The sequence below is a fragment of the Puntigrus tetrazona genome, chromosome 5, assembly GCF_018831695.1.
Source record: "Puntigrus tetrazona isolate hp1 chromosome 5, ASM1883169v1, whole genome shotgun sequence".
Classification (NCBI taxonomy): Eukaryota; Metazoa; Chordata; class Actinopteri; order Cypriniformes; family Cyprinidae; genus Puntigrus; species Puntigrus tetrazona.
Window position 1 is genome coordinate 27585515 of NC_056703.1, and position 252500 is coordinate 27838014.

The 252500-nt window shown below is 37.6% G+C and overlaps 7 protein-coding genes and 1 pseudogene across 16 annotated transcripts in view; 4 read left to right on the top strand and 4 right to left on the bottom strand.

The window, feature by feature from the left end:
• ythdc1 (YTH domain containing 1) overlaps positions 1 to 4396 on the bottom strand; it is a 14173-nt gene extending 9777 nt beyond the window's left edge. Inside the window, exons 1-4 of one of the 6 annotated variants that reach the window (XM_043240875.1) lie at positions 4171 to 4396; positions 3379 to 3480; positions 2788 to 3080; positions 971 to 1364 (exon numbers count right to left, since the gene is read on the bottom strand). In XM_043240875.1, the coding sequence (XP_043096810.1) occupies positions 971 to 1364; positions 2788 to 3080; positions 3379 to 3480; positions 4171 to 4198 (817 nt within the window). In that variant the 5' untranslated portion in view covers positions 4199 to 4396. The remainder of the gene's footprint in view (positions 1 to 970; positions 1365 to 2787; positions 3081 to 3378; positions 3481 to 4170) is intronic. The other 5 variants (XM_043240874.1, XM_043240872.1, XM_043240873.1 and 2 more) reach the window with 5 other exon arrangements.
• Positions 4397 to 8078: 3682 nt separating this feature from the next.
• LOC122345116 lies at positions 8079 to 18895 on the bottom strand. The gene is made up of 12 exons (XM_043238945.1): positions 17967 to 18895; positions 16466 to 16614; positions 15713 to 15844; positions 15292 to 15379; positions 14985 to 15204; positions 13908 to 14201; positions 12042 to 12760; positions 10959 to 11107; positions 10552 to 10683; positions 9929 to 10016; positions 9637 to 9856; positions 8079 to 8537 (listed from the first exon to the last, which is right to left on the bottom strand). The coding sequence occupies exons 1-12, from the start codon at positions 18742 to 18744 to the stop codon at positions 8240 to 8242; spliced, it is 3267 nt and encodes a 1088-aa protein (XP_043094880.1). The 5' UTR covers positions 18745 to 18895; the 3' UTR covers positions 8079 to 8239.
• Positions 18896 to 20297: 1402 nt separating this feature from the next.
• Positions 20298 to 29942, bottom strand: LOC122346185 (UDP-glucuronosyltransferase 2C1-like). 3 transcript variants are annotated; one of them, XM_043240880.1, is made up of 7 exons: positions 29090 to 29942; positions 26189 to 26812; positions 22431 to 22579; positions 21855 to 21986; positions 21514 to 21601; positions 21207 to 21426; positions 20298 to 21016 (listed from the first exon to the last, which is right to left on the bottom strand). In XM_043240880.1, exons 1-7 carry the CDS (start codon positions 29856 to 29858, stop codon positions 20719 to 20721), a joined length of 2280 nt encoding a protein of 759 aa, XP_043096815.1. In that variant the 5' UTR covers positions 29859 to 29942; the 3' UTR covers positions 20298 to 20718. The 3 variants fall into 3 exon arrangements, with proteins under 3 accessions (XP_043096815.1, XP_043096813.1, XP_043096814.1); XM_043240878.1 differs by lacking the exon at positions 26189 to 26812 and having other exon boundaries at positions 29090 to 29860; XM_043240879.1 differs by lacking the exons at positions 26189 to 26812; positions 29090 to 29942 and adding an exon at positions 22968 to 24793.
• A 724-nt stretch (positions 29943 to 30666) lies between these two features.
• On the top strand, positions 30667 to 38688 carry dnajc25 (DnaJ (Hsp40) homolog, subfamily C, member 25). Its single transcript, XM_043240854.1, has 4 exons — positions 30667 to 30994; positions 32122 to 32274; positions 35712 to 36182; positions 37430 to 38688. Exons 1-4 carry the CDS (start codon positions 30707 to 30709, stop codon positions 37550 to 37552), a joined length of 1035 nt encoding a protein of 344 aa, XP_043096789.1. The 5' UTR covers positions 30667 to 30706; the 3' UTR covers positions 37553 to 38688.
• Positions 38689 to 50023: 11335 nt separating this feature from the next.
• On the top strand, positions 50024 to 126361 carry LOC122345117 (regulator of G-protein signaling 3-like). Its single transcript, XM_043238946.1, has 13 exons — positions 50024 to 50208; positions 53389 to 53456; positions 62571 to 62652; positions 62901 to 63006; positions 64938 to 65313; positions 65974 to 66013; positions 70238 to 70503; positions 72397 to 72480; positions 74983 to 75094; positions 85682 to 85725; positions 100267 to 100401; positions 121486 to 121550; positions 126031 to 126361. Exons 2-13 carry the CDS (start codon positions 53442 to 53444, stop codon positions 126359 to 126361), a joined length of 1656 nt encoding a protein of 551 aa, XP_043094881.1. The 5' UTR covers positions 50024 to 50208; positions 53389 to 53441.
• Positions 126362 to 126880: 519 nt separating this feature from the next.
• LOC122345118 lies at positions 126881 to 215988 on the bottom strand (annotated as a pseudogene).
• A 7292-nt stretch (positions 215989 to 223280) lies between these two features.
• On the top strand, positions 223281 to 225296 carry LOC122345119. The gene is made up of 2 exons (XM_043238948.1): positions 223281 to 223376; positions 224317 to 225296. Exon 2 carries the CDS (start codon positions 224328 to 224330, stop codon positions 225294 to 225296), a length of 969 nt encoding a protein of 322 aa, XP_043094883.1. The 5' UTR covers positions 223281 to 223376; positions 224317 to 224327.
• A 12397-nt stretch (positions 225297 to 237693) lies between these two features.
• The window catches only part of LOC122344871 (growth hormone receptor-like), a 14845-nt gene continuing 38 nt past the window's right edge, over positions 237694 to 252500 (top strand). The window contains exons 1-9 of one of the 3 annotated variants that reach the window (XM_043238471.1): positions 237694 to 237972; positions 243299 to 243390; positions 247788 to 247905; positions 248055 to 248224; positions 248615 to 248793; positions 248889 to 249042; positions 249207 to 249294; positions 250409 to 250478; positions 250625 to 252500. The exon at positions 250625 to 252500 is cut by the window's right edge and continues 38 nt beyond it. In XM_043238471.1, coding sequence (XP_043094406.1) covers positions 243306 to 243390; positions 247788 to 247905; positions 248055 to 248224; positions 248615 to 248793; positions 248889 to 249042; positions 249207 to 249294; positions 250409 to 250478; positions 250625 to 251230 — 1470 coding nt within the window. In that variant the 5' untranslated portion in view covers positions 237694 to 237972; positions 243299 to 243305 and the 3' untranslated portion in view covers positions 251231 to 252500. Of the gene's footprint in view, positions 237973 to 243298; positions 243391 to 247787; positions 247906 to 248054; positions 248225 to 248614; positions 248794 to 248888; positions 249043 to 249206; positions 249295 to 250405; positions 250479 to 250624 lie in introns of all 3 variants that reach the window. The other 2 variants (XM_043238470.1, XM_043238472.1) reach the window with 2 other exon arrangements.

Here is a 252500-nt window from a genome sequence, read left to right on the forward strand (position 1 = left end):
TAAATGGGAGAACATGTCCCTTATGTTAGAATATCAAGGATTATTTGAGATCTCTTGGGCTCCAATTTCTAGCCAAATCGTTTTTTCTGCCCTTTGATGAACACAGCCAGGTAGCGACCCGTAGTGAAAACTTCTAACAACATGTCAACAGCTAGTCACAGGTAAGATTACAGTGCCAAGGCAAGTTGCATAATCCTAATGAAAATGCCATAAAACTATTTTTATGGTCTTTAATCTGCAGGTCTGCTCCAAAACCCAGTGAACTGCCAACCTACGCAACACAGAGGCTCTCGATGTAAAGGTGACTGCAAAATGAAATAAAATGCTTCCAAAAAAAGAAAAACCCTCTTTAAATCTTACAGACTGCAACAGTTAAGTTCCAGAAGTAATTGTGGAAAGGATCCCTTCCTATTAAAGATGTGATTTACCACAAATAATGCTGACGAACCTTTCAGCTATGCAGTTGCCTGCCTGTCTTTGCATCCCCAAGGACACAGTAATGAAGGACAAGCAGACGATGCAGTTGAGCACCACAAGCTAACCGTAGCACACTGAAACTCAGTTGCAGACAAGTGTTGTGGTGATATAAAACGGCTTGATATTTCATTGTCAAACACTTGGTTTTTGAATTGTGAACATTTCTGAGCCACACTAACTAATTGCAAGACCACACATAAAAATATATATATACTGCTTTTGGCACTTGTCAAGCTAACATACAGATTTAAATAAATCACTTTCAAGTCACAATTCTTGTGCTTTTGGAATTTTGAAGCTTCAAAGCAGATGAGCAACATCCGACTGGGGCAACTCACTAGGGTTTGGAACAGAGTATTTATCAACTTCTCAGAGAGCATCAACAACATGAGCATGATGATTATGATTAGCATGTTCCCAAACTGTGAGAATGCTACACAAAAGATATTTTCTACAAAATCACCAAACTGTGTTTATCTTGGGTAGCTCATACCTGACGCCTCTGAGCCTGAGGCTGAATGCACAGACTCTCCCTCTGAGAAGGACACAGACTCAGACTGAGAATCACTGGCTTCACTGCGAGTATCATAGTCATTCTGTTCATTTCCCTCCCGTGGGTCCTCCTCCTCCAGTTCATACTCCTCTTCTTCATCCCCTTCCTCTTCTTCTTCATCCTCCTCCTCTTCCTCTTCTTCTTCTGCTTCCTTCTCTTCCCCTTCCTCCTGCATGGCTCCTTCCTCTTCAACATCCGAGCAGTTGCCCTCAGAGGAAGCCACAGAGCTGCCAGTTGCATATTCTTCTGAATGAGCCTCTTCCTCTCTGGAGGAGTGACTTGCCCTGCCTGTACTGTCTTCACTAGGCCTTCGCATCTTCTGAAAACAACAATTCTGTTACAGTGAATACAGTGACAACTATACATCTAATTATTACATTTGATGACACTGATCACAATTTCTGTAGCATTTCTGACTACTGTTGTATTATTTTGCCTTAGTTTTTTAAGGTCACTTTTTGGTTTGACTCTTCCTCTTCCAAAAACAGATGACATTTTACTTACATTAGCCTAGCATTAGCTTTTAAAATGGAAATAAATGCTGTTGTTAAGAAGTGTGAAATTTCACTTGTATCTAAAAGTTAATCTTCAGCAATAAATAATTGACCTATAACTGAATTAAGAATTTAAATCAATTTTTACTAAAGGAATTGGTTTCCACGAGGGGTCAGGTTAGGTCTAAACAATATTATTTTTTAAATGTTGAATGTCGTCTTTGAGAGCCCAACTAAAGGACCCCACAAAGCAGTATAAACAAGGATATATGTGTTAGCTACTGTAAAAAAAAAAAATACAGTAAGAATCACATTCACACCTTGGTATATACAGTGCCTTGCGAAAGGATTTAAAGTATTTTTTTTCCCACATTTTATGTTGACCTGCTGTAAATTACTTTGTCCCACATATTAATCTACCCTCCATGAACCGCAATAGCAAATCAAAAACAAAACTGTCACAACATTGTGAAGTTATACCAAAAAAAATAAATAAATAAATAAGTACACTGCTTAAGTATTCTAACCCTAACTCAGCACTAAAGCACCTTTACAGTCTCAAGTCTTTTCTTGTTTGCTCATCAGCACTAGGCCTTTAGCTGCCGATATTTTCCTCACCTCTTCCCCTCTCAAGCTGTCAGAATAGAAGGGGGCATGTCTACAAATCATATAGAGTATATGAGTTGTCTATAAGTCACTCTTGCTGTGTGCTTCTGGTCATTGTTCTGTTGGAAAGTAGACCTTCTGTACAGTCTGAGGTTCTGAATGCTCTGGACTGGGTTTTCATCAACTCTCTGTATATTTTGGTGCGCTGAGCACCAAATCATACCCACCCAAACTGGTATCAATTACAAGCAATATTAATAGTCCTGAGCTAAATTTCTTCTGTCCCAGATAAAAGAATCTTGTCATTATGGCGTATGGAAAGGTTTGAATACTTTCAAAAGGCACTGTATGTATATGTTTACAGGCTGCCTATGCTGTGTCAACATTCTCAACTCACTGAAATTACAGATACGGAAACAAATCTCTAATCAGGATAATTTCCTTTATTATTAAGATACAAGAAGTCACATTTTTACTCAACTTGAATGTTTTGCATCGCCCGTCATCATTTTGCTTTTTTGGTTAAAAGAGACATATTTTGAACAAGCAACAGCATAACCTGAATCTGTGGCGTAAGAGAAATGCATGCAAGAAGTACTATGTAGCCTTTATGATATACAGCGATAGCACATTTTTGCTCGTGCTGCTCTCTCTTACCTCTGTCAGCTCAGGCAAAAGGGGCTTGATTCGTCTCTGGGAGTCTCTGCTACGGGACAGGCCCTTTTCACCATATCCTTTCGATAAATCGGCCCGAGATGCACCGCCTCTTCCAGCATGGTTCTTTCTGTCTTCATAGAGGTCTTCTGGTGCGTGTCTTCCTCTGAGACTGCTTGTCTTTTTTGACCCGGAAGAAGGGGCAGCTCTTTTTAACGGCTGTCTGGTAGTGTGTCCTGATGCTCTGATCCGCTTCGCATCCTGGCTGTCTCCTCGTTCATGCTTCCTTTTAGACCCTGAGACATGAGGTAACCAATCAGTTAAAATGATAACAGTTTCACAGGGACAGTGAAAGCAGCAGATAAGTTCTTAGATTGCTAAAAGATATGCCAAAAGACACATTAATTTCTTTATCATAAATGTTATTATACGTATTCATGCATCCTTAACTTTTTCCATTCTTTAAAAATGGAAAGCATGCCATGTTATTGTTTAGCTTGTTCTTTTTAAGTGTAAATGGTTTATCAAAAACTGAATGAAGTGTGAATAAAATCCAATCTGGCAATTATTTAAAATGATGTTTTGCACATGTACCTTTTTTCTCATTAATATCGTGTTCACTTTCAGGGTTGTACAGTTCATCATCCTGGTCAGGAGCATCAGTCAAAATGTCTTCCAGTACATTCAGTTCCCCATCTGAAATAAATAACTGTGTAAAACTATTGCAAATAATTTATTTGGCATATTCAGCTCACTCACAAGTATTAAACGCAATGTCATGTAGTCTTAATATAACAAACATGTCCATCACTATACAGTATGCACGTAAAAATGAATAAACTAACGTTTATACAACAACGTTATTTACCAAAGTGATGTTTATTAAGCCGTTTTGTGAAAATATTCATGTAAAAAGCGTAAACGCTGTAACGTAAGAAATTCATCCATTGTTCAAGTTGTTACATAATGCGCTCTATATTACATATAAACAGACCTACGTTTGATAGACGACTTCCTAAAAGCAAACTGGACAAGTAACACACAATATATATATATATATATATATATATATATATATATATATATATATATATATATATATATATATATATATTAATTGTAGAACAAAAGCGTTATTTCTCTTAAACCACTCAAAATAAACAAAGTCCTCCATGAAAACATGAGTTAGCACCATGCTAAGCTAACGCTCGCTTGTTATGTTTTCTCAACAAATGCTTTTCTAGCCATAACGAGGGTGTCTAGGCAGACTGTAAATTAATTTAGTGAAAACAGAAAATAGAATTGTCTACTAAATAACTGCCAATAAGAGCCTAAATCGTGATTTTAAAAAAATTGGGCCATTTCAGACAAAAATGTCATCGTTACCTTTGTCATCTCTCCTGTCGGCAGACATCTTCAGCCCCCGTGGTTTAAACGCACTTTGAAGGCCCTCCTCTCTCTCTCTCTCTCTCTCTCTCTCTAGATTTGTTGTTAATAACTCTATTAATTATCTGTTCTTTTAGAAAATCTCACACACCATTAAATGATTTGCGTCCCGTGAGTGCTGTGTCTGCTCTAAAATGGCGGATCTCTTTCTCCCACATCGCAGTGAAGGAGGGTTGCCAAATATTCCAAGGTATATCACGCCTTATTGTTTTAATCCTTGTTTTCATTTCGTCTCAGGCTACGGGGAATCTAAATAAACAATTAATTATTATTATTATATAAAGAATGAAATACAATTAATGATATTTCATTGTGTGAAATTTAGTACATTAAAAGCACAGCATTGATGTGTGAAATAAATCGTGAGAAATCACTTACTGCTATCCAGAATTTAAGAATATTTTACAAATATTGCTTAATTTGACTTTACAGATATCTACAGAGAGCCTAAAATGTTCTGTAAAATATATGTATAAAGTGTATATGTATAATTTTTATTTCTTCAAAATAACAAAACAGTCACATGTCAAAGGTCTAGTGACAATAATAATTATTTAAAATTATTTTATAATGGTCTCTGAGCATGGTATGTCTGTTGATGAAAAGAGTATCTGCATATAATACAAGTGTATGGTAAGACCACAAATGACGTTTCAAAAACTACACAAACCATACGATCCCTGTTGATGAATCAGTTGAATCAATCACTTCTTAGGAAAATTATGATGGAAACATTCCAGCCAGAATTCAAGAACTTTACAGCCTTTTTTTTTAAATGGCACTTTTTGTGTTGCGCATTCAACATTTATAATAATGATAAATCTTTTAAGTTTTAAGTTTATTTGGATTTTTTTCTCAGAAAATTCTCAGAATGAATAAAAACAGATAAAAAAAATGACGATTAAACATTTCTTTGGGAAAAGAGCACATTTTGAAGCCAAACATTTACTTGATGAAAGTTATAACTGAAGCTGAAGTGTGTGTTTGATAAATGAAAACAAACCTTGTTGGTTCTTCACATCAGGTCAAGCGCACGTCTTTGAGATTCATAGACTTTAACTTGAAATGAGTATTATAAAATAAAATTGTAAGTATTAATATTTAATGGGTTTTCTTTCAGAAATGTAATACATCTAACCATTCAAGCAGTACAAGCACTCAAGTTGTACATATTATTAAAATTATCAGCACCCTTCGTAAATATGATCAAAAGAAGGCTATGAAAATTAATGTGCAGGGTTAATCTTTTTGATCTTTTATTTAAAAAAAAAATCACAAAAATATAGCCTTTCATTGGAAAATAAGAATTAAAAAAAATTAAATTTCTCAAATACATGTTGGACACAATTATTGTCACCACTAGAAATGTTTAGTGAGTAAAATATTTATGAAGTATATTCACATTCATATTCATAATTTTGAGCAAAACACTGATTATGAACATGAACTTATACAGCCACAGCTTCCTGTTTCACATGCAGAAATAGAAATAGGAAGAAAAAAACAAATCTCAAATTCCCTTAATCATCCATCACAATGAGGAAAGACAGAATGTATTTCTGATGTGCAGCAAAAGATAACTGAGCTTCACACATTAGTGAAGTGACTTTAAGAAAAGAGCTAGAGCAGTAAAAATTCCTAATACCACCATCAGGGAAAAAATTAAGAACTTCCAATCAACATAAAATGTTACAAAACTGCCAGGAAGAGGATGTGTGTGTCTAGGTCAGCTTCTACGTCACCATATGTTGTTTGGGAGGGTTTCAAGAAAATTGTCTTTGCTCCAGTAAAATCAATAAGTGACTGTCTTTGTTAGAAGTCTTATAATGGGCCATGTTTGTATCTTCCAACTGTACAACAATCCAAACGCACTTCTGCTACGGTCATTCCCTCCATCTGAACCCTGTAGAACATGAGTGAGGTGAACTGAAGAGAAGAAGCACCAACATGGAGCTGGGAATCTAAAGGGTCTGTAGGTTGAAGAAACCGTCTCCGAACACGTGTTCTATAACCTCATCAGGCATTATAAGAGAAAATTTAAAGCTGTTAAACTGTGAAATAGAGGCTTCAAAAAGTACTGAATAAAAGGGTGCCATTAATTGTGGCTAATTTTAGTGACTGTTTTAAATGAAAAGTCAAAAGGATTAACAATGCAGATTAATTTTCACAGACTTCTTTGATCATATTTCCCAAGGGTGACGATATTTTCTGGCCAGGACTGTACATGTTTATAATACATCAAATGTGCATTTATGCATTAAAAGTAATGATCAGTTTCACTACATACATTTCTAGCCTGTCAAATTCAAAACCCATAAATTGAATAAGAAATGTATGCTGTGATATTTAATATGAAAATAAAAGCAATTAGGTCGTATTGAATGTATACGTTTTTCTTATTTAAGACATAATCATATTTGATAACCTAAAATATCATAATAACCTAAGTTGCATTGACTGTTCTTTTGTGCTCTGCCATCAGGACTAGCATGAACAGCATGATTTAATGAAGAGGAATGTGATCAGTGCAACAAGTGAGAGTAAGAAGGCCACTACATCCAGGCAGTGGTACTGATACCAGCTCAGATTATGTGCCTGAACTCGGAGATGTTGAGCTCCTTTATGCCGCATCACAAACTCGATCCAGTAAACCTCCTGCATGGTCCAGAGGCTTCATTGGCTGATCATAATAGTAATAAAAATAACAATAATTTTCTGTTACCCAAACAGTAGCCATACTTATTTGAACTATAATGCACAAAGACTGGTATGATGATATCCTTAATTATTATTGTTATTGACTTAGTACCAATTAAATTGCCAATTTTATCAGTGTTTGCTCTTTCCAATGATGTCATGATCTCCTGACCTCCAAACAAACTACTCCATTTCCTAAAAGACACACAGTTACACAAAAACTAAAAGCAATGCTTTAAGTGGGAGTTAAGTGACCTACAAGGAATTAATTTTCCATCGGAAAGAGCTTAAACTGAGCTATTAGGACCGTATGCAAATATTATTTTTTAAACTTTGCTCACGTTTTCTCTGTAATAACTATGATGATAATCTAAATCATGAAAGCAGCTCGATCAGATTCTATATTTTCTCCAGTTTCCGATGAAATAGCAGAACAAGATATAAACTCCAAACCTGATATTTGTTAAAGATGCATATATACAGCTACCTACCAGACCAAAGTGTGCAAAATCATGGCTTCATTGATCTCTTTTTACCTAAGAAAGTACTGGAAAATATAAGATAATTACATCGGCTACGTTATGTTATGCGTAGGTTCAGGATTAGTTTTTTTACCTAAATACTACAACTAGTACATAATAGGCTATACTGAGCAGGACTTAATCGTAACTTCTGAGTTCTTTAAATGTAATTGATTTGGGATTTTTCCTATATTCTCAGCCTTTAATTTCTGTATCCACATCAATTATGTATGTATTTTGGTATTTTGTCAGTGTTGCTTTTAATTTTTTTTTTCAAAGGGAAATCTTTGTCATTATGGTTTTGATAATTTGTCAGGTCATTTCCTGAAACTAAATTCAAAATGTAGGCTTTATGTAATTCTTCTAAGTTTAAATATGGAGTATACATTGTCCTAACAGCAATTAAAAGTAGAAAAACAAAGTACCATAGGAAGAGGCATAAATGTTTTCTGAATTATTATATACATGTGAAAAATGGCTGAAAATGTAATCTATAGTTGTAATCTGGCTGACATATAGAGCAGAAGTAATATGTTTGGGAGCAGCACCCCACACTTAGTATTGGACGTCACCCTTCTAGTTGAACAGTAATGAAAAATAACAGGGCAGAAAGAAAAGAGTTTCCTGTACTATTTTTACCCTGAGTGACTTTTCTATTTTATTTTACATTCACATGTACTTCATCAAGGACATACAGTTCGGAATGTACTCAAAACACACACACTGGCCATCTTACAAGTGATAATGACAAGTACCACAGTCAACTGAAGCAATGGCAACCCACTTCACATTCACTCTTTTTTACTCTTTTGTGCTCTGCCATCAGGACAGGTCTTTCTGAAACATTTACAGAAAAGGAAACAGCATGATTTCATGAAGAGGAATGTGATCAGTGCAACAAGTGAGAGTAAGAAGGCCACTACATCCAGGCAGTGGTACTGATACCAGCTCAGATTATGTGCCTGAACTCGGAGATGTTTAGCTCCTTTATGCCGCATCACAAACTCGATCCAGTAAACCGCCTGGTCCAGAGGCTTCATTGGCTGATCATGATGGATTCTGGACAGTCTCATGATGCTCTCCTTGAACCTGAATAGAGAAGAACAACACTGATTAACACAGGTCGAGATGTATAAAAGTGCAAACATTTCTAAATATATGTAAGGCAAATTAAGGGAACACCTAGAACACACATACATGGGTCTCGAACAAAATTATACATTGTGTACTTTTTTGAGAGCAAAATTATGTCACAGTGGTCAGTGGAAACCAAAATCATCAACCCAATCAATGTCTTTGTCATCCAGAAACTGAAATTGGCCACATGAGCCCAGTAAGTTCCTTCCCAGACCATCATTGACCCACTGCCAAAAGATCATGCTGGATGATGTTGTAGGCAGCATAGGGTTGCATTTCCACTCTTTTACTTCTGTCAAATTCTCAATGTGAACCTGCTCTTATCTGTAAAAAATTGGAGCCCAAGTGGCAGACATGCCAATTCTGGTGTTTTCTGGCAAAAGCCAAACAAGCTGCATGATGCTGGACTTGTGAGCACAGGTAGCAGAGAATGTGCTGCCCTCACACTACTCACATGGAGTAAAAAAAGATACATTGGTCAGAAACATGCACACCAGTAGCCTTCTGGAGATACTTTTGTTGGAATCTCGCAGAACTCATTTTGTCAACTCATTGCTGTCCAGCTTCTTCTTCCAGCTTTCTATCTTCCAGTATCTTCTCCATGCTCTTACTATGTACTCTGCGAGATCATGTACTTGCAAAGCATTCCCTTCTGGCTTTGTCTTGCTGCTGCCTCTCCAGTGCACCTGTCATTACTTTCATTTGCACCAAAGCAGGTAAAAGGTGATTGATAATCCTAAGTTTCCTAACTGGAACGACTGATATCCCTGATATCAGTTTAACTGACTTGCTGTTATACGCCGATAATTAAGTGTTCCTTTACTTTTTTGAGCAGTGTATATATTGTTTCCCATGAGGTTAAAACTGTCATTTTGATAGTTTTTTATTCAAAAACCAACATAGTACTATTCAACTGTTTTCCACCCTGTCTGTAGTCCTCTCAACGAAAAAAAAAACCTTTAGGAGAGCTAACCTTGTTTCTGGAGAGTATCTTTTATTAAATAGAAAACTAAGCTTGTCTCAGATTTATGAAAATTATGTCTTAACTCACGATGGAATATTTATGACAGTCTTGAGAGCATCCACCATGTCTTTGGACTGCATTGTGCCGATATCAAGAACAACAGCAGCTCCTTTGGTTTTCATGTGCATTAGGTTATCAGGCTGGTCACCCCAAAGTGGTAAACCCACCATTGGGACACCATGATAAATAGCCTCATACAGTCCATTTGTCCCACCATGGGTGATGAAGGCCTTTGTTTTTGGATGACCTATCAGATAAAATAAAGTATCAATTAATGGTGTTCATGTATAATAAACACATACAACAACACTTTCCTTACCAAGCAGATCATTCTGTGGGATCCAGTCATAGATTCTTGTATTGGGGGCGAGAGTTTCTGGTGTTTTCCCATGATAACGCCAAACAACCTGTGTAAATAAATATATTGTGAATTTATTAAGTTTCTCTAGGACCCTGTACACATGGCCAATTACATGATTGTCCCCTGTAAATAAATGTATTATTTATCTTGTTTAAAAGTATGAAAATAGATGCACTGTAGTTGAATCCTGTCTGGCATTGATGGATGATGGATGTCATTAAAATTGAGATTAACAGGAATAAGTTATTGCACCTCTTATCTAAAGAAGGGAAAAATAAAGCAGCTTGTTTATATTTTTATAAGTGTAAATGTATGCCTATATAATACATGTTTTAAAATTGTATTAGATACCTGTTGAAGTCATAATAATGACCCAATAATGACCCATACTTTTATGTCTTTATAAACTCCTTATCTGTGTTTCAAAGATACAAAAAAACATACAGGTTTGGAAGGAAAAGAGAGTGTGTACTTGATAACCATGAAATATATTAAGTACATGTGGTTTTAGAATTTGTGATTGATGATCTTTCCAGAACTGTGGCAGCTTTATAATTGCTAGAAAAAGATAAATCACACACCTTTTGTGGGATCTGGCCAAGAGCAGAAGCAACAGTGTTTGCCCTTTCCATGGTCAGGTTGCCAAGCATCGAACCCAATGAGAACACAACGAAGCCGTGATCTCCTGAGCTCTGAACAAACTCCTCCATTTCCTAAAAGACAAACAAATGGGAGCATGCTGCCATAAAAAAAAAAACTGAAGTGGCAGTTTCAAATTACTTAAAACGTAACCTGCCACAAAATGGCACTGTCACTGCAAATCCAAATCAGATCCATCTGCATTCATGCATTTATGTATTTTAGTATAGATTCCTTAACTTTTTAAAAATTACGGATGATGCACGTTTTCAAGCAAAAACATGCAAATGGCATAAAGAACATGCTGGAAAATCATGAATTTTAAAATAATATATGGCAAGGTCACTACCTCTGACAGGGGCTTGGCAGGTTTGCAGTGAAGTCCTCCAACAAATTTAAAATTAGGCAGCAGTGGGCGTGGATACTCAAAATCCCAGTAAGTTCTGATCAACACAATATCAGTTTTTCCAATGGTTTCACATGCGGTTGTGGGTTTTCCTGTGACATACAGATACACTGCATTGCCAAAGGTATTGGGTAACCCCCTTCTAATGACTACTTTATCAATATCCATGAGTACATATCTCGATGTTAAAGCATATAATGATATTCTAGGAGATTGTGCGCATTTAATTTTATATCAACAGTTTGGACAGGACCCTTTTCTATTCTAACATGACAATGTGTATAAAACAAGGTTAAAAAACAAATGACCAAGTCAGAAGTGGAATAACTTGCCTGATCTGCATAAAGCCAACTCCTAATCCCAGCTGAACACCTCTGATGTGACTTTAAATGAATTCCTTGAGTCGAAAACCCAACACTAAGCACAAATAACTTGTACATACGGGTGCAGTCATTTTAGACATAAACTGTTGCAACAGAGATGGAAATACATTAATTGTTTTCATTTTTGTTGCCACAGTTTTGGAAGCGTCTTTTTCCGTTCTACAGAAAGGGGGCGTCCCAATACTTTTGTCCATATAGTGAATGTACAAGTCACTGGTATTTGGCTCAAGGAGTTCAGCTGGGATTAGGACCAGTCATGTTCTTCCACACTGACTCAATCAGTCATTTCTTTTTAACCTTGCCTTATACAAAGAGGCATTGTCATGTTAGAATAGAAAAGGGTCCTGTACAAACTGTTGCTATAAACTTTGAAGCACACATTTCCCTAAAATATCATTATATGCTTTAACATTAAGACTTGTACTCATGGATATTACTAATGTAGTCAAACCTCTTCATTGAAAGGGGGTGTATAATATAATGTGTATATGGTGCTGTGCAATAGGTAAAGTGTTTTCTGCTTTATCTACAGCCTTCTCCAAAGCTGTCCAATCGTATAATAAATATCATTTCTTAATCAACTTTGATTAAATTTTCACTGTTAGTTAATGAAGCACTGTTAGTTAATGAATGAATAACCAACCCAATATTTCAGTGTAGAGCTGATCTAAAGTAAACGTCATGCTCAATGGAAATATAGTCGTATGTAGGATGTAGAGAAGCATGTTTTCAACTCTCTCTGTGAAGCTCATACGGTCGGTGAGGTAATCTCGCAAAGCGACAGCAGGGACGTAGGACGGAGGCGCGGGCATCTGACCGCAAAGCCGCTCTAATGTATACGCGAACGTCGCGCGAATCGAGAGGACGTGAGGGATGTTCAGCTTCTGTGCCATCAGGTCAGGGAACGGCATCATCGGATCAGACAGAAGCACGTCGTAATGAGATTCACGAAGCGTGCGTAAAAGATCCTCGCGAAACATGCCCTTGGCTATATCGGCAAGAAACGTCATATAGTTGGAAATCACTCGCCAGACCATAAAGTCCCCCTTGTATTTGGCGGCTGTGTCATTCGTCCCGAGATGAATCATATCTCTCAGCACAGCATTTGCCTCTTCTTTCTTCATGTTCACTTGAAACACTTTGTAATCGAAGCGCTCCTTCCGCGCGTGTGGTACAGTAGGTGATGAAGAACTGACCAGAACCGTCATGCTGTGGTCACGATCCACTAGCTCGTCGATGATCGCACGCATGTTGTGCCAGTGACTGTACTCGCCTGGCAACACCAAAACCTTGCCAGCACGACCGGTTTCTGCTCCACACAACAGTACAAACGCAAGCAAAGTTCCGAAAATCATTGTCAATTATTTGTGCTTGTGGAAAAGTGCGGCGCGTGATCTGGTAAACGAGGATCCGGGTGTTTGTAAGCTGTGTGCACAACAGAATACGGGCAAAGGTTACGTTTCATAATTGCTTTGTCCTCAATCCACCTTTTTACTACACACCACGACGCTTTGCACAAGAGAAACTTCTGTTAAACTGTAAACAAACAGCGAAGCAGCATTTTCATCTTCTTCATTACTTGTTACAGAACGTTAAAGGTGCATATACTGCCACCTACTGAATTGGAGTTGCATGCAAAATTAATTACTTAATAACTTTTTTAATTTTTTCTAAAAGCATTTAATATCCAGTTTCCTTTATGTTTTGATAATATTTTATCTTTTCATTAGAAATGCACTGACACAATGTACTCAATTACATCTGTTAGGTTATAGGTTCAAGGTCAGTACCTAGTTAACTATAAGTACTACAATTTTTTTCACACATTACACACAAATCCAAGAATTACACACACAAATTGCAAGTGGCCTCACAGCTTCGGGTGCGCTTTAACATCTGAATCTAAGTCTTTGACAACCGGTGTTTGTCAGTGCTGCATTTAATTTACCTTTTTCTATTACTATTTTTTTTTCCAAAGGGAAATTTAGTGTTTTTGCTAATTTGTTACCAAATAAAGTATGCATCTCTATTAAAATGTCTCCAGTGTATTAATGCTGTGTAGAGTTGCTGCTCATTAAAACACTACTCTGCCTTGGCTCCCTCCACTAATTCCGGTATAATTATGCACACGCCAACATTTTTGTACCAGATAACATATTGTTTCAGTCAACACTGCAGTAGCAGTTCTGTTTAGAATGGTATCATCTTGAAAGAGAGACAGTTACATGTTAAAATATACGCGTGAAAAGAAACCTGGAAAAATACATCAAGATACAAAATATTTTATCTTTGCTTTTCAGTGCATTCCGCACACGATTCTGGACATTGCAGTGCATTCTTTTTTCTGTTGCAGAGGAATGCAAAAGCGGAAAGAAAGATTAAAAGAAAGAAGAGAGATGCTGCTCTGCATGGCGCTGTTCTTTAATGCACGGCTAGCCGATGATTATCCCTTACAAGTACCACAGTCAACTGAAGGCAATGCTTCTATGGCAACCCACTTCACATTCACTCTTTTTTACTCTTTTGTGCTCTGCCATCAGGACAAGTCTTTCTGAAACATTTACAGAAAAGGAAACAGCATGATTTCATGAAGAGGAATGTGATCAGTGCAACAAGTGAGAGTAAGAAGGCCACTACATCCAGGCAGTGGTACTGATACCAGCTCAGATTATGTGCCTGAACTCGGAGATGTTTAGCTCCTTTATTTCGCATCACAAACTCGATCCAGTAAACCGCCTGGTCCAGAGGCTTCATTGGCTGATCATGATGGATTCTGGACAGTCTCATGATGCTCTCCTTGTATCTGATTAGAGAAGAAATGGAAACATTAATTAAAGCCTATAACAATCCTATAAGGCCATTCCGTGGTTGCAATGTACGACATGCATCCAAAAAACAATCAATTTCACGTCACATTTTTATTGGTTGGTCAGTAAACGTGTTGTAGCAACACACTGATCATGCTGAATTTCTGACAATCTGAGAGTGTAGGCTGAACTCATCACAATGCCAATGACCAACAAAGAAAACTGTAGTCATTTTAAAACGACTCTAACCACGCAACAGACAAACTCAAGAAATGGTCTTTAAAAATTGTATTCCTTGCAAAGAAGGTCAAACAAACATACAGAAACCACGGTTTGCTACAGATTGCGACCAAGAGGGAGGGCAGTCCTCCACTTTTATATCTTGGTCTCACCCAAGTTTACAAATGCATAACAGCTGTACTTTTCCAGAGGAAAACAGTGACCTGCAAATGCTTAACTATATGCTTTCTACCAAAATCCAGTCCTTTTTGTTTAGGATCCTCATGACCTCTTAGGTCAAGTGCAGACACCTATAGGTCCCCCAGCTGTCCTTCTCTCATCAGTATAAATAAATTTTCCACCACAAAAACCTTTATGTAGACTTAAATACTCTAATTCATATATTAATTTGCTTAAATATACAATTTAATGAATAATATGAATAAATATAGTAATACACAACCATTTCCACTTTGTGTGTAGTCTTGTGTATCTGTATCTATACTAACAAAACTTCCGAACTAAACTAACTCATTTCAAATGTATGAAACTGAACTCACAATGGATTATTTAAGACAGTCTTGAGAGCACCCACTAAGTCTTGGGATTCCATTGTGTAGAAATCAAGAACAACAGCAGCTCCTTTGGTTTTCATGTTCATTAGGTTACTGGGCTGGTCACCCCAAAGTGGTAAACCCACCATTGGGACACCATGATAAATAGCCTCATACAGTCCATTTGTCCCACCATGGGTGATGAAGGCCTTTGTTTTTGGATGACCTATCAGATAAAATAAACTCTGGATCTATATGACATTAATTAATATTCTTTGTGTATAATAAGTCAAAATCACAACACTTTCCTTACCAAGCAGATCATTCTGTGGGATCCAGTCATAGGTTCTTGTATTGGGGGCGAGAGTTTCTGGTGTTTTCCCACTATACCGCCAAACAACCTGAAAATACAAAATTAAATTTTTTAAAAGCTCTAGGACATTAAGCATGTGAACACTTCAACCCGTTTTGGGAAGTTGGGTTTTGTGTTTAAAAAATTAAATGAGATTATGAGAGTACAGAACTGCATTGTGATGAACATTTCATTTAGGCTTATGAAGAGGATCAATGATTTAATTACTGGAATGTACTGGGGAAAGGAAGTTCGAATTGAGGGATGTTTTAAATGTATCTTATGTATTGAGAAATATATTTCCAAAATGTTTCCAGCTAATAGTAAAGAGTAGCTAAAGAGTAATTACTGTCCTATTGCTATAAAAAAGGTAGTAACACACCTTTTGTGGAATCTGACTAAGAGCCAAAGCAATAGTGTTTGCCCTTTCCATGGTCAGGTTGCCGATCATCGAACCCAATGAGAACACAACGAAGCCGTGATCTCCTGAGCTCTGAACAAACTCCTCCATTTCCTGAACGAAATACAAAAGAGTAGTCACACAAAAACTGAAACAAGACTTGGCATATAAAATACTTCATGCAACATAAACTTCCCTCCAAAACTATTGGGACAGTGAGGCCATTTGCTTATTAAATTTTTTTTTATTTGGGTTTGACATCAGATAACCCTATAAGGATTCTCAATCTCATAGGTGTTACGGCCGAGGAGCAAGAAAACACACAGAGATGTATATATCCTTACTCCAAAGTTTATTCCAGAATACAACGGTTTATATAGGCATTTTCAGAGGGGAGTTTTTAAAGGAATAGTTCACCCAACAATGAAAATGACCCCATTATTTACTCACCCCCAAGCCATATACATTTCTTCTTTTAAAGTTTTTTTTTAAATGCATTTTTTAAAAACACTGACTGTGTTCATCTGAAAGAAGAAAGTCATTTACAAAACAGGGCTCACACCACAAATCCATATTATATTTTGAGGTCAATGAAGACAAATCAGATCCCTACAAACATCCACTGGCATAAAGTTACAATGGTGCTTTATCTGACTCTAACAATAAACTGCAAAAACATATACGGGCATATTCTAGAAAAGCAGAAATTCCAAAATAATATTGTAAAACTGTTACCTTCGGCAGGGGCTTGGCAGGTTTGCAGTGAAGTCCTCCAACAAATTTAAAATTAGGCAGGAGTGGGCGTGGATACTCAAAATCCCAGTAAGTTCTGATCAACCAGATGTCTGCTTTACCTATAGTCTCACACATTGTTGTGGGCTTTCCTGTGACATATATGATAGTGCTACTCAGTTAGTAAGTCAAATGTTTAAACACTTTGCTTCTGCTTTATCTATACAGCCTTCTGCCTGTACTATACACAATTCTGCAATAAACACGATATTCCAGTCAGATGTCTATAGTGGCTCTATACACCTTTTTTGTTTGTTTAGATTTGCATTAAGAGGGCAACAGAATGTTCTATTTATTTCTCAATCAGAATGAATCATACTGATTTCTGATTCTAAAAATTTTGTGAAATAGAGAGAAGGTTCCCAGAAGTTCTTTTTAGCTGTCATAACTATGTAAACAAATTAAAACTTTGCTATGATTATTTTAATGTTCAAATGTTTGTTTTTTTATTTTATGTCTGAAGTAAGCTTCTAATGAAGTGTAGACATCAAAATAGTCAAATAGCATTATAATGAAAATATATTTCCAGTTTTATAGCTGAAATGAAGCCGTAAGCGTAGTCAAAGCATATAATAAACACCGGGTTTGATTCTGTTTCTTTACTGCGCGTTCTCAGATGTGCACGCGCTCCCATCACGCGCTTTTCAGCACGCGCTTTTTCGTGTTACTTAAAACCGCGCGTTCGCTAAATTTAAAAACAATAACGTTCATTTCATTTACTGAATTATATTACTTATAATTAATATATATTCGATAATAAAATGAAAAGGAATAGAATACAGTGAAGAATAAAGTGAAGCGATAGTCTTTTAAAAGAATAGAATGAGGAGATTCTAGCGTTAGAGGGTCAAATAAAAATGCGGTTTTAGCCGGTTCCTGAAGATATATGGATTCAGTCATTATTGTATATTTGTAAAAAAGTAAGCCACATATTTTTTTTTTTAGAAAATAATTTTAGAATTTTCAGTGGTTTTAATTTTATATAGGCTGAATAAAAAAACGAGTAATAAAGTGTACAATAAAATACAATCAAAAGTTTTAATTATAATCACATCGCACTTTAATAAAGTTAAATGTGTAATCTGTCGATTGTCCTGCAGGTTACTTCTTAATAATTTTTTTACGATGCACGTAGGGGTTTACGATTACTCCAGAGCACTCCTAGATCTACGATGATTTGCAAGTGCTATGTTACTGAGCTTTTAGGAAACACTCTGTAATATTAAGATCCCTAACTTATTAAGATAATGATGCTTTTGGGAAACGCAGCCCTGAGCGTCTTTTTAGGCTGAGACTCAGCCGTGGGCCACCTTTTTACCACACGGCCCTTATACTTATACATTTATAGACACATTTATTTAACCATCAGCTCCACAAGGTAAACAATATCTAGAAAGACAAAAAAAAATGCAGAATTAAAAAGAAAATCGGGCCAATAACTTACCCTCTATTTCAGTGTAGAGCTGATCAAAAGTAAACTTAATGCTCAGTTGGTATATAGTCGTATGTAGGATGTAGAGAAGCATGTTTTCAACTCTCTCAGTGAAGCTCATACGGTCGGTGAGGTGGTCATGCAAAGCGACAGCAGGGACGTAGGACGGAGGCGCGGGCATCTGACCGCAAAGCCGCTCTAATTCATACGCGATCATCGCGCGAATCGAGAGGACGTGAGGGATGTTCAGCTTCTGTGCCATCAGGTCAGGGAACGGCATCATCGGATCAGACAGAAGCACGTCGTAATGAGATTCACGAAGCGTGCGTAAAAGATCCTCGCGAAACATGCCCTTGCAGGCTTCATCGCCGTACGTCTTGAACTTGGACATCACTCTCCACAACATTAAGACCCTATCGTATTTGGTGGCCGTTTCATTCATCCAGAGGTCAATGATCTCGCTCCACGCGGCACTGGCCTCTTCTTTCTTCGTGTTCACTTGAAACACTTTGTAATCGAAGCGCTCCTTCCGCGCGTGTGGTACAGTAGGTGATGAAGAACTGACCAGAACCGTCACGCTGTGGTTACGATCCACTAGCTCGTCGATGATCGCACGCATGTTGTGCCAGTGACTGTACTCGCCTGGCAACACCAAAACCTTGCCAGCACGACCGGTTTCTGCTCCACACAACAGTACAAACGCAAAGAAAGCCCCGGTATACATGTTTAAGTAGCCTAACTGCTTTTGGATAAGTGCAGTGAACGAGGATCCAGACACGGTGTAGCCCATGTGCACAACAAGATTTGGACAAAGGTCGCGTGCCTTCTGGGCTTTGTCCTCATCGATCTTTTACTACACACTTTGATGCCCTGCCCGGTTTATGCGAGTAACCAGACACTAATTCTAGAGACTCGTGTGTGCGCGGGAGGCAGCAGAATAACATGATACGCGAGACTCCCGCCAAATAGAAATGGTCTAAACAGAAATGTATAAAATATATAAATTGTTATGTATCCATTGCACAAAACCAATAATAAAAAACTGCTTTTTAATGTTAAAAAATTGCGTGCTCTCTAATTATGTCAACACAAGAAGTGTATGCAATGTGAAAGATTCATTGTGCGTATGTTCATTGTGTTATAACAGAGCTTTATGAGATCGCAATGAAATGGGATTTTAGTGATAATAAAAGAACGCTGGGATGCTGTGAGGTTTAGGAAATGTTACAGAACCATTTCACGTAAATTTTTAAAAAACTTTAAAGAATCTATATAGATTATATTTATGCGGGCGGGACCGGGACCAGATAAGATTTTTGCGGGAACTTAACTAAAAAATCCGTCCCATGCAGTAACCACAAGGTGACGCCATGATTCAACAAACATTTCATATTCTGCCAAATATGACAAAAAAAAAAATTGCAAATGATCTTTTTCTTCTTAAAAAAGTTTTTTCAACCATACAGTGTCTTCTATGTATGTATTGTATTGTATGGTCCTCAGTCAGACAAGGGTGGCTTGCCCCCTTCAGGTTGGTGGGGAGCTCCTGCCTCAGGTGGAGGAGTTTAAGTATCTTGGGGTCTTGTTCACAAGTGAGGGGAGGATTCTTCTGCAGTAATGCGGTCGCTATACTGGTCTGTCATGGTGAAGAAGGAGCTGAGCCGCAAAGCGAATGTGATCTTCGTTCCTACTCTCACCTATAGTCATGATCTTTAGGTCATGACCAAAAGGATAAGATCCCAGATACAAGCGGCCGAAATGAGTTTCCTCCATAAGGTGGCTGGGCGCTCCTTTAGAGATAGGGTGAGGAGCTCAGTCACTCTGGAGTGGCTCAGAGTAGACCCGCTGCTTCTCCACATCGAGAGAGGCCAGCTGAGGTGGCTCGGGCATCTCCCGGAGGTGTTCCCGGGCATGTCCCACCGGAGGAGGCCCTGGGGAAGACCTAGGACATGCTGGTGGAGGGACTATGTCTATTGGCTGGCCTGGGAACGCCTCAGTGTTCCCCCGGAAGAGCTGGAGGAAGTGTCTGGGGAAAGGGAAGTTTGGGGCGTCCCTGCTTAGACTGTTGCCCCCACAACCCGACCCCGGATAAGCGGTAGTAAATGGATGGACAGACGGACACATTTTTTTGTAAACAGTTTTGTCTGACCATAGAAAACAAATATATTTTGAGTTTATTTATTTTATAACTTATAACCACAACCACGTGCTTATTGTGCTCATTCTGTTATCATTGTAAGGATACATAAAAATTGATGAAGGAAAATGTGTCACCCTTCTTGTTTATAGTGAAAATGTATGAAAAATCTCAGGGCAAAAAAAAAAAAAAAAAAAAAAAAAAAGTTTCAGGCAAAATATTTATCTAAAATCTGATTCTGACTGATCTGCTGAACTTGGAACCCAATATAGTTTTAAGAATATTCCATATTTGTACATTGGGTAGAGTTAAACAAGATCTAATTTTGCTATAGATTTTACATATTGCTATTTAAATAGACATTAAAGTAAATAAATGGCCCAGCGAATACCCTCACTGATTTTAAAACCACATTTCGTTTACAACTAAATTACAACAGTAATATATTCAAGTTTTTTTCCATATCTGTCATTATATGTAATCACTGCACAAAATTATTAACAATCACATGTATTCATTTCAATAAGAGCATTCAGATTGGAACGCACACTGGCCATCATATGCGTGTAAAAATGACAAGTACCACAGTAACTTCAGACAATGCTTCTATTGTAACCTACTTTACATTCACTCTTTTTTACTCTTTTGTACTTTAGCATCAGGATGACTCTTTCTAAAACATTTACGGAAAAGGAAAGAGCATGATTTAATGAAGAGGAATGTGATCAGTGCAACAAGTGAGAGTAAGAAGGCTACTACATCCAGGCAGTGGTACTGATACCAACTCAGATTATGTGCCTGAACTCGGAGATGTTTAGCTCCTTTATTTCGCATCACAAACTCGATCCAGTAAACCGCCTGGTCCAGAGGCTTCATTGGCTGATCATGATGGATTCTGGACAGTCTCATGATGCTCTCCTTGAACCTGAATCGAGAAGAAAATGTAAAGTATTGTTCTTGAGGTTACATTTATAAATTGTAGTGACGTTTTTTGTTCTAAATGTAGTAATATACAAACATTTTCCACCCTGTTTCTAGGCTTCTAACTAAAAACAGTTTAGTTTCTTTATTTTAGAAGTAATGCTAAGTGGAAAAGTCCTTTAGACTTAACTCACGATGGATTTTGTAAGACAGTCTTGAGAGCATCCACTAGGTCTTTGGACTCCATTTTGTTGATGTCAAGAACAACAGCAGCTCCTTTGGTTTTCATGTGCATTAGGTTATCAGGCTGGTCAGCAAATAGTGGTAAACCCACCATTGGGACACCATGATAAATAGCCTCATACAGTCCATTTGTCCCTCCATGGGTGATGAAGGCCTTTGTTTTTGGATGACCTATCAGATAAAATAAACTCTGGATCTATATGACATCAAATAATATTCTTTGCGTATAATAAGTTGAAATCACAACACTTTCCTTACCAAGCAGATCATTCTGTGGGATCCAGTCATAGGTTCTTGTATTGGGGGCGAGAGTTTCTGGTGTTTTCCCACTATACCGCCAAACAACCTGAAAATACACATATAGGGAATTTGCTCTAGGACCCTAAGAAGTAAATTGATTTATTTTTCCTACAGTCAATTACAGATGTGTTTTGGCTGAACTGTCTGTATTTCACACTACTTTATTGTCGCAAAGACATTTAAGTACGCAGTTTTGCGCCTTGTGCCCGGTTTTTGTGATTGAAGTCTCTACCGGAAAAATGACTAAAATTATTTTAAGGCGGCAGCTGTTCCAGTGCAATAAAAGATAAGTTACACACCTTTTGTGGGATCTGGCCAAGAGCAGAAGCAATAGTGTTTGCCCTTTCCATGGTCAGGTTGCCGACCATGGAACCCAATGAGAACACAACGAAGCCGTGATCTCCTGAGCTCTGAACAAACTCCTCCATTTCCTAAAAGACAATTGAGCACATACTGTCACACAAAAACCTAAAATATGGTGATCATTTATGGTCTTGGCATGCAGGTGCTCACGAGGCTTTAGGCCATTTGATGTAAATTAGGTCTGTTTGAGCTCTTGGTTTGGGGTAGTTTCTCACCTCTGTTGAACCCCTGGCTGTAAGACCAATATGGATAACGACTGCCAACTGAAGGCATATGAAATTCAACGTATGCCTGCCAGACTTTGATGACTGCACTGCCATATAGCATATTAGGAGCTAAATGAAATCCTCCATGCATATATCCACAGGCAGGAAGTTACAATATTACTTGATTCATTCAAGTAAGAATTGATGCAATGATGTAAAAGAAAAAAAAAATATATAAAAAAAACGCATAAAGAATGTTTCAGGAGAGCAGATATTTCAAAACAGAATGCAAAGCAAAGACATTACCTTTGGCAGGGGCTTGGCAGGTTTGCAGTGAAGTCCTCCAACAAATTTAAAATTAGGCAGGAGTGGGCGTGGATACTCAAAATCCCAGTAAGTTCTGATCAACCAGATGTCTGCTTTTCCCATAGTCTCACACATTGTCGTGGGCTTTCCTGTGACAAAGATACAGTGTCAGTTGTTCCTTTGCTTTATCTACTGTCCTCATCTCTTATAAATGCACACTTCAAAGTTTTGCATTCTTTTTCTATATTTACAGCACCTTCATGAATAATTTATTTTACAATATGTTTACTTCCCTGGTAAATATCTTGTATGTACAGACAACAAAGTGGTAGCAAAGGTACTTCCCTGAAGTGTTAATGAGATCATACTTTATTAAATGCCTATATTTGCTAAATACTGTCACACAACCTATAGCTTATATTCACTGAAAAATAACTCGAGCATTAAACTTACAATCACAACGGTAAATAAATAAAACTAGACAGAGATACAACTGCAGAATTAATGCATAAAAGTGGCCAAAAACTAAATAACTACCCTGTATTTCAGTGTAAATTTGATCAAAAGTGAGTTTCATGTTCACTCGGAATATAGTTGTATGAACGATGTAGAGAAGCATGTTTTCAACTCTCTCTGTGAAGCTCATACGGTCAGTGAGGTGGTCATGCAAAGCGACAGCAGGAACGTAGGACGGAGGCGCAGGCATCTGACCGCAAAGCCGCTCAAAGGTAAACGCAAATGTCAAGCGCAATGACAGGACATGAGGGATATTCAGAGTCTGTGCCATCAAGTCAGCGCATGGCATCATAGGATCAGAAAAAAGCACATCATAATGAGATTCCCGCAGTGTGTGTAAAAGATCCTCATTGCGAAGCATGCCCTTGCAAATATCATCAGCGAGCACCATAAAGTTGGTCATCACTCGCCAGATCAAGGAGATTTGCTCATATTTGGTGACTGAGTCCTTCATCCACAAATTAATGAAGTCACTCCACACAGCATTGGCCTCGTTTTTCTTCATGTTCACTTGAAACACTTTGTAATCGAAGCGCTCCTTCCGCGCGTGTGGTACAGTAGGTGATGAAGAACTGACCAGAACCGTCACGCTGTGGTTACGATCCACTAGCTCGTCGATGATCGCACGCATGTTGTGCCAGTGACTGTACTCGCCTGGCAACACCAAAACCTTGCCAGCACGACCGGTTTCTGCTCCACACAACAGTACAAACACAAGCAAAGTTCCGAAAAACATGGTGAAGTATCACTGCTCCTGAATAAGTGCAGTGTGATTGGGGAACTGACTACAAATGTATAGACTATGTGCAAAACAGGATTTGGGCAAAGGTCGTGTTGCATTATGGAGGGCAGTTGCACTTTGTCCTCAATGAATAAAGCCATTTTCGTTAAAAGATATGCATACTGTTGACTTAAACTTTCCCTCAAATCAAGCTCGCAATTTTCACTCTTATTGCTTTATTTTGTAATAGCTACCGCATGCTGCATTACAGAGTACGTAGAGAAATATGCAGATGTTATCGAGAACAATGCTGTTATAATTTGAGATGCACGATAATGATCGGCCTCTATGTTTGCGTGTTGTCAGTAAAGCCGGTTCTGTAATCGGCGGTGAAGTCCATCAAGTGCATGATTTCACACTGAGCCACGTTTACTACAGAGCCGTTGTTCACTGATGAACTGGATTGAATTTACCTGCTGATTACAGAACTGGCTTTACAGAGAAAATGAGCATTAAACATCGGCTGATGATTATCGGTGCATCCCTGGTTATAATGCCTGTATTTATTAAACCTCCCTTTTTTAAGTGGTAAAAATATTTCCAATTACAAGTAGCCAAGGACAAAAAAATCTTTGTTAGCGTTTTGTGACTTTCCAAATGAGGAAATAACTACAGAGTTATTAAAAGGTAACACTTTAAGTCTTTATGCAGAACGCTTTACAAAGTTATTCTTAAAGCACCCTCTAACGCATAATACTGTATCTTTTCATGTATACTTGTAGCTAAAGTTAAAATGCGGAATAATATAAGATCACGTGTTGTAATAAATTTACTTCACTTTCTAAAGGTGTAAAATTGAACAGATGCATTATAGTTGTAGCTATAATTACTCATAGGATGCATTATAAATGTAAATTACAAGGCATAATTAACACATTAAAACTACTTTTATAGTGCACTGTAAAAAGCTTTAGTCTCTTAGAGAAGAAAAAGAAAAATAGTATAGAGAAGAAGAAAAAAACAGTATTCATAAGTTATGCTTTGTCCTTGTTTAAGGACACTGGGACTCTATTTCTTTAAAATAATCTAATCGAATTTGCACATTATTGTGTTTTTAATAACAATGGAAGTAATTGACAAGATTTTCACAATAAAAAATAATATTTAACAGAATACTGAAATATAATTATAATTTCTCCCAAAATGAGTAATAAACATGCTTTTACTCCTGGCGTCCTCATATAAAATCAACATTTTTCTGAGAGGCTGATTTATGACGCACAAATTAAAAATGAAACATATTTAAATGATCAGTACAGTACAGGCTATGTACAGTCTCAGAGAAATGCACTGAAATATAATGTCCTTATACGAGGATGCAGGGTCTTAAGAGTTTAATTGTTAAATTGGCTTAAAATATCAGCACTGTTGGACTGTCCTTCATGCAGAGGCTCAGAGTTGAAGATGACTCCATGACAATAATACAGCACAGCATTAAAATTTGTTTAACTTATCCATAAACTCTCCACATATTCTGAGCTCAAACTAATGTTCACGGTGTGGTGTGGGAAGAAGCGCACGAAGATGACAGATAACAGTCTTTTAATAAGCCACACTAAGGCATTCCAGACAGAAGGGTAACAAAGTGCTTCCGCCATACGTTATAGTAATCTTTTTATCTGCTTCAAATTGCCACGTTTTACTTTGCGTCACCGTACTCATGTAACAGTCTTCGAATAAGGAGAACATGGAAGTGTTTGGCGGCTTCTAAATTCATGCCTGTCTGGTATTTAACTAACAGTTAAAACAAAGTAACATTTGAAGTGTTGGGAAGGATCAATTAACTCATTGACCAATATCAGAATCTCACCACTGATGACCTGCTGAATATGGCTGAATATGGGATCTAGTACACTGACAGAAAGAAGATAGAGAATACAAGCCAGAACTGCATCTGAACTGGAGTCTTGTATCTGAGCTGGTTGTGTTTGCTCGATGCAGAGCAAAAACAACCTAAGAAAGCAAAGGAATCACTTGCCAGCGAGCAAAATATAAACTTCCTCATCTCTAAAAGAGGCAAACGAAGGGGAATCGAAGGTCTTGTCCACACTGAATGCAGAAAGTGAGGTGGGTGCCGTGGAATGGTGGAAAGTCAATGAGCCAGACTTTCTAAGAGTTAACCAACTTGCTAAAAAGTACTAGTGCTTTCCAGCAAATAAGTGCTACCTCCTATAGCCATTATGTGTGTGCGCAAAGTACATTTGTTTCTTGGCATATAACATAATTTGGACGTTAAAAGGTCAAGTGTTCAGAGAGTTGATGGTTATAAACGAATATCAATACTCTAGTGTTGCTGCAAGTCGTTTGCCGATTATTCAATAACAAAGTAAAACATTGCAAACCTCAAAGGATGCGAACAATGAATGAAAGCTTGACTTTATAGCTACGGAGCTTCATTTGTCAACGACAGATAGAGCTGCTCGAGAGAAGAACATCGACATCCGGAAGTTTAAAAACTTACCTAAAAAGTCACTGTAGTAATTATCCAAACTCCACGATGCCATCCGAAACGCGGAGGAATAAACAACGTACAAGACCATGTTTTTCAGTCTTTCCGTGAAGCACATGCGATCTGTCATGTCCGACGGAGGAACCGGTACAAAAGAGGGAGGTGAGGGCATCTGTCCGCACATCCTCTCCATGGAAAACCCCAGCGAAAACCGCAGAGAAAGCACGACTGGAAGATCCAGAATATCAGCCAGCAGGTCACTGCACATGATCATGGGATCGTATAAGAGCACGTCAAACTTCAAAGCCTTCAAGCGATTGATGAGAGTTTCGTTACGCAGCATGAGGTCGCACATGATGAGGTGCATTTCGCGCACTTTCCCCAACACCTCCACGATCTGGAGACCGATTTGGATCGCATTTGGTCTGGGATACTGCATCCAGATATCGAGCAGCTGTTCGCTCAGACCGTGCAACTCGTGCGCCTTCAAAGGAACTTCAAACACCAGATACTGAAACTTCTCCTGCTGCGTGAAGTTCACGGTCGGCGAGGCCGTGCTCACCAGAACCGACACCGTGTGATTGCGCCTCTGCAGTTCGTCCACGATGTTGCGCATGTTGTGCCAGTGGCTGTACTCTCCGGGCAGCACGAGCACATTACCACAGCGCGCGAAGCTTAAGTCCTTCAATAGGACGATTGCGACAAGTGCGAGTGACTTTCCCAACATTTGCATTTTAGCGGGTTCTCTTCGGGTTTGCGCTGAGATAAGCAGGCTCTGGGAGTCCAGGAAGGAAAGCTTTTTCTCTTAAGGGCGGCGGGACTTTAGTGTTACGTCACATGCCTAAATTCGTGAGATTTAATAGACCTGCTAATGACATTAAAAATAATATTTAAGTTTAACATAAGTGCTTGTCAGTGCATTTGTCAGTATACACCGTATAACCGTATTTTGTGTAATTATGCAATGTTTTATGTAATTATGAATTACGCAATTACATATAAAGCTGCAATCTGTACTTAAGTTACACATGGGTCAAAAAAGAACTCTTAACTTTCAGCTAATTGCATTTAGAATATATTTACACTATGAAACGTTTACGTTTAATTGCAATTAACATGAAATTTGAAGAGTACTTGTAGAGTCCACATTATCAGCGGTTTTATGTTTCTTTTTTTTAGTTTGGAAAGATTTAGTCCATTCACAATGACTGGTAATAACCTCAGGTAACCTATTCAAAGTGGGGTTGGACTCCGTACAACCTTCATGATTTCAGTTTGTTTATTACCCAAAACTGATGTTGATTAGAAATAAAACATCATATTCCTCAATGGAATGAATGGGGAAAAAAAAGGTATGCACACACATCATTAGATAAAAGTTTCACCTTGTTTCCTTCGTGACAGATATCATTTATAACTGTGTGAACGTTTCAAGAACTGGCCTGAGCTTTCTTAACCAATCAGAGGGCACCGAAATGCTGACATATCTTTGCAGGGAGTGTTTTTAAAGCGCAAAGAGCATATGATCATAAACGGTCAATGTGTAATAATTTACATGTATTTTTTAAGCCAGAAATGTTGAATATTCAACTGTTTTTCATGTGTATGTAAGGTTTGTGTCTATTCACAAATTCACTTCGAACCGCATTAATATTTCCATAAATTTGGACTACATAGTTACAATATAAAGTAACAGAATTTCTCAGTCATTAATGTAAGGACAAAAGCACAATTTATTCTTAGCTATTTACATTTATTATTAGCTATTTTGATTCAGTAATCATGTATTTCAAAATGCATTTCTTTAAATCTCTTAGAATCAAGTCTGTTAATTGTGAAAATGATTATTTACTCAGTTAAACAGTATGAATATGGTTGTAATGCGTTGAATATTCAGTTTATAGATTCAAACAAATGATATTTATTGATAATAAATATAAACCTGGTTATTGTGTATATTAAAAACACATTTATGAGTTATTGTGTATATTAAAAACACTCTCTCTCTCTCTCTCTCTCTCTCTCTCTCTCTCTCTCTCTGTGTTTCAGTAGCGGAAACCTGGTGACCGCGTACAGCATCTAAACAAAGACTAGAACACAATATAAAGGCTCATATTTCATGTATTTGAGGTCTAAAACAGGTAAGACCTGAATGAGAGGTCTAGCATTTGCCATAGTCATATCCTGGTCACCTAACACCTAACACATTAGGTAAAATATATTTCTAAGAAATGTTTGAAATGATGTATTATTGTGGATTATCAGTGTTCAGTGTTACCAACATGTCAACATTCCTGGTCCTCCAAGGAATCAAGTTTTTGACCGGTAAAGTTATGAGGATATATTTTGGCTATTCTGTAGTTTCTCATAATCTTCTATTTTTACTGGAATTGTGTTGGACATAATTATTTAAATTATATTTCAAAATTGGCAAAACCATTGCTTTACCTTCCCCTCTTCTCAATAGCATGCATAAACATTAGAACCAAATAATACAAATTTGTTTATAAAACATTTTCATGCATTCATATGCTTTGTTCATAGCATATGAATGATTGAACCTCTCTCTGTGGACGGACAATTTTAGATGCAGTGCGAAGAAGTCAATAAGTTTAATAGATTTGATACAATAATGGTAACATTAAAATGAAGGGGATAAATGTGTCGCATACTTTCCATTATTAATCCCCCATAACATTTAAAATCGACATTAACAGTTACAATTGCTGCATGTCTCAAGAATCTGTGAAAGGCTTAATAATATTCTTGTGTCTGTGCTCACTTGAGTAAAAAAAAATGTCTAACAACCAGTCCTTATTTATGTTTTATGTTTATGTGCACTAGACAATGCATCCATTACGATATTTTATCTAATACAGAAAAAGGCCACTCACATAAATGAAGTGTACTTACCCATGACTTGCGAATAAAAGTGATCCCACTTTGATTTAGTCAGTAGATAAAAGAGTACATCTTGTGTGCCGTAAAAGAGGAAGTTTTTCAGTCTCTGCAAGAAATCCATTTCATCTGTATTCTCAGAGGCGATGGCAGGGACGTAGGATGGCGGTGCCGGCAGTTGGCCGCAGAGCCTCTCGAAAGTGTTACCAAAGGTAAACCTGAGACTGAAGATTAACGGTATGTTCAGCTTCTGTGCCAGCAGCTCCCCGCACATGAAAAGGGGGTCTGCAAGTAAGACGTCAAACTTCTCTTTTCTCCACTTCTCCAGCAGGTCTTTTCTGGCAAAGAGTTCCTCGCACACGGCCCGATTCTGTTGCGAGCCTAAGTCGATCATCTCCTTGACCTTCATTGAAGCCTTGATGATGTTGTCGTTGGGTAGATCGTGAGTCCAGTATTTCAGCATTCTTTCAATATTCTCCAGGATGTCCTGCTTCGTGTGAGGCACCTGTAGGATATCCACATTGTAGCCCAAGGATGGGGTGGTGTTGACCGATGGGGTGGCTGTGTGGGTCACCACTGTGATATTGTGTCCTCTTGAGATCAGCGCATCTAGGATGACTTTTACATTGAGCCAGTGGCTGAATTCAGAAGGCCATACGATGACCTTACCTCCTGAAGCACGCTGCGGGTTCAGGTTCAGCAGAAGTAACAGGAAAAAGCCGGTGCTTACTCTGGGACTCATCATAGCAGTGAGCAACACTCTTTGTACAGAACAAATAAGCATGTGGAGGAGGAGCTACTGCAGTTAGCACATGCAAAAGTTATGCAATCAACTAAAGGGGAAGGTCTTGGTGCTCTGGGTGCTCGTTATAGCATGTATAGACTGGCAGATTTTATATAAGCGATTATTTATAAGAGACAGGGTAATCTGGACAAATCAGAGGTTTTATTCTGCGGCGACTGCTATTATACTGCTTATGTCTAATTGCCACATAAGTAAATAATTAAACACAAAATATTGATTTAAGTTGAAACATTAGCTCTTTCAATGTAAGTTTCACAAAGAAAAACTATTCCAAACAAACGGCTTTGAGCGTTCATGAAGACAAGACAGACGTAATATCACTAATTAAATACAATATAGCCTATTTATTATCTTACATTCATCACAGCCCTGATTTCATTTTACAGTGAATACAGTCAAAGCGTTGCTATTCTAGACCCAGACGAGAGAGACCGTATCTTCTGATTTCAAGTTATTTTATTTAATGAACAACATTTTGTTGATTTTGTGAATGCACAGAAATAAAAGTACATCCTTCACAGTTCCAAAAGATGTATTACGTTTACATTTATGAGCAAAAATTAGCCGAAAAACAAAAAAAGTGCATATCCTCAAAAGACATCCTGCAGGCACCTCTCTCTATATATATTACCGACATACCGATTATATATATATATATATATATATATATATATATATATATATATATATATATATATATATATATATATATATATATATATATATATATATATATATATATGAATTTGTGAATTTGAACTTTAATTGAACACGTGTACGTGCCACGTTGCGTCATCAGTGCGCGACAGCAGCATCAGAATGCTGACATGGCCGCGTCTATCGAGCTGAGACTCACTTTATGCATCAGTTTTATTTTCGTCCTGGGATTTTCTTCGGTGTCCGCGCTCATTGAGGGACTGTATTGCGGGACTCAAAGCTGTTACGACGTGCTGGGAGTTTCTCGTGACGCCAGTAAAGCTGAGATCGGACGCGCTTACCGCCAGCTGGCCCGGAGATATCACCCGGACAGATACCAGCCCGGAGAGAGCAACGACTCCCGCGAAACCGCGCAGCAAAAGTTTCTGCTGGTTGCTACCGCGTACGAGACACTCAAGGTAACGCGTCGTTCGTGTTAGGAGAACGTGGTGCTTGCGTCTCCAAAAACTACCAACCATTTCTGTTCTACTGCAAATGCGGTGGAGTTGTGTAATAGTGATCATGTTTTATTTTTTAAAACGCATTACAAGATTATACATTTGCCATACATTTTGTCTTTGGTTATTTTAATTTAATAAATATCGTCTATTGTAAAATCTTGTTGGTTCTGATTATTTCTCAAATAAAGTGTTGTTTTATTTTAAGATTAAAATGTAGTTTGATTATTCTCTCTTTTTTTTTATTATTGCTCAGTAGACATTTAATCGAATTATTTTTCTATATTATTATATTTCTATAATATTATGTCATGTTTGTCTAAAATCAGGGATTAAAAACAAAACAAAAAGTTAGCCCTAGCCTTTTCGTTCTTTTTCGAGTTACCAGGTAGAATGGAAAAAAAATGAAGGCAATGTAAGTTAGGCATCTTTTTGACACGCATATAATAGACACATATTTGTGGTTTTCTTTTTCTTTTTTCTTTTACATGCAAACTTCGTTTTGAAGAACTGTTGGGCTATTCATTATGTTTGCATATTTGTTTTGGAAAAACAAATTAAGTTGATTTTAAATTCTTCATACTTCATACGTTCTACTTTTATTAGACTGCAGATCAAAATAAAGCCTTTTAAATGAGTGAAATCGCTGACGTAATTTAAGCTATATTTTTTTTTTTTCAACCGGAGAGAAAAAAATGTAACCATTTTGTTTATAATGTTAATTTAGGAATTAAAAGAAAGACAAGAAATAAATTACAAAAACAAAGAGATTTTTTTTGTAATCAAGAAAAAAAGTGTTTGACAAAACTACAAAATCATGTTGAATGCTGTTTAACGGTCAACCTGCATCGCAAATATTAAAGGTTTTAAAATAATCTTAGTGAAACAGTAGGCAATTTCCTATTCTAAGATTATAATCTTTAGAACCACACGATATGCAACTTTTTCTTCAAACTGCAAACTGAGCCGAACTGGGCACGATTCTTCATCAAGACCAAATTCCATTCATAACTGGCTTTACTATTGTGTATTGTGTTCTCGGCTTTAGTCGTAACGGCTAAATAGGTCTCTGATATTGTGCCTTTCAGGATGAAGACTTACGTAAGGACTACGACTACATGCTGGACCACCCAGAGGAATACTACAGCCACTACTACACCTACTACAGAAGAAGACTCGCTCCCAAAGTAGACGTTAGGATAGTGATTCTTGTAGCCATTTGTGCGATCTCACTGTTTCAGGTAATGTTCTAGTCATTGACTTCCGTTCATGCGTTGCCGTTGACTTGAAAAGACACCACACTAAACATTTTGTTATTCTTAATTGTTATCTAATTTTTAAGACTTTTTTTGGGCTTCAGTGATAGTGATTTTATTCAAATATAAAGCAAAATGTAGATATGAATATCTAAAAGCCAATAATTGTTCATCTGCTGCAAAGTACTGCTTATATTTGGTGATTTGATGTCTTTGGTAATTTTTCACGGTCTAAGTGTTTGTTTAAAAACAATGATCAGATTGGATTCTTTTAAAGCATTAAAGCGCTGGAAATTGTGTGAAATGCTCAAAAGGCATTGAAAAGTGCCTTTTGACTATTTTTTTTGCAACATGGCTATGGTTATAGCGTTACTACTTCTGGTTTTTGCGTCTGTTTATAGCAGAGAATTCTGAACAGGTTTTTATTGCTTTTCTGTGCAGCAACGTTACTCATTCTGCGGTGAATTGAAATGCTCTTGTTGGATCTTGCAGCAACTGTGCTTTAACAGTGTTGCAAAATCAACTTTGGTTCCCGAATGAAGCTGTTCTGAGCACAGACAGGCTTGTTTACATTGCGGTCCGAGCTGATGAAATGTCCACGCTGCTCAGGTCCCTTCTAAGGAAAGTCTGTCTACTCGACCGCTGTATTTGCAACGCCTATAAAAATTAATACAGGAATCCTAAAAACTCAAATACTGTTAATAAGTGATTTATTGCGATTGAACCGAATCATTTAAATGGTTGATTAATTCAGGAAAGAAACACAGTCATGTTGTTCAGAGATGCAAAACAATGCTGTGGCTTTATTTGGAGTTATTCTTGTAATGTCAAATCCCACATTGTTAAAGCAATGATTATGATATTATCGCAGACAAGTTTACTGTGATATAATAGTGATGTAGGAATATCGTCCGTGTTGCCTTGCATTCAGAGACAGTGAAACAAGAAGTGTTTAAATATCCTATGTATTTAAATTAGAATATAGTTTAGAGGGTGTCAATAATTTTGGAACACACATTTTGTAGAAAAATAGGCTAGATTTCTTTTATTACACATTTTTAATGAAGGGCTTCAGAGTCTGTCTGGCACACCAAAAGGATCCAGAGTATCTTTGTGTATTTTATGTATATGGCGACATCTTGTTTACTTCATACCAACCCCATTTGGTTTTTGAGAGCTTTTTTTGTATGGAAAAAATGAAAGAAATATCACTTCCTTAAATTGGCACTTTTGGTCATCGCTTTCAGAGGTAGATTTTTGGGAGTGCTGTGAAGCATTTTCTTTGACTTTGATCTGCTTGTTTTGTACAGTTATGCCGTCCCTTTGCGCAAAGTCTCAAAGACTTTTGATGTGCATGCATTCATTAACATTAGCGAGTCAAACCACCCTAAAAAAGCAGTTCGCCCCAAAAATGAAAATTCGGTCATTATTTGCTCACCCTCAAGTAGTTCCAAACCTTTATGAATTTCTTTGTTCTGCTGAACACAAATGAGGATATTTCGAAGAAGGTTTGTAACCAGGCTGTTTTGGGTCACTTTCATTGTAGTGAAAAAAACGATACTGTGGAAGTCAATGGTGACCCAAAACAGCCTGGTTACATTTTTTTAAAAGGTCATTAACATTTGTGTCCTCTTCAGGTGTTTTAAGGGTGTTGAGAAACCAACAAAATGTGCAACATGTATTGAGGCAAAACTAGCAGAAACCACATGGCTCGATGATTTGTTCTGAAACTCCACTATTATGCAATTATTGCGAAATGTTCTTAAAAAAACCCATGAATGTGAAATGCCATTTCAATGTGAATGAAGTCATGTCCAAGTCTTTCAGCTGTAGTCTGAAACTCAGACCTGTGCTGTAAAGCAGAGAACACACTCCTCGGCTGTCAGGTCATGAATGTGGTTTGGTCTTGATGACTGACCTTGCCCAGTCGGATCATGTCTGTTTCAGCTGGTCTCAGTCCTGTTAGTGACTTACAGTAAGTTAGATTCCCCCGCATCCCCCCTCAATTTGAGTCCTGTGCACACCTACCTCCAGCTGGTAGAAGCGTCATGACTGAGAGCGGTAGAACTGGTGTTTCAGTCATATATACGGGAAGCCAAATGAACCAAAAATGAGACGAAACGGTTCGAGAGCTCAATGGGCTCAATGTCGTATGAATGTGCTACCGAGCAAGACATTTAAATGCTTTGAAAACATATGCACACAAATAAGGTTAAAATGCTGCACTGTAAGACATTGACAAAGCAGTTTGGAGTAAAATGATTTGTGCAGACGTGAACACATTTAGGATTTTGAGGGCGCATTATCTTAGTGGCTCAGATGTTGGGAGAAAATACAGAGTCAGTCTTACATCCAAAATCATCGATGGGGTTTTAACTATAAGCTTTCAACAAATCCTTCCAACCCGCGCTCACCACGCCAAATGTGATCACTCTCAGTAAACTTGGAAAAGGATGGTATTTTTATTCCAAGCTGTAAATATATGTGTTACGATAAGACGTGTTAAAAACGTGTCTATATGTATATAAAATATAAAGTCCTGCAACAAGCTTTTTTTATGTTTCTGAAAATCTGTGCCAAAAGCTTATCTCTGATCTTATTGTGATTCAAAACAGACCAAAGTCAATTAGCATTGAAATTATTTTCAATTTTTTAATTCAAAAACATTTATTATTAAATACTTTGTATTTTTGTAGATTTTGTGATACTAGGCATCTATTATTTTGAATATAGCAGCAGCAACTACAACAACAAAAGAAGAAACTTGTATGTATTTCCATGGTGTAACCACTAGATGCCTGTCTAACCCGTTGCATTTAGAGACCTGTGCATATTTTAGACATCATAAAAAAAAGACCTACCTCATCATAGCTGATTTGTAGAAATTGTATGGCAGTTTTCATATTTCTTATTTCTTTTGGCAGTGTCCTTTTTTTTGGTGTGAAGATAACCATTGTTAACTTCATCGTTGTTCTTTTTTAAAGACCATTTAGCCTTTTCCAATCATGTCCATGCTTTTTGTATCATATAGCAAGTCCTGCAAAAGTCACTGTTTTGATGTTTATTCAGAACTGATTAATTAAAAGTTGCTGTTTTTGAGAACATCGATCAACTGAATCTGAAGAGCATTGAATATTTTGATCAGAAAGGGCTGTCAGCATTAAGACTGTGAACTGATTGCTATCAATGCTAAGGGAAGAAATGGGTTTATGAGTAATAATTCACCCAAGAATATATTTTAGCCTCTGTAGGCCATTGCTTTTTTAGTTTCAGTCTTAAATATTTCCTTGAACTTATTTTCAAGTGGCCTTCTGTAACAAGTAGTGTCGTTGTATGGCATGTTAATAAACAGAATATGGCTCTTAGGTCTGACTCTAACATCTGAATCTAACAATTTAATAAATGTTTTTATGTCTTTGCAGTATTACAGCTGGTGGAGTAGTTATACAGAAGCCATAAACTATCTGATGACCGTTCCCAAATACCGCATCCAGGCTACTGAACTGGCCAAGCAGCAAGGTCTGCTGAATAGAACCAAAGAAAAGGGCAAGAACCGGCGCTCCAAAGAGGAGATCCGTGAAGAGGAGGAGCAGATCATCAGAGACATCATCAAGAACAAGATAGACATCAAAGGCGGCTATCAGAAGCCCAATGTATCTGATATTCTGCTTTGTAAAATCATTCTGTTCCCTTACCATCTGTGCACGTATGTGGCATGGAACTTCTCGTGGTTTTACCGTTTCACCATTCGCGGGGAGGAGTACGGGGATGAAGAGAGACTTTACATTATCCGCAAGTACATGAAGATGTCACAGGCTCAGTTTGATAGTTTGGAGAACAGCCTGATAGAGACTTTCCTCAAGAAACAGCTCTGGATCAAAGAGAATTATGAGGTTTGAGAATATTTCTTTCATTTTTGTATCTGTAATTCCACAAAGAAGAACAGTGGGGTTTTTTTTGTTGTTGTCATCATCATCTCTCTGGTTCCCTCACCGTTTTGATTGAGGCTGACATTGGTTCATCATTAAAAAATTGACACGAAAGCTACTTTCATGAAATTTTGAAGCCTAGATATAATCTGCAGAAGTAAATATTACATTATGACCGTTTAGCCCACAAAACATAGGGCGTGTGGTGAGACATTGATCCAGTGAGATGGAGATAGGTCTCCTGGGGTATGATGTGTAGTACCGTAATGCCAACAGGAGGTCCCACTTTTTCAAAATCAAACCACAAGGGACCTAGTCATTAACAGAAATTCACTATCATGTTCTTTCAATAACTTCTAAATCCTGGCAATGTGGTGCAATATCTTGTAGGTAATTTCCATCAGTGACAATGTAAAGAGTTGCGCTCAGTCATATACTCGACAGCCTTCAAGAATTGTGCTATTAGAATAATGAGGCCCAAAGTATCCCAAGAACCCAGGTGTCATAGCCTCTAGCAGCTGATCAACAAAGTAAACATGAATAGACTAGAGCTGTCAAACGATCAATGAAAATGAATGTTTTTGCTTTATTATGTGTATTAACACACACAATATATATATATATATATATATATATATATATATATATATATATATATATATATATATATATATATGTATGTTAACACACTATATATATATATATATATATATATATATATATATATATATATATATATATATATATATATATATATATATACACAAAAAAGATATTTTGAAGAAAGTTTGTAACCAGGCTGTTTTGGTCACCATTGGCTTCCACAGTATATATATATATCCTTTATATATATATATATACACAAAGAAAGATATTTTGAAGAAAGTTTGTAACCAGGCTGTTTTGGTCACCATTGGCTTCCACAGTACTTTTTTTCCTTTCTACGGAAGGCAATGGTGACCAAAATAATCCTCTTTCTTTAAAAAAAAAAAAAAAAACTTTCTTCAGAATATCTTCCTTTGTGTTCGGGAGAACAAAGAAATTCATACAGATTTGGAACTACTCAAGGGTGAATTAAATGATGGCAGAAGGAACTATTGCTTTAAGTCAAATGATGATTTGTTGTTTTCATGATATTAAACTTGAGCGTGTCTGTATGTCTGCTTAAGGACTCCAGAATAACTGATATTGTGTGTTTGATATATATCAAGGCCTACAAAGAGGAGCAGGAGGAAGAGATGAAGATGAAGATGGCCACAGACTCACGGTGGAAACGCTACAGGCGTTGGATGAAGAGTGAGGGGCCCGGACGCATCACTTTTGCTGATGATTGACCTCACATGAACAGAGAGCCGTCCCAGATGCACGTCCAGCCTGAACAGCCTGAGCTCGAGTGTGCAATTACACACAGCTCTGTGCGTCCTTGTTTACAATAGACCGACAATGTGCACGTCATTTACAAGGCTGCCTTTTCTTATATCAAGACCGCAAAGGCTTTTTGATTGTATCGAGGATCATTTGATTCTATTCGTTACGTAGGAGGTGTGTTGGAAGAGACTGCGTTTGAACTGAAGAAAAATAGCGTAATAACATTGTGTGCTGTTTTACCAGGAGATACACGATCACAGGCTGTAGAAATCAAGTGTTATATTTTGAAAAATGCCTCATTTCAAACACTGAAAGTCTTTGTGTCTCTCTTTGTGTCTGTCAGCTATAAATGTTACAACACCTGATGCTGTGCTTGTGCCCTGAAGGAATTCCCGCCCCCTTTTTTTTCTTTTTTTGCATATATTAAAATCACATCATAATTTTCGGTTTCAGGCTTTGGTACTGAAATAAAGATTTATAGTTTATTTGGTTAGCAAGACTTGGTTACCTTGTAGTAATTCCTGTCGATGAGCATCCTGGTGACATCCGTGTTATCACTTTAAAACGGCGCATACGACAGGTTATCATGCGGTAGATACAATATTTTATCAGTAATTTGCCATATTGTTATCTGTGCATTAATGGTGCACATAAAAAGATCTATCCCCTGTGAATTTTTATTGATTCAAGGTAGTTTGTGTTTGACTATGTGCCTTCGATGAATGCTTGTAGAGGTGTAATGATAAATCATATTGCGAATCGAGTTTTTCCAATGCATCACGGTTGTCTTTTGAATTCAGAACAATCTATTAATGAATCCATTTATCACGGCGCCCCTATTTGTAATTTCTGCATTTCAGTGGAATTTCAAAACAAGTTTTTCCTGACCTGTAAGGATTCTGAAATGGCAAGCGACCATCAATCAGATGCTTCTCTCCTCTACTTGCTTCTTTTGTAAGCTTCTCTCCACTTTCTACGCTTCAGCTGCTGTTGTCTTTCACTTAACTCATTGATTCCTTTCTTTTCCCCTGTATTTTGTTCCCCATCTCTGACGGTCAATCTGCAGGCGTGGGAAAAATAAAATGTATGTGATGCCCCTTAACCTGCCAATTTTATATTGAAAGGTTATAAAACGCAATTCGCCAAAATGTGGACGAAAATAACCATTTTTGTAACAAAAAAATTTAAAAATATTTTTATATGCGTCAATTTAAATTTAAACATAACTATCCTGCGCAGTATAAGAAAAACATAACAGACAGATAAATGCAATTGCAGTCATTTATTTATTGCAAAATGTTAAAAAGCAGTACCAAAAGTAAGCCAAATGATTATGTTTTGCGGCCACAGTCCTCTCCGGCGGAATACGGTAACCAGAAACACTGCATTTTGTAATTATTTAGCATTTTTTGGTGTACTTTATAGTTCTATTGCCAGTCACAACATGTCATTTACACTAAAATAGGATGATACTCGATATAGAATGATGGCCAAGTAACTAACCCTGTTCCAAACGTGTGATTAAAACAGACTTCACACTTCACACAGTTACTTTTAAACCATAGCAACAATTTTAAAGGTTTCATAGTCTTAAGAGACTTACGTGATACACGAAATAGCTTGCCTTGAATACATATTTTATCCTTTTAAAAAACAAAAGAGCAGAAATCTACTATCAAAAGTCTGAATAAAATGTATGTGTTGCTGATATTATTATAAGGAGCAACGATACAAACATATTCTCTGCTATTTTTAGAATTGTATTTGTGGTGCCAATCATGATTGTGTAATAATTTTGAATAGTTCAGGATAATTAAACTCACCCAGATGCTTCGCGCATGCTGTTACTACTGTTACTATAGTGTGTGTCAGTAGACTGTAAGATTATGGTTGATGGTTCACTGTTTCTCGGGGGATTGAATGATGGAGCATGTCTGTAATCAGGATTAAAGTCTCCCTCTTTTCTACTGTAATTCAGGTCACTGGCAGGTCAGTATACCAGCACAAACACATCAATCTGTTGAAAACAACTCATTAAATCCTCGAGCGTTTGTCGTGTTGAGCATGGAACAATGTTCAACATGACAAATAACAACAGGTGGGATATGGATACGTTACAACTGACATTTAAAGAAAATGCATAGAACTATATCAAACTAACATTTGCAATATTATCAAATTATTCTTCGACCATAGCACTGGATGTTTTTATTTATGATGAATCACTACTGTGACCGCTTTAATGAACATCTGTGTTTTGTTCTGTAATTAACAAATTCTCCAGGATCAAGGTGTGTTTTTTTTAGCTTTGAGTGAGTCCTGGCGGGATGAGTCTGTCAAAAGACACAGAGAGCCCCGGATGACTTAGATCTTTTAAGCAGAAGTCAGAAAAAGCTTTGTTGCCAAGTGTGTTTTAGTGTCACAAGCTTCCAGTACACAGAGACAACAACAACACTTATTACAAATAAGATGTGAATAAAATACACATAAATAAAATAATAAATCAATAAAAATAATTAATAAATTAAAAAAAGTACAGGTGTGCTATAGATAAAATAGAATATGAACAATAGAATATTTCCTTTGAACAATATTGCACAAGTTCCCAGCAAGCACTGCAGCTTGTAAACATTAATTATTATTAAAATCTTATTGTTTTTTTAAATGAATTAATTTACTCTGCTGCATTTCATGCTGACTTTTCATTAAGTTGAATTATATCAACTTGCGGAAAATGGGTGACCCCTTTAAGAGGCACAAATGTAGAAGATACCAGATTTTTTTGAGTTAGGTCATTTTTTATAATGCAGCGCATTTGAAACAGGCCTGTAACGGGCAGACAGGACTAATAACTCAGGTAAAGTTTGGGGACGTGGGGTGTGTATGCAGATCAACATGTCTGGTGTACAAACATCAAAGTGCAGTGCAGACGTGGAGCTGCTCACCCTGTGCTTTCTACCCACCGAGGGAGCACTATCTGTTGTGTTTGTTCCTCCTTGGGCCAACATTAAAGGCTTACTCCACCCCAAAATGTACATTGTGTCATTAATTCCTCACCCTCGTGTCGGTACAAACTCTTAAGACCTCCGTTCATCTTCAGAACACGAATGTTTTTCTATTCCATTTCTTTAAGCTCAAACCGAATAAGGCTCCTGGACCAGATTCCAAACTGTGCCTTGGAATCAACTCTTATTCTTTATTCTCTCTTTCTTCGATCACTTTGTGAACGCAGTGTTTGCAGAAAATGGTCAGAAACATTATTTTTATATCTAATAAACCGTAGGTGGTAAAAGTGGACAATTTATTACCATTGTTCTTAATACTGGAGTCTTGCAAGGGATGTTTACTACATCAATTTCTTGAACTTCGTAGTTCTTTACAATCAACAGTCAATTTAAAACTACCCATTATTTCAAATATGCAAATGATACAGTTATCTTTGCCATTCGTTTCTTTTCAGCCTGATCACATGTTTATACGTCGATATGAACGCGTGATATTTACAAGCATAAAACATACATTTTTTTCAAATATTTGCAGGTCTTTTATATAATTAAGATATTTGTATTCGTATTTTTAAACAATTTCGATTTTTATACCTCTTTAACCTAACCCCAAACCTAAACCTACCCATTTTATATTGAAAAGATACAATCGTTTATTTAAATAAAAAAATAAGCAACCCAAATGACAATGTTTTGCAGCCACACTCCTCTCTGGTGGAATACAGAAGGTGCAGAGCAGAATTTATGTTGTCAATCACTGAAAATATTCTCTAGATTATGTTTCTAATCCTTGCGAAGACACTTATTGTCATAGCACGTCAAAGAAAACTCTCTTTGTGGCCCATTGCACATAAAACGACAAGTAAAGATTAAACTATTGCAGGAATGTTATTTATTTTAAGGGATTAAAGTCTTGTTTAACATTTATAAAGGCTTTTATTTTTGGAAACAAGCTGTCAACAGAAATCACGCAGAACCGAATCAAATGTTGTCATTTCATATTTAGCAAAAAGTATAATAATGCAGTTGCAAACAAGGTCATTGATATGACAACTAAAAACAACAAAAATGATCAAATTAATGCGGCAATTTCATCATTCATGAGAATGCATCTTCGGCGTAGTTAATATATCAGTTTTGTACTTTTAAATGTTGACAATACGTAAGTACTACGTTTAGATGCTAAGAATATGTCAGTTTTGTCTGTCAAAATGTAAGTAAATGTACGCTATATAGAACAACATTTTACGTAAAACGCATATCGGCATCGCCCTTGATTTTTAGATGTATTTCTCCCATTGATTTTCTCCACTGGCATTTAGAAAAAAACCAAACCAAACTGCTGCACGGAAAACACCACATTTGATGTAACAACATTTGAAGTTCAGAAAAAGATTGTGCATTTAACATATCATGACAGGAACAATGATGCAGGTCTGTGTGAGTTTAATGTTGACCCACTTTTTTTAATGCAGTAACGGCGAAAGCGGCTCATGCTGTGATGATGGGGATGCGGTGAGTCAGGGTTTGTTAGCTGAAGACCACTTTCAAGCACTATTCCACCTCTTTTTAAAGTCTATGTGCAGCCCAAACCAATGTGCCAACAAATATTTGGGAAGCAATTATAGGAACCTCTATCTTTTAAAACAATCAATCATTAATGCTGGTATTAGTTAGAGTTTGCAGGCTTCAAAGGATTTTCTCATTAATAATGTAATACTGGTGTGCCTGATTAGTAGGACAGTATGGAGATTAAGCTCCACGGAGCTCCAAATTCTACCTTCTAGAAATTCCCCACCAAAATGAACCTTGGAACAGGACAAAGGGCTGAAAATCATATGGTTAAAAATGTTTGAAATATGCATATTTTCATTACACAGATTCACTTTAGAAGGCTTTTATTAACCCCAGCACATAACTGTCTGATAGCTTACATCTTGTTCATTTGTTATGTCTCCATCCGCGGATTATACTTATTAACATTACTGTTCAAATACTGGTTCAAATTACTGGTTTAAATAATTGTTATGTTAATGGTTTTAAAAACTATTTCCATCCTGCCAGACTACCAGTGAATTTAAACTAATGCTTGCTTTAGAATATAGGTGTTTTCATGGTTTCAGTTTGGTTGACCCAGACATCTGAAATAAATAGTTTTATGTAAATATAAATATTTATGTAAATATAAAAGGTGGTGTATTTCCAATTGGCATGCCTTTAAGGATTTCATTACCCCACAATTTATGTAACCCTCCAGCAGCAGACTAAATATATATATATAAAGTCTAAATAAAAAAACTGATAATTGATCAGTTTAAAGAAAAAAACTTATTTATCAAAGTTAAGCATATGATTCATGTAAAGGTTTACATAAACGCTTTTCCACTAGATTTTCCACTTTCAAACCCCTTTAGTAACCATATAAGGGCTTCTCCGTTTCCATACATGGCTTGAGTGATCTGAAACATGTTTTTTTCATACTTTTCTCAATATTTATGATGTAGACATTACATTCTGGAGGATTAAGGGTAGTATCTGATTTCAATTCAACCTCTAAAAATCACATAGAATGCATGCGACAAGAACCCTGGACATATGCAATAGTTCACACTGCAGCAAAAACTGAGAACCATCACTGAGAAAAATCATGTTTTGAACACTTGACATGAATAGAGATTTTTACAGATTTTCTCATTATTCTATATATTTTTCATTGTTTTAAATTAAGGTCAGAACTCATTCGCTGACACTGATTATTACTCTTCTTACAAATGAATAAATTACAACTGCTTTGTAACATATTGAAAATAGTCACTAAATATATAAAAACTAGAACCTTTAAGCTTTTAAACAATATGTAGTTGGTCAGGATTGCTTTATGTTCAGACAAATATATTACTGTTTAAATTCCCTACAGATGTAAGGTATGTGATATGTGGGCACAACATCATCGAGGTAAATCCGAGATGACATGATCTGTGATGTGATCTGCTGAAATGTGGACAGGTCATTGCGAGGACCGAAACGCATAACCCAATAAAAATACAACTTCACAGGGGAATGCCAAAATAATTTGATAATATCCAGCAGATCCAATTTGCTTTACAAGCCGAGCACAACCACAGTCACAGGATTTACTTTCCTATAATCCAGCGTTCTTCAAAACAGGCCCACTGTCCAGCAGAGTTTAGCTGCAACCCTAATCAATTTCACCTGCCTATAATTTTCTAGTAATCCTAAAGAACTTGATTAGCTTGTTTGGGAGTGTTTAAACTGCAGAATAGTCAACCTCAAAGGCCGAAGCTGAGAATCCTTGCACTAAATAAGGCATTTTGTCCCATTTTCAAACATTATGAATAAGATGAACATGTAAATTAGAAGCAATGTAACATGGTGTGTATTTATAAGCACAAGAATGCCATCAAAAAGTCATAATTATTAGTACAAAGCCCTGATCTGTCTTAAAGCTTAAAGCTTTCTTAATGGCATTGGAGCATGGTAGCGTTAAAATTAACTAAAAGTTGCATTTACAAAATTTGACATTATTGTGCAATTACATGTAATAATTACAACAAGGAGGTCACGCAAAATGTTCTATTAAAGAGTACATGTCTGTTAGTACATGTCTGACAGGCTTTAATTGGGTTCATTGCTCTTATTTGCATGGAAAGCTGGGAATATATTAGCTACCCCCTCACCCAAATCGCAGGAGCCTGACAACATAATGAATCAGATAACAACCACCTCCTTTGACCTGTGTGTGTGTGATTCAAATTAGATTCCTCTGGTCTGTGTCTGTGAGGGTTACGCTACAGAACGCTGTAGGGTTTTCCCCTTCACCTCCTCAAATGTGCTGCAATTACTGCGCTCTAATTCCACAGCCAGCACAGAAAGGAGTCACAGGAGGGTATGTATAAAATCATAAAGCGGAAGCTGTGAGAATTTCATACGTTTTAAAACATTTTTGTTTTTGAAAAGTGTTCAATAGCAAGATTTCAGTACATGATGCAATCACGATTTATAATATCACATATAGTATTAGGAATACGTAATACATAATGAAGAGAGAATAGACTAGGGAGAAATTCACTGGGCATTAAATAACCCACCGGGAGAGAGAGAGTGAAAGAGAGAGAATCCCCCATCATCCCCTGTTTGTCTGTCTAGTTCTGTTCTTTGACCTAGTTTCTGTTTCTCGTTGATTACTCAAGTTAGTTCATGTGTCTTGTTAATTATCCTCATTTGTCTGTATATTTAAGTTGCACATTCACAGACACTTTTTGTCCAGTCACTGTTGACACTGATATGTGTTTTCTTGTATTATGTCTTGTGTGTGTTAATGCGATTAAACTTTGTGTTGGAATTTATTCATCTTCACTGAGGCGTCTTCTACAACACATCATGACAGATGACTGGACCTAAAAAGTAATAAAGGGGATAACCACACATTTTTGGTCTCAGCCCGATCTCACAGATACCTACATATTTCCTACATATTTTATGAGGTGGCTAATTTGTAAAATTTGTATGACCTCATTTGTACGAATTAGCCCACTACACTTAGCCCACTAAACTGCCTCTGCTGGTTCTACCTCTGCTGGTAATCCTGAAGGTGGTCCTCGAGAGGACTTCGCTGCCTTTGTGGAGTGGGTGCTGGTGAACTGCAAGTCTCCACTTAGTGTCTACCTAGCTAATGGGGATTTAATCATTCCCACTTTGGACCAAAAGCCCAGCCAACTGATTGGTAGCACACACCATCCCGGAATTTCCTGATTTCCCCAAACTCCCATCCAGCCTCCCTCTCCCACCTCCTCTCATGTGTCCTCTGTCATCATCTACTCCTTTGCCTTTGCATCCTTCCAGTCCCAGAGCTTCCCCTCAGCCCATCGTCAGTGGTGTGGTTTGGTCCAGGCTTGCCAGTCTCCATCAGCATCGTGGCTGGAGGATCCCTTGTTGGTCATTGCCTTGGGACTACTCTCTTCCCCTTGGAATTACTCTCCTTATAATTAATCTCCTCTTCGGCTTAAAGTTGCATTTTCTAGAGGTGAGGGGAGATCAATCACAACATCAATCTGTTTGGACTTTGTTTACCTGTCTAGTTTGGTTCTTTTGTTTCGCCCGTTTGTCTATGCATTTAAGTTGTTCCTTAATGTCACCATTTACACTGATGTTTGTTTCCCTGCCCATTTGGATTATCTCTTGTTTTGCATCGTTTGTGCTTACTGGTTAATGATCAAATGAAAAAGGAGACAGTGTAGTTGGGTTTGGTTTTTGTTAAGTGCAGTGCTTACCTTGTAAACATGCTAGCGACAAAACAATCTTGAAATCTGTCACAGAATTTAATAATACATTGAGAAGGAACTAACGTCTGCATGATTCCACTCTGGACTTCCCCTTCTGCCAAGAAGCAGTAATTTATTCAGCTTGAAACTTGAAAGACATATTCTGAATAATGCTGGGATTCAATGTTCTGATGCGAATCTCTGTGGTTGGATATATAATTACTTTATATAGCTGTCTGAATAACAATGAGAAACTCACCAAAGCCAGTCTCACACAGAGAAAAACATAAAGAGGAGTACAAAAAGCACAATTTTATTAAAGTTGAAATTGGTATTGTGTGAAAACGGTGACAGTAAATGTAAAATTTAATTACATGATACATTTAATTATACTTTCCTTTATTGTACATTTCCTCTTAAGTTAGTCACCGATGGATTTAAATATTTATGGATGGACAAATGCAAATTAGAAATGGACAGGTGGGCCTCTCTTCCTGTCTTTAGTGGGCCATGTGAATCTTATATAAATAATGATTTTGCCAAAATGTTTATATCTTTTTCAACACATTCCAGTCTGTTTTAATAAATCCTTTTTTACCAGTTTGGATCAGCAATGGAGTGGGTTCTTCTGGTGTGGCAAGCCAGTCCACATTACAAGATTAGTTTTTCAGCTTCCCAAATCTGAAGGGTACTTAGTGATTTTCTGTTATTTCTGGCCATGTAACATTTTTAAATTGCTATTTGTTGGCTTTTAAGGTCTTGACATGTGCACCCCCTGCATTCATGCTGAGGTATTTTACTCCTCTTGTGCTCCATTATTTGTTCTCAGCTTTCTATTGTGGTATGAAACAGTTTGAATAACCCAATATCAGTTAAAAATGTTCTACACAAACCCTTGATTCATATGTTGTTTTTCATTGTTGTGCAGCTCCAATGACTTAAAAAATAAAAAGTCTTTCAGTCTTTCAGCTAAATTCAACTTGCACTGTAAAAAATGAGCCAACTTAAAATTTTACAGCAACCAGCTTCAGCAGATTTTTTTATACAGTTTCCCTTTATTCTCATCTTTTAAATTGTTTTTATGTTTTATTAAAAAACTGTACCTAATCAGTCTTTTACTCTTGACCAGTTTGACAAAGATGACCAATATCTGTTAAGTTCCTTATTCCCATCTTGCACCGACTCTTTTAAAGAGTCCTGGGATTGACACTTGAGCATTAACATCTCTGAGAGTTTATTTTGCACTCTTCATTCATCTGTATTAGACATGCTCTTATGAAATGCAAAGTGCTTCATAGGGCGCGCTTTGTCAATGTTAAACAGAAATGATGCCTGCAACCAATCTCAACAATCTCAGGCTGACCATCAACAACTTACTCAATGCGATTAGACTATTGCTCCTAATCCTTTAAATATAATTTATTTTAACTACTGTTTGTCATTTCCCGGATGATCCTTGAGTGTAGTCCCTTGTTGGTCAAGAGCAATTCATCTACCTGATGTTCAGAAAAATCATCCAGCTCCTGCACATTCTTTCTCATGATGGCATTTACCGCTGATTACAGAACCCACTTTACTGACAAGATGAGCATTACATATCGGCTGATGATTATAGTGTACTCTTATTTGTCACTATAGTTACCATGTCAACTAATCACCCACACTTATTCTTGTCAGCCACTGGTTTCCTTGTCTATATAAACAGCAGTGTTTTCACATGTAACTTGTCAGGTCTTGTAGGTCAGAGATATTTCAGAACTGGTCAGTTCGTGTATGCCTCTGTGGTCACTTGCTTTCCCTGAGCCACCTTGGTGGCCCCTAGTTCTGCCTGCTCTGCTGTGGTGATCTTCTGCTCCACAATGGGGGTCTTCTGTCCAGTCTACTTTGCAGTATTTGTATTGCAGTATTTTTTTTTTTTTTTTCTGAGGGTATTTTCTGACCACCTGCTTCGCCGGCTCCACCCTGTCCACATGTTCTTTCGGCACCCTCTACCCCACCAGCTCCACCCTGGCTTCTTGTTTCACCAGCTCATCCAGCTCCAACATGGATCCTTGTTCCAATTCTGTCTCCAGACCCACTCCCTCGTCATGGGACATTTTTTGTTTTGTTATGGAGCATCTGGAATCCAGGTTTTGGAGGTTTTGCTTCAGTCTTTTCTTGCATTTGCCTGTTTTATGTTTAAGGACTTTTGTAATGTATTTGTTCCTGTTGTTTCTGATTTTGAGGGTCCCTTTGCCTTAACCATTGCCTGTGTATTGATTTACTCTTTTTCCTCTGCCTTAGATTATAATGTTTGCTGGTGCTCTACCCTGCATGTTTTGACCATGTTTGTTAATAAAACCCTACATTTGGATCCCAAGCTCCATTGTCACGACTCCCACGTTACAATGCGCTATATCCATGTGCATTACTCTCCCACCTACGACACTACAGACACTGTTTGACCCTGTCCATTGAGTTAAAATGAACAGGACACAAATCGGTTGATTCCCAGAATTTTTTTTTTTTTCAAAAACACAATGACTTTATTTTTTACATTTAACAAGCTTAATCTTTATAATGACTTTAATCGAAAGATGGTTTTATTTTTTTATTGTTGCTTTCCCTGAACCTCTTCTTTTAAGCTAGCATGAGACGGGTGTTACAGAAATATAACGGTTACATGTTTAAGTAATTGTAAACTGAATATAACCTAACAAATATAACCAGATGAATATATAAACACTGGAGCTAAATGACAGGTCTGTTATAAATGTTCATGATAAATGTTCAATGTTATATTCTTCTATGAATTAGTGAGTTGAGCTGATTATGTAGGAGCTTGCATCTGGCTGAATGAATATTTAATTGCCTTAATTTACTAATTAGCAGATTATGTGAGGTATCACAGAGAGACTCCGACAGTTATCCATTCGACCTCCTGCCTCTTCCTCCTCTCCTCTTCCTCTATTATCTTCCGTTTTCTCTGTCTCAGCCTGACATCTGTCAATCCACATCCTATCTCTCTTTCAGTCCCTCCCCCACCGCCTGCAGATATCTGTCTGCTCTGTTAAGATGCTTTTACAGACGATTATTGTCCCTGTCCATGGGATCAAATCTACGAGGCACAAAAGAGCTCAGATCACGAGGTTTAATACTGTAGCGTATTTTAGAGCTATACATACATTTAGGGTTGGGGAATTAGAAATGTCCAGAAATCATTTAAGTTATAGTGTAAAACCATGTTGAATGCCTATCGTTCACACAATAGTTGTCATTAAATCCTTACACACAAATTATTCATGACTCATTCCTCCTGACCCACTGAAGTGTTTAAAAAGATCTCCCACAATCAGTGGATAAGTCACATATATCCAAGTAATAATTTTATTTTTGGCTTTATTATACATATTGTAGTGGGATGGTCTAGTGGTAACATCTATGCTTTATGTGTGTGAATATCAATAGAGGGCAATACATTTGCTTTTAGCATTTTTTTGACTTTAGAACGGATAGTGAGCTGCTGGTGCTCCGGAAAAATGTAGATTGGAGTAAATATCTATGTGGCTGTACAAGAGAGAACACTCTTGCCTTCGGCCAGAGAGCACAGCATTAAAAATAACAAATTCCTGTGCCGGATCGTCACTCATTATAACACATGAAAACTCTGCTCGGTCACCGAGGTCTTTGTGCAAAGGTCCCGCTTTTTTGATCACACAGAACCAAAGGAAGCTACAGCAGTGTAAATGTCAAGCTGCGATTACTGTATGTATTAAAAACATTTATAATAAACATGCTCAAATAGTCTCATTTCATGCAAACCTGAAGTCATTTGGGTTGAGCTTTATTTTACAGTATACATAACTGAAAAAGTACTGGTACTTAGTATTAGTTATTAGCAGCTACTGTAATTAATGTGATAATAATACGTATAGAAAAATGACCGTGAAAGTAAAAGCGTCACCTTATTTTTTTAATAACAAATGGAAAATTGAATAGAACCTTAAATAACCTTGCGGTGTATAGATATTTGATGTTTTAAAACCCTCTGGAAGAGGATGTAGGCAGGACTAAGCACAGACTCTAAGAATCTGCTGGGTGAGCGGAGGATTAAAATTGGTTATATGGGGAGCGAGAGAGGATGGATGGAGAGAGGGAGGGGGCTGGACAAGCCACACACATCATTGAGAATCATACACACGCTGTGGCATTTACTCAGAGTTTAGAGTCAGCAGCGCCCTGCTCCTGTAGTCTGATAAGATTTATGATCACGTTTATGTTGAAACTGAGTTTGAGGGAATAATTTCCACACTCTCAACAACTGTGTGAACATCAGCGTGTGTCAGCAGTGACTAGGTGAGTGATCTTTTGGTTCTGTCTTTGATGCGTGTTTGATGAGTGCGTTACACGAGTCACTAATGGAGTATTATTTTATTCTTTATGACTCTCAAAGATGTTTTGGTGAGGTTTGTGCTTGCTTGCCACAGTACCGTCATTTAAAAGTTGCATCTTCATACGTTTTATTCAGTGTCTCTTTCCAAATGTTCTTTGTGGCTGGGGACAAAATAACAGAACTCATCAACTCTTGTCAGTATGTCAGTGATTTCTAACTGCCTGAATAAATTAACATGAAGAAGCGAATCATTAATACATTAATACGCATCTCTCCGGGTCACTAATTTTCTCTTTTGCTCTGATTTGTCACTTTCAAATTTTCAAGTTACCCAAGCATTTTTAAATTGTTGATACCCTTCATCTCAAAAGTGGGCCAAGCTGCTCTTTAATGCATTTTTTAGTGTGGGTAGATTGCATAATGCCTGCGCACAGGCAGTGTATGTGGTTTTGCCTTCAGGATAATAAAACCTCAGGTTTGACATTGTGAAAACCAACAAACATTTCCAACTGTTTAATTAATAATCTTATTTAAATGTTCATCACTGTAATTTGTCGAGATAAACATTTCCATTTGGATTGCCACCTGTTAATGTGAAAATAAAAAGTATTGGACAGCTGTTTGAAAAAACTAACTCTTAGCTCTTTTTTTCCCTCTTTGTGACACGAATGCATACTGAAATTGAAAATACATTTTTCGTCTTCGTGTGCACAGGTCAGTGTTATGTGATGGATGTTGCATGGTAGCATCTATCTACCCGAGCCTCGAAATATCAGCAATGCAATACAGTAGTGTAACTGTAATGCATTGTAAATAAGTCTCGCAGTTCAGACTCCACATCTGCGCTGGCTATTCATGTCCCAGATTTTGTATCTTCAAATGAAAAGCTAACATGGTGCTTCAACTCCACTGAATGTCAAATATGTGAAGTACAAATGCCTCAGGCACAATGAACTGCATGAGCAGTCTGTGAAAGGTCCTGAAATAGTGTAAACCAGGCTTGAACACTATAAATGAAATTCACACTGTGCACCTCCCATGATGTCTTTGAGTTCAGTTTTGAGGCTACCCTCTGCCCCAGTGTGCGTACTATCCACCCTAAATAGTTTGTGAGGCTAAAGTAGGTTCGTATCAAAGCACAAATGCCAAAAGTTTGTTAGAGGCAAATTTGACATGAAACGTGGAGTGTGTATACAAGGATGCAAACCATGAAAAGTGACAGATTTACAGTAACAAAAGCATGACATTGTAATACAAAAACTACTGATCTGCTCACTACCTCAACTACCTGAACTGTAAAGTTTACTGGTATATGAAAGAAAAAGTCTGCAGTAATTACTGAAACGGTTGATTTGGATGGGATTAAAATTACATCGAAGCTCTGGTAGCTATTACATTATCCCACCTCTCCATTTAAAACTAATCCTGTCTGGATAGAGCTTTAGACTCATCTCTTGAGGGGATTTCAGATCAATTGTTCCCGGCTCATCACACCTTGGGGAATCAGGTATGGCATTGCCTGGACTTAATCAAACCTATTTTTGTTCAAAACTTTGTGGAATTTGTAATAAAAATACTAACCTGACCACCATAGTCAATATGCCACCTTCAGTCTAAGGAGGAGAAGAACCTCAGAATACTGCTGTTTCTAGAAGAAACTTCCCTTTTTTGGAAATGGGCTCATTCTTCATCTCCAACTAGAGTAGTTTATCGTTTTTTAATCCATTCAGCCTATCTCTGGATCTGGCAGTAGCACTGTTAGCATATAGCATAGAATGACCAAAGAGTTTTGATATTTTAGTTTTGATTGGCTTGCTGCCGTACTATTGCCACAGCTGGGGCAGTGAAATCATGCAGCTAGCACAGGGAGCGTTACTTGCAAGCTGGGGAATATTTTCCACAGGAGCTGAGTGATATCATTGTGCCTGCTTCGGCCATGTTATGGCAGCAAACGTCCTTGATTATTAGTCATATCCTAGTCATATCAGCCTAAAAAATTGCGACTTTTAGTTTTCTGTGGGTCTTAATACACAATATAACTACAAAAGAGGTAAGTTAGAAATAATATTGTAACTCTTTGGTAATTTTTGAACGTGAAGCTACTGGTCTAATTGGATTCAATGATCTATGCTAAGCTATGTTAAACGATAGAGATCAAAAACTGTAAAACTCAGCTTATTAACTCTGGGGGAATTAGAGAATGTATCTATTTCTAAAAAAAGTGGAGTGTTCCTATAAGACAAGTCCTGTGAATATCAGTGCCTGGAGAAAAGGCACAAAAGTATAATTACTTCTCCGACAAGCTCTGAAGATATTCTCTCTGCCAAAGAGGAATTGGGACTCGGTTGAGATGGCGATATTCATGTCTATGCAATGTTGTGAGCACAGAGAGGATGGGGAATTGTCTGCTAGTTTTCATGAAGGTCTCTTGAGTGTCTCAAGGGGCCAAAGATCAGAGCTGGAGAGGCCTCTGTCTGAACAGGAGTGTCTTACTGTTTTGCCTTTTATAAAACAAGGAAAAAACGAAGAACAGGCAAGATCCACTTTATTTAAGTCTTTGTATTGTATTAAATTGTTGTAATTAATTATAACAAAGCTACTAATGACTTGGAAACATACAGTGATATATGTTTTGTACTGTTAGTGTTTTTCGGTGTTGAGTTTTTCCTTACAACCCAACAATAATTTACACAATATACACAATTCTAAGTATTAGTTAAGTAATGGCAGAAAAGGTGTAGCTTCGGCTGTTTCAAGTGCGATTGTGGTTGGCAGCTCATTCCAGCATTTGATGATGAAGCTTTCAGATAGTGACTTTGTGTCTCTGAGACTATTTTAACCCCAGTGTATGCCTTAACCAAGTCATAACAATAACCATTTGGATGTTTAGATTGTAGACGTTGCAAGCTGATCTATCCTCAGCATTAAGCAGCAGTCTAGTAATGATAGAGTTAGAATTTTAGAGAACATTATTTGCTTAAGGGAAGAAGAACAGAAAGAGAGATAGAAGGGGGTTGAGGGGCTTGTGTTAAAAACCTTCAAGCGAGGAACTTAAAATTTCCACCTACGCAGATTTTCAAGTTTTCTGTAGCAAGCGTGTGTGAGACAGACAAAGCCCATGACTCATTTATTTATCTCCTCAGAAGCTGCTACAGCAAACCATGCTGCTGTCTCCAACTTTGCTAACCCTGAGAATATGCAATGCTTAACGGTGAGTGACAACTTTCTCTGCAAGCCTTTTTTTCTGTTGTGTGTGGTCTGATATTTTGTCATTTTTGTTAGTTATTTGTTGGGTGATGATGTTCAGAGCTCATCATTTTACATTTGTTAAAGGCCACCGTTCTTCAGATTTGTATGTCAAGTAGGGATGCTTCGATCTGAATTTTTTGCTTCCAAAACCGATTCCCCTATTCAGTATTGGCCGATACCGAGTACCAACACCATAGTAAAGATATATTTGGAAAAAAATATAAATTACCTAATAAACCGTCAATTCATTTTAATGTTTTAGCATTTTTAATTAAACATGAAATTAAACCTGAACTATAACTCAATTGAATAACTTTATTATTTCAATGTCAACTTTTCATTGAAAACGGAATGCTATGTTGTTTATCCTCATAAAAACAAATTACACACACGCACACACAATGTAAATAGTGCACACAGAAAATGAACATGTTAATTTCTTTCTAAGGTACTTGCCCTTTGGTATTAAGCTGGTTTGAGCCACCACAGTCATTTAAACATACAAAATGACACAATTAAAATAATGTGGTATTTTTGGTTTATGGAAACAACAGTTATGGTGAATAGGATACAATACTAACATGAACTGCTGAAACTGACATTACTCCAGAAAAGAATAAATATTATATTCTCATGCAAATCCTTTCCAGCTAACAACGCAGTACCATTTATGTGATTTATCGGTGCTGTACTTTTATTTCACACATTGCATGCTCGTAGATTGCATTTTTTTTTTTTTTAAGTTTAAACGCCTCGTCCGTTTGCAAGGTTGCACGCGCAGTCAGCGGAGGCTCGCGCTGCAGAGCCAGGCGAAAGTATTAACAAGACTTCAGTAAAGTGATCCACAGCGCAGTATTAACACGGGAACATCAGTCAGAACAGGATAGTTCGCTTTTCAGAGGTGAGAGACTTTTCAAGTTACTAAAATAACAAGTGAATATTAACACTGACATTAAGCCTCTCGCTATCTCATCTGATCAATCTGGACGGAGCGTTTTTCTCAGGCACTCTTTACTTAAACTGCATCAGTTAGAAGTGTCAACGGCTTTAACGCACGTCTTTTAAAACAAAAGTCTTGCATCAGAAATTACGTTTTTTGTTGTTCACGCGTTTCTTTGGCCGCTACCCACCCAGAAGGGCCTCGCGACCCACGGTTTACGGTAGCTGCCGTAAAATATCTCCAAATCACGGATGTTTTTGCGGCTATATATATATATATATAATGTTTATATCCCAGATATCTTTGCTTTCCTTCTTCAGAAACAAAGATAAAGCAGCATAGTTTACTTCATATCAATTAAAACTAAATAAAAACACTAATGTAAAAATTAAATAAATGTTTCTTTAAAAAATATAGTAGCTTTTCGTTTAGTGAACAAATTAAAATCGACAAACCAATGTATATGGGGTTACACTGGACAAAAATGAAAACGATAGCTAAACAAACTTTATTCAGAATGCAGCATCTTGCTTTGATAAATGTATTTAATTGTACAAATCTTTCAATGGGGGGTATACCTGTGGTTGTCAGTCGACCTATTTCAAACATGTTAAAGTTTTTATTGCATGCCGTATGCACGCAGTAACCTCAATTTTATTCCTTGTGCACATTTTGTATCTCTTCAGATATCTGTTCTATTGGACCGTAAGTGATCTGTAAAATGGACATCACATGTTCCACCTTGATTCCAGTTTGACGGGAGCATATATTTTCCATTTAAAGAGCATTAAAGTGTGCAGGACGTGAATATATTTTATTTACAGAGGTATATTATGTAACACTTCACACTTCTCTTTGTAAGTCTCATGGCAAATTCAGTGGATTTATCAAAGAGTCAATGGATGGCTGCTTATCTGAATCAGGTGTGTTAAACAAGGGAATATTGTATAATATATTGTCGTAAGGACTGGAACTAAAAACGACTGCTTTAGGTCATCATTCTCTTGTAAAAACTCGTAACTGTATAATTTAAAACATATCTCAAATGAAAGTTCTGTCGTTTGCCCTCATTTACTCACCACCATGCATTTGCAAATGAAGATTTGTTCTTTCTCGGAACACACATGAATATAATCACGCTGCTCTTTTTTAGACTATGAATTGCATTCAAGCTCCAAAACAACAAATGATGAGATGAGATACTTCAACTGAATAATTTAAGGGTTAAGTATATATTTGGAATGGATACTATACATTCTCCAGTCTCTAAAAGCCTGGAAAGGTTGGTAGCTGAACAACTTACCAGCTTTTTAGAAAAACATGATCACTCTAAACAGTTTGATTTTAGGCTATTCAACAGAAATGGCAAACCGCTGTCTCACATAATTTATTAAGAGAGCTTGAGATAAAGGCAAGGTAGTAGGTGCAGTGTTTCTAGACCTCAAAAGGTCATTTGATACTGTTCTCCTAAATACATTTTAGGAGTTTAACTTCTAGTTTAACTTCTCTCTGCACTTCTAATAACTCAAGATCAGCTTTACAAAACAACAAGATGGGTCTTCCTCAAGGGTCAATTTCGGGTCCATTGCTATTTTCCTTATATATCAACGATTTAACAAATTGTTGCAAGCAAAGTAAATGTTATAGTGACATTTAAAGTATTTAGGTGTTATTTTAGATTCTCATTTGAAATCTGATATGCATGTCAAGAGGCTGTGTAGAACAATCAGAACAAATTTCAGTTGTTTTTGCATGATTAGACCGTATGTATCTCTAAAAGTACCTAAGTTATACATGCTTGCAATTGCACTTTTTGCAATTGTGTAAAAGTCAGGAGTTTGGTATCTCAGTTGACTGTCAAACCTGGTAGATCTCTAAACAAACTCTAAAAGTTCTGGATAAGAAACCAAACAGTTGTCATTACGGAAATATTTTACAAAAATAGTAGTTTGCTTAGTTTTGAAAATGTTATTTTTATTTGTCTCTTATTAAAATGATTTTTAAATATTTAAATAATCTTGTTCAAGATGCCAATTAATATCAAAACAGAGTAGTAAGGGGATTTTCATTATAAGAGTTGCGACTGCTATGAATTTTACAGTACCAAAGAAATGTAAAAAACTAAATTTGCACAATCCACATTTTCTTAGAAGATTTTTACTTTCCTGTTGTAATAAAAAAACCAAACCAGGGACTGGGGCAGCAAATTAGCCTTTGGCTAGAATCCAATGTCATATTGTTAAATAAACAAATAAATAAATAAAAGTCACCATGAAGGAGGTCTATATGATTTATAAGTATGTATGTTTTCTAAAGCCATGGAGTAGCTTTGAAGGAGGAAGTGGTTGGGTCAGATAAGCTGTTCTTGGATCTGTCTAATTGTTTAATATATTTAAGTTAGTACAAGTCTCAGAGTAGATTTAAAGAGGATTTCAAGAGGATATAATGACAGTGGAGGAGGTGCTGCTGCCGCCTGACATGAGTCAGTACACACTCTTGTTGAGCAATACTCTAGCTGAGACATAAAGACATAAACATTGATAAACACTGTGCAACACTGTGCTGCTGAGCTGGTTGTAGGGGTGAGTACCAGTCTTCAATTTTTTGGCAAGAGGGCAATGAGATCTTCATTGGGTTACATACTGTAGTGTGTCTGGAACTACCTGTCAGCCTTTCCATGTACAGTTTCCTTCTTAATTTTATAGCTATAATGTTTTGAAAATACAGCATCAATATAATATTTATATATAAATGACTTATTTGTATAACTAAATGAGTTATTTGTAAAACTGAGTAAATTTCAGAAAAATATTTGAACAGTGTACTCCAGCATGCCTAATATTGCTGCATTTTACCATTTGCTCATTGCTTGTTATTATAGACTGCTAAACTTGGTCTTTTAGGAAAAGGAAGTTTCCTATTAAAAAGTTATAATTCGTCATTCATACAAATTCATACAAACTTGCATAATACACAAGATTTAGCAAAAATTGCTTGAATGCGTACAAGTGAGATCGGGCTGGATAAAATCCGCATCTCATAGCCGTATATCAAAACCAGACTTTGTTGACAAGAGACCTCAGGTGTATTTGATTCAGTGCTTGAGTCTTGAATCATTAATGCCAGTTGGTGATTTCTCTGGAAAGACCTTAAGCCCTGCATGTTGGCCAACATAAATTCTGTAAACAAAGAGTTTACCTTCCTTGTTTTTCACCACAGATTTTTGAAAGACAGTCCTAAGTGAATTTCTTGCAGCACTGCTCTTCAGAACATCAATGAGATAATCACTTTAGTGTCATAACACGCAATCCTGTTTCATTGATAATTCATCTTGCATAAGCCCTTTTTGGATAGTAATTGTTTCTCATGGGGGCATGAGCTATTTTTAACATTTACAACCTTTGATTTTTATTGCCATCCATATCCAGAATGTCAGTGTTTATCTTCTACCACACGCACAAAAATCCCAACCCAATTACAGTTTTTTAAAAAATGCCAAGGATGTGTGGTAATTTATTTGCAGTCTGAATCCACATCTATCCACAGTTCCACAGTTTACAAGCAAGGGTCAATTTGAGGTTTAAATCCTTTTTGACACTACACCTGCATTAATACTCAGACTTGCAGTAGATTATGCGATCAAGACACTCATACTCACCGAACAATATTAGTAGGGGTCTATGATCCACACATTTATAACTCAAATTCATATTGCATTCTCAATGCTTCATCATTGCGAACTAAAGCTTTGTCATTGGTCAACAGTTCTATGCATTTGTTGAAAATACTTTATTCTAGCTTCAGGCAGCTTGCTCTTTTGGCAATTTGTAACTTCACAGTGTTGAACACTGCACTAATGTATGGTACAATGTCCATATTTTGTTTACTAAACCAAGAAAACTTTTGTCATGTTTAAAGGTGCTTGCATGTACTTATGATTCTCTGCAGGATTACTAAGAACGCACAACGCAATTAATATTCATGCATACGCAAAATGCAGTTTATCTTTTTAAGAAACATCTAGAGGGAGTCAAGTCAAGTCAAGTCAAGTGGCTTTTTATTGTCATTTCAACTACATATAGCTGTGCAGTACATAGTGAAACGAGACAACGTTTCTCCTGGACCTGGTGCTACATAAAGTCACAAGAAGCAAAACACATTGGTCTCAAGCTGAAATATTATTTGTCTTGACACTTACGAAACTGTAAAAGGCAATGGAATGGAGAAAGCTCTCTGCATATGAGAGTATGTTCTCTCTGTTGACTTTGTGTGGAAAGCAAGCCGCACTGTAAATTTACTTTGTGTATGCAATAGAAACAAGAGAGATTTTGTTCTGATGGTATTGCTTTAAGTTTTAAAATTTCACTATTTTGGAACAATGCTGAATTCAGAGATTGAAAATTTGCATGTGCAGAAGATGTGCAGGAGCAATTACTTCATCAAGAACCAGAATATTTCCTCCAAGTAATAGCCAATGACCTCGTCCAGAAGCTTAGGCAGTTATCTTCTTGTCTTGCTACGCTATCAGACAATGATCTACAAGCTAGTAAAATACAAATAATTTAAAAACAAGAATATCTTGAAGGTTGAGGAGTCTGCTGGTTCTCTACTGCGAGCCTTTGGCTGGCTTCTTCCTCTCTGGCCTTTTCTTTTCTTATCTGAAAAGCTCATTGAGGTTTCTCCTTTTAGCCCTTTCTCTCTAAATTGGCTCTGGCTCCCTCTGCTCAGCAAGGGACAAGGTAAAAGGATCTGACAGCCCTGGCTCATCACATGTGGAGGAGTGTCTCTGACCTGAAGTCTCAGCCATACGGGTGAACCAGGGTCATGATGCAGACCGTTGAAGACTTGAGAAACAGCAATGAATGCAGGACAGGTTAGGTCTGAAGGGTTAGGAACACATGATTAATTTAAGAATAATTTAATAGAGGAAACATATTGATGTTCCTTTAAAACCAGAACAAGAATATAATAACAAGAGCACATAAATAAATAGTATCTTTCTTTTACCCATTTTTTGTTTCCAGTGGTGACTTATGATTCAATATTCATTGGGAAACATAATATCCAAATACAATCATAGTGATATTAATGATATTGGTATTTTGTTGGCATCACTTTCAAATTCTGGCCATGCCCATCAACAATAAGGTCTATGGTTTACCCTGAGTAACAAAGCAGTGCTTGATCGCTCTTTCTACAGACAGTATTCAAAGTTTAAAGTGCTTCTTCATGCAGGGCTAACCGGAGACATTCCCTCTCTAATCCCAATTTTTAATTAAAGAGATAATACCTTCTGATTTCTCAATAGAGGTGAAGTGATGGATTGAAAAGACTTCAGTGCCCATTTAATGGCCCTCTGAGAGCAGTTCTATGTTCTATGTGCTTTTTATGGCCTTGCCTCTCCTTAACCTTTTGTTGTAATGTTCAGCTTTAAAATGAACTGTGCCCAAACTTAGGCTATGACCTCATCAGGGTTGCCAGGGTTACAGCGCCCTGCAGCTTTAGAAGTTTTGTCTTTTTATGTGTGTTTCTTTTTTAATCTACATTTTAATTAGTTGTAAGTCATCTGATTCTTTGAAAATATGGTAATTTGGCACAGTGAGGGGGTGGGGGCAAAAAAATCTCAGCAGTCATTTAAAAATATCTCCTGATGGTGTGAAGTTAAATGTTTTTTTTTTTACCAAAATTGAGTGCAATCGTTTTCAAACATTTTTCTCTGTCTTGATTTCACTTATTCTTGATTACTGAATCAAGCTCTGGTTGACAAGCAACAGTTGACAAGCAAGGATGAATGATGGAAGAATTTTCCAGTTTAACCTTTAGGCTCTAAATTAAAACCAGTATTGTAGCTTACTGTAGTGACTTAGGGTACAACAATAAACTGGTACAGCATTGCACTTGAGAACTCTTGATTATCTCAGGAATTCATTAAGTAAAAGACAGGTTATGTTTGCACACTATTTAAGTACATTTTTAAGTAATCCGGTCACAAGTGGTCAGCCAAGATGCATTTATGAATTACATTACATTTCAAATGTCTCTAATGTAAAACCGTGTACAGTTTGTAAAAAAATTACATGCACATATACATTCCTGTAGACTGAGCATGTAATATGCATGTATTATGTCACAAGTTTGCATTTTCTAAGTTAAATGGACAAACTATTGGTAAAAATGTTTCCCCATTAGTTGTAAATTACCACACCCGATTTATCTCATCATCTTATTAGATGAGCATAACAGCATGGAGAACATGCATCATCTGATGAAGAGAAATCAAAAGCTTTTCAAAGGTTTTCTTGTCAACTGCTAGTGCGGCAACAACACCTTTTCTAATTTACTCATTCCCTGTCATTTTCTCCTCTTTACACTCATTCTCTCCTGTCCTCTCTTTCTTCCCTCTCTCTTTTTTACTCTCTCGGTTGTAGTGTCTATCTGTTTAATCCAGATTTCGGCTGTAATCCCTTCATTTCATGTAAAGATCAGCCATCGCACACAGAGGCTTAAACACCCTCTGCAGATGTGGTAAATCTGCTCAATATAAAATGTTCACACCATAGCTTTCTGAAGGATTTCTGTATGGTCGCTATTGTGCTCTTTATCATCGTCTAATGCTAATTCTCCTATCAACGTATGCACAACTAAGCCTTAGACGCAGGCATTAGTCTGTTATTCAAATTTTTAAATCTGATGACACCCACACACACACACACACACACACACACACACACACACACACACACACACACTAATTGCATCCCCAAGCCAATGGTTTTGTTGCAGCTAACCCCTTCTTGTAGTCACCAAATCAGGAAAAAATGTCACTGAGATTATTTTGAATACTTCCAAGTTCTTATACCTAGCATACCATCTATTGAATGTTGTATGCAAGCAAAAATGACAATTGCAAGAGAACTATTTGACATTAACTGTGGAAAGCACTTGGAGGAAAGCATGTGCTTATTTTGGTTTACTGGCTTGCAAAGGCATTGTTCTAGAGTCACTTTCACAGACCTTCTTGGTTCTAAAAATAAAAAGTGTTTTGTTGTTCATAAAACCGCTTATTAAATGAAAGATGTGGTTGCAGGCTTCTGAGCCATTTTTGTGTAAGTGACATGTGTCAGGTTCTGTACCCAATAGCTGAACAGTTTTATGCCAGACTCCACCAAGCTGGGCGGAGGTCAGGTGACGGACAAAACAAGATTGACACTTTGAACCAGAAGGAGATTATTCGAGGATAAATTGTAGTAGCTGGCAGGGATCAATACCCAGAAAGCACTCCACTCAAGCAACCAGATCTGAGGAAAGAGAGAATCAATTACCAGGACAAAGCAAAAGATCAAACCATGGAGAGAAGGCAGGATTCCACCAATGTAACTGAACAGGGATGCAGTATTCAACTCAGGAATGAAAGGAGAGAACAAGTCTGACAGGATGTGACGGAGGATAGCAAGAGATATGCGAAATTAGGATCCAGTGAAACAATCAGTGCTGTGTGAAGCTTCTTAAAGTGTGAATTCTTAAAGAATGAAATGAAAAAATTAAAGCTATTTGGGACGAAAAACCAGGGAGCTTCTGACTGTCCCATTGACTGCCAAACAATTACAACTGTCTAAGTGCAGAGAGGTATACAAGACATTGTCTGACTGTTCTATCTGCAATCAGTGATTCAACCGTAATATTAGGAAGTTACAAGAATACTCTTTGTATGGAGCAAAAAACAAAAATAACACATTTATACAAAAGTTTGTCTTCTCTAGTTTAGTGTAAGCACCATTTTGGAAAATACTAGATATCCGCAGGGAGAGGGCACATGTTTTTATATGATTAATGACAAAGTTTACATTTTGGGGTGAGTAACCCTTTAACAGTCATTAAATACCATCCTAAGTTGTTTTTCACCCATGTTTTGTTTATAATTTGTCTAAATTTATTTGAGAATAATCTACATTCAGTTGGTCAGTATAATCTACAATTTGTGGCTCATTTAAAACTGTAAAAACATTTGTCTTTACTGGCAAATAAGAATATAAAATCGTGCTGCTGCTTCTCTGATGGACAACTGCAGTGTCTTATATTTTGCAGCAGGCGGCAGTGTATTGTGCTCATGAGTGTTTGTGTGTGTGTGCGTTTTAGGTGACCATTCTACGAGGAAAGGACGGTTTCGGCTTCACCATCTGCTCTGACTCGCCTGTTCGCATACAAGCAGTCGATCCAGGCAAGAACCGCTCTGTGTCTGTGTTCTTGCATTTTTGCCAGAGGACGCTACTGAACTAAAGGCTCGGCATGTGTGGCATTTCTGGGTCGTTGATCATTATGGTCAAATACGGGTCACTGTGTGTGTTTGTTAGGCCACATGACTCACAGCTGATTAACACTGTAAATTGTCAGAATGTCACCTGTTTTGAGTATATGTCAGGCCACATGAGTCACAGCTGATTATATTGTGTGTGTTTCTTCTCTCAGGTGGTCCAGCGGATCAGGCCGGTTTGCAGCAGTCCGACACTTTGCTGCAGTTAAATGGTCAACCCGTCAAACATTGGAAGTGTGTAGATCTTGCACATGCTATTAGGTACAAATAATGTTTTTTTTCATATTCAGAGTACACCACAAAGTATTTTGTGTTAATATATTGTTTATACAGTGAATGATATGCTTTACATAGGAAAGGTGTTTCTTTTCACTTATTTCATCTCTTTGTCTTCATAATAAGGTCCCATTAGTTAATGTCTACTAATGTCTTCTTAGTTAACATTAACTATGATTAATAAATGCCTTAAAAGTTTTGGTAACTTGAAACCTTTTATATATATATATATATATATATATATATATATATATATATATATATATAATGCAATATATGCAATATGCATAATGCAAGATATTCATAAAATATGTTGTAATGCATTATACACTGAACAAAAGGATTATTTTGCTTTTGCCCCCATTTTTCATAAGCTGAACTATGCAAAACACATATTTCTTTCAAATACTGTTTACTAATATTTCTAAGACTATGTCCACATGAAGCCACATGAAGGACAAAACCACACAAAACGATGTAGTACACACACCAGACCATTATAGGGTGCGACAGAGATACTCAAAAATGGAGAAGAAGACTCGGACTATGCACATAAACATTACTTGCGGTATACAAACGAACATGGAACAATACATTTGTGTTGATGTCGGTTGATAAAAGACAATTGTTCAGTGTATGTTCATGATTTTGTTGCTGTGTGATAAAACAGTCATGGGCAGGACCTGTAAAATGACGACTTTTTCTGAGACACAACATTTGATTTATGGAGATTTTAAAAAAAGGAGTGGGTGGATTTGAATCATTATAAAGTGTTATATTACTCTCCATTTCAGCTGGAAGAACAGCACAATTCTGAAGGGTTTGTATTTGCTCACTAACGTCTAACTCAGGGGTGTCCAAACTATTCCTCTGAAATATCTGTAATTTGGTCTGTATTTCATAACTCCCTTACATTACATCCAATTGGCCTTTATGTCGACATGAATAATGTAAGATTATGTATAAATATCTGCCACAGTACCGCTGTTACTGTTACTACATGTTGTTGGTGGTTTGTGGATTAAAAAGTATTCTTACTGCATTGTTTTCACGCAACGTTTCTCATATTTTCCTAGTCAGTGTTGTTGAGAATGTCTTTAAACTGCTTTAAATCACCGCAGGATCTGGTTTGTTTGGAACGCTCTGCTCTAAACTCAAACGCTTCTCACAGCGCTGTTTAGCAGACGCGTGATCGGCAGTAAGCACAATTGTTCTGAGGTTGTCTGGTTCAAATGAGTTGCGCTCTTCTGGTTTTGGTGCATTCAGGAATTCTTGTGCGTGACGAAAATGAGAACGGATATGAGTTATCAAAATTTTATTACTCGCTTGTTGTTGCTACATCTGGTCTAAAATTTTGTGCTGTCACCTTGTGTTAACATTGTGAAACTGAACATTTGATTAATTATGCTTGGCAGGCCATTTGTAATATATTTTAATAGACACTTTAATAGCACTTAATATTCATCGACGAGCCTTAGTTTGGATACCCCGGGTCTAACGTTAATAGATGGAAGATTTCCATATCAAAGAAATTACCCAAAATACCAAATTGCCACAGACCAGTGGTGTGTAACAACACGAGCGAACTTCTTTTTGGCAGTCTGCATCTAGAACAAACTTCAAAAAATCTTTATTTCCGAAATTATGTCACAACAGCTTGTATATGGGGGTCATTCAGGACTTTGAAACGGCTTGCAAAGCGAAAGTTTCTGAGAAAGTTCACTCTGGCTGGCAAAGACCTTCAAAGTACCGTTCGTCCATGTTAATTACCTAATAAGAAAGTGTTCTCTGGCTCCGCCTTCTTTGACATGGAAAACCTCCAAGCTAAAGGCAGTGCACATAAACAGACTCCGCAATTGTGAATCTGCCCCTCTTTATGTTTTCTCCTTCTGTTCTTTATCTTTCACTCTTTTCAGAAATAGTCTTAGTGAGATCACAGTGGTAGTCTGGCGTACAGGACCTTCTGTCAAGACCAATTTCGAGGGGTTGATCCATCACCCTTCTTACAAGTCTTCTAACTATGACACTCCAGTTTCCCCAGCGAAAGCAAAGAGGGCCGACAAAACACCACCGCTTCCGCCTCTGCCCGCACATCACCACACCAGCCGTAGAACTGTAGTCAACGGCTCAGAGGGAGTGGGAGGAGGAGGGAGTGCAGCGGGAATCCTGTGGGGAGAACGGAGGACTGCGGTAGATGGCAAGACAAGCACTCAGACACTTAGAGGGACACGCGTGAAAGCATCGAACGGAGACAATTATATCATCCTGTCACCTATTAACCCTGGAAGCCAGGTAAACAAAAGCATTGTTCATTAGTATAGGATCTCATGGTTGCTTAATGTCTCAACATAATGTGATTTCCATGCGTTATATGTACGTTTTGGCTATTTATATATATTTTTTAACACCAGGCAAGCTATCTTCCTTTTGGCTGTTTGTATAGACAGTTGTTTGCCAATTCTGGTCCTAGGGGGCCACTGTCCTGCAAAGATTTCTTACATTCCTAATCAGTCGCACTGAACAAATCTAACCAAAGTTAGGGCAAATTATATGGGAAATGTTTTTGATTAGGATAGAGCTAAACTCTGCAGAACAGTCTGAAGACAGAAATGATAAATAAAATGTCTACAAAGACAGCAAATTATAGTGTTTTATGAATAGGGCTTGAAAATTGAACTCAGAATACATTCCTGAATCATTTAAATTAACATATTAATAGTTTAAAACTTTCACATTACTAAAACAAGGATGCAAGTATGTTTCGGTTTTTTGTTAAGTTATAATAGTTCTCAAGTTAAAATAAGTCTCATTTACAAACACCTAGCAATCGTTTTATATATTTTACAGTTACAAAAAAAACTAAGCTTATTGATCTTGATTCCTCAAAGCATTGAGAAAATGTCACAGTGTATCTTAAAGTGTCTTCACTTATTAACTCTTCTAAATTTACAGGTATTGGGCTCTATCTATGGAGACAAGCACAGAACGTTAAGTAAGTCCCCTAATACCTTTCTAGTTCATTGATTTAAATAGTGTATTGCAGTGGCTAAGGCTCAGGGTTTTGACCATGTTTTGTTAAATGCTCATTACGTGAATTTCTGTCAATGCCTAGACTGGTCTACAACACTACAGGAAGTGCTTTGATTAAAACACATATTCTGGAAATGTTGGTACATTTTTTACATTTGAATAAAATGAAAACTAAAAGACTTTCTAGTCACACGAGGCAATATTTTATTCAAAATATAACATAGAGAACATACAAAATGTTTAAACTGATACATTTGATACCATTATCCACTAAATAAACTAATTTCAAACTGGATACCTGCTACAGGTTTCAAAAAGTTCAACAAACTGCTGAAAAACAGCATTTTGAACAGATTCTTGAACAGAAATTTTCATTAGTTGTCAGTTATAATCATCAAACGTAAAAGAAATATATCAGTCTGTGTGTAATGAATGAATATAATATACAAAAAGTTTCACTTTTTGAATGGAATTAGGGAAATAAATAAACTTTTGGATGATAGTCTAATTATATGACTGGCACCTGTAGTGTAAAAAGAGCCTATTGTTATTTTCCACTCTGTGTTAACAGCATCTTGCTAATAAAATTCTAAATAGAATCCTTTTGTATTTACAACGTTAGCCTCCTCTGGTCCCTAGTTAGCTTACTCTTCATAATCTTCCGCAACTAACCTACTTCTTCACCCTTATTCTCTGTGTGACTCCTGATGAAGAACATTTCAATAAATAGCTCATACTTACCTCACTGTAAGCAGCATATAATTCAGAATGAGTGAGAGAAGAGAAAAAGAGGAGAGGAAGGCAACTTTATTAAGGCATGTGTCATCTATCCAGATGTTCTTCCATGAGGAGAACGACTAAGATTCATAGAACTGGATTGGTAGAGGTGAGGCAGTTTGTGATGCCAGTGAAATGCGTAGGGAAATGTCTTGCTGGTCTAGCATTGCTGCAATCATGTGGTCTAAATGTATGATGGATAAAATATTGTGATCATAGGCCTGTATAAGCTAGGTGTTTCCAAGAGTTGTTACATATTTGTCATGATAAACATTTGTTTTGATGCTAAAGTTCCTGTATAAAAATAAATTAGTTTTGTTGAAAGACAATTAGAGTATGTAGAGGAATTCCTGGGCTTTTTACATCTGGTGAGCTGGAGCGATTCAATGATTAATACTTGCTTCCAGATGGGACTCAAAGATGATAGTCTGTTTAGTTTTCTTACTCCTGATGATTGCCACAGACCCTTTGGGGAATTTATTAATTATGTCCTTGAGTTGTATAATTTCAATTACTTCATTGATGTAGAGGATTCTAATCCTTCTCCCATCCGGAAGCCAGCCGACGCTCCAGCTCACAGTAAGCAAGATCCCTCCACATGCCACACTAATGAGCCCGTTCCTTCCCCGCATCATCAAAAGATTCAGAGAAACTGGAGAAATCTCTGTGAGTAAGGGCCAAAGCTGAAGATATCCGTGGTCTTCGGGCTCTCGGCTGACACTGCATCACTTATCTGTCATTGACATTACTAAATATGCCCAGGAATACTTTCAGAAACCACTGTTGGTAAACACAATCCTCTTCACCATCTGTAGATGCCAACTAAAGCTCTGTCATGAAAAAGGAAGCCATATGTGAAAATGGTTCAGAAGCTGCATCGTGTCCTATGGGCCAAAATTAATTTAAAATGGACTGTTTCAAAGTGGAAAAGTGTTTCATGGTCAGACGAATCCAAATTTGACATTGGAAATCATGAACACTGTGTCCTCCGGGCTAAAGAAGAGGGAGACCTACCAGCTTGTTATCAGCATTCTGTTCAAACACCAGCATCTCTGATGGTAGGGGTTTGCATAATTGCATATGTTATGAGTTTGCATGTTTTAGAAGGCACTATGAATGAAGGGAAAGGGAAGGCTTTGTGTATTTCAGCAGGACAATGCAAAACCACATACCGCAGCTATTACAACAGCATGGCTTTGTAGTAGAAGAGCTTCATACCAGATCTTTACCTTTAGAGAACACCTGGCGCATGATTAATTGAAAAAAATAGGTCAAAGATGACCATAAACTCTTTAGCAGCTGGAAACCTTTATCAGGCAAAAATAGTACCAAATTCCAAAACTCCAGATACTCTGTAATTTATGGAAATCAGGTAGCACAACTGTCCCCATGCCAGAAACAGTTATAACACTTCCAGATGGTCTGCAACAGATGGCCCCCCAGCCATAAGGAGCAACCTGCCCCTACAGATATATTGACACCATCTAGTTCTAAAATAGATTGGTCATGAAACTTATATAAATGCATTTTTAGGAAATATTTTGTGTTACATATTTTCACATATTTATGTTGTTCTGCCTATTTTTGGCGAGGGACAAGATGTTGCTGGGATGCCATTAATGGGCTTAAGTCATCTTTTATTTATTTGAATTATGTATCATCATGTCATCTCACTACAAGTTATAAAAGACAATGATTGTAACAATCTTTCACAATTTCAGCTTAATTTTTTCATCAATTTCTTAAATCATTCTTTGACTATGTTCTGTTGGCGAAGTTTTTTTGGCCCAGTGCCAAATTGACTTGCCGACCCCTGCTATCATTAATACTTTAATAAATGCATACAATATCTATAGTATAATTTAACTAGGAGACATGCAACTTACAGTCACATTTCACATTTGCAATAACAAAAAATAAAACTCTACTATATCTATACTGTACTGTATCACATGACCAACTTAAAAGGAAAGGAAACTTAAAGGAAAACTTGGAAAGAGATAACAGATCCATGCTACAGACCATACCCATTCAGCTAAACGTTTTCTATTAAACAGAGGAGAAAGACATTGTCTGGGTTGAATGACCTTTCGCATCCACTTGTCATTGCCTACTACAACTTGACTACAGATGTCCTCAACCACCCATTGAGAGCCAATACTTGGATATGGCTGACCCTTACAAGTACTTGAGCATAGACTGAAAAGGCTATGCAAAAACAGCACACTAAGTTCTTGTCTAAGGCAGAATTTAAAGAAAAAAAACATTTGACACACATAATGGATTGACCATTGAGAGGGCTGGAATGCTGTCCAGATGATATCTAACGCTGCATTAATGAATAGGAAGAAATACATGCTTGCATCTCAGTGAGCATTTGTGGGCCAAAACTTTTAAAAGAGCCACAGTTAGAGAGCACCAGAGAAAATGTGTTCTCTAATCAATGCATCCTAAACCCTTCAATGGACGAATCCTTCATCCTCTTAAAAAAAAAAATAAATTAAAAAAAATAACATTTTACAGAATAGAACACGATCTGAACAGACAACAAAAGCAGTGAATCAGAACCCGTTGCAAACAAATTCCCCCATGGCATATTATGTATGCCACCATTACGAAACACAGGACATGAAAGTCCTGTGTGTCTGCATAAAAACTCCTGAGAACCAGGAGGACTGCGAACAGCTCAAGGCAATTTTTGTACCACAAAGTGTGAGCGCCTGTCCAGGTGCCAAATACTGCACAGGGCTCCCCAACCCGAGCTTGATGAGACTGACTTGATGACTTTGCATTTTCACTTTATCTAGCTTACCTGCTCCTTTGGGGGAGAAGTTTTCAAAAAGTGTTTCATCTGACACTTAGAAGCCAAAAGGGGTTATAGCTCCTGGCAGTCAAACTCAGGAGATACAGCTACTTTAGATGGAGATGATGACGCAAGGAGTGTGTCATGTCAATTCATTCTTGTACACCTCCTTTTCCCTCACTTGCTTGTGCTGTCCATGGGGTGCTACACATGTTGAATATTGGAAGGAGAAAGGATTAGGCTCCTGTTTCAACTTAAAAAAAGGCTCTGATTCTGAGTGATGCCACTATAATGAATGCTGTAATCACTACTGCGATAATAGAAGAAGCAAGCTAAAGCTTAAATAGTGGGTAGAGCTGCCAATGAATTGGTGTGATGTTATATAATCGTTTCTCCTGACATACCGTAAAAGTGGCAAAACTATACTTCACCTGGTGACACATTGGTCGCAAAATGTTTCGCAAAAACAAATAAGTTTCATATTCCTTTCATCAATGCAAAACTTATATTATTGCCAGAGAGCCGTGGCAAAGTTCCCACCAGGCAGATAGAGTTGTTAGTTTATGCTAGCTATGCTGACTAAAATCTCACTCTTCTTTCTATTAGGTGGCCAGATGTTCCCCACACCTCAGGCGTCTGTTCCACCCCCTCCGACTGCTAATGCCCAGTCAGCGCCTGGCCTGGCAAGCAGAACATGTTTTCTGCGTCGCTCTGCCAACAGCAAATCCAAAACACAGCTCAGCGGAAACTACCAGCAGAACTTTGCCAACTACCAGAACTGCACCATTGTGAGGTCACATATGCCTCATGCCAACTATGGTACCTATGTGAAAGTGACACCCAAAATCCTTATCTTCCCCATCTTTGTGCAGGTAAATCTCTCATATCTTCACAATAAATACAAGCAATAAACACAAATATTACTGATATCTAGTAGTGATCTATTCTGAGGTTTGCTTGTTTTGCCGCATGACCCGGATTTTACTCTGGGCAACCCAACACTGTATAAATGTTGTTTATTTACTTCCATTATTTATAGATACTACTGGTCAAATATTACTTCATTACAAGTGAAAGTTGTAAACACAATTTTTTACTTGAAAGTATAGAAGTACTTGCTATTTATTTTTTTTAATTTTTGCCTCTGAAGCAACCTACTGAATACACTGACTAGTTTGTAATATCTGTGTAATAAGAGCTTATTAATGTAATGAGGATAGTGAAACAGGCAGGGGTCGGTAACGATAGCAAAAATATCACAGGGCAGGCAGAGTCGAAAACAGGCAATGGTCGAAGCAGGCAGACAGAATCAAAGTCGAGGTACACAGGCAATAGGTCAATGGGTAAGCAGCAAACAATTGGAGAAATGATAACCCAGAGCAAGGTCAAACACGGGAAGACAGTGATAGAGGAACAAATGCTTAGAATTACCAGCCAGAGCAAGGATAAGACTTTGCACAGAGTACAAGCTGATAGCGGCTTATATAGCAGTCTGATGAGATACACCTGGGCAGGTAATCAGGGCTGAAGAAGGGCGTGATGGGAAATGTAGTTCAGAGGGCTAATATTCTGGAGAGGGTTCCCTCCGGTGGCCGTCAGAGAGAGCCACAGAGGCTTTTTAAATGAAATAAGACATCTCCCGCAGGTTGGACTGCAGGGTTTTGAAGGCTGTGATTTAATTTGTTTTTGGCAAACAAAGCAAACATGTGAACCAAATTACATAATCTTATGATTATTTAATCTTTTCACAAAACTGGAACATACTTTCTAAGTATGGCCATAGATGCACAAACTGCAGAATAAAACAGAATGGTCTGAACATTATTGAAGGTCACATGACCCTTCAAGAGTGATTTCTGATAGGCTGTCTATCACCTGTAAAAACACATCACATTTAGAAAGCAAAAAAAGCTGCTACATAAACAAACGACTTTCTACTTTGAGGACCTTGGTTGAAATATAGTGGAGTGAAAAGTAAGCAATTTGTGTTTTAAATGTAGTACAATAAAACCATGAAAGAAATAAAGAAATAAAACAAAGTAAACCCTGGGGCTCTAGAGATACATTGAGGTGTTAAGACAGGAAACAATTGGTCTGTACAAAAACTGAACATTAACTCCAGTGGACTTAACATGCTCTGGCACATAGAACCTCATATGGCCACAGTACTTACCTATATATGTATATATATGCCATGTCTATGTGCATATATATGCTATGTGCCAGAGCAAGTTGACATATCACTCAAAGGATGTTGTGAATGAGATCAGGTCAGTCAGAGATTGTGGTGTATAATTCATGCGATTTTGAAAAAAAGGCAAAATATATGGAAAAAAACAAAAAAACAAAAACAGTTCAGTATTCTTCCTTTGGTGTAGTATTCTGTTTTGTTTGGCTTGGTTTCTCAGGCCAAGAATGTTCATTTTGGTGCATCCTTAAATTTTAGTTTTCATGCACTCTGCAGCCAATCATTCACCACAAACAAACAAACCACATTTATCCTATTTATCCCCCAAAAAAACATATTTTTTTATGGTATGTCACGCAACCAATTACTGTTTACCTACAAACACATTTCAGAAATTGCAAGTTACAGTGTAGTATTATAGAGAACAATGTGGTAAGAGATGGTATGTGTACTGTGTGGGTTAAGTACTTTGTGAAGAGCAGTACTGCAAGGCTCAGTGATTGTGTTTCTGTTATAGCCTTTTCAACAAGTTAATATATATACAGTAAATGTAATGTAAATTATTTCTCTTTTCAAGCCTGTAGATCTGTGTAACCCAAACAGAACACTGATGATCTCTGAAGAAATGATTTTATATGAGAGCAAGCATTTTTCCATCAAGGTAAGAGACACTCTGCATGTTGTTAATGTGCATTTAGGGCATTTCACGCATTATTCAAAATGCTGTCTGTTCATATTCTGATGTCTGTACAAAGATGCAAAAAAAAAAAACTGTTTAAATTAAATGCATGTATATGCCAATGTTTGTGCCCAACATGAGAAGTGCATTTATGAAACTTGCAGGACGTTTTAATGTTACAAAGACCCAAAGATAAGGGCAAATTTAATTTCTCATGTCACAACCTCTTACATTAAAGATTATATGAAAGTATTGCAGCTTTCAAGACAAAGCATATTCAGTAGTTACAGTGTAGTGGTAACATGACAACAGAAAATAAAAAATAGGTAAAAAGCTGAGGATAACATGGATAAAAGATAAAAAGGGAAATAGAATTAAAATTAAAAAGTAATCACAACTTGGTAGTGTAGTTGGTACAGTTATATACTAATGCATATGTGTCTCTTTCCAGTATAATTTTTTAAACACAGTTTAACAGACATTTTTCAATATCAGATCAAAACTAAATTCTGTGTTTTCTTAGAAGTACATATCGATTTCATCCTCCACAATAGGCACAGAAAATGAAGCTAATTTATCTTATGTAAAACATATATTGTTCATGTAATTCCTGTGAGAGAACTTAGAGAGCACTAACATTGGCTGTTGCTATGATACACAGACCGCAGGGCATCAAAAGTTTCAAGGAAGATCAAGGGAGAAAACAGGAGTTCTATACAAAAGGGATTTGAGAAAAAAGGGAAGGAATAAAAAAAAAGACAAAAATACACGTAGGACATAAAAGCTGCTTGCATAATAAATCAGAAAGAATTATAATTTATATATATATGTGTATATATATATATATATATATATATATATATATATATATATATATATATATATATATACACACACACACACACACACACATAAAAATATATATATTGACTAAAACCATTTATAAGCTTTTTAATCCATCATACCTTTTTTATTGAATCTGTGAACTAATATAACCTCCTAATTGGAGTCACAAAAACTTGTATGTATAACTTTGTAAGTTACCGAACTAGAACAGAAAAGATACATAAGAAGGCAAATGGATTAATGTGATGGAATAAAGAAACGTTATATAACCTTTACCCAGAAGGCTTCTCAAGCCAAGAATAGTATTGCGTAAAGTGAAGATCTGACAATTTCACACTAAGGAGTAAGTGAGCGTTTTATAATCCTTACCTTAGGCCAAAGTCTGACCTTCATTTGCTAATACGGCTGGCAGGCTATATTACATGCGCTGAAGAAAGAAAGACCAGAGTCAGCATCTGGTCTGAGTGGTTCTGTCACCTGAGGAGACACTATTGTCGTTTCATGCTCTTTGTGGATGCTGTGGAAGGAAGAAATATCAGCATGTTGTAATCAGAGTTCGTCCTTGATTTCGTTCGCTCTCAGGTTTTGCGCACCAAAAGACTTTTGACAGATTGGGGAATTTATAGTATATAAAATACTCTTTTTAACAATATTAACTTCAAATGAACTACCTATTTGTACTGCATGTGAGGGTCCTGTCGCTCTGCTTGATCTAATTTTTTAGCTCATATTTGTGACCTGAATTCTTCTGAACCTCTTGGGAACACTTTTTTTACTCCATGTCTGGTAGATACTGCGGCCCTGAATGAACATTGTTTGTAAAATATTATTATATCTATTGTTTTGTATACTTTTGCCGATGTGAAGAAGCCTGTAACCGTGGTCGGTTTCTCAGATATTTAACCATTTCCTTGAAAATGTGTAAAAAATTTACTTAAGTACACTGTGCTTCTTAAATGTAAAACAAAGTATTAAGACTTTTGTACGTCACATAGAGATAACAGCATATCTAAAAATGTAATGGAGATTACCGGGTTGTATAATATTTAAAAATAATATTTTGCGTGTGCAAAATGCTGAGACAGAATCAAGTCCACAAATGAAATGAGTTTTAAATGACAAAGTCTTTTAAACTTCAAATTCTCTCTACTCTGTGTTACTGTTCCACATTAATCAATCAGCTCATTTGCATGCAATGACAACACTGGTTGACCATTTTCATTTAAAATTTATTGATCTATTTATTTATTTTTTACACTTCATGTGCTGTGTGTGTGTGTGTGTGTGTGTTTAGAAGGTCAATATCCCCTTAGGCAAGAACTTTACCACTTTACCAAGTTCAATTGAATTAAAAGTAACCAGACTGTTAATATGCATTGATAAGCGAATGTCTAATGTTTTATGAACCATATTAACAATTGAAAACATGGTGTAAATTTTCATTAACTGTGTTAAACTGAATGGAAAACAAAAATATAGGGATCAACAATTTGTAATAAATTCAGTACATAAAATGCTAATATATATTTTATGTATATAAGCATTTTTTACAGTTTAAAAAGAAATATATTAGTTGCTTATCTTTGGGTGAATCATCTGCGTGTATCATATGTATATGACTCCATGCTATATTTCTAGGTAACGATCTTCATATACTCAGATCTGATGTTGGTGACCAGAGAAGATGAACTGGGACGATGTAATGTCCTGCAAAACCCACTGTACCTCAGACAGCTGCAGCTGCGGGACGGTGAGTGACAAATACACACGCATTCACGCAAATGCGCAAACTCTTCAGGCGTTCGTCCATCGGTTTCAACATCCAGTGACATTTTTTAATGTTTAAGGTAAAACTGCCCTGAATAAGATAATTTGGTAACACTACAATAAGGCTTATTGGTTAACATTAGTGAACAAGAACAGTGCGGCTGCGTTTACACTGGCACAAAAAACTATTAGGAATTTGTTGCACACATGTAAACTCAGAAATCCGCATTAAATATTTTTTTTTTTCGCATCTGGGCCACTTCCAAATGTGGATTTTAATCTGATAATATCCGGTATTCGGACATCCGAGCTACGTCTAAACACGCGTATCCGATTCCCTGCAGGACTCCTAATGCAAGGGTGAGATGTATGCTCATAAATACAGAGTTAGTACTATCTCATTTTATTGAGGCGGGAACTGTATGTCAGAAATTGCGTAACATCCAACAGCTCTTTTCAACGACACCTGCCACATCATTTTATAAATATAATAGCTTTGCCACTGAAACCTGCATTATATATTTCACCATGAGGTGATAATGTTGGTGATAATGTTGTTTCACTATAGGCTACTCACTCGCGTGAACACTCGCGTGTTCTCTCTCACGTTAATTCATTCAAATTCATACTAGCTTACAGCTCTATTTTTCTTAAGAATTCTACCGTGGGAGTGTTGATAAATGAAACGATGAAAATGAATGAAACTAATTTGACAGAAATGAGACAAATGGTGTGACGACCACAACACAAACAGATTTTAATCCAGATTCCCGACTGGGAACCATCCAGGTTCTAAAATGACCTTAAAATATTTTACAGATTAAATGATATTAAAATGAACAATAAGTCTTGCTGAGGTCCTGTCCTTGGAGAGGACACCACATCAGTTTCTACTTCTTTACTGAGTGATGGTTCCTCTAATTTTTGTAAGGGTGATGATGTCCACATATTTTTGTTGAAGAAAGGTTAGAGGCTGTAACATTATTTATCAACAAAAAATATTCTGCGATAACAATCTGCTAGATGTGCATTATCCCACAATTTGCAGTGCATATTGCAAATAATTAATCAAATAATCATGAGCATATAATTAAAATCCTTCTGCTGAAATGTACAGTATATGTCAATGATACGCTTAAAACTAAGGCAAAATACTTGAACGTCACAGCGCACTCAGAAAATGTCAGAGAGCAAAGAGTGACATCTGCTGTTGAATTTAGATTTTTTAAAGTATTATTTTAAAGCCTTTTGTAATATGGTCTGCAATGGAGGGATAAAATCATTTAGAATAAATCATTCTTTACACCATGCATTCCTAACTTTTTTTTTCTTCACAAAAAAGCACCCCCTGAGATTTTATGCTAAATTCAACAAACTTTTCCATTTATATAGTTCCCTGAAATTTTGTAGAAAAGAGTTAGTTGTCACACTTCTTATTTCAACGAATTTCAATGATCCTCAGTGTATGTCAGTTGCTGTATGTTAACTTTTTTCGCTCATAGCACTGCAAAAGGAGGTTGAAAGAGGTATATAACATAAACCATTAGCTTTTTCATTTTGAAAAGAAATTAGAATTTCTTTTTGTAGTGTGTTTTAGGCATTTTTACATAGAATCTCTCATATACCAGTAGACTCCCATATAGTTTCTATTATAACCAGTAAATCTATTACATTTTACATTTAGAATTTTTTTTAAATCATAGCTTCACTGGAATGGTATATAACTCTGCGACTTGAATGTGAACACACACACACACACACACACACACACACAAAAAAAAATTTGTACATGATTTGACAAAGCTAAATGCTCGTAAAAATACCCAACCATAGTACATAAATGGGAAATGGGAAAAAAATAAAAAATGCTGAAATGTTTTATGTACAATCTATAAATCCCCAACAGTGCAGAAAATTGCAAAGCAATGAATTGGTGAAACTCTAAAACATCCAGAGTGCAAAACCTACACACATGCCCACACACACACATTCTTATGAACTAGTTTGACTGTAACATAGCAACTATTAAAAAAAACCCCCAACATAATTCAACCAAAATGCAGTAAAAAAGTGGACAGCAAGGAAAATGTTATACTCATTAAGAGTGTAAAAGGGATGCATCCACACACTCACACACACACACACACAATTATACACACTCAGATGAATTGGTATGGCTATAACCATATAGTCAAAATAAGTTTGAAATTTGAAATAAGAGGTTGAAATCAGATCAGACCCAGAAGGATTTGACTCCGATAAAGCATTTGTGTTCAATTTTTATAGAGTTTTAATGTTTTGTGTAACAAAATGCTTTTGGTGATGCAAAAACCTATATAATACCCGACATAAAAAACTATATTATAATAATGCAAATAAATAAACCCTGACAAAATGTAGTCTTTGAGAATGCCTAAATACACATGTAAGTCCACAACCTATTAAACGTAAACAGTTATTTCTAAAATCAACCAGGGGTTATTTCCTCTTTGAACAGTTTCATGAGAAGTGAATGACAGAGGTCCTAAAACAACTACAAATGCATCCTGTGGTCAGTGTTTTCCATTCTTCCTGGCTAGAGTAGGTAAATATCATCGCTGCTACGTACGTAAAAGCCATTGCATGAATGTCTTAAGTCATTTAGCGAGATCAGCGCGTGCACATAAGCGTGGGACAGGATGACAGTCACAGTACAGCTAGGGAAAAAACCTGCAGGTGTCTCAGACCACAGAGGACCGTACGACTGTCTCCTCTGATCAGGCCCTCTGTTAATTGTTTGAATAATGAAATCAGAGTGGTTATATAAAAAGACTGAATTAATACATTTTTCGAAAGTCTGTATTTACCCAAATGGCTTTACAGATGTATGTATAATCGAAAAAAGTTACGATATAGTTGCTATTATTAGCAATGTTAAATAATTGCGAAATAAAAAAAAATAAACGTAACATAATTATGATGCATTAGTGCTTTGGCGTGACTAGAGAAGCACAGATTGGAGTCTTGTCAAAATGTAAATAATAATAACAATAATAAGTTAAAATGACACACACTGAAAATTGCTTTGAAAATTGTCATTATTTATTCACCCTTATGCTATTACATATATATAGTTCTGCAGAGCACAAAATAAAATGATCACTTTGCACGAGTAACAGGCCTATATTAAAGTTTATATAGATTTAACCACTGAAATAAATCTATACACTATCTTTATGTTTGTTTAGGAGCCTAAAATATACATTCTTCAAATATCTTGTGTCCCACAAAAGGAAATAATTTGAATCAGACTGAAGGTGAGTAAATGACTGAATTTAAAATGTAATGTTATTTCTACCTTAACGCTTAGTTGAGGGATAGAAGTGTATGGAGATGTAATTATTGCTTAATTCCAAATAAATAGATTTTGATCGACAAATAAATGGGATTAATGGGCTGTAGCTACTTTAGTATATTAGATAGCTTGAAATATGAAACCAAATATAATACTTGACCACTTTTGCTTCATTTAGTAGGCGTGCTTACTTTTGTCAAAGACAATAGAATATGAAAAAGACCATAGAATGCCCAAGACGTGTCACTTGTATAGCTTTGAAAGGGGGAAAAATGCAATGATTAACATGGCCAATTAATCGCAGGAAGCCCCGCCTTCTGAATAAAATAGCCAATTGCTAATCTGTAAAGTCAGTGCATCGTCACGTGTGTTGTTAGAAGCTTGTGTTGCTATAGAAACAGTGATGTGAAACAGATGTGCGCCTAGGACAGCATATACTCACTGGTTGGTCTTGCCTGAGAAATAAGCTTTTTATATAACGCCATTTGAGCAAAAGAAATAACATTTATTATACAGTTATTGTACAGCTGTACTTAATTTGTAATTTCAAATTGTAATTTCTCAAAATTATTCATAAACTTAGTGAACATTTTGGAAGAATTTGCTGTTTCCTCATTCGAAAAAATAGGAGCTGCAGCTGGATGCCCGAAAGACCTTTCAAAGATGGCCGCCAATTTATACATAGTAGCCTAATTTGCCAATGCCTGCAGAAAGCACACTACAGCGTGCGTTTACAAATAACGTAGTCTACTTTAAGTCCTTTTTACTAAATATTTGAGTGAATTATATTTTAAAACGATATTTTAATAAACTAAATCTCTTGAAAATTAATCTGATCTTGGGTGCGTGTTTTAGGACAACGATGTAACTGATGCATTTACATCGTATGATGCATTGTTGTAGAAACAAACTAACTAGTCATGGCTGTCACCTGACCATGATCGCATTTCGGTCGTTTTAACCACAACAGTTCAACAATATAGGACCATTTCAATGACATCCAATGATGCCTTATGGAAATGCACCCCGGCTGTAGTATTTTACTATAAAATGTTGTTCCTTGCTCCACCTGGTGGATATTGCGTGAAGCACAGCAATGTTGTTGGGTCATACAATGAACGTTATTTTGTGTAATGCACCCAATGCATTCATGCGTTTTAAGGTACACTTTCTATTATTGTTTCTCCTCTAAGCTCCACCTTTCTGGAAAGGGCCGATTTGTACAAAGCTCATTGTTCTAAAAAAGCGAGGTGTGCTCTGATTGACCAGCGCATTGTGATTGGCTGGACACCTCAAGCACATGACGGACATGTTACGCCCCTTACGTGATACCATGACGCCGACAAAAACACTAAAGCAAGAATAATAGTTTTGCCTTCTTTCTTCTTTCTTTAGTTTTGTGTAACCATTCGACGGTTTTATAAAATATAAACCCACAACATGGAGTAGAGAAGTGGAAGCGTGTTTAAACGAGTCGTTTTAGAGGGGTGTGGACGAGTCATAACTTTTATAAGGAATATCTCTTTGATTTTGAAACTTTAGTCTTAAAGTTAGTCTGCAAGTCAAACAGCTTGTAACACTCCAAAGAGAAAAGAAAACTTGAAATCGCATCATATGACCCATGAAAAAAAAAAAAAAAAAAAAACATTGAAAAAGTGCCTGAAGGGAGCTACGTGATTATGCTTGATTTAAGCTTGAAAAAAATACAAAACCATGCATTCTTAAAGGAAACATCTGTGAATATTCACTCAAAAATCATTGAGTATGTTATATAATATGTTTAGGCTAATGCCTGAGTGGAATAATCTCCGTTTTGGGCAAATTGTTTTATTTATTAGTTAAGTCAACACTGACGACAATTTGAAAATAAGCCTTCATATTTAATGTTCTTTAAAATATATTTGTGTAGACTATCATGAAGTAAAACTTTTGACAGAAACTATCAGGTTTTTATGAAACTAATGAAAAATATTTATTATTTGCTTAGTATTTCTGGAAATATATAGCTGTTGAATATTATATTACCAGTTCTCCTGTTAATCTTTAATATTGTTGTAATGTATTAAATAAGAGGGTTCACCGTAAAGTTTACAGCATTAGTTAAAAAAAGCTTACACGTTGGTATAACTGAAACATTCACAAATGAATCAGTATTAAATCAGCTTAACTGGACATAGACACATAGGCTTCCTTGCAGTAGTTCATTAAAGGGGTAATCCACAAACATGATACAAAGGCAGACTATGGTCACACACAATAAACAATATTGTGCCAAGTTTTCTTTCCAACCTATTAGAAGTAATAACTGCAACCAAACATCCATCCACCAATCCATGCCTCTGGATAGCAGGAGTTTAATAGACTATTAATATTATAATCTATATATTGATTTCATCGAATTGCATTAAAATGATTAGTGTGTTATTAATAAACTTTTAACAATGAACAACAGTTGACCTTTACTGTATATCAATTATCATACGTAAATGCTGTAAAAAATCACAAAATTTGAACAACTTTCTGTTTCTGTTAATGCATTAACGAATGTTCATGAACCTTATTGTAAATTGGTAACAATGCAGCAAGAATCTTTAAAAAGCTGACTGCATTTGCATTCACTCAGGGTATAGTCAAGGTTCAATAAGCACTTTGGTGTGTGTGACAGGAGCATTAATCAAAGCTTTACTTTGCGATTGAACTTGCTGAGCTCTCAGAAACCTCTGGGCTCAATAAGGCTCATAAAATTCTCAGGTCTGAGGGACAGAATAAACAGGCACCAATCAGAGAAGGCTGCCATGAATCTGTCACTAATGAGTGACACAGTGAGTTCCCGAGAGAAGACGGGGGAAAATCTGATAGGCAGCTTGTCATTGCGACCTGGAAATCGAACACACAACTCTTTGGAAGTGTGACGTAAGCTTTAGTGATGTGTGAACTTTTTGCAACTTGAAGTGTAAGTAAAGGGTACAGTACTCTGCATTAGTGAGTACTTCAGGGTGGGAAATGATGGAGGCATGCCCCCCAAATTCAGGAGGGGGCAAAACAATAATTGAACTAAATCCAAACATATGAAAATTGTTGATTGTGACGTTAGATTTAGATCGGTTCACATTGCATTAGATTTCGCTTTATGTGTTTTTCAGCACTGAGCTTTATGTCCAATCACACATTTCTGCTGAGCTTTGGCATACAGTGGCCAAACAGAGGCATTTAGACTGGTCACAGTTTTTTATAGAACTGACTAACTGAAATCTACCCTCATTCTAATTTATTCTCTGTGAAAAGCAAATAAACAATTCTAAGCTTATTTATACATTCTGTGTGTCCAGAAATAAACACGCCTGTTCAAAAATAATGTTAATATTGCAACCCTACCCTGTAATGTTTTCCTATTTTAGATTTTATAATATGGTGTTATAAATTACGTTTTCCCTTTTTGATGGTCTCTTTAAGACATTCTGTTGACTATAAGTAATACTGTACCTGCATATTAGAGGGTTAGTAGAGTATTAGTAGACTGGTAGGGTTAGGGTTAGAATAAGTTGACATGCACTTACAAAGTGACTTATAGTCAGTTGAGAGACCATAAAAGAGACCAAAAAAGAGTTAGCAGATAGTAATCAGACAGTGCACTAATATTCTAAGGAGACTTTGTTGACTTGTAGGTGCAAAGTTACTTACTGTCAAAAAAGGTTCAAAAAAGGGACCATCAAAATTAAGTGTTACCTACATTACATGTGGAGTCATTGTAAGCATTAAGTAGGATAGGAGACAAAAGATCCAAAACTAAGGTGATGTTAATTTTAAACTGTTTATAGGTGTAATCATGTAAAATCAACACAATCTGATCATGAACAGAAAACCAAGAGGAACTTCAATAAAAAAAAATAAACAGTAATGATGATACAAAGGAAAATTGGGTGCAGTAATCACAGGTGTAAAGAATTTCAGTAAATTACTACTTACTGTATCTTTTTGTATAATTTTATATGCATTTGTAATGAGTGTTGCTGGTAAAGCTTTTCTGCAGCAGTTATTTCTGCTCAAAAAGACATGATATCGCCAACTAAACTGCACTGAAGTACATTATCTTGTGCACTTTGCTATTTTTCACCCAAACTTGTCAAAGAGGCAACTTAATGTGAATGTGAGCTCCTTAGCAAGTAGCTATGAATCACAGGTGTTATATATATGAGATGAGGACATGACTGCAGCTGGCAATGAGGCTGAAACAACAGCACATCCAGTGCAAGATTTTACTTACAATTATTTTGTCTGTCAGTTATACTAGGGCTGCGTGATTATGACAAAATCATGCAGAATAACATAAGCAAACTTATGAACGATTAATTGCCATTTTGAATGATTACATAATTGTTGTATCCGTAATTGTAATGTGTTGAATTTAATGGTTGTCAATTTGCCTGTGATTCTGTTTTTTTGTTCCCTATGGTTTTTGATTTATTGTTTGTTCTAGTTTTTCCATTAAATACCTGCACATAGATCTTTACCTCTGTCTGGCTTCCCCTAGCTTCTCCACAATGTTACAGTTTTTCACTGGCATACTCTTTACACTTCTAGCACTAATTATTCATACAATTAATTATGGTAACAAATGACAAACAGCGACCAAGATAAGCAAACGAAAGATGCAAGCTCACATTGTTATGTAAAGGTCTAACTTTGGAGCCCAAGAGAATCAATTAGCAAGTGGATTTTGCATGATTAGCCACTCCTCTGCACTCAAGACAACAGTGTGCATCCACTCATTCAGGTTTATGATGAGGAGCAAAGAATGTCAACCTTTGTGAGAAAGACTACTTCACATTGTAAATTTTGTCACAGCTAGGCTAGATGAATGTTGGGGAAGTGTGCCTTTCAAGGAGAAGGTCTCTATATGGAGTCCATATGGGAGGTAAAGAGGAGAGGCTAATATTGAATTACCCAAGGGGCAGAACTAGATATGGAATGGGTCTCTGAGACCGACAGAGCAAAACTATCAAGGGAAAGACACTGGTTTACCACAAGGCAAGCCTTACCATGGAAGAATACATGTATGGAATTTCCTGCAGTTAATCACGCCATATGGACACCTGGCATGCTAACACCAGTTAGACACCTCCACAGATTCTCATTGCTGGGGATGCACAAGGGATGACTTAGGAGGACTGCAATCTTCAGGGGTGTTCTCGGGGATATGGGATGAATATGTTATGGAACATTGTTGTGATGATCACGCAATGTGTGCATGCAGTCTCATATGGAGCAGTCCGAGCATCATGACGGCCGCTGTTGATGTAATATACCCTAGGACCCTGTGAAATTGTTTTAGTGGTGCCACCGTTCTGCCTCTGAAGGCAGTTTAGCACTGATTGGGTATCCTCTTTGGTGTGATGCATTGTCATGTTGACCCAGTCCAACTCAAGAAAAGAACTTGTTTTTTTCCCAGTTGACCCAAAAGCCCCAGACACCACTTTTCTAAGGATTGATGAAGTAAGGACTGTAAAACCCCTGCTTCATCTAGGCTGGAAGGAACAGACTCAATTGCACTCTTTGCTAGGAAGAAAGTAATCTCCTCACGCAGGACAGGGGCATCTCGGACTGCCACTGAAGTCTTGAGAATGCTGGTGAGCCTCGGGTCTTCGACTGACAATCTGAATTGTGTAGCTGAGTCTAACTGTTCAAATAAACAAACAAAATGAGTTGGGTGATGCAAGCCATGCCCCAAGCCCATACAAGTGGCACCAATGGTACAGTCATCATACCTGTGATGGTGCAACAGTGGGAACCCTGCAGCGTTTTTTTTTTTTTGAGGACATAGCAGCAGCCTGAGATGCATGGGTACCTCCTATGTGGAGCTCAACATGCCGGCTTTGATGTTGTCTCAGCATGGAATTGCAGGAGAGTACCCATGGCGATGAGTAGACTGTGGGCCAGTTGTCAAAGGAGGAGGATCAAAAGGAGGCCTCAGTTTGATTCTTTTTGCTGAGAACTGCTGGGCAAAGTCATCAATAGTGTCACTGAAAGGGACACCCTGGTAGATGAGAGCATTGAGAAGTGTACTTTTCAACATCTCCACTCTCCAGGATGAGCCAGAAATGATGCTTCTGGACCAACAAGGTGGACATTGCCTGTCCGCGCTGTGATTTGCGCTGTGATTTGCGCTGTGATTTGTGCTGTGATTTTGCCTGGAGAGCGAAGTCAGTCGCCGAGCACAACTCCTGCATCAACCTGGAGTCAGTACTTCCCTTGTGTATTTGTTTGTGTGCCTTGCCTTTTGGCAAAAAAAGGGGCCTTTCATGTTGTTTGGCATGCAAAATACACTCACCAGTTTTGATTGACATTTTCTCTTAAACTCAGAGGTGATTGTGGCTCCTAAGTTGTGGTCCCTAATAGTGACCGACAGATAGAGAACTAGAATTTCTGTTATAGGTACATATTGAGGTATGTATTGAGGCACCTATTTTAATTGTTAGCATGTTTTTTTTCTTTCGCTTACATTAGCCTATTGTAATGAGACTGATGTTCCGTTGGTCAAAAGTGATAAGCCTATAAATCATACTACTAGAGTCATTTCAATTACAGTAATCCTAAAAGTGCTTTTATTACTCATTGTGGCATTTGGTCTGATGCTCCATGTTATGCTTACCTCTTCATTTTGTGGCCGAAAGTGCTTGGCCCCATAATTGCTTATAAATATTTATTATTATTATTATTAATTTTACCACACGAAAAAGACGTATATGGTTTTACATAGATGTAAAAGAAACAGAGGACCTGCTACAACTCTTTCACAAATTAATGTTATTAGGGTAACATTGTGTAGATGCTACACACAATATGGGACAGTGTTGGGGTAAAGTTACTTTTACTTATTCAGTATTGCATTACTCAATAAAAAAGTACCTATTCACGCTATTAAGTTACTTTTTATGGAAAGTAATGCATTACATTAATTTTGCATTACTTTTTGTCATGTGGGATGGGCTTGATTATTTGGTTTTAATAACAAAACTTTTTTGGTAACCGTAAAGGCATTTTCACACTAAGAGTGAAATTAATAAGCCTCAGGCTAAAGAAAATATACCGACCTTTTCACTTACTCCAAATTCTCTTAACATGGGGACAGTAAAGGTCTATGAGACTGCCCTTAATTTTCTAGCATGTCTAGTATGTTATAAAGCTAACTCTGTTTTCTCTCTTAGATAATATTATGACTTCTGTTTGTTTCCTCAGATCATAGTGAAGATCTGCGATTTTACTTGATCCACATGACTGAGGTGAGTTACTCTTTTGTTTATTTGCACCACATGTAAACTTTTTGGTAATTCATCTTGTACAGCATTGCACTTGAGGAGCTCAGAAACAAGTGAAACAAGTCATGATAAAAAAAGCTCAAACACTTATATATATTTAGATGTCAGGAGTAAATAATGACTGCTATGTTCATCGTAACATCCGTCAACAAACACCTCAATTGCTTAGGACTGAAACAATGGTGGACTGTTGACATCTCACTCAGAGTGGGTCTGCGATAAAAATACCTGTGTCAGTAAATAATTGTGAGAGGGGGCTGTGCAGGACTACATCACTCTGCCAAGAATCTAAGAACAGCTTGATCTGAGATACTGCTTATGATTTATTAATAATGTGATTAAATTAAATATTGCAATAAACGGCAGTAACTCCAAAACAGGGCAAAAAAACCACTAAAACAGTATTAATGCCAAAAGGGTAAAGCTGATAATGTTTCACAACATTATTTTTGCTGATATAATAGGCACTGACCCACACAAACTGTTGCAACATGCATTAAGCTGGGAGAGATCACTCTTGGCGAGCAGTAAGTCAGCAGCCTTGGGGAAAGTTCAAGATTTGCCGCATTGTTCATAAGTGGCTAATTCATAAGCACTGCTTCACACATTGCTATATTATTGATATCGACTCCATGAGATATGTGGCAGAATCAAGAGTAAATTCATACAGGATTGTCACTCCACACATGAAGAAGGATATTAAGAGATCAAGCATCCACGTCCCAGCTGGCTATGTTTTTACAGAAAGAAATAGTAAACAGTCATTGTTTAGTGAAGTCAGTTCAGTGCTGACCCTGTTATAATATTTGTCTGATGTTTTGGGGTGTAATTGCTGCTCTCCCTCTCCTATCTATGCTAGGCTGCATGGATGCACCAGAACCATACAGCCAGTCCAAACCGTATGCTAATTGTCAGTCATTTTTGATAATAGTGGTCCTGAAAGTGATCAAGTGCAGTTTTAGTTCTGGCAGGTCAAATTAGTCGAGCTCGCTTCAGCTAATCCATGTCTACGTATAGGGATGTGATACCTATCACAACACCCATATCCTTCAGAATTATCCCCAGCTTTCTCATTGCTCAACAGCTAATTATCCCCCTTCAACCCCATCTCCTTCTCATCAGGGAGCTCTTTCCCAGTGTAGAATCTTACTGCCAATCCAAACTTTATGCTAAATGTCATAGTCCAGGTGATGTGTGCAAAATTTGAGGTGATATGTTCACTTCTTCATGAAAGCATGAAAATTGGTACAGTTGTACAGTTTAGGGCCCTGAACATTTTCAGAAATGGAGCCTTCACAAAAACACCTTGGGGTTGCCATGGTGAACTTTTGGTCATAACCAAATTATGTATTTTGTGTCATATCTCCAGAACCAAACATGATAGCACAGAAATGGTGATATCTATGCCTATGGTTTGATGGACAAGGATTATTTTGATACCATATACAACAACATAAACTGTTCAGTTGAAGAGTTATTGGTGAAATCAGCAATGTGAGAAGGAAATTTTAAATAATTTACATATTATAGCTAATAATTTTCTTTCTTTAATAATTACCTACTATTGTAATAAATAATATGATAAAAGATTGTTTTAATAAATAAATTATTAATTTGTTACATTTTATATAGTGCTTTTTGGGTATGCAAAAGATAGGGGAATCTCCTCAACTACTACCTCCCCCTAATGCAGCAGCCATATTGCACCAGAACTAGGGTGATCATATTGGCCATTTTCACGGGATGCATCCTGGCCAGGATTTCTGTATTGCCTAAAATATCTAGGTTTTAGCTTTTAACACTGTGCAGATCGATTGTTATATGACATTATTTCTTGAGAGCTATAGAGAGCAGAGCTGACAGTTCCTTATGATTTCAAATTGCTCTTGCAATACTTTGGTGTCATACAATGATTGATGACCGGCTTCAAGTCAACCGGACGAATTAACACTTGTGTGTATTTGCATCACTTTGATGCTCCTCACCTTTTCACGTGTGACAATATAAAAATGATGGCCAGGATGCCCACCACACACCGGCTTAACTAATATGTTACTTTTCAATGGTACAATAAAAGATAAAAAATATATATATTTTAGAGACATTCTCAGGTAAGTGTATTTTTCCATACAGACTCGGGTACAAACTCTGTAACATCACACACAGATGGCAATGCAATCTTGCTAATCTGCGTCCTTTCCTATCGTCCTATCTGCACCTCTTCTGCTGCATTTCTGTCATTTTCTGTGGGTCTCTGGAATTGTCAGTCAGCTGTCAACAAACTTAATTCTGGCCATTGCTTCTCAGTCTAATCTTAGTATCTTTGGCTTGACTAAGACCTGGATTTATTCAGAAGACTCCAAAACCCCTGCTGTTCTCTCTAACTTCCCTTTTGCTCACACCCTCCTTCAGATTGGAAGGGTACTGCTCTAATAACTATAATTTAAAATAATTTCTAATAACTGGAAATACTCAGCCCACTCTTCCCTATGCAGTAGCATTTAATAATGCTGTTTACTTATAATGCTGTTATTCCCATCATTGGTCTTGTATACTTCTACGAAAGTCTTATAATATAATATAATATAATATAATATAATAAAATATAATATAATATAATTTGTACACAGAGTGTATCTTAAAATTATATTATGTTCTATTATAAATATATACATACATACATATTATAATATACATACATACATATATTACTTTTACTCTCTGCACAACTCGGTATAAACTGGATTGATTTTAATATATTTAATGTATTTGAATGATGCACCAGACACTAGAAATATAGTATCGGATCTCGGTATTGGGAGTTTATTTGGATTATTTGGAATATTTGGATTGGATCTGGGTCACAAAAAACCTGATCAGCACATCCCTAGATTTTACATCATAAATTATGTAATGTGTGATCTCAGATTTACATTATGTAAGGCATTCTGTTTAAACACGTTGCTAAAACATGTACTACATCAAAGTTTTAATTCTATTGCAAACAGAATCAATGCATATGTGACACCCTTACATTTACAATTACACAGCTCAAAAAATTATAGCATCCCTTGATACTTCCACTAATTGTCCACAATTGCTATTGATGTAATTATTAGCTAATCAGTGGTAAAAAATTCCGGGAACAGGGTTGAGAACCACTGATCTATTAGATCGATCAGGAGCAGGCATCTGTTGTGTTGTGTGATGATACTCGCAGTCTCCATCCATAAGTAACATAATGCAAGACTTTAATTTGATTCTTCTTTCTCCCCTCTCTCCACGTTCACTGTGGCAAATCAGCTTAAAAGGGAAATGTATATAAATAATTACAATTAATTGTGATTAACTACAATTATTATATCAGCTGCCAGTAGGAACTGCATCAACTGATCTGTTCGTTCAGCAAACATTCAGTTTAACATAATTTAAAATATAAGAAAGGATATTTTGTGGCAACAGAAAGTATCTTCTTACATATCATTGCATTAACGCATGTAGCATGGGTCAAAACCGTAAAGGGACATTAATTTGCAAGGCAGAAATTATAACCCACATAAATAAACATACAAGCATATGAGACTTGATGGATAAACCATCAGAAAAAGCAAGAATGAAGCTATGAAAAGAGTCAGTTAACCACCTGTAAAACCATCAGTGCCTTTTAAAACGGCCTTTTCCTAATACTAAAACCTCTGTTTCGTTTAGTTAAATATGATACTCGCATTGCCTTGCTTGTCGATGAGTGTGTCGTATGTGAGACTCACATCACCAAGGACATCACTCAAAGTGTGGTTATCAGTATTTCAGATGACCAATTCCCACCTTGCTTAGTTTAGTGTACCAATCAAAGACTGATGATTTGGTAATGTGGGTGTGTTTCCCGCAAGCTGTGCAACAATTTGATTGTTTCATGCACTGGAGGAAGCTGGTCAACTGATTTATCTAAAAGATTTGTGGTTTAGCTAGCTAGTAGAACCTCAGATTATCAACACAAAGAAGACACATTTGTAATAAGATTAATGAGATGTATTAACAATAGATATGCAAAAGTAAATACAACAATTAGTGATGATACCTGTAAATGAATATGCACTACTAATAGATAATAATAGACAACTAAATATGATGGAACTCATTTGCATTCAGTTCAGTACAAAGTTAAATGGTGTACTTAACATTTTACCAATGCAATATTTCTTTACCAAACCTCTCTCAAACTGTTATCACCATTCAGTGGCCATTAACATAACTTGTAGTTCATCTGAGGTTAAAGGTCTTCAAACATAGGTATGAATGGATTTAGATATCCATGTGGCCTTTTTTGTTTCGGCCACTGCTGAGGCATTCAGAGATATAGAGGAATGTTTATGGCAGTCATTTCATAAACCTTAGGATTTGGTGCCATGGTGAGGGTCAACCTGTTGTCCAATAAGAAGTCCCCTATTAGGTGGATGTGTGTGCAGAAGGTCTCGCTTCCTGCTCCTCTTGAGGTGACTGGCAGTTGTCTTGGTATCTTATCTGATGGTTCTGAACATTTATGTTCTTCTACCATCATCCAGTCACTTTTGAGCACATCTCCCTCCACATTGGCAGTTAGAGCTGCCATAAACTGGTCTTTGGAATGTCACTACAAGTGTCCAGATGCAGCCTTGGATGAAAGTCCTGATGGTTTCAAGGTCTTGGACTTGCAATTACTTTCTTCCAGATTTGAAGAGTGATGAATTCCAAAATTGTTCTGACTCTTATGATTGAGAGTTTCTTCTCAGGTGGGATGTGGAAAAGAGCTGAGAGAGAGAGATATCTGCTGAGATCCAAGGATCCTTGGTCAAATGGAAAGTGAAACCTCCTCATCTTCTCAGTGTTCAACAGAACAGTAGTCATGTTGATCTGGCTCAGGGACTTTTTCACCATAAGATAAGCGGTAGTGAAGCAGGTCACTGAAGTGAGGTCTGTGGAGGTCACACCACTTGGGTGTTGAATAGCCAATGATGTCTTGAACTTTTGGAGGGACAGTTTTATGACTCTTTGTCTCTAAGCATGGTAATTTAGATATGCACTGAATTGAAGGTTGACACACAAATTAATAGATTCTTAGAATCAGGGCTGGATTATCCAATGGGCATTATGGGCACAGGCACTGGGACCCATGCACACATGGAGTGCCTATTTAGGCTAAGTGCAAAAAGCGTTAGCAGAAGCTATTTACGCGATCTCTGCCCATCAATGTGTGACTGACATTACTAAAGATACACTGCTCACAACCAGCTCGGTGGTGTAGGTCATAAAGTGCACAGCAATAGATTGATCATTAACCTAGTTGAAACTACCTCGGCCAAACTCCTTTTTTCCCCCATTACACATCAGATCAGATTTTTTTATTGTCAATAATATGGACATATTTAAAAGAAAAGTCACAAGTGCCTTTATATAAAAATTATATTTATCGATGTATAAACAGTATCTACTATTAAATTTATTGCTAAATAATTATAATGTCAAAAGACCCTATTGTTATTGGTGTTAACAGCATCTTGATAATAAAATTCAAAATGGAATCTATTTGTATTTACAACGTTAACCTCGTCGAGTCCCTAGTTATTTTCTACAACATTTCAATTGATGGCATATGTCTCCCCTCTTTAAAAGCACCTATTGCTTAGAAAATATGCTATTTTCAAATATGTATAGGACCTATAACAAATAGCTGCCCCCCAAATAATAAAAATTATTATTACTTTACATTTTAGATAATGACACCATTTATAATCAATGCTCATATATATATATATATATATATATATATATATATATATATATATATATATATATATATATATATAAATATAAATTATTTATTTATTTTTGTACAAAAACAAAAGAAATAACCCTTTAAATCTTTAAATAACCCTTTGTTGAATTTAGCATATTGTAAGAGTAGTCATCGCTGTAGTTCAAAATGAGTGATAGAACCAAAAAAGAGAAAAAGAGGAGAGGGAGGCGTCTTTATTAAGGCTTGTGCCATCTATCCAAATGTTCTTCAAACGGAGCCATTAGGGAATGACTTTGGATAATCCAGTATAGCAAAACATGTGTTAATGCAATACTTTTCTGTGAGAAATACTTGATTTTCTGGAAAAATTTCAGGGCCAACAATTTAGGCCATGACTATATAATCTGCAAACATATTTTGTAAAGTGTTCATAGCACACTTTTAATTAATGCACAAGTATCCAGCACTTCTGTGGCTTTCTTTATCTAGCTACACTTTAAATGTAAGTGGTATACTATTTTAATGTGGAAAAAGTGCTTGTGACATACTAACAGGGTTATTGGTTTTACTAGCCTATTTAAAGGTTTCTTTAACACAGTTAAGTATGTCAAAGGAATATCAACATAGTTGACGTGAATTAATTAGAGAAGGAGATGTCAATTTATTAGATCTATTTGCTATTTTCGGCTGAACATCAAACCGCTATATGATTGATATCACAATATGGCACTTTTTTATCATGTAAAAATTTGTACTGGTATTATAGTGGACGGAATGATATGGCATACCCCTAGTTGCAAAGCATTTTGAAGATACCGAAAATCAGTTAATGAGTATAATGTACATAAAAGAAGTTTACACCTAGTTTGTACTCAAGTCAAGCATTCAAACAGCAGTGACGAGTTTTATACAGGACATTCATGATTAACTTATTAATCACGAATGTTATAAAACATCTAATGCATGTTATAAAACATCTAAACCTCCGAGGGCAGCTTTGATCCGTCAGTCAATGACAGAATTTTTTTTTTATGCTATTGTTTGAACAGATCTGTTGTGATACACAAAAACAAGACAGGAATTTATTTTGGCCTGTAAATTCGTAAGATCATTCGTTATCAGTCTGAAGTAAACCTTGGCTGTGAAAGGAAAACAGTTTGTCATGGGTTGGATTAGCGCGGATTACATAATCCAAAAGATCATCAGATCAAAATGTATTTCCTCTGACATCGACTGCAGATGTTTGAATGGAAACACATTTACTCCTGGGCTGACATTAGCCGGCCTAGTCATTTGCCTCTCAAGGCCTGGAAAATGTGTACATGCAGGCAGTGAGTGGGAGCGCCGCTTCCCCACCCCCTGACTCTCAGATGCTGCGCGGTCCTGTAAAACACAGCCACTGTGCGCTTGCATTGATCCCGTCACTCCAGGCTGGCTGATGAGGATCTGCAGAAGGAGGTAAGACGCATACTGCTGGTTTTCATGCGCTGAGGATGTGTTTTTCTTGGAAAAATTTTAACTGGTCAGAGACTGTGCGGAGGTTGTTTTGGCTCAAGATGAGTTTACAGTTCAGAAACGGGAGCAATTTCTGTGCGAAAACAGACACGAATTGTTGCTTTTGCATTTGTACAATTTTGACTTTGTAAATGTTTAATGCTTTAAAAAGTCTTGCTTAACCTAAAGTGGTTTTGTTTTTGCACTGAACATAGTTAGTGGTTGGTTATCAATTAAACGACACACACACCTATAGAATTTAACTTGTTCTATACGACAAATAATCTCAATTGTTGTGGTTTGCATTTTTCATTCTTGGCAAACCCATAAATCGACACTGGATTGGATTGACTTTAGCCGTATCTAGAAATTTTTTCTGGCATGGGTGTGGGCAAAACAGCAGCCTCCTAGTAACAACATTGCATCGTGGCACAGGGAAGCACCACTTGCATTTTTTTTCACTACATTTACTTTACCTTAAAAACAGCTGGCATAACATAAAAAAACGAATCTCTATAATCACAGTGACTTTTTCTGTAAATTAGCTGCTTATTCTATTTATTATTTTTCCCACATTAAGTCTTTTTGTTTTGTTTTACAGTGTATATCTACCATAAAGAAAAAAAAACTTGCAATTTACTTCAAGGTTATCAGACTTATGCCATGCTGTAGATAAAGACTGGTGAGTGGATGGGAATAGTTTTTTTTTGCCAGGACTCTTAATTTTATTTTTCTATTAAATTGTGCTCACTCACTATCCCTCCCTCCAACCTCTCAAATATCTATTAAGCCAGGTTTCAAAAACAGCTTAAGGGTTAAAAATGTTCCGGTGCATTTTTGCTGTTCCCTGTGCTGTACTCAGAAGCATTAGTGTAATAAATGGATTTGATGGGCTTCTTTCATCTCAGGTCACAATCACCAAGCACCCCACAAGTATGGTTGCAAGCAGTCCAGTTATTTTAACATCAGGCCTAGAAGCCCTAACCTAGATTTAAACAAGACAGAGTTAGAACGCAGGAAGATTGAGAGTGCAGATATCGAAAATTCTCTCTTTTTTGCTCTGTATCTAACTAAATTATCTTATTACACCGCAGAACATTTAGTGTGACATCAGATCAGTTCTTTTAAACATGTAGTCTAGCAAATGGTTTGGAAACCTTTTTTAAGGTTTAAATAAATTATTTTGTTTATAATTTTAAGAATAAGTCTCTTATGTTATTGAGCAAATATTTGTTAAATAGAGAAATAAAACTTCAGTTTAGGGAACAATTATCACTATTAAGTTGGTTATTAGCATGCATATTAGTAGCACGGTTGTTTATGGAGCTTGGTTCTAAAAGTCTATAAATCCATTTTGGTTAATTTGAGTAAAAATGTGTTTTATTTTTCGCAAGAAAATGGCAAGATGAAAACCACTATTTACGGTTTCAAACCTATACACGGCTTCTTTAGGTTATAGTAACATTAAAAATGATCATAGTAAATATACATGTAAACAAAAGCTTTTATTTTGGATGTGATGAATCGCGATTGATCGTGTGTCAGCAGTAATATAATTAGTGCCTGTAGCTAGACCAACACTGATGCACTCAACACTCATTCTCAACATGAAACACTTTGTGACTGAAAGTAGCAGATTATGAGGCCCTGATTGCTTAGTGGTAAAAGGCAACAATCCACTGCTCTGCAGTGTCAGTTAATGGGTGGTCATAAATGTAATCTTGGTAAAATGAGTGTTTGACAGCATTAATTATTCATTGTGTTCTGAGACTGTAATCCACCCATAACATCCAAGCATAGTTCAATAAACAGCTCTATTCTCCTGGGCATCTTTTTACAGTTCACTCAGCCTTTAGTGCACTGATATATTACAGCTGGATCTGTTTTTATGTATTTATTTATTTATTTATTTTTCTTCCTTGGGTTGTGTGTTTTCAGGGAAGTGTGTGGTTATTGGATTCTGTGGCCCTTGTCAGCAAATTTGCCAGGTTTATGGTTGCCATCTGTAGTGCTGTGGCTGTCTTCTCTGCTCCCCTTGAAATGTTTTGAAAACTGTTTTGCCCTGTTTGATCCCATAGACTTGGAAAGTTTGTACTTTTGGGAAATATTAATATTCATATTATATATTCCTATATTAATATTACATTATATTATATTATACTCTGAAAGACAATCTTACGTTCCCAAAACCTAAAGAGCTACATTTTTGTCTGCTGTCTAATGTGTACACAGTTATCATCTAAACTGAAGCTCTAAGAAGATTCTAAGCAACTGAGGCAGTAGGCAGTAAAATTACATTTATGGATTAGATTAGATTGGAATAGAGTTTTCTGTTAGCATATAATCCAATAAACATAAATATAGCATGTACAAATGTTTGGGTAAAATTTGAGATTGACATTTTCCTTATAGGATGGATGCAATAGACACCCCACTAGATTGGATATAAAATAAATCATGAATAATGTCAGGTTGCTACCATGTTTCTACATTTAAAGAGACAATGAAACCATGTTTCAAAAAAATTGAAATCTTTAAAGGAATAAAAGGAGAAGCCAAGTTCCAAAATGGGCACACCTTTCTATTTTGAAGCACCTTTGCATTTATTACAACAGACAGTCTTTACAAATATCTGTCAACTACTCACATTTTGATTAAATCAATTTCCTGCATACAACCCAAGATGCTGGTATTGAACAGAACCCTGTGCCCCTAACAAGAGGGTCAGAGTCTAGGATGGATGGATTTGTCAATTTTTTTCCCACCCTTTCTTGTAAAAGAGCTCCAGATCGATTAAATCTCTTGTCTACAACCCTCTTCAAGTCAGTCCAATAGGATTTGGGCCTGGGCTCTTAATGAGCCATCCCAAAACATTTTTCTTCTGGAACCCTTCCTTTTCTGATATGAAATTCATCTTCAGCTTTGAAATAGAGGCCGGCTGGTTTTACTTCATCAAGTATTTGGCACTATTCCTTCATATAGCACAACACCTTCATACACCACCATGATAGCATAGATATGATGTTGTTTGAGTGACTAGTTTTCTTGTTTTTGCACCAAACATTTTAGACAAAATGATGGTTTCAACTGGGTCTCATCAGACCATAAATCCACCACAAAACGTTTTGTGAAGCTTCTGTGGTTTTCCAGTGGTCCAAATTTGTATTATTATACAAATTTTCCACCAAAGGACAAGCTTCTCTCTCTTCACCAGAATGGCTGCCCACTGGAGAATTATTTACAAAGTTTTGCAATTAGGTGCTCTAGAATGATGGTACTCTCGAGGTCTGTTTTAGGAAAGAGTTAGATAATTTGCTGTTTGTACTCATGCCAGCGGGAGGTACCACCTATAACCTGGATCGATACATAGAATATACACAGTGGCTAAGTGAATCCTGCATTACCACTTGTGAAGAGGAAGAGTACAACATTACAGATTGGCCAGTGTCTTCAGTCAGCTCCAGTTCGCTGGGTGTTGTCAATCTCTATCTCAGTACTCCTCCCTGATCCATCCCCACCCTCCTTCCAGCTGCTACAGACCTCAAGCCAGCAAAAAGACTCGCCACAGACCCTTTGGCATGTTGAGATCCCCTAGGCACTATGGACTTTCGTGTCTGCAGCTGCACCTGAGCCTTTGATTCCTCCTTCTCCACTGGGCTCCATCATCCCTCTGGGCCTACTAGAAATGATCAGTTTTCATGGTGATTAACAAGGGTAACAAGGGCATCTGTGGAAACCAACAAGAAGAACCAAAGCTACTAGAAGGCAAGGGTGTAACCATAAGCCAAAAAATGGATGTCAATGGAGGAGAGGCTTTAATACGTTAAATAAACAGCTTTTCAGAGGAAACGGCTTATCATTTTATGAAATGACAGCCTATCTGTTAATCTTCAACATATTTTACACTAAAGAATACTTTTGTATACTATTTTACGACTCTTTATAATGCTTACAATAATACATCTTAAAATATAATTATTAGGTAAAATAAGCATCAAGCTACACTTGGAAATTTATGTGATTGTTAATGTCTTTGCTTAAAACCCACTTTAAACCCAATTTAAGTTAAATTTTTATTTTAGGCTATAGTTGATCCTGTAATGGGCATACTTGCACATACAGAAAATACATTGTCATTTTAATTCAGTCTATTTGCTTTCAAATTTCTTGTGTACAAATGTTTCATAAGGAAGGTCAGGGGATAACTGACTGACAGATCTAGACTGAACCTGCTCTGACTCATAACACTCACACGCTGAAGAAAACGGACATTGCTCTTCAGGTCACATTAGAGAATTAATATAAAGGATATTCTGCATTATGAACATGTTAGAACAAATCTGTTCTCAGATACAAATGATAACAAGAACTTAGCATCTACTCTCCTCTAAGTATATCGTAGAAGTGGAGATATGATCAATTGGGCTTACTATGCTTTCGGGTAATACAGCCCAAATCTAATTGACCCTTCGCAAAGTTCTTGATTGATGGGTGATCTGACCAATCATAACACAGAATCTGCCATTTTGTCAACCCCAAAAAAACCTCACAAAAAAAAAAAAACACAAAAAGCCCAGAGCCTACAACAAAGAGTCTACAACACATAAACAATACAATCAGGTGATTTCAGAAAGGCTAGTAATAGCAAATTAACTTTAAAAAAAAGCAAGACCCCAACCCTCCCTGTGTAATCACACTGTGATTATACAGTCTGATGATCATTCATGTTTATTTCATATTAAGTAAACATGAAAAAGCCATCAGTTCACATACTGCTTGAACTAAGACACTACAGATATTTGTCCTGACATCAGTTGTCAGTTTCCTTCTTGCTCTGCAATGTATTTTTCACTGCATGAGAGCATGATGTGAGAGTTGCATGGCTTGTTGGACCTAGTAACAGACTTGGGAGGTAAACATTTCTGTTTCCTGTACAGAACCTATTATATGTTGCACATGCAAAAAAAACCAAAAAACAAGCCAGTCTCTGACATGACTCGTAGTTTTTGATTCATATTAAAGATTTGTTTCAAATGAATTGTCCCATTATGGATCTATCATTTCGATTTAAAAGAGCGATTGTGCCATATTTTCACTTTTAATAAGAAAAGGCCTTTACTGCTTTATAAAAATACTTGAATTCCAGCAGAGGTGACTTTCAGAGGTGACGTTCATATACACTTGTATGAAGGTCAAGCATCTGTTTGACCTCATTTTGGGACAAACTGTTAAATCTTGGTGGCCTGTAATGTATGACATCTGTAAATAGTTGATAAAGATGGTGTCCCTAAAAAAAGCCTAAAGTTCTGTTAGATATGTCCAGCTTTAAAATCCCACACAGGCCCTTCATTAAAATGTTAGGCACACAGACCCTTAAAATAGCCTTCTCTTTAACTGCAGTGTGATCTGCAGTGAAAAAGAAGGAAAACTACTGAATGAAAAGACCTGTTTTCCCTGTGTGTTTAATATTAATGCCCAACCAGTCAAATCTCTGACTGCATCATAAAAATGCCCCATGTGCTCTGACAGTTATCCTAATGTACCACAGCCAGTCGTCCTGGTTCAGGGACTCTGTGGCTGGATGAAGACCAGCAGCAGCTGGGAAATATTGGAACAGAAGTCTCTTGGTCCCTGAGGCAGCCAGATGCAGCCTATATCTGAGCTGAAGATCTGGCTGATAGCTGTCCAGGAACACATTTCTGGAATTGGATATCCCCAGTTACTCTGTTTTGTGGTGGAGGCTGTGTGAATTAGCTAATCTTTTGTCATCTCAGTGGAATTGTTGAATGTTTAATGACTTATTTTAGAGTCCTATTTCATAAACTCCTTTTAATGTAAAACTCAGGACACCAGAGAAATTGATAAGTGCATATGAAAAATTCCGACAGTAGTATTGAATATAATTAGTAAAATAATAATCCCACACACTATAAGTCCATGCTAGATATAGAATTTTTGTAGAAAAAGCAACGTTTGGTCTATTGACCTTGTGGGCCTGATGTAAAACGATGACCATTTTATTAAAGTGTCAGTCAAAACATCACAACATAGTTTTTTATGTGATGGGACATACAGTTATGGGGATGTAAAGAGGAAATGAAAATTTGATATTCACACTGTCATTCTTTACAAAAGAGATTCTTCTTCCTAACCTTTCCTTTTGTGAAAATGAGGAAATTATACAGAGCTAGGATAACATTGAGTCAATAAGGGCAATTTCCATTAAGGGAAACTTTTCGATAACAATTTTTTAATGCCTCTCAAGAATGACATCATCATTATTGGCTATATGCAGCTTTGGTCTGAGGCTGAGACAGATGGTCTCAGGCCGCTTTATTAAGTTGAAATGATTGATGCAGCAGAATGACTTATATTGATTTTGGTGCTGGGCTGAGAAGCCACTGCGTTTCATCACTCCTCAAACAATAAAAGCTTCCTCCTAGATTTAGTTTCTCTTCTGTCTGGCAAAAAGGCAGAAAAGCTATCACCCATGCTAAACTTCATCTATGACCTGTGATCAAATAACCTAGAAGACGTGTTTACACCTGATACACCGTTTCTAGTATTTAATTTAATAAATACATAAATAATTGATTAAAATGGACTCAATCAGAATTGAGTTTTCACCAGTTAACATATTGCAGTTCTAAGAGAAAATGGCAGAATTATGTGAAAGGTTTTAATCCACTTTATGTTGACTACTGTATATGATAACACTTTTTTCTATAATCCACTTTAGACATTCTACTAACATACAACATTCTGACCGAGAGAGTGTTGGTCAACTTATTCTACTAACCCTAAACCTACTTTAACAGTCCACTCTGGCAGTTAGTAGACATGTAGTTGCAAATTAATGTATAATTAAATTATACATTAATATAATTATATACGCACACACACCACACACAAATGCATAAAGTAATATATAGAAATTAACTATGTTTTTCTCAAAATGTAAGTAGTAAATAATTTGAAAATAATGATCTTCAATTAGCATTGTTATGACAGCATCCTTCTGTCTTTAAACCAGAAAAAGTGCACAGTTGGAGTCTTAAGACATTAACAAAATGGATACCCATATCTCTAATCACTTCTGGCAGTAAAAATCTCTGCACTACAAACAAAACCAAGACCAACAAAGCCAAAAATTTTTTTTTTCTCTCACTTCAGTTGACCGAACCCCATAAACATTTGTATGTTGCAATATTAATTGTCTCTCTCTGTATGTGTCTCAGCAGAAATGTGATTGTCTTCTGAGCCTGGAAGCAGATTCCCTGGAGCAAAAATCAAGAGTGTGTCAGTGTTTGAGCGAGAACATCAAAAAACAGCTACATCTGCACGCGAGACAGACTTTCTGCCCACCTCAGCAGGTACAGTACATGCTTGCTTTTTCTCTGGATTTACTTATGACTCAATAAAATGTGCCTGGCACCGAAGAGGTAGAGTTTTTGGCCATGTGCCCCATTAATCTTTTGTTCTTACACTTGTTGTTCATACAAAAGCCATGTGTGATGTGTGTGCTTGATCTCTTGATATACTTCTTTATGCAACAAGTGAAGATGCCTTCTAAACTTGTTCTTGAGTCAGTCACTTTAGTCAGTAACACACATATGTCAGTAACTGAGCAAAGCTGTTGGTGTCATCAGCCTGGCAACTTTGCGTGTGTGTCAAGTCTAAGGAGGCGATGTGACTTTCTTCTGTCAGACCGAAGTTCTGTCGACGTTATATTAAAATTGTGCAGACCCTCCAAGCCTTTGAATGGGTTTAAATGGGTGGTAGCTATATTCAGTTTGGAAGCCTTGAAATAATGTGTATATATTCCTAATAAAACATCCTCACACGGCTCGGGGATGAATAAAGGCCCTGTAGGCAATCCATGCGTTTTTGTATGATAAATATCCATATTTCAAACGTAATAAACATTTTCTCTCACTTCTGCTGACTGTGGAAATGTGAGATGATAGAGTTTGCCTGTCGAATTCACAATTCAACAAAGATGCCGATAATGCTAAAAGATCTTCTATTTGGGTGCTCTGATATCCATCCCTATAGACACGGATCAGCTGATGCATGCGTGACTCACGTTTCCAGCCAGAACTAACTCATGGCTTGATGTTTCTTATAAACAAATCCAATAAGGCACTTTTAACTTCAAACCATTGATAATAGTCCTCTATTAATAATATTGCTTTGAATTACTTGTGGATTATTGTGCTTTTGTTTTCATTAGTGGTTCAGACTCCCGTTTACAGCAGTGGATCCATTGTGTGCAGGGTATTTAATGCAAAATTTAGCAAAATTTTTTCTGATAAAGAAATAAGCACATCTATGTATTGGGTTGCTTGAGGATGAGTGAATCGGACTAACTATTCCTTTAAGGCCTTTAGTCTCTCCATTTTCAGGGTCACACACTCATGACTCCATGAGCACGCGTGACTCAAGATTACTGTCAGCATACTGAAGGCCGCAAGGAAATTGTTCTGAAGTGCTGACATCTGTTGTACTATTAGCTGTCAGTCCATAGACATCACAGTCTGTGGCACAGTTTTGAACAGCATGAACAAACTGGGTAATAATCTCTTTCTGGATCGTGTTGCTCATCCAGACGTCTCTTATTATCACCCATTCTCTTTCCATACATAGATTGTAGGTACAGTATATTTCAAAATCAAATTATACGGCATCAGCTAGGAAAGCTTTCGTTTTGCTTCGTTCAACACATGAAGTGGACTTGGATTTAACTATTTGGTCATTCTGGAGATGCATGCTGTCACATAAGCACTATGTTAATGATAAATAATGACTTTTGAGGAAACAAATGCTAAATCTGTTGTCAGATTTAGTCAGATCTTCACTCAGCAAAATGCTGATATGGTTGGAAGTTTGTGATATTTAGTAGAAATATCCCACATTGATTGGGACAAAGAATTAGCCCAATAGGCCTTGAGTTAGATCTCACACCTGGTATCATTTATTCCTCTGCTTTCCATTCACATGAAAGAGAAGGACGTGTTGATCACAGATGCTTTTATCAGCCTTTGAATCAGCTTTCACTCCTTTTCAATCATTTTCTCTTCCCCACTTTTGCTTTATGGCTCTCTTCACCTCTCTGTTCCATCCTTCTGTCTCTCTCTGTTTGTCTGTGGGTTTTCAGATGGGTTTTTAAGACTCACTGCAGCTGTGAAATGTGGCGGATCGGTGTAAATGTCTGTGCGTGTTTTGACCAATCAGACACAATTTATTTGTTATACTACAAAGAACCATAAAACTCTACCTCCAAAAGTTCAAGACATCATTGGCTCTTTGACCCACAAGAAGTATGACCTTCACAGACTTCAAAAGGCCTCACTTCGGTGACCCGCCCCTGTTCTGGTTTCTTTCATGTCTTTCTTCCTCTCGTCTGCCAGTGCAACCTTGTCTGGTGGGCCTCCATACAGCCAGTCTTAAGTTTTGTGCCAGGCCTTCAACCAATGATTCTCAGATCTCAGCGGATCTCTCTCTTAGCTCTTTTCACCTTCTACCTGGGAAGAAATTCTCATCCAAGACTGCATCTGGACCCGCACCAATGAGGCAATGGAAGTATTGTACTAATCAGAGGTTCGGCATTAGTTATAGACCCCGTTATTAACTGTGCAGATGATTTACATTTGGTTAACTGAATTTCCATTCTCTGTTTTTCCTGATGGTTTACTATCAAGCCTTTGCACTTTCCCCATGTATGAGTGTATTTATGATTGTGTGTTGTTATGTGAGTTACATACTCTACATGCTCTAATGGATTGATACTGTAAGAAGGTAATTGTGTGGTCACAAATTTATATGAACTTACACTGAATATTCACTGAACTAACAGATTAATTGATGGCAATGTAATTCTGCTACAGTTACTGCTTCCAGCTGATATAAAAGATTGCAATGAATTTAACAAGAAGAAAACATTTTTCTTAATGAGCTGATTTGCTACACTGTTTTCTTTATGCTAATTATAAAGAACAGGATGGTAACACTTCCTATGAAGCACAATGAACATCCACTTAGGAATTCATCCACTTAGATTACAATGGATAATTATAGCTTTTAAATCTCAAATCTTACCATTTTCTTACTTTAAGTAATAATAATAATAATTAATACTACTACTACTACTAATAATAGTAATAATGCTAATACTACACATTTTTTCTCAAGCGACCCGTGAGATCAGATATCAGATCAGATGAATGTCTAATGACACATTTGCTTCAAATCTTTATATTTTTTATAATATTAGTTTTATTATTTTGATGGTATGCTATGGAAGTACGTGTCAACTAGCCTTCATTATTTTTTATGTATTACTAGTGTGCTAATTTTATGCTAACACTTTATTTTGATGGTTCCTCAACAGGCGTACTGAGTATAGGTTACTTTGCAAGCATGTGCACATTATACCTACCATACCTAATTCTACAAATACTTTATTAATAAACATCCCATTCTTTTTCAGTAGAATGTATTAGCTAGCTCGCATTAGCCTTAATATTAGCCTCACAGGAAACACTCAAATAACACTCAGCACCTAACCTCTCACGACATATTGTAAGGTACGGTGCAGATCTTAAATAAACAATGTTAAGATATGATACAGACCATAAAAAAGAAGTAGATTTAATATGGTGTTCATTGTGTGTTGTAAATAATCATACTCTTAAATGTAATAATCACATATATATACATTATTATATATCGTTACATTTTAGAACACATTATAAGGTTTTATACATTCATTATAATGCCTTGAGAATACCCTTTTACAAATAGAGGCTTCATACAAAATGTGGATCCTATTGGATTTATTAAAAACTACCTTCTGCATTCATCTTCATTCTTGTGTGTTCTCTGAAGATCCATGACACATGCATTGTTAGTATAGCCAATTAAAAACCAAGCAGCTTTTAAAATGGAGCCATACTTTAAAAAAAAAAAAAAAAAAACATACTTTTGTCACTGATGTCAAAGGTAGTGTGCATCCAGTCCTGGCACAAATTTATCTGTCACATAACTGGACAAATTATTTATAGTTGCTCGATGTCCTCTTGTCCTTTGATAACTAGGAACAAACATACCCAACTTCTGAATATCTCAGATTTCAAATGTGAAACCTTTTAGGGTGAGTGAATAGAAGTATTATATTTTACAAAGGGGTCTGTCAAGTAATTTGTGTAGAGAAAATAGTGAAGACAGGTGATGCTTCAGTGTTGGTGGTCAGTGGTGTTGTTGTGAACTTTTGGGAGCAAATATAGGCCGTCATGTGAGACACCAATTATAGAGCTTCTGAGAGCTTCTAAATATGACAGCTTCCTACCTACACTGGTCATGACAGATATTTTCCAGAATATATTGTAAGTCTCCTGTTTTTTTCAAGCATCTGAAATGTTATATTCCAAAGCGACTTTTATATGGCAATTAAAGTGCCCCAATTATGGCTTATGAAAGGTTCATATTTTGATTTTGGAATCCCCAGTAACAAGTTTACATGGATGCAAGGTCACAAAACGCTTTCATTGTCTTATAATATGCTTATTTTTACCTTATTTGCTCAACGACTCCCAAATGACTCACTCTGTGATTCATTTCTCCAAACCACTCCTTTGTGTGATGCTAATCTGCTCTGATTGGTCTGATTCGTACATTTCATTTGAGTTCAGTGTTCACAGCCATTAATGGAAAAGCAGCTATTTTACCACTCTAAAAGCGGCACCTAGTGGCAAAGAATGAATTAGCATTTTCATTTCAAGTGGGCTGCAATGTACTGCTGTGTTTTGTTTGTTGGTTTGTTTTCATTCCTCATGTGCCATGTGTGACTTTCTGTGCGTTTCTGTCTGTCTGTCTTAATTGTGTCATTATGTTCAGGCGTCTCTCGTCATTAATGTCATTAAGTCCCCTTTATATCTTAGATTCTGTTCAGTTTAGTTTATTCGGTCTCGTCTATATGTTAGTGTGGATTTGCTACCTTTCTGTGCAAAATTATATCTCTGTAGATCATTTCTACTTTCTTTTTTTAGAGCAATTTATATTCAGGTGCGACTTATTTTCCAGAAAATGCAGCAGTGAATTCCATGTTTCCATATTATTATATGAAATTAATATAATCTTAAATGTCAAATATCATGTACATTTTCAAATATTCCTTGGTCAAAGGTCTCAGAAGCTAGTACATATTTGAGTGCCTTAACAAATTTTTAGTCAGTATCAAGTCACTCATGTCTGGTATACATCTGTGTGCCTTTGACACCGTGATGCTCTTGTGAGATGTAAGAGGAAATGATGAGTTCACATGAATCATAGAGGCACAGAGAGAGGTGTGACTGACACAAACACAGGGGCAGCTTGATTAACGGCCGTGTGCAGACTCACGGGAAATGTCATCTAACTGTCATTTCCTTCCATACATGTTTCATTTCATTGTGTGGTGTAATGATGCTATTGCTGTCTGTGGTCTATCTACAGACTCAGTGTGTTCTGTCTGCTCTCGGGTTGAACACAGGCTCAATAGCTGTTTGTTTTATTGACTTTATTTCCATGGCTTTTGGAGGCGAAACATTAAGAATGAGATTAATTGCATAAAGCTGGCAATCGTATGCATATTTTTGAAATTCGGTTGTAAATGTTCCCTTTTTGCAACTCTAACCATTCTAATAGTCTAAAAAGTAATTTGTTAGTAGAATTATTTAATTTCTGTGTCAGACGTGCAGTACTTAATAAGATAAAAAGGGAAGTTGCATGGTTTTGAATTACATTAAGCATGCTAATATACAGCATTGTTCGCTACTAAATTGATTTATTGTAGTTAAACTGACTTGTTCTTGTTTTGTTTTGTATGAAACTGTGGGAAAGTTTTCTTCAGTTTAATTAAGTTAATGAAATTGACTTTTTAATGGAACATTTCAGTAGATCCAATGTCAAGGGGAACGTGAGATAAATTTGGTTCTCATTCATATTGTTATTATTCATAATAAGCAGTTATTTTATACTTAAAGTCATAATGCTGACTTTATTTTTACTGATATATATGCACATTAACTGCATATTAACTGATATGCACCATGATGTTATTTTTGAGTCAAATTCAGTTCTTCATTAAGTGGAAATTTAAACAGTTGCAAGAGTGTTTGCAAGAACTCAGGTTGACATACTTATATACCAGAACTAAAGAATTGCAAATGTCTTTCATAAAACCAAAGCTTATCGCAATTAATCAAATAGAAACGTTGTTGGGCATGTTTCAGATTACTGTTGAAGATGGTAAATAATTGCCCAATTGTATACGATAATGCCATTTACTTCAGTACATCAGTAATGTTATTCTTGAGAAAATGTTCTTTCAGTATCACTGAATTGGCTGTTGACCTTTTAGATGGTGAAGTTTGTATTTTTACTGCCTCTGCCAAGACTGCCTCACGACAGACAATGATGTCCTAAACGCATAATACAAGTGCAGATGGCGTCACTGTTTTCAAAATTGGTGTTTTTGTAGGATACACAGAGACAATAACAATATAACTTTTTTAAAACTAGCACACTGAAACCCATTTTTAGGCCCTCAAAATGCCATTTTAGTTTAGGCGAATGGCCAAAAGGCATCAAACGTTTTCAGTTAACACTTAAAGTGACAGTCCACTCAAAAATAAAATTCTGTCATCATTTACTTTCCAATCCTCTATGAGTTTCTTTTTTCTGCAGCACACAAAAGGAAGAAATTCGTGCAGGTTTAGAACAACTTAACGGTGAGCGAAGGATGACGCCATTTTCCTTTCTTTCTTTTTTTTTTTGTCTTTGACTGTATTTTTGGAACAGTATTTAACGCTTAATGCGTGTTTCAGTGTTTAATGAACCGCACTTGTCTGTTGTTGAATGTTTTACAGCATGAGCTCATGAATAATTCATAAGCATGCTGTAGTCCTTTCTGTGTGCGATGTCCCGAGTTTGACATAAGGAGTTTTATGTCCAGAGATCATAGAAACATTGTTTTCTGCAGTCGTTGTTCTGTGGCACTCCTGGAAGGGGCTAAAATAACCCCTGACCGTTCAACTGTTCTTGCGTCATGCTGGACACTTGGACTATCTTTACCTTACAATAGTATGCCTGCGTATGGACACACACGCATGCACACGCACACACACACACACACACACACATACACCTACTCTATATCATATGTGTGTAAGACTGGTAAAAGCAGCTTATGGGCAGAAATTCATGACTGTCAAATGACCTCCTTATGTATATATTGCATATATTATAAGTGTATTGTTTTGTAATTGCATTTGCCACTATTAACTAGTTTCTTTTAGCGTGCATATTATAGCATGCTGACATTAATGCATTATTATTAGCAGACATTAATGCATTATTCTGCATGACCGTATTTTAGAATCCTTAATTTAAAATACTTTATAGTTAATAGTAACTTAACAGTTAACATGCGTTCCCTTAACTTAAAATATTATCAAAAATACATGCAACTACCTGCAAATAATGACGCTGGCAGCTCATTTAGTTTAAAAATGTGACCAGGTAGTTTTTGGGTGAAATACTACAAAATGTTCAGACACACTCTTAAAACACACACAAGTTTTGCAGACAAGTTTCTCGGAGAGCGCAATGAGCTTAATAGAACAGAGACAAATGGCTGTGCAGTAAATCTGTCATTAAAGGGATACTTAAGGATAGTGTATTAATCAATGTTTTATGTAAATGAAAATGAAATCTGTTCATCGTCATGCAATTGAGTCGATTTAAGCTGATTAATTCATATAGATTACTTTTACAATACATGGTTTTGAACAGAATGGATGTGTTATGGACGGACAGAAAGGTTAAAGGTTTCTTTCAAATATATTTAATATTATTTTATGGGTGAATGATAACAGAATTTACATTTTTAGGTGAACTGTCCCTTTAAGACGTATTCTTGACGTCTGCCTTACAAATACGAGCTAGTTCTCAATCTTTACTAATGGCCACATATACCGCACTTCAATTTTTTTTTAATGATTTAATTTCACGTCGTCAATCCTCTTGTCAGGCTTAAAACAGAAATACTCAGCTTGTGATGGATCTTGTTTGGTTGTCTTTAAAGAGAGGGCAATCTTTAACTAGGCTATTCATTACTTTAATGTTATGTCAGTCCTGCATGGCAGATATGTTTTATGGTAATTAAATGGGTCCTCCGACGGATCTCATTTATTGTTTTGTGATGAACTGATTTTAGTAAAGGCTCCACGAGACTTTAATGACACTGATGTGCAGCTGCGATTTAATGTGTATATATATCATCCAGGCTAATGCAATTTAATTCATGTACTGCAATTTAGAAAATATGAATTCAGTTTATTAAAAATAGACTTTGTGCATCATCCTTCGGAACTTCAATTGCTATTTCAAGCTGGTTCTAACTCTGTGTGTACCGATTGTTATTTTTTACGTGACCTTGACCAATCTATCAGATTGGTTGGCCTCATATTTTTTGGCCATTATTGCACAAACTGATTATTATAGCAGCTATGTGGAGGTTTCACTGCAATATATTATACAAACTGTATAATGACCTCACAGAAATCAAGCACTTGCAGGTTCTCTGCAGCAGGGCTGATGAAATTTGCACAAATGGCTGAGCGGGGATTGTGTGTGTTTGTTTGTGTGAGATAGACATCCCCTGATCTGCCCGGCGTATGTATGACATGTGCCTGTTTCTTTCGCGAGCCTTTGATTCACGGCTCGGCCGCTTCTAAAAATAACAGCAAGCAGAGCGGGACAGCGGCCTGTCTCTGGAGAGAGAGAACGAGAGAGAACGAAAGAGAGAGACAGGACATGGGCAGTCCTCTCTTTTCTTTCTCTCGCTCTCTCTCTCTCTCTCTCTCTCTCTCTAGTCATTTTGTTCAGCAGCACAGTCGCGCCTCAGAGCAGCTGCTGCACACACACACACACACACACACACACACACACACAGTCTGCAGCAATTGTTGTGGAACTCGCGATGAAACCGTGGACAGAGTGAGACAAATCCACACAGAGAGCAAAAGAGCAGGTAGACTGAAATAGAACCAAACAGACGCGCAAAGGGAACTTACAGTGCATTTCTAGGCAGAAGTACAGAAGGAGACGTCTACTGACAGGATTCAGGATCAGCACATGTGAAAGAGACGCGTTCACAGCGGCCAGATGCCTGTATTTAAGGTACACCTGCTTTAATGGGTCCAAAACTGAGCTTTTACACCTAATTTGACACAGTTTGTGCATGCGTGTGTGTGTGTGTGTGTGTGTGTGTGTGAAGACGGGAATAGATGTTTCTAAAGCTGCGCGGTTTACTTCGCTGTTTTATGACATTTATGTTACGGTTTAGTTTAATATCATAGCAGATTTTATCAAGATTACATTTTTTCAGATATTTGTATTATTTTTCAGTTGTTTTTATTTTATTTCTATTTTTTTATCCGGTTTTCTAATGCAAATAAATAAAAAAATTATTTATTTCTTTTTAGAAGCTTATATTTTATGATGATTAACGAAAATATATGAAATGTTTAACATGCTCATATTTTATGACTGTTTTAGTGCGTGCGTGTTTTTTATTGCTTATAAATGGAGCTTGCTGAGATAAGCAAGTGGTAAATTGTTAAATAAAGTTTCTTGCACTCGTTTCATATAGCAAAACATACACGGTGAGCGGCGACTTGCATGATGATGAATTGCTTTATGAGGTTTAAGTGACTGACATTTCCCACAATGCTCGTGAAGGCAAGGTGAACTGTAACTGTGCGAGGCAGACGCGTCCAGAGGAAATGTCCTTTCATAAAGTTTATAATGTGCACACATTCGAAGTGGAGATTTCTCAACTTGTTGTTCTTGAACACTTCCTCGTGTAGTTGCGCGCGTTTGAGAATACTGTATCGCTTTTACAGTTCACTACAAATCGTTTACCCACAAAATCGTCATTTATACACCTTCATGCAAATCCAAAGCTGCTTTCTGCGAAACACAAAAGAAGAAGTTCAGTGTTAATGCTGCTCTTTTCCATGCAGATAAGGGGCTTTAAAAGCAGCTATATTTGGCAGCGAATAGTACACACATATTTAAGTTCCTGAAAATATTCTATCATTGCTTGTTCACATTTAAAATATGCTACTGTGTGCCAAGACGTGTCATGCCAGGTTTCTTGTCACGTCAATGATAAGACATATTCAATCAATGTCAGTGATGTCAAATATGACACGACTTGTACATTGCAACAGGACACATTGAGATGCAATGACGAATGAGATGTAAGAGCTGTTCGTGTAGTGTCGAAGGCGTTTTATGAGAATGCACCAAAAAAGGACCTGGAAAAGATTGGACCTAGAAGGAAACAAACGAATGAATAAATAAACAGACAACAGGTTTGTGCATCATTATGTGCCGCTCTGAATATCTCAAAAATTTATAAAGATTCCACGCAGAATGCATAAATGTGCAAGTGTGCTCATGATCGGTCTGCAATCTAAAAAACAAATACTTTGGCTCAACAACAAAACAGTAATAAAAATAATTACACAACATTAGTTTTGAGCTTTGAGAGTTTCTAATGAAATAGTTTACTCAACAAATTACACTTAGTTAGAGAAACTCAATTTGTAGCATATAGTAATACAAATAGTTAAATCAATAAACTAATTCCTGTGGATCCTTCTCTACGAAATATAAAGCCTTGAAGTTAGTTATTTGAATTTTAGTTACTGAAATAACGAAGCTATTAATAAAAGTCACTCCAATCTCTGTTTTTGTGTGTCAGTTAAAGTAGCAGATGCATTCAGAGAATAGATTCATCTGACTTGAAACCAGTGCATACATTTTTTATGCATACCTGCCAGCCAATCAGAATCGAGAATTCAGACTGACCATTTAAATAAGTTTATTTCTAGAGTACCATTCTAGAGTATCTGCTTTTCTTTGCCATTTTGACTAGCACAAACAGAGCAGATAGGACTCTCTCTTTCTCAGTGTGTGTGTGTGTGTGTAGTGGACGTTAATGTTTGTGTATTCAGTCAGACATGGAAGTCCAGCCAAGTGGCATGATGTCTTGAGTGAGGCTGGGGTGAATGATCAGTGCTTAATGGTGTGTTTGTTAAAGACTCTCTCTTTTTCACACACACACACACACACACACACACACACACACACACACACACACACACACACACACACACACTCACTCTCTCTCTCACACACTCTCTCACACTCTCTCTTCCTTCCACTCATGATGTGTTTATGTAAAGAGGGTGTCACCTGTCCGACCACTAGATTTCTCTTTTCTCTCAGTCCTTTCTTTCTTTTCTTGCTGATCTTAAAGAAGGAACTGAATCTGCATACATTGACACAAACACATGCACACACACACACACACAAACAGATGCGCATCGTTTGATTCTCAAGGCTGTTTGTCTGTCCTGATGGTGAGTGCGTGTGTCCGAGGTGTGGTTTACTTCTGTCTGTGATCTCAAGTGTTTCAGCGTATGTGCTTGTGTATTGTATTTGTGGTTGCTGCTGTTCTATAGAAGCTTACAGGATGTTAAAAAGTGTGTGGGGAGATGTTTTTGCTCAGAGGTTGCTCTTTCATATCTCTGAGGCATCAACTTTGTCTCAGCTAACAACTGAACCTATAGATGATATAGAGCTATAAAATAAAGGTGCTGTTGTAAGAATGAGCATTGAATGAGAATTGTTTCTGTATCTGACTTCTCTGTGACTTTACTAATCTTGGCCATCTGAGCTTGAGACATTAAAAAACTTAAGTGGGGAAGCACAAAACGCTACATGCAGATTGTTAGTTGAATTTTTAACAAGTTAGAGGCCTTTTTAGTATAATTGTACAAATATCCACCATTAGCTCGTGTGTCTTTCTGCCATGAACTCTTTACAGAATTCTCACTATATTACACAATATGAGCTATATGAGCAATGTAAAAGCTGAATAAAAAGTTGAATAAACTGTTTAAATCTGTAGTGTCGTGTAGCAAATATATTAAATGAATATTGAGAAGCGCAATGCTTTTGCATGCCTTCCTTCTCAAACGAAATGAAAAAAAATAAATACAATTTTTCTTCATTGTAAATTATTTTACTTCTTTAATTTTAACATAGTACAGAGAGCATGTTGCAATAAACTGCATTACGATGAGCCCTGCTATGAGGAATAGATGACTCCATGCAGTTAGATGGATAATTGACATAATTCCCTATTGTAAATTCTATTTACTGCAGCATGAGAGAGTATGAAGTTCTCAAGGGTCATCTACAGTAAAATCATTTTTTTCTTGTGGTTACGGTTTTTGCAGTTTTGCAATTTATGAAATAAACTCATGAATTTGGAAACAGTTCCCTCATCTTTTGCCCGCAGTTTTGTAATTTGAGCCCTCTATTTAGACGCCTGTATACTCTCAGATTTGACAACTGTACTCTTAGATTTGTAATCTACAGACAGTTTTTGTAAACTGTGCTCCACCATTTGTAGCTAGAAATTCACTGATACGTATAATACTAGAGATGCTAAACATTTGATTTCCTCTTATGTTACTTTAGAGGGGTTTCTATAAGAAGTAGTATCTAAATATAAAATTATTAAATATTTTACAGCATTGTTATTTTTCACAGCTATTGTTGAGGGTACATGTGTTTTTTTAGATATGTTCATGAAGGTATTATTTTAAATAGTGGACTTCACTGATAGAATAATTAGAGTAGATGCTATTAAATTATTTTCATTTAATTAGGTAACATCAAAACATTAGAGGGACAAAGCTGTCGTTTGGTGATGATGCAACGTGTCCTACCGATGAGTTGCAACATTTCTCTTTCGTCCTTTCATTAATCTTTTAGGTCTAACAGCCCTAAACATGTTTGTTTGTGGAGGACAGACGTTAGTGAGATTGGGCACGAGGATCAAGAAAATAAGGCTTCTGCGCTGCCATGTTAATGACTACAGCGGCATCTTTATTGGGCCGAATGACTTTGTGATGGCTTGTGTGACCTTAATCAAGTATTGTGTGTCCCTGACCTTCTGTGTTTGATTAATTTTACCTCTGTGCCCTTCCCTCTCTCTCTGAGAGTAGAGGAATATATTAGGCCCTAGTAACAGAGAGATTGTCTCTAATGGCCACGAGAAAGGCAATGGTTGTTTTGTTTACTGTTGAATATTTTATGGCTCTATTTGGTGGATCTCTCTGCTTGCTAAAAAGTGAGATATACTGCTGGATTTTACTAAAATGTCTGTGATAAAAGTGATTGTTGGGCAACTATTTAACAATTACCTCGCCATATTTTAGTGATGCAAATGGTTTTGTTTATCCATCTTTTTACTACACCCTTTGACGCTTTATGGAATTATGGGAGAGTAACTTTCTATTAACGTGTAAACAATAAGACAAAGGTTCACTTTAGAACACAATAAGAACTGGGTACATAGTAAAGCATTAGCAAATATCTTCAAGAGACCAAAAATAAAAATGTTCTATTAGCAATATTACAGACATGTATCACTGTAGTAATATATGTCTGTATCATGTAATATACATAACACTTGCATTTTAAATAATTAATTTGAGGGAAAATATTTAAATTAAAATCTAAAAAGTATTTGGGAGGCAAATCTTAGTTAAAATTCTTAGTATATTCCAGTGCATTATTAATGAGATATATTGCAAATTAAATCAGTAGAGAAGAAGACTACTTAATGGGCTGTTTTTTTCATACTGTTACAGTGGAATATACAAAAATATATATAATAATGAGGAAAAGATTTGGAAAAATGCTCTTGTCATATATATTCTTGTTATTCCATATCACAATTAATTACCAAGTGTTAATGCTATTCTTCTGACATAGAACACATGGAACAGAGTAGTGTAGGTGTAGGTTTTGTTACTTTGTAAACAATTTAGCATAATTTGAAGTTAACCAATATGATTTCCCAAATTGTGTTTAGACAGCTTGCCAGCATGTTCTGGAGCACTTGATAGATGTGTTATTAATGACCTCAGGATGCATCAGACACTTAACGTTACCTAATCATCACTGAAGGCTGATAGGTCCTTTATCTTGCATCCTTTGCCACATGGCGCAAGCTGACTGACCTCTGATGATTTTGTAGCCAGTTAAACTGCTTGCTCAACATTTACTGTACATTGATCCCACAAGTAGTTGTAAGGTTCTCTCCAAATAGATACGCCCAACTGGTAATAGCAAGCATACTTTTGTAATAATATGTACCACTATGAAATACTAATTAGAGGGTAAATAAAGTACAGTGACATACTTTTTTAGTTTAACCAGAAATTAAAATTCTGTCATCGTTTACTCCAGTAGTTCCAAACATCAAACCAGGGTCACCAAAACAACCTGGTTACAAACTTTTTTCAAAATATCTTCCTTTGTGTTAGACAGAACAAAGAAATTCATACAGGTTTGGAACTACTTGAGATTGAGTAAATGATGACAGGACTTTCTTTTTGGGTGAACTATTCCTTTAGAACAGTGTCTCATTTCTTAATTTTACAAAGTGTACAGTGAACTTTTTAATGTCCTCTGAAACCCCCCACCTCCCCCAGCTCCACCTGTCTAGATCTGCTATGGCCTATTCATGCAGCAGCAGCACATCTTACATGATTAAAGCAATGTGTCTGCAAGTCGCCATACTCAGCAGTAGCAGTGTACATAGCAGATATAGTATATAGTCAGATCAAGACCAATTACATTAACACCGCCTTTTCATTAACATGCTAAAACTCTTCAGATAGTCACGATTGAAATGTATATGTGTGTATTGTCTCTGTATCTTACCTCGCTCCTCTTGTTAGCGAGCATCAAGTGATCTGGCATGTTTTGATGTGCAAGGCACGTCCCTCTCCATGTGCCTGCTTTTTGAAGTGTTTGCCCCCATCCCATTCAGTTACGCCTTTAATCTGCTGTTTCTAATGCTGTACTGACGCTGCTGTAAAGACACGTCTCACCCACTGATTTCACTCATTCTGCGAGCACAGACACACCGACAGCAGCCAATTATCTTCAGTGTCCCATTGATTTATCAATCATCCCAGCATTAATGCTCACCAACATTATTCTATGGCTTCGATTCCAGTGGCAGATCCTTTAAGATAGCAAGCAACTGATTTATCAGTGCTTGGTACTGTGATTAGATTTTCAGTTTGTTCAAATATTTAATCATTATTTATGTATTGTAGCTGCTGTTGTCTGTCTGTCTGTTATGAATGCAGTTTCATATTTTAGGTGGCAAACGGGAAAAATGACTTTGGAATTTTTGTAGGTTGATCATGCTTTTAATAAATGAACGAACATTCTGAAAGAATAGCTTCATTTTTGTTTTTTAAGATGAAGGAAAGACTAGATTTGAAGCTTTAGGCAGGTCATGTTAGTCAAGTTGCAAACAGCTGATGCTCAGCTGATCATAATGTCTGTCAATATAATTCAGACACATATCAGAGTGGTTCCACCTTTTTGTGACAACCTAAGTGCCCCTAATATCTGTCTTGAGTTTGCACAGAAGCATAATGCCAATGTCAGCATATTGCTTCAGTCTGTCATTACTGTTAAGTACAGTTTACATGCAGTTATGTTGCACACACACACACAAACAATTGTGTTATATTTGTGTATTTATTTCTGCATTTATTTTACCTTATTCAAGGTTCTTAAAAATCTCTTTGAAATCTTTTTGAAAGGTTTGATGTCAACCTGTACACTTACTGTGTGTGGATTAGCTTGTTTCTGGTTGACTGATAAAGCGCCTGTGCACTCATGGATATTGCACAAAGACAGCTAATTAAATTTGAGATTGCTATTTTGAGAAAGCTTTGACATTTTCATCAGACGGTACTTAAATGGTTTGAGAATGTGTCATCTGAGGTTGACACTATGAATGGTATGACTCAGTGAAAGAAGAGAGAACCAAAATGTCTGAAAACATTTGTAATCTTTTGGCTAAAATCCCAAATTACTGCGGTGATGACGCTTTAAGATGAAAATTTATGGTAAATATAAAGCTGGTTCATTAAATTATTACGCATATTGATTAACAGGGTGAAATCAAATATGATAATGGCAAAATTCATGTTGTCTTTGTTTCACCCTAACTTGCGACTATGTCTGTTGAAAGAGCATGTAGCTTGAAAATGCTTTGCTCCCAGATTGCTTTCTTTAAAAGAACTGTGGTGCCTGAGGGGGGCTACATGAGATGAGAAGGAGAACAAGACATGGATCACAAGGTCTCCATTGATAAAGCTAATGCCTGCTCCAAGCCTTACGTATCTCATATTCCCCTAAGGTTTGCGTTGCCCCTAGTTTGCTAGTAGTGACGTGCACACAGTGGGTCTTCGGCTGTGCACAGTCATGTTTGGCTGTGAAGATGAAGAAATCAAGAAATCAGTACTTGTTGGCAGATGTCTAAAGATTACCTGAAACCATGTTTTAAATTAAAGTTCAGTAAACAGTAAAAATTATTTCAAGTTGCAAGTCACCATATCCAATAGGCCAATTACTTAAATAAAAGTCTTGGAGTATCTAATTTGAATGGTGCTTTACTCTATCATTAATAATAAGCTCAAGAGAAATAATGAAAAACAAGAAACTGTTGATTTGCGCAGGAGAGCAATCACGTGATTTTCTAAAATCAAAATTAAACTGAACACCTCAAAACTGAAATAAGTCAAGGCCGACTCAACAGCCTCTTATTACAGGCCTGTACTCTAAAGGTCAAGGGTTCGCAAATAACCAACACTATCTCCACCTTCAATACCACGACTGAGGTGAGAACCTTGAGCAAGGCACAGAATAAACACTAACTGTACTTCACGCTCCAGGCTTTTCACTTCATTTCACAGACAAAATAATAGCCAAGTAAAAATTGCGCCCAGTTCATCTAATAAAAACACAGCTGACGATCATCAAAGTCGGTAATGTTAACATGTAGAAAGTAAAACTTGTTAACAGTCTTGATACCAGAAATTCATAGTCAAAGGACCGATAAAATTTTCGTAAATACTTGATTGCCAATGTTGGTTTGATCATAGTCAGTCTATACAGTTGCGCGATATCCGTTGCGCCAGACAGTAGCTTTTTAGAAATTTTGACTCATTTTGAATAGTCCGTACTCGAATTTTCGCTCACGAATAGACGTTATTCCCTGTCGTCATTTGCATAAGCAGCCAAGTAGCGTTCCTGTTGCGTTTCGTTTAGCGAGGAGCACCACATAGAGTGAGAGTCTGGCAGTAGCTTTGTCGACGCCGATTTGCGTTATTTGCATAAGCCTAGCAGTAAGCTCCGAGTATCAAAACACGCGACCTTGAAGATTTTAAACAATTATCAGGTTGTGATCGCAGCGCATTTCCGCAGCTTAATCATCTCTCATGACAGCAACTCGCCTTCAGCTTCAACTCAACTAAATCACGCAGAACCGTGGCCTGTGTTTTATATATGTTGCACAGTTCATTTTGGGTGAGCTTTGCCAGTCAAGATGCAACAGGACGACTTCTTGCGGCAGTGGCTCAGCTTGTGAGAAACCAGACGAAATTCCATAGTGTCTTCTGTTTGTGTGCGTTATAAAGTGCTGATTCTTCTTTCAATGGCATGTACTTCAACAGCTTGTATACCTTCGCCTGGAGCCATTTAGCCTTCAAGGATCATTACTTGCCTGATAGCTTTAAAATGTTGTGTTATGTAGCAATCGCTGTTGGAAAACAACAGTATATGCCGGTTAGTTATGTTTTAGTGCCGTGACGCCGGTTCAAAACATACCTAAACAGTAAGGTAGTTGTTAAGTCAGTATCGTAGATTGTAGAATACCTCTGCAGTTCTTTTTTTACATTACGACATTCACTGTAATGCACTCCTCTTATGCGCAAACATCAAGAAGAATGTACCTTTCTTATCTGGTGAAGCCGCCAAAGTTCAACCCGATGCCCACTCATAGCAGCATTCCGAAAGATGTGGTACATAATTGTTATCACCTGTAGCCATAAAAAGGCACCTGACTACCGTAGTTCAACAGAATTAAACACAATGAAGCCAAGTCACGCACAGCTGCACATCGTTCATTACGCACATAGAGATGTCTAAAGACTTCATTTATGAGAGCTTCGTTTAAAACAGGCTTCCGTCATTGCTGATTGTTTAGTGATTTTAATGAATAATAGATTGAAATGTTAGTACAAGCATCTAGAATACAAGAATACTGGCACTTTGTTGACGAAATATACTAGCGAGGTTTTAGAATCATCATTGCACTTTTGAGGTTCTGCCAGAGCTCTTCATTTGATTACCTGCGCGAGTCCACTGGTGGTCATTACGACGCTCGTCGTTACTCGCCAGCAATAACACTCGAATCTATCTCAACATCGCTTTGCAGTTTGCATAGCAAAAACTACTGAATTATATATATTTTATGTTCCTTGCGTAGTCCACTTTTATTTTATTTCAAAGAAAATAAATGTAGTTCGCGTTACAATTTCATGTATCACCGTCTTATTCTTTACACATTTTCTTCGCGAACGCTTAAAGTCCTCTCTTCATATCATTTACTATTCATTTTCTTTCATGTCAGATGGCAAGTTACGCATGAGGGGACTCAACGAAGCAAATTATCTTCAACACGATAACAGTAGTTAAAGAGTAGCCGCTAGGTGAGTCATTCGTTCATTTTTGCAACATTTCTTTCGTAAATGCCTGTTCGGGTAGTAACTTTCATGTCGACGTCAGCAGACGACAAGAGTGCCTATTTGTGAAGCCTCAGTTACGGATGGGGAGTTAATATGTCGCATATCATGCGAGCGTGTAATATGAATTCCATCTTATGACTTCAGCTTGGCCGTATCACGAGCTTTCAGTCGCTTCTGCCGTAAAACTTCACAGCTTACCGCGCCTCATTAGGCGAGCAAACACATTTGATAGCCGATTCTGAAGCCCAGAGCTGTCAGTATGTACCTGAAAGACCAATATATTAATGGGCGCTGTAGCAATATGATAAGGTGTGGGCATAATTTATTGTATTTTCACATCTGTGCGCCAATAGCCTATTCGTCATTAAGGCTGTAAGTGATATACAGTTCACAAAATGTCAGATGACGATTTACATGAAGAATACATTATAACACAATATTAGCATCAGTACCATTATTAACTAATAAAGCCTATTGAGGAATTATTAGTAATAGTAATAGTTAACACACCACATTATTGTTTCCTCAAAAGAATCACTAAAATACAGTATTATTGTGTTCATAATTTAAATAATACATAATGCATACTTATTCGCGATGGTCATGGTAACTCCACTAGTACGACTCTGGCAGTTGTTTATTTCAGAGGAAAGCTAATTGAGGGGATTAAAGAGTTTGCAGAAAGATTATAGAATCATTAGTAATGAGACTGAATACTGTATAACGGTTTTGTGAAATATTATTATTCGGTGTTAGCTACATCGCGAATATTGTGTTTTGGACAGTATTTTCGTGTCGAAGATCGTATATAAAGAGTCAATGAAAACTTTGGTATCAGCTTGTAGTTTCGTTGCGCCGTTAAATTTAAATACGCTGCGGGTTATCACGATCGTCACTTTAGAATGGGTTCAAATAACTAGTAGTTTTCCAGAAAGATGTAGTAACACTTCGAGTCACATTATCCAAAAACCTCATATAAATTCACATCATCTCAAAAGACAGCACGACGCTGCCGATTTTAGGATTATGATGATTTCACTTAGAATACTGATTCGGGCAATTAGTACCCTTTGAGAATTTCTGACAGCCTCTTTCGAAACATTAACAAGTTACATTACCTAATTTTAGAATTAATTACATAATTACATTAATTAGCAACCTGTATGCAGTTATTGTGAAGTCTTCCAGGGCAGGTTGCAGCTAACCGAGCGTTAATATTCATTAAATTGTTAATCAGAGCTTTGTTAGTAACAGTAGTTATTACAATAAAGCATTATGCATTAAGTTAGTTTGCTCTGTTTAGTTATTATAAACTACGGAACAGTATTCAGTAAAATACTCATTTTTTTCAAGTAGTACTAATTATTCTTTCAAAAGCAATGTTTATTTCTTCTTTTCAGATGGGATTACTTAAAAGTTTGTAGCAATATTTTATTTCAATGCAGCTTAATGTTTCGTATTATATGGGCAAATACTGTTCATCGTTCGTTTTTCACAGAATAACAGCAAAGAATGAAAGAAAAAGTCTACGTTATCTATAAACCCGAAAGAAAGCAGTCTTGCCATAAAAAAGATTATCATGTCATTCATTACCAGTTCTAAATGCCGACTTGAAGTCCATTTTCATGTTTAATAACGTAATACGTGAGCTTCCCATGATGAGTAAAATCATTAGCAGATTTCAGAGAAATTGTATTGCACAAATTTACTGCGGTTTTAATCCCGTGTTTAATAGTTCGCATACCCAGAGTTAAATAATCTATTTCGTCACCGAGAAATCTTTTTTAATCCATTCTGCTCGCGCATTGCCGATATTAATTAATTCTTTTTACAATTACGTGTTTTACTAACACGAATTAACATAAATTTTCAACCTTCACTGCCTAAATACCATTTTCTGTTTTTTTTGTGCCTGCTTAGTTTTATTACATAAGAATTAATTTTTAGAACAGATTATTCCTCACTTTTAATATCAGTTATATTAGCATAGGTTTATTTCAATAGTAAGACACAGAATGATATTGTTCGCACATAAAAGCAACACGCCGTACTTGGGTGCAATCAACATTGGGGAATATGTGGAGGTGATATCCGTCAGCCCATTTCTCACTGTTCCCAAACAATGATACATGACAAACACACAAGCCACATAAACATCTTCAATCACTTTCAGCATGCTTGTTCATTAAACATAACATTAGTCATTTTTCGTAGCAGTTCTATTAATATCATTCGAAGTTACGATCATAAGCATTGTATTACAGACCACCGTGTTATTTCAGCGATGCCGGCAGATGAGCCATGCACTAGGCCTGAGAACGATTCTCTATTTCTCGGCTACTTTTCTCCGATTTATCAGTTACCACGCCAGTAAAGCTCCTCAGGAGTTTTCAACGGCCGGAGATTGCGTACTTCTTCAACACCACTGTTCCCATCAGCTCCTGCTCACCGAGGAGAAGATTTAGTTATTGGCTCCAGCTGGTGATGACTTAGTTATGGAGGAGGATGAAGGCAGGGAGAAAGAGAGGAGAAGGGAAAGAATACAGATTCACCCATCGATAGCACAGCAGTTATGCTTTGTTTATACGCAAGAGATCGTGAAGATTTAGTGACAATGCTCTCAGAGATAATAGTGATTGACGGAACGCCTCCAATTTCACTCTTCCTTCCATTTGTTGTTTCAAAGTTAAGCATTAGATCGTCTTTTCGCAGCAGACGTTATTCTCCACTCGGCAGATGAAGAGTATGAAGAAGATGAAGATGATGAGTGAGGAGGAGTGAGTGTAGACAGCGATGATATCTGTTTTCGAACGAGCGACAGCAAATGAGAGCATGGTAGAGTCATTCTCCTCTCAAGTAAGTTATCAGGTGTGGATCAGCAGAATTTCAGTATTCATCAATACAGTGAGGCTTCAGACCTGCCAGTTCCTCACACTGACAATGTGCCATCAACTGCATGTAGTGTTTCGGCAAAGTGGCCGGGATTATCCATCAAACCTGAAACAGTTAGCTCGATTCACAACGGAGGTCCATGCACCAGCTGTGCATGTTCTTCGGAACAGTAAGTCCTTCTGTTTCATGGCTGCCAAATGAGTTTGATGATCACTTTTTGGTCATGCCATTGTTAAGCGATAGTGAGCAAGCATCACTATTACTCATACATATCAAATACGTAGCTCGCGCAGTAATCAGCCTCACCAGAGGCAGCGATACATTTGATTCAAATAATTATTGTCAGACTTAAAATTTTTCAGACGAGTATAATGCAAGAAAATTCACTGACTCACTTTGAAATATAGTTGACTTGGATTGAGCTTTACTACAAAGAAACCAGTGCGCAGCTAAATAGTTGCTAAGCAAAGCAAATACCTTTTGCCGGAAAGTCGGCGTACAGGTGTTATCACTGCTCATCACCACCGTTCACAAAGACACACACACAAAGCCAGAAATAAATTGATAAATACTTCGTCACATGTGTTACATGGCTGGTGAAAATCAAAGTTGATTTTTATACTGCATTACAACCGTACAGAACAAGGCAGCAGTTTTGGTCCGTTCTTCATTATTGGCTCACATCAATAATCACCTTGAGCAATACAGCGGCCGATATTTGTTCGCGAACACAGAATGCGTAACAGCCCCGCATTAAGTGAAAAATAAACAGAGAGGTTTTCAGCAACAGTGTGATTAGTTATAAATAATGATGTAAGATATAGTGCAGACAGTTAGACAGACAGAAAATATAGATAAGAGCTGGTATTTATAGCATTTATGACAATTATCTTTTCGTTCAACTAATTTACATTGCTCATCATTATTCACCTTTATCTCTATACATTCAGCTCATATGGTTTACAGCTGCACTCAAGCCTGTTCACTGGGCGGTGCTCGACAATGCCTCTTGTCTTCTGACTGACATGAGAAGATGTTAACCGGGAACAGCTTGAAGACTGTATTTATATGCATGTTACAGATGGAAAGATTTTTAGTGCAAGCAAAGAGTGTGTGTGCAGCATAGTTATATATATGTTGTTGTTACATATAGTTAGTTCTCATGAATACGGCCATATCTGTGATGCATTAATCTTCATTATTTAAAGTCATTATTTATCATTCACCTTTCTTCCTTCTTGGAAAGAGATATTCATCGTTTGACTTGACCATAGCACCACAGTCTGGGTATAAAGAAGGGCTTGGGGAGGCTGATTTGTTCTACACCTTGATTATTCAATACTTTCAGATACGAACTGCCGTGAACACAATAGTTCATGAACGCGCAGTATGACAGTTCGGATATTCATTAAATACGCGTTACATTTCAGTTTGTTATCAATCGTTGTTATTAGCAATTCAATTATTAGTGTCTTTCAGTCACCGATCACTTTTCAAAAAGTGATTATATGCTCACAATATTGTTTGTAATAGCCAGAAGGCATATTATTCAGATACCCAGTGTAATGGGCTTGAAAATTACCTCAGCCTTTCGTGCTCATAACACGGAACAAGACCGAGCACCAGCACTCCGTCGATGTCAAGTTTCGCTTACACAGGCGTTTTGTAAGCCCGTGTTCGGTGATATCGGGACCATAAATAAATAAAAAGACATGAGTCCGTAGCCTGTCAGTACGCATCTGACAAATACGTTTCCTAGAACACCGCAGGGAGAGTGACAAACATTTTTCATTTATGTCTTGAAAAGACACAGCGCAACTTGATTCGTATTTTATAATACCTGGTGTTTTCAGCGAATATAAAGAGAGCGGCATCACTTGCAATTCGTTCAACCAATTACAGGATGGCATAAGGTCAGGGCACGTTTCAGTAGTAACAAAATAAAGCCGAAGCTGTACGAAACACTATCGTAACGAAAGGAAGTCCGGAAGACCTCGAAGAGCGTTTTCGGTATTGGCACAATTTCTCGGTCGCCATCCAGCATGGAGCAGTTACCTCATGGCAGCAGGAGATCACAGTAGCGCCGACAGGACCAAAGGTTCTTCATGTGACAGCTGAATAACACTTCGTGAGCTACAACGCAGGACAGCCTCACGATTGCGCCGACCAGCAATAAAGCAGTGTTGCAATACCTTCACACCTTATTACGCAGTGAAGCTCAGCAACGTCTTCGTTCGCATGCATAGATCAGTTCAGGCACACGTTCCCCCCGAGTTGGCACCACCGACCGGTAGTCAGAGGAACTAGAGCAGGCTTAGAGCGATTGCAACGCCAGATCGGATTGAGCGGGCTCAGAGATTCAGCAGCATTGAGCAGACTTCAGAAAACTTCGAATGGTTCGATTGATTTGAGAGCAAACATATGCCTGCACCGACTTCCGAGCAGAATTGTGAAGTTATGGTCATCTGGAGGGTTATAGATCGTAGTGAGCTCAGAGCAGACGATCGAGGCATCGTGAGTGAACTCGTAGACTTCAACAGCCTTCCAGAGTGGAATGTACTGCATTGAATGTCCCAGATCGAGCGCACCCCGAATGTGAATTTCAGATCGGCTATGATTGATGAGTGTTCATGTGACAGAATGACAAAGTGGCTCTGCAACATGTTTGACACAACATTTCGAATGAATGGGTCATTTCAGAGCACATGGACCTCTCTAGTGGCTCCCGAATTAGTTTCGACCAGTAAAGAAGACATGCATAGCAATAAATGTGCTATGAAAGACGGTTCAAGGCAGCAGTGAATCATGACAGAATTCAACATAGAGCCGAGCCTCTGAACTCCCAGACCAGATCATCGATTTACTTAGGCCTTCTCTTTCTGATCTTGTTTTTCATTGCATGTAGAATCTCTGCATTGTAGCAGAGAGTTAGTAAATAAACATATAATCAAGAGTTTTAATCTTCAATTTCACAGAGACAAGAAGCCATGTTATTTCGTTATAACACATTTGTTACATGGGGATTTCCATTTTAACTCTGCGATTGCATAAGTACAGTCTGAGGTCTTCCATCACGTTACGTTGGCAAGTAGCTTTACAGAGTAAAGAACTATGGTTTGCACAACCATAATAAAAGGCCAGCTGGACTTCGATGCAGGTTATGTTATATCACATTGCGTTATATTCTCACATCATCAGTTCATGCTCTCGCATTAGTTTTCAGATGACTTCCAGTTATTGTGGGTTGTGTTGGTCAGCTGTGAGCGTGGCAAACAGCTTGTAAGATGAAGGGAAGCCGAATGACTCTCAGCTTAACACAAAGATTGAAGAGTTGGTGATTTGTGAGGTAAAAACGTCTTTAATCCTCAGCACAGAACATGGAGGTGACACGCCGAGAGCATTGTAAGAGGCTGTCCGGGCACACTTTAATGTGAGCTGACAAAAAATCAAGATACTTGGTGTCGAAAAACATGTAAGAGCTGTGTTATTTTGCACTCCATCGTAGTGATTTCATTGTTATCTGTTGCAAACATTACAGAAAGGCATGAAAACAACCGTTTTCACATTCGACTATTGCATGCATCTGCAAAGGAAACCTACAAATACATACAGTAATGAGGCTGGGATGTGGAAAACGGTTGTTTTCTTTATGCCTTTTTTTCTGTAATGTTTCACACAACAATTCTTTAGTAAATCCTCTCACAGTAGGTTAATAAAATAACACAACTGTTACACTGTTTTCAGTACAAACAAAGTATCTTGATTTTTAGTCCAGCTCAGTTTAAAATTAGTACGGACATGCTCATGTACAAATACTCCTCAACAATGTCCACCTCCATCTTCTGACGCTGAGTTCAGAAACGTTTTTTGCCTCCTAAAATCTCTGCTGCTCTTAGTCTTTGTGATGTTAAGCTGGAGGTCATTCAGCCTCTTCATGCTACAAAACTGTTCACCACACTCCTATCTTCACTTCATTAACACAACCCACAACAGCTGAGTCATCTGAAAACTAATGCAGAACGCAAGACTGATGATGTGAGGGCTGTACATAAGCACTTTCCCAGTAAAATGTAATATATATAGCCCACACATACTCATCAAAGTCCAGCTAAGCCTACAATATAGTTTGGTACATATTCACCTAGTTCTTTCTCTGTAAAACACGCAACATAACGTGACAAAAGATGGAAGATATAGACTGTACTTAGTACCGGGGATCATACTACAGGGGGACAGAAATAAAAATCCCATATGTGGGACTACTAAATGTGTTGCCTTTAACGAATGCCTTGAAAACCCTTTATCTCTGTGTGGAGATTGAAGGATTAAAAACTCTTGATTATGTTTTATTTACTATCTCTGCAGTGCCCAGCAGAGATGCCCAAAATCCGGTTCCACACCCCAGAGTACAGTGAGGCTTCTGACTAGAAAAACAAAGATCAAGAAGGAGGAAGACAGCAAAGTAAAATCTGTGGTCCCAAGTCCGGGGGTCCTGGAGGGCCTCGACTCTGTGGTATCAGAGGCTGCTACACAATCACCAGATTTCACTGCTGCTGCCATAATCAAGAAGGCCATCTTTTTCCATTCACCTTTGACTGTTCTGCATGCATGTGCTGCTACTGAGTCCACTCAAGAGCCTGTTCCAGTCCAGGAGCCCTTAGAGTTTACCTCCATAGCCTGCTCCTGTCAGAAATGACCCATTCTGTTCAGAAATGTTGTGTCCAGAGCATGTTCCCACCCAAGAGCCCACTTTGGAGTTTAATCCATTCTGAAAGCTCCCAGACCACCCAGAGCCTGCTCAAATCCAGGAGCCCGCAGAGTCCACTGTAGAGCCTGTTCCAGTCTAGGAGCCCACAGAGTCCGCCTCCATTCAGGGTGCCTTCAGAGTCCAATCTAGAGCCCATTCAAGTCTGAGTACATTCCACTCTGGAGACTGATCTAGAGTCTGCCCAAGTCTACGAGTTCACTCCTGATGCCATCTCCAATCTATCAGTCTACTCCTGAGCTCACTTTGAGTCTATGAAGTTACTCCAAAGATTGTTATACTTCACAATTCTGCTCCAGAGTCAGTTCTGACTATGTGTTTGCTCTCAAGTCTCAATCAATTGCATTCCAGAGTTTGCTCCTTTCTACAAGTCTGCTCCAATGCCCACTGAATCTACTCCTGAGCCCACTCAATGTTCAATCCTGAGCTTGTTCTAATCCACTCCTAAGCCTACTCTAGTTCCTCCCAAGGTGGCGACTTCTGCTGCAGAACTTCCTGAGTCAGTGGTGCCAACTTCAGGGGCAATGGTGCCCACTCCTGAACTCTTAGTCTGTCCTGTCACAGACAGAGACTGTTGCTGAACTGTTCACATGTCAGGTTATGACCATAGAGGCTATTACTAACCCCTGCTTTTTATTGCAGTCCCGCCTGGTCAGCCAGTGGGGTAATCATGCTGCCAGCTCCACTGAAGTGGTATTCAACACTGTCAGCATCACTGAGAGAACCTTTGGTCCTGTCAGCCTTACTGTGGTGGTCATCTCCTCTGCCATGGGGATCTTCTGCTCCATCTGCTTCTTCTGGGATGGCTGACCAGGGTTGTGCCAGCCACCAGAGGGCACTCTTCAGGGTCTTTATTTGTTTTGGACTTCAGTTCCTTCACCCATTGCACTGATAATTGTTTCATTACCTTCAGCTGTTTGTCATTTACCTACTAGCTGCACCCTCTGATATGCCCATGCTCACTTGTAGACAGACAGACAGATTTTTAAATGATGCCACTTTCTTTATATTCACTGAAAACTACTAAATTATTATAAATACAAGTAAAGAGTTGCCTTGTCTTGTATTTTTCAGACACCGTGAAATGTTTGTCCTTTCTCCTCTGCAGTTATTCTAGGAAGGCATTAATTTTGTCCAAATGCATGCACAGACAGACACAGGATCATGTGCACATTTAGGATATTTATAGTCCCATTATGCACCAGACACAGGCCTAAAAAAACTGCCTGTGGCTAAGAAAGAGGTGAGAGCTGACATCATTGGAGTGCTGAATTAATGGTCTTGTTCCATATTTTCCTATGTGAACTGCAAAGGAACAGAGGTGAGTTACAAGTCAGATTACACTGCATTATCTAAGATAATATGCCTTCTGAACTATTTACAAATGTGTATAGGCACTATAATCACTTTTTGAAAAGTGATCAGTGACTAAAGTACTAATAATTGAATTACTAATAACAACAGTTATTAACAAACTGAAATGTAACATATTATTTAATGAATATCCAGGCTGTCATTATTGCATCGTTCATGAGACTCTATTGATGCAGCAGTTCATTACAACTTGTCCAGAAAGTGGTGAATAATCAAGATTAATAAGAACAAATCAATACCTATAAATCCCCAAAATTTATCTTTATACTTTAGACTGTGGTTGACTATGGTCAAGCCAAAATGACAGATGACAGATCTCTTTTCCAAAAAAAGAGAAGGGAATGTGACATCAAAGGTGAGTAAATAATGACTTTTTTTAAATAATGAAAGATTAATACTGTCAGTTATGGCCATTGATAAAAGTAAGGGTATATATATATATATATATATATATACACACACACACACTTGCTTGCTTGCACACAAAAAGTCTTTCCATCATGGCATGCATATAAATATGTGGTCTTAAAACTGTTCCAGACAACATCTTTAAATACCATGTCAAGTTAGAGACCAAAATAAATTGTCAGAACGCCACTTAGTGGACAAAACTGAGAGTGCAGCGCTATGTACATTCTAAGCCATATGAACAGATGTATAGGATAAAATTAGATAAGGAATGATGAGCAATATAAAATTAGTTGAACTTGAAAAAGATAATTGTCACTTAAATCTCTCTGTCTGTCTATCTATATATTTTCCCTCTGTCTATCTAACTGTCTGCACTGTATGTTACATCATTTACATTTGCCTTCCAATTAATCACCTGTTGCTAGAAATTTTCCTCTATTTAACATTTTTTCTACTTATCTGCAGGAACATTTACACATTCTGTGTTCACGAAGACAAATATCAGTACTTCTATTGCTCAAGGTGATTATTGATGTGAATTAATGTGAAGAGATTGACCAAAACTATTACCTTGTTCTGTACAGTTTATAATGCAAATTATAAAAATCCAACTTTTGATTTTCACCAGCCATATGGCACATGTGACCAGCAGAGCGGGGCTGTGTTGAGACATTTCTATTTCTGTGTGTGGTGTGTATGTGCTTTTGTGAAGACAGTGAGTGATGAACAGAGTGATGCTTACCTATGCATGACTTTCCAGCTTAAAAGGTATTTGCTTTGCTTTTACTTAGCTTTTTTATTTTAGCTGCACTTAGTTTTGCTTTGCTATGAAAAAGCTCAAATCCAAATCAACTTCCTCTTTAAAGTAAGTCTAGTGGATTTTCTTGCCGATTTTATACTCATCTGAAAATTTTAAGTCTGACCAATGTCTGGGTATTTGGATAAGTAATATCAACTGCCCATAATGCAAATGGTGAAGAACAAGTTATAAGTTTGCCTTAATTTCTAATGTTGAGTATGAGTATGAGTAATAGTGATGCTTGCTTTGGCCTCACTAGTATATCAGCTTACAAAGTAGCATGACAAAAGGAAATGAGTCATAAACCATTTGGCATGCTCACTTAACAAGAACAAGAAGGACTTACTTTTCTTCCAGAAAAGAGCATACACAGCTGGTGCATGGACCCTCCATTCTTAGTCAGCTCTTTCTTCAGAGTTTTGGGCGATGGAAGTGTCCAGCCGCCTTGTGTGTGCCGGCCACCTCCATGCAGTTGATGGCATTGTCAGATGTGAAGCAGGTTGCGCGAGGGTCCTGGAGAAGGCTGCCCTCACTGTGTGTGCTGCGCGCAGGGAATTCTGCACGCTGAGTCCACCTGAGTGCTTTCGCAGGAAGTGGCCTCTACCATGCTCCTCCTTTTACTGTCACTGCGTCCCAGGTAGTTATCATCGCTGTCTTCCTCCTCCTCCTCCTCATCATCTTCATCTTCTTCTTCACTCTTCATCTGTGCCAGGGGTGGAGAGTGCGTCTGCACTGAAGGACCGATCTAATCGCAGCTCGGGATAACAAATGATGAAGAAGAGGATGAGGGTGGAGCGCTCGTGTCCACTGCCTCTGAAGCATTGTCCTCGCTAACAAGCAGGGGTTTTTCATCTTCACAGCTCTTGCGTAAAGCGTGCAAGAACTCCTGCTCTTCTTTCTCCTCCGTCGTTGGATCTGTATTCTCCCTCTCCTCCTCTTTCTCCCTGCCTTCATCCTCCCTCCATAGCTCATTCATGCTGCTCTCGGTGCTCTTCCCATCTTCTCCTCAGTGGAGGGCGGAGGTGTTGGTGGAACCAGGTGGATGTTCTCCTCCAGAGGGGGTACAGATCCTCCAGCAGGTTGAGGCTCCTGGACTGAGGGCTACTGGCAGTGGTGGCTGATGCATCGGAAAAGTTGCCCAGGGAATGGTCATCCTCAGAGGTCATTCTCCGGCCCCTGAGGTCACATGGCTCATCCTGCTTGGGTTCGAGCATCTGACAACAGAATAACACAGTGGTGCAATATTACAATCTGTAATTATAGTCAGTAACTGAATGATTATTATAGAACTGCTACAGAAAATATTGTGTTATATTTGTGAACAAACACGCAAAGTGAAGTTAAGTGACATGTGGCTTGTGTGTTTATCATCTTATCATTGTTTAAGGACACGAGGACAGGGTAAGATATTGGATGTCACCTCCATTATTTACAATGTTGATTTACTTTAAATTGCAACGTGTTTTAGCATGTGCAGGACAATCAGTCTGTGTCTTATTATATTGAAATAAATATGCTAATATAGCTGATATTAAAAGTGGGGATAATGCCCCATTCCTGGTCCCTTCTAAAAATTAATTCTTGTACAATAAAAGGCTAAACTAACAAAAACAGAAAAGTAGTTATTTTAGACAGTGAAGGTTGAAAAAGAATTTATGGTAATTCGTGTTTAGCCAAAACACATGAGTATAAAAGAGGAGTGAAAATTTAATATCAGCAATCGCAGGCAGATGGGATTAGATTTCTCAGAGAGACAGGCAAAAGGTAGGTTATTTGCTCTGAATTTGTACAGAGACTGTGCAAAAACACAGGATTAAAATCCACAATGCAAATTTGTACAATACAAATTTATCTAATTTCTCTGAGAAATCTATAAATGGGGTTTTACTCATCATAAGAATCACATGGTATTACATTATTAAACATAAAATGGACTTCAAGTCAGCGATTTTAGGACTGAATGTTTAATGAGAAATATTTTATTATGACTTAAGTATTCTTTTTTATAGCCAAGATATTTACCCAAGCCTTTGCTTTTCTTTCAGGTTTTATAGATGTATGGAGGACTTTCTTTCATTCTTTATATTTATTTCTGTGTAGAAATTTAGACAGTGTGGACAGTGCTCCTGTTTCATCCATATAATACAAACATTAAAAATACATTAAATAAAAATAATGCTGCAAATGGCAAATTGATCCCATCTGAAGAAGAAAGGAAATAAAACGTGCTTTTGGGGAATAATTAATTACTACTTGAGTAACTAATTCATGGGTAACACTTTAGAATACTGTTCCATCGTTTATGAATAACTAAACAGGAACAAATGACTAATGCACTATTAACATTGTAATAACTACTATTACCTAACAAGAAACTCTGATTAACAATTTAGTAAATAATAGCACTCAGTTGAAACTGCAACTATATCCTGGAGAACTCCTAATAACTACTGCATACAGGTTTGTAATTAATGTGAATTATGCATAATAAATAATTAATTCTAAAATTAAGGTAATGGCAACCCATTAGTAATGACTCGAGAACTGTCAAGTTCTTATAAAGGAATTACTAATTACTTGAATCAGTATTCTAAAGTGAAAATCATCATAATCCCTAAAATCAGCTGACGTCATTGTAATCTTTTGAGATGAATGTGGGGTTTATATGAAAGGTTTTGGATAGTAATGACTCAAGTGTTACTACATCTTTCTGAAGAAACTACTAGTTATTTGGACCCGTATTCTAAAGTGACGATCATGATAACCCACTAGTAATGATTTAAATTTAGCAGCACTAACCAGAACTTTACAAAAACGTTTTCAAAAAAGTTTCAGTGACTGCTAGAGAGCTATCACGATCTTCATTTTAGAATACTGATCAAAAACCTAGTAATTCCTTTAGAAGGATGTAGTAACACCCGAATAACTAATATTCAATATTTCACAAAACCCGCAAAACCATACAATTATTTTAGTCATTACTAATGAGTTCCCATAATCTTCACTTTAGAATACTGATCCCAATAATTAGTAACTCCCTCTGAAGTATTCGCAATACTTGAGTCGTTACTAGTGGGTTACCATGACCATCACTTCAGAATGAATTATGCATTATGTATTATTTAAATTATGAACCTGTGTACTGTAATTTTTAGTAGTTCTTGGGGGTATGAAAAATAATAGTTATTGATTAGCTAAGTACTATTACTTAATAATTCTTCAATAAGACTTTTTGTTAGTTAATAGTAGTTACTAGAGTGCTAATATTGTGTTACTCATGTGTTCTTCATGTGTTATTCGTCATCTAGGCTTGTTTTTAGTAGATTTTAGTATATCACTTACAGCCTTAAATGACAGATAAGACTGTTAGCTTTTTTAGATGTGAAAAATACAATAAATTATGCCCTATATCATGTACTAGCGCTACATTTAATATAGTAGTGCTGGTACATACTGACAGCTTTCTGAACTCGAATCAGCTCTCTCTCAAAACTCTTTGCTGTTTATCACTCACTCTAATAGGGTGCGACCAAAGCTGGTAAGAAAGAACTCCTCTGAGTGCTTTTCAGAGGGTTTTACTGCAACAGAAAACAAGCTCAGCTGATGCAGCCAAAAGCAGAAGTCATAAGATGGAATTCATATTACCACCGCTCACATGATGTACGACATATTAGCTCTCTCCCATCCATAACTGGAGCTTCACTAAGAATGAGCCTCTTATCTCGTCTGCGTGTATTTTTAGGTTGTGCGAAAGGTTACTACCGAACAGAGCGACACAGAGGAAATTAGGACACAAGAACCAAGACAGATGATTTCCTTAAACGCTCTCTTTTGCTCTGTTATCCGTGACGGGATGGTTCACTTCGTTGAGTCCTCATGCATCACTTGCCCATCAGTGACGCAGAAGAAAAAATAGAATACTTGCGTAACGTGTGTCTGGGGGAGGGCTTTAAAAGCGTTCACAGAAAAAAATGTGTAGAATAAGACAGTGATGCATAAGAATTGTAAACACGAACTACATTTATTTTCTTTGAAATAAATAAAGAGAGTGGATTTCACAAAGAATAAAATATATATAAATTCAATGGATTTTTGCCTATGCAAACTGCCATGATGATAAGGTCATTACGAGGGTGTTGCTAAGATATTCTTAGTGGCATTGCTAGGCAGTCGCTAATATTCTGAGTGGTTCCTTCGTGGCTCAAATGAAAAGAGCTCTAACCCAAATTTTCAAAAAGTGCAATGGTGATTCTTTCCTAAAACATCACTAATTATTTCATCAATAAGGGTGCAGTATTACTGTATTCTAGATGCTTGTACAACCTTTTAGTCACTCCCAGGAAATCATCTCATCTATTATTCATTAAAATCACTAAGCTGTCCAACATAATGACTGGAAAATATATTTTAAACAGAGACGACTCTTCTCATCAAATAAGTCTTTAGACATCCTCTATGTACGCATGTGGACTCAGACGATGTGCAAGCTATGCGATGACTTGCCTTCATTGTGTTTTTGAATTCTGTTAGACTGCAATTAGTGGAATTGCATTTTTTTGCACCACGGGGGCACTACAGAGGACATTAACAGAAATTGTATTTTTTTTTCCCACAGTATTTTTTTCAGGTCAGCTGCTGTAAAGGTGGAGCATCAGATTGAGCTTACTCAAACGGCTCCTGAAATAGAAAATTACATTCTCTTGATATTTGCACATATAAGAGGGTGCATTACAATTAAAAAATGTCATGTGTAAAAGAACTTCTAGGAGTTATTCTACTTGCCTAATCCTACCCGATACCTAAACTTAACAACTACCTTACTGTTTAGGTATGTTTTGAACCAGCATCACAGCTTCAAAACATAACTAACCAGCATATACTGTTATTTTTTAACAGCGATTGCTTGCACTAACACAAGCAGCTTTAAAATATCAGGCAAAGCTAATGATCAGCAGAACCGTGGCTCAAGGTGAGGTACCTGGAAATGATTTAGTACATGCCATTGAGAAGTCAACACTATAGCACCTAAACAAAGTACTATCGATTTCATCTAGTTTCTCTAAGCTAGGCCACTGCCACAAAGTCTAATCCATATTGCATCTTATTCTGGCCAAGAACCACCCAAAATGAGAGACTGTCTGGCTGATATATAAAACTACAAACCACAGTTCACGTGGTTTACAGTTTGAGGTTGGAAACTGCGAGAAGAGCAGAGTTGCCTGTCCTTGAAATTGATTAAAAGCTACAAAATGCACTGCATTTTAGCCTGATAATTTTGTTTAAGAGCATTTTCTACTCAAGTCCACGTGTTTTTAGGAAATGCCTCCCTGGAAGCACTGCTTAGATTTATGCAAATAGACTTAAGTCGGGCATCCTCGACTAAAGGTACCACCAGATACTCACTCTATGCAGAACAATCCACTTCAGCAGAGCACAACATTTACCACAAGGCCTTTACGAGCTGCTTGTGCAAGAATGTTGCAACAGAATAACATGATCTATTCATTAGGCAAAGAGAATTCAGGTACCTCTGGACTGACCTAATTGAGTTAAAATTTCTTAAAAGCTCCACTGTGAACCTTAGTAACTCGGATATCATAGCTGAAATTCAAAGAACCCTCATTTGACTATGATCAAACCAGCAGTGGCGTGAAATATTTTAGAAAATTTTATCAGTTATCGTTTTGACTACTTTGTAGTTTCCCTGAGTATCAAAGATATTAGCAAGTTTTACTTTCTACATGACAACATTTTTCGATAAACACAGTGGTGTCAAAATGTGTTTTATTAGATGAGGCTAGACTTAATTTTACTTAATATTATTTTGTCTATTAAGTGAAAGTGAAACCTGGAGCAGTGAGGAGCAGTTGGGTGTTTGATGCCTTGCTCAAGGTTCTCACCTCAGTCGTGGTATTGAAGGTGGAGATAGTGTTGGTTATTTACATAACCCGCGACCTTTAGAGTACAGGCCTGTAATAAGAGGCTGTTGAGTCGGCCTTGACTTATTTCAGTTTTGAGGTGTTCAGTTTAATTTTGATTTTAGAAAATACGTGATTGCTCTCCTCGCAAATCAACAGTTTCTTGTTTTTCATTATTTCTCTTGAGCTTATTATTAATATGAGTAAAGCACCATTCAAATTAGATACTCCAAGACTTTTATTTAAGTAATTGGCCTATTGGATATGGTGACTTGCAACTTGAAATAATTTTTACTGTTTACTGAACTTTAATTTAAACATGGTTTCAGGTAATCTTTAGACATCTGCCAACAAGTACTGATTTCTTGATTTCTTCATCTTCACAGCCAAACATGACTGTGCACAGCGAACCCACTGTGTGCACGTCACTAGCAAACTAGGGGCAACGCAACCTTAGGGGAATATGAGATACGTAAGGCTTGAGCAGGCATTAGCTTATCAATGGAGACCTTGTGATCCATGTCTTGTTCTCGCTTCTCTATCTCATGTAGCCCCTCAGGCACCACAGAAGTTCTTTTTAAAGAAAGCAATCTGGGAGCAAAGCATTTTCAAGCTACATGCTCTTTCAACAGACATAGTCGCAAGTTAGGGTGAAACAAAGACAACATGAATTTTTGCCATTATCATATTTGATTTCACCCTGTTAATCAATATGCGTAATAATTTAATGAACCAGCTTTATATTTACCATAAGTTTTCATCTTAAGCGTCATCCGCAGTAATTTGGGATTTTAGCCAAAAAGATTACAAATGTTTTCAGACATTTTGGTTCTCTCTTCTTTCACTGAGTCATACCATTCATAGTGTCAACCTCAGATGACACATTCTCAAACCATTTAAGTACCGTCTGATGAAAATGTCAAAAGCTTTCTCAAAATAGCAATCTCAAATTTAATTAGCTGTCTTTGTGCAATATCCATGAGTGCACAGGCCTTTATCAGTCAACCAGGAAACAAGCTAATCCACACAGTAAGTGTACAAGGTTGACATCAAACCTTTCAAAAAAAGATTTCAAAGAGATTTTTAAGAACCTTGAATAAGGTAAAATAAATGCAGAAATAAATACACAAATATAACACAATTGTTTGTGTGTGTGTGTGCAACGCAACTGCATGTAAACTGTACTTAACAGTAATGACAGACTGAAGCAATATGCTGACATTGGCATTATGCTTCTGTGCAAACTCAAGACAGATATTAGGGGCACTTAAGGTTGTCACAAAAAAGGTGGAACCACTCTGATATGTGTCTGAATTATATTGACAGACATTATGATCAGCTGAGCATCAGCTGTTTGCACGCTTGACTAACATGACCTGCCTAAAGCTTCAAATCTAGTCTTTCCTTCATCTTAAAAAAACAAAAATGAAGCTATTCTTTCAGAATGTTCGTTCATTTATTAAAACGCAGTCAGCCTACAAAAATTCCAAAGTCATTTTTTTCCCCGTTTGCCACCTAAAATATGAAACTGCATTCATAACAGACAGACAGACAACAGCAGCTACAATACATAAATAATGATAAAATATTTGAACAAACTGAAAATCTAATCACAGTACCAAGCACTGATAAATCAGTTGCTTGCTATCTTAAAGGATTCGGTCACCAGGAATCGACCATAGAATAATGTTGGTGAGCATTAATGCTGGGATGATTGATAAATCAATGGGACACTGAAGATAATTGGCTGCTGTCCCGGTGTGTCTGTGCTCGCAGAATGAGTGAAATCAGTGGGTGAGACGTGTCTTTACAGCAGCGTCAGTACAGCATTAGAAACAGCAGATTAAAGGCGTAACTGAATGGGATGGGGGGCAAACACTTCAAAGCAGGCACATGGAGAGGGGACGTGCCTTGCACATCAAAACATGCCAGATCACTTGATACTCGCTAACAAGAGGAACGAGGTAAGATACAGAGACAATACACACATATACATTTCAATCGTGACTATCTGAAGAGTTTTAGCATGTTAATGAAAAAGGCGGTGTTAATGTAATTGGTCTTGATCTGACTATATACTATATCTGCTATGTACACTGCTACTGCTGAAGTATGGCGACTTGCAGACACATTGCTTTAATCATGTAAGATGTGCTGCTGCTGCATGAATAGGCCATAGCAGATCTAGACAGGTGGAGCTGGGGGAGGTGGGGGGTTTCAGAGGACATTAAAAGTTCACTGTACACTTTGTAAAATTAAGAAATGAGACACTGTTCTAAAGGAATAGTTCACCCAAAAAAGAAAGTCCTGTCATCATTTACTCAATCTCAAGTAGTTCCAAACCTGTATGAATTTCTTTGTTCTGTCTAACACAAAGGAAGATATTTTGAAAAAAGTTTGTAACCAGGTTGTTTTGGTGACCCTGGTTTGATGTTTGGAACTACTGGAGTAAACGATGACAGAATTTTAATTTCTGGTTAAACTAAAAAAGTATGTCACTGTACTTTATTTACCCTCTAATTAGTATTTCATAGTGGTACATATTATTACCAAAAGTATGCTTGCTATTACCAGTTGCGTATCTATTTGGAGAGAACCTTACAACTACTTGTGGGATCAATGTACAGTAAATGTTGAGCAAGCAGTTTAACTGGCTACAAAATCATCAGAGGTCAGTCAGCTTGCGCCATGTGGCAAAGGATGCAAGATAAAGGACCTATCAGCCTTCAGTGATGATTAGGTAACGTTAAGTGTCTGATGCATCCTGAGGTCATTAATAACACATCTATCAAGTGCTCCAGAACATGCTGGCAAGCTGTCTAAACACAATTTGGGAAATCATATTGGTTAACTTCAAATTATGCTAAATTGTTTACAAAAGTAACAAAACCTACACCTACACTACTCTGTTCCATGTGTTCTATGTCAGAAGAATAGCATTAACACTTGGTAATTAATTGTGATATGGAATAACAAGAATATATATGACAAGAGCATTTTTCCAAATCTTTTCCTCATTATTATATATATTTTTTTGTATATTCCACTGTAACAGTATGAAAAAAAACAGCCCATTCGTGGTCTTCTCTACTGATTTAATTTGCAATATATCTCATTAATAATGCACTGGAATATACTAAGAATTTTAACTAAGATTTGGCCTCCCCAAATACTTTTTAGATTTTAATTTAAATATTTTCCCTCAAATTAATTATTTAAAATGCAAGTGTTATGTATATTACATGATACAGACATATATTACTACAGTGATACATGTCTGTAATATTGCTGTAGAACATTTTTATTTTTGGTCTCTTGAAGATATTTGCTAATGCTTTTACTATGTACCCAGTTCTTATTGTGTTCACAAAGTGAACCTTTGTCTTATTGTTTACACGTTAATAGAAAGTTACTCCCATAATTCACGCAAAGCGTCAAAGGGTGTAGTAAAAAGATGGATAAACAAAACCATTTGCATCACTAAAATATGACGAGGTAATTGTTAAATAGTTGCCAACAATCACTTTTATCACAGACATTTTAGTAAAATCCAGCAGTATATCTCACTTTTAGCAAGCAGAGGAGATCCACCAAATAGAGCCATAAAATATTCAACAGTAAACAAAACAACCATTGCCTTTCTCGTGGCCATTAGAGACAATCTCTCTGTTACTAGGGCCTAATATATTCCTCTACTCTCAGAGAGAGAGGGAAGGGCACAGAGGTAAAATTAATCAAACACAGAAGGTCAGGGACACACAATACTTGATTAAGGTCACACAAGCCATCACAAAGTCATTCGGCCCAATAAAGATGCCCGCTGTAGTCATTAACATGGCCGCCGCAGGGAAGCCTTATTTTCTTGATCCCTCGTGCCCAATCTCACTAACGTCTGTCCTCCACAAACAAACATGTTTAGGGCTGTTAGACCTAAAAGATTAATGAAAGGACGAAAAGAGAAATGTTGCAACTCATCGGTAGGACACGTTGCATCATCACCAAACGACAGCTTTGTCCCTCTAATGTTTTGATGTTACCTAATTAAATGAAAATAATTTAATAGCATCTACTCTAATTATTCTATCAGTGAAGTCCACTATTTAAAATAATACCTTCATGAACATATCTAAAAAAAACACATGTACCCTCAACAATAGCTGTGAAAAATAACAATGCTGCAAAATATTTAATAATTTTATATTTAGATACTACTTCTTATAGAAACCCCTCTAAAGTAACATAAGAGGAAATCAAATGTTTAGCATCTCTAGTATTATACGTATCAGTGAATTTCTAGCTACAAATGGTGGGCACAGTTTACAAAACTGTCTGTAGATTACAAATCTAAGAGTACAGTTGTCAAATCTGAGAGTATACAGGCGTCTAAATAGAGGGCTCAAATTACAAAACTGCGGGCAAAAAGATGAGGGAACTGTTTCCAAATTCATGAGTTTATTTCATAAATTGCAAAACTGCAAAACCGTAACCACAAGAAAAAAATGATTTTACTGTAGATGACCCTTGGGGAACTTCATACTCTCTCATGCTGCAGTAAATAGAATTTACAATAGGGAATTATGTCAATTATCCATCTAACTGCATGGAGTCATCTATTCCTCATAGCAGGGCTCATCGTAATGCAGTTTATTGCAACATGCTCTCTGTACTATGTTAAAATTAAAGAAGTAAAAATAATTTACAATGAAGAAAAATTGTATTTATTTTTTTTTCATTTTCGTTTGAGAAGGAAGGCATGCAAAGCATTGCGCTTCTCAATATTCATTTAATATATTTGCACACGACACTACAGATTTAAACAGTTTATTCAACTTTTATTCAGCTTTTACATTGCTCATATAGCTCATATTGTGTAATATAGTGAGAATTCTGTAAAGAGTTCATGGCAGAAAGACACACGAGCTAATGGTGGATATTTGTACAATTATACTAAAAGGCCTCTAACTTGTTAAAAATTCAACTAACAATCTGCATGTAGCGTTTTGTGCTTCCCCACTTAAGTTTTTAATGTCTCAAGCTCAGATGGCCAAGATTAGTAAAGTCACAGAGAAGTCAGATACGAAACAATTCTCATTCAATGCTCATTCTTACAACAGCACCTTTATTTTATAGCTCTATATCATCTATAGGTTCAGTTGTTAGCTGAGACAAAGTTGATGCCTCCAGAGATATGAAAGAGCAACCTCTGAGCAAAAACATCTCCCCACACACTTTTTAACATCCTGTAAGCTTCTATAGAACAGCAGCAACCACAAATACAATACACAAGCACATACGCTGAAACACTTGAGATCACAGACAGAAGTAAACCACACCTCGGACACACGCACTCACCATCAGGACAGACAAACAGCCTTGAGAATCAAACGATGCGCATCTGTTTGTGTGTGTGTGTGTGTGTGTGCATGTGTTTGTGTCAATGTATGCAGATTCCAGTTCCTTCTTTAAGATCAGCAAGAAAAGAAAGAAAGGACTGAGAGAAAAAGAGAAATCTAGTGGTCGGACGGGTGACACCCTCTTTACATAAACACATCATGAGTGGAAGGAAAGAGAGAGAGTGTGAGAGAGTGTGAGAGAGAGTGAGAGTGTGTGTGTGTGTGTGTGTGTGTGTGTGTGTGTGTGTGTGTGTGTGTGTGTGTGTGTGTGTGTGAGAAAAAGAGAGAGTCTTTAACAAACACACCATTAAGCACTGATCATTCACCCCAGCCTCACTCAAGACATCATGCCACTTGGCTGGACTTCCATGTCTGACTGAATACACAAACATTAACGTCCACTACACACACACACACACACACTGAGAAAGAGAGAGTCCTATCTGCTCTGTTTGTGCTAGTCAAAATGGCAAGAAAAGCAGATACTCTAGAATGGTACTCTAGAAATAAACTTATTTAAATGGTCAGTCTGAATTCTCGATTCTGATTGGCTGGCAGGTATGCATAAAAATGTATGCACTGGTTTCAAGTCAGATGAATCTATTCTCTGAATGCATCTGCTACTTTAACTGACACACAAAAACAGAGATTGGAGTGACTTTTATTAATAGCTTCGTTATTTCAGTAACTAAAATTCAAATAACTAACTTCAAGGCTTTATATTTCGTAGAGAAGGATCCACAGGAATTAGTTTATTGATTTAACTATTTGTATTACTATATGCTACAAATTGAGTTTCTCTAACTAAGTGTAATTTGTTGAGTAAACTATTTCATTAGAAACTCTCAAAGCTCAAAACTAATGTTGTGTAATTATTTTTATTACTGTTTTGTTGTTGAGCCAAAGTATTTGTTTTTTAGATTGCAGACCGATCATGAGCACACTTGCACATTTATGCATTCTGCGTGGAATCTTTATAAATTTTTGAGATATTCAGAGCGGCACATAATGATGCACAAACCTGTTGTCTGTTTATTTATTCATTCGTTTGTTTCCTTCTAGGTCCAATCTTTTCCAGGTCCTTTTTTGGTGCATTCTCATAAAACGCCTTTGACACTACACGAACAGCTCTTACATCTCATTCGTCATTGCATCTCAATGTGTCCTGTTGCAATGTACAAGTCGTGTCATATTTGACATCACTGACATTGATTGAATATGTCTTATCATTGACGTGACAAGAAACCTGGCATGACACGTCTTGGCACACAGTAGCATATTTTAAATGTGAACAAGCAATGATAGAATATTTTCAGGAACTTAAATATGTGTGTACTATTCGCTGCCAAATATAGCTGCTTTAAAGCCCCTTATCTGCATGGAAAAGAGCAGCATTAACACTGAACTTCTTCTTTGTGTTTCGCAGAAAGCAGCTTTGGATTTGCATGAAGGTGTATAAATGACGATTTTGTGGGTAAACGATTTGTAGTGAACTGTAAAAAGCGATACAGTATTCTCAAACGCCGCAACTACACGAGGAAGTGTTCAAGAACAACAAGTTGAGAAATCTCCACTTCGAATGTGTGCACATTATAAACTTTATGAAAGGACATTTCCTCTGGACGCGTCTGCCTCTCACACAGTTACGGTTCACCTTGCCTTCACGAGCATTGTGGGAAATGTCAGTCACTTAAACCTCATAAAGCAATTCATCATCATGCAAGTCGCCGCTCACCGTGTATGTTTTGCTATATGTGAAACGAGTGCAAGAAACTTTATTTAACAATTTACCACTTGCTTATCTCAGCAAGCTCCATTTATAAGCAATAAAAACACGCACGCACTAAAACAGTCATAAAATATGAGCATGTTAAACATTTCATATATTTTTCGTTAATCATCATAAAATATCGCTTCCTAAAAAGGAAATAAATAATTTTTTTTATTTATTTGCATTAGAAAACCGGATAAAAAATATAGAAATAAAATAAAACAACTGAAAAATAATACAAATATCTGAAAAAATGTAATCTTGATAAAATCTGCTATGATATTAAACTAAACCGTAACATAAATGTCATAAAACAGCGAAGTAAACCGCGCAGCTTTAGAAACATCTATTCCCGTCTTCACACACACACACACACACACACACACACACACACGCATGCACAAACTGTGTCAAATTAGGTGTAAAAGCTCAGTTTTGGACCCATTAAAGCAGGTGTACCTTAAATACAGGCATCTGGCCGCTGTGAACGCGTCTCTTTCACATGTGCTGATCCTGAATCCTGTCCAGTAGACGTCTCCTTCTGTACTTCTGCCTAGAAATGCACTGTAAGTTCCCTTTGCGCGTCTGTTTGGTTCTATTTCAGTCTACCTGCTCTTTTGCTCTCTGTGTGGATTTGTCTCACTCTGTCCACGGTTTCATCGCGAGTTCCACAACAATTGCTGCAGACTGTGTGTGTGTGTGTGTGTGTGTGTGTGTGTGTTAGCAGCTGCTCTGAGGCGCGACTGTGCTGCTGAACAAAATGACTAGAGAGAGAGAGAGAGAGAGAGAGAGATAGAGAGCGAGAGAAAGAAAAGAGAGGACTGCCCATGTCCTGTCTCTCTCTTTCGTTCTCTCTCGTTCTCTCTCTCCAGAGACAGGCCGCTGTCCCGCTCTGCTTGCTGTTATTTTTAGAAGCGGCCGAGCCGTGAATCAAAGGCTCGCGAAAGAAACAGGCACATGTCATACATACGCCGGGCAGATCAGGGGATGTCTATCTCACACAAACAAACACACACAATCCCCGCTCAGCCATTTGTGCAAATTTCATCAGCCCTGCTGCAGAGAACCTGCAAGTGCTTGATTTCTGTGAGGTCATTATACAGTTTGTATAATATATTGCAGTGAAACCTCCACATAGCTGCTATAATAATCAGTTTGTGCAATAATGGCCAAAAAATATGAGGCCAACCAATCTGATAGATTGGTCAAGGTCACGTAAAAAATAACAATCGGTACACACAGAGTTAGAACCAGCTTGAAATAGCAATTGAAGTTCCGAAGGATGATGCACAAAGTCTATTTTTAATAAACTGAATTCATATTTTCTAAATTGCAGTACATGAATTAAATTGCATTAGCCTGGATGATATATATACACATTAAATCGCAGCTGCACATCAGTGTCATTAAAGTCTCGTGGAGCCTTTACTAAAATCAGTTCATCACAAAACAATAAATGAGATCCGTCGGAGGACCCATTTAATTACCATAAAACATATCTGCCATGCAGGACTGACATAACATTAAAGTAATGAATAGCCTAGTTAAAGATTGCCCTCTCTTTAAAGACAACCAAACAAGATCCATCACAAGCTGAGTATTTCTGTTTTAAGCCTGACAAGAGGATTGACGACGTGAAATTAAATCATTAAAAAAATTGAAGTGCGGTATATGTGGCCATTAGTAAAGATTGAGAACTAGCTCGTATTTGTAAGGCAGACGTCAAGAATACGTCTTAAAGGGACAGTTCACCTAAAAATGTAAATTCTGTTATCATTCACCCATAAAATAATATTAAATATATTTGAAAGAAACCTTTAACCTTTCTGTCCGTCCATAACACATCCATTCTGTTCAAAACCATGTATTGTAAAAGTAATCTATATGAATTAATCAGCTTAAATCGACTCAATTGCATGACGATGAACAGATTTCATTTTCATTTACATAAAACATTGATTAATACACTATCCTTAAGTATCCCTTTAATGACAGATTTACTGCACAGCCATTTGTCTCTGTTCTATTCGCTCATTGCGCTCTCCGAGAAACGGTCTGCAAAACTTGTGTGTGTTTTAAGAGTGTGTCTGAACATTTTGTAGTATTTCACCCAAAAACTACCTGGTCACATTTTTAAACTAAATGAGCTGCCAGCGTCATTATTTGCAGGTAGTTGCATGTATTTTTGATAATATTTTAAGTTAAGGGAACGCATGTTAACTGTTAAGTTACTATTAACTATAAAGTATTTTAAATTAAGGATTCTAAAATACGGTCATGCAGAATAATGCATTAATGTCTGCTAATAATAATGCATTAATGTCAGCATGCTATAATATGCACGCTAAAAAGAAACTAGTTAATAGTGGCAAATGCAATTACAAAACAATACACTTATAATATATGCAATATATACATAAGGAGGTCATTTGACAGTCATGAATTTCTGCCCATAAGCTGCTTTTTACCAGTCTTACACACATATGATATAGAGTAGGTGTATGTGTGTGTGTGTGTGTGTGTGTGCGTGTGCATGCGTGTGTGTCCATACGCAGGCATACTATTGTAAGGTAAAGATAGTCCAAGTGTCCAGCATGACGCAAGAACAGTTGAACGGTCAGGGGTTATTTTTAGCCCCTTCCAGGAGTGCCACAGAACAACGACTGCAGAAAACAATGTTTCTATGATCTCTGGACATAAAACTCCTTATGTCAAACTCGGGACATCGCACAGAGAAGGACTACAGCATGCTTATGAATTATTCATGAGCTCATGCTGTAAAACATTCAACAACAGACAAGTGCGGTTCATTAAACACTGAAACACGCATTAAGCGTTAAATACTGTTCCAAAAATACAGTCAAAGACAAAAAAAAAAAGAAAGAAAGGAAAATGGCGTCATCCTTCGCTCACCGTTAAGTTGTTCTAAACCTGCACGAATTTCTTCCTTTTGTGTGCTGCAGAAAAAAGAAACTCATAGAGGATTGGAAAGTAAATGATGACAGAATTTTATTTTTGAGTGGACTGTCACTTTAAGTGTTAACTGAAAACGTTTGATGCTTTTTGGCCATTCGCCTAAACGAAAATGGCATTTTGAGGGCCTAAAAATGGGTTTCAGTGTGCTAGTTTTTAAAAAGTTATATTGTTATTGTCTCTGTGTATCCTACAAAAACACCAATTTTGAAAACAGTGACGCCATCTGCACTTGTATTATGCGTTTAGGACATCATTGTCTGTCGTGAGGCAGTCTTGGCAGAGGCAGTAAAAATACAAACTTCACCATCTAAAAAGGTCAACAGCCAATTCAGTGATACTGAAAGAACATTTTCTCAAGAATAACATCACTGATGTACGAAGTAAATGGCATTATCGTATACAATTGGGCAATTATTTACCATCTTCAACAGTAATCTGAAACATGCCCAACAATGTTTCTATTTGATTAATTGCGATAAGCTTTGGTTTTATGAAAGACATTTGCAATTCTTTAGTTCTGGTATATAAGTATGTCAACCCTGAGTTCTTGCAAACACTCTTGCAACTGTTTAAATTTCCACTTAATGCAGAACTGAATTTGACTCAAAAATAACATCATGGTGCATATCAGTTAATATGCAGTTAATGTGCATATATATCAGTAAAAATAAAGTCAGCATTATGACTTTAAGTATAAAATAACTGCTTATTATGAATAATAACAATATGAATGAGAACCAAATTTATCTCACGTTCCCCTTGACATTGGATCTACTGAAATGTTCCATTAAAAAGTCAATTTCATTAACTTAATTAAACTGAAGAAAACTTTCCCACAGTTTCATACAAAACAAAACAAGAACAAGTCAGTTTAACTACAATAAATCAATTTAGTAGCGAACAATGCTGTATATTAGCATGCTTAATGTAATTCAAAACCATGCAACTTCCCTTTTATCTTATTAAGTACTGCACGTCTGACACAGAAATTAAATAATTCTACTAACAAATTACTTTTTAGACTATTAGAATGGTTAGAGTTGCAAAAAGGGAACATTTACAACCGAATTTCAAAAATATGCATACGGTGCCAGCTTTATGCAATTAATCTCATTCTTAATGTTTCGGCCTCCAAAAGCCATGGAAATAAAGTCAATAAAACAAACAGCTATTGAGCCTGTGTTCAACCCGAGAGCAGACAGAACACACTGAGTCTGTAGATAGACCACAGACAGCAATAGCATCATTACACCGCACAATGAAATGAAACATGTATGGAAGGAAATGACAGTTAGATGACATTTCCCGTGAGTCTGCACACGGCCGTTAATCAAGCTGCCCCTGTGTTTGTGTCAGTCACACCTCTCTCTGTGCCTCTATGATTCATGTGAACTCATCATTTCCTCTTACATCTCACAAGAGCATCACGGTGTCAAAGGCACACAGATGTATACCAGACATGAGTGACTTGATACTGACTAAAAATTTGTTAAGGCACTCAAATATGTACTAGCTTCTGAGACCTTTGACCAAGGAATATTTGAAAATGTACATGATATTTGACATTTAAGATTATATTAATTTCATATAATAATATGGAAACATGGAATTCACTGCTGCATTTTCTGGAAAATAAGTCGCACCTGAATATAAATTGCTCTAAAAAAAGAAAGTAGAAATGATCTACAGAGATATAATTTTGCACAGAAAGGTAGCAAATCCACACTAACATATAGACGAGACCGAATAAACTAAACTGAACAGAATCTAAGATATAAAGGGGACTTAATGACATTAATGACGAGAGACGCCTGAACATAATGACACAATTAAGACAGACAGACAGAAACGCACAGAAAGTCACACATGGCACATGAGGAATGAAAACAAACCAACAAACAAAACACAGCAGTACATTGCAGCCCACTTGAAATGAAAATGCTAATTCATTCTTTGCCACTAGGTGCCGCTTTTAGAGTGGTAAAATAGCTGCTTTTCCATTAATGGCTGTGAACACTGAACTCAAATGAAATGTACGAATCAGACCAATCAGAGCAGATTAGCATCACACAAAGGAGTGGTTTGGAGAAATGAATCACAGAGTGAGTCATTTGGGAGTCGTTGAGCAAATAAGGTAAAAATAAACGCATATTATAAGACAATGAAAGCGTTTTGTGACCTTGCATCCATGTAAACTTGTTACTGGGGATTCCCAAAATCAAAATATGAACCTTTCATATAAGCCATAATTGGGGCACTTTAATTGCCATATAAAAGTCGCTTTGGAATATAACATTTCAGATGCTTGAAAAAAACAGGAGACTTACAATATATTCTGGAAAATATCTGTCATGACCAGTGTAGGTAGGAAGCTGTCATATTTAGAAGCTCTCAGAAGCTCTATAATTGGTGTCTCACATGACGGCCTATATTTGCTCCCAAAAGTTCACAACAACACCACTGACCACCAACACTGAAGCATCACCTGTCTTCACTATTTTCTCTACACAAATTACTTGACAGACCCCTTTGTAAAAATATAATACTTCTATTCACTCACCCTAAAAAGGTTTCACATTTGAAATCTGAGATATTCAGAAGTTGGGTATGTTTGTTCCTAGTTATCAAAGGACAAGAGGACATCGAGCAACTATAAATAATTTGTCCAGTTATGTGACAGATAAATTTGTGCCAGGACTGGATGCACACTACCTTTGACATCAGTGACAAAAAGTATGTATTTTTTTTAAAGTATGGCTCCATTTTAAAAGCTGCTTGGTTTTTTAATTGGCTATACTAACAATGCATGTGTCATGGATCTTCAGAGAACACACAAGAATGAAGATGAATGCAGAAGGTAGTTTTTAATAAATCCAATAGGATCCACATTTTGTATGAAGCCTCTATTTGTAAAAGGGTATTCTCAAGGCATTATAATGAATGTATAAAACCTTATAATGTGTTCTAAAATGTAACGATATATAATAATGTATATATATGTGATTATTACATTTAAGAGTATGATTATTTACAACACACAATGAACACCATATTAAATCTACTTCTTTTATGGTCTGTATCATATCTTAACATTGTTTATTTAAGATCTGCACCGTACCTTACAATATGTCGTGAGAGGTTAGGTGCTGAGTGTTATTTGAGTGTTTCCTGTGAGGCTAATATTAAGGCTAATGCGAGCTAGCTAATACATTCTACTGAAAAAGAATGGGATGTTTATTAATAAAGTATTTGTAGAATTAGGTATGGTAGGTATAATGTGCACATGCTTGCAAAGTAACCTATACTCAGTATGCCTGTTGAGGAACCATCAAAATAAAGTGTTAGCATAAAATTAGCACACTAGTAATACATAAAAAATAATGAAGGCTAGTTGACACGTACTTCTATAGCATACCATCAAAATAATAGAACTAATATAAATGTGTCATTAGACATTCATCTGATCTGATATCTGATCTATGGCCGCTTGAGAAAAAATGTGTAGTATTAGCATTATTACTATTATTATTATTAGTAGTAGTATTAATTATTATTATTATTACTTAAAGTAACAAGTAAAATGGTAAGATTTGAGACTTAAAAAGCTATAATTCTCCATTGTAATCTAAGTGGATGAATTCCTAAGTGGATGTTCATTGTGCTTCATAGAAAGTGTTATGCTATTCTTTATAATTTGCATAAAGAAAACAGTGTAGCAAATCAGCTCATTAAGAAAAATGTTTTCTTGTTAAATTCATTGCAATCATTTATATCAGCTGGAAGCAGTAACTGTAGCAGAATTACATTGCCATCAATTAATCTGTTAGTTCAGTGAATATTCAGTGTAAGTTCATATAAATTTGTGACCACACAATTACCTTCTTACAGTATCAATCCATTAGAGCATGTAGAGTATGTAACTCACATAACAACACACAATCATAAATACACTCATACATGGGGAAAGTGCAAAGGCTTGATAGTAAACCATCAGGAAAAACAGAGAATGGAAATTCAGTTAACCAAATGTAAATCATCTGCACAGTTAATAACGGGGTCTATAACTAATGCCGAACCTCTGATTAGTACAATACTTCCATTGCCTCATTGGTGCGGGTCCAGATGCAGTCTTGGATGAGAATTTCTTCCCAGGTAGAAGGTGAAAAGAGCTAAGAGAGAGATCCGCTGAGATCTGAGAATCATTGGTTGAAGGCCTGGCACAAAACTTAAGACTGGCTGTATGGAGGCCCACTCAGACAAGGTTGCACTGGCAGACGAGAGGAAGAAAGACATGAAAGAAACCAGAACAGGGGCGGGTCACCGAAGTGAGGCCTTTTGAAGTCTGTGAAGGTCATACTTCTTGTGGGTCAAAGAGCCAATGATGTCTTGAACTTTTGGAGGTAGAGTTTTATGGTTCTTTGTAGTATAACAAATAAATTGTGTCTGATTGGTCAAAACACGCACAGACATTTACACCGATCCGCCACATTTCACAGCTGCAGTGAGTCTTAAAAACCCATCTGAAAACCCACAGACAAACAGAGAGAGACAGAAGGATGGAACAGAGAGGTGAAGAGAGCCATAAAGCAAAAGTGGGGAAGAGAAAATGATTGAAAAGGAGTGAAAGCTGATTCAAAGGCTGATAAAAGCATCTGTGATCAACACGTCCTTCTCTTTCATGTGAATGGAAAGCAGAGGAATAAATGATACCAGGTGTGAGATCTAACTCAAGGCCTATTGGGCTAATTCTGTGTCCCAATCAATGTGGGATATTTCTACTAAATATCACAAACTTCCAACCATATCAGCATTTTGCTGAGTGAAGATCTGACTAAATCTGATTTTCATACAATTATCAACGGCAATAAAATGTACCGCACATCTGACAACAGATTTAGTGTCAAAACTCAAAAGTCATTATTTATCATTATCATTACATAGTGCTTATGTGACAGCATGCATCTCCAGAATGACCAAATAGTTAAATCCAAGTCCACTTCATGTGTTGAACGAAGCAAAACGAAAGCTTTCCTAGCTGATGCCGTATAATTTGATTTTGAAATATACTGTACCTACAATCTATGTATGGAAAGAGAATGGGTGATAATAAGAGACGTCTGGATGAGCAACACGATCCAGAAAGAGATTATTACCCAGTTTGTTCATGCTGTTCAAAACTGTGCCACAGACTGTGATGTCTATGGACTGACAGCTAATAGTACAACAGATGTCAGCACTTCAGAACAATTTCCTTGCGGCCTTCAGTATGCTGACAGTAATCTTGAGTCACGCGTGCTCATGGAGTCATGAGTGTGTGACCCTGAAAATGGAGAGACTAAAGGCCTTAAAGGAATAGTTAGTCCGATTCACTCATCCTCAAGCAACCCAATACATAGATGTGCTTATTTCTTTATCAGAAAAAATTTTGCTAAATTTTGCATTAAATACCCTGCACACAATGGATCCACTGCTGTAAACGGGAGTCTGAACCACTAATGAAAACAAAAGCACAATAATCCACAAGTAATTCAAAGCAATATTATTAATAGAGGACTATTATCAATGGTTTGAAGTTAAAAGTGCCTTATTGGATTTGTTTATAAGAAACATCAAGCCATGAGTTAGTTCTGGCTGGAAACGTGAGTCACGCATGCATCAGCTGATCCGTGTCTATAGGGATGGATATCAGAGCACCCAAATAGAAGATCTTTTAGCATTATCGGCATCTTTGTTGAATTGTGAATTCGACAGGCAAACTCTATCATCTCACATTTCCACAGTCAGCAGAAGTGAGAGAAAAATGTTTATTACGTTTGAAATATGGATATTTATCATACAAAAACGCATGGATTGCCTACAGGGCCTTTATTCACCCCCCGGAGCCGTGTGAGGGATGTTTTATTAGGAATATATACGCACATTATTTCAAGGCTTCCAAACTGAATATAGCTACCACCCATTTAAGCCCATTCAAAGGCTTGGAGGGGTCTGCACGATTTTTAATATAACGTCGACAGAACTTCGTCTGACAGAAGAAAGTCACATACGCCTCCTTAGACTTGACACACACGCAAGTTGCCAGGCTGATGACACCAACAGCTTTGCTCAGTTACTGACATATGTGTGTTACTGACTAAAGTGACTGACTCAAGAACAAGTTTAGAAGGCATCTTCACTTGTTGCATAAAGAAGTATATCAAGAGATCAAGCACACACATCACACATGGCTTTTGTATGAACAACAAGTGTAAGAACAAAAGATTAATGGGGCACATGGCCAAAAACTCTACCTCTTCGGTGCCAGGCACATTTTATTGAGTCATAAGTAAATCCAGAGAAAAAGCAAGCATGTACTGTACCTGCTGAGGTGGGCAGAAAGTCTGTCTCGCGTGCAGATGTAGCTGTTTTTTGATGTTCTCGCTCAAACACTGACACACTCTTGATTTTTGCTCCAGGGAATCTGCTTCCAGGCTCAGAAGACAATCACATTTCTGCTGAGACACATACAGAGAGAGACAATTAATATTGCAACATACAAATGTTTATGGGGTTCGGTCAACTGAAGTGAGAGAAAAAAATTTTTTGGCTTTGTTGGTCTTGGTTTTGTTTGTAGTGCAGAGATTTTTACTGCCAGAAGTGATTAGAGATATGGGTATCCATTTTGTTAATGTCTTAAGACTCCAACTGTGCACTTTTTCTGGTTTAAAGACAGAAGGATGCTGTCATAACAATGCTAATTGAAGATCATTATTTTCAAATTATTTACTACTTACATTTTGAGAAAAACATAGTTAATTTCTATATATTACTTTATGCATTTGTGTGTGGTGTGTGTGCGTATATAATTATATTAATGTATAATTTAATTATACATTAATTTGCAACTACATGTCTACTAACTGCCAGAGTGGACTGTTAAAGTAGGTTTAGGTTAGTAGAATAAGTTGACCAACACTCTCTCGGTCAGAATGTTGTATGTTAGTAGAATGTCTAAAGTGGATTATAGAAAAAAAGTGTTATCATATACAGTAGTCAACATAAAGTGGATTAAAACCTTTCACATAATTCTGCCATTTTCTCTTAGAACTGCAATATGTTAACTGGTGAAAACTCAATTCTGATTGAGTCCATTTTAATCAATTATTTATGTATTTATTAAATTAAATACTAGAAACGGTGTATCAGGTGTAAACACGTCTTCTAGGTTATTTGATCACAGGTCATAGATGAAGTTTAGCATGGGTGATAGCTTTTCTGCCTTTTTGCCAGACAGAAGAGAAACTAAATCTAGGAGGAAGCTTTTATTGTTTGAGGAGTGATGAAACGCAGTGGCTTCTCAGCCCAGCACCAAAATCAATATAAGTCATTCTGCTGCATCAATCATTTCAACTTAATAAAGCGGCCTGAGACCATCTGTCTCAGCCTCAGACCAAAGCTGCATATAGCCAATAATGATGATGTCATTCTTGAGAGGCATTAAAAAATTGTTATCGAAAAGTTTCCCTTAATGGAAATTGCCCTTATTGACTCAATGTTATCCTAGCTCTGTATAATTTCCTCATTTTCACAAAAGGAAAGGTTAGGAAGAAGAATCTCTTTTGTAAAGAATGACAGTGTGAATATCAAATTTTCATTTCCTCTTTACATCCCCATAACTGTATGTCCCATCACATAAAAAACTATGTTGTGATGTTTTGACTGACACTTTAATAAAATGGTCATCGTTTTACATCAGGCCCACAAAGGTCAATAGACCGAAACGTTGCTTTTTCTACAAAAAAATTCTAGCATGGATTTATAGTGTGCGGGATTATTATTTTTACTAATTATATTCAATACTACTGTCGGAATTTTTCATATGCACTTATCAATTTCTCTGGTGTCCTGAGTTTTACATTAAAAGGAGTTTATGAAATAGGACTCTAAAATAAGTCATTAAACATTCAACAATTCCACTGAGATGACAAAAGATTAGCTAATTCACACAGCCTCCACCACAAAACAGAGTAACTGGGGATATCCAATTCCAGAAATGTGTTCCTGGACAGCTATCAGCCAGATCTTCAGCTCAGATATAGGCTGCATCTGGCTGCCTCAGGGACCAAGAGACTTCTGTTCCAATATTTCCCAGCTGCTGCTGGTCTTCATCCAGCCACAGAGTCCCTGAACCAGGACGACTGGCTGTGGTACATTAGGATAACTGTCAGAGCACATGGGGCATTTTTATGATGCAGTCAGAGATTTGACTGGTTGGGCATTAATATTAAACACACAGGGAAAACAGGTCTTTTTCATTCAGTAGTTTTCCTTCTTTTTCACTGCAGATCACACTGCAGTTAAAGAGAAGGCTATTTTAAGGGTCTGTGTGCCTAACATTTTAATGAAGGGCCTGTGTGGGATTTTAAAGCTGGACATATCTAACAGAACTTTAGGCTTTTTTTAGGGACACCATCTTTATCAACTATTTACAGATGTCATACATTACAGGCCACCAAGATTTAACAGTTTGTCCCAAAATGAGGTCAAACAGATGCTTGACCTTCATACAAGTGTATATGAACGTCACCTCTGAAAGTCACCTCTGCTGGAATTCAAGTATTTTTATAAAGCAGTAAAGGCCTTTTCTTATTAAAAGTGAAAATATGGCACAATCGCTCTTTTTAAATCGAAATGATAGATCCATAATGGGACAATTCATTTGAAACAAATCTTTAATATGAATCAAAAACTACGAGTCATGTCAGAGACTGGCTTGTTTTTTGGTTTTTTTTGCATGTGCAACATATAATAGGTTCTGTACAGGAAACAGAAATGTTTACCTCCCAAGTCTGTTACTAGGTCCAACAAGCCATGCAACTCTCACATCATGCTCTCATGCAGTGAAAAATACATTGCAGAGCAAGAAGGAAACTGACAACTGATGTCAGGACAAATATCTGTAGTGTCTTAGTTCAAGCAATATGTGAACTGATGGCTTTTTCATGTTTACTTAATATGAAATAAACATGAATGATCATCAGACTGTATAAATCACAGTGTGATTACACAGGAGGGTTGGGGTCTTGCTTTTTTAAAAGTTAATTTGCTATTACTAGCCTTTCTGAAATCACCTGATTGTATTGTTTATGTGTTGTAGACTCTTTGTTGTAGGCTCTGGGCTTTTTGTGTGTTTTTTTTTTTTTTTTGTGAGGTTTTTTTGGGGGGTTGACAAAATGGCAGATTCTGTGTTATGATTGGTCAGATCACCCATCAATCAAGAACTTTGCGAAGGGTCAATTAGATTTGGGCTGTATTACCCGAAAGCATAGTAAGCCCAATTGATCATATCTCCACTTCTACGATATACTTAGAGGAGAGTAGATGCTAAGTTCTTGTTATCATTTGTATCTGAGAACAGATTTGTTCTAACATGTTCATAATGCAGAATATCCTTTATATTAATTCTCTAATGTGACCTGAAGAGCAATGTCCGTTTTCTTCAGCGTGTGAGTGTTATGAGTCAGAGCAGGTTCAGTCTAGATCTGTCAGTCAGTTATCCCCTGACCTTCCTTATGAAACATTTGTACACAAGAAATTTGAAAGCAAATAGACTGAATTAAAATGACAATGTATTTTCTGTATGTGCAAGTATGCCCATTACAGGATCAACTATAGCCTAAAATAAAAATTTAACTTAAATTGGGTTTAAAGTGGGTTTTAAGCAAAGACATTAACAATCACATAAATTTCCAAGTGTAGCTTGATGCTTATTTTACCTAATAATTATATTTTAAGATGTATTATTGTAAGCATTATAAAGAGTCGTAAAATAGTATACAAAAGTATTCTTTAGTGTAAAATATGTTGAAGATTAACAGATAGGCTGTCATTTCATAAAATGATAAGCCGTTTCCTCTGAAAAGCTGTTTATTTAACGTATTAAAGCCTCTCCTCCATTGACATCCATTTTTTGGCTTATGGTTACACCCTTGCCTTCTAGTAGCTTTGGTTCTTCTTGTTGGTTTCCACAGATGCCCTTGTTACCCTTGTTAATCACCATGAAAACTGATCATTTCTAGTAGGCCCAGAGGGATGATGGAGCCCAGTGGAGAAGGAGGAATCAAAGGCTCAGGTGCAGCTGCAGACACGAAAGTCCATAGTGCCTAGGGGATCTCAACATGCCAAAGGGTCTGTGGCGAGTCTTTTTGCTGGCTTGAGGTCTGTAGCAGCTGGAAGGAGGGTGGGGATGGATCAGGGAGGAGTACTGAGATAGAGATTGACAACACCCAGCGAACTGGAGCTGACTGAAGACACTGGCCAATCTGTAATGTTGTACTCTTCCTCTTCACAAGTGGTAATGCAGGATTCACTTAGCCACTGTGTATATTCTATGTATCGATCCAGGTTATAGGTGGTACCTCCCGCTGGCATGAGTACAAACAGCAAATTATCTAACTCTTTCCTAAAACAGACCTCGAGAGTACCATCATTCTAGGGCACCTAATTGCAAAACTTTGTAAATAATTCTCCAGTGGGCAGCCATTCTGGTGAAGAGAGAGAAGCTTGTCCTTTGGTGGAAAATTTGTATAATAATACAAATTTGGACCACTGGAAAACCACAGAAGCTTCACAAAACGTTTTGTGGTGGATTTATGGTCTGATGAGACCCAGTTGAAACCATCATTTTGTCTAAAATGTTTGGTGCAAAAACAAGAAAACTAGTCACTCAAACAACATCATATCTATGCTATCATGGTGGTGTATGAAGGTGTTGTGCTATATGAAGGAATAGTGCCAAATACTTGATGAAGTAAAACCAGCCGGCCTCTATTTCAAAGCTGAAGATGAATTTCATATCAGAAAAGGAAGGGTTCCAGAAGAAAAATGTTTTGGGATGGCTCATTAAGAGCCCAGGCCCAAATCCTATTGGACTGACTTGAAGAGGGTTGTAGACAAGAGATTTAATCGATCTGGAGCTCTTTTACAAGAAAGGGTGGGAAAAAAATTGACAAATCCATCCATCCTAGACTCTGACCCTCTTGTTAGGGGCACAGGGTTCTGTTCCAATACCAGCATCTTGGGTTGTATGCAGGGAAATTGACGAATCAAAATGTGAGTAGTTGACAGATATTTGTAAAGACTGTCTGTTGTAATAAATGCAAAGGTGCTTCAAAATAGAAAGGTGTGCCCATTTTGGAACTTGGCTTCTCCTTTTATTCCTTTAAAGATTTCAATTTTTTTGAAACATGGTTTCATTGTCTCTTTAAATGTAGAAACATGGTAGCAACCTGACATTATTCATGATTTATTTTATATCCAATCTAGTGGGGTGTCTATTGCATCCATCCTATAAGGAAAATGTCAATCTCAAATTTTACCCAAACATTTGTACATGCTATATTTATGTTTATTGGATTATATGCTAACAGAAAACTCTATTCCAATCTAATCTAATCCATAAATGTAATTTTACTGCCTACTGCCTCAGTTGCTTAGAATCTTCTTAGAGCTTCAGTTTAGATGATAACTGTGTACACATTAGACAGCAGACAAAAATGTAGCTCTTTAGGTTTTGGGAACGTAAGATTGTCTTTCAGAGTATAATATAATATAATGTAATATTAATATAGGAATATATAATATGAATATTAATATTTCCCAAAAGTACAAACTTTCCAAGTCTATGGGATCAAACAGGGCAAAACAGTTTTCAAAACATTTCAAGGGGAGCAGAGAAGACAGCCACAGCACTACAGATGGCAACCATAAACCTGGCAAATTTGCTGACAAGGGCCACAGAATCCAATAACCACACACTTCTGAAAACACACAACCCAAGGAAGAAAAATAAATAAATAAATAAATAAATACATAAAAACAGATCCAGCTGTAATATATCAGTGCACTAAAGGCTGAGTGAACTGTAAAAAGATGCCCAGGAGAATAGAGCTGTTTATTGAACTATGCTTGGATGTTATGGGTGGATTACAGTCTCAGAACACAATGAATAATTAATGCTGTCAAACACTCATTTTACCAAGATTACATTTATGACCACCCATTAACTGACACTGCAGAGCAGTGGATTGTTGCCTTTTACCACTAAGCAATCAGGGCCTCATAATCTGCTACTTTCAGTCACAAAGTGTTTCATGTTGAGAATGAGTGTTGAGTGCATCAGTGTTGGTCTAGCTACAGGCACTAATTATATTACTGCTGACAAACGATCAATCGCGATTCATCACATCCAAAATAAAAGCTTTTGTTTACATGTATATTTACTATGATCATTTTTAATGTTACTATAACCTAAAGAAGCCGTGTATAGGTTTGAAACCGTAAATAGTGGTTTTCATCTTGCCATTTTCTTGCGAAAAATAAAACACATTTTTACTCAAATTAACCAAAATGGATTTATAGACTTTTAGAACCAAGCTCCATAAACAACCGTGCTACTAATATGCATGCTAATAACCAACTTAATAGTGATAATTGTTCCCTAAACTGAAGTTTTATTTCTCTATTTAACAAATATTTGCTCAATAACATAAGAGACTTATTCTTAAAATTATAAACAAAATAATTTATTTAAACCTTAAAAAGGTTTCCAAACCATTTGGACATGCTAGACTACATGTTTAAAAGAACTGATCTGATGTCACACTAAATGTTCTGCGGTGTAATAAGATAATTTAGTTAGATACAGAGCAAAAAAGAGAGAATTTTCGATATCTGCACTCTCAATCTTCCTGCGTTCTAACTCTGTCTTGTTTAAATCTAGGTTAGGGCTTCTAGGCCTGATGTTAAAATAACTGGACTGCTTGCAACCATACTTGTGGGGTGCTTGGTGATTGTGACCTGAGATGAAAGAAGCCCATCAAATCCATTTATTACACTAATGCTCTGAGTACAGCACAGGGAACAGCAAAAATGCACCGGAACATTTTTAACCCTTAAGCTGTTTTTGAAACCTGGCTTAATAGATATTTGAGAGGTTGGAGGGAGGGATAGTGAGTGAGCACAATTTAATAGAAAAATAAAATTAAGAGTCCTGGCAAAAAAAAACTATTCCCATCCACTCACCAGTCTTTATCTACAGCATGGCATAAGTCTGATAACCTTGAAGTAAATTGCAAGTTTTTTTTTCTTTATGGTAGATATACACTGTAAAACAAAACAAAAAGACTTAATGTGGGAAAAATAATAAATAGAATAAGCAGCTAATTTACAGAAAAAGTCACTGTGATTATAGAGATTCGTTTTTTATGTTATGCCAGCTGTTTTTAAGGTAAAGTAAATGTAGTGAAAAAAAATGCAAGTGGTGCTTCCTGTGCCACGATGCAATGTTGTTACTAGGAGGCTGCTGTTTTGCCCACACCCATGCCAGAAAAAAATTTCTAGATACGGCTAAAGTCAATCCAATCCAGTGTCGATTTATGGGTTTGCCAAGAATGAAAAATGCAAACCACAACAATTGAGATTATTTGTCGTATAGAACAAGTTAAATTCTATAGGTGTGTGTGTGTGCGTTTAATTGATAACCAACCACTAACTATGTTCAGTGCAAAAACAAAACCACTTTAGGTTAAGCAAGACTTTTTAAAGCATTAAACATTTACAAAGTCAAAATTGTACAAATGCAAAAGCAACAATTCGTGTCTGTTTTCGCACAGAAATTGCTCCCGTTTCTGAACTGTAAACTCATCTTGAGCCAAAACAACCTCCGCACAGTCTCTGACCAGTTAAAATTTTTCCAAGAAAAACACATCCTCAGCGCATGAAAACCAGCAGTATGCGTCTTACCTCCTTCTGCAGATCCTCATCAGCCAGCCTGGAGTGACGGGATCAATGCAAGCGCACAGTGGCTGTGTTTTACAGGACCGCGCAGCATCTGAGAGTCAGGGGTGGGGAAGCGGCGCCCCACTCACTGCCTGCATGCACACATTTTCCAGGCCTTGAGAGGCAAATGACTAGGCCGGCTAATGTCAGCCCAGGAGTAAATGTGTTTCCATTCAAACATCTGCAGTCGATGTCAGAGGAAATACATTTTGATCTGATGATCTTTTGGATTATGTAATCCGCGCTAATCCAACCCATGACAAACTGTTTTCCTTTCACAGCCAAGGTTTACTTCAGACTGATAACGAATGATCTTACGAATTTACAGGCCAAAATAAATTCCTGTCTTGTTTTTGTGTATCACAACAGATCTGTTCAAACAATAGCATAAAAAAAAAATTCTGTCATTGACTGACGGATCAAAGCTGCCCTCGGAGGTTTAGATGTTTTATAACATGCATTAGATGTTTTATAACATTCGTGATTAATAAGTTAATCATGAATGTCCTGTATAAAACTCGTCACTGCTGTTTGAATGCTTGACTTGAGTACAAACTAGGTGTAAACTTCTTTTATGTACATTATACTCATTAACTGATTTTCGGTATCTTCAAAATGCTTTGCAACTAGGGGTATGCCATATCATTCCGTCCACTATAATACCAGTACAAATTTTTACATGATAAAAAAGTGCCATATTGTGATATCAATCATATAGCGGTTTGATGTTCAGCCGAAAATAGCAAATAGATCTAATAAATTGACATCTCCTTCTCTAATTAATTCACGTCAACTATGTTGATATTCCTTTGACATACTTAACTGTGTTAAAGAAACCTTTAAATAGGCTAGTAAAACCAATAACCCTGTTAGTATGTCACAAGCACTTTTTCCACATTAAAATAGTATACCACTTACATTTAAAGTGTAGCTAGATAAAGAAAGCCACAGAAGTGCTGGATACTTGTGCATTAATTAAAAGTGTGCTATGAACACTTTACAAAATATGTTTGCAGATTATATAGTCATGGCCTAAATTGTTGGCCCTGAAATTTTTCCAGAAAATCAAGTATTTCTCACAGAAAAGTATTGCATTAACACATGTTTTGCTATACTGGATTATCCAAAGTCATTCCCCTAATGGCTCCGTTTGAAGAACATTTGGATAGATGGCACAAGCCTTAATAAAGACGCCTCCCTCTCCTCTTTTTCTCTTTTTTGGTTCTATCACTCATTTTGAACTACAGCGATGACTACTCTTACAATATGCTAAATTCAACAAAGGGTTATTTAAAGATTTAAAGGGTTATTTCTTTTGTTTTTGTACAAAAATAAATAAATAATTTATATTTATATATATATATATATATATATATATATATATATATATATATATATATATATATATATGAGCATTGATTATAAATGGTGTCATTATCTAAAATGTAAAGTAATAATAATTTTTATTATTTGGGGGCAGCTATTTGTTATAGGTCCTATACATATTTGAAAATAGCATATTTTCTAAGCAATAGGTGCTTTTTAAAGAGGGGGAGACATATGCCATCAATTGAAATGTTGTAGAAAATAACTAGGGACTCGACGAGGTTAACGTTGTAAATACAAATAGATTCCATTTTGAATTTTATTATCAAGATGCTGTTAACACCAATAACAATAGGGTCTTTTGACATTATAATTATTTAGCAATAAATTTAATAGTAGATACTGTTTATACATCGATAAATATAATTTTTATATAAAGGCACTTGTGACTTTTCTTTTTAAATATGTCCATATTATTGACAATAAAAAAAAATCTGATCTGATGTGTAATGGGGGAAAAAAGAAGGAGTTTGGCCGAGGGTAGTTTCGAACTAGGTTAATGATCAATCTATTGCTGTGCACTTTATGACCTACACCACCGAGCTGGTTGTGAGCAGTGTATCTTTAGTAATGTCAGTCACACATTGATGGGCAGAGATCGCGTAAATAGCTTCTGCTAACGCTTTTTGCACTTAGCCTAAATAGGCACTCCGAAAAAAAAATTTCTTCCCCTCACATGGGCCCCATGTGTGCATGGGTCCCAGTGCCTGTGCCCATAATGCCCATTGGATAATCCAGCCCTGATTCTAAGAATCTATTAATTTGTGTGTCAACCTTCAATTCAGTGCATATCTAAATTACCATGCTTAGAGACAAAGAGTCATAAACTGTCCTCCAAAAGTTCAAGACATCATTGGCTATTCAACACCCAAGTGGTGTGACCTCCACAGACCTCACTTCAGTGACCTGCTTCACTACCGCTTATCTTATGGTGAAAAAGTCCCTGAGCCAGATCAACATGACTACTGTTCTGTTGAACACTGAGAAGATGAGGAGGTTTCACTTTCCATTTGACCAAGGATCCTTGGATCTCAGCAGATATCTCTCTCTCTCAGCTCTTTTCCACATCCCACCTGAGAAGAAACTCTCAATCATAAGAGTCAGAACAATTTTGGAATTCATCACTCTTCAAATCTGGAAGAAAGTAATTGCAAGTCCAAGACCTTGAAACCATCAGGACTTTCATCCAAGGCTGCATCTGGACACTTGTAGTGACATTCCAAAGACCAGTTTATGGCAGCTCTAACTGCCAATGTGGAGGGAGATGTGCTCAAAAGTGACTGGATGATGGTAGAAGAACATAAATGTTCAGAACCATCAGATAAGATACCAAGACAACTGCCAGTCACCTCAAGAGGAGCAGGAAGCAGACCTTCTGCACACACATCCACCTAATAGGGGACTTCTTATTGGACAACAGGTTGACCCTCACCATGGCACCAAATCCTAAGGTTTATGAAATGACTGCCATAAACATTCCTCTATATCTCTGAATGCCTCAGCAGTGGCCGAAACAAAAAAGGCCACATGGATATCTAAATCCATTCATACCTATGTTTGAAGACCTTTAACCTCAGATGAACTACAAGTTATGTTAATGGCCACTGAATGGTGATAACAGTTTGAGAGAGGTTTGGTAAAGAAATATTGCATTGGTAAAATGTTAAGTACACCATTTAACTTTGTACTGAACTGAATGCAAACAGACCCATTGATAATATTTTAATAGAGTTCACTAAAAGAAAAAAAGAGAGACTGTTTATTTTCTGTATCTTTATTTGTTCACATCAAGCAGATTTTTAGTTTTCTTATCGCAATTGTATGCATCACACAGTTTACATATTCCCACGTGGGTGTAGGTAGCCTCAGCAGCCAATCAGAGGTTACGCAAGTCACGTTCAGCGTGTCGACACAGAGACGAGGCGCGGGTGCAGCTTCTTCCGGTTTTTTTTTTTTAAAATCATAGCGAGAGAGACGGGGTAGCTGTGTGTTAGCAAGGAGTCAAAACCAGGACAAAATTTTGGAGGTTTGTCTAAAAGGAAAAAGAGTCGGAGCACACTTCGCCGAAGATCCGGAGTTGTGTTATAGAACGAAGTTACGTCGGCTAACCACTTGCCCTTTTGTCTGGGAAGTTGCCACGAGGTCCATCATCGTCGTGTTACACTTTGATATACCCGGAGCAACGGTGAGATATGCGCCATTTTAGCTGTTGCATTTTAGGTGCTATTATCCCTTGTTTTACGTGTGTTGAGGGAACCAGTGATGATATTAATATAATAAGTAAACTGAAGTGCATTATGGTGCGACGTTTTGAATATATTTACTATGTGGTTATCAGTTTATGCTGATGTATGTGTATACAATAAGAAAGGGAAGTATTTAGTTCTTAATGCCAATTTAAATTTAAATTGTGATGAATGTAAAATGTTTTACTAGCACTATGCGATTTACTTGAATACATTCTTGTCGCTCAACTGAGTTTAAAGTAACTAGAGGGTAATTTTTTGTGCATTTCTCTTTCATGAATAGGCCTATAGTGTTAGAGTAAATGAAGCACATTTCTGTAATACCTCTAACTCTGAACTCAGAATGGGTACTGTTCTATTATTCGCATATGGTTTTGATATTGTTATGATAAATTATATTTTGAACGTTATTGGTTATTTATCATAAGATTGAAATACTGTTCACATGAACAGCAGGTAAATGTGTGAGCACTTTAATGTTAAGTTCTCAGAATTTATATACTTAAGACTGAATGTTGTACAACGGAAAGACAGAAGATATATTGATATTTGAATAGAGACAAAGATTTATGTCAAAGTTACATGTAAAGGGTTGTGTTTTTTGACATTTTATATCTTGATTGATGCATCTGAGAATGAATGGTATTGAATGTAAATTTTCTGACCCGGTCTGCAGGTCAGGTTTTTTTTGTAGGACGGATGTTGTCCAGAACCAACATCTCCAGTGATTCTGATGGCGAGCCAAGTCCACTGAGGAAAGTCCAGCACCGATTTCCCTATCCACCTGCACATAATACTTACCTTGCAAGTATCTTTGGAACAAGGTGAACTGCACAACCTCTACAGCAAATGCACTGGAACCAATTCTTTTATTTTTGTTTAAGGGCCCAACGGACATTCTTTTATTTTCTAGTGTGCACACTACTACTTTTATTTTTGTAACTTTTGGGGGTTTATTTCACATTTTGTACAAACTGTCAAGTGTAAACAATATAAGAGTGGCTACTCAATTGCACTCTTGTGTCTGTCTCATTTTTGATGCTCAATACCGTGGCTCCTGTCGAATTTGGTATCTTCTGATTCTGGTCCAGGGAATTACTAGTAAAGGCTATTATTATACTGTAATTCACTTTTATATCGTTAAAATTGGTTACAGAAGTGGCGAGCCAGCCAGGAGCCAATTGATTTGAGCATCAATATTGGGATAATGACCAGTATGGATTTCATACAAGAATCTGGTGTCAAAATTCCAAACGCAGTTATTGTTAGTGGGATAACTCAGGAAGCTGAACAAGATGAACAAGTGATGGACTTTCTAAAACAGTATGGTAAAATCGATAGAGTCCTTTTGGTTGATGATTCACAGTCTGAGTTCTTTCAAAACCTGATCGTTGAGTATTCTAGTGGTTCAGCTATAGAAAGTTTAGAACCTCACTTACCGTGCACACGCACGCACGACACAAGGAGCTCCCTGTTCTCTATGAAGTCAAGACACTCAGTAGCACGTACGCTACCAAGGTTGGAAGTAATGCTACTAAGACATACTTAGCTGAGCTCAAACGATTAGCTAAGATGAGCGGGAAGGACTATAGTGAGGTGTTGAAAGAAATGATGTCTCAGATCGGGGAAGATGTTGAGGCCTTGCAACACATGGCTGAAGGTTCCTCCCCCACACGGGTTGAGACCACTGTTTTATCCCCGCCTGCTCAGGAAGAGCCACAGCTTCACACCTCATTTTCCGACGATACACCGAGCAACAATGTTGCCACTGATCATGTCACCCTCACTAATGCAAAGAGAGCACCGTCCTTTTCATTAAGTGATGTGAACCCACCTGACGTTCAGAAGGTCGTGGTTGAGCATATCGTACGGAGGCAGGACTCTGCCCATCACATGCAAACCCAGGTGAGACTCCGCACCTTCTCAGGAAAGACTCCCACACCTAACCATGAAACGGATTATGACACATGGCGAACACATATTGAGTTGCTTCAAAATGATCTTAGTATGTCTCCCTGCAAATATCCAGAAAGATCCTTGAAAACTTGCTCCCTCCAGCAGCTGATGTAGTTAAAGGTCTGCGGCCTGAGTCCCCACCTGCAGCCTATTTACAGCTCTTAGACTCAGCTTTTGGTACGGTGGAAGATGGAGAGGAGCTTTTTGCTCAATTCCTGAACACCCTCCAAGACTCAGGCGAGAAACCGTCCACTTACCTTCATCGTCTCCAGCTAGTCTTAAACCGAGCCACAAAAAGAGGGGGAGTTGCACACGGAGAAGTGGACAAACATCTCCTCAAACAATTCTGCAGGGGTGTTGGGATAACACCTTGCTCAGCACCTTGCAACTAGAGCAAAAGAAGAGTAGCCCACCCAAATTCTCGGACCTCTTGGTAATGATTCGATCTGAAGAAGACAGACAGCAAGCAAAGTCCAGTCGCATGAAAAAACATATTGGCATCACGAAACAAAAGGCTCAGGTGCAGTTTCATGGTGCATATGTTGGTGAACCAGAGGAGAAGAGTGTGAGTAGCATCAGTGCTATTGAGGATCTGAGGAGGCAGGTGGCAAGCCTGCAAAGCCAACTAACTACATTTATGTCACAGAAAAAGACAAAAGGAGCGAACAGCAAGGGATCTGCAAGGAAGCATCAGAGCAAAATGTCAAACCCAGACGACACAGATACAGGCATGCAAAGACACGCCAAAAAGAAACAGACATACAAACCCAAGCCCTGGTACTGTTTTAATTGTGGCGAAGATGGGCACATTGCCCCCTCTTGCAACGACCCTGCCAATCCCCGTCTAGTAGCAGAAAAGAAGAGGCAGCTAGAAAAGAAACAGCACCAGTGGGAAACACAAAATGGTTCAAACACGTCTTTAAACGACTAACAGTTCCTGTTGCGGGACAAACAGGGGCTGAGGAGAGTCAACAGTGTCCCTCCGATATAAACAATGAGGACAAAACTCCTGTTAAGAAGGACAAAATCAATAGACCAGCGCACAACATTAAAGCTCAAGCGTGTTCTAGCTTACAATATTCAAAGCAGGACCCACTGTTTAGACTCCCCAACCAGCTGGTTGGTGTCAAGAGCACAGCTCAAGTGACTGTAAGAGGGGAGGAGGTCAACTGTCTTCTTGACTCAGGCTCGCAAGTTACCACCATACCTGAGTCATTTTACAAGCAACACCTCTCAGAACAGACGATTAAACCCCTTCATGACCTCTTGGAAGTGGAAGGTGCAAATGGCCAGCTAGTGCCTTATTTTGGCTATATAGAAATGACCATAACCTTTCCAAAAGACTTCATAGGAATTCCAATAGACATAAACACGCTTGCCCTGGTTGTTCCTGACACTTCACAATCTCTTATGCTCATAGGTACCAATACCTTAGATGTGCTGTTTGACATTTACTCAGAGACTGACACAACCAACCGCCTGCCCCTTCCACATGGCTACAAAGTAGTTTTCAAGGTCATTGAGCTAAGACGGAAACAGGCCAGCAACGACCACCAGGGGGTAGTGAAGATGCAAGGCAAGATGCCCCAAGTCATCCCAGCCAGGGAAACTGTAGTGGTGGAGGAGTCGCCCTTGGCAGTGGCTTCCAGGATGAGAAATCCGTTGTCGTGGAGTACCCATCGTCCTTCCCCTTGCCAGGTGGCCTACTAGTAAAAACTGGTCTGGTTGATTTCCCTCAGCTACGGCCCCATAAGCTGCCGGTTGTCATAAGCAATGAATCTGACCATGACATTGTCATCCCTGCAAAGTGCATCATTGCAGAAATTTGTGCACATCAAACCATTCTACTAAAAGAGCATAGTGTAATTAATCAGTCACAGAACCCCTCTGAGACCCAGTCATCCCAAGGACCCACTTTAAATTTCAATTTTGGTGATTCCCAGTTCCACTCGAATGGAAGCAACGCATCACTCGGCAGCTCAACAGCATGCCTGAGGTGTTTGCGCATCACGACCTGGACTTTGGCCGGACGGACCAGGTGCGACATCACATAAAACTCTCTGATGAAACACCCTTCAAACTGCGTGCCCGACCCATCCACCCTCAGGACATTGAAGCTGTCCGAAGGCACATCAAAGAGCTCCTGGATGCGGGAGTTATTAGGGAGTCCGAGTCGCCATTTGCATCACCTATAGTGGTAGTCCGAAAGAAGAATGGCCAAGTCCGGTTGTGCATCGATTATAGACGTTTAAACCTTCAGACTATAAAAGATGCCTACAACCTTCCGAAGCTGGAGGACACATTCTCAGCCCTCAATGGCTCTCAGTGGTTCTCTGTTCTTGATTTAAAGTCAGGGTACTATCAGATTGAGGTTGAAGAGGCAGACAAGCACAAGACAGCCTTCGTGTGCCCACTCGGGTTCTCTGGAGTTTAACAGAATGCCTCAAGGAGTGACAAACGCCCCAGCACGTTTCAAAGATTAATGGAACGGTGCATGGGGACATGCATTTGAAAGATGTGCTAGTTTTCCTTGATGATTTGATAGTATTCTCCAAAACCCTTGAAGAGCACGAAGAAAGACTCATGAGAGTGCTAACTCGTCTCAAAGAGTTTGGGTTGAAATTGTCTCCTGAAAATGTGTCTTCTTCCAGACATCAGTCCGGTATCTAGGTCATGTAGTCACCAGAGATGGAGTTCGGACAGATCCTGAGAAAATCTCAGCTCTTAAGACATGGCCTGTCCCCCAGACTCTACAAGAGCTGAGATCCTTCCTCGGTTTCGCTGGGTATTATAGGAGATTTGTTAAGGGCTACTCTGGCATAGTAAAGCCCCTCCACAGTTTGACCTCCGGCTACCCACCCTTCCACAAGAAATTAAAAGCGAAACCAACAAACACCAGACAGAAAACAAATCAGTACCATGACCCCAAAGAGCCCTTTGGAGGGCGCTGGACGCCAGATTGCCAGCAAGCCTTCGAGGCAGTCATCCAGAGCCTTACTACAGCTCCAGTCCTAGCCTTTGCTGACCCCCAGAGGCCCTATATACTACACACCGATGCCAGTACCACCGGGCTCGGTGCTGTGTTGTATCAGGAGCAAGAGGGCCAGCCTAGAGTCATAGGGTATGCAAGTAGAGGTCTTTCACGAAGCGAGAGTCGGTATCCGGCGCACAAGCTGGAGTTCCTGGCACTCAAGTGGTCAGTTACGGAAAAGTTCAGTGACTATCTGTACGGCAACCACTTCACCGTTGTTACAGACAGCAATCCACTGACATATATCCTGACCTCGGCAAAACTTGACGCGACAAGCTATAGGTGGCTAGCAGCACTGTCTACATTCTCCTTCAAACTCCTCTATCGTCCAGGAAGGCAGAACGGAGATGCAGATGGATTATCGCGCAGACCACATGGAATGCTAGCAGACGATCTGAAATCACAAAAGGAGAGAGAACGCATACAACAGTTCACACAAGATCACCTTTCCGATCCAATGAACATCAATGTGGTGGATCACTCAGTTGTGAAAGCGATCTGTGAGAGACAGTTCACCTACAGCGTCAGTCCTGATGATGAGAGAAAGGGAGACACAGATCGTGTAGCTTTGGTGGAGACTCTTGCCATGTCCCCCAGTGCTGTTCCAGACAGTTATGGATCAGAAGAACAGTTTGGGAGTCTTCCAACCATCCCCCATCTGTCTGAAGCAGAGATAGCAGCTAAACAAAGAGCTGACCAATGTATAAAACATGTTATCAGTCAGATCAAAAGTGGAGATACGCCACCCCCCACTTTGCGCACTCCAACTTCCTGATCTTCCATTTCTCCTCCGAGAATTCAAACGCCTTGAGCTCCATAATGACATCCTGTTCAGGCGACGCCAAGTGGGGTCCCAGACAACTTACCAGCTTGTCCTTCCAGCCGAGCTCCGCAACACAGTTCTTACCAGCCTGCACGACCATATGGGACACATGGGAGTCGACCGACGCTGGACCTTGTAAGGACCAGGTTCTATTGGCCAAAGATGGTCATGGATGTGGAAAGGAAAGTGAAGACATGTGGCAGGTGTGTGCGGAGGAAGGCACGGCCTGAAAAAAGCAGCCCCATTAGTCAACATTAGGACCACGCGACCTCTCGAGCTCCTCTGTATGGACTACCTGTCCCTGGAAGCTGACAAAAGCGGGACCAAGGACATATTAGTGATCACAGATCATTTCACTAAATTTGGCGTTGCAATTCCAACACCCAATCAAAAGGCCCGCACAGTAGCGAAGTGTCTGTGGGAGAACTTTATGGTACATTATGGTATCCCGGAGAAGTTACATAGTGACCAGGGCCCAGATTTTGAGTCTCGTACCATCAAGGAGCTCTGTCAGGTGGCTGGTATCCACAAGGTTCGGACAACCCCATACCACCCTAGGGGTAATCCTGTGGAACGATTTAATCGCACCTTACTGGACATGTTGGGCACTCTCCAAAACCAAGACAAGTCCTGTTGGCGTGACCATGTGAGACCCTAGTCCACGCCTACAACTGCACTAGGAATGAGGTAACTGGCTACACCCCATATGAACTTATGTTCGGGCGCCAACCTCGCCTGCCAGTTGATATCGCTTCAAGTTGCCCTTGCCAGAGGGTCAATATTCATCTCATTCAGAGTATGTGCAAAGACTCAAGTCACGTCTCAAGGAAAGCTACAAGGTAGCTATGGAGAAGGCTGCAAAGATAGCTCACAAGAACAAAATGAGGTACGACAAGCATGTCACTGCCTCAGACCTGGAGCCTGGAGATAGAGTATTAGTCAGGAATGTCCGCCTCCGGGAAAACATAAGATCTCAGACAAATGGGAACCCACCGCTCATGTGGTGGTGAAAAGAGCAGGCACTCTTCCTGTATACACTGTTAGACCTGAAACTGGGGATGGTCCTCTAAGGACACTACACAGGGACCTGTTGCTTCCGTGTGGGTATTTACCTGTGGAGGAAAACAGTGAGCCTGTGCAGAGGTCAGTACCACGTAGGCCAGGAACCCGTGCAAATCCTGTGGTAGAGGAAGAGAATTCCTCAGAAGGAGAAGATGATGCATTCACTTTTGTTTGGTCAAGTTCCCTGTCCCCGTGGTCAGTGAGAGTCCTGTTCATCCGGATCTATCCATGGCGGATGTCCCAGATACTCAGTATACCAAACCTCCCGGCTCTTGTTCTGTTGAGGGTCCTGTACATGCTCAAAGTAATGACAACCCACCAGACTTTGACAACTTACCGGATATGTCCCAGAGTATTTCAGATAGTCCCTTGATGATAGAGTCTACTTCTCATCAGAGTGATGCTGAATACGTATGCACCAACAGAGACGCACCAACTGAACAAGCAAATGAACCTGTCTTGATTCAAAATAATCCACCCGCAGATAATCATTCTGACGCCCGAGGAGAGCAAATTGCAGTTCCTTCAGCTATGTCTGACAAGGATGAGGAGAATGATGGTCCTAAAGGAACAGAACTTGAGGAAGGAAAAGAGGAAGCAAGTGAAATGGGTGGAAAGGATGAAATAATGGATACAGAAGAGAACATAGATACAAATGATCCTGTCAGGAGATCTGAGAGGAATCGTCAACCTCCACGACGGCTTGATTATACAGAACTGGGAAGTCCTTTGATCACAGCAGTGAAATCATTCTTTCAAGGACTGTCCACAGCTTGGGCGGGAGACATAAGTGAAGACCCTATTCAGTCACCTACTCCGCCATTTCGGATAATTGTCATTTATGTCCACCATGCACAGGGACGTGCATAGGTTCAGGAGGGAGGATGTAACCAGGTATAACAGACCCATTGATAATATTTTAATAGAGTTCACTAAAAAGAAAAAAAAGAGAGAGACTGTTTATTTTCTGTATCTTTATTTGTTCTCATAAGCAGATTTTTAGTTTTCTTATCGCAATTGAATGCATCACACAGTTTACATATTCCCACGTGGGTGTAGGTAGCCTCAGCAGCCAATCAGAGGTTACGCAAGTCACGCTTTGTCGACACAGAGACGAGGCGCGGGTGCAGCTTCTTCCGGTTTTTTAAAAATCATAGCGAGAGAGACGGGGGTAGCTGTGTGTTAGCAACGAGTCAAAACCAGGACAAAATTTTGGAGGTTTGTCTAAAAGGAAAAAGAGTCGGAGCACACTTCACCGAAGATCCGAGTCGTGTTATAGAACGAAGTTACGTCGGCTAACCACTTGCTCTTTTGTCTGGGAAGTTGCCACGAGGTCCATCATCGCTCGCACACTTTGATATACCCGAGCAACGGTGAGATATGCGCCATTTTAGCTGTTGCATTTTAGGTGCTATTATCCCTTGTTTTCCGTGTGTTGAAGGGAACCAGTGATGATATTAATATAATAAGTAGACTGAAGTGCATTATGGTGCGACGCTTTGAATATATTTATAATGTGGTTATCAGTTTATGCTGATGTATGTGTATATAATAAGAAAGGGAAGTATTTAGTTCTTAATGCCAATTTAAATTTAAATTGTGATGAATGTAAAATGTTTTACTAGCACTATGCGATTTACTTGAATACATTCTTGTCGCTCTACTGAGTTTAAAGTAACTAGAGGGTAATTTTTTGTGCATTTCTCTTTCATGAATAGGCCTATAGTGTTAGAGTAAATGAAGCACATTTCTGTAATACCCTAACCTGAACTCAGAATGGGTACTGTTCTATTATTCGCATATGGTTTTGATATTGTTATGATAAATTATATTTTGAACGTTATTGGTTATTTATCATAAGATTGAAATACTGTTCATATGAACAGCAGGTAAATGTGTGAGCACTTTAATGTTAAGTTCTCAGAAATTATATACTTAAGACTGAATGTTGTACAACGGAAAGACAGAAGATTTGATATTTGAATAGAGACAAAGATTTATGTCAAAGTTACATGTAAAGGGTTGTGTTTTTTGACATTTTATATCTTGATTGATGCATCTGAGAATGAATGGTATTGAATGTAAATTTTCTGACCCGGTCTGCAGGTCAGGTTTTTTTTGTAGGACGGATGTTGTCCAGAACCAACATCTCCAGTTATTTCGATGGCGAGCCAAGTCCACTGAGGAAAGTCCAGCACCGATTTCCCCATCCACCTGCACATAATACTTACCTTGCAAGTATCTTTGGAACAAGGTGAACTGCACAACCTCTACAGCAAATACACTGGAACTATTTTTTTATTTTTGTTTAAGGGCCCAACGGATATTCTTTTTATTTTCTAGTGTGCACACTACTACTTTTATTTTTGTAACTTTTGGGGGTTTATTTCACATTTTGTACAAACTGTCAAGTGTAAACAATATAAGAGTGGCTACTCAATTGTACTCTTGTGTCTGTCTCATTTTTGATGCTCAATACCGTGGCTCCTGTCGAATTTGGTATCTTCTGATTCTGGTCCAGGGAATTACTAGTAAAGGCTATTATTATACTGTAATTCACTTTTATATCGTTAAAATTGGTTACAACAGCTTATGCGAAACACACCCACATTACCAAATCATCAGTCTTTGATTGGTACACTAAACTAAGCAAGGTGGGAATTGGTCATCTGAAATACTGATAACCACACTTTGAGTGATGTCCTTGGTGATGTGAGTCTCACATACGACACACTCATCGACAAGCAAGGCAATGCGAGTATCATATTTAACTAAACGAAACAGAGGTTTTAGTATTAGAAAAGGCCGTTTTAAAAGGCACTGATGGTTTTACAGGTGGTTAACTGACTCTTTTCATAGCTTCATTCTTGCTTTTTCTGATGGTTTATCCATCAAGTCTCATATGCTTGTATGTTTATTTATGTGGGTTATAATTTCTGCCTTGCAAATTAATGTCCTTTACGGTTTTGACCCATGCTACATGCGTTAATGCAATGATATGTAAGAAGATACTTTCTGTTGCCACAAAATATCCTTTCTTATATTTTAAATTATGTTAAACTGAATGTTTGCTGAACGAACAGATCAGTTGATGCAGTTCCTACTGGCAGCTGATATAATAATTGTAGTTAATCACAATTAATTGTAATTATTTATATACATTTCCCTTTTAAGCTGATTTGCCACAGTGAACGTGGAGAGAGGGGAGAAAGAAGAATCAAATTAAAGTCTTGCATTATGTTACTTATGGATGGAGACTGCGAGTATCATCACACAACACAACAGATGCCTGCTCCTGATCGATCTAATAGATCAGTGGTTCTCAACCCTGTTCCCGGAATTTTTTACCACTGATTAGCTAATAATTACATCAATAGCAATTGTGGACAATTAGTGGAAGTATCAAGGGATGCTATAATTTTTGAGCTGTGTAATTGTAAATGTAAGGGTGTCACATATGCATTGATTCTGTTTGCAATAGAATTAAAACTTTGATGTAGTACATGTTTTAGCAACGTGTTTAAACAGAATGCCTTACATAATGTAAATCTGAGATCACACATTACATAATTTATGATGTAAAATCTAGGGATGTGCTGATCAGGTTTTTTGTGACCCAGATCCAATCCAAATATTCCAAATAATCCAAATAAACTCCCAATACCGAGATCCGATACTATATTTCTAGTGTCTGGTGCATCATTCAAATACATTAAATATATTAAAATCAATCCAGTTTATACCGAGTTGTGCAGAGAGTAAAAGTAATATATGTATGTATGTATATTATAATATGTATGTATGTATATATTTATAATAGAACATAATATAATTTTAAGATACACTGTGTACAAATTATATTATATTATATTTTATTATATTATATTATATTATATTATATTATAAGACTTTCAGAGAAGTATACAAGACCAATGATGGGAATAACAGCATTATAAGTAAACAGCATTATTAAATGCTACTGCATAGGAAGAGTGGGCTGAGTATTTCCAGTTATTAGAAATTATTTTAAATTATAGTTATTAGAGCAGTACCCTTCCAATCTGAAGGAGGGTGTGAGCAAAAGGGAAGTTAGAGAGAACAGCAGGGGTTTTGGAGTCTTCTGAATAAATCCAGGTCTTAGTCAAGCCAAAGATACTAAGATTAGACTGAGAAGCAATGGCCAGAATTAAGTTTGTTGACAGCTGACTGACAATTCCAGAGACCCACAGAAAATGACAGAAATGCAGCAGAAGAGGTGCAGATAGGACGATAGGAAAGGACGCAGATTAGCAAGATTGCATTGCCATCTGTGTGTGATGTTACAGAGAGTTTGTACCTGAGTCTGTATGGAAAAATACACTTACCTGAGAATGTCTCTAAAATATATATATTTTTATCTTTTATTGTACCATTGAAAAGTAACATATTAGTTAAGCCGGTGTGTGGTGGGCATCCTGGCCATCATTTTTATATTGTCACACGTGAAAAGGTGAGGAGCATCAAAGTGATGCAAATACACACAAGTGTTAATTCGTCCGGTTGACTTGAAGCCGGTCATCAATCATTGTATGACACCAAAGTATTGCAAGAGCAATTTGAAATCATAAGGAACTGTCAGCTCTGCTCTCTATAGCTCTCAAGAAATAATGTCATATAACAATCGATCTGCACAGTGTTAAAAGCTAAAACCTAGATATTTTAGGCAATACAGAAATCCTGGCCAGGATGCATCCCGTGAAAATGGCCAATATGATCACCCTAGTTCTGGTGCAATATGGCTGCTGCATTAGGGGGAGGTAGTAGTTGAGGAGATTCCCCTATCTTTTGCATACCCAAAAAGCACTATATAAAATGTAACAAATTAATAATTTATTTATTAAAACAATCTTTTATCATATTATTTATTACAATAGTAGGTAATTATTAAAGAAAGAAAATTATTAGCTATAATATGTAAATTATTTAAAATTTCCTTCTCACATTGCTGATTTCACCAATAACTCTTCAACTGAACAGTTTATGTTGTTGTATATGGTATCAAAATAATCCTTGTCCATCAAACCATAGGCATAGATATCACCATTTCTGTGCTATCATGTTTGGTTCTGGAGATATGACACAAAATACATAATTTGGTTATGACCAAAAGTTCACCATGGCAACCCCAAGGTGTTTTTGTGAAGGCTCCATTTCTGAAAATGTTCAGGGCCCTAAACTGTACAACTGTACCAATTTTCATGCTTTCATGAAGAAGTGAACATATCACCTCAAATTTTGCACACATCACCTGGACTATGACATTTAGCATAAAGTTTGGATTGGCAGTAAGATTCTACACTGGGAAAGAGCTCCCTGATGAGAAGGAGATGGGGTTGAAGGGGATAATTAGCTGTTGAGCAATGAGAAAGCTGGGGATAATTCTGAAGGATATGGGTGTTGTGATAGGTATCACATCCCTATACGTAGACATGGATTAGCTGAAGCGAGCTCGACTAATTTGACCTGCCAGAACTAAAACTGCACTTGATCACTTTCAGGACCACTATTATCAAAAATGACTGACAATTAGCATACGGTTTGGACTGGCTGTATGGTTCTGGTGCATCCATGCAGCCTAGCATAGATAGGAGAGGGAGAGCAGCAATTACACCCCAAAACATCAGACAAATATTATAACAGGGTCAGCACTGAACTGACTTCACTAAACAATGACTGTTTACTATTTCTTTCTGTAAAAACATAGCCAGCTGGGACGTGGATGCTTGATCTCTTAATATCCTTCTTCATGTGTGGAGTGACAATCCTGTATGAATTTACTCTTGATTCTGCCACATATCTCATGGAGTCGATATCAATAATATAGCAATGTGTGAAGCAGTGCTTATGAATTAGCCACTTATGAACAATGCGGCAAATCTTGAACTTTCCCCAAGGCTGCTGACTTACTGCTCGCCAAGAGTGATCTCTCCCAGCTTAATGCATGTTGCAACAGTTTGTGTGGGTCAGTGCCTATTATATCAGCAAAAATAATGTTGTGAAACATTATAAGCTTTACCCTTTGGCATTAATACTGTTTTAGTGGGTTTTTTGCCCTGTTTTGGAGTTACTGCTGTTTATTGCAATATTTAATTTAATCACATTATTAATAAATCATAAGCAGTATCTCAGATCAAGCTGTTCTTAGATTCTTGGCAGAGTGATGTAGTCCTGCACAGCCCCCTCTCACAATTATTTACTGACACAGGTATTTTTATCGCAGACCCACTCTGAGTGAGATGTCAACAGTCCACCATTGTTTCAGTCCTAAGCAATTGAGGTGTTTGTTGACGGATGTTACGATGAACATAGCAGTCATTATTTACTCCTGACATCTAAATATATATAAGTGTTTGAGCTTTTTTTATCATGACTTGTTTCACTTGTTTCTGAGCTCCTCAAGTGCAATGCTGTACAAGATGAATTACCAAAAAGTTTACATGTGGTGCAAATAAACAAAAGAGTAACTCACCTCAGTCATGTGGATCAAGTAAAATCGCAGATCTTCACTATGATCTGAGGAAACAAACAGAAGTCATAATATTATCTAAGAGAGAAAACAGAGTTAGCTTTATAACATACTAGACATGCTAGAAAATTAAGGGCAGTCTCATAGACCTTTACTGTCCCCATGTTAAGAGAATTTGGAGTAAGTGAAAAGGTCGGTATATTTTCTTTAGCCTGAGGCTTATTAATTTCACTCTTAGTGTGAAAATGCCTTTACGGTTACCAAAAAAAAGTTTTGTTATTAAAACCAAATAATCAAGCCCATCCCACATGACAAAAAGTAATGCAAAATTAATGTAATGCATTACTTTCCATAAAAAGTAACTTAATAGCGTGAATAGGTACTTTTTATTGAGTAATGCAATACTGAATAAGTAAAAGTAACTTTACCCCAACACTGTCCCATATTGTGTGTAGCATCTACACAATGTTACCCTAATAACATTAATTTGTGAAAGAGTTGTAGCAGGTCCTCTGTTTCTTTTACATCTATGTAAAACCATATACTGTCTTTTCGTGTGGTAAAATTAATAATAATAATAATAAATATTTATAAGCAATTATGGGGCCAAGCACTTTCGGCCACAAAATGAAGAGGTAAGCATAACATGGAGCATCAGACCAAATGCCACAATGAGTAATAAAAGCACTTTTAGGATTACTGTAATTGAAATGACTCTAGTAGTATGATTTATAGGCTTATCACTTTTGACCAACGGAACATCAGTCTCATTACAATAGGCTAATGTAAGCGAAAGAAAAAAAACATGCTAACAATTAAAATAGGTGCCTCAATACATACCTCAATATGTACCTATAACAGAAATTCTAGTTCTCTATCTGTCGGTCACTATTAGGGACCACAACTTAGGAGCCACAATCACCTCTGAGTTTAAGAGAAAATGTCAATCAAAACTGGTGAGTGTATTTTGCATGCCAAACAACATGAAAGGCCCCTTTTTTTGCCAAAAGGCAAGGCACACAAACAAATACACAAGGGAAGTACTGACTCCAGGTTGATGCAGGAGTTGTGCTCGGCGACTGACTTCGCTCTCCAGGCAAAATCACAGCACAAATCACAGCGCAAATCACAGCGCAAATCACAGCGCGGACAGGCAATGTCCACCTTGTTGGTCCAGAAGCACCATTTCTGGCTCATCCTGGAGAGTGGAGATGTTGAAAAAGTACACTTCTCAATGCTCTCATCTACCAGGGTGTCCCTTTCAGTGACACTATTGATGACTTTGCCCAGCAGTTCTCAGCAAAAAAGAATCAAACTGAGGCCTCCTTTTGATCCTCCTCCTTTGACAACTGGCCCACAGTCTACTCATCGCCATGGGTACTCTCCTGCAATTCCATGCTGAGACAACATCAAAGCCGGCATGTTGAGCTCCACATAGGAGGTACCCATGCATCTCAGGCTGCTGCTATGTCCTCAAAAAAGACACGCTGCAGGGTTCCCACTGTTGCACCATCACAGGTATGATGACTGTACCATTGATGCCACTTGTATGGGCTTGGGGGCATGGCTTGCATCACCCAACTCATTTTGTTTGTTTATTTGAACAGTTAGACTCAGCTACACAATTCAGATTGTCAGTCGAAGACCCGAGGCTCACCAGCATTCTCAAGACTTCAGTGGCAGTCCGAGATGCCCCTGTCCTGCGTGAGGAGATTACTTTCTTCCTAGCAAAGAGTGCAATTGAGTCTGTTCCTTCCAGCCTAGATGAAGCAGGGGTTTTACAGTCCTTACTTCATCAATCCTTAGAAAAGTGGTGTCTGGGGCTTTTGGGTCAACTGGGAAAAAAACAAGTTCTTTTCTTGAGTTGGACTGGGTCAACATGACAATGCATCACACCAAAGAGGATACCCAATCAGTGCTAAACTGCCTTCAGAGGCAGAACGGTGGCACCACTAAAACAATTTCACAGGGTCCTAGGGTATATTACATCAACAGCGGCCGTCATGATGCTCGGACTGCTCCATATGAGACTGCATGCACACATTGCGTGATCATCACAACAATGTTCCATAACATATTCATCCCATATCCCCGAGAACACCCCTGAAGATTGCAGTCCTCCTAAGTCATCCCTTGTGCATCCCCAGCAATGAGAATCTGTGGAGGTGTCTAACTGGTGTTAGCATGCCAGGTGTCCATATGGCGTGATTAACTGCAGGAAATTCCATACATGTATTCTTCCATGGTAAGGCTTGCCTTGTGGTAAACCAGTGTCTTTCCCTTGATAGTTTTGCTCTGTCGGTCTCAGAGACCCATTCCATATCTAGTTCTGCCCCTTGGGTAATTCAATATTAGCCTCTCCTCTTTACCTCCCATATGGACTCCATATAGAGACCTTCTCCTTGAAAGGCACACTTCCCCAACATTCATCTAGCCTAGCTGTGACAAAATTTACAATGTGAAGTAGTCTTTCTCACAAAGGTTGACATTCTTTGCTCCTCATCATAAACCTGAATGAGTGGATGCACACTGTTGTCTTGAGTGCAGAGGAGTGGCTAATCATGCAAAATCCACTTGCTAATTGATTCTCTTGGGCTCCAAAGTTAGACCTTTACATAACAATGTGAGCTTGCATCTTTCGTTTGCTTATCTTGGTCGCTGTTTGTCATTTGTTACCATAATTAATTGTATGAATAATTAGTGCTAGAAGTGTAAAGAGTATGCCAGTGAAAAACTGTAACATTGTGGAGAAGCTAGGGGAAGCCAGACAGAGGTAAAGATCTATGTGCAGGTATTTAATGGAAAAACTAGAACAAACAATAAATCAAAAACCATAGGGAACAAAAAAAACAGAATCACAGGCAAATTGACAACCATTAAATTCAACACATTACAATTACGGATACAACAATTATGTAATCATTCAAAATGGCAATTAATCGTTCATAAGTTTGCTTATGTTATTCTGCATGATTTTGTCATAATCACGCAGCCCTAGTATAACTGACAGACAAAATAATTGTAAGTAAAATCTTGCACTGGATGTGCTGTTTTCAGCCTCATTGCCAGCTGCAGTCATGTCCTCATCTCATATATATAACACCTGTGATTCATAGCTACTTGCTAAGGAGCTCACATTCACATTAAGTTGCCTCTTTGACAAGTTTGGGTGAAAAATAGCAAAGTGCACAAGATAATGTACTTCAGTGCAGTTTAGTTGGCGATATCATGTCTTTTTGAGCAGAAATAACTGCTGCAGAAAAGCTTTACCAGCAACACTCATTACAAATGCATATAAAATTATACAAAAAGATACAGTAAGTAGTAATTTACTGAAATTCTTTACACCTGTGATTACTGCACCCAATTTTCCTTTGTATCATCATTACTGTTTATTTTTTTTTATTGAAGTTCCTCTTGGTTTTCTGTTCATGATCAGATTGTGTTGATTTTACATGATTACACCTATAAACAGTTTAAAATTAACATCACCTTAGTTTTGGATCTTTTGTCTCCTATCCTACTTAATGCTTACAATGACTCCACATGTAATGTAGGTAACACTTAATTTTGATGGTCCCTTTTTTGAACCTTTTTTGACAGTAAGTAACTTTGCACCTACAAGTCAACAAAGTCTCCTTAGAATATTAGTGCACTGTCTGATTACTATCTGCTAACTCTTTTTGGTCTCTTTTATGGTCTCTCAACTGACTATAAGTCACTTTGTAAGTGCATGTCAACTTATTCTAACCCTAACCCTACCAGTCTACTAATACTCTACTAACCCTCTAATATGCAGGTACAGTATTACTTATAGTCAACAGAATGTCTTAAAGAGACCATCAAAAGGAAAACGTAATTTATAACACCATATTATAAAATCTAAAATAGGAAAACATTACAGGGTAGGTTTGCAATATTAACATTATTTTGAACAGGCGTGTTTATTTCTGGACACACAGAATGTATAAATAAGCTTAGAATTGTTTATTTGCTTTTCACAGAGAATAAATTAGAATGAGGGTAGATTTCAGTTAGTCAGTTCTATAAAAACTGTGACCAGTCTAAATGCCTCTGTTTGGCCACTGTATGCCAAAGCTCAGCAGAAATGTGTGATTGGACATAAAGCTCAGTGCTGAAAAACACATAAAGCGAAATCTAATGCAATGTGAACCGATCTAAATCTAACGTCACAATCAACAATTTTCATATGTTTGGATTTAGTTCAATTATTGTTTTGCCCCCTCCTGAATTTGGGGGGCATGCCTCCATCATTTCCCACCCTGAAGTACTCACTAATGCAGAGTACTGTACCCTTTACTTACACTTCAAGTTGCAAAAAGTTCACACATCACTAAAGCTTACGTCACACTTCCAAAGAGTTGTGTGTTCGATTTCCAGGTCGCAATGACAAGCTGCCTATCAGATTTTCCCCCGTCTTCTCTCGGGAACTCACTGTGTCACTCATTAGTGACAGATTCATGGCAGCCTTCTCTGATTGGTGCCTGTTTATTCTGTCCCTCAGACCTGAGAATTTTATGAGCCTTATTGAGCCCAGAGGTTTCTGAGAGCTCAGCAAGTTCAATCGCAAAGTAAAGCTTTGATTAATGCTCCTGTCACACACACCAAAGTGCTTATTGAACCTTGACTATACCCTGAGTGAATGCAAATGCAGTCAGCTTTTTAAAGATTCTTGCTGCATTGTTACCAATTTACAATAAGGTTCATGAACATTCGTTAATGCATTAACAGAAACAGAAAGTTGTTCAAATTTTGTGATTTTTTACAGCATTTACGTATGATAATTGATATACAGTAAAGGTCAACTGTTGTTCATTGTTAAAAGTTTATTAATAACACACTAATCATTTTAATGCAATTCGATGAAATCAATATATAGATTATAATATTAATAGTCTATTAAACTCCTGCTATCCAGAGGCATGGATTGGTGGATGGATGTTTGGTTGCAGTTATTACTTCTAATAGGTTGAAAGAAAACTTGGCACAATATTGTTTATTGTGTGTGACCATAGTCTGCCTTTGTATCATGTTTGTGGATTACCCTTTTAATGAACTACTGCAAGGAAGCCTATGTGTCTATGTCCAGTTAAGCTGATTTAATACTGATTCATTTGTGAATGTTTCAGTTATACCAACGTGTAAGCTTTTTTTAACTAATGCTGTAAACTTTACGGTGAACCCTCTTATTTAATACATTACAACAATATTAAAGATTAACAGGAGAACTGGTAATATAATATTCAACAGCTATATATTTCCAGAAATACTAAGCAAATAATAAATATTTTTCATTAGTTTCATAAAACCTGATAGTTTCTGTCAAAAGTTTTACTTCATGATAGTCTACACAAATATATTTTAAAGAACATTAAATATGAAGGCTTATTTTCAAATTGTTGTCAGTGTTGACTTAACTAATAAATAAAACAATTTGCCCCAAACGGAGATTATTCCACTCAGGCATTAGCCTAAACATATTATATAACATACTCAATGATTTTTGAGTGAATATTCACAGATGTTTCCTTTAAGAATGCATGGTTTTGTATTTTTTTCAAGCTTAAATCAAGCATAATCACGTAGCTCCCTTCAGGCACTTTTTCAATGTTTTTTTTTGCTTTTTTCATGGGTCATATGATGCGATTTCAAGTTTTCTTTTCTCTTTGGAGTGTTACAAGCTGTTTGACTTGCAGACTAACTTTAAGACTAAAGTTTCAAAATCAAAGAGATATTCCTTATAAAAGTTATGACTCGTCCACACCCCTCTAAAACGACTCGTTTAAACACGCTTCCACTTCTCTACTCCATGTTGTGGGTTTATATTTTATAAAACCGTCGAATGGTTACACAAAACTAAAGAAAGAAGAAAGAAGGCAAAACTATTATTCTTGCTTTAGTGTTTTGTCGGCGCCATGGTATCACGTAAGGGGCGTAACATGTCCGTCATGTGCTTGAGGTGTCCAGCCAATCACAATGCGCTGGTCAATCAGAGCACACCTCGCTTTTTTAGAACAATGAGCTTTGTACAAATCGGCCCTTTCCAGAAAGGTGGAGCTTAGAGGAGAAACAATAATAGAAAGTGTACCTTAAAACGCATGAATGCATTGGGTGCATTACACAAAATAACGTTCATCGTATGACCCAACAACATTGCTGTGCTTCACGCAATATCCACCAGGTGGAGCAAGGAACAACATTTTATAGTAAAATACTACAGCCGGGGTGCATTTCCATAAGGCATCATTGGATGTCATTGAAATGGTCCTATATTGTTGAACTGTTGTGGTTAAAACGACCGAAATGCGATCATGGTCAGGTGACAGCCATGACTAGTTAGTTTGTTTCTACAACAATGCATCATACGATGTAAATGCATCAGTTACATCGTTGTCCTAAAACACGCACCCAAGATCAGATGAATTTTCAAGAGATTTAGTTTATTAAAATATCGTTTTAAAATATAATTCACTCAAATATTTAGTAAAAAGGACTTAAAGTAGACTACGTTATTTGTAAACGCACGCTGTAGTGTGCTTTCTGCAGGCATTGGCAAATTAGGCTACTATGTATAAATTGGCGGCCATCTTTGAAAGGTCTTTCGACATCCAGCTGCAGCTCCTATTTTTTCGAATGAGGAAACAGCAAATTCTTCCAAAATGTTCACTAAGCTTATGAATAATTTTGAGAAATTACAATTTGAAATTACAAATTAAGTACAGCTGTACAATAACTGTATAATAAATGTTATTTCTTTTGCTCAAATGGCGTTATATAAAAAGCTTATTTCTCAGGCAAGACCAACCAGTGAGTATATGCTGTCCTAGGCGCACATCTGTTTCACATCACTGTTTCTATAGCAACACGAGCTTCTAACAGCAACGTGACGATGCACTGACTTTACAGATTAGCAATTGGCTATTTTATTCAGAAGGCGGGCTTCCTGCGATTAATTGCCATGTTAATCATTGCATTTTTCCCACTTTCAAAGCTATACAAGTGACACGTCTTGGGCATTCTATGGTCTTTTTCATATTCTATTGTCTTTGACAAAAGTAAGCACGCCTACTAAATGAAGCAAAAGTGGTCAAGTATTATATTTGGTTTCATATTTCAAGCTATCTAATATACTAAAGTAGCTACAGCCCATTAATCCCATTTATTTGTCGATCAAAATCTATTTATTTGGAATTAAGCAATAATTACATCTCCATACACTTCTATCCCTCAACTAAGCGTTAAGGTAGAAATAACATTACATTTTAAATTCAGTCATTTACTCACCTTCAGTCTGATTCAAATTATTTCCTTTTGTGGGACACAAGATATTTGAAGAATGTATATTTTAGGCTCCTAAACAAACATAAAGATAGTGTATAGATTTATTTCAGTGGTTAAATCTATATAAACTTTAATATAGGCCTGTTACTCGTGCAAAGTGATCATTTTATTTTGTGCTCTGCAGAACTATATATATGTAATAGCATAAGGGTGAATAAATAATGACAATTTTCAAAGCAATTTTCAGTGTGTGTCATTTTAACTTATTATTGTTATTATTATTTACATTTTGACAAGACTCCAATCTGTGCTTCTCTAGTCACGCCAAAGCACTAATGCATCATAATTATGTTACGTTTATTTTTTTTTATTTCGCAATTATTTAACATTGCTAATAATAGCAACTATATCGTAACTTTTTTCGATTATACATACATCTGTAAAGCCATTTGGGTAAATACAGACTTTCGAAAAATGTATTAATTCAGTCTTTTTATATAACCACTCTGATTTCATTATTCAAACAATTAACAGAGGGCCTGATCAGAGGAGACAGTCGTACGGTCCTCTGTGGTCTGAGACACCTGCAGGTTTTTTCCCTAGCTGTACTGTGACTGTCATCCTGTCCCACGCTTATGTGCACGCGCTGATCTCGCTAAATGACTTAAGACATTCATGCAATGGCTTTTACGTACGTAGCAGCGATGATATTTACCTACTCTAGCCAGGAAGAATGGAAAACACTGACCACAGGATGCATTTGTAGTTGTTTTAGGACCTCTGTCATTCACTTCTCATGAAACTGTTCAAAGAGGAAATAACCCCTGGTTGATTTTAGAAATAACTGTTTACGTTAATAGGTTGTGGACTTACATGTGTATTTAGGCATTCTCAAAGACTACATTTTGTCAGGGTTTATTTATTTGCATTATTATAATATAGTTTTTTATGTCGGGTATTATATAGGTTTTTGCATCACCAAAAGCATTTTGTTACACAAAACATTAAAACTCTATAAAAATTGAACACAAATGCTTTATCGGAGTCAAATCCTTCTGGGTCTGATCTGATTTCAACCTCTTATTTCAAATTTCAAACTTATTTTGACTATATGGTTATAGCCATACCAATTCATCTGAGTGTGTATAATTGTGTGTGTGTGTGTGTGAGTGTGTGGATGCATCCCTTTTACACTCTTAATGAGTATAACATTTTCCTTGCTGTCCACTTTTTACTGCATTTTGCTGAATTATGTTGGGGTTTTTTTTAATAGTTGCTATGTTACAGTCAAACTAGTTCATAAGAATGTGTGTGTGTGGGCATGTGTGTAGGTTTTGCACTCTGGATGTTTTAGAGTTTCACCAATTCATTGCTTTGCACTTTTTTCTGCACTGTTGGGGATTTATAGATTGTACATAAAACATTTTTTATTTTTTTCCCATTTCCCATTTATGTACTATGGTTGGGTATTTTTACGAGCATTTAGCTTTGTCAAATCATGTACAAATTTTTTTGTGTGTGTGTGTGTGTGTGTGTGTGTGTCATGTGCTCCCTGTGCCCTGCCTTCCCTCCATGTTAATTATGTCATTGTCATCAGCTGTGTGTAGTTAATTTAGTCATTTAACCCGGTGTATTTAAGTCCTGTGTTTTCAGTTCCGTTTGTCCGATCTCGTCCATAGTTGCGTGTGATTTTGTTCCGTATATCTGCCTGCCTGCATGTATATCGTTTACTTTCATCCCCGAATGTGGATTAAATACTTTATTTTCATTTATACGCGTTGTTTGCTCTCCTGCCTATCACACGCGTGACAGAAGATCGGACCGTACAAAAGTACAAGTTTAGCGGCGATTATTTCTTTTATTTTTGTTTGTCATGTATTCCCCGTATCAAGACCCGAATTTCCTCATCCTCCTGCTGGAGCAGGGGGATTGCTCTCTCGAGGAATATACCGCGCTATTCCTCCACCTGGCCAACGACTCTCGTTACCCGGACAGCTTTCTGTGCGGAATCTACTTCCGCGCACTAAACTTTTCCAATCAGGCGCAGCTGTCCGGGAGCGGTCCTCGAGAGAGCATCGCCGCTTACGTCGAGTGGGTGCTGGTGTCGTGCAAATCGTCGATGACTGTTGCGCTGGAGGACACCGACACCAGCCCCACTCAGGATCCAGAGCCCAGCTCAGCCCTTCACCGCATGGTCGAGCCCCAGCCTGAGCCCACCGCTGACACGGGGGCGGAGTCGAGCGCGACCACGGACCCATCGCCAGAGAGAGCGACAGAGCCGTGGAGCGTAACAGGACCCGAGCCGAATACGTCAGACCAGGTGCGCGAGCCAGCAACAGGGCTCACCACGGTGGAGCGAGCCGACTGCAAGGAGAGCGCGGAGTGGAGCTCCGCCCACTGCACATCGGCTGGGGGTGAGCTGGTTTCCCACCTAGGGCTGCTGGATCCCCAAAACTCCTCCATTGCCCGCGCCTCGTGCGCCTCCGTCCCGCTCAGTGCCCGCGCCACGCGCGCTCCGCCCCGCTCCAGTGCCCGCGCCACGTGCGCTCCGCCCCGCCGCCGTTCCAGTGCCCGCGCCACGTGCGCTCCGTCCCGTTCCAGTGCCCGCGCCGCGCGGCGCCCGTCCCGTTCCAGTGCCCGCGCCACGCGCCTCCGCCCCGTTTCCAGTGCCCGCGCCACGGCGCTCCTCCCGTGCTCGCGCCACGCGTGCGCTCCTCTCGCAGTGCCCGCGCCACGCGGCGCCTCCTCCGTGCCCGCGCCACGCGCGCTCCTCCCGTGCCCGCGCCGCGCGCCTCTCCGTGCCCGCCGCGCCACGCGCTTCCTCCCGTGCCCGCGCCGCGCGCTCCCTCCCGTGCCCGCGCCGCGGCGCCTCCCCCCCGTGCCCGCGCGCCAGTGCGCTTCCAGTTTTCCCTCCCTCCCACCCTGGTCATACGCCACCGATGGATCCCAGCAGCCCCTGCGCCACCCTCAGCTCACCATCCAGAGCTCGCCACGGGTCTGCCGGGTCTCCATCGCCGCCGAGGTTGAAGGATCCTCGCCTCGCCGTCCCTGCCTCCGAGACCCAGACTCCTCCTCGGCTCGTGAGACCCGCCGGCTCCCCTGGGCTCCTAGCTCCTCCTCCTCCACCGTGGTCCGGCCAGTCCACCAGCTTCACCAGGCTCCATCGCCCTCCGGCTCCGCTTGGTCTGTCGCCGACCATCCGTCGCCTCGGATTCCTCCTCCGGCTTCACCTCGCCCCTCCATCCCACCGGCTCTCTCAGGCTCCTCCTTCCTCCGGCTTCACCTCAGTCCTCAATCGCTTGGCTCCGCCGCGCCCTTCCCGCCCCCTTCTCCGTGTCAGTCGCCGGCCTGCGGCGCCGCTTGACCTCCAGCGCCTCGACGCCACCCTGGCTCTTCGGCTCTCCGCCTCCGCCTCAGTCTCTCCACCACCTGCTCCGCCGCCGCCGGTCGGCCCCATGGAGTCGATGGCTGCTCCTCCTCCATGGCTCCTCCTCCGCTGGCTCCACCGTGGACCACCATAGCTGGGCTCTGGATCTCCTCCTGCTCCGGACTCCTCCTGTCTTCTCCCTGGCTCCTCCCTCCGTCTGTTCCTCCCTGGACTGTCTGTCTACTCCCTCCTGGGGGCCGCCCCTCCACCAGAACCTCCTCCCAAGACCCGGTATCCCCAATTCCTAGTCGTTTTGTTTTGTTCCTCTTTAGGTGCGAGGACGCACCTTCCGGGAGGGGGGTGTAATGTCACGTCTCTGGACTCTTTGTTTATGTTTGTCTTGTGCCATGTGCTCCCTGTGCCCTGCCTTCCCTCCATGTTAATTATGTCATTGTCATCAGCTGTGTGTAGTTAATTTAGTCATTTAACCCGGTGTATTTAAGTCCTGTGTTTTCAGTTCCGCTTGTCCGATCTTCGCCCATAGTTGCGTGTGATTTTTTTTTTTTTTTTTTTTTTTTTTTTTTGTTCCGTATATCTGCCTGCCTGCATGTATATCGTTTACTTTCATCCCCGAATGTGGATTAAATACTTTATTTTCATTTATACGCGTTGTTTGCTCTCCTGCCTATCACACGCGTGACAGTGTGTGTGTGTGTGTGTGTTCACATTCAAGTCGCAGAGTTATATACCATTCCAGTGAAGCTATGATTTAAAAAAAATTCTAAATGTAAAATGTAATAGATTTACTGGTTATAATAGAAACTATATGGGAGTCTACTGGTATATGAGAGATTCTATGTAAAAATGCCTAAAACACACTACAAAAAGAAATTCTAATTTCTTTTCAAAATGAAAAGCTAATGGTTTATGTTATATACCTCTTTCAACCTCCTTTGCAGTGCTATGAGCGAAAAAGTTAACATACAGCAACTGACATACACTGAGGATCATTGAAATTCGTTGAAATAAGAAGTGTGACAACTAACTCTTTTCTACAAAATTTCAGGGAACTATATAAATGGAAAAGTTTGTTGAATTTAGCATAAAATCTCAGGGGTGCTTTTTGTGAAGAAAAAAAGTTAGGAATGCATGGTGTAAAGAGAGTTATTCTAAAATGATTTTATCCCTCCATTGCAGACCATATTACAAAAGGCTTTAAAATAATACTTTAAAAAATCTAAATTCAACAGCAGATGTCACTCTTTGCTCTCTGACATTTTCTGAGTGCGCTGTGACGTTCAAGTATTTTGCCTTAGTTTTAAGCGTATCATTGACATATACTGTACGTTTCAGCAGAAGGATTTTAATTATATGCTCATGATTATTTGATTAATTATTTGCAATATGCACTGCAAATTGTGGGATAATGCACATCCAGCAGATTGTTATCGCAGAAATATTTTTGTTGATAAATAATGTTACAGCCTCTAACCTTTCTTCAACAAAAATATGTGGACATCATCACCCTTACAAAAATTAGAGGAACCATCACTCAGTAAAGAAGTAGAAACTGATGTGGTGTCCTCTCCAAGGACAGGACCTCAGCAAGACTTATTGTTCATTTTAATATCATTTAATCTGTAAAATATTTTAAGGTCATTTTAGAACCTGGATGGTTCCCAGTCGGGAATCTGGATTAAAATCTGTTTGTGTTGTGGTCGTCACACCATTTGTCTCATTTCTGTCAAATTAGTTTCATTCATTTTCATCGTTTCATTTATCAACACTCCCACGGTAGAATTCTTAAGAAAAATAGAGCTGTAAGCTAGTATGAATTTGAATGAATTAACGTGAGAGAGAGAGAAAAGGAGAACACGCGAGTGAGTAGCCTATAGTGAAACAACATTATCACCAACATTATCACCTCATGGTGAAATATATAATGCAGGTTTCAGTGGCAAAGCTATTATATTTATAAAATGATGTGGCAGGTGTCGTTGAAAAGAGCTGTTGGATGTTACGCAATTTCTGACATACAGTTCCCGCCTCAATAAAATGAGATAGTACTAACTCTGTTTTTATGAGCATACATCTCACCCTTGCATTAGGAGTCCTGCAGGGAATCGGATACGCGTGTTTAGACGTAGCTCGGATGTCCGAATACCGGATATTATCAGATTAAAATCCACATTTGGAAGTGGCCCAGATGCGAAAAAAAAAAATATTTAATGCGGATTTCTGAGTTTACATGTGTGCAACAAATTCCTAATAGTTTTTTGTGCCAGTGTAAACGCAGCCGCACTGTTCTTGTTCACTAATGTTAACCAATAAGCCTTATTGTAGTGTTACCAAATTATCTTATTCAGGGCAGTTTTACCTTAAACATTAAAAAAATGTCACTGGATGTTGAAACCGATGGACGAACGCCTGAAGAGTTTGCGCATTTGCGTGAATGCGTGTGTATTTGTCACTCACCGTCCCGCAGCTGCAGCTGTCTGAGGTACAGTGGGTTTTGCAGGACATTACATCGTCCCAGTTCATCTTCTCTGGTCACCAACATCAGATCTGAGTATATGAAGATCGTTACCTAGAAATATAGCATGGAGTCATATACATATGATACACGCAGATGATTCACCCAAAGATAAGCAACTAATATATTTCTTTTTAAACTGTAAAAAATGCTTATATACATAAAATATATATTAGCATTTTATGTACTGAATTTATTACAAATTGTTGATCCCTATATTTTTGTTTTCCATTCAGTTTAACACAGTTAATGAAAATTTACACCATGTTTTCAATTGTTAATATGGTTCATAAAACATTAGACATTCGCTTATCAATGCATATTAACAGTCTGGTTACTTTTAATTCAATTGAACTTGGTAAAGTGGTAAAGTTCTTGCCTAAGGGGATATTGACCTTCTAAACACACACACACACACACACACAGCACATGAAGTGTAAAAAATAAATAAATAGATCAATAAATTTTAAATGAAAATGGTCAACCAGTGTTGTCATTGCATGCAAATGAGCTGATTGATTAATGTGGAACAGTAACACAGAGTAGAGAGAATTTGAAGTTTAAAAGACTTTGTCATTTAAAACTCATTTCATTTGTGGACTTGATTCTGTCTCAGCATTTTGCACACGCAAAATATTATTTTTAAATATTATACAACCCGGTAATCTCCATTACATTTTTAGATATGCTGTTATCTCTATGTGACGTACAAAAGTCTTAATACTTTGTTTTACATTTAAGAAGCACAGTGTACTTAAGTAAATTTTTTACACATTTTCAAGGAAATGGTTAAATATCTGAGAAACCGACCACGGTTACAGGCTTCTTCACATCGGCAAAAGTATACAAAACAATAGATATAATAATATTTTACAAACAATGTTCATTCAGGGCCGCAGTATCTACCAGACATGGAGTAAAAAAAGTGTTCCCAAGAGGTTCAGAAGAATTCAGGTCACAAATATGAGCTAAAAATTAGATCAAGCAGAGCGACAGGACCCTCACATGCAGTACAAATAGGTAGTTCATTTGAAGTTAATATTGTTAAAAAGAGTATTTTATATACTATAAATTCCCCAATCTGTCAAAAGTCTTTTTGGTGCGCAAAACCTGAGAGCGAACGAAATCAAGGACGAACTCTGATTACAACATGCTGATATTTCTTCCTTCCACAGCATCCACAAAGAGCATGAAACGACAATAGTGTCTCCTCAGGTGACAGAACCACTCAGACCAGATGCTGACTCTGGTCTTTCTTTCTTCAGCGCATGTAATATAGCCTGCCAGCCGTATTAGCAAATGAAGGTCAGACTTTGGCCTAAGGTAAGGATTATAAAACGCTCACTTACTCCTTAGTGTGAAATTGTCAGATCTTCACTTTACGCAATACTATTCTTGGCTTGAGAAGCCTTCTGGGTAAAGGTTATATAACGTTTCTTTATTCCATCACATTAATCCATTTGCCTTCTTATGTATCTTTTCTGTTCTAGTTCGGTAACTTACAAAGTTATACATACAAGTTTTTGTGACTCCAATTAGGAGGTTATATTAGTTTACAGATTCAATAAAAAAAGGTATGATGGATTAAAAAGCTTATAAATGGTTTTAGTCCAATATATATATTTATGTGTGCGTGTGTGTGTGTGTGTGTATATATATATATATATATATATATATATATATATATATATATATATATATATACACATATATATATATAAATTATAATTCTTTCTGATTTATTATGCAAGCAGCTTTTATGTCCTACGTGTATTTTTGTCTTTTTTTTTTTCCTTCCTTTTTTCTCAAATCCCTTTGTATAGAACTCCTGTTTTCTCCTTGATCTTCCTTGAAACTTTTGATGCCCTGCGGTCTGTGTATCATAGCAACAGCCAATGTTAGTGCTCTCTAAGTTCTCTCACAGGAATTACATGAACAATATATGTTTTACATAAGATAAATTAGCTTCATTTTCTGTGCCTATTGTGGAGGATGAAATCGATATGTACTTCTAAGAAAACACAGAATTTAGTTTTGATCTGATATTGAAAAATGTCTGTTAAACTGTGTTTAAAAAATTATACTGGAAAGAGACACATATGCATTAGTATATAACTGTACCAACTACACTACCAAGTTGTGATTACTTTTTAATTTTAATTCTATTTCCCTTTTTATCTTTTATCCATGTTATCCTCAGCTTTTTTACCTATTTTTTTATTTTCTGTTGTCATGTTACCACTACACTGTAACTACTGAATATGCTTTGTCTTGAAAGCTGCAATACTTTCATATAATCTTTAATGTAAGAGGTTGTGACATGAGAAATTAAATTTGCCCTTATCTTTGGGTCTTTGTAACATTAAAACGTCCTGCAAGTTTCATAAATGCACTTCTCATGTTGGGCACAAACATTGGCATATACATGCATTTAATTTAAACAGTTTTTTTTTTGCATCTTTGTACAGACATAAGAATATGAACAGACAGCATTTTGAATAATGCGTGAAATGCCCTAAATGCACATTAACAACATGCAGAGTGTCTCTTACCTTGATGGAAAAATGCTTGCTCTCATATAAAATCATTTCTTCAGAGATCATCAGTGTTCTGTTTGGGTTACACAGATCTACAGGCTTGAAAAGAGAAATAATTTACATTACATTTACTGTATAATATTAACTCCGTGTTGAAAAAGGCTATAACAGAAACACAATCACTGAGCCTTGCAGTACTGCTCTTCACAAAGTACTTAACCCACACAGTACACATACCATCTCTTACCACATTGTTCTCTATAATACTACACTGTAACTTGCAATTTCTGAAATGTGTTTGTAGGTAAACAGTAATTGGTTGCGTGACATACCATAAAAAAATATGTTTTTTTGGGGGATAAATAGGATAAATGTGGTTTGTTTGTTTGTGGTGAATGATTGGCTGCAGAGTGCATGAAAACTAAAATTTAAGGATGCACCAAAATGAACATTCTTGGCCGAAACCAAGCCAAACAAAACAGAATACTACACCAAAGGAAGAATACTGAACTGTTTTTTGTTTTTTTGGTTTTTTTTCCATATATTTTGCCTTTTTTTCAAAATCGCATGAATTATACACCACAATCTCTGACTGACCTGATCTCATTCACAACATCCTTTGAGTGATATGTCAACTTGCTCTGGCACATAGCATATATATGCACATAGACATGGCATATATATACATATATAGGTAAGTACTGTGGCCATATGAGGTTCTATGTGCCAGAGCATGTTAAGTCCACTGGAGTTAATGTTCAGTTTTTTTGTACAGACCAATTGTTTCCTGTCTTAACACCTCAATGTATCTCTAGAGCCCCAGGGTTTACTTTGTTTTATTTCTTTATTTCTTTCATGGTTTTATTGTACTACATTTAAAACACAAATTGCTTACTTTTCACTCCACTATATTTCAACCAAGGTCCTCAAAGTAGAAAGTCGTTTGTTTATGTAGCAGCTTTTTTTGCTTTCTAAATGTGATGTGTTTTTACAGGTGATAGACAGCCTATCAGAAATCACTCTTGAAGGGTCATGTGACCTTCAATAATGTTCAGACCATTCTGTTTTATTCTGCAGTTTGTGCATCTATGGCCATACTTAGAAAGTATGTTCCAGTTTTGTGAAAAGATTAAATAATCATAAGATTATGTAATTTGGTTCACATGTTTGCTTTGTTTGCCAAAAACAAATTAAATCACAGCCTTCAAAACCCTGCAGTCCAACCTGCGGAGATGTCTTATTTCATTTAAAAAGCCTCTGTGGCTCTCTCTGACGGCCACCGGAGGGAACCCTCTCCAGAATATTAGCCCTCTGAACTACATTTCCCATCACGCCCTTCTTCAGCCCTGATTACCTGCCCAGGTGTATCTCATCAGACTGCTATATAAGCCGCTATCAGCTTGTACTCTGTGCAAAGTCTTATCCTTGCTCTGGCTGGTAATTCTAAGCATTTGTTCCTCTATCACTGTCTTCCCGTGTTTGACCTTGCTCTGGGTTATCATTTCTCCAATTGTTTGCTGCTTACCCATTGACCTATTGCCTGTGTACCTCGACTTTGATTCTGTCTGCCTGCTTCACCATTGCCTGTTTTCGACTCTGCCTGCCCTGTGATATTTTTTGCTATCGTTACATCGAATTTCTGCCTGTTTCACTATCCTCATTACATTAATAAGCTCTTATTACACAGATATTACAAACTAGTCAGTGTATTCAGTAGGTTGCTTCAGAGGCAAAAATTAAAAAAAATAAATAGCAAGTACTTCTATACTTTCAAGTAAAAAATTGTGTTTACAACTTTCACTTGTAATGAAGTAATATTTGACCAGTAGTATCTATAAATAATGGAAGTAAATAAACAACATTTATACAGTGTTGGGTTGCCCAGAGTAAAATCCGGTCATATGGCAAAACAAGCAAACCTCAGAATAGATCACTACTAGATATCAGTAATATTTGTGTTTATTGCTTGTATTTATTGTGAAGATATGAGAGATTTACCTGCACAAAGATGGGGAAGATAAGGATTTTGGGTGTCACTTTCACATAGGTACCATAGTTGGCATGAGGCATATGTGACCTCACAATGGTGCAGTTCTGGTAGTTGGCAAAGTTCTGCTGGTAGTTTCCGCTGAGCTGTGTTTTGGATTTGCTGTTGGCAGAGCGACGCAGAAAACATGTTCTGCTTGCCAGGCCAGGCGCTGACTGGGCATTAGCAGTCGGAGGGGGTGGAACAGACGCCTGAGGTGTGGGGAACATCTGGCCACCTAATAGAAAGAAGAGTGAGATTTTAGTCAGCATAGCTAGCATAAACTAACAACTCTATCTGCCTGGTGGGAACTTTGCCACGGCTCTCTGGCAATAATATAAGTTTTGCATTGATGAAAGGAATATGAAACTTATTTGTTTTTATAAACATTTTATGCACCAATGTGTCACCAGGTGAAGTATAGTTTTGCCACTTTTACGGTATGTCAGGAGAAACGATTATATAACATCACACCAATTCATTGGCAGCTCTACCCACTATTTAAGCTTTAGCTTGCTTCTTCTATTATCGCAGTAGTGATTACAGCATTCATTATAGTGGCATCACTCAGAATCAGAGCCTTTTTTTAAGTTGAAACAGGAGCCTAATCCTTTCTCCTTCCAATATTCAACATGTGTAGCACCCCATGGACAGCACAAGCAAGTGAGGGAAAAGGAGGTGTACAAGAATGAATTGACATGACACACTCCTTGCGTCATCATCTCCATCTAAAGTAGCTGTATCTCCTGAGTTTGACTGCCAGGAGCTATAACCCCTTTTGGCTTCTAAGTGTCAGATGAAACACTTTTTGAAAACTTCTCCCCCAAAGGAGCAGGTAAGCTAGATAAAGTGAAAATGCAAAGTCATCAAGTCAGTCTCATCAAGCTCGGGTTGGGGAGCCCTGTGCAGTATTTGGCACCTGGACAGGCGCTCACACTTTGTGGTACAAAAATTGCCTTGAGCTGTTCGCAGTCCTCCTGGTTCTCAGGAGTTTTTATGCAGACACACAGGACTTTCATGTCCTGTGTTTCGTAATGGTGGCATACATAATATGCCATGGGGGAATTTGTTTGCAACGGGTTCTGATTCACTGCTTTTGTTGTCTGTTCAGATCGTGTTCTATTCTGTAAAATGTTATTTTTTTTAATTTATTTTTTTTTAAGAGGATGAAGGATTCGTCCATTGAAGGGTTTAGGATGCATTGATTAGAGAACACATTTTCTCTGGTGCTCTCTAACTGTGGCTCTTTTAAAAGTTTTGGCCCACAAATGCTCACTGAGATGCAAGCATGTATTTCTTCCTATTCATTAATGCAGCGTTAGATATCATCTGGACAGCATTCCAGCCCTCTCAATGGTCAATCCATTATGTGTGTCAAATGTTTTTTTTCTTTAAATTCTGCCTTAGACAAGAACTTAGTGTGCTGTTTTTGCATAGCCTTTTCAGTCTATGCTCAAGTACTTGTAAGGGTCAGCCATATCCAAGTATTGGCTCTCAATGGGTGGTTGAGGACATCTGTAGTCAAGTTGTAGTAGGCAATGACAAGTGGATGCGAAGGTCATTCAACCCAGACAATGTCTTTCTCTCTGTTTAATAGAAAACGTTTAGCTGAATGGGTATGGTCTGTAGCATGGATCTGTTATCTCTTTCCAAGTTTTCCTTTAAGTTTCCTTTCCTTTTAAGTTGGTCATGTGATACAGTACAGTATAGATATAGTAGAGTTTTATTTTTTGTTATTGCAAATGTGAAATGTGACTGTAAGTTGCATGTCTCCTAGTTAAATTATACTATAGATATTGTATGCATTTATTAAAGTATTAATGATAGCAGGGGTCGGCAAGTCAATTTGGCACTGGGCCAAAAAAACTTCGCCAACAGAACATAGTCAAAGAATGATTTAAGAAATTGATGAAAAAATTAAGCTGAAATTGTGAAAGATTGTTACAATCATTGTCTTTTATAACTTGTAGTGAGATGACATGATGATACATAATTCAAATAAATAAAAGATGACTTAAGCCCATTAATGGCATCCCAGCAACATCTTGTCCCTCGCCAAAAATAGGCAGAACAACATAAATATGTGAAAATATGTAACACAAAATATTTCCTAAAAATGCATTTATATAAGTTTCATGACCAATCTATTTTAGAACTAGATGGTGTCAATATATCTGTAGGGGCAGGTTGCTCCTTATGGCTGGGGGGCCATCTGTTGCAGACCATCTGGAAGTGTTATAACTGTTTCTGGCATGGGGACAGTTGTACTACCTGATTTCCATAAATTACAGAGTATCTGGAGTTTTGGAATTTGGTACTATTTTTGCCTGATAAAGGTTTCCAGCTGCTAAAGAGTTTATGGTCATCTTTGACCTATTTTTTTCAATTAATCATGCGCCAGGTGTTCTCTAAAGGTAAAGATCTGGTATGAAGCTCTTCTACTACAAAGCCATGCTGTTGTAATAGCTATGCGGTATGTGGTTTTGCATTGTCCTGCTGAAATACACAAAGCCTTCCCTTCCCTTCATTCATAGTGCCTTCTAAAACATGCAAACTCATAACATATGCAATTATGCACACCCCTACCATCAGAGATGCTGGTGTTTGAACAGAATGCTGATAACAAGCTGGTAGGTCTCCTCTCTTCTTTAGCCCGGAGGACACAGTGTTCATGATTTCCAATGTCAAATTTGGATTCGTCTGACCATGAAACACTTTTCCACTTTGAAACAGTCCATTTTAAATTAATTTTGGCCCATAGGACACGATGCAGCTTCTGAACCATTTTCACATATGGCTTCCTTTTTCATGACAGAGCTTTAGTTGGCATCTACAGATGGTGAAGAGGATTGTGTTTACCAACAGTGGTTTCTGAAAGTATTCCTGGGCATATTTAGTAATGTCAATGACAGATAAGTGATGCAGTGTCAGCCGAGAGCCCGAAGACCACGGATATCTTCAGCCTTGGCCCTTACTCACAGAGATTTCTCCAGTTTCTCTGAATCTTTGATGATGCGGGGAAGGAACGGGCTCATTAGTGTGGCATGTGGAGGGATCTTGCTTACTGTGAGCTGGAGCGTCGGCTGGCTTCCGGATGGGAGAAGGATTAGAATCCTCTACATCAATGAAGTAATTGAAATTATACAACTCAAGGACATAATTAATAAATTCCCCAAAGGGTCTGTGGCAATCATCAGGAGTAAGAAAACTAAACAGACTATCATCTTTGAGTCCCATCTGGAAGCAAGTATTAATCATTGAATCGCTCCAGCTCACCAGATGTAAAAAGCCCAGGAATTCCTCTACATACTCTAATTGTCTTTCAACAAAACTAATTTATTTTTATACAGGAACTTTAGCATCAAAACAAATGTTTATCATGACAAATATGTAACAACTCTTGGAAACACCTAGCTTATACAGGCCTATGATCACAATATTTTATCCATCATACATTTAGACCACATGATTGCAGCAATGCTAGACCAGCAAGACATTTCCCTACGCATTTCACTGGCATCACAAACTGCCTCACCTCTACCAATCCAGTTCTATGAATCTTAGTCGTTCTCCTCATGGAAGAACATCTGGATAGATGACACATGCCTTAATAAAGTTGCCTTCCTCTCCTCTTTTTCTCTTCTCTCACTCATTCTGAATTATATGCTGCTTACAGTGAGGTAAGTATGAGCTATTTATTGAAATGTTCTTCATCAGGAGTCACACAGAGAATAAGGGTGAAAGAAGTTAGTTAGTTATGAAGATTATGAAGAGTAAGCTAACTAGGGACCAGAGGAGGCTAACGTTGTAAATACAAAAGGATTCTATTTAGAATTTTATTAGCAAGATGCTGTTAACACAGAGTGGAAAATAACAATAGGCTCTTTTTACACTACAGGTGCCAGTCATATAATTAGACTATCATCCAAAAGTTTATTTATTTCCTAATTCCATTCAAAAGTGAAACTTTTGTATATTATATTCATTCATTACACACAGACTGATATATTTCTTTTACGCTTGATGATTATAACTGACAACTAATGAAAATTTCTGTTCAAGAATCTGTTCAAAATGCTGTTTTTCAGCAGTTTGTTGAACTTTTTGAAACCTGTAGCAGGTATCCAGTTTGAAATTAGTTTATTTAGTGGATAATGGTATCAAATGTATCAGTTTAAACATTTTGTATGTTCTCTATGTTATATTTTGAATAAAATATTGCCTCGTGTGACTAGAAAGTCTTTTAGTTTTCATTTTATTCAAATGTAAAAAATGTACCAACATTTCCAGAATATGTGTTTTAATCAAAGCACTTCCTGTAGTGTTGTAGACCAGTCTAGGCATTGACAGAAATTCACGTAATGAGCATTTAACAAAACATGGTCAAAACCCTGAGCCTTAGCCACTGCAATACACTATTTAAATCAATGAACTAGAAAGGTATTAGGGGACTTACTTAACGTTCTGTGCTTGTCTCCATAGATAGAGCCCAATACCTGTAAATTTAGAAGAGTTAATAAGTGAAGACACTTTAAGATACACTGTGACATTTTCTCAATGCTTTGAGGAATCAAGATCAATAAGCTTAGTTTTTTTTGTAACTGTAAAATATATAAAACGATTGCTAGGTGTTTGTAAATGAGACTTATTTTAACTTGAGAACTATTATAACTTAACAAAAAACCGAAACATACTTGCATCCTTGTTTTAGTAATGTGAAAGTTTTAAACTATTAATATGTTAATTTAAATGATTCAGGAATGTATTCTGAGTTCAATTTTCCAAGCCCTATTCATAAAACACTATAATTTGCTGTCTTTGTAGACATTTTATTTATCATTTCTGTCTTCAGACTGTTCTGCAGAGTTTAGCTCTATCCCTAATCAAAAACATTTCCCATATAATTTGCCCTAACTTTGGTTAGATTTGTTCAGTGCGACTGATTAGGAATGTAAGAAATCTTTGCAGGACAGTGGCCCCCTAGGACCAGAATTGGCAAACAACTGTCTATACAAACAGCCAAAAGGAAGATAGCTTGCCTGGTGTTAAAAAATATATATAAATAGCCAAAACGTACATATAACGCATGGAAATCACATTATGTTGAGACATTAAGCAACCATGAGATCCTATACTAATGAACAATGCTTTTGTTTACCTGGCTTCCAGGGTTAATAGGTGACAGGATGATATAATTGTCTCCGTTCGATGCTTTCACGCGTGTCCCTCTAAGTGTCTGAGTGCTTGTCTTGCCATCTACCGCAGTCCTCCGTTCTCCCCACAGGATTCCCGCTGCACTCCTCCTCCTCCCACTCCTCTGAGCCGTTGACTACAGTTCTACGGCTGGTGTGGTGATGTGCGGGCAGAGGCGGAAGCGGTGGTGTTTTGTCGGCCCTCTTTGCTTTCGCTGGGGAAACTGGAGTGTCATAGTTAGAAGACTTGTAAGAAGGGTGATGGATCAACCCCTCGAAATTGGTCTTGACAGAAGGTCCTGTACGCCAGACTACCACTGTGATCTCACTAAGACTATTTCTGAAAAGAGTGAAAGATAAAGAACAGAAGGAGAAAACATAAAGAGGGGCAGATTCACAATTGCGGAGTCTGTTTATGTGCACTGCCTTTAGCTTGGAGGTTTTCCATGTCAAAGAAGGCGGAGCCAGAGAACACTTTCTTATTAGGTAATTAACATGGACGAACGGTACTTTGAAGGTCTTTGCCAGCCACAGTGAACTTTCTCAGAAACTTTCGCTTTGCAAGCCGTTTCAAAGTCCTGAATGACCCCCATATACAAGCTGTTGTGACATAATTTCGGAAATAAAGATTTTTTGAAGTTTGTTCTAGATGCAGACTGCCAAAAAGAAGTTCGCTCGTGTTGTTACACACCACTGGTCTGTGGCAATTTGGTATTTTGGGTAATTTCTTTGATATGGAAATCTTCCATCCATTAACGTTAGACCCGGGTATCCAAACTAAGGCTCGTCGATGAATATTAAGTGCCCCACAGCGTGTCTATTAAAATATATTACAAATGGCCTGCCAAGCATAATTAATCAAATGTTCAGTTTCACAATGTTAACACAAGATGACAGCACAAAATTTTTAGACCAGATGTAGCAACAACAAGCGAGTAATAAAATTTTGATAACTCATATCCGTTCTCATTTTCACGCACGAGAATTCCTGAATGCACCAAAACCAGAAGAGCGCAACTCATTTGAACCAGACAACCTCAGAACAATTGTGCTTACTGCCGATCACACGCCTGCTAAACAGCGCTGTGAGAAGCGCTTGAGTTTAGAGCAGAGCGTTCCAAACAAACCAGATCCTGCGGTGATTTAAAGCAGTTTAAAGACATTCTCAACAACACTGACTAGGAAAATATGAGAAACGTTGCGTGAAAACAATGCAGTAAGAATACTTTTTAATCCACAAACCACCAACAACATGTAGTAACAGTAACAGCGGTACTGTGGCAGATATTTATACATAATCTTACATTATTCATGTCGACATAAAGGCCAATTGGATGTAATGTAAGGGAGTTATGAAATACAGACCAAATTACAGATATTTCAGAGGAATAGTTTGGACACCCCTGAGTTAGACGTTAGTGAGCAAATACAAACCCTTCAGAATTGTGCTGTTCTTCCAGCTGAAATGGAGAGTAATATAACACTTTATAATGATTCAAATCCACCCACTCCTTTTTTTAAAATCTCCATAAATCAAATGTTGTGTCTCAGAAAAAGTCGTCATTTTACAGGTCCTGCCCATGACTGTTTTATCACACAGCAACAAAATCATGAACATACACTGAACAATTGTCTTTTTATCAACCGACATCAACACAAATGTATTGTTCCATGTTCGTTTGTATACCGCAAGTAATGTTTATGTGCATAGTCCGAGTCTTCTTCTCCATTTTTTGAGTATCTCTGTCGCACCCTATAATGGTCTGGTGTGTGTACTACATCGTTTTGTGTGGTTTTGTCCTTCATGTGGCTTCATGTGGACATAGTCTTAGAAATATTAGTAAACAGTATTTGAAAGAAATATGTGTTTTGCATAGTTCAGCTTATGAAAAATGGGGGCAAAAGCAAAATAATCCTTTTGTTCAGTGTATAATGCATTACAACATATTTTATGAATATCTTGCATTATGCATATTGCATATATTGCATTATATATATATATATATATATATATATATATATATATATATATATATATATATATATATATATATACAGTGCCCTCCATAATTATTGGCACCCTGGTTAAGATGTGTTAAAAGCCTTAAAATAAATTAAATTTTTATTGCAGAAGCATATTGTCACACTGAAAATTGTAGAAAAATATAACGTGAATATAAAATGAATTTTAAGGGGAAATAAAAATCCCTGACTAACAAATAATTATTTTTCATAAAATAACTTGTTCCACAATTATTGGCACCCCTAACAATTCCTATAAAATAAATGTAATTGAAGTATTTCTGTCATTTCTACAGTAGTTTACAAAGTTGATCTGAATATCTAGGAACATTTAATTAGCAATTTATCACTTCCTGCTTCCTGGGGTATAAATATGACGTGACACAGAGGCCATTTCTCTTATCCACTCTTCAACATGGGAAAGACAAAGGAACACACCATTCAAGTAAGGCAGATGTGTGTCGACCTTCACAAGTTAGGTAATGGGTACAAGAAAATAGCCACCCGCCTGCAGCTGCCCATATCTACTGTGAGAGGAATCATTAAGAAGTGTAAAAACTGGAACAGTAGTAAACAAGCCTGGACGAGGACGCAAGTTTATTTTGCCTCCACGCACAGTGAGGAGGATGGTAAGAGAAATAAAAATTCTCCAAAGCTCACTGTTAAAGAACTGCAACAAATGATAGCATCTTGGGGTCACAAAGTCTCCAAAACAACCATCAGACGCTATATACATGCCAACAAGCTCTTTGGGAGGCGTGCAAGGAAAAAACCTTTTCTCAGTCACAATCATAAACGCAAACGCGTTTGGAGTTTGCTAAGCGGTACTGGGGCTTCAACTGGGACCGTGTTCTTTGGTCAGATGAGACCAAGATAGAGCTTTTGGCAACAGACACTCTAAGTGGGTATGGCGGAACACAAAAGATGAGTATGCAGAAAAGCACCTCATGCCCACTGTGAAATATGGGGAGGATCGGGTGATGCTGTGGGGCTGTTTCTCTTCCAGAGGCCCTGGGAACCTTGTTAGGGTGCATGGCATCATGAATGCTTTGAAATACCAGGACATTTTAAAGCAAAATCTGGTGGCCTCTGCCCGAAAAGCTGAAGATGGGTCGTCACTGGGTCTTTCAGCAAGATAATGACCCAAAACATGTGGCCAAATCTACACAGAAATGGTTCACCACACACAGAATCAAGCTCCTCCCATGGCCATCTCAGTCCCCGACCTCAACCCCATTGAAAACCTGTGGAGTGAGCTGAAGAGGAGAGTGCAGAGGAGAGGAGTCAGGTCACTGGATGATTTAGAGACATTGTGCAAAGAGGAATGGTCGAAGATCTCTCTTTCTGTGTTCTCTAATCTTGTGAAACATTATAGGAGAAGATTAGGTGCTGTTTTGTTGGCAAAAGGGGGTTGTACAAAGTATTAAATATCAGGGGTGCTAATAATTGTGGCACCCATGATTTGATGTAAAAGAATTATTTCTTAATGTGGGATTTTTTCCACTGAATAAATGCACTTGAATTAAAGGATGGAATTTCCTCTTTTTTTCCATTGTGGTCCTATGTTATTTAGAACAAAACTGAATTTTTTAGAAGCTAAAGAACACATTTTAACCAGGGTGCCAATAATTATGGAGGGCACTGTATATAAAGGTTTCAAGTTACCAAAACTTTTAAGGCATTTATTAATCATAGTTAATGTTAACTAAGAAGACATTAGTAGACATTAACTAATGGGACCTTATTATGAAGACAAAGAGATGAAATAAGTGAAAAGAAACACCTTTCCTATGTAAAGCATATCATTCACTGTATAAACAATATATTAACACAAAATACTTTGTGGTGTACTCTGAATATGAAAAAAAACATTATTTGTACCTAATAGCATGTGCAAGATCTACACACTTCCAATGTTTGACGGGTTGACCATTTAACTGCAGCAAAGTGTCGGACTGCTGCAAACCGGCCTGATCCGCTGGACCACCTGAGAGAAGAAACACACACAATATAATCAGCTGTGACTCATGTGGCCTGACATATACTCAAAACAGGTGACATTCTGACAATTTACAGTGTTAATCAGCTGTGAGTCATGTGGCCTAACAAACACACACAGTGACCCGTATTTGACCATAATGATCAACGACCCAGAAATGCCACACATGCCGAGCCTTTAGTTCAGTAGCGTCCTCTGGCAAAAATGCAAGAACACAGACACCAGACACAGAGCGGTTCTTGCCTGGATCGACTGCTTGTATGCGAACAGGCGAGTCAGAGCAGATGGTGAAGCCGAAACCGTCCTTTCCTCGTAGAATGGTCACCTAAAACGCACACACACACAAACACTCATGAGCACAATACACTGCCGCCTGCTGCAAAATATAAGACACTGCAGTTGTCCATCAGAGAAGCAGCAGCACGATTTTATATTCTTATTTGCCAGTAAAGACAAATGTTTTTACAGTTTTAAATGAGCCACAAATTGTAGATTATACTGACCAACTGAATGTAGATTATTCTCAAATAAATTTAGACAAATTATAAACAAAACATGGGTGAAAAACAACTTAGGATGGTATTTAATGACTGTTAAAGGGTTACTCACCCCAAAATGTAAACTTTGTCATTAATCATATAAAAACATGTGCCCTCTCCCTGCGGATATCTAGTATTTTCCAAAATGGTGCTTACACTAAACTAGAGAAGACAAACTTTTGTATAAATGTGTTATTTTCGTTTTTTTGCTCCATACAAAGAGTATTCTTGTAACTTCCTAATATTACGGTTGAATCACTGATTGCAGATAGAACAGTCAGACAATGTCTTGTATACCTCTCTGCACTTAGACAGTTGTAATTGTTTGGCAGTCAATGGGACAGTCAGAAGCTCCCTGGTTTTTCGTCCCAAATAGCTTTAATTTTTTCATTTCATTCTTTAAGAATTCACACTTTAAGAAGCTTCACACAGCACTGATTGTTTCACTGGATCCTAATTTCGCATATCTCTTGCTATCCTCCGTCACATCCTGTCAGACTTGTTCTCTCCTTTCATTCCTGAGTTGAATACTGCATCCCTGTTCAGTTACATTGGTGGAATCCTGCCTTCTCTCCATGGTTTGATCTTTTGCTTTGTCCTGGTAATTGATTCTCTCTTTTCCTCAGATCTGGTTGCTTGAGTGGAGTGCTTTCTGGGTATTGATCCCTGCCAGCTACTACAATTTATCCTCGAATAATCTCCTTCTGGTTCAAAGTGTCAATCTTGTTTTGTCCGTCACCTGACCTCCGCCCAGCTTGGTGGAGTCTGGCATAAAACTGTTCAGCTATTGGGTACAGAACCTGACACATGTCACTTACACAAAAATGGCTCAGAAGCCTGCAACCACATCTTTCATTTAATAAGCGGTTTTATGAACAACAAAACACTTTTTATTTTTAGAACCAAGAAGGTCTGTGAAAGTGACTCTAGAACAATGCCTTTGCAAGCCAGTAAACCAAAATAAGCACATGCTTTCCTCCAAGTGCTTTCCACAGTTAATGTCAAATAGTTCTCTTGCAATTGTCATTTTTGCTTGCATACAACATTCAATAGATGGTATGCTAGGTATAAGAACTTGGAAGTATTCAAAATAATCTCAGTGACATTTTTCCTGATTTGGTGACTACAAGAAGGGGTTAGCTGCAACAAAACCATTGGCTTGGGGATGCAATTAGTGTGTGTGTGTGTGTGTGTGTGTGTGTGTGTGTGTGTGTGTGTGTGTGTGTGTGGGTGTCATCAGATTTAAAAATTTGAATAACAGACTAATGCCTGCGTCTCAAGGCTTAGTTGTGCATACGTTGATAGGAGAATTAGCATTAGACGATGATAAAGAGCACAATAGCGACCATACAGAAATCCTTCAGAAAGCTATGGTGTGAACATTTTATATTGAGCAGATTTACCACATCTGCAGAGGGTGTTTAAGCCTCTGTGTGCGATATGGCTGATCTTTACATGAAATGAAGGGATTACAGCCGAAATCTGGATTAAACAGATAGACACTACAACCGAGAGAGTAAAAAAGAGAGAGGGAAGAAAGAGAGGACAGGAGAGAATGAGTGTAAAGAGGAGAAAATGACAGGGAATGAGTAAATTAGAAAAGGTGTTGTTGCCGCACTAGCAGTTGACAAGAAAACCTTTGAAAAGCTTTTGATTTCTCTTCATCAGATGATGCATGTTCTCCATGCTGTTATGCTCATCTAATAAGATGATGAGATAAATCGGGTGTGGTAATTTACAACTAATGGGGAAACATTTTTACCAATAGTTTGTCCATTTAACTTAGAAAATGCAAACTTGTGACATAATACATGCATATTACATGCTCAGTCTACAGGAATGTATATGTGCATGTAATTTTTTTTACAAACTGTACACGGTTTTACATTAGAGACATTTGAAATGTAATGTAATTCATAAATGCATCTTGGCTGACCACTTGTGACCGGATTACTTAAAAATGTACTTAAATAGTGTGCAAACATAACCTGTCTTTTACTTAATGAATTCCTGAGATAATCAAGAGTTCTCAAGTGCAATGCTGTACCAGTTTATTGTTGTACCCTAAGTCACTACAGTAAGCTACAATACTGGTTTTAATTTAGAGCCTAAAGGTTAAACTGGAAAATTCTTCCATCATTCATCCTTGCTTGTCAACTGTTGCTTGTCAACCAGAGCTTGATTCAGTAATCAAGAATAAGTGAAATCAAGACAGAGAAAAATGTTTGAAAACGATTGCACTCAATTTTGGTAAAAAAAAAAAATTTTAACTTCACACCATCAGGAGATATTTTTAAATGACTGCTGAGATTTTTTTGCCCCAACCCCCTCACTGTGCCAAATTACCATATTTTCAAAGAATCAGATGACTTACAACTAATTAAAATGTAGATTAAAAAGAAACACACATAAAAGACAAAACTTCTAAAGCTGCAGGGCGCTGTAACCCTGGCAACCCTGATGAGGTCATAGCCTAAGTTTGGGCACAGTTCATTTTAAAGCTGAACATTACAACAAAAGGTTAAGGAGAGGCAAGGCCATAAAAAGCACATAGAACATAGAACTGCTCTCAGAGGGCCATTAAATGGGCACTGAAGTCTTTTCAATCCATCACTTCACCTCTATTGAGAAATCAGAAGGTATTATCTCTTTAATTAAAAATTGGGATTAGAGAGGAATGTCTCCGGTTAGCCCTGCATGAAGAAGCACTTTAAACTTTGAATACTGTCTGTAGAAAGAGCGATCAAGCACTGCTTTGTTACTCAGGGTAAACCATAGACCTTATTGTTGATGGGCATGGCCAGAATTTGAAAGTGATGCCAACAAAATACCAATATCATTAATATCACTATGATTGTATTTGGATATTATGTTTCCCAATGAATATTGAATCATAAGTCACCACTGGAAACAAAAAATGGGTAAAAGAAAGATACTATTTATTTATGTGCTCTTGTTATTATATTCTTGTTCTGGTTTTAAAGGAACATCAATATGTTTCCTCTATTAAATTATTCTTAAATTAATCATGTGTTCCTAACCCTTCAGACCTAACCTGTCCTGCATTCATTGCTGTTTCTCAAGTCTTCAACGGTCTGCATCATGACCCTGGTTCACCCGTATGGCTGAGACTTCAGGTCAGAGACACTCCTCCACATGTGATGAGCCAGGGCTGTCAGATCCTTTTACCTTGTCCCTTGCTGAGCAGAGGGAGCCAGAGCCAATTTAGAGAGAAAGGGCTAAAAGGAGAAACCTCAATGAGCTTTTCAGATAAGAAAAGAAAAGGCCAGAGAGGAAGAAGCCAGCCAAAGGCTCGCAGTAGAGAACCAGCAGACTCCTCAACCTTCAAGATATTCTTGTTTTTAAATTATTTGTATTTTACTAGCTTGTAGATCATTGTCTGATAGCGTAGCAAGACAAGAAGATAACTGCCTAAGCTTCTGGACGAGGTCATTGGCTATTACTTGGAGGAAATATTCTGGTTCTTGATGAAGTAATTGCTCCTGCACATCTTCTGCACATGCAAATTTTCAATCTCTGCGTTCAGCATTGTTCCAAAATAGTGAAATTTTAAAACTTAAAGCAATACCATGAGAACAAAATCTCTCTTGTTTCTATTGCATACACAAAGTAAATTTACAGTGCCGCTTGCTTTCCACACAAAGTCAACAGAGAGAACATACTTTCATATGCAGAGAGCTTTCTCCATTCCATTGCCTTTTACAGTTTCGTAAGTGTCAAGACAAATAATATTTCAGCTTGAGACCAATGTGTTTTGCTTCTTGTGACTTTATGTAGCACCAGTTCCAGCAGAAACGTTGTCTCGTTTCACTATGTACTGCACAGCTATATGTAGTTGAAATGACAATAAAAAGCCACTTGACTTGACTTGACTTGACTCCTCTAGATGTTTCTTAAAAAGATAAACTGCATTTTGCGTATGCATAAATATTAATTGCGTTGTGCATTCTTAGTAATTCTGCAGAGAATCATAGGTACATGCAAGCACCTTTAAGCATGACAAAAGTTTTCTTGGTTTAGTAAACAAAATATGGACATTGTACCATACATTAGTGCAGTGTTCAACACTGTGAAGTTACAAATTGCCAAAAGAGCAAGCTGCCTGAAGCTAGAATAAAGTATTTTCAACAAATGCATAGAACTGTTGACCAATGACAAAGCTTTAGTTCGCAATGATGAAGCATTGAGAATGCAATATGAATTTGAGTTATAAATGTGTGGATCATAGACCCCTACTAATATTGTTCGGTGAGTATGAGTGTCTTGATCGCATAATCTACTGCAAGTCTGAGTATTAATGCAGGTGTAGTGTCAAAAAGGATTTAAACCTCAAATTGACCCTTGCTTGTAAACTGTGGAACTGTGGATAGATGTGGATTCAGACTGCAAATAAATTACCACACATCCTTGGCATTTTTTAAAAAACTGTAATTGGGTTGGGATTTTTGTGCGTGTGGTAGAAGATAAACACTGACATTCTGGATATGGATGGCAATAAAAATCAAAGGTTGTAAATGTTAAAAATAGCTCATGCCCCCATGAGAAACAATTACTATCCAAAAAGGGCTTATGCAAGATGAATTATCAATGAAACAGGATTGCGTGTTATGACACTAAAGTGATTATCTCATTGATGTTCTGAAGAGCAGTGCTGCAAGAAATTCACTTAGGACTGTCTTTCAAAAATCTGTGGTGAAAAACAAGGAAGGTAAACTCTTTGTTTACAGAATTTATGTTGGCCAACATGCAGGGCTTAAGGTCTTTCCAGAGAAATCACCAACTGGCATTAATGATTCAAGACTCAAGCACTGAATCAAATACACCTGAGGTCTCTTGTCAACAAAGTCTGGTTTTGATATACGGCTATGAGATGCGGATTTTATCCAGCCCGATCTCACTTATGTACGAATTCAAGCAATTTTGCTAAATCACATGTATTATGCAAGTTTCCGATTCATATGGATTTGTATGAATGCCGAATTAGAACTTTTAATAGGCCCCAAAACTTTCCTAAAAGAGCAAGTTTAGCAGTCTATAAACAACATTACAAATAAAAACGAGCAAATGGTAAAATGCAGCAATATTAGGCATGCTGGAGTTTTATAAATAACTATTATTATATCTATATATAAATAATATATTGATACAGTATTTTCAAAACATTATAGCTATAATATTAAAATAGGAAACTGTATATGGACAGGCTGACAGTTAGCTCCAGACACACTACAGTATGTAACCCAATGAAGATCTCATTGCCCTCTTGCCAAAAAATTGAAGACTGGTACTCACCCCTACAACCAGCTCAGCAGCAGTGTTGCACAGTGTTTATCAATGTTTATGTCTTTATGTCTCAGCTAGAGTATTGCTCAACAAGAGTGTGTACTGACTCATGTCAGGCGGCAGCAGCACCTCCTCCACTGTCATTATATCCTCTTGAAATCCTCTTTAAATCTACTCTGAGACTTGTACTAACTTAAATATATTAAACAATTAGACAGATCCAAGAACAGCTTATCTGACCCAACCACTTCCTCCTTCAAAGCTGCTCCATGGCTTTAGAAAACATACATACTTATAAATCATAAAGACCTCCTTCATGGTGACTTTTATTTATTTGTTTATTTGTATTTGCTACAATTTCAAGCAACTGATGCTCCATGTGGATTCTAGCCAAAGGCTGATTTGCAGCCCCAGTCCCTGGTTTGGTTTTTATTACAACAGGAAAGTAAAAATCAGTTCAGCTGGCTGGCTGTTCCAAAGAAAAACTGAAAATGTGGATTGTGCAAATTTAGTTTTTTTTTTTACATTTTTTTGGTACTGTAAAATTCATAGCAGTCGCAACTCTTATAATGAAAATCCCTTACTACTCTGTTTTGATATTAATTTGCATAGTTTCTTGAACAAGATTATTTAAATATTTAAAAATCATTTTAATAAGAGACAAATAAAAATAACATTTTCAAAACTAAGCAAACTAATATTTTTGTAAAATATTTCAGTAATGACAACTGTTTGGTTTCTTATCCAGAACTTTTAGAGTTTGTTTAGAGATCTACCAGGTTTGACAGTCAACTGAGATACCAAACTCCTGACTTTCACACAATTGCAAAAAGTGCAATTGCATGCATGTATAACTTAGTTACTTTTAGAGATACTTACGGTCTAATCATGCAAAAACAACTGAAATTTGTTCTGATTGTTCTACACAGCCTCTTGACATGCATATCAGATTTCAAATGAGAATCTAAAATAACAACCTAAATACTTTAAATGTCACTATAACATTTACTTTGCTTGCAACAATTTGTTAAATCGTTGATATATAAGGAAAATAGCAATGGACCCGAAATTGACCCTTGAGGAAGACCCATCTTGTTGTTTTGTAAAGCTGATCTTGAGTTATTAGAAGTACAGAGAAGTTAAACTAGAAGTTAAACTCCTAAAATGTATTTAGGAGAACAGTATCAAATGACCTTTTTAGGTCTAGAAACACTGCACCTACTACCTTGCCTTTATCTCAAGCTCTCTTAATAAATTATGTGAGACAGCGGTTTGCCATTTCTGTTGAATAGCCTAAAATCAAACTGTTTAGAGTGATCATGTTTTTCTAAAAAGCTGGTAAGTTGTTCAGCTACCAACCTTTCCAGGCTTTTAGTGACTGGAGAATGTATAGTATCCATTCCAAATATATACTTAACCCTTAAATTATTCAGTTAAAGTATCTCATCTCATCATTTGTTGTTTTGGAGCTTGAATGCAATTCATAGTCTAAAAAGAGCAGCGTGATTATATCCATGTGTGTCTGAGAAAGAACAAATCTTCATTTGCAAATGCATGGTGGTGAGTAAATGAGGGCAAATGACAGAACTTTCATTTGAGATATGTTTTAAATTATACAGTTACGAGTGACAGGTTTTACAAGAGAATGATGACCTAAAGCAGTTGTTTTTAGTTCCAGTCCTTACGACAATATATTATACAACATTCCCTTGTTTAACACACCTGATTCAGATAAGCAGCCATCCATTGACTCTTTGATAAATCCACTGAATTTGCCATGAGACTTACAAAGAGAAGTGTGAAGTGTTACATAATATATCTCTGTAAATAAAATATATTCACGTCCTGCACACTTTAATGCTCTTTAAATGGAAAATATATGCTCCCGTCAAACTGGAATCAAGGTGGAACATGTGATGTCCATTTTACAGATCACTTACGGTCCAATAGAACAGATATCTGAAGAGATACAAAATGTGCACAAGGAATAAAATTGAGGTTACTACGTGCATACGGCATGCAATAAAAACGTTAACATGTTTGAAATAGGTCGACTGACAACCACAGGTATACCCCCCCATTGAAAGATTTGTACAATTAAATACATTTATCAAAGCAAGATGCTGCATTCTGAATAAAGTTTGTTTAGCTATCGTTTTCAGTTTTGTCCAGTGTAACCCCATATACGTTGGTTTGTCGATTTTAATTTGTTCACTAAACGAAAAGCTACTATATTTTTTTAAAGAAACATTTATTTAATTTTTACATTAGTGTTTTTATTTAGTTTTAATTGATATGAAGTAAACTATGCTGCTTTATCTTTGTTTCTGAAGAAGGAAAGCAAAGATATCTGGGATATAAACATTATATATATATATATATATAGCCGCAAAAACATCCGTGATTTGGAGATATTTTATGGCAGCTACCGTAAACCGTGGGTCGCGAGGCCCTTCTGGGTGGGTAGCGGCCAAAGAAACGCGTGAACAATAAAAACGTAATTTCTGATGCAAGACTTTTGTTTTAAAAGACGTGCGTTAAAGCCGTTGACACTTCTAACTGATGCAGTTTAAGTAAAGAGTGCCTGAGAAAAACGCTCCGTCCAGATTGATCAGATGAGATAGCGAGAGGCTTAATGTCAGTGTTAATATTCACTTGTTATTTTAGTAACTTGAAAAGTCTCTCACCTCTGAAAAGCGAACTATCCTGTTCTGACTGATGTTCCCGTGTTAATACTGCGCTGTGGATCACTTTACTGAAGTCTTGTTAATACTTTCGCCTGGCTCTGCAGCGCGAGCCTCCGCTGACTGCGCGTGCAACCTTGCAAACGGACGAGGCGTTTAAACTTAAAAAAAAATAGCAATCTACGAGCATGCAATGTGTGAAATAAAAGTACAGCACCGATAAATCACATAAATGGTACTGCGTTGTTAGCTGGAAAGGATTTGCATGAGAATATAATATTTATTCTTTTCTGGAGTAATGACTATATTTCAGCAGTTCATGTTAGTATTGTATCCTATTCACCATAACTGTTGTTTCCATAAACCAAAAATACCACATTATTTTAATTGTGTCATTTTGTATGTTTAAATGACTGTGGTGGCTCAAACCAGCTTAATACCAAAGGGCAAGTACCTTAGAAAGAAATTAACATGTTCATTTTCTGTGTGCACTATTTACATTGTGTGTGTGCGTGTGTGTAATTTGTTTTTATGAGGATAAACAACATAGCATTCCGTTTTCAATGAAAAGTTGACATTGAAATAATAAAGTTATTCAATTGAGTTATAGTTCAGGTTTAATTTCATGTTTAATTGAAAATGCTAAAACATTAAAATGAATTGACGGTTTATTAGGTAATTTATATTTTTTCCAAATATATCTTTACTATCATGTTGGTACTCGGTATCGCCAATACTGAATAGGGAATCGGTTTTGTAAGCAAAAATTCAGATCGAAGCATCCCTACTTGACATACAAATCTGAAGAACGGTGGCCTTTAACAAATGTAAAATGATGAGCTCTGAACATCATCACCCAACAAATAACTAACAAAAATGACAAAATATCAGACCACACACAACAGAAAAAAAGGCTTGCAGAGAAAGTTGTCACTCACCGTTAAGCATTGCATATTCTCAGGGTTAGCAAAGTTGGAGACAGCAGCATGGTTTGCTGTAGCAGCTTCTGAGGAGATAAATAAATGAGTCATGGGCTTTGTCTGTCTCACACACGCTTGCTACAGAAAACTTGAAAATCTGCGTAGGTGGAAATTTTAAGTTCCTCGCTTGAAGGTTTTTAACACAAGCCCCCTCAACCCCCTTCTATCTCTCTTTCTGTTCTTCTTCCCTTAAGCAAATAATGTTCTCTAAAATTCTAACTCTATCATTACTAGACTGCTGCAATGCTGAGGATAGATCAGCTTGCAACGTTACAATCTAAACATCCAAATGGTTATTGTTATGACTTGGTTAAGGCATACACTGGGGTTAAAATAGTCTCAGAGACACAAAGTCACTATCTGAAAGCTTCATCATCAAATGCTGGAATGAGCTGCCAACCACAATCGCACTTGAAACAGCCGAAGCTACACCTTTTCTGCCATTACTTAACTAATACTTAGAATTGTGTATATTGTGTAAATTATTGTTGGGTTGTAAGGAAAAACTCAACACCGAAAAACACTAACAGTACAAAACATATATCACTGTATGTTTCCAAGTCATTAGTAGCTTTGTTATAATTAATTACAACAATTTAATACAATACAAAGACTTAAATAAAGACTGGATCTTGCCTGCCTCTTCTTTTTTTTTCCTTGTTTTATAAAAGGCAAAACAGTAAGACACTCCTGTTCAGACAGAGGCCTCTCCAGCTCTGATCTTTGGCCCCTTGAGACACTCAAGAGACCTTCATGAAAACTAGCAGACAATTCCCCATCCTCTCTGTGCTCACAACATTGCATAGACATGAATATCGCCATCTCAACCGAGTCCCAATTCCTCTTTGGCAGAGAGAATATCTTCAGAGCTTGTCGGAGAAGTAATTATACTTTTGTGCCTTTTCTCCAGGCACTGATATTCACAGGACTTGTCTTATAGGAACACTCCACTTTTTTTAGAAATAGATACATTCTCTAATTCCCCCAGAGTTAATAAGCTGAGTTTTACAGTTTTTGATCTCTATCGTTTAACATAGCTTAGCATAGATCATTGAATCCAATTAGACCAGTAGCTTCACGTTCAAAAATTACCAAAGAGTTACAATATTATTTCTAACTTACCTCTTTTGTAGTTATATTGTGTATTAAGACCCACAGAAAACTAAAAGTCGCAATTTTTTAGGCTGATATGACTAGGATATGACTAATAATCAAGGACGTTTGCTGCCATAACATGGCCGAAGCAGGCACAATGATATCACTCAGCTCCTGTGGAAAATATTCCCCAGCTTGCAAGTAACGCTCCCTGTGCTAGCTGCATGATTTCACTGCCCCAGCTGTGGCAATAGTACGGCAGCAAGCCAATCAAAACTAAAATATCAAAACTCTTTGGTCATTCTTGAGCTGCAAAGCTACTGGTCTAACAATGATCTATGCTATATACTGCCAGATCCAGAGATAGGCTGAATGGATTAAAAAACGATAAACTACTCTAGTTGGAGATGAAGAATGAGCCCATTTCCAAAAAAGGGAAGTTTCTTCTAGAAACAGCAGTATTCTGAGGTTCTTCTCCTCCTTAGACTGAAGGTGGCATATTGACTATGGTGGTCAGGTTAGTATTTTTATTACAAATTCCACAAAGTTTTGAACAAAAATAGGTTTGATTAAGTCCAGGCAATGCCATACCTGATTCCCCAAGGTGTGATGAGCCGGGAACAATTGATCTGAAATCCCCTCAAGAGATGAGTCTAAAGCTCTATCCAGACAGGATTAGTTTTAAATGGAGAGGTGGGATAATGTAATAGCTACCAGAGCTTCGATGTCAATTTAATCCCATCCAAATCAATCGTTTCAGTAATTAATGCAGACTTTTTCTTTCATATACCAGTAAACTTTACAGTTCAGTTTTTCATTCTTCAAAGCAGCCTGTGACAATGAACCAAAATAATAGCATGAATTTCAAGCTTGTAAAAGGTCAGTGAATCTGCCTATACATCCAGTATAAGCCCTTGTTTCTCCAAACACCTGAGTTTGAGATCGGTGAGTAATACACCAGAAAGAAAGAAAAAAATAGTGATTTATGCTTTAGTACTCAGTAGTTTTATGGATATAATTTTGAGAAGGTAGTGTCAGATCAGCTGTTTTTGTTACTGTAAATCTGTCACTTTTCATGGTTTGCATCCTTGTATACACACTCCACGTTTCATGTCAAATTTGCCTCTAACAAACTTTTTGGCATTTGTGCTTTGATACGAACCTACTTTAGCCTCACAAACTATTTAGGGTGGATAGTACACACACTGGGGCAGAGGGTAGCCTCAAAACTGAACTCAAAGACATCATGGGAGGTGCACAGTGTGAATTTCATTTATAGTGTTCAAGCCTGGTTTACACTATTTCAGGACCTTTCACAGACTGCTCATGCAGTTCATTGTGCCTGAGGCATTTGTACTTCACATATTTGACATTCAGTGGAGTTGAAGCACCATGTTAGCTTTTCATTTGAAGATACAAAATCTGGGACATGAATAGCCAGCGCAGATGTGGAGTCTGAACTGCGAGAGATTTATTTACAATGCATTACAGTTACACTACTGTATTGCATTGCTGATATTTCGAGGCTCGGGTAGATAGATGCTACCATGCAACATCCATCACATAACACTGACCTGTGCACACGAAGACGAAAAATGTATTTTCAATTTCAGTATGCATTCGTGTCACAAAGAGGAAAAAAAGAGCTAAGAGTTAGTTTTTTCAAACAGCTGTCCAATACTTTTTATTTTCACATTAACAGGTGGCAATCCAAATGGAAATGTTTATCTCGACAAATTACAGTGATGAACATTTAAATAAGATTATTAATTAAACAGTTGGAAATGTTTGTTGGTTTTCACAATGTCAAACCTGAGGTTTTATTATCCTGAAGGCAAAACCACATACACTGCCTGTGCGCAGGCATTATGCAATCTACCCACACTAAAAAATGCATTAAAGAGCAGCTTGGCCCACTTTTGAGATGAAGGGTATCAACAATTTAAAAATGCTTGGGTAACTTGAAAATTTGAAAGTGACAAATCAGAGCAAAAGAGAAAATTAGTGACCCGGAGAGATGCGTATTAATGTATTAATGATTCGCTTCTTCATGTTAATTTATTCAGGCAGTTAGAAATCACTGACATACTGACAAGAGTTGATGAGTTCTGTTATTTTGTCCCCAGCCACAAAGAACATTTGGAAAGAGACACTGAATAAAACGTATGAAGATGCAACTTTTAAATGACGGTACTGTGGCAAGCAAGCACAAACCTCACCAAAACATCTTTGAGAGTCATAAAGAATAAAATAATACTCCATTAGTGACTCGTGTAACGCACTCATCAAACACGCATCAAAGACAGAACCAAAAGATCACTCACCTAGTCACTGCTGACACACGCTGATGTTCACACAGTTGTTGAGAGTGTGGAAATTATTCCCTCAAACTCAGTTTCAACATAAACGTGATCATAAATCTTATCAGACTACAGGAGCAGGGCGCTGCTGACTCTAAACTCTGAGTAAATGCCACAGCGTGTGTATGATTCTCAATGATGTGTGTGGCTTGTCCAGCCCCCTCCCTCTCTCCATCCATCCTCTCTCGCTCCCCATATAACCAATTTTAATCCTCCGCTCACCCAGCAGATTCTTAGAGTCTGTGCTTAGTCCTGCCTACATCCTCTTCCAGAGGGTTTTAAAAACATCAAATATCTATACACCGCAAGGTTATTTAAGGTTCTATTCAATTTTCCATTTGTTATTAAAAAAATAAGGTGACGCTTTTACTTTCACGGTCATTTTTCTATACGTATTATTATCACATTAATTACAGTAGCTGCTAATAACTAATACTAAGTACCAGTACTTTTTCAGTTATGTATACTGTAAAATAAAGCTCAACCCAAATGACTTCAGGTTTGCATGAAATGAGACTATTTGAGCATGTTTATTATAAATGTTTTTAATACATACAGTAATCGCAGCTTGACATTTACACTGCTGTAGCTTCCTTTGGTTCTGTGTGATCAAAAAAGCGGGACCTTTGCACAAAGACCTCGGTGACCGAGCAGAGTTTTCATGTGTTATAATGAGTGACGATCCGGCACAGGAATTTGTTATTTTTAATGCTGTGCTCTCTGGCCGAAGGCAAGAGTGTTCTCTCTTATTACAGCCACATAGATATTCACTCCAATCTACATTTTTCCGAGCACCAGCAGCTCACTATCCGTTCTAAAGTCAAAAATGCTAAAAGCAAATGTATTGCCCTCTATTGATATTCACACACATAAAGCATAGATGTTACCACTAGACCATCCCACTACAATATGTATAATAAAGCCAAAAAATAAAATTATTGCTTGGATATATGTGACTTATCCACTGATTGTGGGAGATCTTTTTAAACACTTCAGTGGGTCAGGAGGAATGAGTCATGAATAATTTGTGTGTAAGGATTTAATGACAACTATTGTGTGAACGATAGGCATTCAACATGGTTTTACACTATAACTTAAATGATTTCTGGACATTTCTAATTCCCAACCCTAAATGTATGTATAGCTCTAAAATACGCTACAGTATTAAACCTCGTGATCTGAGCTCTTTTGTGCCTCGTAGATTTGATCCCATGGACAGGGACAATAATCGTCTGTAAAAGCATCTTAACAGAGCAGACAGATATCTGCAGGCGGTGGGGGAGGGACTGAAAGAGAGATAGGATGTGGATTGACAGATGTCAGGCTGAGACAGAGAAAACGGAAGATAATAGAGGAAGAGGAGAGGAGGAAGAGGCAGGAGGTCGAATGGATAACTGTCGGAGTCTCTCTGTGATACCTCACATAATCTGCTAATTAGTAAATTAAGGCAATTAAATATTCATTCAGCCAGATGCAAGCTCCTACATAATCAGCTCAACTCACTAATTCATAGAAGAATATAACATTGAACATTTATCATGAACATTTATAACAGACCTGTCATTTAGCTCCAGTGTTTATATATTCATCTGGTTATATTTGTTAGGTTATATTCAGTTTACAATTACTTAAACATGTAACCGTTATATTTCTGTAACACCTGCCTCATGCTAGCTTAAAAGAAGAGGTTCAGGAAAGCAACAATAAAAATAAAACCATCTTTCGATTAAAGTCATTATAAAGATTAAGCTTGTTAAATGTAAAAATAAAGTCATTGTGTTTTTGAAAAAAAAAAAAATTCTGGGAATCAACCGATTTGTGTCCTGTTCATTTTAACTCAATGGACAGGGTCAAACAGTGTCTGTAGTGTCGTAGGTGGGAGAGTAATGCACATGGATATAGCGCATTGTAACGTGGGAGTCGTGACAATGGAGCTTGGGATCCAAATGTAGGGTTTTATTAACAAACATGGTCAAAACATGCAGGGTAGAGCACCAGCAAACATTATAATCTAAGGCAGAGGAAAAAGAGTAATTCAATACACAGGCAATGGTTAAGGCAAAGGGACCTCAAAATCAGAAACAACAGGAACAAATACATTACAAAAGTCCTTAAACATAAAACAGGCAAATGCAAGAAAAGACTGAAGCAAAACCTCCAAAACCTGGATTCCAGATGCTCCATAACAAAACAAAAAATGTCCCATGACGAGGGAGTGGGTCTGGAGACAGAATTGGAACAAGGATCCATGTTGGAGCTGGATGAGCTGGTGAAACAAGAAGCCAGGGTGGAGCTGGTGGGGTAGAGGGTGCCGAAAGAACATGTGGACAGGGTGGAGCCGGCGAAGCAGGTGGTCAGAAAAATACTCTCAGAAAAATAAATAAATACTGCAATACAAATACTGCAAAGTAGACTGAATGACAGAAGACCCCCATTGTGGAGCAGAAGATCACCACAGCAGAGCAGGCAGAACTAGGGGCCACCAAGGTGGCTCAGGGAAAGCAAGTGACCACAGAGGCATACACGAACTGACCAGTTCTGAAATATCTCTGACCTACAAGACCTGACAAGTTACATGTGAAAACACTGCTGTTTATATAGACAAGGAAACCAGTGGCTGACAAGAATAAGTGTGGGTGATTAGTTGACATGGTAACTATAGTGACAAATAAGGGTACACTATAATCATCAGCCGATATGTAATGCTCATCTTGTCAGTAAAGTGGGTTCTGTAATCAGCGGTAAATGCCATCATGAGAAAGAATGTGCAGGAGCTGGATGATTTATCTGAAGAACATCAGGTAGATGAATTGCTCTTTGATCAACAAGGGACTGCACTCAAGGATCATCCGGGAAATGACAAACAGTAGTTAAAATAAATTATATTTAAAGGATTAGGAGCAATAGTCTAATCGCATTGAGTAAGTTGTTGATGGTCAGCCTGAGATTGTTGAGATTGGTTGCAGGCATCATTTCTGTTTAACATTGACAAAGCGCGCCCTATGAAGCACTTTGCATTTCATAAGAGCATGTCTAATACAGATGAATGAAGAGTGCAAAATAAACTCTCAGAGATGTTAATGCTCAAGTGTCAATCCCAGGACTCTTTAAAAGAGTCGGTGCAAGATGGGAATAAGGAACTTAACAGATATTGGTCATCTTTGTCAAACTGGTCAAGAGTAAAAACTGATTAGGTACAGTTTTTTAATAAAACATAAAAACAATTTAAAAGATGAGAATAAAGGGAAAAAAAAAGTTGAGTCAACTGTATTTAGAAGACTCATACAAACATCAAAAATGCTGAAGCTGGTTGCTGTAAAATTTTAAGTTGGCTCATTTTTTACAGTGCAAGTTGAATTTAGCTGAAAGACTGAAAAGACTTTTTATTTTTTAAGTCATTGGAGCTGCACAATAATGAAAAACAACATATGAATCAAGGGTTTGTGTAGAAAATTTTTAACTGATATTGGGTTATTCAAACTGTTTCATACCACAATAGAAAGCTGAGAACAAATAATGGAGCACAAGAGGAGTAAAATACCTCAGCATGAATGCAGGGGTGCACATGTCAAGACCTTTAAAAGCCAACAAAGAGCAATTTAAAATGTTACATGGCCAGAAATAACAGAAGATCACTAAGTACCCTTCAGATTTGGGAAGCTGAAAACTAATCTTGTAATGTGGACTGGCTTGCCACACCAGAAGAACCCACTCCATTGCTGATCCAAACTGGTAAAAAGGATTTATTAAAACAGACTGGAATGTGTTGAAAAAGATATAAACATTTTGGCAAAATCATTATTTATATAAGATTCACATGGCCCACTAAAGACAGGAAGAGAGGCCCACCTGTCCATTTCTAATTTGCATTTGTCCATCCATAAATATTTAAATCCATCGGTGACTAACTTAAGAGGAAATGTACAATAAAGGAAAGTATAATTAAATGTATCATGTAATTAAATTTTACATTTACTGTCACTGTTTTCACACAATACCAATTTCAACTTTAATAAAATTGTGCTTTTGTACTCCTCTTTATGTTTTTCTCTGTGTGAGACTGGCTTTGGTGAGTTTCTCATTGTTATTCAGACAGCTATATAAAGTAATTATATATCCAACCACAGAGATTCGCATCAGAACATTGAATCCCAGCATTATTCAGAATATGTCTTTCAAGTTTCAAGCTGAATAAATTACTGCTTCTTGGCAGAAGGGAAGTCCAGAGTGAATCATGCAGACGTTAGTTCCTTTCTCAATGTATTATTAAATTCTGTGACAGATTTCAAGATTGTTTTGTCGCTAGCATGTTTTATAAGGTAAGCACTGCACTTAACAAAACTAAACCTAACTACACTGTCTCCTTTTTCATTTGATCATTAACCAGTAAGCACAAACGATGCAAAACAAGAGATAATCCAAATGGGCAGGGAAACAAACATCAGTGTAAATGGTGACATTAAGGAACAACTTAAATGCATAGACAAACGGGCTAAAACAAAAGAACCAAACTAGACAGGTAAACAAAGTCCAAACAGATTGATGTTGTGATTGATCTCCCTCACCTCTGAGAAAGAAGCCACTGCAACTTTAAGCCATCTGAAGAGGAGATTAATTATAAGGAGAGTAATGGAGGGCTAAGGAGAAGAGGGTCAGTGTCCCAAGGCAATGACTAACCAAGGGATCCTCCAGCCACGATGTCCCAAGATGACTAACTGATCCTCCAGCAAGCCTGGACCAAACCACACCCACTGACGATGGGCTGAGGGGAAGCTCTGGGACTGGAAGGATGCAAAGGCAAAGGAGTAGATGATGACAGAGGACACATGAGAGGAGGTGGGAGAGGGAGGCTGGATGGGAGTTTGGGGAAATCAGGAAATTCCGGGATGGTGTGTGCTACCAATCAGTTGGCTGGGCTTTTGGTCCAAAGTGGGAATGATTAAATCCCCATTAGCTAGGTAGACACTAAGTGGAGACTTGCAGTTCACCAGCACCCACTCCACAAAGGCAGCGAAGTCCTCTCGAGGACCACCTTCAGGATTACCAGCAGAGGTAGAACCAGCAGAGGCAGTTTAGTGGGCTAAGTGTAGTGGGCTAATTGTACAAATGAGGTCATACAAATTTTACAAATTAGCCACCCTCATAAAATATGTAGGAAATATGTAGGTATCTGTGAGATCGGGCTGAGACCAAAATGTGTGGTTATCCCTTTATTACTTTTTTAGGTCCAGTCATCTGTCATGATGTGTTGTAGAAGACGCCTCAGTGAAGATGAATAAATTCCAACACAAAGTTTAATCGCATTAACACACACAAGACATAATACAAGAAAAAGCACATATCAGTGTCAACAGTGACTGGACAAAAAGTGTCTGTGAATGTGCAACTTAAATATACAGACAAATGAGGATAATTATAAGCAGGGTACATTGTGTCACCTTGAGGCGATAGAAGGGGCAGCTATCTAGCCAAACATTTCGCAATACAGGGCTACGCCTTGCTATCCAGGTCAGAGTTCATACACAGCCACATAACAGAGAGGGCAGTACACTGAAACCCTACTAATTTAATAATTTTATTTGCTTTTAGACTTCTGTGGATAAAATATTCAAAACAGGCAAACCGATTCCAGTACAGAAGCAAATAAAACATAACTATTGAAACATGAAAAGAGAGACCAGCTGAGGTGGCTCAGGCATCTGTTCCATGTTCCAATGGGAGGAGGCCATGGGGAAGACCTAGGACATGCTGGAGGGACTCTCTTGGCTGGCCTGGGATTGCCTCGAGCTGGAGAAAGAGGGAACAATCCATCCACATAAAAATGAATTCAGACAACCAATTACTAAAACGCTACTACTCTAAGACTAGACCAAAGGAGAAATGAACAAAACACACAGGCAACTGTGTATTGTATTCTGTTGTGTCACCAAAGCATGTAGTAGGCTAACAAGAATCTGATGTAAAGTCACGTTTTTAAAGAAGTAGTCATTTAGTTAAGATTGTTGCAACATTCTCTGAAGCAACATTTTAACCCCTCAAAGTACGTATTCATTTTACAGATCAGCTAACTGTGAGGAGACACCACAGAGTATTCCTTTTAAGTGTTTATATGAGTAATTGCATTGTTAGTTGAATTAACTCGTTACCATTCAAATGAATAACTAAGCTGGTGCACCTGTGGACGGTTCGCTCGCATGCAAGTAACATTACTGCAAGTGTGGATGAACAAATGTTGAAGTTACAGTGTACTTTATATAAATAAGTAATATTTTTTAAATGATAATGTTCTGTAATTGTGCTTTCAGTCAACTGTTACATAAGATACAATAAAAATATGTGTGTATTTGATGCTAGTTATAATTTGATGGAATACTTCATTGAGTTTCTGAATTGTTTAATGTGAGTTTATTTCTAAAAGTCACTTTCCATGTGCAGTTAGGCTCCGTAATGTTGTTTAAGTAGTTTTGTTTACTGATATAGTGCATCAATAATAAAATACATTCAACTGAGAAAAATCTGCTAGTTAATAATTGATCAATGATTAGTTTGTCCACTTTAAGTTTGCTTTCACAGGTTACTAATGTTTATAGCTCATTAATAAATGGTTCACAGGTGATCACTTTACATTACATTTCTTAAGATGTTGTTATGTTTGTAAACCATTAATACAGTTTATTACTTTAAGGTTCTCAGACAATATTAGAATTGTAATTTGTAATATTATTATCAAGTCAAGCTTGTGTTTTAAAAATCAATAAGCTAATTTAATTTTGTTAAAGAAAATACATCAATTTCTAATCATTGCTGTGGATAGGCATCATGAACTTCTGCCGAGAGGCATGGGATATAAATGAGAAAAACAAATACAAGTCAATCAGAAAAATACAAAATACAATATCAGGCTTGCTAAAATAGTGTTAATAAATACATATGTTAAGCATTTATTACATGTGAATAGCTCACTATTTGGCAGGTATTGCATTAAAACCAACCTTTTATTCATGCATTCATAATGGCTTATCAATTATTTATAATGCATTTTAAAATGAGTTAACTTATTTATGAACATTTATAAACCCTTTATAAAGGGAATCTTAAATGTAATGTGTGACCAAATTCATATTTGTGAAATTATTGTAATGTTATACTGCATTTTCTCTGTAAAAAGACATTACTCAGTTATAAAGTTAATAAGTATATGTATAACTATTGAATGCTGAAAGTGTATAGGTATATTACGCTAATGCATAGTGAATATTCCCTGTGAGTAATCTGCTCCTCTCACATCTGAGTCAGCATGACTTTGCAAGACTGCAGACTTATTTAAGATCATGTGATGAAAAAGAGCCGCAATCTGACGTCACCGTAATCTCATGGCCCAATCTGATTGGACTGCTTCAGTCTTGAATAATAATGTACCGTTCTTTATAAATGGTCAATGCAGTGACAAAAGAATACAGCAAATTCAAGGAAACAAGACACCGCTGCGATACAGAAAACTGCTCTTTGGAAGTCAACTCCCTAACAACTCCCTAAGGTTTGATTTTTTAATGTTTACATTATTCAATTATTATTCACTCAAAACCCAACCATACATTTTTAATTCCTATTGGGAATGTTCATTTTTTTAGACTATTCCTAGAATATAGCATAGGTTATTTTTTGCTTTTCATTATATTTGTTGTTGTTTTAGGCTGTGCATATTCACATAATAGACAATCTAAACATTTAATGTTAAAATGTGTGACATGGCTTATTAAGATAAGGAAGGAATAATTAAGCAGGTTGATATTTTAATGCTGCTGCTCTGCGGTGAAGCAGTCCAGATCAGGATGTTTTCAAAGGGAGGAGTCAACACCCAAAAAATCTTCATCAGTTCAATAGAAAAATGCATTTGATTGCAATGTACTTTTTGTCCATTTATATGGTTTCATTTTCATTTGTACAAATTAACAAAAACTAAATAGTGCATATTTTCAAGATTAAGTGCTCTGTGCCCTGAATTACAAAGAAAAAAAAATATTGTGATATGAAACATCATAATAGAAGAATATATTAGAACAAACAAAGCAGGGAACTTGATTCTATTTGTCAGTTTTCGGTTATCCCTTTCAAAGCGAGCATAGAAGTTATCTAGCTCATCAAGGAAGGAGATATCAGTGGATGGATGGAGGAGTTGGTGGTTTGTAGTAACTTATACCTCATACACTAGGAGTTTGGCTTGGGAGCTTTCAAAACTTTCAAAGATTTCCTGATTCTGATGATTGGGAGATCTCCTGAGATCTGGGGTTGAATGGAGAGTCAAGGCCACAAAGCCTAGCACAAAAACTTACGGTTTGTGTCATCTTCAAAGTGTCTTACAGAACCACAGACTGCGCTGGGTTGAGGCCCACTGTGGCTCTGTGTTTTGGTCACAAGAAGATGAGAGGGTGATGAGAGCTCAGTGTACTGAATGTTTAACTCCTTCTGTGTTGCAGGTTCAAGCACGATGAGCCGCATTATTCTCAGAAGCAAAGCAAAAGGCTCTGACATCTGTGCAATCAACAAATGCTATTATATAATCCGCTCTGACCTCGGTTGCTATATGAAAACAAATGATTTAAATAAAGGTGCAGATATCTCTATTTTCAGTCTGCACCCTGCCTGCCAAAATGGAGACCATTACATTGGTGGAGATAGCTACTTTCACATCATCAATGGCAATTCCTGCCGCAGAGTCACAAACCTGACGACAGACGGCAAGGCTGTAGTTTACAGCCTTCATCCCAACTGTCAGGGTGGAGACCACTACTTTGCAGCGCATGTCTATTTCTACATCATTTTCAGAGAAAAAGGCATTTATCGAAGAGCTACAAACATGACAAAAGACACAGATGCTGAAGTACACCCCCTGCATCCCAACATCAGAGCAGGTCTGAATTACTGGGGCCCACCAAACTCCAAGCAAATGGCTTCTCCCTCTTTAAGCCTGCCTCAGAGTGGTGTTGAGTTCTGCACTGGTCCTGATCTCAGCACAGAAGAGCAAACTACTGTCTTTTCTGTTCATCCTGATGTTCTTAACTTCCTTCCTGGTGGGCTATCTGTAACTAAAGGCCCAGCCACTGGCATGTGGGAGAATATTAAAACCATAACTAATGACAGCAGTACACCGGTGACATGGCAAAAAAAGATCACTAAAAAGGTTGGATACAATAAAGAGAAGATGGATCAGATCACTCACAACAGGAAGATAGATGCATCAGTCTCAATTGAATCTGGAGAGCTTGCTAAGTTAATTGCAAAGTCGCAGCTCTCCTTTTCTGCAGAATATGGAGGTTCACATATCAACACCGAAAACGAAAGCTGGAAAGAAGCAACTGAAGAGGAGGAGCACTCATTTAAGTTAAAGCGATCGAGCTGCCATTTCTGTGCACAAACTGTGTCTTGGACAAGAGCCAGTTTTGTTTCACAGACGTAAAGATCACCAATGACCCAAACCCTCCAACTTCACCCGCACAGCCATGAATATTAACATTTCAAGATCAGTTAAAGGAATAGTTCACTTAAAAATGATGCATATTTTACTCAATCCCAAGCCATCCTAGATGTATACGACTTATTGTAAAAAGGAACATAATATGTTAAACTTTTTTCTAGTATGTACTATAAGTATCTGGTATCCCCAGAATGTGTCTGTGAAGTTTCATCTCAAAATGCCACACAGATCATTTATTATATAATTTTGTATAATAATGTCTATTTTGACAAGAAGCAGAAAGAGGCTGATTTTCTGTCTTTTAAACACACAAGATCTCTTTTGCCCCGTTCTCTTTTCCAGAACAGTTCTCATTCACACGCAAAGAGTTTAAGCTTAAAACAGACATAAGTTACAAAAATGTAATGTCTGTGAAGGTAAACAGCTTGGAAATATCTGATTTTTATATTAGAGCAATATAAGTTAGAGTAAATAACTAAATCCACTGCACTCTTATCTCCACTGAGGCTCTGTTAGCATGTTCTGCTCAAACTTTCTCCATGGAGTTTGAAGTGGAACACTGTTATAGCTTGTGAAATCAGAATGAAAGAGCCTTGGATGGAAATTTACAGATTAAGGGGTGGTAGTATTATAATGAGATGCTTTTGGTAACGTTACAAGAGCCACAAGATCAGACATGTTAATTTTTCAGATGCATTACTAAAACAAAGTAACTGCGTTTTCACGTTTTTATGTTTGGAAGATGCACTGGAGACCTGATTTGAGCACTTAAACCAAAAATTCAAAGCTCCTTAAATGTGATACTGCATATGCTTCAGATGTGATAACCCCCTGACAGCATATTGGTTAGTTTTACATCATAGTATTTGTGGATATATCCTTCAAAAATATGGTCACTATCCACCAGAATTACCAAGCTTGGAAGAGCCAGGATATACAAGATGGCTTTTAGATGAGCAAGTAAAATATGGGGTAATTTTCCTTTTTGGTGAACTATAAAAAGGATAACCAATAGCTTTTCAGTTCAGTACATTAACTATACATTCTCAATCTATCTATCTATCCATCTATCCATCTATATAAGTTATCTGCATGTACTAGTTAAAATAAGTCTGGAACCATTAATATAGCAAAGGTTACAATTACTGAAACTTGTATGATTATTGATTATATATTTAAAATGAAAAGAATCTGACAATGCTAATCTCAGCACAATTAAATAACACTGCATACTGCTCTTGAAGTCTTGGTGTTTTTGCTGTCATTCTGTTTCTTTACACTGTGCTGTCTGGGAACGAGTTTAGTATTTTTCAAACATACGCAGAAGCTATTCTGAGAAGGTTTGATCATGGAGAAAACAAAAGGTTACAGGTAACTGTGAAGGATTGGTTAAATATGTTCACATCTACAAGTTCCTGTGAGTAGATGGGCTGCTGCATTCTGCTCCATTTGGAGGAGAAACATGAAGGAAAGAGTTACTGATGGTAATCATCCAGAATAATACTTCTCCCACCACGGCGGCAACTAAAAAACAATGTGTATTTGCTGAATTTGTCGACTGAACCAGCCATGACATTAAGAATTAATTAATGATTTAGAATCCATGTGCGGTAGTTTATTAAGGACACAGGCAACATACAAATACAAGAAAGCAGGCAGAGAGTCACAAAGGAAGTCCGATCCATCAACAAGTAAATGGGAAATCCAAAAGAAAATAAGGAGGCAGGCAATGGGTCTAAACCAGAACAACAGTCCAATCAGGCAAATAATACAGAGAGGCAAGTCCGGGAATCGAGAAACAGGCAAAAATCATACACAGGAACAGCAGTCACAAACGGGCAGAACACTCTGTAAGGCAGGTAAACTGGCAGTACTTCAAGATGATCATAGAGAGGGCCTTGAGTTATAAAGGCCTCAAACAGGAAATATGGTATGAAGCAGAGGTTGAGCAGCGGCTAGTAATTTCTGGGTGAGGGCCTCTCATGTTTAGACGCGCAGAAAGTATATGCAACTGAACAATTATAGGACATAATTATATTTAGCGTTTTTTCTTAATCAAAAATAAAATGCTAAATATAATCAGGCCTGTTTTCTATATTAGACAATTTTTATATTAAAATTACTCAACATCTTCTTATTGGACACACTGTGCCTTTACAGACACTTTACATTTAGTGGCCCCTTTGGTATTTAATATTATTTGTTAAATATCCTCCCTTCTGTTGCCGCTGATTTTTCAGAAGATTGAATTTACTGAAAAATTGTGCAGAACCCACACTGTCTACACAGTCGTCGATTCTGGGCAAAGGGTAACAGTCAGGCGTTGTCAAGGAGTTAAGATTCCTGTAATTTCTACTAAATCTGTAAGAATTGTCAGGCTCATCACTCATTATGCAAAGGAAAACTCCAAGAACCAAAACTGGTTCTGCCAAACTATGATATGCAAGTAATTCACTCTTCTGTAGTAACTTCCTCCAGGATTTACACGGTTTGGATGTTGTTTCACAGTTTGAGCCATACCAACATCAATGTCATGTTCAATGACATGAGTTCTAGTAGGAACATCAGAAAAGAGAGATGGAAACGAACTAATCAACTGAATGACATCATTCTTTTCTGGTTCACACAAATGAGACAAATGCTGAGCCAATTAGAAAGTACTTCAGAATTAGCAAGGTGTATGAATGGTAGTGTTTTAAATAAGCACTTCAATGAAGGAAATCCGCTACGCCACCCTAGGAATTATTCCAGGGAACAACCATAATTGACACAGGTTCAGATCCTCGTATAAAGTAGGTGACACTTGGGTAGTGTATAAAAGTACAAATTTATTAATAAACAAATTTTGAAATGCTTTCGCAAAAAGAAAAAGCACTGCCTAAAGCAAGTAGAATATAAATAGATTAATTTAACATTGGGTTCCTACACAATCACATACATCCAGCAGGGCTGAGGCTCTAGCGGCAAGAGGAGTCTAGTTTACGATGTGCACACTTCACACACACACACACACACACACACACACACACACACACCCCTGTGCACTCAGATCACACTAAACACTCGGTGTTACACAGCACACCCCAGGTCCTGCAATGAAGCAAACAAAAAATAAATACAAAATTACAACATTACTAAAGTATGTCGTCACACAAAGCTACCCACACCAACAAAAAAGAAAAGAGAAAACAAAAAGATTGAGGTCACAAAAAGACAACTCAACTTGAACATCAAATACAAAATCAGGTTACATTCAAAAAGTAGTTTACGAACCAAACAATTCAATCAAGAAAAAGAAAATATCAACTAAACTCACATAGAGTTAAATAGAACAAGACAAACAAAAACACAGATTTAACGAATGGGAGCAAGGGAGGTAATCTTGGACAAAAGATTCTGAGAAATAAAAGAATACATAATTCAGAAGCAGGCATTAAAACCACATCCCAACCAGACATGAGCAGTGTCCTTTAATAGTTACTGATTGTAACCAGGATAATTTAGCAGCATAAAGAGAATGGCCAAAGCAAGCGGTTTCTATATGGATGAAACAAAAGGGAGGATTCTACGCAAGAAGACATAAAGGCATCCCTCCACTACACCTCAAGAAGGTCCATTGTTCTCCCAGCTGTCAACCACCTTCTCAGAAGTGTCTGAAATACTTGGACATACACAGTTTCAGTAGCTAAAACATCAACAGACAAAAATGGTATTGTCTTCTTTCAACAATCTAGTGTGTTCAATAAGTAGTTGTTATTTGGATAACATTTTACAATTTTGTAATGATCTGCAAATCTAGCCTGGAATGGATCTAGATAAAACAGCACAAACTTTGGTACATGATCGCCAACCTGAAAACTGATTTTGACTTCGTTCAAACAAGTTCTCCATCTTTCTGACACGGTTTCAACTTCTAAGAGCAATAGCCTAGCTTCGGCGCGGATCAGTGGAGTAGTTTTGTTATCGACTCTAAGACTTTTCCATTCATCTGCCAAAACAGCAATAGGACCTCTGAAAGTATGTCCAAACACCAACTCATTTAAGCAAACCCCAAGCCTCTGTAATAACCTCATGAATTGCCAAAAGCATCTAAGGTAAAGTCCATCCTCCCAGTCAACAAAGGAACTGTCTAACACACATGATCTAAACAGACTTTGTGTGTCTGGGGAACTGCCTCTAAACCTCTTGCAATTCTGAGGAATATACACACTTGAAATGCTGTGTTTAACCTTGAGTTGCTGCATGACTTTAGAAAACTGTCTGGACATAAATTTTGAGCCCTGATCAGACTGAATGTTTTTTGGAATGCCAAAACAGACATGAAACTTGTTAAAGCTCTAAGAATAGACTTTGTTGCTATTGATCTCAAAGGATAAGCTGCAGGATAACGTAGACTGGCTCATCACAGTGAGCAAATAAGCATGCCAAGCCTTTGATCGAGGTAATGGACAAACACAATCATTGATCAAATATTCAAAAGGATTATAACCACAGCAATAGGTTGTAGAGGAGCCAATGGGATTTTCTAACTTGGCTTCCTAGTCATTTGGCAAGTGTGACAGACTGTATATACTGACTCACATCCCGCTTAGTCTAGGCCAATAAAATTCCTTTAAAATTTATCACAGGTTTTTCATATACCCGCGCATGGACTGTGTGCAGCTGAAAACTAAGAGGAACTACAGTTTGATTACTAGAACTGCGTACCACAGGTTATTACCGGCAAAGCAAAACCATTGTCGAGAGAATAGTAAGGAGCAGCTAAAGAAAACAGCTCTTCAAGAGTTTTATCTGCTCTTTGTGTGTTAATTAGCTAATCTCTGTTAACACTATAAAGTGGAGACAAAGAACAGATTTTAACAGTGTCGCAAATAACTGGACTTTCAAATGAGAGACCAGTCTTATCTTTAGGATCATCAGGTGGTAATTCTTCCACAGTGGTCAGGTCAACTGTAGGAGACGTACTAGATTCTGTTAAAGAATTTTCCGAAACAATAAAAGGTGTCACTAAGAATACTTTCAGGTTCAGATGCACATTTCTTGGCCATTGCTCAAGTTACTCACATGCCGGAAATAAATGTGGACATTCAGAAGACCTTTTTCTAGATCAGAAACCACACTAGGTGGATATGGTGTAGAGGAACTTCCAGATGACCCATTTCAAGCCCTCTAAACAGCACATGAGATCCAGTAGCAGTATGATCCGACAAAGGTAAAAGTCCTTCCAACAAAAAAAGACTGTCTGGCCCCATTACCTCTAAAGATACATACAGGGACAGTTTCATTACAATCAGGAAAGGAAACACTACCATTTGTGAGAAATGGGGCAAAGTCAACGTTGTTTATGACACTCTCCTCCTCAGTAATGTTCAACTAATTGTCAGCACTATGATTCACTCTGATACAAACTAAAACCAACAGGTCGCACAGCTCTCTTCTTGGGGAACACCTGGGCTAACTGAGATTCTACAATCCTGGCTTCCAGCAATAAAAACAGAATCTCACATTTTATACGTGTAACTGAATTTTCAGCAAAAGTTTATAACACAGCACTCAGGGGTTTTGTCGGAGAAAACTTTTTAGTTCTCTCAGAGATGTTAGATTTACATGTAGCCAGCAGACACGAGTAAGAACAAATTTGTCTGCCATCAGAGCAGCATCAGACAGTTTAGTCACTTTTTGTTCATTAAGATACATTAACAACAGCACTTGGGACACAATTCTTAAACCCTTCTAGAAGAATAAGCTCTCTTAGTTGTTTCTTAGTTGTACTTTTTATAGAAGGACACCAACGGTCAAACAAATGCTCTTTCTCTCTAGCAAACTCAAAATATGTACCTTTCTCAGACATAAAATGACTTCTAAATGCTATATGCCTCTGGTGATAGTTCATAAACGTGCAAAACAGCAGGTTTGATCTCATAATCAGCACTCTGCTCAGTGGTCAACGAGAATACCTTTGTGCTCCTCTTACTCAACACACATTGCAGCAATGGTCCATTTAATGACTCTGCAACGTGGTTAAAAAAAGGAAATATTTACTCCTTCTCCAAAAAACGGCGGCACAAGACTAATGTTTTTATAAATGTCAAACGCTGGCGCAACAAGCACAGGTTCAATAGACGACACTCGGACAGGAGTTTGATCAGTTTTTACCCTCAGCTCTAAGTTTCCGCAACTGAAACTCTTTCATCTCTTTCTCTTTTTCAAATTGTAACTCAATTTACGTAACTTACCTGTTGTTGTTATGCTGCACATAACTGTTATATTAAAATTTGGAAGTAAACGAACGCAATACCTGCTTTAGACATCAGGCTGGATTTGCTATGCTCGCTCATTTCGATTTAATTAAAACAAGGAATCAAATTATTACTGTGTGACCACTATTTCATTAAAATGCTGGAACGAATTAATAAATCGAATGAGAGTTTTTCTTTACAAACTTGTTTATTGTCAGACTAGCACCGACGCGATTAGCTATTACTACCAAGCTGCAGAAATTACAAAGGAAACGTTATTTTTACAAACTTAAAGTGATTATATAAAGGATAGAGCGCATTTAAAACATTCACCTGATGCATTTATGTAGTCTTTAAGACTTTTATATCTTTATACTTTATACTGTACTTTTATTCATTGCCGATTATATATTTTATTTTTCTAACACATTTTGTGGTTGAATAATCAGCACTGAAGATAAAGGCGTGCAGGTGCCTGCAACCAACCAATGTTATTGAGCATCTGTACATTGCAGATATTATCATAAATGATGTTGTGCATCCAACCATCTATCCATACAGTACTTTTTCATTTATACCTATTTACAATGTCAAACCCTTTTGCATGTTCCAGGTAAAATGTTGGTCCAGATAAAGTACAACGAACAGCAGAAATATGTGAAGCTGGATTACATTGAGGGGAGCAATGTTCAACTTGCTCAGACTTCAACTGTTGGATGTTCCTCAAGTGATCTAGTTGCAAGCTTATCTCAAGCTGATGCTTTGGAGAAAGTTTTTTTGCAATGTTTTAATTTGACTTTAAATTGCACTGCAAGTAAGTATAAACAAGTTCAAGTATTCCGGACTCCGGCTTGCGTTTAAACGCAAAACCGGACGAGCCCCCAGTTTTATGTTACGACCTGCTCATTAAAGGTTGCAACACAAAAGACGGTCGGAGAAGAATGTCTAAACAAAACCTTGTTCATTTGCGTTTCAGAATTACAACACAAATATTAGTAATGAAAATTACACGTCTAAGGATATTTAAAGAAAATAATAAAGATAACAAAACTTAAACTACATAATATAAGGAATGCAGAAGTAAACCAACAAGAAATAAGCTAAGGCAAAATGAGACATTTCTGAGGGAAAACTATCACCCCAGGTGTTCCTGTCAGACAACAAAAAAATAGCAGCTTTAAATACTTTAATGATCAATTAACAGCGTTAGAACCAATCAAAAACAAATCTCTCTCGCTGCTCCAATAAGATCAGGAGGTTCGGGATCGTCACAGTCATTGTTTTCATAAAGACTGGTCATATTTCTTATTGTCCATTACCAAAACTAGACTGACCCAGTTTGAGTCAGACAAACTATTTCTTAAGACACAGTCCTAACATAGAAGCTATGTTTATGGAACTGCCCCCCTGGGGAAATCAGCTCAATGACAGATTATTTTTATTTTTAATATTGAAAACCGAGTACTTGTACTCATTTATTTGACTGATAGTTGATTGTTGTAACTTTGACTTAAATGCTTAATTTGCAAAGCGCTGCTGAAGTAAGAGAATTCTTTAAAACAAATTAATTCTGAGCTAAAAGGCTTTATTGGATCATGTACTTAATCATCCAAAAGAGGGCGCAGGAGTATAAGATACTTGCAAAATTCACTCACTGTCATCTAAGTTGTTTTATGTTCATTAAGTTAACCATGGCTATATTAGACTAGTACAAGTGTAGAAACCATGCTTTTTTTGAGGTAACAGTTAGGTTAGTCTTTTTTAACCACAATTTCACTACACAAATGGTGGTTAACCAACACAGCAATACCGCCAGTGTTAATTTAACACTCTGAGCGTGGACCCATTTAAACAACAAAGCAGTGTTGAAGACAACAAAGTAATTAAGAGATTAATTGATTTTATTAAAGACACCTGATGTTAACAGGCAGAATATTTTGATATAACTGATATTCCTTTATGTTTTGATATATTCATTCTTGGCTCATTATTTGACTGAGATCACTGAACTTATTTACAGTGTAGTTTCTTACAGTTTCTTTTACTGATTATAACAGCCTTGTAATTCCACAATAAGAGACTATAAATCTTGGAAGGATGTTTAATAAGCTATTCTGATTTTGGGCAAATAGAGATATCAAGAATCAGCATATGATTCACAACAACGGTTATAAAAAACATATTCTGATAAACTCTGAACATCACAAAGCAAGCTATTAAAAGTTATATAAAACAGCAAAAAATAAAAGAAAATATCAAAAATAAAAGAAGATAAGGCCAGAATTACCTAATTAACATCAACACTGCTTCTGTGTTCATATGAGTCCACATTCCGAGTGTTAAATTAACACTGGGGCTTTGTTGAAGTTAATGAGGTAATCAATGATTGCCCATTACTGAAGACTGGCATTACGCTGAAAGATAATTTCCATCGGTACAAGCAGAATCACCAAAGAAGAAAATCACAAATGTAAAGTCACCATCATAGTATTCAATGTGACTTTTAGTTGGGCTCTTGACCCATAACTTTTTGTTTGCTTCTTTTACTGAGTTAAACCTGCCAGAAAAAAACAAAGGAAATTAAATCATTAGAACACAAACATTAATTCAGCACAGCTGTTGAGGCTTTTACCTTAAATATGCTCTGCTTAAATGAGACTGATGTGGGGCAGAGTACTTGGAAACATCCAGGGTGGATCAGGAGTCTCTGGCGACCATAGTGGATCAGGCAGTCCAGGAGGCCATGCCAGAGCAGGGAGCTCAAGGACCGTAATCTCTGACCATAGCTCGGACATGACTATATAACCAACCCCCTACCCCACCCCAAAAATGCTCTGCCCGCACAGAGACTTGGGGACGCCTCCGAGGCGTGGGCACTGGAGGGGGCAGCCATTGAAGGGTGCATATAAAGCCCGGCCACTGGAGAGCACACTGGACGCTCGACCACTGGAAGCTTGTCCACTGGAGAGCACACTGACGCTCGGTCACTGGACGCCGACCACTGGAGAGCACACTGGAAGCCCAGCCGCTGGAAGCTCGGCCACTAGAGAGCACACTGGACACTCGGTCACTGGAAGCTCGGCTACTGGAGAGCACACTGGAAGGCTCCACATTTTGCCCCAATTGGCCTTTCGTATGGAATTAACCTTACTTAATTAAATTAAATTGGAATTAAATTATTTAAGATTTTATAGGGAATTTGAACAGAATCACTGTTTCACGGCAGACCGCTGAGTCTGAACGAGCCATATATCATAAAATCTGATCTGGTGGTCGCGATTCCTAGATACATTGAATTGGCCCAGGTGTCTAGCTTCCTCTACCTATGAATATATTAAAGCAAGAATTCAACACACACAATACCATGTCAATAATGTCAATATGTCGACAAAACATAATGAATTTATTTTAAATCACTGATCAAAGAGTGCATGTGGTCTGAATTGTGACCTTTACAGGTCTTTGAAACAATCCTGAAACAGTTGTGCTTTCTCCAGCACACACAAAAGCAAATTCTGCAGAAACTTTCTCCTTATTTCTGAACCAATGACATTTTTGTTCAGGCAGTTGGCCATGATCTAATTCTTAAGTTGAGGTTGACCAAAGTTTAAAATAATGACTGGGTCCATGAATTAGAGATCTTAACTCCTTTTAGATGAGTTGATGGCCTAATAATTGTTCTGTGTCTGTAGTATTTTCACCTGTTTGCCTACTCTAACCTAGATAACCTAGAGAACATGAAGTTTTATTTAACATTGCATAAGAGGAATGTGCAGACCAAAATGTGTGATATCTGTGATATGTTTAGTTAACACTAGGTTACATACTTTATATTACTATAGTTTATAACTGAACTCCACTTTTTTTTCATGGAAGCGTAGGATAATAAACAAAATCAAAAACAATGATTATTTAATTTTAGTCCTACATATTCTACAATATCGACCACTATGTAGTGATGAATATCACTGTCACATATGTGAGGAGTGAGATCAAGCGCACAATAAAAAATACAGTTCAAACTGTCATTTTAATTGTAATCCACAGACGCACAGGTATTCCAACACAGCATCCAGCCAAACCACACTAATAACCATTAATAACCTGGCCATAGACTGCCTAATGATTCAACGAACCATTCATAAAGAACCAAATCAATTAATCAAATAAATGAACAAGTGATTCAGTATTATTTACAGTATCATTTCATGAAAGAAACTATTTTATATTTCCATGGTAATAATAAATCAAATAAATGATTAAAGGTATAGTTCACCCACCAAAATATTACAATTTTGTCATCATTTACTCAACCTCGTGGTTCAAAATATTATTTAGAATAAATACATTTTTCTTACTGAAGCTATGTTTTGTAATGTCTGTGTGATGCTTTATACAACAATGACAAATTTGATGTACAATTAATTTGTAATTAATTAGATTGATTAATCAAATCCTGTTTTAACAACAGTATCATGAGTTCTCCTAACCCATTCCATCCTGCTAGATAATAGTACATTTGACTAACCACACTGCTATAGATGATTTATCAAGTTTATACAATTCTTCCTCTACTAGAGTAGAGAATGAGTGTAGTTGTTCCTCAGATGATCTATAGTGCTGATGCGAAACTGTAGCAATTTTATCTCTTGTAGTATTCAAGTAAAGTAGTTCCTAACATCATTACTACTCTGCTGCTGGGAAATAATTGTGTTTGTTTTCTTCTAAAAGAGATGAAAACTAACCAGATATAGCAGATTTTAAGGCTTTTATGTAAGAAATCTATCACTTTGTGATCTCGTATTGCTTTTGTGGTCAAACACTAATTTCATGGTTGACAATAAAGATTTATTGTAATGTAGAGTATTGTAGTGTATTTATCCATATCTGTTTATCCACCAGGCCTAAACAAGATGCCAGCACAAAACACTATTTTTAAAAAAAATATTAGCATTAAAATGTTTTTAAAAAAAGATGTTTTTGGTCAACATCACACACCCTTAAACTAAATTGAATAGCTGAATAATGACACTTTTGTCTTTTTAGAGCTGTTTTACCTGTTGATTGATTGATTGTCCTACACAATGATGTGACTCAGAATTTCTGGGATGACTCTCTGTAAAGATCTTTATATGTTAGACCTTTTTGTAATCAGGTGTTCATTGGAGAACATGAAATTTACTTCCAGAATCCAACTGGTGAATGTTAAGCGGATGCCGTTAACAGATGTCAGTTTAGCAAATTATTGAGTCACGATTCGTGTTGAGATGAAAATGTTGTTTGTCTCATTGGAGCCGTTGAACTTTTCATCATCTCAATGTGTCTGATATCGTAATTAATGCTTGCCCAATTACAGTCTGTGTTCATGTGTCCACTGGGACAGTAAAGGTCAGTTTGTTTTCTTCTTGGCTTGTCTAATCACTCTTAATGCATCTCACACAGTCTTCTGGAAAAAGAAGAATCCATGATTATGGAAGCATGTTTTATTGGAACGATAGTGAGGTGTCTGCTGATGTATCCTCATGCCTCAATGGACAGTGGCTGAAATCTATTGATATTTGTTGACTTTTCTGCATGACATAAATAGCTAAATCTCTTTCACCAGCGCAAACCCTGTTTGACTAAAGACACAGTGAAACATCAGTGCTGAAGAAGAACAGAAAGATATTTTTACATGCTGTAAGTCTATCCTACATGACACTAATATTTTGATTAAGGTGTGTCTTTACTGCACCTAAATAATGCAAGTTAAAAAAAACCTACTCCACAGGTCATAATTCAATTTGGCTTTAGCTGGATTAAGGTAATTCTCTGTTTCTCTGTAGTCAGTGATTCATAATAAACATATAGTGAACACTGGGCTATTTTAACGTTAAAATGGCGCTCCTTCCTGTGTAAATAAGCTTTAGTTGTGTGAACATCATAATGCAACTAAAAACCCCAGATGTGCAGTGAGTTCAGTCAATTTTGTTGCAGTTTGCAGTGATGCATTAATGTTCTATTACTGTGTATATAATCGCACCCTGCAGTGTGGCTAGTGACTGTTACCCACCACCGCAGAGATCCACCCGCATCAGGTGGGTGTTCCTGTCAAGCCCTGCTTGCTGCACTGTGTCATGTGGGAGTAAATCTGGTCTGGCAGGTTTGAGTCTCGTCACAGGGACTCGCTGAGTTTCCAGATCTCTCCGGCCGGTTTGAAAGCTGCTGTCATATGATATGCTGTATCAGGATTAATCCATTATCTCTTCTGTAAGGTCATCTTCATGAACACAAAAGCAGCACATTACTTCACGAGGTGTGTGCAAAACGCACACGTTACTGCATCCGTCTGAAGAGTGAACAACCAGCAGGATTTGTGTCCCTTCAGGGAGCCATTACCATCGTGAATGTTGAGAAAGAAAGGAGTCAGGTTCAAAAAGGTAAGGATGTTCAGCTGTTACGTGTGTTTGTGTTGAAGCGACATGAGACTCTGTCTGAAGCTCTGGCTTTTATCACGCTCAATCCTGATGATCTTAAAGGTCTGCTAAGCTTCTTTTCTACATGCTCAAACTTTCTGCACTTCTCCTGCTATGGCTTGCTTGCTCATCTAGTGTTCTGATAAACTGGCATTACCTGCTGGCTCTGTGTTCTTTTACTGTAAATGTGCTAAAGTATAAATTAACAGTAACATGTCTGTCACTGTCATGGATCCCGTTTGGATATAAAACACCTAATCTGTCTTTGATATGACAGTTTCACATTATATATATTTGATATCTTGTGTTAATCTGGCTGATGGATGTTGTATAGTTTGAGTTTTGTGTGTGTGTGTGTGTGTGTGTGTGTCATATAACATATTAGAATGCAGAAATCTAATAAAACCTGAATCACAAAAGTCCATAATGTGAATAGTTTTATTAACTGAATATGTTAGTTGCTGATGATCACAAACACTTGATTTTCCAGATTGCTTTTGCTTTCAAGAACATCAGGTTCCATTTGTTAACCAATGAGGAGAACAACACATACTTATTGCTCTTTCATCCTTTTTTTCTGCCGTTATGTGAGTCTTGAGCTTTGAGGTAGAAAAAAATCAGACTAAATTATTTATAGTTGTGTTTTTAGTTTCTGCATTCATATGGTATTTGGAAATGAGCCTGCTTGTCAGTCTGTGTGAATCTCATGAAATCTGGGAATGCCTTATCCATCGCACAATAGAGTACCAAAACTGTTAAAGTATGGCTTGGTGAAAATTAATCACAGTCTTGGGAAGATTTATTTCATGACAATTAACGGCCTGTATACGTTCTTACTACTGAAATGTACAAAAGAAAAAATAAACAACTAAATATTATTTATTATTGTCATGGTACTATTTTTGAAAATAGTTTTTTTTTCTTTTATTTTACACAGCACCTGACAATGAGGGGGACAAGCTGCGTGTAAAATGAGTTCAAAAAATCAAAAATGAGTGTTAATAGTGTGTTAATAATCATACACACCCAAAACAAACAAACAAACAATAAAATCTCACGAGGAAATCCTTGAGAAAGAATTTAGAGAGTTTAACTCTCATGACAATTGGGGCTTATTTATACATTAAGTAATGAAGTGTTTTTGTTTTTTAACAGTAATTCCTTCATCTGTTTTTGTGAGATTTACCTGTGCAAATATTCACCACTCGTTGAGACTCTAAGGACCAAAATGCACAATTTTAGCATTCTTATAAAATCACTGAATGTCACACACTGCAACATGGATATATTAAACATGGCTGCGTTGTGTGTGTAGACGGTACAATGATGGCGTTTTTATAGAAGAATAAAACAGCATCAGCATGTGCTAGTGGTAAACGAGAAAAGCATAATGAATTCCATTTCATCAATTTTAGTTTTCATGTTTGCTGCAAAGAAGCGATTGAAAAGAAGAATGATTTCATGTCACATTTTTATTAGCTAACATACTGTATATGATCACGATGACAATCTTTAGTCGGCTCATGTGTTTTCCTCACATTGACAGGCTGTAATTAGCACCTGTCACACCACAGGACATCTGATCATGATTAAAGCAGCAGATTCTCGTGACAGAAGCTCTCCAGTAACCCAAAGCTACAGACTATAGGTGTTAGTGTTCTAGGTGTCTCTGTTATCTAGGTGAGGTTAGTTAAAGTTAGTTAATGTCTGATCTGCAGTTATCTGGTGTGTCAGTAGAGGACTGATTCTCTCTCTATTTAATGTCTGTAACTAAAATTTCTGAGCATGGATCAGTGGCGCTCATTTATAAAGATTAAACCATGTTACACAAGCCACATTCACTTACAAAGCAAAAAAAAAGGAACAAAAGTGATTTGTCAAAGAGCAAAGATTATTGCTGACTCCTCCCAGTATATGACCACACCTACTGACCGCCTCCTCACATTGGCTGACTCCTCGCATGGTTTTACGCATGCGCTGTCTGATTGAATGCTCAGATATTATTATCTACCAGCGCATCATGTCTGTTTTAGGGGTGGGAATCTTTAGGCACTTCACGGTACTATCCAAATATGATTCTGGGAGTCGCAATCTAGCTCCGAAATGATTACTGATCTACATTTTTTCCTTAATTAATTCTTCTACCATACAATACATGTTAGTTTGTTGTCATTTCGATTAGGATTATGGATTATGTCAGCAATTTGATTCAATTCTGAAATGTTTTAAAATCAAAATTGAAAGAAAACTCAAGCTCTGTGGATTTAGTGTTGTAGATTTTAGAAATATGCTCATAAATTACAGTTGACAAACCAGAACCAATTATGATGCAACAGTTTTTACCGGGAGTTATAAACAGACACAGTTGCACAATGCACAGTGATTGAGTCATAGAAAGAAGATGGGTGTTTATGATCTTATAGCTTGTGCTTGTAATATCCTGTTTAACTAGGGATACATTATAAATAACTACATATTTCCTTTCACTGTTTATTTCATTTAAAAGCATATTCTAGCTGCTCCATCGCAGCGACTCAGGACTATAGCTAGTGCATTTTTACACAGGCTGCTAGTTTCATTTTCATTTTAAATAAAGTTGCGCATGCTTGACATTTAAAAAAGAGTGAATGCCCCTACAACTTATATTTGTTTTATATTTTACAATTTAGTTTATCCAAATGATGCCAAGTAAGCGATCAGGATCAGCCAGCAGAAGTGCATGTCTCCCTGTCTCTTCAATATTAAGTTACTTAACCTGTGCATTGTTTTACTAACCTGTTTTGACATATCTGACCGAGCTACAGTGTTTCCAGGGATGTCTGTGAGAAAGGAATTCTGGGTGACAAGCTTGCACATGTCTGCCAGCCCTTTCTCAATCCTCTCAGCATGCTTGGCTTATCAGCTCATGTTATACAGGTGTGAACGCTAAATATGTTTAACATTAATGACATACGTATACTTCATCTCTAATAACTGCGTCCTGCTCTCCGTTGTTGGTGTTTCTTCATCTGTGGTGTCAGCTTCTGGTATCAGGGTATTTAATGAGTTTTAGCACAGCGTCTGACCGATACTGACACCAGTGCTGTATGGGTGCGTCCCTAACATCAGTTGTGAAGTCAGGTCTTGTGTGTAACTGGAAGGACAATCCACTGCTCATCATGATTTGAAAAGGAAGAGTTTCAGAGCTTTGGTGGAGTTACGCATGCTCCAGCTCTTAGCATGTTCCGGCAGTTTGAAAAGGAGAGGCTATGTATGCTAAAGAGTCAAGAAGACAGGTGCAGTCGAGCCAAGGAGAGCTCGTCTAACATTGCTGACTGCTAAACAGACTTGTTTAATGTGCTGGTGTCATGTTTATGCTGATTGTGAGTCATTATTGGTATGGGTGGGTACGTATATCAAGAAACTAAGAGTGAACACATCATTAATATGTTATAATAAGTGATGATAACTGCCTTTTTAAAAGTATATTGCCTTAAACTGTGATGTTAAGGCTTAAGTTTATTGTTAGTGAAATTAGAAAAATATATGTATGTGGTAACTACATAGTCCACAAACTAAAATGTCAGGTAAATGATTGTTGGCTGAATTTTCCTCTAATGAATGTTATGACATGATTAGGAAAGCCTCTGCAGTGTGTATGAGTGTATGAACACTTGATATTCCTGACCATGACACCTGTGAGGCAGTCAAATGAAAAATAATGAAGCTGGCAATGAGTAGTTATTTGCTGAGTTAACTCATAGTCAAATATTGGTTTAGTTATTTCAGGTTTTTGTAGCTGATGCAGGTTTTCTGAAATCAAGCCAGTTTAAAGTCTGCGTTATTAGAAAAATAATGCACACGCAGTGCCTCCGTTGCTAATTCCTAAAGGTCATTTAGAGTAACAGAGGCCTGAGCCACTGAAAGCAGAATAATTAATGTAGCTAATAAGTAAATAACTAAAGCTATTACAAAGAAAGCAAGTGTGTGAAGGACATCTCTCAGAAATGTCCAGCTGCTGTCTCTCTGCCAATCGAGAATCGCTAAGTTCTTTTTTTTCCACAAACAGCACCGTTTTTACCTAGCTTTTGAGAAATGTGACAAAGCTGATAAAATAACCAGAGCAGCACTAACAACATTAGCACCTATTTCCATGTGTCGTTTTAAACTATTATTTACTGTAATTCTTTGTTTGGCCAGTATCATTGTCTGTTTTGGTTCTGTTTTAGGCTTTAAAGACCTTGAAGGAACTGAAATCATTTTGCGAAGTGATATGAAACTGTAACACGGTCAAAAGCTTCCTGGAACTATTTTCTTCGTGTTTTTTTCCAGAAAATAATTACATGCTTTTAGAGTGTTTGCTGGCCAATCAGATTGAAGCATTTTAATGGCCTTTATTGTAACGCTGTTTAATATCATGAAGGTCAAAGTGATAATGTCCTCTTCTCTGATGTATGAGGAAGAGCTGATCTTCATCGTTAATGAATACTTGCATGTCGTCCACTTCTCAAGCTATGAGTTTTTAAAATGATAAAGAATATTATCATTTGAGATTTGAAAGCCATTCACTTAAGCAATTTTCTGCTCATCTACTATTTTAAATAAGATTTTTAACCATTAATTTAAACTGTCTCATCTTCTTGTGAACCTATATGACTTTTTAGACATTCATACGGTGTAAGGCAATTAGGGTCAATGTTGTTTGGACCTTCAAAACATCTTTTTGTTTGTCAAGTAATGCCGGTTTCAAGGACATGAGGGCGAGTAAATGCTGACAGAACTATCATTTCTAAGTGAACACTCCCTTCACGGTTTATGCAAACAAATCCTCTTTTGACAGGATTTTTGGTAATTAGCAAGGTTTTGGAAGTCACCCGTTTCAACCAATTGAGTGGTTTGCAGCAGAAACATCATCAATAACGAGATATAATTAATTTCCTAACTCTGCTAAAAGTGCTTTATTCTCTGTTGCGTGTGTTATTTCACATCCATGATGATCGTGACTGATTCCAGCGAACAGTGAATGACTGAAGTTACGCAAGGTTTTCTGGTGAGGTTTTGCTATCATTTAAAGATTAAGCCGCACTTTTAACTATTAGAGTAAACTATTATCTAACTCTCAGAGTCTGCGTGGCATCGTGAAGGTTCCAGTAATTCCAGTTCCCATCAGCCTTTGTCAACAGATCACAGGGCTTTCAAACATGAGTGACTCTGAAGGTTTAAAGCATTGACCGTTTATGTGTGCAGTGTTAGGCATGATCTGTTGATTTGCTGTGCGCTCATGCGGTGAAGTGTGTGTGTGTGTTTGCAGAAGCGTAATGCTGTACTCTATGCTCCTGACGCTCCACTGGATGACGGTGTCAGCAGCGTTGCAGTCATTCACACACACTACCCTGAAGGAAGGTGAGTGAAGAGCATCAGGTCTGAAGAGCTCCACACTGAATGACTAGCATTAAAACTGGAACAAAGCCTTGACGATGTACTTGACGATTGCACAGTTTACATCCTAATCTACATTTTAATATTAGAAACGGTACTAATAGTATTGATTAGATGGCAGATATAGGAAATATAGATAGATATAACGTGTGGCCAAAATGCTACTAAATTGGACAAAAATGCCCTTTCACAAATAACTTTTAATAATCTATAACCATACATTTATTATCTGTTGCCAACAAAGTGAAAATGACAGTGTGGATTGTGGCATTGAAGTAAGGTCTGCTCATGTTGCAGCATAATTTATATTTGTGTATTTGTGCTGTGCATTTTACCCAATCACACATAATTTTGTTGAACTTAGGGATTCAATGGCCAATCAGAAGCGTTCAGATGAGTCAATGCTGAAACTCATCATTTCTGTTCTTGAACTCTCTCGTCATAGACTACAAAGTGCAGTTCTATGTAGTGTGTAAGTAAGAGATTAATTTCTCAGTGTAGCCTGTACATCTTCAGTGATTTTTACGTTTTTTAAGTGCTTAAACTGGCGATAGATCAAAGTTAGTGATAATGTCAGGTTTTGATATATCATTTATTTGCTGTTTGAATAAGCCATGGGATAATTGATTTTTAGAATAGAGGTCTGATGATTCTCCCACGATACTGAAAACAAAACATTAGACAACTAAACAAAAAACTAAACTAAACCTTTTAAATGAATGATTCAGACACTGGTCACCACCCACTGTAATCTAATGTAACATATACATTTCTTTTTAATAAACCAAATATTTGTTTTAAAGGTCATTTACTCATTTTGATCGCAGTGCTTTTGCTATTATTAAATGTTTATCACAGAAATGTAGCCTTCTGTAGACTGTAAGTGAAGCTCTTAAATATTCATATGCAACTGTGATTTCAAAGCTTTACATAGTCAAAAAAGATCACGTGTGTTTGAATCATGAGATTATGATTTTTATGATTAATCGTGAATACATATGAGCCTAACAAGTGGTCTCATCCAGGTCTCATGACAGGGACATCAAGGCATGCTTTATATCTGTATCTCTTTTATTAAAAGCAAAGTTAGAAAAGTGTGGCTTATGTGAGGAAACAAGGGAAAAGTCTGGGTCCAATTCTTGCTATTAACAAACCATTAACTAAGTTGCTGCTTATTAATAGTTAGTAGGGTAGTTGTAAAGTTTAGGTATCTGGTAGGATTAGAGATGTAGAACATGCTTCATAGACACTATTAAATAGGCAATACTGTAAGAATAGGCATGCTAATAAACAACTAGTTAATATTGGTCCCTGTTCCTCTTATGGTTTTTATGCTCTTTATGCTATTAGAATAATCTTAAATGAGCCAAATCTGTGCCACAGCTTCTGCACCAGTGTATTCACTGCAATCATTTTAAACACAGCTGTAAGGTTTTGTGCTCGAGTGATTAGTCTGGTCATTCACTGAACACTTCCTAAATATATAGGTAAACTGTAATGAGTAGGCTGTATGTGAATTCGATTGGCTGGGATTTTGAGTTGGCTGTGCTTTAAATGTAATTCTTTTTATCTTAATTCAAGAGGTATTTTGAATGTCTTACAGTTCTCAGTGTGGAGTACTACTGTAAAATTAACCCTGTCTACTTTAAAAGTTTCCAAATGATGAAAAAAGATCAGTTACCTAAAATTTGGAAATGTAGTTAAAAATTAATCATTTACAATAGGCAAATATAGTTATATTTATATTTATAATTATACAAATATAATTATGAATATAATATTTTACTATATTTTTTCTAGAATAACCTTCCCAACACTGTTTTTCACAAACTTGTTTACATTAATTTGCGCCTTTGTGTGAAAGAAATTGCTAGTAGTGGCAAATATAAGTTAGGATCATATTTCATGAGGCTTGATCTGCTCTAGTTTTCAGTTTTCCTAAGGTTTATCTTTCACGTGTGACGTCAATATATGATGACAGGCTGTAAATACAGCAATTAGTAAACAGCAAACTATTAGATCCTTAACTCACCCACTAAAGCAGGTTTGAGTCTGTGTGTACATAAGTAAATACATACAGTTTCTATGTGTTTTATGAAGGACAATTTAAGACATTATCAGACATGGCTTGTACTATCACTCCTGTTAGTTAACGGTATGGGATGACTGCTGCAGATACAGGCTCATAATGATCCTTTTTACTGCAGCTTCTTATTGCACTACAAACACCAAATTCATACCACTGCCAAGCTCGTTGGGAAGTGTGGTCTTCTGTTTGGATAGTTCAATACATATTTAGAAAGGGCAATTTGGCGTTCCTTTTAACCATGTGAGCTCCCCAATCTCACCAGTAAGACAATAACAGGACAAATTGGACAGTAATTAAACATTCATGCAATCTCTCAATGTATAGTGAATACTACAAAGTACTACAGTATAAATTAGCACAGTTTACTATATTAAAAATTTCCATTTACTACAGTATTTTTTATGAGAAGTCTGCTGCTTTTGTTAGAAGATATTTACAGGTTAGCTCTCACTATTAACTAACATGCATATATTACTAGCATAACTGTTTGTTAGTACTTACAAAGCACATATTAATTCCGTATTCTGTATGTCCATATAGATCCCTTAACCCTACCCCATATCCTATAAACTCAACAACTATCTTACTAACTATTAAGAACCAGCTTGACATACAATCTGACCAATCAGAATTTTCTAATGTTGATTCATTATCATTTTGTGCATTACATAAATACAAATAGACAATCAGTTCGTGTTTGAAGTGAGGTAATACAGTGATCTGTCACCACACATTAAAGAGCCACAAAACAATATTTATTGTTTGAGTTTCTTTAAAAGTCCAGAGACTTTGTTTGACGTAACAGGCCCTGTCTTCTTTGTCAGTGTGTGTCAGTTTCTTCTTAGCTCTGCAATGTATTTTTCACTGCGTGAGAACACGTGCAGTGTGAGAGCGCCATTGTTTGTCATTGTTGGTCATGGCAACAGCAACTAAGGAAAATGGTCAATCAGGAGAATGTTCAGAGAAAATTATTAGTGAATAATGAATATGTGTTCCCTGTTCTAAAGTCTTACCAACCAAATTAACCACCAGAGTTTTGCATGAATTTGTTTGGGGTTTTGAAGGTCATGTGATAAAATGTGGACCAGTGCCAAATGCAGTTACCTGGTTGACTTGCACGTTCAGGTGAAGACTTGTCATGGTATTTCTGCTGGTGTTTGTGCTTCTCTGCCGTTTATCTGACGTGAAGAGTTTGTTTGACTGTGGGAGGTGGCAGTATCTGAAATCCACATAAATCTTATACAAGCTTTTCGAAAATCTATAAATGCAGAAAGTTTTCAGTGAGGGTAGGTTCAGGTTTAGAACAATGCTGCTCTCACACTACATGTGTGTTCTCATGCAGTGAAAAATACATCGCAGAGCAAAAAGAAAACCAACAAAACACAGATAGAGAAGCAGGTTACTTAGGTAAGGTTTTTAGACTCTTTAATGTGTTGTGACAGATCACGTGTGAAACATGTGAACTGACCATCTATTCATATTTATTTAAACCACAAAATTAAAATAATTAACAACAGAAAGTATTTTATTTCATCTGCTGAAGACACCATATTAAGTTTAGGTCCACCGAAGTTAATCTACTCTTCTGTCTAAATGTGGTTAAAGGAACACTCCACTTTTTTGGAAATATGCTCATTCTCCAACTCCCCTAGAGTTAACTCCCCCAGATTTTTTTAACCCGTTTTAACATGGATTTTATGGAGACCAGTGTCCCCCTTCGAAATCGGGTCAGTTTAGGACCCCTTGTAGACATTGTGGTGGATGGCAGTGTAATATAAGTGTTCTGATTGGTCAGATCGCCTGTTAATCAAGTTCTTTGTGGATGGTCAATTGACCTCAATAAGTTGTTCTTCTTCATATTGTTTTATGTTGTTCACGCTTGATGTTACCACATCAACCCAAAGAGCTGGATATATCATAGACAACATCTGGCAGCCGCTGAAATCAGGAGTGGTGTGATGTGGGTGCTGGTTGGCTAACTGATTGATTGATTGATCCAGGATAAGTGGTCTTCAATCACTTTTATTTATATAGTGCTTTTGATACAGATTGTCTCAAAGGACTGAACAGTATTAAATAGAGGAATTGAGTGATAGTAAAGTATAATGATAGTAAAGTATAATGATGAGATGAATTTAACACTTAATCTCTGTAATCAAATGGAATATAATGACTTGTAATTGTAATGGATTCCTGTGAAAGCAATTTGTCACTGCTTTGCTGCAATAGATTTCTTCTATGAGATCTTCAGTCTTTGTTTTTTACACTGCAGATGGCAAAAGGCCGTATATTCACCACTGCCGCTCACCAAACATGGAGATCTTCACCTGCTGGTGGCATCCGATCACTAATCAGGACAACGTCACCTACACGCTCCTGTACACCAGGGGGTGAGACACCAGCCAAACACACATCATTCTGAGCTGATTAGTGTAAATAGTGTCTGTTCTGCAGAGAGTAAATGCTGCTGGTTAATACATAATGAAACGATCTTTGTGAGAGCTCTGTGAATAGTGAACAGATGTCATGTCACCTGCAGTGATCGCGCTCCTCGGGAGTGTCCTGATTACGTGAGTGGCGGCATCAACAGCTGCTTCTTTGATGTTAAACACACTCAGGTCTGGGAGATGTACTGTATGAACGTGACCGCACACACTCGCACGGGGCCCATCACCTCTCAGAAACACTGTCTGGACGTGGTTGATATAGGTGATGCTTTACACTAACTATCACACATGCTTTAACATCTCAGAATGTATTGTGAAGCTGACTGAGGTTCTCTAGCTTCATCCACTGAGCTCGGCTGAGTCCTGCAGTCTGTTCGCACTTGATTTGCCTTGTTCAACCTTTCACACATTCAGTTATATACACTGATTAATCTGTTAATCTTGTCCTACACTCTTAAAAATAGAGTTGAAACATTACTACTGGACGACAAATACTTCACAGCATGTAGCAAGCACTATGAAAGTTTTTATTCAAACTACTATTAGTTGTAAACATTCAGGCCTTCACTGCTGCTCTAGGTCTCTCCTGAGGTTTGCTGGAGCTGATGTTTCATCATGTCTGTTAATGAGTCTCGTGTGCTTTTGTTGCCAGTGGAGACCGACCCACCCTCGAACCTGACGTACATCATGCTGAACGAGAGCATCGGTGAAGCTGGACACAGCATTCTGGTGTCCTGGTTACATCCGATCGAGCCTCTAGGGCATGAGGGATCCATCATGCTGGTCTACGAGCTTCGCTACAGAAACCTGGCTCAAACAGACAACTGGAGGGTACAGACAAATTAACAAGAGTCTCTTTATCATATGCCATCGTATGAGAACTCTAGAAGAGACAGATAAATGTTTTATTGTCTTTCGGTCTGAAGGTAATGGAGCGTCTGCGTGAGCCTCATGTGGAGTTTCTGAATCTGCCGGTGGGATCGTACGAGTTCAGTGTGCGCTGCCGCTCCACCAGCAACAAACACTGGAGTGCATGGAGCGAGACCATCACCGTCATCATCAGCGGCAGTGCTCTGTCTGGTACTCTCTCTCACACACACACACAGGAGCAGGACCATCACCGTCACCATCAGCGGCAGAGCTCCGTCTGATACTCACACACATACACATGCATGCTGGTGCACACACACTTGATGGAGCGCATGTTTGCCAGCTGCTACTCTAAGTGTCTGTCTGTCTCTTAGATCGGACGTTGGCCTTGATCCTTGTGACCAGCATCGCCATCATGGTCCTCCTCATCATCAGTTTGGGGAACATCCCACAAGGCAAGAGGTCAGTGAGGTCATGAAGCTCGAAGCTGTGGTCTCATTGTTGATGGACCGATGACATGATTACACAGATAGTTCTGTAGATCTGCATGGTTAAGTTCAGGCACCAAGAGTGACACATCTGCACTAGTTATAAGATTGTCTTTTTTTGACAGAAAATCTGTTGATTTCTACACAGCGGATTTAAGATACGGAGTAGAAACTGAAGGAATCCATAAATTAATGATGAAAAAACTGTTGCACAGAGCTCTTGGAAACAACACGAGACCATCATATATTTTTGTGAAGCTTTCCTGTTTAAGAGGAGAGAGCACATTAGTTTTTTTTTTAAAATCACATTTTGTTGATATTGTTAGCGCACACAAATAAAGACAAATATAGACCCTTTGCAGTTTCGACTAATGTATTATACTCTTACTTTTATCCCTGGCCAGTGCGAGCCGGACGCGGCTAATAGACTCAAATCTCGAGCACAGTGGTTAAATTCATGCCGTGTTTCCAGCAGCCTCACAGCACTCCTGCAAAACCTGCCCTACACGGAGATTAATGAAATAAATCACTAAACAAATATACCAGAAGCTGTCCTTTAGTCTTTATTTACATACACACACTGCTTTTAACTGACCCCAAACTGGAAATAGAGCAACTTGAGGCATTTTCGATTCGTTTGCGTCTTTTTTGCTTTGTTTGTTTTTTTGGGCTAAAAGAGTTTTGTAACGCAATTGTTACTGAACTTGTACCGAGTAAAATATTACTGAAAATCGATTAGTAATGCCTTACACTAGTGCTTTACAGCAAAAAGTAATGTATTTTGTAGCGTGTTGCTCTCAACACTGTTTAAATATGATCCAAATGTCTTCATAAGGACAGTAAAACCTACATTGTGGGAAAAGTGATTAATAAACATTCTAAATGATTTTTATCTGGAAATATACACATGCAAAATGTTTTCTGTGAGGAGTAGAGAATAAAAATACTGGGATGTGCTATGTGTAAAGATTTTTTAACTAAACTAAATAAAACAGTCAGTGTGCTGTTTCTAAAAACAATACTCAAGTCTGTTTTTTTTTGTATCACTGCCTCATGGATGTTTTTTACTGCTTCTGGTCTTCCAGCAGGATTAAATCCTTCTTCCTGCCAGTGATCCCCAAACCACGCATCCCAGGGCTTGAACCCGCTCTTCTGAAGGTCTGAGTCTGTCTCACTTATTAGTAGTGTTTAGATCAGCCAAACAGTTCAGATCTCAAAATAGCTTAGCAGCTAGTAGTCTCCACAACTAGTACAACAATGTTGAACCACGTGAAGAACTTCCCTGTTCTTTCTTGTCCCTCCAGAAGGGAAAGATGGACGAGATCAATCAGCATTTCTCCAGCTTTCATGGCTATAAGTCACCACAGCACTGCACGGAGACATGGTACCAGGTGAGCGTGGACACGAGTCCGGCTGTGACGCTCAGCATCGTCCCGTCTGACGATATACAGGGGGATGTGCCGACTGCACCAATCACGCCGTACATAACTACCCCTGATGGACACCAGTCTGTTCAGACCAGCTGCACTCCTGTACCTTACAGCCATGGCCCCGCCCCCTGCTCTGAGGAGGACACACCCACTCCACACCCTGGCCCCGCCGCCCCAGAGCTCAGATCTGTCCTAGGCATGGACTACAGCATGATTGTAAACCCCGTCCCCGTGGTGCCGCCGTCTCAGGACTGCTATACATGTGTGAAGGGCATGACTCCCGGCGGGGCGCTGCATCTGGTGCCGTACCTGCAGTTCAGAGAGGGAGCAGACGACCAGCAGGACAAGAGCAGCCAGCTGACCGCTCTCCTGGAGAAACAGATGGAGGCGCTGCTGAGCACTGCTGAGACTGAGCCGGGCCGAGCTGACATGCCTTCACTACCTCCTTCATCGGACAGGAGCTGCAGGAGCATCTCATAACACACACACACACACACACAGTCCACGAGTCACACAGTCTGTGCTGGTTTGTTCTGATGGGAAGCGTGACTGATGTTTCAGTTCACACGCAGAACGCCTGATTCACAGCGTTAGTGATTTAATTGAATTCATTGAGTTACGTTTGGGTAGATTTGTCATAAATTAAGTCAGGTAAATGTTTTAGCTAAAATCTCAGGTCCAAGTAGAAACAACTGAACAGAGGAAAACACGTTTCTTTAAGGGACAGATTGAAGAATAGAGAGGGAACGGGTCACATCTGGAAATCCAGTCACTTCTTTTCTATGACCAGCACATGTCAACTAAACACGTCTCAACACAAAGTGGAGAAATATATAGCTTCAGCTGAACAAAACATCATTCACAAGGTCCAGTGATGTCCTCCTGCAGGGCTTGATTCAGTTCCTAGAGTCCAGAAGAGCGTGTCGTGACGAGGAATACTGAAAACACACACCTCAGATCGTCGCAGTGTTCACACACACACACACACACACACACACACACACACACACACACACACACACACACACACTCACTCGACTGGTTTGGAGATGATCGGTCATTCAGGCTGGAACACAGCTCTCAGAATATGCAAAACTCTAGAGTTTCTGTTTAAAGACACAATCCCTGCTCTATTTCAGGTTAAAAGTCAAGATTAAAAGAACATTTGCACCTCTTCAAATGTTTGAGTGGCAGTTTAACTCATGTGAAAATGTTTTTGTGTTGTAAATGTGTAATCGTCCAGAATCAGCAGCTTCGTTCACTTTTTAGTACTACTTTCATAATGAGTGCTCTATAAAACACTACAGAAAAACACTTCTTGGCTAAAAATGGCTGTTTTGTGTGTTTGTTCATGGCTATGTAGAAGTGTCACATGAGCTCCTGATGAAATAGCGTCATAGAGAAAGAGAGATAATGTTACTGTAACGAGAATCTGTTGTGTGTGTGTGTGTGTGTGTGTGTGTGTGTGTGTGTTCGTTTTTTGTTCACCACTGTTTCTCAGACCCATTTCAGTGTCAGGTCATGTTTCAGAAACATTTCTTCTTGATTTTCCTGAGGGATTATGTGTCTTTGTGTGTCTGTGCCTTATAACTCAGGTTCTGTTATATTTAAAAAGAGGTTTATAGAGTAATATATGTGTCGGCTTTCACAGAAGTGCAGCATGTATTCTTAATATCTCATGTTAGAGTTAGGGTTGTTTTTGTGCATTTGATTTGTTCTTCATATAAATGCTGCCATCTGTAGGACAATT

What these genes read in the sequence shown, in the direction of transcription:
- LOC122345117 (XM_043238946.1), top strand. An exon ending in GATCTTGCACATGCTATTAG is followed by an intron (nt 63,007 to 64,937) that starts GTACAAATAATG and finishes CACTCTTTTCAG; the next exon opens with AAATAGTCTTAGTGAGATCA. An exon ending in ACTTGATCCACATGACTGAG is followed by an intron (nt 85,726 to 100,266) that starts GTGAGTTACTCT and finishes TATGTGTCTCAG; the next exon opens with CAGAAATGTGATTGTCTTCT.
- dnajc25 (XM_043240854.1), top strand. Translation starts at nt 30,707, where the DNA reads ATGGCCGCGTCTATCGAGCTGAGACTCACTTTATGCATCAGTTTTATT. An exon ending in GTGCGATCTCACTGTTTCAG is followed by an intron (nt 32,275 to 35,711) that starts GTAATGTTCTAG and finishes ATGTCTTTGCAG; the next exon opens with TATTACAGCTGGTGGAGTAG. An exon ending in GGATCAAAGAGAATTATGAG is followed by an intron (nt 36,183 to 37,429) that starts GTTTGAGAATAT and finishes ATATATATCAAG; the next exon opens with GCCTACAAAGAGGAGCAGGA.
- LOC122345119 (XM_043238948.1), top strand. Translation starts at nt 224,328, where the DNA reads ATGAGCCGCATTATTCTCAGAAGCAAAGCAAAAGGCTCTGACATCTGT.
- LOC122345116 (XM_043238945.1), bottom strand. Translation starts at nt 18,744, where the DNA reads ATGGGCTACACCGTGTCTGGATCCTCGTTCACTGCACTTATCCAAAAG. An exon ending in GCACAAAAGAGTAAAAAAGA is followed by an intron (nt 12,761 to 13,907) that starts GTGAATGTGAAG and finishes CAAGCACAAATA; the next exon opens with ATTGACAATGATTTTCGGAA. An exon ending in ACTGTCATAAATATTCCATC is followed by an intron (nt 8,538 to 9,636) that starts GTGAGTTAAGAC and finishes TTCTCTATTCAG; the next exon opens with GTTCAAGGAGAGCATCATGA.
- LOC122346185 (XM_043240880.1), bottom strand. Translation starts at nt 29,858, where the DNA reads ATGCTTATTTGTTCTGTACAAAGAGTGTTGCTCACTGCTATGATGAGT. An exon ending in TTACTACAGTGACTTTTTAG is followed by an intron (nt 22,580 to 26,188) that starts GTAAGTTTTTAA and finishes TCTTTGTCACAG; the next exon opens with GAAAGCCCACGACAATGTGT. An exon ending in CCCACAGAATGATCTGCTTG is followed by an intron (nt 21,427 to 21,513) that starts GTAAGGAAAGTG and finishes TTTATCTGATAG; the next exon opens with GTCATCCAAAAACAAAGGCC.